Genomic DNA, 240,977 nt, shown 5'->3' with positions numbered 1-240,977 from the left:
TCCGTACCCCTCCCAATCCACCAGGTACTGGAATCCTCTTCCACGGCGGCGGGCCGCTAGGAGACGTCGTACTGAGTACACCGGGTCACCATCGATGAGCCGAGGCGGCGGTGGGGGTGGAGTGGGGGGTATCAGCCGGCTCTCCCTCGCAGGCTTGACTTGACTTACATGAAACGTGGGATGGATCTTCATGGTTCGGGGCAGCCTTAAACGGACTGAAACAGGATTAATAACCTTAGATATGGGAAATGGGCCAACAAACCTGGGCGCCAGCTTGCGGTTCTCCACCCTTAATGGGAGATGACGTGTGGATAGCCATACCCGCTGGTCTTGCTGATAGGCCGGCGCCGGGGTCCTGCGACGGTCCGCCATGGTCTTATAGTAGCCGACCGACTTTAATAAAGCCTGTCTGGCCCGCATCCAGGTCCTCCTACAACGTCTGATGAGGGCCTGGGCAGAGGGAACACTGACCTCTCTCTCCGAAGATGCAAACAGGGGCGGTTGATATCCATACACGATATGGAACGGAGACAAACCAGATGAGGAACAGGGTAGCGAGTTATGTGCGAACTCAACCCAAACCAGCTGACGGCTCCAGGAGGCCGGGTTATGAGAAGCCAGCACACGCAGACCGGTCTCCAAGATCTGGTTGACCCTCTCAGTTTGACCATTGCTCTGTGGGTGATATCCAGAGGAGAGACTGACAGATGCCCCTATGAGGGCACAAAAAGCCCGCCAGAAGCGGGCCACAAACTGTGGGCCCCTATCAGACACCACATCCTTAGGGAAGCCATGTAGTCTACACACATTGAATAACAGGGCCTCAGCCGTTTCCTTAGCAGAAGGGAGTTTAGGCATGGCGACAAAATGAACCATCTTAGAAAACCTATCCACAATGGTGAGTACAGTGGTGTTACCGTCTGAGGGGGGTAGACCCATCACGAAGTCCAGGGAGATATCCGACCATGGCCTCTTAGGAACTGGTAGGGGATGTAGCTGACCAGCAGGAGCTGCGTGGGATGGCTTACAGGATGCACAGGTGGGACACGCGGCCACATATTCCGCCACCTCTTTATCCATCCCGGACCACCAGAACCGCTGTTTAATGATGAACGTCGTGCGTCTAACACCTGGGTGGCATGCCATCCTGGACGTGTGAGCCCACTGGATCACCTGCGGACGGAGACAAACAGGGACAAACAGCCGCCCCGGCGGTACCCCCTCCGGGACGTCACAGTCTTTAAGGGCCTCATTAACAGACTTCTCAATGGCCCACTGAAAAGCCCCCACTACACAGGACTCCGGTAAAATAGTCTCAGGTTCTATGACAGAGTCAGTGGCAGAAAACATTCTGGACAGGGCGTCCGGTTTGCCATTCTTAGAGCCCGGCCGATAGGACAGGGAAAAATTAAAACGGGTGAAAAAAAGAGCCCACCTGACCTGCCTGGAGTTGAGACGTTTAGCAGAACGCAGGTATTCCAGGTTTTTATGGTCAGTCCAAACCAGGAACGGGACCTCTGTGCCCTCCAACCAGTGCCTCCATTCCTCTAGCGCCACCTTGATTGCCAACAGCTCTCGGTTCCCGATGTCGTAGTTCCTTTCTGCTTGAGACAGCCTCCGTGACAGGAAAGCACAGGGGTGAAGTTTATTGTCCTTCTGGGATTTCTGTGAGATGACCGCTCCCACCCCCACATCAGAAGCATCCACCTCCACCACAAACTGCAGGGCCGGATCAGGGACGGACAGGATCGGTGCTGATGTGAAAGCCTCCTTAAGGCGACCAAACGCCTCCTCGGCTTCGGGGCTCCAACTGAAAACAGTCTTCGGAGAGGTGAGGCAGTGCAAGGGGGCAGCCACATTGCTGAATCCCCGAATGAACTTACGATAAAAGTTAGCAAATCCCAGAAACCTCTGTACCTCTTTACGAGATGTAGGTGTGGGCCAGTCCCTGACGGCGCTGACCTTCTCTGGGTCCATCTGGACACTCCCCTCACCAATGATGAACCCAAGAAAGGAGACAGAGGACCGGTGGAATTCACACTTCTCGGCCTTTACATACAGTTGGTTCTCGAGTAGCCTCTTCAGGACTTGACAGACATGCTGAACGTGAGACCTCTCATCGGGGGAGAAAATCAAAATGTCATCCAGATAGACAAAAACGAACAGGTTAAGCATATCACGGAGGACGTCATTCACTAGGGCCTGAAAGACAGCGGGAGCATTAGTCAAACCAAAAGGCATTACCAGGTATTCATAGTGTCCGCTGGGAGTGTTAAATGCAGTCTTCCACTCGTCTCCCTCTCTTATTCTCACCAGGTGATATGCGTTTCTGAGGTCCAGCTTGGTGAAGATCCGGGCTCCATGCAGGAGCTCAAAAGCAGATGACATCAGAGGTAATGGGTATCGGTTACGGATAGTAATCTCGTTAAGTCCTCTGTAATCAATACGGGGTCTAAGGGTCTTATCCTTTTTATCTACGAAGAAAAAACCCGCCCCAGCAGGGGACGAGGATGGTCTGATTAACCCTGCAGCCAGTGACTCATCAATATACTTTTGCATTGCGGCGGTCTCCGGACCTGACAGGGAATATAACCTCCCTCTAGGGGGACAGGTTCCAGGCCGGAGGTCTATGGCGCAGTCGTAGGGTCTGTGTGGGGGTAAGGAAGTAGCCCGGGTCTTACTAAACACCAGTTTCAGGTCATGATAATGTTCTGGTACTTTACTGAGGGCCGGGAAATCCGCCTCGTCCACCTTAAAGGACTGGACAGAGGCCACCGTGGTGTGGGGAACCTGGGCTACTGGCTCAGACTGAATACCTCCCACTAGACAAGAGGCGCACCCCTCCCCCCATGCCCGGACCTTCCCTGTGCTCCAGTCCATACAGGGGTTGTGACGCTGGAGCCAGGGGAAACCTAAAATAAGGGGGTGAGCCTCAGACTGGTACACATGGAAGGACAGAGATTCAGAGTGTCCGTCAGGGAACCGGACAGTAACAGGTTGGGTGCGCTGGGTGATACGGCAAATTAACCTGTCATCTAGAGCTTTAGCCTCCAGTGGTCTTTCAAGGGGCGTCAGACCGAGTCCCAGCTTCAGGGCGAGGCTGATGTCCATAAGATTGGCGTCTGAACCGGAGTCTATTAACACGGGGTGCTGTAATGACAGGGAGGTAGAACTGAGAAGAATCATAGGTTGCAAACGGGAAGAATCTGAAACACACACAGTTCGACTAATTAATCTGTCCTCACCAGTGGTCGACTTGTTCTTACTGGGGCAGTTAGCGACCCGATGACCCTCTTGACCACAGTAGAGGCAGAGCCCTGCCACAAGACGGCGCCGATGTTCCTCCGCAGAGAGACGGGTGCGACCCAGCTGCATGGTCTCCTCCTTAGGACCGTCTCCTGCCTCAGTGACCGGGAATGGTAGACTTGCCGTCGGATTGCCTTCAGTCACCTGGGATGACGGACGGAACCGTGCAGGTTCTGCGTTCCAGAAGGTCATCTGGTCGGAGGTCTGGATGGCAGATTCGATGACCTCCTCCAGGGTCCTTAGCTCCTGACGGAGCGCCATCTCGCGTCCGATGGATCGAGTGAGTCCTGACTGAAAGGCAGTTATTAAGGCTTTCTCGTTCCACTCAGTCTCCACCGCCAGAGAACGGAACTCACACACGTACTGTCTAATGGACCGCTCCCCCTGCCTCAGTCTCATAAGCTGTAAGGCAGCCTGCGGTCCTCGAACGGGGTGATCATACACACGTTTAAGTTCAGCACATAATCTGGAATAGGAGCGAGCCACTGGGGATTCCTTTTCCAACAAGGCATTGAAATAACTCAGGGGAGGACCCTCCAATAAACTAGCCACGTATGCTATTTTAGCAGAGTCATTGGAAAAACGCCGTGGCTGAGCCTCTATGATTAACTGAATCTGAGAGAAAAAATTCCTACAAGTCTCTGGGTTACCTGAGTACTTGTTCGGCGGAGGGATATTAGGTTCGTCCAGGGCTCGGGCAGACGAAGCAGGAGGCACAGACTCAACAGACTGAACCGGTACCGCAGTCTGTGTTAGGGAGGACTGGGCGAACTGGGCTGAGAGCTGGTTCATCTTGTCGAGGAGACTGTGTAAAACCTGCTCGTGCCCCCCTAAACGCTGCCCCTGTAACCGGATAGCCTCCCGGACCTGGTCAAGGTCTGCTGGGTCCATATCTGGCCAGTTCGTACTGTTAGGACAGATTGTACGAGTACTGGACCCAGATGCAAGACCCTCAGACAGGAGTACAATTAAAATGGATTTATTAGAAATAATCAGAGTAACAGGTTCACACAGAATGGTAATGAATGTATCTTCAGCTGGACTGAGATGGGGAATCGTCTCGGCTTCGGATCTTAAGTGAACCTCGTTACGGCCCAGGTCGGGAGCACACGAGGGGAACCCGACTAGGAGAGAGCAAAGGAGAATCAGTGGACAGACCAGGTCATACACGGGCAGACTATCAGACAGGCAAACGTACATAGGGTCAGGCAGGCTCACGTACCAGTAGTCCAGGCAGGGGTCAAACCAGGAAAAGGCACCAAGGCAGAGGAACAGACAGGGGTCAGGCGTATACTCAGGTGTGATGACAAACCAGGTCGAAGACAGACGAGCAGGCAGACGAGGAACAGGCAGAGTCGGAGGTCGAGGGGCAAAACAGGTCACAACAGGCAGACAGGATCAAAAAACGCTGGTAAGTAATCACACCAAGGGTTGAAAACGAACTGGCAACGAACAGGGGGAAACACAGGGTTTAAATACACAAGAGGGCGGGAAGACAATTGGACACAGGTGGAGACAATCAGGGAGGAGGCAGGTAATCAGGGCAAAGGTGAACACAAAGAGGAAGTAAAGACACCAGACAAGACACATGAGGGAAACTAACAAAATAAAACAGGAAACACACAAAACAAGAAAAAGTCCAGGGACTGATATGACATTTACGTCATTGAAATATGGCAAATGTCAAAATTCTATGTCCCATGAGGAGGAGCGGTGGGAAAAATATTTACTTCTGTAAACACAGTGCGTACCTGGTCACATATTATGTCATGAAGAGGAGATGTGCAAAGCATGACAGGAGATGCACAAAGCAGCCAGCAGTAAACTAGATAGAAACATATATAAACTAGATAGAAACATATATAAACTAGATAGAAACATTTTCAAACCAGATAGAAGCATGTATAAACCAGCCAACCAGCAGTAAACCAGTTATAAACATGTATAACCCAGTTCATCAGCAGTAAACCACACACCACAGCAGATATCTCATATCTTAATCATCTACAGTTCCATTATTAGCCAACTTTGCTTCATCTCAATTCAGCTAGCTGTTGCTAGTAACATCAAACGTTTTTTAACATGATAAAAGGTTACATACCTCTATAATTGTATTACTTTTCTGCCTCCTCTTCTCTCTGCTTTGAAACTGTGCAGCTAAGGGCTTGGAAGGCCTTTTCATGGTGGAAAAAGTCTACAACACTTACCTGAATGCTTAGTCCAATAACTGGCAGTCGCTGTCAGTCACTTCTGCTCTCTCTGTCACTCACGCACATGTGCAGTGAGCACCGGGTCTGGGAGAGCTCACCTGAGAAATTACAGGGGGAGTGTTGCTTTTTTTTTTTTTTTTTTTTCATTTCTTTATTTTTAAGACAGTTAATGAGAAATGTTCTTGTTACCAGTACTAGTATTTCTTTATTAACTCTAATTATTATTACTTTTATTATTTATTTATTTTTATTTATTTATTTTTTTGCTTACCAGTGGCGCCCCCTCCAGCGGTTGGTGCCCCAGACAATGGCTAATATGGCCTATGCCATGAGCTGGCTCTGCATGTGTTAAACACATCAAAGCAGCATCCAATTAAAAAAAGAGTCAGAGAAATGAAGAATGTCAGTGGACTATCCAGATTCAGAATCAGAAAACTTAATTTATCTCATATGGGCAATTCATTTGTAGCTTACCACAGTCATCATTCAAAGTCTGATGAGAAAATATGAATCAGTATACAAATACAAGACAAGCTAGGTCATTGGAAGGCAACTACAAATGGACACATTAAATAATTAATAAATACCCATGCAGACTAAAGGACCCTGTTAGTTCTACTAACATTAAAAAATCTCATATAAAATGGGTGCTGTCAGAGTTGTCAGAGCTGAAGGAATAAAAGATTTTGATTATCTGTTAGTTCTCCTCTGAGGTGCATGGTAGCACCAGCCGGAAGGACTCATCATTAATGTTCATTTGGAACACTTAGTGGCTCAAGTTTTCATGTAACTATGAGGACAATTTACCAGAAGTTCTAGACTTGTGACTTCCTTGACCTGCACAGAGACTTGGCTTGTCTTGCTTGGTTTTCAGCGCAGATACTTAGAACCCACTGGAGACTAAAAGGTTAACATTTGAGGTTTGCTTCTTGTTTGCACATGTGCATCTTACTTCCACCTCTGCTCCCTCCCATGTGACTCCAACACCTTTGCATCCAAATGTCCTATTTTGAGTGTTTTCTTGCACAAGGGGACTTTTTTTCATCCAATCTATCTATCCATCAGTCTGCCTGACTTTCTTTGCAGTTGAAGTTAGATTATAGGGGGGAGAAACAGATTCCCCTGCTGCTGCCCACTGATTAATGACAGTGAGCTCAGCATATAGAGTAAAAACCTTCCATACACATGTACTCAGAATGGCCGTTATATAATATAAAACATCTCAATCGCAGTATCAAATATGCAGGTGTGTGTATGTGTGAGAGAGCACATAAAATTGAAGAAAATCTAAGCTAAATGGTGACCATTTAGACAAGGCAATTTTGACATCTTAAACCCCAGTCTGCAGCACACACACGCACGCATGCATGCACGCACACACGCACACACACACACATACACACACACACAGCATTAAGGACACCAGATACAGCAGCAGAATGGAAGCAGGTTGCCTGAGTGACGCAAGTCTGTAAGATAGTCGAAAGTTTTCTTCCTGTCAATCACACGCTCACGTCAATGTTCCGTGAGCCAAGTGAGTGAAGCAATGAGAAGAAAACCATGAGCTAATCACAGTATTGGGTCGAAGCCATCCAAGCTCCAATGTCTCAGCTTCATCACCGCAAACCTCAAGACCCAGATACACAGACACGAGAAGAAAGCAGCATTAGGAACAGATGAATACTGAGTGTGTATTGTGTTCAGATATTAAGAAAGAGAACTGAGGTGGAATGAAGGAGAAACTAATACACATTCTAAAACCAGTTATCGACCAGACTGTCTCTTGATACTATATTTCTTAGAAGAGTGAGGAACTGCAGTTTTCACCAAATAATAAAAAGACTTAATTTATTTGGGAGTATTTTTTTCAGCTGCAAATAAACACACATTTGGGTCTCAAGTGAACAATTTCAGCACTAGGATATACTTGTGTAAATAAACTATTGCAACCAAGTGCCTCAGTGTGGCTGGTGTTTTATATACTTTTATTATTCCTCTGTGTAATTGTTAGATGTGTGTGTTATTCCTCTGTGGTACAGAGGAATTTAGTGCTTAACAGGATTTGTTAAAAAAAAAAAAAAAAAGAGAGAGAGAGAGAGGTACACACAAATTTAACAGTTACCTTAAATCAGTTAACTGTGAGGAAAGAAAAAAGAAGTGTCTTCCTAGAAAACAAAATAAAAACTGATGCAGTCTGAAGGTGATGATCTGAGTCATCCAGTGGCTGGAATAATATTTAATCATTCCAAAGTCAACCAAAGGGAAATATTTAGCCACTCAACTCAGCTCTGAGGTTGGTAGTACGATCACTCCAAAAGGGATAGGTCATCTATCTGGAGACTCATTCATCAAACAGACATGTTATGCACATATACAAACCTTCTCTCACACACACATTTGTCAAACTGTGCTTTCTTCCCATCGGATCTCAAAGAATTACGCATTGTGGATGTCTTCACCTCAGTGCAATTTCAGTCACAGTATTTTACCTTTACTTTGAGCTGTTTTTCCATTTCATGACCTACTCACTAAAACTATGAGTGGTTAACTGAGCATGATGAGCTATTTTACCAAGTACGGAAATCAGTATTCCCATTTTACTGCCTCGTGTTTCCAGACATGATTAAATCCATCAGGATTTTTCAAGTGCTGTTCATTCTGAACTAAACAAACAAATGGGAAAAAGGTGGCTTCCCAGCATGGCGGCAGACAGCGGCTATGTATGACGCCAGGAGAGGTGGATGATGCTCCGCTGCACTTTGTTGCTCAATCCCAAGTGGGAGTCTGAAAGCAATGAACCAAAGAGTGTTTGAAGTGTGTGAATCAGGTCTGTTAAACTACTGTTGGCATCCTGGGCCTCCTTCATACAACGTTATGTAATCCGCCTGTCGATCACTTGTTCAGCACATGTATCAACGGCTATAGCAATACCTGGTTCTCAGAGTAAGTGTGAACTTACAAAAAAATACTTTATTGAACTTTAGCGGTATTTTTCAGAGATCTGTACTGATCTGTACCTTTTACCTACACTCCACATTTTGACACACATGTGTACTAATTACATTTTCCAAGCAGGCTTATTACTTTAGTTTTACTGCATTTAGGGGTTATAATTGATTATTTTCATTTTGGATCAATATGCATTTTCCCAACACTCAGGACCATTTTGATCTGAATGGATGGAACGAGTCATGCTTCATACACTTCCAGATTAAAACTAGTGAAATGTAACCAAATGTGTGCCAGTAATAAAGAAGAATTAAGCTAAAAATGCTGTAGTTTTCATGATAGAATTGGGTCAAAATGTTAAGTTCTATGAATGAATGAGAGAATAGAGTTTACTAAAAGGAAAGTTGGTCTCAGAGCTACCAGTTCTACTCCAAAACACCATCTTAACATTAGAATACGTTCACTTTTCAGATTCATTCTAGTGGGAGATTTATGAAGCTATTATATAGACGTTCTTAAGCCTGCATGTAATGATGCTTTATCAGTCAACCAGCCCTTTTGTTGTTTGTCTTTAACTTTATCTTAAGTATGTGTGATTTAGGACATTTTTATCTCTGAAATGGACCAGTAATATCAGACATGCCAAATGTAACAAGACAAAAACATTAAAAGATAAAACCAGACTTTACTGGAGAGAAAAAGTGCCTTTATATCAATGTGTCATGAGGTTCAGTTATCTTAGCACAGAAACAGATGGTAGAGACTTTGGACTTTGAGGACTTCCCAGAGCCTGTACTGTTGTATCTATGTAAGTATTTGTACTTCTTAAGTACTTCCACCATTTCTTGTTCTCTACAGCTTATGAATGACTGAAAACATAAAGGTTCAGAGGTTGAGTTAATGGCTGTCTGACAACAATAGTGGTAAAAATGTTGAAATGAAAACTTAAAGTCAGTCATCTCTCAGGTGCAAGGCTCCCAAAGCGCCTCAAAAGACTGGACCTCAACTTTAAGTCCCTTCACATTTTATAAAGAGCAGGATCCTAGTTATGTGCATGTGGTTGCAATTTTGAGGCTGATAACCTGCCCTCAGGGACTGAACAGAAACCCCCTTTCTGTATATTCCACCTCGTCTGCCCACTCGTAAAGCTGCACCCGTCTTGGCACTGCATAACATTTCGGTGCTGTTTAAAATAGCTGACAAACTGCAGTAGTACACAGTTTTTCTTAACGGTAAAAGCTTGTCTGGTGTTCTCAGGCTGTTGAGTGCCAACAATTGTCACCAACTAATATGAAACATGTTAAAAGTGGAGGACAACCAGTAGAAATGTCAATCTGTAAGAAATCACATGACATCTCAAACATTTATTTTAAGATTTTATTAAAATACGGTGTGGAGTTTACCATCGGAAGTTACCATCACAAACATGATTGTTTCTAATAAAAAAGTAAACAAAACAAAAATAAAGCTTAAGAGCCTAGTTACAGGAGATTTTTTTTTTCGTTTTTGATGTTTTGTTTTTGCAGTCTGGTGAAAGAAAAAAAAAATCAATTCACAATGAGAGTGAGTGAAAAAACATGTTCACATGTTGTAAAAATACATTTCCCAATTTTAACATTACACACAGTCACTTTCAAACATTCATTCATTCATTCCTTGTTAGATGGTTAGATGTCAGTGCCAAAAGAAAGCCAAAAAAAAAAAAAAAAACAGAAAAAAGTTCAGACCTGTGCACAAAAGGAACAAGAGGAGAAAGGGTTTCTAAAACGCAGGAGGTTTTTCTACATTCTGAGGGCGGAAAACTGGACAAGGGCAACACGAAGTAGATAGAGGGCGACTGCTAAAGGATATGTGTGCATTTGAACCCTGAGAGAGAAAAAGTGACCGATTCTCACCAAAATTTTCTTTTTTTTTTGAAAGACCACACCAGTGTCTGCTTTGCCTTCCACCCCCTCCCTCCATCCCCTCCGTGGCTCTGCCAGCAATGTGAAAGAAGCTTTAAGAGCCCCAGAGAGGTGGTGGTGGTCGCTGTAGATGGAGGGGGGAATTCTCACACCCATGAGTGAAATATCAGCTGTGGCTTTGTGAGCATACACACTGTGCTTATCTGTTAGTCGATGCACATACATACACACTGCCAGGGCTGAACTATTAAAGAACAAACTAAGAAAAAAAAAAAAAGAAATATCTTTTTAATGCACAGTAGGACTTTACACTGGATTTGTGTGTTGCAGAGGGACACAAAAACAAAGTGTGTAAACAAGGCTAAATGTGGTTCATCACTGAAAAGGAAACACAAGGTGCTGTGGATTTAGGCCTGCAGGGGTGTGAGAGCTTTTTGTGGCGTGGCCTTGATCCTGGCCTGTTCTTTTTTCCACTGGATGTTTTTCCTGACTTCACCTGCTGTGGTCAACTGTATTAAGGCAGTGAGTGGTTCCATGGCGACTTTCTATAACAGCTACTTTACGGGGAGAGAGAAAAAGTAAGGCCCAGGATATCAGCTGGAAAGGACGAGCGGGATCAGACTAAGAAAAAAGAAGGAAAAAAAATAAACACTGGGGAAGGGGAGCTCTTGTTTTCTCTGAAATGTTTCAGTACAACATGTAGAACACAGACAGCATATCCATAAAAATGAAATCCTACAATAAAACAGAATGGGTTTCATAACAGTGCACTGCTGAACTGAAAAATATATAATCATCCTCATCAACAGCAAAATTTAAGATTACTATTATGCTCATAATCTGAACTATGGGGTTATTTTTAAAAATATATACTCATCACATGACAGAGGAGCCTAGCATCTCAGGACACAGACATGCTCCATGTCTCTCATAGACTCTGAGGGGAAAACTGTACATCACTGGAAACTGACCACGACAAAATGGCAACTTGGGCTGAAACACTCTGGGAGGGGAGGAAAAAGGCCAGGGAGCAGAGGAAAACAGCAAGATGACACAAATCTTTAAGCCAATAGTATTTCCTCTAAAGAATTACCTCACATGCACTATAAATAGAGCAGCTTGACAATGAAGGGGGGCTAAAGATAAAAAACAGCATCTACAAACTACTGTTCTAGTAAAAGAAGACTAGCAGAACACAACGACCGCCTTTCTTTTTTCCTCATTTTCATTTGCCGGTAAGATGGAAACACATCAACTACAGTCTGAAGTATAAATACGGGAAAGCATTGTGCGAAGATTTCCACAATGAGGAAATAAAAAGGTAAAGGCAATGATACGCATTGGTTTTGAAGCCTGAGTTTTCAGTGACCTATAGTGAACCTACAAAGATTCTGTCAATTTATTTCACGGGGCAATGTTTTTTTTTTTATTGTGTCATTACTGCTACAATTTCACAACCCTTCTGTTAAAGAATATTAAAGAAGTATCTAGAAAATCTGTACAAAAAATAAAAGGGTATGCACGGTACATTCAATATCTGTTACTGAGGTACTAGAAAGGTGTTCCCTTGACACCAGGGCAACAGCGTTAAAGAGTTACTCCTAGGGACTATTCCTTTGGAAAGACAACAGCTTGTTATCCTAACAGAGTAAGGGAACGATCACACACACACGTTCGTTCGCGCACGCACACACACACCACTGTTGTTAAAGCCAGCATGCAAGAACACTGTCCCCTTGCTCCGACAGGGAATCTGAAATTTACCGTCCCCTCAAGCTAAAAGGAAAAGAGGGATGCATACTGGTTCAGGAGATGTCTAGGGTGGGTTATGACAGTGGGAGAGGAGTGGAGGGTGGGTGAGTGGGTGCAGAGTGGTGGTGGAGGGTGTGGTGAGGTCTTAAACAATAAGGCGATACTTGATCCCTGGTAACTGTCCGTCTGAAATCTATCCGTTTGCTCTCAGTGTGACGGTGCCCTCTGCTGGTGACATCCCTGACACGCTGCTGCCATTTCAACAATAGAACTCCCTGCGTTTGTGTGCGTACTATCAGTACCAACTCCACACACAAAGCAAGCTGGCATGAGATGGAAACGCATGCCTCAGGGCTCTCTGATAGGACTCTGAGCTGTTATCACATGACAATGCAAACCATAAGGGCCCAAGCATTTACCACGGGGATGACTGGACTATGACAAGACATCACAGCATTGTTCACGGGGTTAAGAGCTTAAATACGAGCAGATAAAACAGACTTCATCAATCTGAGAGAGCTCCACACTGACAGTATAATGTATCCCACTGCTGAGCAAGCTTAAAACAGTGCCAGGGAGCGCTAAAGGCAAAAGTTGGAGCTACTGGGAATCTAAATGCCTAGTGGTGATGGTGGGGGCAGGGCAGGATGTACAATTTGTGATTCTGTCTGGTTTACTTTAGTACACGTTTCCCCACAAGAACAATGAAGGGGGAGAGGAAAAAAGAAAAGAAGAAGAAGAGAGCAGTAACATGAGCCATTAATGTACATAGGGGGGCTTCAACAGGTCCGCCTCTACTGGTTTGAGTCAGAGCGGGACTGTTAAACCTCATGTCAGAAATGCTTTTTTTTTTCCTTTTTTTTTTTTTTTAAACAAACAAACATTAACACCTAAAACCACAACAGATCAACTTTTCCATTAAAACAACAGCCAAATGAGGAAATAAACCGATCCGATCACTGAATCCTTGAGAACACAGTTATTGCTGACGTTGTGGGGGAGGGAGGGGCAGGTGTGTGGATGATATGAGGGAGGAAGGATGGAGGATGTGTGTGTTCTGGAGGTGTGGATGGGACATGGTGATGGTGGTGGGAAGGGGCTGTGGATAGGTCACTCCTGGGCTGGTTATGTGATCTGAGAAACAGGACTGTGTAGATCCACGTCAGGTCAAACTGGTGCTGCCGATGCACTGGAGGGTCGGGCTGTGTCTGGGGGGTGGGGGGTTAGGGGTTGGTTTCCATTGGTGACGGAATGTGCTGGCGGCGGCAGGGGGGGCTATTGGTCGGAGGGGATGTCTCTGTCGGCTTCAGCTTTAGTGGGCTGCCCCGGAGAGGGGGCATGAGGGGGGTGGGAGACAGGGGCGATGCCATGGGGCAGGGGTCCTGAGACCAGGCTTTCAACCCCAGCACCTGCTCCTGGGAGACCCCCTGCTGCTGCAACATTGATCAGACCTGGAGGAAATCTGAAACAAACACAAACATCATTAGTATGTGTTTGTCAATCAATGGAGCAATTTTGAATCTGACAAATTTGAATTTGAATCTGACAAATCGTTGACCAGCTCCTTCAGAAACAAACATTATGACTCAGCAAGAACATAAAGTTGGTTCCATCATCAATGAACACAAACTGATATGATTAAACGAGACGTCCAGGGCAACACAATTTAATACGGTGAGGGTGAAGCACTCCTTCTTCTACCCTTCAGTCCTCAAACTAAATATGGAGCTTATTCCTAGATCAAACATATGTTGAACGGCCTTGAATATTGTCATCTGTGATTGTAATGTTGTGTTAAAATGTCTCCACTTTTATCAATTATTGCATCCTCGCATTAGCAGTCTTTTAATCAGTGTTGCAAACAGAACCATTAAGATGCAAGAGAATTTCTGACCTGATCCAACACTGAAGTGCCATCTTTTCATAATTAGTGACTGCTCAAAAGCGGACAGAGATACCATGACATTGTCCATCAGTTTTCAAACTGCTGTTTTAAAACATTTTGCCCATCACTATAAAGGTCCTGCCATCAAAAGTGATCATATTTAGACCATCTCTGATCATTCTCGCTTTAGAGGTTGTCGTCTCTTACCTATAGGTAGCTCCATTGAGTTCTGGGTGAACAGTGGCTGCCTCCATGCTGGGCCACTGAGAGGCTGCCATCAGATACTCCTTATTCACACAGTTCTTCAGACTGTCAGGGATACGCCCTAGATGCAAAAAGAATGCTTATTTAATTTTTTTTTTGTGTATTACATTCATTGGCAGGGTCCATATACAAAATAGTTCATCTAAAAAAACCATAAATATTAGCTACTAGATAATTTCTAAGAGTTTATAACAAGCCTAGTCCACTAAAAAGTGCATGTGTGATCAAAAGGGCTAGAAGTTAGACAACTTTGAGTGAACTAGGTTTCAAACTATGAATAAATGATAACTTACATTGGTATTGGATTTAGAAAACGTTGTCTGTATTTACTGTAAATTGATAAGTATGGTGTCTTACCAGTGATGGCACGGCGTACTTCCCTGGCTGCCTCTTCACGAGCCTCAACAGAGGCCTGCTCACTGTACCAAGATGTGTGCGGGGTACAGATCAGGTTAGGAGCATCCTTCAGAGGGCCTGTTGAAAAACTGCAAAGGAGGAAAAGGTTACAGAAAATGAAATGTTGTCCATCATCACAGCCATCCTGGAAGTAAATTCAGGTACAGTTCTTACGTGAATGGTTCGGTCTCGTGGACATCCAGGGCAGCCCCTCGTATCCGGCCCTCCTTCAGGGCCTGAGCCAGTGCTTTCTCATCAACCAGACCCCCTCTCGACGTGTTCACCAAAAAGGCTCCCTGACGCATCTGTATCAAGAGCAGGCAACAGCGTTAAACAAAACCACAGGAAGTTCAACCCTTCCCACCACTGAAGCATGACAGCACACATAACACACAAGTCAAACAGCAGAATGGAAATGCTTTCCAGTCCACAGCATGGGACCTTTTTATGGAAATATATAGACAAATTATTTTTATCCTGTGCAAATTGTGCCATTGATGGTTGTCAATTCAAAAGATGACTTTGTTGGACAAGAAATCAACATTTAAAAATTATTCATCCTTTCCTGTTAATTACAATCCATATTTTTTCTGAAATATGGTCCCATGAGGGTCCACCTGAAGAGGCAGGACTTGACCTCTGTACCATGCGATAATACAGATGGTCCTGTAATAGAATATTATTAAACTGGGTTTTGTTTTAGGATTTTATGACACAGGAGGTGATTATTAAGAGATACATTACAGATTACAGATTCATTAAAAGTAAAACAATTTCAGAACATAGATTTAATATAATCTGGTGATTATGTGCAGTTCGACTAACTCAATCTTGTGCAGAGAATACGTACATTTTCCCCACATGAGTTTAAAAGCTATCAATGTGCAGTATTTTAATAATAACAATAAAGATGTATTTTAATTGAAGCAGATTTTTTTCCACATTTTCCAATGTAGAGGATGGAAAAATAGACCAATGAGAGTGCATCATAAGACCATATTTGCATTTTGCATCCTACGCACCTGTTTGATGGTGAAGTCATTAATGAGGTGGTGGTTGTGCTCGTTGAGGCTGCAGTGCAGGGATACACAGTCAGAGTGGATGAGCAGGTCCTGGAGAGTCGCCATTCGCTGCAGGCCCAGTGAGCGCTCTACACCATCGGGCAGATACGGGTCATAGAAGATCACACCAAAACCAAAAGCCTTGGCCCTCAGAGCCACCGCTTGGCCAACACGCCCTGGAAGCCCATGAGAAAAAGGATGGCGTTTTACTTAACAGGTCCAGGAGCATTTCTACCATCAACTGGCAATGGGACTAAACAGATCCCTTCAATAAAAACAAATAATCTGTTCAGTTTCAATGTATTAACGGGGCAGCCGTGGCCTAGAAGGCTGAAGAGTTGCCTTGTGACCGAAGGTTCGATTACCCAAACAAGCAGGAAGTTGTTGGCTGATGTGCCTTTGAACAAGGAACTCGATATGGCAAGCCCACTGCTCCTAGTCTGTAATGTCTGTGGCGTGGTCCTGCATGATCTAGTGGTGGGTTAAATGCAGAGGGGTCCGATAAAGTGGTAACACGGGGACACATTTTGTGTTCAACAGTCTCTGTCATGTAAGCAGAGTAACCTATATGCATGTATTCTACATATTTGAGTAGGTATTTATAAGCACTTTAACATTATGTATAAGAAAATTTGGGACGATAACATTTTTAAATGAAAAATGTCAAATTACTGCTTGGTACCACGTGGACCTCGAATGGACGTCAATTTTTTAAGCTTACACAAACATTCAAAACATGCGGTTCTCGACAGAAATTTAAATAAAGTAGGACAAAACCTTTTAGATATTATGTTCAACTATGCTGAAAATAAATTTTGGAGTAAAATATTGAAAAGTCTCTGTTTTATTGAAATGACAATGTGGTAACACATGGATAGGCTGCCATAGTAACATGTGGACGACTCTTTACCATTGCATGCATCACCCAAAATGTTGACTTGTTTTTTAAAACAAGCCAGATATAATCACAATGCTTTATTTAATGCATTTAATACTAACAGTGTTATTTACAACTTGCGGTGGTCCATACTGATATAGGTCAATTACAAATAAAGACTAATTTCACCGTAACAGTTCAGAGATAGTCTTTCTAAATGTGACCAGTGTATGAATTTACAAACTTCATCATTCAGAATTTTAATTTCTCAAAGTAATAGACAGTCTTTTGCTTCTCTTTTTGTTAATTTAATTCAGCCTAGCAGAAGGTTCAGAACATCTCCTGCACTGTGTAAGTGGAATTTTAAAAAGGATAACAGTTCCATAAAATAGATCTTTAGCTAAAAAATTAGCCCACTTGATAAATGACGTGCAAATTTACTCTTTCATGTTGATGTTCACTTTTGCTTGATCGGACCCAGAGGGTCAACTTCAGCGTGTTGTGCATGTCTACACACATGATCTGTATACTGACAAATAATCTTCATAAAACTAATATAACCTCAGATTAAAGATTCTCTTCTAATATCTGGCAGTGATGCTCCTAATCAGGCCACTCACATTACAATGCACTTTACTCACCAAGACCAATAATGCCCAGTGTCTCTCCTCGGATGCGAGCAGCACCACCTGCCACCTCCCTGATCTGCTCAACACTGGAGGCCCGGGTCCCCTCCCTCAGGGCCTGGTGCATCCAGGTGACTCGCCTATACAAGTTAAGGATCAGACATAACGAAGTATCGGCTGTCTCTTCCACTGAAGCTGCTGGTACGTTACAGACAGCTATGCCTGAGAGGAAAAGAGAAAGAAAAGACAAAATGACTGACCAGCTTTGAGTTGTTCTTCATGTTGGCAAAAACTATATGTACCTCTCCAGTTATATTTGTAATTTAATCCTCCTCACCTAACTCAGCAGCTGCTTTGACGTCAACATTGTCAAATCCAGAGCCAATCCTGACAATTACTCGTAAGCCTTTAAACTTTTCCAAGTCATCTCTGGACAGAGTGATTGTGTGGTACAGCAGCGCAGCCACTGCCTCATTTAGCACCTAGAATTAGACATGCATTTTCAACAGTCTGTATATTTACATTGCCAGACATCATTTGAGATAGAAATGAAGACCTGTAATGACCAACTGAAGAAGGTAATACTGATGTTTAGTTTTAATGGTAAAATTGTTGATAACCACTGTATCTATGAGTATCTCGAGTGTGTCATTTACCTTCTCATGAATCTCTTGTGTGGACTGGGCATCACAGAAGGCCACTGTAGCCACATCTTTGAGGATGGGCATTTCTACAGTGCAGTCACGCCCATCAAGCAGGGCCACCAATGGCCGTGGATGCATCGGCCCGTTTAGGATTGGGGGTCGGATACCTGGGTACATCGAAAACAAATCCAATAATAGCCATTACATATGTGATTTAGATTAAAGATTTAATATTGACTATCTATTACAAGTTGTGGGGGAAAACTCAACTGTAAAGGGATTAGAACAAAGATGCTTGTTATCATCTATGGCTGTAGAAAGCCTTAAAAATTAAACACACTCTGTAAGGATAACGAAGTAGGAAAAAAAGAAGCTACTATTTGATAAGAGGCTGCCAGTGAAAACTTAGCATTTTTTTCCGCATGAAACAGCAAAATAGTTTCCAATTCATTTTCTTTAAATCAATAAAGAGATTAGTCATCAAACTGTTGTGACTCTAAATGCCAAATCTTGAAACATTTTTTTTTACCCATCTTACATCAGTGACACAGCTAAATGTATACACTTGTTGTATACAGCCCCTAAAATTTCAGAAACTACATGATTAAGCTGGACGTTGATGACTAAACTGCCTGCATTTCTCATGTCTGGACAACTCAGCATGACACAAGTCATCATACCCTTGTACAAAATCCCCCTGCACACATGGCTAAAGTTAACAGGGCAAACTGCCACACTCCTTAGACAATAATAACTCAGACTTTTATGACTCTCTTTTTCCAACGCATCTACCTCCACCAACAGCCTTGAGGAAGTACCCGAATGGTGAGTGTAAAGAGTGTGTGCATGTGTGTTCTTTGGTTACAGAAATAATGTGCAACTAAATCTGTGATGGGGCAATGCGAGCACCCAGCATCCTGACATATTTCGTGCTGATCTACTCTGAATACAAACACGTGCTGAGCCTTCACTTCTCCAATCAGTTTCTATTAGGGATGGGAAAAAGAAAATTTCAAGACCTGGGTATGTAATAAGATAAACTTCAATTTCAGTTTGGTTTAATGGCTCCTGAATGTGAGCACATACCCGGAAAAATCTTATGTAGTGATCTGCAAGGACCTGTGTTTAGATCAGGAGTCAGCATGCATGGCTAATGCTGCAAAAGCACCGTATTAAACAGTCAAAAGTGAAACTTGACTTAAGAAAAAAAAAAAAGGGCACAGCAAAGTACAATGTATAGGAGAAGCCAATTATCTGTAAGTCATCTCTTGTTTAGAGGTTAAACTGAACTGTGGAAGAGGTGTTTATTTGTTGATAGTGTCGACTGTGTGAGGTGTTTGAGCAGTGGAGAGAAGAGGGAGAAGGTGTGTCGCTCTCAGACATAATTCCCAAATCTGTGTGGGGAAGCAGACTTCTTCACTAGTAAAATATAAGACTAAAAAAAATTAGAACACCCAAAGTTCTAGACTGATCTATGCCCTGTAAGATTTTTACATGCACATGTATGTGAGTATGATCTTCTAGAGTATGCATTGAGTAAATAATATCAAATAGGTAGAACACATTTTTAACTGGGCATTTGGCCAATTTCTTAAAGATTTTTGATGTGAGACAGGAAATCATTGATTAAATTCAAACAATAGCCATGCATAAACTCTATTTTGTTCAGATTCTTAGGCTGCACCTTAACAGACGGTTAAGTTTGGGTTAATGATGTGGAGATTGTCTTGCTTACTGTACGAAGAGAGCACACAGAAAGAAGGGGGCTGGGATGGGAGGAGAAGAAGTGATGGAGTATGCTGACTGGGGGAGGGGTGGAAAAAGCAGCGGGGTCTCAGTGAGGAGGTGGTGGGGGTTCATGGGGGGGTCTGAGTTATTGACCTAAATTCTCCTGTCTGGAAGAGTCCATCTTTACTATTTTGTTTTTTGGTTCTCCCTTTCTTCCAACACATACAGGCAAACACACCTTTCTGGCAAGCGGTTACATTTGACCAGTGTGTAACAATGGTCATTAACACAAAGGCAATTTGTTGAATTTAAAAACATTTCAACACCAAAAATGAATCCCACATCTGTTCTGTTTTCCAATTAAAAGAAATCAAGACTACAGGATACATCCGCTAATTCTTTATATGCCTTTCCTGTCTGTCTTCTTCTCAGCTGGTCCTGGCTGAGACTAGCCCCACATATGCACACTATCCTACCCCTGCAGTATGACAGGTGTGTGTCTGTGTGTGTACCCCAGGGTGGGGGAGTGTGTCAAACTGGAACATTTACTTGGACAGAGGGCAAGAGGTAATGGTGAGACTGCAGAGGAGAGCAGGGAGTTGGTAGCCAAGGGTGGAAAACAAATATTTGTGAACACTTCCTCTGACGTCTAAGCATTTCCCAACACAAGCATAAAACACACAGAGGCGGGAAAAAAAGAAATATACATAGCCAGGTCCCCTTGCAAAATTGTACAATCTACAGCACCCTCCAGTTAGCTGTGTGGCTAGCGTTCACTGCAGATGGCTGAAGAATGCTAGTAGGCCTACAGCTACACACGGACACAAAGAGACGCTTACTATGTAGAAAAAAATGCTAAGTGGTTCACCACAAAGACCCCTCTGAAAAAGTTGATCTGGAAATATACAAGTAGGCCTACACATGGGGTAATTTGAGTAAAGGACACTGGCATACCCGAGGCCTACGACAAGCAAGCATGGTCGCACACACAATACAATTCATTCAGTGATTCATTCATTCTCCCTCCCTCTCCCTTTCTTTGCCTCACTCCCTCCTCCTCTTCTCCCCTCTCCCTCTGGCCGCAGTTGGAGGAGTAAGAGGTGAGGGGGAGGGGCAGCAAACGATGATAATGCAGCAAGCAGCAGTACTCCACCCAGACGCAGCTAGACACACACACATACGGTTATTCAGTTCCTTCTTAGCGGCTGCAACAACAGAATATGTGCTGAACATAAAAGGGAACCTGTACACACAACTGCACCACACCCAAATCTTAGACCCCCCTTACCCAAAACACACACAGTTCACAAATTTCAAAAACACATGCCAAAATAGAAAACACATGAGCACGGGGCCTAACCTTGCATTATGAAGTCTGTCAGCCTGTCTTCCTCTCTCTCCCTCACTCGCCTCGCTCTCCCTCTATCGCTCGTTTTTTTTCTCCCTCTCTCTCTGTCAGCCTGCTCTTGGCTGGCTGGATCCCAGCTGTCATCCACACCCAGCCCCTCCCCCACGGCCAGTCTCCAATCACAGGCTGCGGCATTGAGGGCCGGCCAACCAGCACTAACCTCATTAGCATAGCCGAGGCCCAGAGCGGTTTGGACTGTTGTCGTTTTTTAAAGAGACAGCTGGCTCGTTTCCCTGTAGCTGCGGCCACGACCCTTCACCTTGTCCTCTCCCTCTCACCCGTCTCCTGAGACTCTCCCAGACTCTTCCCTCCATTTTAGAGCACCATTATGTCTGATCTCCCTGGCCTAATCTCCACATCGCAACAGCTTAATATGCTGATTTTTTAAAGGAAAGTCAGCTGTGCCTTGTACCCTCCATGTCCACACGTGACTTTTTTGCAACATAAAAACTTCTGATTATTTCCTGGAGCTGGAACTAAAGTACACAGTCTTTATCATTTAAAGCCACAACAAACAAAAATATGACCTGTACATCATGTGCACTAATGACAGTTTAAACAAAATCCAAAAGCGTATTCAGACTCAACATTTTTACCCATCACTTTGCATAACTACCTTACGTGTAGAGGACCGGAGAGTAAATTATAAGCAATATATGGTTTGATGTTCCTTGTTAACCTACTCATGATGACATGATGGTTTACCGTGACTCTTAGCATCTAATCAACCCAAAAAAAAATGTATTTCACTAAAATTTGTAGCAAACCAAATTAACATTTTCAAAGCAGACAGCAGCGCTCATAAAATGAAATTTTAAAAGTGTCCTCTATCTTTATTGTGCTCAGATGTTTCATGTGGTTGTAGACTCCCATTCAAAAATGTGTATTGTCCTTGTGTGATCAAAGTAATAAATATAACTTTTGCAAACATACCTTGTTCCCTGTCCCTGCCACATGCCTATTAGCCAATACTAGCTACAAATCACCTGCAGATGTCAGGATAACACTGCTGGAAAAATGCTGGTGCAGCTGAATTACAGCCAAATGTTAAATGATCACGTCCCTACCAGTGAAGATTCTTTTAAATATATTTTCTAAATAAAATGTAAGGTTTCCTGTGTTTTTTAAAAAGGGAAAAAAATTACTGATTTATTTATTTATTTACAATATGTAACTACCTTCTTCTCATTTAGGCAACAATGAATTGTTTGAGCCTAGTCAATATTACAATAAAATAAAACAGCAACTCCTACTAATTTCCTCCAATATGAGTATGAACAGGTCCAGAATCTTACCCTCACAAATGCGGTCAAGTCTCTGTCGCTTGACCTGTTTGTGTTTGTCCATCAGAGCCATAGACCAAGCAGAATGAACCTGGGACAGAGAAGAACAGATCCAAGTGCTATGGAGCCCCTTTAATAATGCCCACTTTGTTTCACCTGCAAACAAATAGAAAAATCAGAATCATCTTTAATCACCAAGTACATAAATACATACAAGAAATTTGTTGCCGGTAGTTTTTTCTCTAGTAAATTACAAATAAAAGATATCCTCCTGAGACTCAGGACAGTACGTTTTGGCTTTTTTATACTACATAATTATCGTGACTGGAAACAGCATGATGCAACAGTTTTTTCAAATACATTTTTTATTTCTTATGGGATGTCCTTTGCAGTGGACAGCTTTTTTTTTTTTAAGTACAGCTGTGAAACTCTTGTCCCCTACAGAGGACAAAAATGCATTGCTGGGTCTCAGGAGGATGTAATAAAAAATGTAAGGAAAGTGAAATAAGAACAAAGAAAGAACTTATATACATATAAACACTACATACATAAAGACACAGTATCAACTTATGTACACTTGTAGTGCCATTTTTGTGCAAATGTTGAGAAGATTGTGGGATGAACACTGTCCATCAAGGCAAAAATGTTACTTAATTGCTTACAAGAGCAAAATTATACATATGACAAAAAAATAATGAAATAAATTAATAAACAAAAACAATAAAGATAGTGTTTGTAGATGTGCAAATAATTCCTACATTTACCTAAATACGCAAACTCCCCAGTGACAATGACTTAAAAAAGGATGTATATCAAATTGAGCCTTGGCAAAAAGGATCGAAAAGGAGAAGGAATGAAAAACAAAGAAACCTCACCTGGAAAACAATGTTTGTAGAGGCAGTCGATCGAAGCCTTAGTTTACACTGGAAAATAGACAAAAGGTAATTGAATTTAATACGATACAGAAACAAACAATGATAACAAGCGTGTCCATATAAAGACACAATTAGCCTCAATCATTTTACCTGGACGCTGTAGTCAATAAAATGCATAATCAAAATTTAGACTTTCAATGGAAGCAACATGTGTTTGTAAGACCGTGACATTAAGTTTTATTTTTGTTAACACTACCTTTAACTAAAGTAATGAAGCGGTAACTTTAGAACATGACTTAACTTCATGGTCAACTTAACTAAAAACGGTGTAAAGTTGAAAGCAGGAATGTCGTTGCTTTCAGATCATGTTACTTGACAGGATAAGTGCCTGATGTTAAGATTAACTACGTCTCAAAGTTGCCAGGACTGAAAAGCCTTACTGGCTAAGTTACCGTTAAGTATGTAGCTTGTGGTGCTAGCTAACCCGATTCTCAGTCAGTGAGAATAAACGGCACAATTAAAACGCGATTATATTCGTGTATTCTATGTAAACTCTCCAATTATCGAGCACGGTGAAACTATCAATAAACCTATGATCTTCCTCCTTAATTAGTTTTTGCTCATGCTACCGACTCGAGCTAAAGCTAAGTAACTAACCTACATAGCAAACGACGTAGCCGATGTCGGCTAGCTAACCCAAACACAAACACTCTGTGGTTCCCAGTTGGCTATAATTAGACGAAAACTACAAATTACTGCCAAACGACTGGTATATACATCTATTAGTATTATGTTGACACAGCTATGGAGGGAAGAGTATCAAAATTAATCAATTTCCATAGAAAATGCTACATGTTTGCAACATCGCTAACGTTAGCTAGCCAGCGCCGTTAACTAGCGTGCCACTGAGTGTGTGGGAGAGAAGTAAGCGGAGGGGTGCGAGGAGCCCATTTCGTCCGATTTGTTATCAGCGAGTGGCGCTACAATGTGAAATATCTGACCCAGAAGCTCCAAACATTGCTTAAATCTACAGGTAAAGGTGCATCGCTCACATGTCTGAATTCAAGCCAATCTACATTGCAAACAAGTTACCGAATCTTGCAAAAAACGTCAGTTATTTACCCCGAATAAACTCTTTCAAGAGTGTTGAGACAGTGTGCGTGCGTCGGTGGTGTTCCCTCTCTCCCGATCGCCATGAAATTAGACAAAAGAGGAAGTAGCTTGTTGATGGGGGGGTCAGGCAGTCTGTGAAAAAGCCCCGGTGGACTGGAAGGAGCGCCCTCACCTTCCACGGCGGAACGGCTTCCCTGACGAAACACTTCAAACTTGTGCGTCGTGTAAGCACACTTTAATCCAACTACACTGTATAAAAAACTGCACTAGTTTCTTTTCCAAAGAAGCATCCCCATACACTACATATTATTGTTACTCTTGTAGATGTTTGAACCGCTGAATAAAGTTTTATGACATTAAAAAAAGGATTTAATTGAATCTATCGTTGACTTTTTGATTAAGACTTGCAGGCACATACTGCGTAATATTACTACTGCACATTTCTCTGCAACTTGTTACATCATACTGAAACCAGCCACCAGGTGTCACAATTATACATTTATACTCATGCAAGATTTTTAAAAATATATTTTAATGAAAGATCAAAACACTTTTTGGGAAAAAAATATTCTCTATTAAACTTTATTTGTACATAAATTGTGCAACAGGAATATTTCCATCTGAAAACACATGAAAATCATTTCTGAAAGGCCACCAATCATCTGCATCACAACTGCAAAATCACATACACTCACAATTGGCCAGACATGTACTCTCTAACCATTGAACAGTACATTACATTGTGCCTTATGGATTCCAGCTGCAGCATTGTTTCAGTTATTTAGTTGACTATTAGTGCATGTTCCATCCATTCCAAAAATATCTGAATCAGTTATGGAGACTGCAAAAATGTCTGGCTGTGAAAAGAAGACCAGAGCACCACAAACTCTATTTCAAGCTTAAGGCATGGTCAGTTTACCGTCTCACCATTACTACTGTTAACAAGCATTAATATCTTTTTCCATAAAAAATAAGAAAAACAATTATTTGATGATGTAGAGTTGCTTCAAATGGAAAAAGAGAATCACAGAACAGCAGAGAGAATAAATGTGGGTATGGAGAGGTCATGTAAAACCAAAAAGGAAGGATTTACAAATAAGATGAGTATTTTACTTTTGGATTTGTAAAAGAAAAAAAGAGCTACACATGGAACATCTTGTCAACCTTTAACAGCCCACAAATGCAGAAACCCCAACTCAAAATAGACTACTCCAGTTTGTGATCAAGCAATGCTCATGTTCATCCATTTAACTATTGGCTTTTGGCATTAATTCAAATCACTTCTGAGGAAATATTAACATTCTGCTTACTTTAGTATATACTGTTCTTTGATGACGATATAATGCATACCAATCTTTAATAATAAAGCATTGGATCAGTATGAAATAGGAGCCAAAATTCTGTGTGCATGAAAACTTTGTTCATGCACATTTTACTATGGTTTGTTCAATAGACAGGCACTGACATTTTTTTGTGAAACTAGCTCAAGTATTACAATCATAACATTGTAGTTTGATATTAGCTCCTAAGTGCTTGGTTCTTGATCATGAACTCAGGACAGATAAGTCTTTGAAGGGCAGCAAGTTTTCAAAGACTCGGCCAGTAAAGCGCACAAAGCCTGAAGGTGTGCTTAACATGTTGATTAAAGCAGTGATCACACTGAGAGCACCAACAAGTGGTCAGTTCTCTTCTATGAGGTTCAAGTCCAGTTCTGTGCAGTCTCTTTCAAAGAACATATTTTGCCCTTCATCGGTTGCAGTCTTTTTTCTTTTATCTTCTTCCTCGCTCTCACTAAGTGGCCCGATGCTCACACGTCCAAGGAACTCAACAGGGGAAAAGGTGATGTGCTGCTCTGCCTGGGAAGACGTGGGAACTATGCAGCCTCCAGTACTGCACACTAAGGTCCCAACATTGCCAATCTAAAAGAAAGAAGAAGCACCTTTAGTAGTGGTTGGACAGCAGGAGTAACTTGACAGAAACCAGAATAAGCAAGTGACAGTTTTAACAGCATTTACTCTGGAAACTAAATGGTCATTAACAAGAAACTGGTAGTAGAATGAAGTAAGCAATATTAATTTCAATTTTCAGTAACTGGCCTATCATGTCAAATAGCATATTCTTTAACAGGGTTTTTCCTGGCTTACAATAAGTTGGAACTGGCTCAAGTTCGTAATAAGCAACATATTTCATTCATTTTTAGTAAATGATCAATCGTTTCTCAGTGCTAATCACTGTACCACCCTGCCACCCCAAGCAACAAATTTAAGTTATTTTAAATTCTGATTAAATAAAAATGACAACATGATGCTACAGTATGATAACTGATTTTACTGCTAATTAAAAGTATCTAAAAGCATGTTTAAAATGAAGGCAACATTTATTGGAAGTTTTAAAAGCAAAAAAGCAATAAAAAGATGAATGAAACATAAATCACAAAAGCAATACTTCTATATGGTAAAAGAGTACAGTACAATGACATCAGTCTATATGTAGTTACAAATGACTGAGTGCAATGTTTATGAAAAACTCTGAAGTTTGATGTGGTTACCTCATAATTCTTCATGTAGGGAAACCCTATAATCAAGCAAAGAGCTCAGTGTGTTTTTGATCACCTGTGTCATTTTGCTGAAGTCAAGCCCTGGTCTAGGGCATGGTAGAGCATCTTGGTCATGACGCCTCTTCAAGCGAGGTCTGCGCATGTCACAGGGCTGTGAGTGGCATCGTGGCAGCACTGGATGCAGGCTGCGTCTTGAAGACGGTGGTGTACTGCAGGCAGAAGTGGGAGATGGAGACAGGGCTGGGTGCTCCATGCCAGAAGAGCCATACGTAAGACCTGAAGCTGGGAATGGTTGAGGGGGCTGGAGTACCACAGTGGTATTCTGAATTTGAACAGGGGAGAGGGAGAAGCGGCGCTGCAGCACTGAATGAGAAACTAGGGGTGCAGGTGAAGATGAGCAGGAAGAAGGGGCAGCAATGGAGGAAGAGCAGGGTCCTTTCAATGCATCACAGGGGTCCCATGGGAAGCTCCATGGTAGTGGTGAGTCAGAGGACAGTGCTAAGCTAAAGAAAGTAGGACTAGAAGAAGAGTTTAGGGAAGAAGAAGTAAAAGAGGAACTTGGGCCGCAAAGTGGCAATGAGCTCGCTCCAGAGGCTGAAACGGATACTTCTCCACTGTGGCAGCCACGTCTGACTGGGGTCCAAACCTTGAATGCACTGGGATGCCAGGTAGAGCGGCAGCGAGACAGGTCCTCAGGGACAGAGAGGGAACGGCAGTGGCGTTTTGGAGGAGGTGGGGGAGGGGAATTTTGTAAAGTCTTGCCGGTGTTTGACGCCTCTGGTCTGATGAGCAGTTCCCCAACTCTGGAGCGAGTCCATTGGGAGTCTATCCCACTGGAAGCATCTGGAAGGTTGGTTTTGGATGATGAGAGTGCAGCTGAGCTAGTCTCTGAAAATGCCAATAGACAAACATCAGACAGATTTCCTCTTTGTTATGTGGCAAAAAGCGGCACCTAATTTAATAAACATACCCTGTGTTGGTCTACAAGCAGTCCATGAAACTGTGGGACTGGAGCCCACTGCCGGGAAAGACTGTAAGAGAAATACAATTTAAACTGGAAACCAGAATCCACACAACTAGGTGAATCAAAGGTTATAAGACAGGAATTAGCGTTGTATCAAACTCACCGCATTGACATTGAATGAGAAAGCCTTGTGATAAGGCTCTTCCAAACTCTGCTTACGGAGCTGCTCTGTGATAAGAGTCACCATAATTGTAGCTATGACTTAAGGGACTGACATGGAGATGAGGAGGAGATATACTGAGGGCAGCAAAAGTTTTTGTCAGAGTCCTGGCCTGGTTTGTGGTGTCCCCTCAACACCTCAACCAGCCAGACTGACCAACTCTGTCACTATCCCACCATCATATTTATGGCACCTGAAGGGGGAGATGAGAACAGGTTGGTATCAAACAAAGTCAGTGATAATGCAACTACAACTAGTCATTAAACAGTGGCTAATATACTGACAATTTAAAACATAAACAATAACATATCTACAAGAAGTAGTAGAGCAGAAAAGCCTACAGAAGAGGAGTACATGAATAAATATGCCTGTGTACCAACACATTTCTGAGAAACTCAAACTGGGATCTATGTGCTGCTTCAATCTGAAAGGCAGAGGCAGAAGTTCACATTCACAATGGCAGAGTGTAGCACACATGGGTGCAAGGAGACTCAGAACAAAGAAACACTTCACATTCCATCATGCACATGGCCATTACTTTATTGGGACTACAAACATGAACTAGTGGGATACAAAGAAAGCATAAAGTAAGTCCAAAGGGATAACGTTTGGGGTACTTCCACTGCAATCAAAGTCAGTTGGGTCCAATTCAACACAAGTTGTGGGCTGTGAAAAGAGTGGAAGGGGGGATGGAGAGACGAAAAGGAGAAGGATGGGGGAAGTGTGTGAAAGATGAATGTGGATAGGGGTTGGAGGCATGCCCTGGTATCGTTGCAGGGGGGGACAAAGGAACAGTGACCAGGTCTAGAGGGGATATATATCCAATACAAAGCAAAAGTAGGCTGTGTCTGTTTAATAAATATGTATTCTTCAGATATTTACTTTACATGCAAATAACACAAAGTATGCTTTTGACAACTATCATAATGGTAACTGAATCCACTTGAAGATTAACCTGCACTGACTCCCTTAAGAAAACACAGAAACCTTGACCCAGCTGTTTAGAGACCAAGTCTATAAAAGTGTAAACCACAAACTGAAACTAAAAGTAAAACAAAATACAAATTCTATCTCGTGTATTACAACCCAACATTAGTTTCCCCCTCTCCCAACACTTCACAAGTCACACAAACACTAGAATACTTGATGACACTACTAAAAAATGCATAAATATTACAAAAATTATCAAACAATAAATGTATTTATCTTCATAAACATAAAAAATTCTGACGACATTTTGTGTCTTACTAATTTCCGTGGCAATGATTTCACACTTGACAGTCAGATGTGGCCTCTAGGGCCTTCCTCCTTGTGGCAAACATGGTGCTACATAGCTAGCCCAAAGCCACATGCCAGAAGATGAGCTACTTCAACAGCACAGGGTACAAGCTTTCTCCTGACAGCAATCACTTCCGAAAAGAGCCTTGAACGCCAAGGAGTTATTCAGTTTGTTAATCAGCAGACAAGAACAGAGATAAAGAATATTTACTGTGAAACATCTTTTAAATCTGGCCTACAAATGGAACGACACCACGAATGAATTATTCTATTTCTCTAACAGACTACCCCAGCTAATCTACTTTAAAACTTTGATTAACGCCATAGACGGATTTACCAGGCCAAGGGCACTTCTCGTCTTTAGTGATGTGCGACCAAACAATCGAATACGTTTATGACAGTGAAGTAGAGCTTGTCCTTTCTAAATATTTCTGCCAGACAATTATACACCTATTTCCAGCGTTTCCCATTAGAGCAACTGCATGTCTGTGGCAATGTGGGATTTGGCTAAATGAATACAGAAGTACGCTAGCTCAGCACCACGATGCAGCCCGTGTTAGTAAGTCTAGTAATTAGCCAGTTCTGTTTCTAAGCTGATATAACAAAAACACTACCATAGCTAGTTTGCTTACATACTATCGGCTTGCTATGAATTATCGTTGTACCAGATCGCAACCATTACCATAAAACTACAAAATGACAAAGGCGTTGAAAATATAACAGCAAAATTGCTAATGCATATCTTAATCAGTCGTGGCGTTAGCTTGGTTACGCAGACTGTTAGCAAGCTAGCTTGCTACAGCTGTCCTGATGTATTACCTGCATTCAGTGGTTCCTTAGCAACCGAAGCTGCACACAGAGCACCGGCTAGGACGGAGTTAAGCGGAGTATTTATAGCCTTTGGACCGTACCATTATTACAGTTCTACTTTAAAACTACGTTATGTTCAATAATACTGCAAAACTCATAAATGACAAATTCCCTGAATATTTTTGGGGATACCCTCTTTATATTGCGTGCATATTCAAATGAAATACGCGTTGTTACATAGTTATAATGCTAATCTCGCTCCATTAAGCGCCCCACAGTTAGGTTCTTCTACGTAAGGCGACAGCGAAGTACTGACTAGTTTTAAGCATTAATAACGTAAAATTATTTTTCTGTTATTTGTAATGTAATAAAATAAATGTATGTGTATGTATGTATATTTATGGTTGTCCCACCTTAATATGTCATAGGAAAATACTACTTTACGTCTATGCACTGTGAATCACGCATGCGTAGTGAACCCAAGCTCTACTAAATTTCAGTTTACTACAAGGTATAACTTTGCGTACTTTCTCAGTTGACACCTCAGCTAAATTTAATGAAAGTTACCCAAAGACAGAAGGAAAGGAGGATATGGAGGTCGAAAAACTCAGGAAAGAGGAAACACTCGCTATGAGGAAAAGGCTGATTGGGTACGTGGAACAGTACTGTGGTGTTTTTTTGTTAGCTAACATGTTTTTGCTGAAAGAGCTGCTGTAGTTTATAGCTAAGAACGAAGGTCGATGTATCTTCTGAATTGCAGGCAATCGTGCAGACTCTTCTACTCAAGCGACCCAGTGAAAATAGTCCGAGCCCGGGGACAATATCTGTTCGATGAAAATGGCATGCAGTACTTGGACTGCATCAGTAACGTCCACCATGGTCAACCCTTTAATATCCAGCACCATATGAATACTTATAAGAGTGAGTTATACACAGGCCCATTAGTGGTAGAAGGTCTTTAGTATTCTGCGTGTTTTCTGTTGCAGTGGGCCACTGTCACCCCAGTATTACTAAGGCTGCAGCAGCACAAATGGATCTCCTGAACACAAATACTCGATTCCTGCACGACAATATCGTCATGTATGCAGACCGCCTGGCTGCCACCCTGCCCGACAAACTGTGTGTCTTTTACTTTGTTAACTCTGGGTAAGCACTGCAGTCAACTGACATTAGAACCTGAAATATACTCCCTTGAAGTGCCATTGCAATGATTTTGCATTTGTTTTGTCACAGTTCAGAAGCCAACGACCTGGCACTACGCTTGGCTCAGCAGTACACCCAACATGAGGACGTCATTGTGCTTGATCAGTAAGATTTCTTTTCTGATGAAGTATACTAACCCCTCTAATGGTAAACTCCCACCAGTTACAATGCAACTCTCCTTTTACACTAGTGCATACCACGGGCATCTTATGTCCCTCATCGACATTAGTCCTTACAAGTTCCGGAAACTGGCAGGACAGAAAGAATGGGTTCATGTGGTGTGTAAATTTACACTGACCATCATTTCACAAACCCATGACAAACAGTGAACTCCTGCTTTTCTAAAAGACTATTTCAACCTCTTAGGCTCCGCTGCCGGACATCTACAGAGGCATATACAAAGAAAATAACCCTGACCCAGGCAAAGCATATGCTGATACAGTAAAAGATTTAATAGAGGAAGTACACAGGAAAGGTCGTAAGGTACATTTGTATACAGTCTCATGAAAACTCCACTGAGTTTAATAATAATGATGATGATGTTTTTGGCCAATGCATAACATTTATGTGTTGCTTGTTTCAAGTAGATCTCTGCTTTCTTTGCTGAGTCATTACCGAGTGTTGGAGGACAAATCATTCTTCCTCAAGGATACTCAGCTAAAGTTGCAGAGTAAGTATGGATTTTCAGATTCTGTCACTGCTCACCCACACAGACATCGACGACTACTCTCTTTCAAACTCTTCACAGGTATGTGCACGCTGCTGGTGGAGTGTTTGTGGCAGATGAGGTGCAGACAGGTTTTGGACGTGTCGGCAGTCACTTCTGGGCTTTCCAGCTGCAGGGGGAAGATTTCTGTCCTGACATCGTGACCATGGGCAAACCAATGGGCAATGGGCATCCCCTGGCATGTGTGGCAACCACAGCAGAGATTGCCGGAGCCTTTACCGCCAATGGAGTCGAGTACTTTAATACGGTGACTGAACAGTAGAATTAATGTAAAAATAAATGGTCCTTCAGGTTATGCATCTCTATCTGAAATGATACTTTTTATCCATTAGTAAAGGCTGTCCCTCTCCTTTTATATTCTAAAATAGATTACACCACTAACACCACAGAATGTTAGTTTATCTACACTTGTTTACAGCAAAAAAAGTCTGCTGGTAATCATCAAGATATTTTATACACCCTGTGTTACTTTCATATTGTAGTCTGTGGAGGTCTCTTGTATTTATTCTAGTATAAGACGTACAGTGGTGAAACCTCTGGTGTCTCCACGCAGTTTGGAGGGAATCCAGTATCCTGTGCAATTGGCCTGGCAGTCCTTGATGTGATAGAGAAAGAGGACCTGAGAGGAAACGCTGTGAGAGTAGGGGCGCATCTTAAGGGACTGTCCACAGAACTACAATCACGACATGACATCATTGGAGATGTGAGGTAAAGAAACAGTTTTACAATTGCTCACTCAATGGCTTTTTTAAAAGGTTAATTATATCAATCTGTTAGAGCAGAGAAATGCAGACAGCCGATAAATCAGTCAATGTCAACCTCTAAAAAGAAGACTCAACACTGTCAGAAATGGACTATATTTGACTTTTTGGTTTCAGAAACTAGAAAATTCTTAATCTAAATATCTCAGTGACTGTAGTACATAAGCAAATAAAAAGTTGGTGAAATATCCAACCTGTGCTAATTTATCAAATAATTCAAGCTAGTATTTAGTGCATTCGTGCTGCTCTAATTCAGGTGTTTAAAGCTGTAAGTTTTCTTTACAGTCCGTGGTTCCTACAATCAGGAAAAAAAAAAATTGACCTCATTCTCATCTTGTACTTCAATAACTGATCCATCTCATTTTGCAGATTCTTTTAAATATAAAGTATGTACAAGTATTACACAGTTCCAAACTGCCTTGTCAGTTGCTTCATACCCTTCTTGGCCTACAAATAATCCTTTGAGTTTTAACTGTACATTTGAATAATTGGCTGCTAAAATTGAAGTCCATATATATATATATATATATATATATATATATATATATATATATATATATATATATATATATATATATATATATATATATATATATATATAAATAAAAGTTGCAAGGACATAAAATATCTTAAGTGAAAATTAACTTCATTTTGTTAAATTCTAGAAAACAAATGCTTGCAGGTAGTTCATAGGAAAGATATTTTTGTCACAGCAGATACGGTAGTAGAATCTGTTACAACTGTGCTTTCTTACCATTTAATGTCCTGTAACCAGAAATAGACCATTCTGTCAGAAAAATGGGATGCAAACTCCCCTGTGCTCTATTCTAGTAAATTTCTCTCATCTTACAGAGGTGTAGGACTGTTCGTGGGTATTGAGCTCGTAACCAACAGGGAGGAGAGGACTCCTGCTACAAAAACAGCAGCATATGTTGTGAAGAGGTAAATCTTTTCCATATCAGCAACAACTTGAGATTTTTGTTTTGCAATTTATGCTAAAGCCTGTCAAAAGATGACAGTCTATGATTGTTTTTCGGTTTAACATAATGCAATCTCTGTTAATGGTGTGAAAACGTTCATATTACATCAGGTTGAAGGAGGAGTATCGAATCTGTGTCAGCACAGATGGCCCCTGGGATAACATCTTGAAGTTTAAACCTCCCATGTGTTTCCGTATGAAGGATGCAGAACATGTAGTACAGAGCATTGATCACATCCTCACAGGTTAGTAACACCATCAATACAGAACATCCATACCTATGAGGTTGTGACGGCTGCGTCCCAGATTACTTATCTTTAGTAGGGCCTGCAGCTTTTTATAAAGTACACGAGGCTGTATATATCATGCATGTAATGAGGACATACTTCATAAAGTTTTTTAAGCTCAACCCTCTTGCTGCCACCTACTGGATGCAGAGGAGTATGACTAGTTTGATAGACTCCAATGATCTCTTGTTCCGGCACACTGCATTTTGCATACTATGTACTTAGACACATTTCTTTTCTGTCATATATCATATGGGAATTTGGAATGCAATGGTATTGTGTACACCAAGATGTAAAACTTTTATGATGTCCAACTGACATTCATTTTACAATTAATATTCTCATTTGTTTCCCCTAATACCAGACATTAAAGCCAAAGACCTTAAACTGGAAAAGGAAGACATCTAAGGTTTGTTAAACCTGTAGAAAATGTTTAATTCATCAGACATTGTCAGATGGTCACATTCATTAAGTTCAGAGGTAGAATGTCTGTACTTAAAAGTTCCATTAGATCAAACAAGTTCATTCATTTCATTTGACAGAACATGTTGCAGCTTTTCATTCAAAAATGACCTTGGTGGGGACTGTTGCCTACAAACACTGATTTTGAAATAAATTAACACTTAAGCTTTGCACTGAGGCTCAGATTTAAGAGTATTCTGGTGGCTGTGTATTCTCAGTTTTAATAAATGAAATTACTGCTTAAAATTAAACATCACCTCTTTTCTCCCCCCCAGTGCCACGTGGTGCCTGCTACAGCACGACTGACCTGGACAATGAAAATTACACAGCTCATACGACATTAATGAACTTCTGCAATTGTTTTAACTTTTAATCAATAAACATTTACTTTTTCCTAAGCTGACTCTTATCCTCTTTACTAACAGTAGCAATATTTTAACAGTCCCACTCAACACTGATCAGCAACATGTTGTCAGTACACAGTATGGTTAAGATAACTTACCAGACCAATATTTTAAACTCCTGGACACATTCACAATAATGCTCAAGTATCGCAATTTCACATCTAGTGGGGTGAGCATTAACACTCAGCCAGTTATCCTGCAGCCAGCGATGCCCACTCCCACAGCTTTCCAAATAGGCATCTGTAGAGGTGTTAACATTACTCAAGACGAAACAAGCAAGCCATTTAACAGTACAAAACATTTAACATTAACTTTACAAATAATAACAAAAAGATCCATGTGTAATATAAACCAAAAGTTTATTTCTACCAATTTGCCCAAGACACTAGAGGAATGAGTTTCCAGTGAGAGAGGGAGTACCCTCTTACATTAACAGGCTTGCGTTCAGTTGTATAATACTAGTAAAGCCACTTAAAATTGCAGACATGATGGGGAAAGAATCTCCTTAAAAGCAAAAAAAAAAAAAAAAAAAAAAAAGATGCTGGTTGTCTTCGTCTACTAGGCCATCTGCACACATTCACTTGACACACAATGAACCCTTTGATTAGTTTAAATCCCTTATTTTGTCTCAACCCATATCTGAAGCCATGCAACTCGCATCCAACACTCAGCACGGGAGAAAATAACTAAAGATCTAGAACACCAAAAGAAAAAAAAAAAAAGCAAAATTGTTTTATTTGTGAGCTTTAAAAGCTCTTGCTCCTGCTCATCTGTAAATCCAGTAGACATGTAAAAATACAACCATACAATACATTAGATTCAAAAAGGTACCAAAAAGTACAGTAAAAATAACACTTCCATCACTGGAAATGTAAATGGACACAAAACAATATAAAATAAAAAGTGGAAAAGTGACATTTGCTTCCCCAGTTCCTCACTTGATCTGTACAAATGGAGCATGAGTCCAAATTTCTGCCAACTCCAAAGGAAAGCCAGAGCCCATGTTCGCTGTGGTCAGACCATGGATCTCTTTCTTATTTACTTTAGACCTTAAGAGAAAAACACGGTGCTTAACGTTACTGTGTATAAACCAAATATGGCATGCAGTTACACAAAGACAGACAGGTGTATGAATGAGTTTGACAGGTCAGTGAATGGACAAACATACTTTGGGGAAAGGGAGGGGGGACACGACCACTAACTGTTGCACCTAGCACCCTGGTGAAAGGTGAAACTGTCCTTATTCTTGTTCTCAACCACCACCAACTCAACCCTTATTGATCAAGTAGTGTTTGTAGAGATGCATTTTAAGATGGCCGACAGGTGGAATGATCAGACCCTAACACAGGCCTGTCTTAACCCCACCAAAATGCTTGAATGGATTTAAAGTAGATGGAGATCTTTGGGGTCAAAAAGGCACCAATGGTCACAGCTATGTTCTCATACTACCACGGATGATGCAAAAATGCATACCTGCACTACGTGTGATCAGTATGGCTTGTAGTTACTCTGGTGGCCTCCACGTCTTGGAGTTTTCCCATAGCTTGTATTGCCCTGGTCTGGAGGACAAGAGAAAAAGGGACTGAGTTCTTCTGTACAACAAGGAGGACCAAGAAAATAAAGTTTCTCTCATTCTTTTTCTTTTCCCTGGGGGCACTTATCGCTTACTGTAATCGTATCCCCCATAGCCGTAATAACCAGTAGAGTAGTCATAGTTGCTATAGCCGCCATATCCATAGCCTTGTTGTCCGTAGCCATAGCCTGGTTGTATCCCTGGTTCCAGTAGTTGTTGTAGCCTTGGTTCCAGTTCTGACCCTGACCTAAAAAGAACATGCAACATTTGAATTAAAACTAGCACAAGTTGCACATGAGACTGCCATAAATTACAAATGTTCTTTATTTCAGATAATTTACATCTCAGACTCCACATTAGCGCAAAGAACCTTTGTACCTTCAGCAGCCTACTATAAAAATAGTACTTTAGTTGCACATATGCATAGTTAAGTGTCAGAATCAAAAAACACAAGTGAAGCAACACAAGTGTTAAGTTTTGTGGATTAACAAATGGTGCTGGGCCCGTACCTCCACGACCCCTGCCACGTCCAAACCCACGAGCACCATACTGCTGCTGCTGGTAGACCTCTTTGGGCTGGGCAATTTTGATTTCACACTGCAAAAGCACAATAAAGTTGCACTGAATATAGAATACCTTGCAAAAATACAGTCAAACTGAGTTTATTATTCCCAGTCACCTGTAGAAACCTTGTGTAATTACCTTGCTTCCACCAACATTGTGGTACTTCTTCTCCATCACTTTCTTGACAGGCGCTTCTTCTTTATATGTGATAAATACAAATCCCCTCCGCTTTTCTGTCTTTGGATCTTGTGGAAGCTCAATTGTCTCAATCTAAACAAAAATAAAATGATTTAAACCCTAAACATTACAAGCCTAGAGGACTCCACACACTGACAAATCAATTAAACAGCATACCTCTCCAAAGGTCCCAAAGTATTCCTGAATAACTTCCTTGAAGTGTCTGGATTAAGGCCTCCAACAAAGATTTTCTTGACTGGATCCTTCTTCATAGCCATGGCCTTCTTGGGGTCGATCTGTCTGCCATCTAGCCGGTGCTCCTTCTGTTCAAGGACCTGAGAAAAGAAAAATTGTCACTGCAGATTGTCCATTTTGCAAATATACAAGTACCTCATCAATCCTCAGCAGAAGTGCTGCTCCACTTACTTTGTCCACACTGGCTGCATCTTTAAACAGAATGAAGCCGAATCCTCTTGACCGGCCTGTCTGCTGGTCCATCTTTATGGTGCAGTCTGTCACCTCACCAAATTTAGAGAAGTAATCTTTGAGATCCTTTTTGCTTGTATCCCAGCTGAGACCACCAACAAACATTTTCCTAACCAGAGAAGGAGGGAAAGGACATGTTTAGAATTACAGTCAGTGTGGCTACGCCAACTTTATATATGGCTATGGGGGGTGGGGTGGTTGTTGAGCGTGGGGGGTGTAAATGTACACACTGTTCCCGAACATCTGTTGACCCGGTGATGTGAGGGATCTACGTTAGTGAAGCTTCGGGCAATTTTTCCAACATTAATTAAATACAATGAAAATCATTACATCGAGACTACAATAGACATAATTTGCCCACAGAATCCTATAAAGCATTCTAATTTAGATGTGATCTCTGCTCCGGTGCCCATCCCCCCTCCGCTCTGCACATGGCGCCAACAAAGGCCGGCTGAACAAAGAAACATGGGAAACCACGAGCGCTTACTAAAGCTCTCGGTTTAATTCACGTTTCACATTATTTCGTCTTTAACTTACCCCGCATCCTCTTCGCCTTTGCTGGCGTCGATCTGGCCACCCTCCGTGCCGCCGTTTTGCGAATTCCCGTCGGCGTCGGGCCCTGCGCCCTCTTCGCAGATGGCGCTGCCGTCGTTCCCTTCCTCGGCGTTACCGGCTCCGTTAAACTCATCCTCGCCTTCGTGGCCATTTTCTGATGTTTCCATGTACTGCTGCTCAATCTCAGACATCTTGCACGATTGAACCTAAGCACAATGAAAGGTATTTTACCTCCAAACCCCGCCGGTTATATAATCCTTCACGCATCGCCATTTCCACAGTGTCAATACATGCATTTCCCACCATTTTGGCCGGCACGCTCCCGTTCCATACATTCACACTGAATTACTTCGGAGTGCCAAGAAACGGTTAACAGTAACGTTCCCCTACACGAAACTATAACCGCCCAACGTATTGCGCCCATTACAACTACAGGAGCGATTAGAAAAATGTGCCCATCTGTATCACACTGATAAAACCAGTCTGTACTATACAACTCAAATTTGCAGTTACGTAATGCGGAGGCCGTGCTCGTCGCAACACAGGCCGTGTATTCTACTCAGTACAAATATTTTACACACGCCTCCCACACAAATTACACAAAGCTCAATAGAACAATTAGGGTACTTACTTGACACTATACTGACAAAGCCAAGGCTAAACAAGTACGAAAACCTGCTTGCTGGTCACACAACCGGAGAGCTCTCTTCAAGATGGATTCTCCCACACGACGACAACTCGTGGTTGGTTTTCTAGAACCGGCAGGGAAAAAAATGACATTTCTGTGAGGGCGTCATCTGATTGGATGATCAAAACTGTCATTTAAGGCACTGACCAATCAGGCACGCACTGCCTTCTCTTTGCAGAAAACGTTAACGCCCTTTACACACAGGAAGGAACTTGGGTTGTCTTTTCTCCTGCTAATGAAGAGGTGGTATTCACTGCTTGGCATTTTAAAGTAGTTATACAGACGTAACATATGAACAAGAGCTTAGTTTGTACTTAAAATGATATCTCTTAACGTCAGTCGTTGTATCCGACTTAGTAGCTTAGTTAAGTTTATGGAATTCATCTGGATCTGAAAAAAAAAAAAAAAGAAAGAAAGAAAGAAAGAAACGTAGTCAAACGCAACAATAGTGCAACAGAGGGTTGGGCAAACATAAAAGTGTAGACCAATAGAAAATATCCTAAATCTCAACCACAAAGATTTGCATCTGTCCAACTATCAGTAGCCCTGTAGTCTATATGCTCTTTTTCTACTTAATGTTTTATCATTGATACAAGCACAAATTCACGAATATCTTCATTTATTTTTGTTAAAGTTGTCTGGTACTAAACAGAGAAAATTGTAAACTGCTTTAACCTCCTGAGACCTAGGAAATGTCAGCAAAGTACAAGCTTTTTTTGTTTTGTTTTTTATTAAATAAGTGCCAATATTGGAAACATCATGATGCAACAGTTTTTTCAGATGCATTTTTAAAAATTTTTATGGAATGTCCTTTGTGGTGGAAAGTTTTCTTTTCTTTTTTTTTTTTTTGTATAAAGTTGTGAAACTCTTGTCCACAAATGTGGACAGAAACCCATAGCTGGGTCTTGGGAGGTTAAGAAATATAAAATTTAATCAAATAAACACAATAATCTGCTTTACAATGCATGTATTTATTTATTTATTTCAGTGTTTTCATTCTGCATCCTCCACAATGACCCCATCGCATACTTGCGGCTTATTTGGGTTGTGTTTCATCAGCCAGTCAGCGAGCCAAATCTATTCCGATTAAAAAAAAGTGCAGGACAAATTAGTAACACATTTCAGAAAGAAAAGGAATGGTAACCATCAGTGGCAAAAAATATTATATTATGAAATACTTACACAGGGGTTGAATGGCTTGTGCTTACACAGTTCGGTGAGTCCACGCAACAGAGTTGGGTTCACATGCCTGCTCAGGTATTCTTCAGTTACTTGTCTGGTTGGAAAGGGCTCAATTACAGCTGCAGGTAGAAAGCATTTATACTGTCCTGTAATTAGTTGTACTAATTATTATAGGAACAACTGTATCTAAGTGTTCTCAACTTACAGTTTGGAAATATGAATTTGATCTCCCTCACAGCTGTACGAAATGATTCACTGCCATGGAGGGCATTTCGCAGGTCAGAAGTGCCATACTTTGCTCTGAGGCTGGGTAAGAAATTGAGACACCTTAACATTCTACCTGGTAATAATCCTGTAATTGACTTGCCAATTCATTAGCATTTAGTATCTAGCGAAAATGCCTGTTTTCTATATATACTCCACATAATATACGCAATATAACCTGCCTTTGTTGTATTGCCGCTTGTTTGGTTTTTTTTAAATGAAACATTAGCTGTATCATCCTCTTAAAAGTTAATACACTGACCATTCTGGATGACTTTCTCTGGCCTTGGTGCAGCTGGCAGGTCCTATGATGGACTTCCAGTGGGCAATGGCATTATCCCGGGCCAGAGTCAGGGCAAATGTGGGACCAGAGCTCATGAAGGCAGTCAAACTGGGAAAGAAAAGCTTTCCATACTGGTCTGCATAGAAGTCACTGCATTGCTCTGGACTGAACTGCAGCTTCCGCTTCTGTAGCAGGAATTAGGTAGGTTTTATAGTTTGTTAATGAAAATAACTGCATTTATTAAACTACCAAGATACAATTTAGCAAGTCTTTGAAAAGGAAGTATTTCATACTATTCTCATGGACTTTCAAGCAAACAGACATTTGTGTGGAATCAACTTTAACCCATAAAGACCTGAACAGCCATCAACAACCACAATCATCAAAATGTTTAAAAACTTCTGAACCACTAATCCTATCAGTCCATGTAAATAATTGGTGTAAAATGCAGTTTGTCATCTTTCATGGTCATCAGATATCACCCATTTGGACGTTCAGAGGCTCCGCTGTGAACATGGAAACACCATCACCTTCTACAAAACTGATTCACCAGTAAAACCCATTGAGTTGGATCAATGACAGTGGATGGAGACAGTTTATTTTCAGTTAATGATATATTTTGCTGAAAAAGTCACTTTTTCTTCAGTTTTCTGTGTTTTTGATAAAATGACCCTACACAATCTTTTATGAACCTCTTCATGAACAGTAAATACTGGAAAATACCTGATGTTCACTGAAAAAACACAAAATACAGACAATTATGTCATAATAAATTTTGATAAATCACTTAAGAAAAGTTAAATATAGAGAAAAAAATATTTTGGAACTGACACAAAATGAACACTGGGTCTTTACGGGTTAACATTGTTGGAGTTAAATTTCAAGTCCCAAGTCATAAATGAGATTTTGTACTGTTTTTCAAGCAATTGCAACCAACCTGTAGAATAGTGAAACCCGATTTAAGAATAATATCTTCAATCTCTTCAGTTTTGTGAATAGCGTCTGGCTTAATCAGGGCTAGAGTTCTCTCCACATAAACACGACGACAGTTTGTTTGCTCCATCTTCCTCTGTGTGCTATTCTGTCACGAGTTGGGGCAACGACTCAAGCCGTGATGGTAATATTCCAACACTGACGTTAAATAAAGCAATTTCGACACTGGCTAAAAGTAAATGCAGTTTACCAGTTTAAAAGTAGAAAAATGTAAAGCGGGCGGGCATTTAAACCACTGCATTTAGCTCGCGGAGTCCAGTGTTTCGGTTGCTAGGAAACAGAGACCTACGGTAAGCCAAAGAGAACAATCTACAGTTATCACACGTCCAAACCACTCTTTTACTACAGAGCGGTGGAGAAAACATAGTGGCGACACTTCCATAGACTCCCATAGACTTCCATAGACTCCCGTTGTAAAAAATGGCGGACGAAATATGGACCTTTTTCTGGGTTATGGAGACGCCAATAGTTCCAGACACTGAGTATCGCGGCGTCAGAACACATTGATTAAGTTAATAAGATATTGTCATCTTTCAAATGATCATCAAGTGTATTTCCTGTATTGGCAGACATTTATGTTGTAAATTCTGTTTTCTTTGGTATGTGTTAGCGTTTTAAAAATTTATATCTTATCCAACCGTTATGTTTAATTTTCAGCTGTAGCCTGATAGTCAGCTAACTTGATTTCGCCAGCTGTTTTGATTTAACAACTATAACTACAAATTATGGAGTTTTTAAGGTAAGGTAATGGTAGTACAAATTTGGTAATCAGCGGGTTTTTAGTTGTTTTGCTGAACCTGGTGGTGTTCGGTTAAGTTTGTCAGCAGAGGTAATGTGCTAATTAGTGTCATTTATTGCGGGTAGAAACATGGGTCCATTTTGCCAGTTATTTTATTATATTTGTAATTTATTAACAATTCATAATGGCATGTGATGTAAGTAGTTTTATTTGTCCTGTGCTCGTTTCATAAACTTACTTGCTATAGTTATGAAGCTAGATGGCTAACTATGTCAAGAAGCAGAGAGCTGGTGATCAGGGCATGTCAAGCTACTCACAAACAAGGGAGGTATCATTTTCAATTGCAAGTAGCCCAATGTTTGCTAAATGCAGTACTTACAGTGGTCAACCCCACTACTCAAAGGCATAACTGACACAAACATACATACACTAGTGCAGCAACGGTTGGAAATATACTTGTGTGTGGTTTATTTTGATATTTACCATGCAATAAGACACTCACTGCTGTCTGTCCCATGGAACGACATGCTGGCATGCGGTTTGTTTGGAACTATTGAGGCTTGCATGAACCATGTGTTCACCAAAGTGGCAATGACAAAGCGTGTTGCAACTCTCTCTCTCAATGGCTCAGTTTTACTAGTGTGTAAAGATTAACGCTTTACTTATCTCCATAGAGAGGCTTGGTCTCTGCATTTTACTAAATTAACTCGTACATCAAATGTATAGCTGTGGAAATAGAGTACCAGTAACTAGAAATTCATAATAGTCCCTCAAATGTCTTATGTTTGAAGAACGTCAATGTCAAAGAATGTCAATATCAGATTTTATGTAAAAGAAAAAAGTTCATCAATTTTGTTTTCCAGTTTGTCTACAGGTATCAGGTGTTTAAATTTAATTCTTCAAATTCTCCCAGTCACCCAATACTTGTGTACACTTCAGGCAAACGTAGTGCAAATACATTTTTGTGTATGACAATTATCATGAAGTAAAATCTCTTTTCCTATTCTGGTTAATGGAAGTGTAAAGACAAGGATCACGTTTAGTTTTAGAATTTGCCAAAAATAACAAAGGTAGACAAATTGAATTAGATCAAATGATCACGCAAATTAAAAACTTACAAATTAAATTTTAACGCCATTTAAAGGTGTCTAAGGTCTCATGAATAACACTGAATTGAACACTTTTTAAAGAATTTGTAAAGCAAAGATTTTATGTGTATACTGTATTGTGTGGGTTGACAAAACACTTGTATACCACATCTGTATAGTCTAGTAATTATTCCAGTCTTTGTCGTGTTTGGTACATGTTTATTGTTGATACTGGTTGTGAGAGGAGGTTTAAAAAAATATCCACATAAAATATGATATTGTAATTACTGATACAGCAATGAAACCAAGGCAGAAGACATGTTATTTTCAAACAGTCTTTTATTCAAAGCTTCTGACGAGAGTTTCTTATCGAGTTCCAATGGTGACCTGCCACACTCTGATCAGGTTGTCAGTGTAGCCAGCAAACAGGGTCTGTAAACACAAAGGACAGACGTCAACAATAGCCACATTTTAGACAATTACATGATACAGTGCTATTCATTTCATATAAGCATGTTTTCAGTGCCCCTCATATTTGCAGGACTGTCATCAGCGTACATCAGAGTTAAAAGTGAATGGGAATAATCACTGGGGATTTAATGCTTAACAGAAACAAGCAGAATCTGACACAACACTGCAATGTGTCACTAAGCAGCTGTGTGTTATACCTGTCCATCAGCAGACCATGCCAGGCAAGTACACTGTGGTGGCTCGGCCTTGCTGTTTGTGCTGATCACTTCCTGTCTCAGCTCATCCACAATGATTTTGCCCTCCAGATCCTAAAAAAATGAGGTGAGGGGGGAAAAAAAGCACAGGGTGTGGTATGATCAGAAGTAGCACAAATGAAGAAGTGATTGACCACAGATCACATCTTTTAAACAAATCATTCTATGTCCAGACTCAGAAACAGCCTCTTTATCATCACAGAATACAGATGGCATTAGAAATTTCGTCATTGCCTTTTCAATAATATAAAGCGGTATATAGGAACAATGTATTTTACCCAAATCTTGATGCTTGGGCCAGTGGCGGCGCACAGCCAGTAACGGTTGGGGCTGAAGCAGAGGGCGTTGATCGTATCACCACTGTCCAGAGTGTACAGATGTTTGCCCTCATTCAGGTCCCAAAGCATGGCCTGACCATCCTGAAAGGAGTTCAGAAAAAAATATGCTGCAATGTCCCTTTTTTCTAGACATTTTATATTCTAATAACTGCTTTTAACCTTAATATTGCCTAGTTATTTACAATTTTTGCCAGTGTCAATATTTCAGTGCAGGGGTCACTCAGAAACAGCCTCTTTATCATCACAAGTAAACAGATGCTATTAAGTTTTCCTCACTGCAGACACCTGCACACCAGACTTCTTTTAGCTCAGTATGAGTGAAGAAACATCACAAACCACAATGTGGAAATCCAAGTAATTAACAAAATAGACATTATATATACCTTTCCACCAGATGCACACAGTGAGCCATCAGGAGAAACAGTCACTGTATTCAGGTAGCCAGTGTGACCAATGTGGTTGGTCTTCAGCTTGCAATTGGCCAGGTTCCACACCTAGAAGCACAGAAGAAAGACTTCATAATTACATCTATTTTAATTGATATAGATGACATATCACTGTGTGGGATGTGCCCTCATTAAATATTCTCAGCAGTAATAAGCTCAGATAATACATGCTAATTTTAATTTTTTTAAATCATTGGGCAAAAGAATGAATGACGCCATATGTCATTCAGGTTCAATGACAACAGGGAAACCTTACCTTGACCAGCCTGTCCCAACCACAGGAGACAATGATGGGGTTGCTGCTGTTGGGAGAGAAGCGGACGCAAGATGCCCACTCAGAATGACCCTCATCCTGTAAATTGAAGAGATTCAACTGTCAAACCAAGACTCCATTGTCACAAAACAATTTTTTAAGAGCAGATTAAGGCTACAGCCAGTAAATACAGTCTGCTTTCCATTATGGGCTTTATGCACAGCCCCACAACTTCCTGAATTTAAACCACCTCCTTTATTTCCAGTCTTTCATTATTGGACAAACTGATTAATCCAGGTGTGCCTGACCACAGTAGTCGCAACAAGAAGGAGCAGGCACACCTGGATTAATAAGTATGTCCAATAATAAAAGACAGGAAATAAAAGAACTGGTTCAAGTTCAGGAAGTAGTGGGGCTCTGCATAAAGCCCACTGGCTAATACTGGCTTGACAATCCACAGTTATAAAACACAGTTTACCATTTAATTACAATTAAGCAGGGAAATGCTGCCAAAAATTTACATTTGCTCAAAACTCATCTAGTTTGTACACTGAGCACAACAATCACATTTCCTTTTGCCTAAAAAGTCTCCTTTCACTTCAAGGTAGTGCAACACACCAAGGAATGCTTAAACCTACTAAAAACAAGTTACCTCACACAGACTTAACATGATTTTGAAGCTCACCTGGATGGTGTACTTGCAGACTCCGAGAGTGTTCCACAGCTTGATGGTCTTGTCCCGGGAGCCAGACACAATCTGACGGTTATCAGCAGAAAATGCCACACTCAGAACATCCTTTTCATGTCCAACAAACTGACGAGTGGTGACGCCACTGTAAAGATGTACAAATGTAATGAATTAGTCTTTAACATATTTCAGAGGATCACAACTCAAGTCTTCAAAAACCAAGGCAGAAGCTTAATTTATGTCAATGGTAAAACTAAACCAGATAAGACCAATAATTTTTTCCTTCTACATGCAGTCTACTTCCACAGGCCACACAATCAATTTCCAAATTAAAACTGTGCTTTCCTGTGAAATTTCAGACAGTTGGGGTTTAACCTATTGATTTTGATTGGCAGCTCTAAATGCCAATCACTAACCGCATTCTATGAGTCTCTACTGCTCTGCTCATTAGTTCAACATGAAAGCTTGGAGAAATGTCTTCTCTTTACCACAGTTGTGTGAAACAATATCATTCATCTTTATATACAGACTGCTGATTTGGTCCACAAGGACCAAGCTGGAATAAAAAGTTATGCATTTTAGTGCATTATTTTACCCCTGGATTTCAGCTCCTACAGCTTAAGGGATGCTTTCACACCTTGATTGGTCTGGATTTTCCAGTTTTACCTGAGCTAGGTCCAGGTCACTGAGCCAGTATTTAATCCCTGTCCTGGTCAAACTGACCCATGGCTTGATTCTTGTCCAGTATGAAAATACTTTGTGTATAGTACAAGTTCTCAGACCAACAGTGAGTCACGCAAGGCTACGGTCTCCAAAAAACATAAGATGTGCCAATGCATTGCTGTCTAATAAGGAGAAGCAGCATATGTAGACACAACAGCAGGATGCATTAGTCCACCATGTCCCACTCTCCATTGAGAAAATGTAACCAGAGTAAATGTATACAATGCCAAAAAAGTAATCGCATTTTAGACTTTCAGGTCTGAAAACAAGTTAACACCATACAGTGTATTGGAAAGTCATCAGAGGACATGCATGGAACATGATCTTCTAAGTTAAACATGAGGCTAAATGAATTTGAAATAGTGTAGAACTATAAAGTCACACGATATTACAGCAGAAAAGTCATTTGTATTATGAATTTTTGGAAATTTCTAGGTGAGACAATGCATTAAACCAAAGTACAAATATCACCTAATTTGTATTAGAGTAAAAGTAACTACAATAGCAATATCAACCTTTCATCGACTGATGATTGCACTATCTTTCACTCTTTGTTTGATTTTATTTATTTTTATTGAGCTGATGAAAAGTGACTCTCCACCTGGGGATCAGTTAGGTTCATCAGTATCTGTGTGTGGCAGATGCTGATTCATCTGACAGACACCAAAAGTACCTACAGAGAATTTCTTGCAACAATATACAATGTCCAACTTTTCAGTGTCCTTACATGGAAACAAAGCATCAACTAAAATCACCAAGACATAAGCCACTCCAAATATCCAACTAGTACTGAAATCTTTGAGGCACTTACGTTGTAAGGTCCCACAGACGCAGGGTGGAATCCCAGGCACCAGACAGGGCAAACTGTCCATCAGAAGAGATGACAACATCACTTACAAAGTGAGAGTGACCCTTCAAGGAACGCTGGGGGATGCCATAGTTGGTCTCATCACGGGTCAACTTCCACATGATGATAGTCTTATCTGAATTTAACAAAAAATACATCTGTTAGTACAAGTCTGCAACTTTATCAGGACTAAGCAACTGTATAGAAGACATGGCTGCACTGATGGCGGAGTACACATGAAGTTAAACTGGCATGCAATCAGCTGGCCACGTATATTGAGTTTTAGGAAACAACTGTGTCCAAGTTATAACTTTACAGTACTGTGTGTAGATATTCTCAATTAAATGTTACACGCGTCCCAGATGCAATGTGTCCATTTGTGTCTGCGTTTCAGGTGACGCCGGGTAAAGTTAGCCAACAATGCTAACTGGTGTCATAACTGCTTTCCTTTACAGAACACCAGAGTACTTCTAAGGCAAAAAAATTAACACAATGCGTCCTGTGTTCGCATCCGGTAATATAATTTTCATTTACCGTTCGTTACATATCGTTCTTTCCACTGTTACAACAGCCAAACAGTTAGCAGAGTACTGCTAGCCATGTTGGCAGAGCCGGTGGGGGAAGCCTCACCTCGGGACGCCGACAGAATCATGTCGGGATATTGGGGCGTAGTGGCGATCTGGGTCACCCATCCACTATGGCCCTTAAGGGTCCCCCTCACTGTCATCTGCTCGGTCATTTTGGAGCGGTTCGGTGGTGCCTTCAATGAGGATGGTTTCGGATTTTTACAAGTCTATACGACTCTGGATCCTCACCACATCACGGCACAGAGGAAAAGGAAGCTCAAACCCGGATGCAATAACTATGAGGGGGTGAAAGGCCCGCAAAGGATTCTGGGAAATGTGGACTTCAGCTTCTGTTGTACAGAAGCACTTGTAAGACAACATTTGAGCAACTGCTGCTGGATGTTCATTATCACTGGTGAAGTTGTTTTTAAATAAAGCATTCTGATTTTGCCGTTGAATAGATGACTGAGCTGAGATAAAGTCTACTTTCAGCAATACTTTTACAAAACAACACTCGGCAAGGCAGAAAGTCTAACAAGACGTTGAGTAATAGCTGTGATCAAGTCCTTAACTCTAAAAGTAGACATTTAAGCATATCATAAGCGCCTAACAGTAAACTGGCAGATTGCTACAATGATGCTACTATACTTGTCACTGGACATGCAGCTTTGAGACTGAGAAGAGAGGTGGATTTATTGTGATCTCTCCTTCACAATTAAATCAGGGCCAAGTAAAATGCCTCCCTCTGTCATTACAGGCATTTTTTGCTCTTCTTCAAATAAACAATATTAAACCTTTACATATTCAGCTCTTCACCTTTTAAATAATCTTCAAGTGGTTGTAGTTGAAAGGAGAAAAAACAGTAAGTAGGACAATCTATCTATCTATCTATCTATCTATCTATCTATCTATCTATCTATCTATCTATCTATCTATCTATCTATCTATCTATCTATCTATCTATCTATCTATCTATCTATCTATCTATATGTCTGTCTGTCTGTCTGTCTGTCTATCTATGTAAAGCAGATATTCATTTTTAGTGTGTTGCATGCGCATGTACAATATACTGGCAAATAAAGATTGATCTTCTGAAAAGATGAAGGATATGGAAAATAGCACAATATCACCAGCAACATTAACACATAGTTTTCTGTCATTTCATAAACTAAACAAAAATAAAACAATTATATATAGACACTATGGTGGCATGTGCAAAAGTCTTGGTCCATTGATGTTCCCACTTCTCACTTTTTTTTTTTTTTTTTTTTTTTTTTTTTTTACAAGTTCAGATCATCATCAGCTCAGTGGGCATGCCAACAATTAGGAAATTAGAAAATGTCATCTGGTGCCAGTGTCACAGTTTCAAAGCATGATCAATTATCCTCTTTTTAATCTTTGTAGTGGAAAATATGCCCTTTTTGTGGTATTTTGTAGGTTATGTTACTGTTTCTGTGGATTTCTTTTAAATTTAATCTTATTTTGATGTGTGAATTTAATTTCATAATTCATTACTTTAGGATTGTTGCTCTGGCCAAGATGTCTTTTGATGATGAGTTGGACCGGTGCAGTCTACTTGACACATGCCAATGAGTCTGTGGTGGTTAATTCATGTGTGAAAATTATGTCTCATGCTCCCTGAACCAGTCTTTCATTATTTGAGTCAGAAGAATCCTGGTATTGTCCTCTTGGAATAATGTAATTCCACAATGTTACTAAACCTAGACCTGAGTAACTGAAACTCCCCCAGATAATTCACCTCTCTTCTCACCCTGATGCACTGATTTCTTTAGAATAAGGTCAGTCTGGATTCATAAGACCACATGACCTTTATCCACTGAAACAGATTTATTGTGGGTTGTTTCTTGTAAATAGTAGATTTAATGACTTCACAACATGTATGCACGTACAGAATCTGAATGTAGGGACACTTTTAGACCAATCTTGGAACCTTTTATTAGCAAAACTTTTTGGCGAGAGCAGCATATTATTAGTACAAAAAATCAAAGGAAACACAACCTTACTGTAGATAATTAACTTATCAGGACAGGGGTAATTGTTTATTTACCTGTTTTACTAGTTTCAGCTACTTCCTGTAACCTTTGTCAGAAGCATCACAATGTTGTAAGACACGTCACAGCAACATCATTGTGACGCTACTGACGAAGGCAACAGGAAGAAGCTGAAACTAGTAAAGCAGGTAAACAAACAACTACCTCTGTCTTGATAAATTATCTACAATAATTGTATGTCGAAGACAGAATGAAACTCTACCAGGGGAAACCCAACCTGCCCTGTGTACCTGTTACCTGTAAGACTGTGGATGAGTCATGTGGTTCAAGGCTCTGACAATGGATCCAGTGTTCCTGACAGTTCACAGTCTGGGTGACATTAGTTGGATACCATTTCTGTCTCCTCTCTACTGATTTAATGTTGTTTGCTTTCAAATGAGGACGCAAAAAAATTAACATGAAAACATCTGTCTCCCCAGGTGTTCCCTGATGTCACTATTCTTTTCAGCAATGTAGTTGGATTTACATGGATTTGCAGCCACATCACCCAATGCAGGTGGTCTCCATACTCAACACCATGTACACTCTGTTTGATACTCAGTCTTTAAGGTTTATGTGTGGTTTATTTCTACTCCCATCACTATAAGTGCATTTATGCATATGCTCTGATGTTGTTGGAGTACTATACTCAAAATGTCTGTGACATGACCCCAGACATCGACTACCTCAAAGGCCCCTCCAATGGGAATAACATTCAAGTTCATGTCAGTGGGTAGGATACATGAGGAGTTAGTGCATGTTTTTGTTTGACTCAGTGATGTTTTTCTCCTGGTGGAGGCATACACATATAAGTTCTAAAATTGTGATTGAAAAGACAAAAAAAAAGAAATAAGAAATTTAAAAAAAAATTAATAAAAAACACAAAAACTTTAAAGTTTATTTCAGTCTACATGTTTAGTTGAGCAGAATTCACGTTATACATATTTAGACAAGTAATTACAAAAATAGCTTAATTCCTTTACAACCAAATACACAAGCAAAAAACATTCTCACAAAGTCAACTTAATACTGTGATTTGCAAAAACACCTGTATTCAGACCCTGTGCCATTTACTGACTCCATTAAGCCTTGAACTGAAACTGACAGAATCTGCAAAAGAAATAACAACATATAATAATGTTAAGTGACAGATAACCATCAGCTACCAGTGAAAAAGCCAAGACCAACTTTCAGTATCACTTCATACCCACCATACATTTCTTTTATCATGATTACAACTTACTGTATTGGTTAAAAAAAATATTGTTTTATATAAAACATTTCCATAATGCATTTGTTTTTACATAAATGAGTGATACTGGTTTCAATGTTTTTTACAAAACCCTCATGAAATTAGAAATATTTTTGTGTGGTGTCAGAAATGCACTTTGAGAGTTTATGTACAAGAATGTTTGCAGTAAAAAGCTGATAAGTTACATTAAACGTTATCTCCTCTGTCATTTCAGACTTAATCAGAAACAACATTATATGAAGCACCTTGCAGTTACAAATGAATATTTTCAATTGAATACCTAAGAAATCTGCATTACGAATGTACTGTGTGTTTTCTACCCAGGTGAACTAACCCAAAATAGTTATTCTACAAAATTGCTTTCATTCTAATTAAACAACTTGTAAGTAAAGTAACTGATCATGTAGATACAAATGCAAAGTCAACTCCATGACAAGATTTTGTTTTCTGATTAACTCGGTAAAAATCATACTCAAAAAACAAAACAACACTAACACTGGATTTCTCTAACATTTGCAAATATTGCAGTTTTAGTTGAAGTGTTTAAACCTGAATGAAATCATACAGAGGTTAACAATATAAACACTGTAAATTTGACTGTTATTTTATAAAGTATATGCAGTGTCAGTTGCTGAATGATATTAATATTGTACAACACACTGTGTATTGCCACTTAGTGTAAAATATGCATATGCCCACTAAGAAAATGTAATAGATTTCCATTAATGTAAAAGTGTTTCTGTCAACAAATGCAGACACATGACCTTGTATACATGCAGACAAGTATTTGAAAGCAGTTAAATTGTGCATATGTAACAATATGTGCACATATTTGTATGTCTGCTGGTAGGTGTGCATGAGTGGTGGGGTTTATCCAACCCTAATGGGCTTTAAAGAAGATCTTTAAACAGTTCTTGAAGCATTGCATTTTGTTGCTGTGTACTTGCATGTGTGTAATGACAATAAATTGAATCTGATCTGATTTATGCACAAAGAAATGTTTCCGTCTGAGAAAAATGTGTTACAATTGCAAATCATAGACTAAAACATATAAAATAAAGTACTTTCATAGCACTGACTCAAAGTTGATAAATGAAAGTAAGAAATGCAAATGCAAAATGCAAGAAGACTGACCATTTTGTTAAAGTGTTGCTAAATAAGATTTAAATGCCATTCTTTAGTTAGTTAGTCCTTCAGTCCAAATGGCTAAAATAGACTTTAAAATAGCAAACAAATAACACACATTTTATTCAGCAGCAAGAAGTTACTCTGTCGTCCAAAGAAACTGGCAACAGTAAATAAACATGAATTCATCTGTGATTAAAAGGTAATGACTGATCAAAATGCATCTGTTATACTAAAAATTCATTAAGAAAAAAATAACCAGGCAATCATTTTGTCAAGGCATCTAAACAAAACCAATTTAAGGTTGTAACTGATCCACATCCTGCTCAAATACTGAAACTCTGGTTTATAATCAACACTGTAAATGGTTCCTTCAAATCTGGCCTTGAAATTTCAATGGCTATATAATCCACAAACATGTCAATGCACAGGAATGCAAAATGTGACTGGACAGACAGAAATGCAACAATATATAACAGAATAAAAGAAGACACCGCTGCCACAAGTGTAAGCCATTAAAAAAGCAGGCCTACTGACTTTTCTGAGCAGCTTGTTGAAAAAGAAGGCTATTAAAGACCACTTAATGTTAATAAATCTGTTGTTTGAGGTTTCAATGAGGGACCACAAGTCATACAGGCTGTCAGGATGCTGAACAGCTCTGTTCCTTTTATGATCATGCATTCAGTTAGCGAAAACCTTTTTAAAAAGAACCATTCAAGAGACCACCACATCATGAGCGGTGGATCCTTCCTTATGTGCCACTGACATCAGGCAAAAAAATGGTGTGTCTTTTCCTCTCAGGTGAATGTGGAAATGCAGTGTTCTCTGTCTCCCCCTGCTGGAGTCTCCGTAACAGAGGATCTGAGTGTTCAGTGTGACACTTTGGAGTTATGTGGCGTTCCCAGCTTCATAAAGGCCAGTGTGCCTCTTGTGCTCTCCATCTGTTTGTGTGTCCTTCCACCACTGGGTCCCAAACCCCTTCAGGGCTGAGAGAGGCGCTTACGTTTGAGCTTCTGCCTCGCCATCTCCTCCTTTCAGAAGACAAGAGAGAGGACAACAGAGTACTGACCGACACATCTCCATCTGCCACAGCTATGAGATTGGTCTGTCCATCCAAACATTCATCCGTGTGACAAGGTGAGTGGACACACCGCCATCCCCAGCACGCATGGTCACAATCAGGCAGCAAGTCAGACTTTGTTAGTAAGGCAGCAATCTTCCACTCCGACACTGTCACGTGGACTGTCCTTAATAGTTAGAGTCCCACTTTCTCATTAAAAGCACGGCTGCATTCTCAGAAACACTTTATCTCAAAGAAGTTCCCTTAATACTGCAGACTCAAAAAAAAACTTCTGATTAAAAAAAACCCTCAATATATTATATAAAATGTTTTTACAAAAAAGGAAAAAAGGGGAACGTGAAGGTGGTGTAGTATCAGATGCAATATATATACCATATCAATATGTACAGATATCTCCATGCTGCTTGTTAGTCATCACTGCAAAAGAAGAATAAATAGTAGAGGTTGATTATTAGATACATATCAATCAAGCTCACACTGCAACATACTTACAAAATGCCCCTGCAATCAAATCAAAGTCAAGCAATTAATTTACAACTAGAAATCATTCCACAAGTAATAAAATTAGCTTTGATTATGGCTTGACTCCTGTAATTTCACACAATTATGCAGCTAATGTGTAATAGATGATAAAATGCTGTCATTTAATTAGTTTACAGGCAATGGACGCTTTTTATCTAGTACACATGAAACCCTCACCTTGTGCCAGCAGCCTGGTATTGGCAGCCCATCCTGTCCCTGAAGGGTGAAAATATCAAATTAACACACAAATGTTGAATCATGGAGTGTATGTCTTAACACCTCAAACATTTTCATGAATAGAATAAGTATTCTGTTTTATTTCATTGCATTTATGAGATTAAAGTGCAAAAAAACAAAACAAAACCAATAACAGCATTGCTTATGACCACTTGCAGTTTCCTTTGATACAAAGTCATAAACATTTGGAGGGTTTGGGGTATAACATGGTAGCACATGTACGGTAAAGAATTTAAGCGAAACTGGAAGGAAGTAAATGTAAAATCACAACAGCAACAGGAAGTGATAAGAGAGGAGGAAAGAGACAGAGATACTGTACCACAGGACAAGGGGCCTCAGGGCCAAGAGGAGGAAGAGGAGGCGAAGGGGAAGAGGGCCTCGCCTCCATAGATAGATCTTTAGTCTCATCACAACCCTGTCAGCAAAAGCCAGTTACACATTCACAGCTTGGAAGAAGAAAGTCAAGGGTAAAAGTGTAGAAACTAACAGAAACAGTATAGAGAGTGAAACAGAAAACAAGCACTGCAAATTATTTGGTTCTTACCAAGATTAAAAAAAACAGTTAGATTTAGAAGTGTTAGATAATTTATCTTGTTTTAAGAGTTAATCTTCTATTTTGAGTGTTCATACATTTGTAGACACGCTTATCTCTAGATTTAACAATCTTAATTCAAGAAATCTTATCAAGTGAAATGATCTCACTACATGGACAGATATTTCACTTGTTTTGAGTACCTTTTCCCTCAGATTTAGTGTTTTTATCTTGTTTTTAGACACCCCTTTTTTGCAGTGAGGGAAATATATGTATATATTTCAAGAAAACAAAATTGAGAGGAAAGTGAAAACAAGCTAATCAGATCTCTGCAGTATTAATTTGTGTGTGAAGATGACGTACCACAGGACAGGGCTGGTCAAGGCCTGGGGGACCCTGCTCTCCCTTCTGGCCCTTCAGACCTCTCTTTCCCACTCCTCCCCGGTCACCCTGGACATACAGAGGATAGACTCATTCAACCAAACACAATCATAAACACACAGTGCAGTTTAGTATTAATACACTGTTTAACCATAAAGCTGGAATAAAATATTTTTATCTGTTCTCCGGAAATGATTGATGATGATGATGATGATGTGATTTATTCTTGATAGACAAAGTGTATGTATGTATGCATTGCACCAGGTCAAAGGTGATTACTGATGTGTATTAATAGGAATAAAAAGAGGAATGCATCAGAAAACAAAATAACTTCAACTTTATGGGCAGCAGTGTATATGGTGCTTAGGCAACGCTGCAAATCTATAATCAGTTAAATTAAGGTACATTGTGTATTATTTCAGATAACATTAAATAAAATGCAGCAACAGTAGTAAGTCACATCCTTTTATGTACACACCTTCTCTCCTCTTTCTCCTCTGTCACCTTTCTCCCCCATTAGACCTGGGAAACCCTGAAGACAAAGTCACAATGATGTTAATACATGTGAAGATGGTAGAATTGAAAATGATTTCCTTCAAAATATTAAAATCATTCTTCTCAGAAAAAACAAACCAACTCACGTCTAATCCTGGCTCCCCTGGCCTGCCCTGTGAACATAAAAATGCACATAAAAATCATGGTGTATATTACTTTTAAGACCAACACAATCAAAAAATAACAATGTAATTTAAATAATGTGCATATTTGCTACTTACTTTCTCTCCCTTAGCACCTGGAAGACCCACTAACCCAGGAGACCCTGGTGGGCCCTGGTGTCCATCCATTCCCTGTGGTCAGAGCATATTAGCACCACTTCAGGACTGATTTTTTTAAGGGTAGCTATTCCATTTTTCATTGATTTTAAAGTTTAGTGTCACTTACTCTGGGTCCAGGGGCACCACTGTCACCCTTCTCTCCCCTCATCCCAGCTCCAGGCTCACCCTACATTACAACACAGGAACATTAAGTACAACGCAATATGCTGTAGCTTCAGCCATAAACCACATACATGGTCTTACAGCCTTACCTTTGGACCAGGCATCCCATGTAGCCCCTGAAATACATTGACCATTGTGAGTACTGGTTCTAAAACAATAAATCTGATGTGATCACAGGGTTCCCAAGGGGTCTTAAAAAGTCTTAAAAGTCTTGAATTTACAAATCTGCATTTAATACCTTAAAAAAGTCTGTAAAAGGTATTAAATTTGATATGTTAGGTCTTAAGTTATGTTGTCATAAACTAGTTCACTGTGTTATGTCCTGTAAATGTCCAAGCTGCAAAGAAAGTAACGTTAGTCGACTCAGTTCCATTGGATCCAACCTGAAAATTTATATTAAAATTAGGAACCAATTATTGCTAACTTTGCAGCCCCCACTGAGAAATGATCACAGAACATTCAGTTCAACACATGCATAGCCATTAGTTCAACTTGGAGCAATGAGAATGAAGGCGTTGGAGTAAATAAATACATTATAATACATACATTCCAGGAGTCATAAATTTTTGCCAGTATGGCTGTGAAATAGGCTGTGAAATGGGCATTAAATTCTGTTCTAAGAAGTCTTAAAAAAGGTCTTAAAAAGTCTTAAATTTTCTTTACAGAAACCTGTAGGAACCCTGGATCAGACTGTGATATTAGTACTCACCATGGACCCAGGAGACCCAGGGATTCCAGGTGGACCAGGTGGGCCTGGTGGTCCTGGCTGAGAAATCATCTGTACCTGAGTACCATTGAATTCATGAGTTAAGAAGGTGCAACAAATAGATTAAAATACACTAAAACGTTCCTGTTTTTTATGTTTTAAGTTTTAAGCTCCTTTGCAAGTTAACCCATAAAGACCCAGTGATACTTTTATGGCAGTTCTCAAATTAATTTTTCTCTCTATTTAACCTTTCTTAAGTGTTTTACCACCATTTTCTATACTATCATCCATTGTATTTTGCATTTTTTACCGTAAATTATGTATTTTTTATATTTCATTTCCAACATTTAATGTAGATGTTCATGAAAACTCTGGGTAAATTTGAAGGTAATTATATCAAAACAGAGGAAACTGAAGGAAAAGTCACATTTTCAGCAAAGATATCAATAACTGAACATAAAAACAAGTGTGTCCATCCACTGTCATTTATCAAACTCCATGGGTTTTACTGGTGAATTAATGTTGTAGAAGATGATGGTGTTTCCATGTTCGCTATGGAGTCTCTGAACGTCTAAATAGGTCATATCTGATGACCATGAAAAGATGACAACCTGCATTTTAGACCAATTATTTACATATGTTGATAGGAATAATGGATCAAGAGGTATTAGACACTTCAGATCAGTAAATTATTTTGGTCACTATTGGATGTTTGGGTCTTTAAGGGTTAATGTCGTGAAATTCTGTGAATTCATAAATGTGCTCTGCTCACCAGGTTGTCATCCAGTCTGCAGTCGCCCTTCTCACCTTTCTGTCCATCCATACCCTAAACCACAAAGAGCTGCATGAACTTTCACCTGTTTTTATCATTTTTACTATTTGTACATCAGTGAAACGTTGCATTTACAACTTACAGCAGGCCCAGAGAGCCCCATCTCTCCCTTCTCTCCTCTCTCTCCTGGAGGTCCCATCTCTCCCAGGTCACCTTTAGGTCCCTGAAGGTAAACAGGTCGTATACAGAATAATCAGCCCCAAGAAAATCAAATCCTTAAAGCATCATATTAGTTGTTGATGTTAAAAAAAACAAATGTATCCTGTCATGTTCCCGGTGTGTAACTGTGTGTAATTGTGTAATCTTTACCTTCTCCCCATCAACTCCTGCTGGCCCAGGTAAACCAAGTTCACCCTGACAAAGCAAGAGAACACTAACTTGACAAATATAACCAGCTTTAATCTACACAGACGGTTTCAACACAAGTTTTAACCACTGTTTATATTTGTACAATACTGGAACAATTACATAAGTGTTTGGAACCCTCAGAGAACCCTTACCTTTTCCCCTGCAGGGCCTGGGGGTCCGGGTGGTCCAGGTGGGCCCTGAAGAAATAAGCAGATGATGATAAGAGGAAACAGAAACTAATAAGCTTGATAAATGTAATGAAATTATTTGTCGGCCACACTGAAGTCTGGCATTGCATGCACTCATCTCGGTCCAACATGATCTAATTAGACCTTGTAAGTGCATTGATGTACTTAGGACGCCACTGCTCTGCTCAGTCCTAGACATACACACATATGACTGTTTACCCCAGTGTTTATCACAATGGTAAAAAAGAAAAAAGACAAGAAAAATGCAGAACTTCACCATGTGGCTTGAACTGCAGCCAATGTAATACAATACAAAAAGGCTGTTGTATTTCACAACACAGTTCAGTAAACAAAACTGAAGATTTCTCTCATTTACTTCACTGCTCACAACAATTTTCTGTGTGTTGAAGCAATTTTATCTCACAGAGATTATAAAACAGCTCAAAATGTGGTTTGTGCAACACAATAGCTGGCATCATTCTCCATTCTGTGGATTGTTTTGAGGCAGGATGAGACCATTGGGGGGAGTCTCAACAATAATTTCATGTATTTTTATGTAACACAAATGACAAAAACTTGCACACACATGCATGCCATATCCATCCCATGTTGTCTCCTCTGCCTGTTGATGAGTGACAGCTCTCCTAAATCATGCTGTTTAATCTTTGCATCCACAATGTGCACTTGTTACTTCTTTCTCCAAAGTCCTCGATCATCTTGAAACAATAAAAAAGGAAACCTCCCAGAGGTGAACATGCTGCTTTTTTACTCCATTTCTAATTTTTAACACACTGTTTTACATTACTTTCCATGGCAACCAATAGATGTTTACAAACCACAAATTCCGCAACTGAAAAGTGAAGACTATTCATGCACACTATCATACACACGTCAATAATATGCATGTTAGCAACAAACAATTTAGCTACGGTTTTTAACCAAATTCATCATTAACTCAAATTTCACCACAGTTGAAACAAATGTTTGTTCTCACTACAAAGTACATGGATCACAACACATGATGGGTGGCTAATGCTCATTCCCTGTTTCATGGATATATAACTGAGGTCTTGTGTGTGATGTGGTGCAAGCTGATCCACATTGACAAGAGGCGTGTGATAAGATCTCAGGTCCATGTTTTCACAGACTTCTCTTAACTATCTCATGCTGCTGTCTACAGTGTTGTATGCATTTCAGATGAGGTCCAAGGGGACCCTGTTTCATAGTGGGTTTTAATCAAATACACACTCCACTGCAGATAGCCATCTGTTATTAGCATGTAGCAGGGTACACTGCAGAATCAAAAGGGTTCTGTGTATGAAGAGAGAGATTTGAAACTGAGACTGCGGTGGAAATGAGTGGTTTTTCATCTGTTCTTACTAGATCATTCCCTTTGTGCATCATTTGATTTACTTGAAATACAATATATACATTTACAGTATATGTGTAGAAAAGACATTGTGCTGTCCTATAGCACAGACCATGTATCTTATGAGCCCATAGCATATAAACACACTCTAAACAATGTAACAAAGGCTGTTGATTTTTCTGCATGATTAACCATGCTACATGTTATCTGATAGAACAGCACAGCTGTACTGTATTTACTGGGGCTGTGCATTTCATCCCAGATGAATACACAAGGGAGCCTGGTAGACCAGGAGAACAGTGGTATTCAGTAATACTTTTTAGACATAGACCCCAGAGTGACATTCAATATATCTGAAGTGTATAGAGTTGTGAGTGTAGGACATACACAGAAACACACAGTTCCACTAGTTGAAGCAGGTGGGATAAGGTGTGAGCCTGTCCAATATTACAGGTGTTAGTCTGTGATCACCACCAAATAGCAAAACCATGCACACACAACAGCAGGTTACCGAAACACTGATGGTGTTGATGGCCTGTCAGGAAGAAACAGCAATATCTTCACATTTGTGGTTTGGGGTTGAAAAAATCCAGAATGTCTCTAACCATACTGCCATGTCTGGGTATGCTACATTTTTTAAACTTGATATCCTTTACAAATGCCTGTTGGAATATATGGTGCAACCATAAAGTCTGGTCTTATTGAGCATTGGATATCACTCACCTGGAAAGCATCTAGAAGCTTTCTGTTGAAGTCAGTGATGTCTGAGGAGCCTGCAGTGCCTTTCTCACCAGGATAACCCTAAGGCCAACAATATGAATGAACGACAGATACACATGCAACCCTACCAAATTATAACACAAGTCAGACAACTAATATTTATATTGTTTGGAAATCATACCATTGGTCCTTGCTCCCCTGCTTCACCTATATCTCCCTGTGTGATGCAAAGATACACATTATATTAACTAGAACGCAAATGAATGTGTGAAAAATACTGTGTATTTATTTGGGAGTACTCAAATAAAAGCAACAATTATTTTTGAATGTTCTTTCATTTTTAAATGATTACCTTAATCCCTGGAAGTCCGTCCATGCCTCTTTCTCCTTTCTCTCCCATACCTGGTTCACCCTGTTTCAATACACATCAGCAGTGGTTAAGCATTGAGTCAGTAGATGCATTGTACATAAAAGCCATGCAGTACACGATAACTAACATGTAAAGTTCATCTGTACCTTTACCCCTGGAGGGCCCTGAGGTCCTGGATAGCCAGGCTCTCCATCTTCACCCTGACAGTTCACAAAAGACCATTAACATCAAAAGTGATGAGGAAAAAAAACAAACAAAAAAAACCAAACAAAAACAAAAAAAACAAATAAACAACTGGATTGAGGTGAAACAAAAGACAATGGGAAAGTAATTTAGTGATTAAGATCTTACCGGCTTCCCAGGCAATCCTGGTGAACCCTGTAGGAAGAAAAGATACATTTGGTCACTGTAATTATTTAGACAGTTGAATCATTTCCATAAACACACTAGTTCTTGAACAACAAACAGATTTGCTTGAGGTACAAACTTGTGAAGTGCATGTGAACCACTCACCTCAATGCCATCACGACCTGGAAAACCCTGAGGAGGTCAGAGGGGACAATTAGTGAAACACTCGTCAACAGAAATCTGCATTAAACAGTTTGGTAAAATGTCCACTAGATGTCAGTGTTGAGAAATGAATAAACTGACTGGATCACAAACATTCATTCAAAGCACCTTCAGTACATGCAGATGGGCGATAAATTAAAAGCAGACACTGGAAAGATGAGCAAAGAAACATAACAGACACTGCTGCTTCTGTACAGGGCAAATACAATCATTAAATGATTTACCAAATATAAAAATGATGTGAATATGTGAACCAGCCTGACTGAAGTGAGCATTTCCAACAACACTGTCCAAACTCAAAATAAAGGACCAGCTTTAGAAGATCATCCCTGTAGTAGTTTTGAGCTAAACATGTAGAATATACACCACAGACTAGTAGAGCTGCTCCTGAAGCTTGCAGTGCACAACACCTCAAGATCTTCATAAAGTTGTGTTTTCACACCTTTTTTTTCTACAATTTTTATGTTAGGAAAAAGGAGTCAAAACAATAAAATCCTAGCTGTAATTTGTTGTTTGGTCAAGAATAATCCACAGCCCCAACATACTCCACTCCCGAAAACTCCACCTCCAGTCTCTGGCATCTGTCCATCAGCCGATTGGCTTATTTAGGTAAACAGACCTATCTTGGTTGTTTGTGGAGGCCAGGTGGACTTATGCTCGGAGCAGCTAAACATCTGCTATGAAGTCATCCATGAACGAGACAGCTTAGTGGAATCTTGGGTAAGACACACACTCTGCTCTCAAGTAGTTGTGTTTACTTGGTCGCTCAGTGTACTGTAATAAATGCAGTATTACAAATGGGAAGTTATTAGCCTTCCGCTCATATTTTACAAAACCTTGCAGAAGCTGCTTAGATATCTCCCAGCTGGTTTTCTTCCTCTTGCTCTTTTCACAGCACATACAAACTGTCACGATGATCCTATGTGGTCCTCTTTCATTTTCACCCTCAACAGCCTTTTAACCTCTTTTGATCTTTTCTTTGCAACAGCGTGAAACAAATCACTGTAGGAAATAATTCTTTTAATGTGAGTGCTGGGTGGGTGAGGTCTAGTTCAGATGTCAGATTCATTGCCAGGTATAGACGATAAACTGAGATTTCTTTAACTTACATTCAGAGAGGAGAATATTTTTCAAAACGTATCATTTACCCAAAAATACACTGAGCTTATGCTGCCAGATACCACATGGAAAATAGCTGCATTTAATACAAAGCAGAAAGTTTCAGATGGCATTTCTTTACCTTTCACTTTCCATCTTCTACCTCGGCCTGTCTCTTTCTTTCTGTCTCACACAGAGATATAACTGACAGGGTTCACAATCGCCCACATGGGCAGCCTCACACACTTTCTCCTGCTCAACCTTTGCTGCACTCAAACATCTGCCCACAACATGGAGCTGCTCTTTGCGCCACTCTACTTTGTTTTGCTGTTTTGGGGTTTGCAACGCCTTTAATCAACTTGTAGAGTACATTTGTAATTGACTATGTTAAAGGACGGGCCTCTTTTCTTCGATGCGTCTGTTTTTAGTCATTTTCTGAGCTGTACTGGCTCTGGATTTCATGAATATCTGCTGAAGCTCTTAACTCACCCACTCTAAAACCAGTATTTTCACTTGAAACTCTTTACTGTTCTGTGCCAGCTGAGGGTAACAGAGCATTCATTTCTTCACTGAATAAACAAAAATTACCTTCCAAGCCTCCAACTTTCTCTCTTACATCCTGTAACCGCAGATTTGAGCTGCCACTGCATATGAACTAGACTCTGGGAAGCAGAAAGTTAATCTTAAGAAACACAAACTGCCTCAGGCGAGGAGCACAACTATTGTTTGGTGAGGCTGTCAAACTGCCCATGAACTTGCCGCAATACCATATCTGTTTCAGGGGTCCACAGCGACACAGTGATGGCAGGAGGGTGGGAGAATGGGGGCGTGTTGGAGAAGTTTGTGGCCACTTTCTTATACAAAACAGATGAGGCCAGGAGTACAGTTGCTATTCTGGGAGTTTTTAGGTAAGCCACAGCTCACTGGCAAACCCGGAAGAATGAGAATAAGGGGTCACTGCTATTTACTGTGTGGAACCTTTCCCCTGTTAATAGGTGGGCATAAATGCACATTCACACACGCAAGCACACAATTTTCAATCTGTCACACCCTGCCGTTAAAACTACACTGATCAACAAAACTGGGGTAACAGCAGTCATGATGACTTGAGTGTTTTATGTGACCACATTGTTTGTGGTGTTACTTTTAAAAGGAGGAGTGATAGAGGATAGGGTTAAGACTGTGTGGGTGTGTCTAGGTACATTGCTTGGGGACTTACTGGCTCTCCAGCAGGGCCGCGGGGTCCGTCTTTGCCAGTGTTCCCAGGAGGGCCGCGGGGTCCAGGGGGGCCTGGCTGACCAGGAGGCCCGGGAGGTCCAGCCTGACCCTGATCACCCTGACGGAAACAAACAGGACATGAACAAATACAAAAAAAACAGAGACACATTTTAAAGCTATTTTCTTCTGAGGAAACATCATATATCATTCACATAGGCTCAGTTTCCCAGACATGGATTAAGACAAAAAACTTTTTTCCATTGGAGATATTAATTAAAATTTCCTTTAAGTCTAGGACACGACTTAATCCATGTCTGGGAAAATGGCTAATATAGTTAAGTAACTTGATTTTTCTAAAGACTTATTTAAGAGGACCCTGTTGTCTGGAAATAAAGGCAAAGGTTACAGACAGTTTAACTTGTGTGAAAAAAACCCAGAGTTGGATCTACACTGTTTAATTCAAGTGACAACTTTAGATATTGCATATATTTCTAAGCAGTCGCTTATTTACTTATCCTCTACCAGATACATAGTAGTATCATTTAGTGTATGTGGTGAAAACCACATATTCACCTCACTCTCCTTTAAGCTGTTGTGCTTTGTTGTTTGCATTAGCAAAATATTATTGCAACAGTCTGCCCCAGGGCAGCTGTGGCTACAAATGTAGTTTACCACACACCAGAGTGTGAATGTGAGAGCGAATGAATAATGGGTCAATAATATAAAGCACTTTGAGTGTCTAGAAAAGTGCTATATAAATCCAATCCATTATTATTATTCTTATTATTAGGAGCAAATTAAAACTGTTTTCTTTCAACAACTTGGCCATTTCACATACGATTAGTTTTTCAATCCACTGCTGATGTAAAAAACAGCCTGTAAATGTTAATGGTTTCATACATTTTAATCTGCAGGATGAGCCATGTAAAGTATTATTGTTTGTAACATAAAGCATGTTAGTTGAATTTGCTAGTAGTCTTGCCCCAGTGCTATAGATAAGGTAGAGACTGAATGGGAATGAGCTGAAGGCGTTGAAATAGCAATATAAAACCTAATTTCAATGGTACAGATTTTAACTTATTTGTCACTAACAAGGTCTACATTTGTACATATAATGTGAAGAGTCATACTTAGCTTTTCTGAAATTAACATGGATCATCTGAAGTATTACTTTCATTTAATAATATTATCAATCCTTCATATAATTAAGAATTTCTCTCATGTTAATGCAGTTAAACACAAGCACACAAAATACTGAATACTTAAAAAACATGATCATTAAATTAATTATATGAGGAGGATTAAAAAGAAAAGGAAGTAAATGACTTTAAATGAGCAGGATTAGTTCAAGTGTTAAAAGCTCACACATGCCTCAGCTGTGGTCTACCTTCAGAAAACGTCTCTGAAAGGTGGTGGACTGATCTCCAGAGATAAAGCCATGGTCATATCGAGGAAAGACCATCTGAGGTACAAGAGACACAGCCAGAGAAAAGATAGAAAAGAAAACAGAAGAGGACTCAGAGACAGTTAAAGGACATGAAAAGGAAAGGACAAAGGCATCAGTGTGTACAGAAAATCAGAAATTTAGGGTTTAGATGAGAGTCCTGGACAGAGGCCGACAACAACTATGGTGGGAAAAACAGTTAGGAGAGTTCAGCAGCCTCTGAAGCTAAAAGAGAAAGCTGAGTTGAATGTTTAGTACCTCTACAAATGTAAGGAAAGTGACAGATCAGCAGCCTGACAACGGTGGCTGCTGGGAGAACGAAGATAAAAGTATCTGGGGGCGACAAACCTTCACCGTGAGAATCTGATTACTGAGCAGACCTGCGAATGTGCTGGGGTTAGGAGGACCCTGAAGAGAAGAAGTGAAGGTGAATGCATCATTGTAGTTAAAAAGGGCGTTAGGATCAAACAGTCACATTTGACAGGAAATATGTCAGCATTCTCAATATTGTAATGTAGAGTAACGCATCATCTGCAAATAAAGAAACAAGTATGTCATAAAAAATAAGATGCAGGATGTAACTGCCCTCTGTTCCCTCTCAGAAACTGTATATTGGCTCTTTCATTCAAACATTTATTTTATTGTGTGTGTGTGTTCCATTTAATGTCTTCCCATCTTTCCCATTGCGACCAAACCAAACAGAGGTGGCTTGGCTGTCTGTAACCGACAGACAGTAACTGTGATTATTGTCTGTCAAGCTGAAAGAAACAGAGCTCGTCTGCCGCCAGAGAGCTCGGAGCACTGCGCTGCTTCTCTGGTTGAGTTCCCTCTAAAAACATATGGAAAGGAAGAAAGGATGGAGGGAAGGGATGCAGAAGAGATCTAAGAGAGGAGGGAAGAAGAAAAGCAGCGGAATAGTCGGGAGAGCTGCTAGTCTGCTCATGAGGTTTCCGTTAACAGGCTGCGGTGAGCGCTGGATAGCTGCGGTTTTTCCGACACCACAGACCCCCCCCCTCCCCTCTCTGTGCCTATGCACCCCTCTCTTCCCACTGTCACATTCACTCATTCACACCGTTCCCACCGTGGAGACCACATACACATCAGATCCTTAAACATCTCATAAGAGAATAGTCTGTTTCACAGTGGGCTTTCCCTATACTTCATCCTCATCAGACCTTAGGCTGATACGAAGACAAACAGCCATTCAACCCCAGAGCCCTGTCTAACCATGGCCTTTTTTGTAGCTGCTTCGGGGGAGGCAAAAGGAGGGTTTGGCTGGGGATGAAACTCCCATCATAGGCTGTCTTTCAACACAGCCGCCGGTTGAACCTAAACATGCCATGATTTGTCAGTATGGAGACTTGGATAAACGGCTACCAGCTTCAAACCTTTCAATAAAAGTTGCTTTGGAGAAAAACGTAACCGTACACTTGACCTTTTGTTACATGTTTTTGCTGTTTCTGTGACGTCTGATTGCATTTTAATGCTTCTGTTATCCTATTCTGAGACCCAATTTTTGTCTGACTAAGGTCCTGAAGATGATGAATTGACAGGAAGTTAACAGGTCGACAAAGATTCATGGCCACTTCCTGTTATCGTCTCTGAAAGTTTAGAGGTGAAAGAGGCTAAATGTTTGTATCAGAAAAAGGCGATGACTGAGCTTGAATACTGGGTTGATATCTCCGGTCTCACAATTTAACTCACTCTTGGTGGACCAGTGAGGATTTTTTGATTCATAGCTGTTAACAAATCCCACCACATTTTGGACGTATGGAACCTTGGAATCGAACAGTTCTTTATTTGCTAACCTATCTGACCATATCTCTGAAAATGTGTCCTGGGGCCAAACCTCACTCACAACTATACCAGGTCTAGGAGCTGAAGGGTTTGTTTTGAACCAACTCTGTGTCTCAAAGCGATACTCTGAGGTTTTTCGGTTGCAGACTTATCCAAGGACATCAAAGCTCCAGGACTCCAGTCCAAGTGCAATATTTACCATTTGGACAAACTATGTAATGCACGATGCCAAAAAGATTTAATTCTTGCACAAACAGTTACCTCAAAATCTAAAAGGATAAGTTTGGAAATCAAATAGTTTTAAACCTTGATAGGCATCATGAGTTCCTGCAATGTTTCTGAACCACATAATAAATAACGTTCCGCTGTCAAATTTACACTCCATCGAGGTTTGCTATAAAACAATAGACATTCTGTACCATTCCAAAACACTTAACACACTATTTTGCAAATATTTCCAGGCTCTGCCACTTGGAAGATTTATGGAAACAGAGCCATCTATTTCTAATTATTCCTTCAAGTCTTGACATTTGTTGAAGAGGAATGTTAGGAAAACAGAAACAAAACAGAGTTTTAATACTTATTCAGATGACATGTGACATTTTTTTTTTTTATTCAAGATCAGTGGAGGAGTGAACAGTGATGGTCAGGGTTATATGAGAGGTCACTGTCAGCTGTTTTTGTCTACCGTAGTTCAGGAGTATGCAACATCTTTTTTTCCTTTTGCACTTACACACTTTTGTCACTTGAGCTCAAATATCTGGTAATTTGAAATGTGTTAATAATTTAGTTTTTACGTTGATGTCATTTAATGGATGCTGTGATGAATTTGTTTTTCTAAGACGAAAACATCCCATTTTCTTTTACTTACTGACCATCGCCTGCTGTGGCCTACTGCGAACATATTTCATTTTTACACAAAGGAAAAAAAAACATGAAATAACACTGGTTAGAATGTGTGGATAATTTCAGCCTCAAACAATTGAGAGATTGTCTCAGTTGGTTTAGCCTGCATTTATTCACAAGTGAATAAGTGTGACCTTGACATAATGAATGTAATAAAACAGACACATTCAGAAATCACGGGGGCACATGATTTCTTCAAAGAATCCAAACCATTCACTATGTAAAACACAGGGGGCTTATTTTCAAACCGCAGTGAATGAAGCAGGAGACAATTACCCAGATCCCCTAGTGGGTGGAATGATATCACATGAAAAGACAACACTGACAACATAGAGCAACGGCAGAGCGATGTTACCACATAATGTTGAAAAACTGCAGTTTGGTTGGGACTAGATGGCAGCTTTGGCATCCTGCCCCAACCGATGGGTTTTGATGGTGAGGTTTAAGTATTTCCATCGTTCTTTAATATCATCATTTCTCATCTCTGGTCGTGGAGATGTGGGCAGCTCAAACCTCATCACAGCAGATGGACTGTGTTGTCAGTGCAGTTGCTGGGGTAGCCACATAGGGTAAACACACTTTTAGTTTGAATTATTAAAAGTCTTACCACGAGTGTTGAAGGTTATATGGATAGACCAAAAGCTGTAATCAGTGTATTTTCATATGTTTGTATATCTGCATGAAAGCATTTTTTCCCACTGTGATAACAAAGAAAGAGTTTTTCGGATGTTAGAAAAACTCCAAAGGATGACAATTTCTCTCATCCTGGACTTTGATTTTAAATTTGTGATGGTCTGTTACACTGTCTGGTCTGGGTTTGACTCACAGCCCTTTTCGTCTCTCTGTGAAAACTTTATGCTCGCTGTGGTGGCATGGATTCCCTTCTAAGATGTCACTGCCATTCAGGTGCATTGATAATTGAGAAGTGCATTCCTATTCCTATTTAAATAATTTGCTAATTGTAATCGAGTTAATTTGAGGTCTTTTCATACCCAAAGCTGGTATTGTGCACACACCAAAAAGAATAACTCGCATTACAATATGTAGTTTCCTTGAAGCTAATGACAAAGTGCCAAATGAGCAAATAAATGTTACTTCTCATGTAGTCTTCCCAGAAACAGTCATTCCTGGTAGTGCTGAAGAAAGAAAATAAATCTACTTAGGGAAAGTACCTGCAGTAGAAGCTGCCCTGATCAAGAGGACGCTAATTCCTGGACACATAATATCCTGTTGAGTGGGCCTTTGGTTAAGGGACAAGGCCAATGAATTGGCAGCGAGTCTGATAGAGGACTATTTTAAAATGTCCTTTGGCTAGTTTGACCCATTTGAAAAGAGAGAGAACAAACTGCACATGGACACGGCTGAAGCAACAATTACAATGATGCTGTGTTAGCATCATATTGTTGGAATCATAGCTATGAGCAGTTTAATGGAAACATTATTGAAGACACTGGGAATTTCTCACAATGACAACAACACAGTAAATGTGTCAATGTATCGAGTTCCAAAATATGTACAAAACCACCACTACCAACAGTTAAAAAAAACAAAAACAACCCCTCATTAACACAAATTACACTGAGTATTAGGCTCACACGGCAAATTGTCTCATAAAGACCCAGTGCTGCTTTTGTAGCGGCTCCCAAATATTTTTTTTTTCTCTGTATAACATTCCTTAAGTGATATGTCACCATTTATTATATTATCCTCTATATTTTGCATTTTTCATTGTAAATCATGTATTTTCCTATATTTAATTTCCTATATTTAATTTGAATGTAAGTAAATTCAAAGGTAATTATATCAAAACTGAAGAAAAAGTGACTATATCAGCAAAATTATAAAAAACTGAACATAAACCAAGTGTGTCCATCCACAGTCCTTGATACAACTCCATGGCTTTTACTGCTGAATTAATGTTGTAGAAAATGACAGTTTCCCACGTTCACTATGCAGCCTCTAAACGTCAAAAATTGGTCATACATGATGACCATGAAAACATAACAAACTACATTTTACGCAAATAATTTACATGTATTGATAGAATTAATGGATCAACAGGTATTAAACATTTTACATCAGTAGATGCTTTTGGTCCCCAGTTTGGTTCTTTATGGGTTAAAGGCTTGATTATAATACCCACTGCCTTTATAGAGCTGGTTTCTATTGTAAGTAGATCTGGGATAAATGAATGAAAGAATAGGACTAGGCAATATTGCCAAAAATGGAAAAAATCAGTTGCTATTGATAATTATGATACACTGCCTAGCCAAAAAAAAGTCCCCACCTGGATTCAACTTCCTTCTATTGGATAATTAGTGCAGTGATTAATATGTTTCAGCTGCAACAAGTTCTTTAACCCTAACTGATGCCTCATTTTTAAACAGCCATCAGTTTGACAGAGAACATAATGATTGGACTGTGTTTCAGTGGAAAAAGGTCATGTGGTCTGATGAGTCCCATCATGCCAAGTGTCTACAGTGCGATGATCTGTTGCTACTTCAGTTGGTCAGGTCTAGGTTCACGTTGACATTATGTGTCCAAAAAATCAGGTCAGCTGACTACCTGAATATACTGAGTTTTTCCATTTGTGGATTTTTTCGCCCTGGTAATAATGCCAGGATTCATCAGGCCCCAACTGTTAAAGAGTGGTTCAGGGACATCATTGAAACATCATTATACAAAAGGAATGGATACCACAGAGTCCAGACCTGAAACTCATTGAGAACCTTTAAGATGTGAAGGAGAAGACATTTTACGCTGTGGTCCAACTCTCACATCATCAATACAAGATCATGGCCAAAAAAATTATTGCAACTCTGGATGAAAATGCCAAAGAAAATGCATTCTGTAATAAAAGCTAAAGGTGGTCCAACAAAATACTTTGTGTGATTTTTTTTTTTTTTTTTTGGCTTTTGGCTTTGCAGTCTACATTTCTACAAGTTTAAAGGTTGATCTTTGGTCCTGGGTGAAGAAAACAAGAAAGTTATGTATGGTTTTAAACTCTTCTTAATGGTCAGAGATGGGAAGACATTTCACAAACAACAGAGAATTTCCAAAAAATAGAGGTAGAACATTGAAAACAATTATAATGATGAAATGTTTGATGATCATTTCATAACTGAGTCCTACATGAGAACGATGTAAACTAAATGTTAAAAGAAAATCTAAACAAAATCAAGGTTTTGTCATGGGTATTTGTTTAACCCTCTGGTATCCTGCCCAGAGAGGTCCTTCCTGACCACCAAGTGTGTGTAACAGGTGCAGTCAAATAATGTCACATTTTTTTCATACAGTTAGTTTTTAACTTTTTTTTTTACTCTTTTAATTCTTTTGCCAAATATGGCAAATGGGATGTCACACGGTAAAAAAAATGGTTCATGTAAAAATTTAGAGCCACGCCTCTCAAATGAAGCCTAGATACCAGTAAAAGCATGATTTATGCCTTAATGGCTTATGGATCAAAAACAGTGGTTATAATGGGAGAAATAGTGTGTGTTTGACACACTTTGGAGACAGGTGCTAATGTTGTAATTTTCTTTTTTTTTTTTTACAATGGGCAACATTTAGTTGGTGGCCAGAATTAAAAAAAAAAAATCATGCAAAAATGAACAGCTTTTGAATTCTAACCTAATACCAATTGTGAAAAATAATACGAACTTTTGTATCATGAAGTGCAAAGTGTGTATAATAGGCTCACTTGGATACCCGAGGCTTAAGAGAAGAATTATTTCCGAAAGTACCATGAATTAATGCAATAAAATACATAAAAATATGAACATCTAGTTACACCTTCAGAGGCAGTGACAAGACTTACCCTTGGCCCAATGTCCCCTTGGTCACCCTGGAAGAAAAACATGAAAGTAACAATTGTCAACAGTTATCACTACTGTATATGCACACAGAACCTGACATGCTCTGCTACTGTTAAACAACTGTGATGGACAGGCCTAAAAACTAATGCATTTGTATGGGAAGGAAACGATGCAAAGGTCATCTGTCCTCAAACCAGCTCAGGATGTCAACGTTTACAGTATAAATCATTTGAAAGGCCACAATTGGACTCATGTGACAGGATATGGTGGGCTGAGAAAGTAAGCGCGCACGTGCTGGAGATTGTCGGCTCTCTGATGAGCGTTTGGAGTTCATGTTCTCATCACACGGCTACTAGCGTGATTACAAGACGGGGGCCAATTTTCCAAACCTCACTATCATCTGTCATTTGCAATCCCTGCTCATCAGACTGAGTCCTGCTCTGACAGATGCTGTTTACTGCAGTTGTGTTGTTCTTGTGGTTGTGCTTATCTGGAGCAATGCTTGCTTGAGTGCAAAAATGTACACACACACACACACACACACACACACAGTTCGTCCATCAGCACATACACAAATGACCACATGCACTAGCCTTGTCTGCCAGGCTCTTGTAGCTCTTACGGTTGCTAACATCTTAGGCTGGGCAGAAGTTCACAGAGCGGGAACACATCTGGCTATCATCGAGTCTTGCGGAAGGCCTGTAAACCTGTTTAGTGCCTTGACGTGAGAATGTGTGGAGACACATGAGCTCCTACATAACTACATGTAATCTATGGCTGGTTTGATGGCAGTGTAGTGAAAATGTGAATGTGGGAGGGCGATGGACAGAACACCTGTGCGGTTGTAAGTGTGTATATGCCTGGATTACTGTCCTTCTGAAGCTCTCCGTCTATAAATTAATGTGATAAATACGTCTATACATTGCACTCACTTGTCTAGGAAGGGTTCTAAAATGCGTATTGAAGCATACCTTTTCTCCCTTGGGTCCAGCTGGTCCCTGTAGGAGGGAGGAGATAATCAGATGCAGTTGGTCAACATAAATCAGTTATCATATGAGCAACATATATCACAGTATCTTCCACAAGGAGCATTTCATCAAATGATAACATAAAGCAGTAATACCATTTAATGCAGTCATGTCATTGAGATTGCTCAATCACAAGTCACCTTTGTCTGAACATATATTGCCACAAAAAGACCATATGACATGGACTTGCAGTAAATCAGCAACAGCACTGAAAAGACGATTTAAGAATTCCTTTTAAGATTTGTCTTTGTAAGATAAAGACTGTTTTTCTGAGAAATGAAACTGAAAAGGCAAAATGTCCCTTTGTTCTTCCACTCGTGTTTCTATAAGAAGGGGTGACTTTAAACATGGAATGCTGGGAACACTAACTAGAAACATGATGGTGCATCTATGTACTGTATATGAGACACTCCATGACATTCAGACTGTGCGCTGGTCAGATTGACAGTCTCATGAACTCCAGCCACACTCATGAGTGAGTCCCTGCCAGTTGTGGTGTTGCGCTCCCGTCCATCTCTCTGCCTGTCCATTTCAGTCTGTCCACTTCTGACAAGTGGCACAAGGACACCAAATGTGGCAGCAACCACAAACCTCAGACTGACTATAGATTCTCTGTGACTGCACCAGAGACAGAGGCAGAGATACCCATCTCTGATCTCAGCCACAGTCTCTCTTAGTGACTGCAGTGGGCAGAGCAGCCTCTGTGTTGACTTTTTCACATCTCTATTCTCTAAGTTGTCAGCTCTGTTCACTTATTCTACATTTCACACGCTCACTTTTCCTCATAGTTTTTTTCCCCCAGTTCCCCTGTCTCTAAATCTTCCACGCTATCTGCCTTGAAGATCCCCTCTCTAATTCGTTCCCCCTTTCCCTACATCATTTTTGTCTGGCAGACATTTTGTCTGGAGTGGAGCTCTAATTGTGTTCAGGAGTACGGAGCTGAACGAGGAAAAGGAAAGGATAAGGAGGAAAACAAATGCAGTAAATCCTCCACTGCAAATAAAATACAAGACATGGATAAGACTGTAATACTCATGATTTCATAGTATGTTAAATAACCTTTTCCGTTCAATGTAAACATCCATTTTTGACTATGAAAGCTGCAGAATCTCATCACAGGATCCACCTGATGGAATATAATATGTACAGTTCAATTTAACTTAGAGAAGCAACTTTGTTTTTGAGGCTTTTGCTGATAATATTTTTATCCACCCTTAACATCTAAGTGCATTCTTAAACATCCATCCCACAAGTAAATAAGTGTTTTTATCATATCACTACTGTTATTAAAGTAGTAAATGCTAGTGATTCTTCTATCTCTGCCAGTAGTGAATTTGTTTACATACCTCTAAAGCTACTGAGAAAAGAAATCTATAATTTTTAATTAAAATGTTGGCCATTACAAAGGGGCTACAACTCATTTTTTTGGTGAATAGCTTATATAAATGTAACATTAATTGTGCAACTTTGCATCCCTTCCTCATATAAGGATGCCTCTTTAGCACATATTTCCGGGCAATTCCTACAAATCCTAGATCTAAATAAATGTCAATCATTCAGCAGTTATAGCTGGTTTAACAAATCAAACCAATACACACTTGTCTACATGGTCTGCTGTGCCTGGTTGTGACCTGGCAAAAAGTGTAATAGATGGATGGCCATGTCGATAGATGAAGTGGCTATTTTTCCTCTGAAATAAGGGAAGGTCTCTAACTTTACTCAGCTTGGTGAAAATGCTTGTAACTGTGGCTCTTCAGAAGGTCACTGTGTGTTACATTACTTTGATGAAGTAATTAAAACTGTTACATTGTATTAACAGTTTTTACATTACATTATTATAAGTGTTTGCTCCTGGAGGATTCTGTTGGGTTTCTGTAAATTGGCTTAGAGTCTGGTTTTGACCAACTCTATATATAAAGTGTGATGAGATAAATTTTTTTGTGATCTGGCGCTATATAAATAAAATTTGATTGATTGAGTGATTTGATTGGTTTTCCCCTGTAAGTCGCTTTGGAAAAAAGCGTCTGCCAAATGCATAAACATATACTAAGTTACCCAACATCGATTACTTCTTTGTTCAATAAATGTACAATTTCCACTTCTAAACTTCATCCAAACCTTACTTTAACTTTAAAATTTTATTCATGTCACTTTATTTTATAATCATCCATTCCCCTGTATTCTCTTCACCCAAAAGTATTTCCTGTGAGGCTTCTTTGGTCATGAGGTCTGTGTCACACCTGCTGGGGTTTTATGAGAGACCCTGGGCCTGAGAGAGAGTCATCCTGAAGGACAGACCCCGTTAGAGGCCTCCTTGAGCAGGAAACAACAGCTTAATGGTGTTTGCTGGAAGAGAATTTCAAACAACTCTCATTTTGCTGTGAGCGGTTTACATTTCAGGAGATGAGTAGCCCCTCTCTCAGTGGGCAAAGTGACCAGAGAGAGGAACCCTAGGGAGGGAGGGGGGTGGGATGGGGTGTACTATAATGGCTTTTTAAAGAGTCCCTGTTGACATTTATAAACTCTATTCTCTCTCTCACTTTTCCCTATGGTGTTTAACCCATTCGCTCCGCTTTGCCGATATTCACGCTACACCTGTGTGTTTGTGGGGTTTCAGGGTAAGGGTGATAGATGGCACTCACAGGTGAAGTGCAAAGGGAATTTCTGCACTCAATTGACTTGAGCCACGACTTCCCTTTGGTCATAAGCGCTGGGATGACTTAAGAGGTGGAACAAGAAACAAGATGGCTACCGTGGGCTTTTTATTCTCCTGCAACGTTCCCTTAGGAACAGTAAAAATGATTGATAAGGTATTGCGAACTATCGCTTGTCTCACAGGCCAAATACCCACCTGGATTCACACTTAAAAAGTCTTCATGTAGGACTGACTTCAGTGAAACTGATATGTGTTATTAGAAACTAAATCAAAAGAACGGGTATCAGATGGAGTACCTGGCTTCCCTTGGGACCTGGTAAACCCTGAAAGGAGAATGATAGAGTCAGAACTGAAACCTTAGTCACTTTGATTAGGTTTTAAACATTTAACTTAAGAAATACTCACTGGTTTTCCATCCAAGCCAAGAGGACCCTGGTAGAAAAACAGATTAAAAAAAGAAAGGAAAAAGAACAATACATCTTTTAGAGCCAAATCATCCTAACAATCAATATCTGGCTGAAAAGTATCTAGTCTGTTTTGGCCAAAAAAAAGTCTGATAATTTGTTTGCTTTAAATCACTTACAAAACTATTACAGTCCTCCAAAATGACCATAAACTGTCTGTTATCTATTAGCATTTCACAATGTTTCAGTCTCCTCTCGATATCTTTCAGGAAACAATGCAAGTGATTTTAGCTTTGGAAGAACAGTTTAGTGTTTTTGGCAAAAAAAATCAAGAAGAGTAAAAAGAGTGCTTGTAAATGACAGACAGAAACAGCTGCAATTATTGGAAAGTTTGGAGTAAAGAGGAGGAAAACAAGAAGAGTGTTTTTGACATTTCGTACAAAGACTCCATGAATATCCTGCCCCATTTAACTCTGTGTGTTAACGTTTGTGTGCATGTGTGAGACTCAGATATTAAGATGCTTCCAGGTGGTTGTGGTTTATAATTATTCTGAGATTTTAAGTGTGGCGTCCAACCTTATAGGCTGTGGGTAGATGCGGTCCAGCTGTATTAATCTGCAATGTAACCACACATTCAGTGTGTGTGCGGTGATGAGATAATCCAACAGGCAGTTAAGTCCCTGTCCAACCTCACCCAAGTGCTGAAACAGCAGTTGGAGTTGTCCACTTTGTTTACCTCCATAAAAACAGCCGAGCAGTCACTGAACCTCAGTCAGTTCAAAGACCCAAACCTTTAGATCCCTACTTAACGTAAAGGAACGGTTGGCTTTTGGATCAAACTTTCCAAAAACACTTTAATGTGATGTATGTGGTAAAGGCTAATGTTGACTTCCTCCTTAACGACCATACTTGATGTTAAGCTAACAGTTTTTACAGGGTCTCTTGAGTCATGGGTTGCTCAACCCTTTGCAGTCAAGCAGACTCTACCGACTGGAAGCCATCATTAACCCTCGTCATCTCTGGCCTTGGATAGCTTTCATAAGTTACGCTTTTCTATTCATCTCATTGCTTTACCCGCCCCTTGGGTGCTGTGAGGCCGGAGATCCCATAGTGAAAACCCACCACAGTGTCATCACCGGTGGCTTTGATAGATGGATGGTAGATGCATAGGAACATAGTGAAGAGAAAAAACACGTTACAGAGGGGGAGACTTTGGTGCGGCTCTATGACGCTATGTTTTGTGAGCACCCTTTTCAGTCTCTACGACTATAAAACAATCTCTTCAAAAACATAAGTCTGTATAAAAGAGATGTATGAAAGGACTGAGAAAAGACTTTGAGGTTTTCACTGCCTTTCTGACTGAGGCCCCTCATGAAATCAGCAGTAGGTGGCTGAGACTATAGGGTGGAACAAATGACTGGGACCAATCGCAAGGCAATAATTCCACCACCTCTGTGTGAAGTTGAGAGGAGTTTTAAGAGTAAGAATGTAATGCTCTATATTGGATGCCACATACAGGACAGACTGTTGTTTGACCACTCTATTAAATGCAGTGCAATGAATTTATCACACCGCAAGTGTACGTGTGAGAGACTGAATCAGCCTGCAAAATGTCCCCATGAGTTTTGCTTGCAGAATGGTGGCTGCAGATCTATGAGTTGGTGCTATATACAGAACGTGTGTGTTTCCGTGTCTGGGTGTGCGTGTTGGGTGATATCTTTGCATCTGGGAGTGTTTATCAGGGCCCGGCTCCTTCAAGACTCGTCAGGATGAGTAGCCGAGGTGTACATGGTGAGGTCACTGGCTGCTGCAGTGTCTGAAGCGGAGTAAAAACAGACTGATTTATGGCCGCTAACAAGCCACACGCTGGCCTGTGAACTGTACCGTTCCTGTGTCTCAGAAATGACTTCAATAACAATGAAAGAGTCTAGGAAGTTCCTGATAATAAGATAATAAGATGCTTTAAATATACGACCTCTCCTTAAATCAGCAAGGTCACAAGGAAATTTTAGTAGATATCAAAGGTCAAAATGGACCAGTAGGATTTATATAACTCAGTAAAAAGAAACATGGGAGCCAGAGGAATTAGATTTTGATGTGGGGTCTGTAATACATCCTACGTTTTTCTTTTTGCAAAGCTGCATTGTCTTTCTAGACATCCTGTGTGGTAGAAACCAACACAACAGACAGGAAAAAAAAGCTGGAATTCAAATAAAAATAGAACAGGCTGAGAGAAGCTGTTGCTATTAAAATCTCTTTATTTCATCCCACAAATGGGACAGACCATGAATAAAAGAGAGGAGGAAAAGGAGGAAAGAAAAACTGGCAGATTAGCGTAAGAAAAAGTGGGAAAATAGGCCTGAGATTACCACTTAAACCTCAAGTGAATTTGGTGGAAAATGATATAATGCCTTTTTTATGTGTATGTGTGTGGCTCTTTGTGTGTATTTCTATGCTACATCACCATCTTGTCCTGCAGCGTCCCTAGGCAGAAGGAAAACATTTTGACTCAGCATTCCCACCAATTAGATGGCTTTTAAACAGATTTCTGGAAAATAACAAAGCCAACAGGAGGGCATATGTCTGTATCTTGGTCTGTATATGTGTGTACGTGCAAACTAATTCATGCATATGTACATTTTCACACGTGTGTCTTCTTGTCCCAGGGAAATGGGGTGAGGTGTGTCTTTACTGTCTTTATTGTACTCCCCATGGTGCAGGCTTGTAATTATCCAGTAGGGTGTAATTGTTGGAGGATGCATTGTGAAAACTTGGTGTCTGCACTACAGAGCAGACGTCTGGTAACGTGTCAAACACATTAGCTTAAATAAGTTTAATTACATGACATCAAAATGAAGGAAGATGGAAGAGTGCATTCGACTCATTCTTTTGAGATGCTTTTACTCTCTCCTGGTTTTACTTTCATTCCTCTTCTTGCATCCTTTGATTGATTATCTTTTCTTCCCTTTGTATATGTTTCCTTCCTCCTCCTCTCCAGTTACTTTCATGATCTTGCACTCAGAACGCTTCTCGCTGTGTCAGGGCTGCATGATCATAATTTGTGATATATGACATTTATTTCTTCAAAAACACAAAACAAAACAAAACATAAAACATAACAGCGGAATCCAGGACTACAGAGCACAAAAAAGCATACCAGAGCGTGTGTTTGGGGCAGAAAATTACCAAAATGCTGTTGGGTGACTGTCTGGCTTTAATCTGCGCTCAGTGGCCTGGAAGGCTGAACAATGGAGGCCGTGGCCTGTTTCTGCTGAGTGAGGTCCGCTGTCTGTCACAGACTGGCACTTTTGTGTAAACATGCTAGTGGCTGGGCACGCCGGTGACTGCACATGTGAATGAGAATCAATTGTGTGTGAGTGTGTGTTTACTCCTCAGCGCTGTTCTGTCAGTGTGTTGGGCTAGGATTGTTTGACAGTGGAAAGGCTCTTTTCTGAAACTCAAGCCCCTTGCCTGTGATTTATGAGAGGAAGAAGTGACAGGGGTTAGATGAGGAGAGAAAACACACATCAGCATGCTCCAACACACACACACTTATCACAACGTTATGCTTGAAAAACACACAGACCACATGTCATTAACACTGTTTATCATATTATTCTTCCACTTCAGTGGAAGTGGACGGCTGCATGCATTAGTCTGATTAACTTAACGCCTGAGACACATGTGAACACCACCTGAATGAAATGCAGCTCATGCGCACTCACAGAATGGCACACATGCATATGTACATGCACAGAGCTTACATAAAACTTATTTCTATATATGTTGAGATGTGTTAATGTATTTGTACAGTGCTCTCGCCTGCTGAGGGTTACAGGTTTAAATTTGCCTCCAATTTGAGTCAAACGGATTAAAGGTGAAAGAGGAAAAGGAAAAGAAAAGTGCTGGAACGTGATCAAGATGTTTGTTTTAACAATGGAAAAATTAAGAAAGAAAAAGCTGCTGGCACAAGTCACTGGCACAACAGTTAACACTGCAGTGCTTTCCGGAAACTGACTTGACTCATTTGTGTTGATGTGTGCATGCCCTCTCCATATGAGAAGTTCATGTGAACTGATTTATTGGCGTGAAAGACACACACTGACATAAGCACACAGACTTTCAACCACTTCCACAGCTCTGGCCTTTGTTACAGAGATGTACATAAACTACGGGTGGCTGGATGGAGTTCACTCACATCTGCACATATGGACACAGATACACAAACACTGCTACCCAACAGGAAGAATGCCCCCTTTTAAGCTTCAAAGTTAGAAATCTGATCATCTCTGCTGCTGCAAAATTAAATGCATCATCTATGGTAACTGTCAGTATGATTAATCTAATGTTGTTTTACTGTAATTTCATACATACAGCTCTCAAACCATCCTATTTACATACTCCCACATAAGCATCATAACAGGAAGCTGTCTCTTACACTTACAAAACAGAACTTCTCTGGTTTTAATAATGTTTCATTTATGTAATTACAGACCTATAAGGATTGATTTCATTATACAAATTGGTCTGGGAAGGATTACCCTCATGGTGCATCTTTAAAAAACATAAATAAAGCAGATGTTCTAAACTTAAAAAGTAGAATAACAACAAACGTTTGGGGTTTCTAATGAAGACAGTGACAAAGATGAATAAAGTCACAGGCAGACAAACACAAATGTGTGCATATTTTCTGTGCACTCAGTCCACCTGTGTGTAATTAGCAGCAGGCATTTCCCGTCAGGAGGGCTGCGCAGTGCCAAGCAGACTGGGAATCTGACTGGGACAAAGCCCCTGGGAAAAGAACTTCCCAAAATTCCCAGTGAGACAACACAGAACAGACACGACGAGATGCTGTGGAACACAACACTGGGCACCTACACTGGGGTTGTCATGGCAACCAGATGGCAGGATCACATGACAGCAGGACGAATGTCTCGCAAAACATTTCACATTCTCACACCAAATCCCTGCAACACTAATCCCCAAGAGTTGCACCACCAAGCACACATCCTGTCCTGACGAATCCATCTGCACATACAACCTGATCTGGTGAATAATGAGGGTGTATCCATATTAGATGACAGCTGAACCACAAATCAGCAACAGACCCAAGGCCATGAGCTGTTTTACCTCAGTAGATGTGGAAAAAGTCAGTCATGAAATGGTCCACTAGAGGCCGCCACATCTCTGACTAACACATCCCTGAGCCTCAGCGGGGGAATCGGCGATCTGCTTTGAATTCAGCTGTTATGGATGTGCAGAGTTACAGTATATTATTCAAACAATATTAAACCCAATTTAAAGCTGAAGGGTATGATTTGTAATACTGGATGAGTGTTTCACATTTTCACTGGTATGGGTTGTATGCCTGTGATTAATGTTTATTGATGATATCTTCAAAAGTTTTCCCTTGGATTTATGTTCATTTTATGTATGTACGACTTTGTCTTGACAGCAGCCAAGAAAACATGAGCTACAACATGTCATCAAGTGTCAATGATAAAAGACATCTATGTATGTAGAGTTTTTGTGTGTTTGAATTACTACACTTCAAGTGCATGGGGCAGGGTGCATAGAACAAATGTTGAAGGATTGCATTTAGAGATTTGAGATTTCTTCAAAGAGCAGAGAGGGGAGCAGTAGACCTAATAAAGCTGTGAAAGAAGTTGGAATTAATAAGCAGAAAAGCGTCCGAGGAGAGAATGACGTCAATGACAGACATGATTGGGTGAATTGAAGAGTGACAGGATAAATAACAAATCAGATTTACCGGGTATCCATCCCGTCCAGCCTTGCCCTGGTGAGGTTAGAGATTAAAGCATAAGCACTTTGGACAGGTTAGAACAGAAACAGCCGCACACAACACACCATACATGTATTGACTCCTCTGGTCATTATGGGATATATGGGATCATAGAACAGTTTTGGTGTCACTCAGAGGTAGAAGCAACAAATGGTCATTAAAGGAATCTAATACTACATTTATGTCAAGTTTGACTCCAGGTTTGGCACTGCTTACCTACCTGCCTGAACTGTTTTAGCGTGTTTCAACCATGATGCATTTTTAAGATATTAAAATGCCATTTATATGAAGTTGTTTCACAGAGGAAAATCTGACACCTTGATTCTCAGCACAAACTGCTACTTTTATGTGGCTGCAGGTGACTTTGCATCACTGTTGTCTTGCTTTGGTTTTATCGTCTGATGGGGGCGTTCAGGAAAAGATATAATGCATCATTTCATGGATGTTTAGGGTAAACCAGCTGCACAAACCAGTTCCTCCAATAAAACCATTCAGTGGATTTTCACAATGTCAGTTTGAGTGCTGTTCCGGTGTGATGTTTCCGCAAGGTGCACTCTGACCATCCCTGCATATCTGATCCGTGCCACATGTGATCAGGGATGAGTCACTTTTTCCGATGCTTATCATATTTCAATGCACAAACCTGCTAAAAGTGGCAGTTTTCATTGGTAAATGTTATTTGTATGTGTCTCTTTGTTGCATTGCTTGTCAGTCAGCAGGATTATGCTTACAGTTCAGCCATAGCTGCATGAAACTTGGTGAAAGGACAGGACGTATAGACCAAAGAAATGCAGATCCAGAAAAGGAGCAGTTCCTGGAATATTTCTTTTTTCATTTCCAAGCATTGGAAGATAAAACCTTTTTGTAGTTTTTTTATATGTAAGTGTATATTCAGTGTGTGTAGAAATGGTGGTTGTGTATAGGAGTGTGTGCAGAAGTTACAGCCCCACAGAGGGGAAAAATTTGCTGCTAATAAGTTACCGCCCATGAACCATCACCTCTGAGCGCACACACACACACATACACTCACGCACAAACACACACTTCCCTTGGTGGTCCATTTATTGCAGTGCTGTGTGGGTGCTTGTGTGACAGTTTTGTGTGTCTATGTGTTAAGGTTTTATTGCTGTGGGAGAAAAGAAGGTCTTTGGATTGCGGTACAGTTTGTTAAACAGTGTACCATGAGAGATTACATATGTACTGGACATGCACTATGTACATACATGTAAGTGTGCATTTTCATGTTCAATCCACCAAAAAAGTGCAGATGTTCATTCGCTGTTGCTTTAATACTACCTGGATGAGCAGAATTTGTACTTACAGGAGGCCCTGAAACAGAAAAAGAGAAATCAACTGTTAGAAAATAAGTTGTATGCATCTCTTCTGTGACATGAAGCACAGTATGTCTGAGTTGTAATGACTTCTGGTTTGTACAGTAATCAATTCCTAAGAACATTGGTGTACAAAAAAAAAACTGAGCATGCAATGTGGTTTGTTAGCTGATGACTGTAATTAACCACCTAAATATGGTACAGAGCAAGCTCATTAGAGTCGCTGCCAACAGGGTTTGTAGCGAACCTGTTATGATAAACAGACTTCTGGATAATGGGTCATGTTTTGCATTAGTCTATGAAGTCATGTTAAGACATGGTTTCCTAAGAAGATACGGGTGTGTTAGATTGAGGACAAACAGGGAGTGAAAAGGTTGGAGTGTGCTGGCAAACTGCCTGTCCCTTCAAAGATTTCTCGGGGCAGTCTTTCAGATCTGATTGAAATGCTCTGATGTTAAGCCTCAGCAGCAAGACGTACATTCTGCTTTTCATACTTTGCTTAACCAAAAACAACAGTAATGATCAAAGACTCTTGTTCTTACTGGTCGTGGCCTTAATGGAATACGCTTATTAAAAAAAAAAAAAAAAAAGTGCCAGGCCAAAGGCACTAATAAACCACCCAAATCCCTCCATGGTGAAAACATTATTCCACCAATAAAAGCTTTAATATTATTACTGAGGTTATATTTATCTAATGTAAATTTCAAAACAATCGTGATTCTCATTTCAGTGATCGCTAACACAACTGCAACTGATGACGCGAGTTGGAGACACTCCAATTGTACAGTTTTAGACCAACGCATCTCATCAGTACAGATACAACACTAAACATCAACATAAACTCAACAAGATTGAAAACAGACTCCCTCTTGGGAAAAGTGGAATATTTGTGGTATTTTGTTACTATTTAAACATACAAAAAAGTCCTGCTAACGTGACCAGAATCTATGTGAGCCTTGAAGTCGGCCGTTTGATTCAAGGGTAAAAGCAGTTAGAAGATGAAGAATCCATGTGTTGGGGGGAGCGAGTGTACACAGGAGGACAGAGGTGTTGGGGTTTATGAGGCATGAAGATTATGTCAGTCAAGTTTAGGGGTGTCTAGACGACGGGACGAGGACCTCCGAGGCTAGACAGTTGAGCAAACAAATGAACACTGGTTGAAAGACTAGCTTTAACCAGTGAACTTGAGATGCGTTTATGTGTTTGTGTGTCATAATATGAAATACAGAGACAAAGAATAAGAGTGAAAGACACAAGTAAATACGACAGAGCAGGAAAAACAAGTATGAGGAGAAACAGACATTGTAGGCAGGATGCATGTTGACATCAAGGGTTGATTTTAAGATGCTTAGCTAGGCTTGGGTTTTGGTTTCTCCTCTCTACTCTCATTTGTTTGTCTGAAAGCATTAGGAAAACCCCTTTTAGTCTTGTAAAACTTGTCATGGAGTCTTCATTTAGAGGATTGAGCAACAGCTCCTCCATGCCGCACTATAAGCCAGGCTGCAACGTGAGGATGCAAAGCTAAACAAGAGAGAAGCCCTAACCAGAACCACATCTCGCTTGTAGAAACAGACCCTCCAGTGACAAACAATGAATTGAAACGTAAATGACAAGCCTCCCCCTGATCATAATCCCCCAAAACACTGAGTAGTCCTGTTGATGATGGCTGATGAGCGTGGAGAACTCAAGTAGATCTATACAATCTACTTGGGGATCTATTCTGAGTTAGAAATAAACAATAATTTAAAGGACTCTGATGATAGTCTAGATTTTTCTCTATTGTCAACAAACTGATTGTACCAAGAAGTACTGTTTGTACAATGTATTGTTCTGCGCTTTCGACCTCCATACTTATTCAGAAATTAAAAGGGCATCCAAAAACCACACAGATACACTGGTGACTTTTTTAACACAATCTCTGTACTTTGAGATAATACCATTGTGACATCCCTGTCCTGCAAATACTAGGAGACCAAATATGTAACCGTAACCTTTTAATGACTGCCATTATATGTCTCTTTTGCACTAAAGGTGTCACAAAATGTCTTTTTTGCCAATTCTTTTACACCTTAACTTTCAATATCTGTTCATTAATTATCATTATTACATGTAATAAATGCTTAAAACAGTGTGTTATAGTAACAAAATAAACAGACTTGAATTTTTTTCATATTTACTATGAAAACAACTATAAATGTGCACAATGAAATTTCATGAGATTATAGAAATAGACTTTCAACTATTTTACATATGTTCAAACATTTTTTGTTTGTCTAGAACAGGGGTGTCAAACTCAGGTCCTCGAGGGCCGCTATCCTGCATGTTTTAGATAGTTCCCTCTTCCAGCACACCTGGAAGCCATTACATCGTTATCAGGCTTCTGTAGAGCATGATGATGAGCTGATCATTAATTGAACCAGGTGTGGCTGAAAGAGGGAAATATCTAAAACATGCAGGACACCGGCCCTGGAGGACCAGAGTTTCACGCCTGTGGTCTAGAACATTCTCTGTCCATGTTACAGCTTCTTATGTTTAGTTATTTCTAGTCATTCATCAATGAACTACACAAACCGGAATAATACAGACAAAAAAAGTGAAAAAATCAGCAAAACTCCACAAAACATAGCAAAACATACTAGCAGAAGACTCCAATACAGCACTATCACTATTATATATAATTATTTACAAGAATGCATCGCTAAAACCTTGCTAAAACGCTACTAAAAGTAATACAAATCTTTTATCTCTCACCGACTGCACTCTGCTGTTCTTTGTTCCACCCACTTCCACCCCTCCCCTTCAGCCAATATGGACCTCTACCCTGATGTGTTATCGACCAAGAAAGCTCCCAGTCAGCTTTCAGATGACGTTTCTCAAACAGTTCAGGAGTTATGGTCATTTGAATAATGGAGGATATAAAATGTGACACAATAGTCCTAAAAGGATTAAAGAAATATATATGTAAATGTAAATATATTTATAGTTCAAAGGTTTTGCCATTTGACAGAGGAAGAACTTTATACATATAGGGGAGGGACAATATAAGCTCAGCTTCTTCCTACTCCTTTCCGGACATAAAGTATAGCTATACATTGTATGACATTTGTTTTTCTGTTATGGTTGACTTATTCCCTTCAATATATTGGACTGTCCTGTTTAAATTGGTCATTTCTTTTGCCCTCTCATGTTCAAAATAAAGTCTATCTAACATGAAGGTTTTTAGAAGTCACATTTTGAGTGCACATAAAGTTGTTTTTGGCTCTTTTTGTTGATAATTAGAGAAATAGAGAACATCTCTGGGAGCAGTAGTTTCTGCAGATTGGCAGCATGTTGTCAACCAAGAAATACAATCCCCTTTGAAACTGAAGACTGTTAGTTATGCAATACTGTTTTTGTAAAGATTACCCCAAAGACACATTAATTTATGAGCTTTGTGTTATCACAAGACACAGCCAGGCTAAATGTAACTCTTCACGCAAATAAGAAAGTTTCCTTCAAAGCCCTTCAGCAGATAAATTAAGGTGCAGAACGGGACCATAATTCTTGGGATTCTAAAAAACAACATGGGCACTGGCAGTACGACATTTAAAACTTTGGATGGCTCATGGTGGAATATTCTGTTTCAAATTAATTTTAAGAATACTTTTCTGTAATAGACGCACAGTAGACACAGAAGGACCTCAGCATGCTAAGCAGAGCAATAAAGATTAGTGATTATCTTTCTCTTAGTCAGAAGGGATGTTCATCTATTACTCATCTACAACAATGAATCATCACCAGGTTGGAAGTTTTCCCGTGTGACGCATATCCTGCAAAAAAACTAAAGCCTGCAGTTTTTAGTATTAATACTGCTACACCACAACTTTGTGGAATCAATACTTAATAGAAAACACTGAATGCAAAGATGACTCAAACGACATCTGCTGTCTCATGTGTCATGACAACATTTTGTGTAACATGAGTTACGTCTCTGTACTGTTTTAGTTACTATTGGGTACTGTTTGTGGTCTGGATGATAAGAAAAAGCAACACAAAAATGGTGGCCAGTGATTTCGGCAAGGGAGAATCTCATTAGACCTGTATTACTGCAGCTGCTACCGCTCAGCGAGAACGACCGACATCTGGGCAAAGTTAGTACAACCACATGGCCAAGGTTACTGCTATGTCGGTGCAAATAGGGAAGGACAGGGAGAAGGGCCAACTGCAGCCCATCATCCACTGGCCTGACTCATGGGTCACTGATTTTACCAACCCTCTAACGTATCCAGTCACCCAGGAAAAGACGGAGAGTGTGGGAGCAAGAGAAAAGAGATAAAGGAAGTGTGTGTCTTTCAGGAAAACAGAAAAAGGAGACATAAACAAACGTAGCAGGTGTTGGGCATCACTTACCAGGTTCCCCTCTTCTTCCCATTCTTCCTCGTTTTCCTGGAGGCCCTGTGTAAAAACAAACAGACAAAGCAATAAATCCCACAAATCAACACTACAGGGATGAGTAGAGGACAACCATGGATCAGTTGCTGTTTCACTGCTGGTGTTCGTGTATTGTCTGGCATTCAGATTGTGTGAGCTGGCAGAGAAGACGCCACATCGTATGCCGGTCCTGAAGTGTGTGGGTAAATGATGTAATCACACATTACAATACTGGAAAAAACAACAAAACTGCACTGTAGGGTTTTAGTTCAGGCTTAACAAACAGTTTAAAACATGTGGTTCAATCAGACTCATTCCTCGCTGCGTGGACTGCATCCAAACCCCTCTGACCCTATACCGATGCGACTCACACCATCACCTTTCCAGTAAACGATTTCTGCTGGTCTGGTCTGGTAGAGTTGTGAAAAATAGCAGGAGGGCTGCAGAGGAACCAGGAGATGATGTGGCCAGTGGAAAGGTCGACCTAAATTCCCAGACCTCATGCTGCTACAGCTCCATGAATCATTTCTACACCAGCGCTGATTTGCGTCAGTATCTGCTCGGTAATTCAGCATTTTGGCTATTGTTTTACAAGATGGTTTAGCAGGCCATACATGATGTACAAGATTACAGCTCAGCCCCAGAGAACCCCAGAAGGTTGTAGAAGATTTGTGTTCTTACATGATATTTGTGTGGTGCTGACATTAGCCAAATCCATTTATAAGCTAATGGCTGTATGATAACAGCTTGTGCACTGATTTCTATACAGAGGAAATCCTTAAACCCACTCCTGAGCTCTTTAATGCCTCTTCACTGGTCCTTTACAGCAGCTTAAAAATGAGTTAGCTAATGTCAGCAAATAACTCCAGCACAAACTTCATGCAAGCACACACAAATCTCACATATTGAACCGTTAATTCTAGGTCTGGCAAAACCTTACTTCCTCCATTTTTCTTCCCAGGTGCCCATCCGCCCTCACTCAACATTGGTCTTGTAAAGAAATGGGAACCATACTGGGTACTATTCCTGATGCTAAGTGGTTGTGGCTGCAGACATGTTTTCCCTATTGTCATTATTGGAGTTATTGTAGAGGCATAATCATTTCCTGACTGTGCCAGGTCTTTCTTTTAAAGTGAGCTCAATCATGCTCCTCTACCTCTGTTTTATGCCTACCTCTCCTCTTTCATCTTTCTTCTCCTACTTTATACAACAGCAGCAAGCCATAAATGACTTTGAGATTGAAAAATTAAACTTAAAGTACAGAAAAGAATTGCACATGCCGAAAGTTAAAGATTAGTCCAACTTTACTGAGTGACACAAATGTCAAAAAACTATTTTTTTAGTTTTTTTATCTGATTCAATTTGCTGTTTTGTAGCTGCTGTCAGACTCTAGCCAACAAGTTAAAATAAAACAGTCAAAAATAAGACCAGATGTACACTCTAATTTAAAATTTATGTTGGAGTAATTGTTACAATCAAACACCTCTACACTTTAAAATGTCAGACACACATGCCAATTCCACTTAACACTCACATTCTGCCAACCACAGCATTTATAATAATAGTCTCCATATTCCTTAGTGGACTTGACTTCCCCTGTTGCAGCCCCCACAGCCATAAACAGCATTGTGGAGCTGGGTTCTGCACAGTGGACCAGAGCATTTCCCTGGGCCTTAAGAGGAGGACAAGCTGGAAGGCATGGGGAGAGGAATGTGCAAGGGAGTGTTTGGATGGGAAAGAACGACAGTGGGGGTTGAAAAGAGTTGAGATGGGAGGGACAGTAAAGGAGATATAGAGCATGTAGTGGACAGGAAGAAAGATGGCTCAAAAAATGAAGCATGTTTGTAGGAGGATGGAAAGATGCATGGCTTCATGGGTCTATATTTTGTAATATGGATTCACTTACAACACAGTGTCTCTTCAAACAGGAATATGCATTATGGGATATGGGTCACCAGGGGCCATGCCTGTTCTACCTTAATTTGAGACTTAAAAGGCAGCCGTTGGCATGCCGACGGGTCGGTCGCCAAACACTGGAGGAGCAGGCGTCAGAGTGACTGAAATGTGGGAGAGTGATTGGTCCTGAGTGCAGAAGTTAGAGGGAATGGAGGTGGGCGATGACAAGCTGATGTAGGACTGGATTGACTGGAGGAATTAATGGAAAAAACAGCAGCAAAGAGCACACTGTGTGTACATGTGTGTAGATCACAAAAGTGTGTCCAAGTGAAAGCAGTGAGAATGTACTCACTCCCAAGCAAATAAACACATAAACACTCAAACACATGATGTGACTTAGGTGTCGGCTTTGACTTTCCGGTATGTCGCGGACACACAGGGTCAGAACATGTCACATGAGTATGCAAAACCTGGAGCAGTGTGTGCCAGTGAATGTAAGATACACAGAGAAACAGGACGTTCCATTACTTGTGCAAGAGGCTGCATATGCACTGGGTTGTAATAGTGACTTATTATAGTGACTTATCAATCAGTGAAAGTCTCCATTTAGTAGTCAGTATCAAAGAAAAAAGATGCTTATTTTGTTTTTTTTGTGGTCGGGCGTTAGCTAACCCACTTCTAAGCTAACAGCTGTCTTTGAAATGGAGCTCACTAAGATCAGCAAATACAACACAGAATTCACAAAAGCACATTAACATGCATGAAATTTACATTTTGGACCTTTAAAAGAAGGTTTCTCCACTGACACACCGGGAACTGAACTTTTTAAGACGCAGATGGAAGGACACATGGACAGAAGAAAGAATTAAAGACAATATTTCAGGAGTACCACAGTGCAGAGTTGGGAGGACAGGTGCAGAGGGAGGAGGTCATCCTTCACTGTTACAGGTGTTGAAACCCCCCCAAAGAGAGAAAGATGGACCTCTTCAAATGTCAAACTGCGAGGAAAGAAAACAACATCCTGTGCACGGATCTCTCAGTGAGCTTTAGACACACAAACAATACTCACTCAGCATCAGCTGTCATGAATATGAATATGAGCATGTAAAAAGCTCCCTGGGAACAGCGTGATAACACATACTACACACACGCTGAACTGCACTTGAACCTTTTTAACTGTGGAAAGCTTTGTATACATGTTCGCCTGAAGCGCTGAATGTGAAGTTAACCAATCTTCTCTACGTGGGGCTGGAAATGGTGCAGTCCGATGTTTGACTGTGAGCCAGCTAGTGTGCGTGTGAGTGTTTGTGAATGTCAAGACCTGAGTCTGGGAAACACACACATGGACTGCTGCCCAAATTCAGCATCCTTCATCATTAGTTTTTAGTTTCAGACAGCGAATGAGGAAAGACCATTACCATACTATTTAACATCACTGTCTAGTTTAAAACATTCACATGGACAGACAAAGAGAAACACAGACTCATTTTTAAGTGTTTCAATTCCAGCCCTCTCACTAATGAGCATAATTTGGAGGTAATTTCTCCATGAGCACCTTAGTTGTAAGTGTTTATGTGGGTTTAAAAACAGAAACAAACACACTCTTTTCATTTCTCTCTCCCTTCCTTTTAAGGCATCTACCTTTCTATGAACGCACCAACTTCATCTCAATACGCTCCAAGCAACTCCTCTACCTTCTGGAGTTAAGTCTGATTTAACTCTGCATGTGCACATACTGTACACGCGCCCACACACACACACACATACTTCCATCCTCCATCTGCACTGTCTGTTTCTCATAGCCATGGTTCGACTTGATTTAGCTACTGTGACATTTTCTCGCAAACAAAGTGCTTCCAGGGAACAAAGCACAGGATTGGTGGAGAACTGCTCCCCCTTCTCTTTTATAAGGCCCCATTTTGTTTAACCCAACAACTGGGAGCAATAAAGAGCCAAATGAAAATAACAAAATGTGATACTCCATATGCTCAACCACATGACTTACATCGATCCATCCATCCACCCATCAAACCCCACTGCTCCTCCACTGTTGCATGTCCCCTCATTCCTTCTGCAACAGGGGAAAATCTAATTTAACGTGGAAAGGATGAGAAAGGTGCAGACATGGAGAGGAAGGGTGTGAATAGTGAAGGTCAGCCTATTGGTTCCATGTTAGCTGGAGGCAATAGGTCTTTACAGTGCCTACTTTTCCATTTGAGAGTGGTATAAGAGAGCAGATTTACATCTAATCTTCTTCAAATTGCATCACAAAACATGACTCGTATATGGTCCTCTGGATTAAAATACTGATCTTCACCTGCAAAATCCCCAGTGTGAGTCCCAGTCTGGGCTATTTTCATTGCATGTGTTTCCCTGCTATATTTCCATGTTTTTCCTCTATTAACAAGTGTCAAATAAAGCCCTGAAATGCCCAAAATGTTAGCAAATAACTGAATCCATGGTAATAGGAAGTATTAACAAAACATGATTCTTTTAAAATTGCCAAGTGAGTTGTTTAACTATTTTTTAAACAAGACTAAATAAACAGTATGAGCTCATAATGAGACGTTTAGTTCAGTGGGTGTCCTTAAAGTTGTTTACTGATCTAAGATGTGATTGTGAGGATTCCCCTATTTTGGTTTGGCTCCACTTTGCATAAACTAGGACAGCTGTTAATTCTCTTGTGAGAAACAAAACTACTTTTCCTTAACCGTGTCCTGATCTGTCTTCGTTTCCTTGTGTTTGTCCAATGTTCATTCCAATAAGATGCGGGACACATGCTGTGGACGTAAACGGCAACAGAAAGAGGAAAAGACGACGGATGTGATTCACATGGTGCTGATTCATTCTCCAGCTGCCCTCTGTCTGTCCTGGGTCAGAACGGGTTCACACCCTTCCGTGCAGTGGCCGTCATCACAGAACCATAATGACATGAAGTGAACCGTTACCTGGAATCCAGCTTTATCCATCACACCCTTCTCTGTTATCAGCGCAGATCGTGGAAAAACAAATGCTGCGGCAGAGCTTTTTGAGCATATAATGGAACATCAGCTGGCCCACACAGAATCTACGCCTTCACAATTCCACAGAACACTTTGCAGATTTTTGGCAGAATTTTCACAAAGCCCATTTAATCCCCCTCATCCACCCCCCCCCCCCCCGCCCAACATGTGTGTGACAGTTGCATGTTGTAGTGCGAAAACAGTGACATTAAAAATAAGTGGAAGGATATGTGGCAAAATGGCAAAGGGAATATTGGCAAAGATAGACTAAATAAGTTTGCTGACAATTTCTGTATTTTCTCTTTAGCATATTATAATATTATGATAAACTAACACATTGTCACCTTACAAAAAAAAAAATTGTTTAACCCAAAAAGACCCAAACATCTGCTAGTGACCAAAACCATCTACTGATCTAAAATGTATAATACCTGTTAATCTACTACTCCTATCAATACATGTAAATAATTGGTGTAAATACACTTTGCCATCTTTTCATGGTCATCAGATATGACCCATTTGGATGTTTAGATGCTGAATGAGTGTGGAAACACCATCATCTTGTTATCTGCACAATGAACGATAGGGGCATGTTAAGGTGTGACAGTTCACAAGGAAATGTTAGGAAGTGAAGGTAAATGAACTACCTGTAGCTATCTGCAGCAATGAAAGTCTTTCTAGATGTTTCTGTATTTTCCCAGGAAAACTCACAACCTTTGACACTTGGCTTTTCTATCAATGGCATAAGTATTAGCAGCTGCTGATTTAGCTTTTATAGCAAACACTGCTGGTAGTATGGGTTATATTTGTCATCTCTTACTGCTGAATTAGTGAGTTAGTGAGAGAAGTATTGTAAAACTCTGTGGTATACACGCAAAGGTCATCTGTGATTGAGAAATAAGAAGCCGAGAGCACACTGGTACCTCATCGACCTTCCTGTTTTACTTTCAACTTCAAGTGTTGCGTGACTGTACAGTGAATGTCTGTGAGCAGGGTGAGAGGGCGTCTGAGTGAGAGGCTATCGGAGAGTGTATTTGTGTGTGAGAATGGACGCCTATTTCATGCCCATGCGAGTGTGTTAAACGTATAGTTTTCTTAACGCACTCGGTCAAGGCTGAGTGACGCTGCTGTAAACCTTTGTATGTGTGAGTATGTATGCATGCATGTTCGTACAGCTGGACATTTGTTCAGGGGTTCATGTCTGCTGCATTATTCATTTGCTCTTAATGAGAACTGTTTATAGAAACCTCCTTGAGGAGAACGTCCCCTGACTGCTCATTTTTGTTTTTTGGTGCGGCTCACGTCACGCTTATGGAAGTCTTCTGACAATGCGTTTATATTTGCTTTTGTGCGAGTGCACAACTGACTCCATTAAAGGCTCTCTGCGCTTTTCATTCAGTCCGCTGTTGTCCGGCAGGTGGTTTGTGTTGAGTGGCAGGGTGGTGCTGAAAGGCGGTCTGAACAGTCGCCATGTGTCATAGCTAATGAGAAATGAAGGCAGAGACGAGTGTGCGCCACACAGAGAGACAGGCACAGTCTAAACAGCGAGAACACCCTATAAAAACGCAGCCAGTACCATCTGAGCACAGCCAATCACAGCAGACCACAACCCAATGCACCAGAGAACCCAAAGTTCAGCCACAGGACAATGGGATTCTCTTTAGGTGTTTTGTCCTGTATTTAAAGGCTGGCACTGACACACTTTTGTGTCTTCTTATCCTTCCAGGTGTTCCCTTCAAGGGTCGCCACTGCAAATCATCCTTCTTCATTTAACCCTATCATCTGCATTCTCTTCTCTCACATCAACTACCTTCATGTCCTCTTTCACTACATCCATAAATCTGGTCTTGGGTCTTCCTCTAGACCTCCTGCCTGGCAGTTCAGCATCTTTCTACCAATATATTCACTACCCCTCCTCTGTACATGTCCAAACCATCTCAGTCTGGCCTCTTTGACTTTTTCTCCAAAACATCTAACATGTGCTGTTCCTCTGATGCACTCATTCCTCATCTAATCCATCATGGTCACTACCAAAGAGAACCTCAGTATCTTAACCTCTGCTGCCTCCAGCACTGCCTCCTGTCTTTTCCTCACACAAAAAAATTGTGTGATGATCGAAAATATTAAGCATTCAGGTGCTCGAGTTTGCTTTGAGCACAAGTCAATATGTTTTTCTGTGAGTGTGTAAAGGCCCTTGCCTTAATGCTTGATGCTTTAACCGAGCTGACCCCACATAAACAAACTCCACAGAACTGCAAATGAATCACATGCACACGTGGACACATGCTCATTTACACTCAGTTGTGTGTTTGTTGATGCAGTGCATGTTGGCGTGTTTTTCAGCCGCCGTCAGACCTCAGGCTCCTGGGTGGTACTTCCATTAGTTGTGACTTCAGCCACAGATGTTGGAATTTGCGTGCTCAGGAGGATTTTAAGCAAACACATTATTTGAATGATATTTATGCTTCTACATTCGAACTTATCCTCCATGGAGTCATGTCAAAAAAATACCAACACATTTTTCGTATTACACACACTGAAACACTTTCAATGAACTAATGCTCACTATTGATGAACCTCCTGTGAACAATCACCACCGTCACCCAGTCAGTCCCATGACGAATGGGAGATCAGGCTGGAGGAAGGAGACAGACGTCAGGTGGTGTGGTAGCGAGGTGAGAACGAGGGTCATGTTTGCAGATCAGATCAGATTGGGGCCACTGCTTCTCCAAGGACTTCCACCCAGTCTAGAGGTGTGAAATCTCATGCTCAGGGGGAATAAACATGAAAGCGAATATGAACTAACATGCACGTAAAGCAGGGATTAGGAAATAAAGGGTCACCTGAAGTCGTGGGGTCAGAATGTAGTGTGGCAGCAAAATTACATTTCAATCCAAATCCCAAGCACCACATGCATGAATCCTTTAAGTACATTTGGATAAAGTCTTTAGAACTGATACAAGATTATACTCTTGAATGGATGAACATCAGGCGCATCAGTGTGCACAGCGGTAATTTGACAAGGATATTTTGAAGTGTTGGTTTCGTCCAGTGCCAGTCTATGTTGAATGGTGGTCTGTAACAGGATAAAATACTCTTTTATCTTTGTATCCCTTATTCATTCATAAAATGTGGTTCTAGTTTGACTTTCTGGAACACGTTAGAGCAAGACCAGAGAGCCGGGCATGGAAGGGGCGGGGGGTGGGTCTTCAAGTGTAAAGGAATAAAGAGAAAAGTGCACTAATCACCATGACTTTAAACGAAAAGTGCAGTATTTGTGTGTGTGAAGCTGTAACAGAAGACAATGTGTGGGGCAATGTGTGGGCCATGGCTGAGGAAACATGGTGTGAATGTTCAAAAGGCAGCTTTATCCTCGCTGGCCTCTTTCTTTAACTTCTCTGGAAAGAATTCGCCCTCTGCTTTCTTCAAACCAGCTCACGGCCATGCTTCGCTGCCTAATTTCTACAATTTGAAATCAAAATCAAACCTCTACTATTATCTCCAACTTTCTCCTTTTTCACAGGTGCCTATCCCCTCATGCCCTTAACCCTTACCTTAACCTTACCTCTTGTTCTGCTTTATTTCTTCTCTTTTCTCACACCTGAAAAAGACAGGCTAATCGGTGCTTCTATGGGAGCCAAGGTGAGACCCAGAGCCTGGAAGCCAGCACTTTATGAGTAATGGGCAAAATAGTGCAGGTGGATCAGAGGCTGATTACACAGTCGTGACTTGGCAGAGTTTCACACAGGTAGAGCTGTAAAACACACTAACCTGCCAAACATGCTACATCAGGGGATGGCTGGGCTACTGTCTGCTTTAACACCTCTGTTACAACTTTTTTAAGAAACACACAAAGCTACAATATTCCATACACTACTACGATGTTTCCTCCCTCACCTTAAAACCATCACTGCTCTCTAATGCTGCACTTTCTCTCTACTGTCCTAATCTCCAACACTGGCCTGATCCATCCACTGTGCTGTATGCCAATACTCTGGCCATTGTCTTTGGTCTGGTTGTAATTATATCCCAGTGCATTTCCCTCTGCCAACCCATTCTAGCTTAAACAAATAACCCCATATGCCATCTGATACATGTGGATTGAGAGTCAATGGCTGGGATTCAACAATAATCTTGAATTTGTAGCCCCCAGGCCAGTCACAGAGGTACGTGATTGATTAGACGGTGTGGTGCCAAATGAGAAAAAAAAAAAAAAAAAAAAGAGGAAAAAATCTGACAGATCCTGTGGTATGTTCTGTAAGACAATGTATGTAAATAGCTCTTGGATTACTTAAAGGTACAACAAATTCTGAAAAAATGCTGGGTTAAGAGGCAAGATGGTAGGAGAACCTCTGTAGTTATAGTCAGAGCTGAAACTATTGAACTGTCAGTCACGGCAAAACATCTAAAAAAAGAAAACATCTGCAATATTGTAAATGCACATCTACCATATGTTCACACAGAGCACATACACAATGGATCTCTGAGATGTCAGCACATACTGTTTATCAGCGCGTCAGTATTGCTGCGATGGGAGGGATCATACTTGTCTTCACCCCATGTTTCCATAGCTCTGCTGCTGCCAGATCTACTTTAGGCTCCTGACATTTACTTTAATCCTTCCTAAAAATATTTTTTTCTGTTCTGACTTGTTTGTCATAGGAAAATACAATTCTGAACTGCAAGATATGTATAAAAAATGGATGGGAGTGAGCAAAAATATTTACATTGATTTATGTGAAAGAGGGAGGAAAGTGTGTCTTCTAAAAGTGGAATTCTTTCTAGTGTCAGTGTGACTTCTGGCCAAAATAACAAAAGGAAAATATATAGTAAAAATTATACAAAGTTATGATTTAGGTCAGAAATGTTTTACAAAACAATGAGTAAATAAAATAACAATGTCTCACTGAATGAGAATTTTGAGAATGCATATGGCAAAAAGGGAAAACTCCATTACTTGATAGGTTTTTTTGTCTTTGGACAAAAATTCCATAATTACTTTTCAGAATATTGTAATTCACATTATCTGCAGGAAACAAGAAGTCCACCTACTTATTGGGCTATAAAGAAAATCTATCATGTGATGTTTTGGTTGCTCTTTTGTGTTTGCAGACGTGTAGGCGGGCTTACTATGTGATCAACAGATATCAGATTCAGTCAGATGTGATTCTACTGCTCTACTTCATGACAGAACCTTGGAAAAGTGGCTTCAGTTTTCCACAGTTGCATGAAAAATTTTCAGGTCATCTGTCTTAATATTTAGACTTTTGCTTTGGACCAATAGCACAGAGCTACACAATAATTTAGTCTACTCTCCAATTCTGCATTTTTAACCTGATTTCAGCTTGTGCAGCTGTAAGCCCTGAACCAAATTAGATATTAAAAAAAAAAAAAATTGATACAAAAATTATGATGAAACTCTTCACAGTCTGCACTTTCTGGGGTGGTGTTATCTGAGCGGCTGCTGGGGCCTGTTGGGACTTCAACTGTGTTTGACACCTACGTCAGCGCTGCAGCTCCTGTGATCACTCATAAAATCTATGGGGGTTTAAATACTAGCATCATAACTGCTTCTTTTAAAGATGATCATGTGTTTATTTCAGAGACATACAGGTGTGTCTGGGGAGGATATCATCTCACAGCGCCTGGAGACATGATGCCTTCACTGCAGTGCTTTTGCATGTCTCTGGGCTGTGATGTTACTGATGTAACACAAACCATGTCCTCTTTCACTAAAGCATGATCCGAAGCCCTGAGCCCTGTGCTGTGTCTGTGTATGTTTGTTGTGTGTTTGTGTGTGTTTTGAAGCTGCTCCTGTGGCAGGTGCAGACTTGCCCCAGCGTGAACTTTATGGGAGGAGGTCATGCGTCACTTTATCCCATTGGTGGCATCCATATTTGGGCCAATCAGCTGCTCAGGTTCCAGGGGTCAGAGGATGGCTGAGATGGCTATCGAGCCTTTAACACTCTTGGTGAGAGAGTGGGATCAGTCTGATGTTTCAGCCTGTTGTGAGTTTGCGTTCGACCATTCATAAATGGACAACATATAACCTCATCTTCAATAAATATCCATGAAGGTATGAGGAGTTTTGCAATTCTCAGAGGAGGTGGTCCTAACAGAGAGGCCGCTGCTGTGAGGATTTGTGTCTGGGGGTATTTACAGTAGGGTGTGTGTGTGTGTGTGTGTGTGAGTATTTTCATACTATTTAAGTTTGTGTGCCTGACAGCTGCGACTGTGATAGATGGCTGACACAGCTGATATATCTGATAGCCTTCATGTGCAGTAATGAAAGTTAAACACAGCTGGCAGCACATGACGGTGGTATGTGCCATTCACTCCTGTTGACCAATCACATCTCTGTATCAGCATTCATGACGTGGTGACCTTGCAGATGGATCGAGATGGCGCACGTAGGCCAAAGATAGTGGCCCACAGCTGCAGAGAGACCAACTCAGGAGCAATCATTTAGCTCATTTCACTCACCACATGCTCATCTAACAGCTCATCCCAACTCAGTCATGTCACCTTCATTTGTTCCTGCACATATTACTATTTGATGTAATGGGATATATTCTTTACACCCAGCAGAACGCCATAGGCCTCCAGCTTTCCCTCTGTACCTTCAGCCTGAAACATAATGAGCCAACCAAAGTGGAAAAAGTCTCTGCATAGGAATTCATTTATAAACAATATCCTAGGGAACATCGATTAATAATGCACACCACTTATGAGGCACCAATCAAACCTTGGAGTATGATGTGGTGTGTAAGATCAATTTTGGGACAGATTCAGGTTTCACTCGTCTGCCAGGTCAAGTGGAGGAAAACCGCTTGTGGTCAAAACGCCCCTCTGACCAGCAGAAAGGTTCTTGGTCCTCTGGAGTCCCACATCAATGGATATTCTATGTAAAATGATCCATTGGTACAAGAAATAAATTTTGTGGCCCCTTCAAAAGGGATTTAGGACCCTGGCCATCTGCTACAAGTGGTAGCACTTTCAAAATATTTCATATTTATTCACAGGATGAGGGCTGCCTCATAAATTGGCCAGAGGAGGTTTATAGTAAATCTATGTGTTTTTTTTTCTCCCAACAATGAAGGCTTTGTCTGCATGCACCTGACTGAAGCTGAGGCAATAAGGCCATTGGACCAAATTTGGTTCGATGGCTCTTGCAGCACACTTCCCCCTCCCAAATGAACGTCTGTTAAAGTCATTCCCCAAACTCATTTTTAACAGCTCCATTGTTGTGGCAGTGCTTTTTAAACAGGAGACCAGATGAGTCCAAATGTCAAAATAAGATTTATCTGGGTTTGATGGTAAATGCATAAAGATATTTTAGCAGGAGGCACTAACAGGACATAATAATCTGCTCCTGTTGTCAAATATGACATTATATGAGGTGAAATCAGATTACCAGGCATTTACAGACTTACAAGGTAAAATAACCCTATAATCCAAATAAACCCCTAAACCCCTCACTCAAAATCTATGAAGTTTGGTGCCTATCACATGAGAAAATATATTTTTATGTCAGAGGTTTAAGAAGAAAAAGTAGCGGACATATACACTGCAAGATTGGATCTCAATCAAAAGTAAAGTATTGAATTAGTGTACATGGTGGAAGAATTATTCAGATCCTTCAGTTATGTCAAGTGCCTTATGTTCTCGGCAAAATGCATGAAAAGTGAAATCATTGTGTAGTAAAATAGTCCCTGTAAATGTTTTCCTATGATATCTGATGTTTAGGCTTTTAAAATACTGATAGATTTATTTACTTCTAGCTAATCCAAAATGATTGTAAAGAGTTTATTTAGTTTAAAGTAACAATCTCAAATATTTACTTTTTGTGCTCTCTGGTGGCCCCTTGTGGTAACATTCAGGAAATTGGAGTGATCCAGCATCATCAGTCAGCTGACCTGTGACCACACCCCCGTAGTGATCACACACCCATAGAGTTAGATTTGTACGTACTTTTTCTTGCCCTATTTGTGTTTATTATAATTAGATTACTAGTGTTGCACTTAATTCATAACCAGTTAGCCTAAATAAACTTATGGGAACATGTTTTTTAAGGATTTTAATACTAATACAGTTGCATATAGTTAGGGATGGGTATCGAAGCCCAGTATTAAATGTCCCTTGGGGCTGATTAATTGAAAACCAGAGAATCGTTAAGCTCAGACGTTATCGGTTTTTCCTAACAGTACTGGAGATGTTACAGCAGCATAAACACTGTCTTGCAAATGTTTTTCACTAGTTCGGTTTCTAAACAAAGAATTCTCTGCTCTCTGTTACTGCTGCTCAAACACACAGACGTCCTAGAGACAGTGGTCAACGTTTACTGGAAAACTAAATGGGAAATTCACTACATGACACAGAGCAACCACTATATTATGTGGAAACAAGAGCAAAACAAATATGAATCATTACTCTAATACAAAAAAACAACAATAAGATTACAGTTAAAGTTCCATATTGATAAGCAGTATTGATAAGTGTAGTAGTATCAATACAGTCTTACTGATACCCATCCCTACATAGAACACATAAAGGCTCTGACATAGATACTTTACTGTGGTGTCATTACACTATTTGCTGTAGACATGTCTATTGTTCCTGAGCTCATTGTAGGACACATGTGTTAAAGTTTGACAAGCAACCTTTAACCTCCTCACCTGTTACTGGACCAGGACTCCACACCAAGCCTCCTTCCTCCCCGAGTCAGAGAGGAAGGTGAGACTCTCCCTGTTAATTAAAATCCATGGGAAGATCTGTGAATTCTGTTTCTGTTAGGGGGTATTTTCAGCTTATTATGTGACTGTGTCTGGTGAAAATAGACTATAGACTGTACTAACATATTTGAGTCCCAGTAAAGTCTATGTGCATGAAACACAGGGTCACAAATCCTGCTTCACCTCTATGTGTGTGTTCCAGGTCTATCCCCATGTTCATCACAAATATTCACATTTGGACATGTGGTTTTCACTACTGAATGAGGGGACGAAACATTTGAATCTGAAAAATATTTTTAGTCAATTACCTATCTGAAGTTGCAAAATATGAAAATTTCTATAAAAAAGAAATATTCACCGCTAAAACCTCCGCCAACTTTCACAAGCAAACCCTTCCAACAGGAAATAAACACTTCTCTTTCGACAGTAACAGTAGAAAATGTGAGAAGCAACAACATGACACTGAGGAAGTTCTCCCTCTTTTTTTCCTTCCTCATCCTCCCATCCATCCATGTCCGGCTTTTAAAAACTTTGCACCGCCCCTGATAGAAATTAATGATACAAAGCAACACAATCCGACTTTGTTCTTTCATCTCGAGTCCTGTTTCTTTACTGATCAATGTCCCCCGTCCTTCATCTTAATCAGACCTAATATGGTTAACCCTCCAGGCCAGGACAGAGGACTCATTCCCTCATTTGTCAAGGCTCATATGGGGTATTATCTATTACTTGGACCCCAGCAGACATGACCTGACACAGGCCGGGCTGACTGGTACTTGGTGTACACCGCCACTCTGTGTGTGAGTGTATGTGTAATGGCTAAGGCGTGTAACAAAGTCAGCATGTGACCTCAAGCCTTCATGGCAGTCGAGCCCATAAATCTGCCACCGTACTCCAACACACGTCACCTCTGACCTCACACATACCCATTCACATTTTCTGTGCAGACACGCCTGCCCAGCACACATTCAAGCAATAAAAAATAGACAGAAGATCAACTTTGATAGTGAAATCAGCATGTGGTTGCCAAGGTTTTCCCAGGATCCCTCTGTGGCCTCTATACATAACGATTCCTGTCTTTGTCCACATCTCTGTTGGACCTCCGGGTTAAAAACCGGTGTCAGTCGGAAAAGGATCCTCGTATCCCTGTCACGTCTTCCCACATGGCTCTCTTCCTCTCACTTTCTCTCACACACAGCTCCATCTCAGTCGCCTTCCTCCTCTTTTCACGTCTTCTGTCTCATATTCAGGGCGGCCCACAGTTGTGGTTTGGTATTCTCCGCTCTCGTAAACACCACTTGTCAGGGTATCACCTTTCACCCACCACCACCCTCTAACACCCTCCTCATCCACCAGCATACGGTACATAGCTACTGTACCTCATTGCCCACAGCACACACACACTTGTACCTCTCAGTGTGTTACCTAAAACCGCCTACAGAGGGAGCTGATGTGCATCTGAGTGCGCAATCACAATGGATGCTTTTAAGGAACAATATTAAGTTGATAAAATGACAAGAGGTCAGGTAAAAATGTCATTTAAAGTGTGCACACTTGAAAAGCCTGGTATTCCCTCTCTTTTCTCAGACCTTTAAACTTATCCTGTTCTTATGCTGACAATTCCAGCTTCATGTGTCGTTCACATTTACTTCAATAAATCAATGATTTGGTATCAAAATTGTACCTGGTCTAGGATTACATCTATCAAAAGATAAGATGCAAAGATAAACCCAGCTTGAAATAAACCACTTTTATAACAACACTTGAGAGTATCAAAAATTACAAAGGCAAATATTCCAATAAATCAAAAGATAAAGTGAGATTTTTTTTTTTAGTTTTAAGTATATTTTTGGTAAATGTGAAAAGGGATGACATTCAGCAAAGGGCTGGATGTGAACCACAGACTGTGTAAAAGCCCTGTAAAGTCTCCTCCTAGAAGTGACCGTAAGTGGACAGATGGGTGGCACTGGAGGAGGGCGAGCCTGTAATGGGTGTAAATGAGGCAGTAAAATGGTAAATTTCATGAAACATATGTTTAACAAAAGTATATGGCAGGCTTGTTAGTCCATGCTACTTAACCCTCAAAGACCTACGCAGCCATCGGTGACCAAAAAGCACCTCTTAATCTAAAACGTTTAATAACTTTGGAACCACTGTTACAATCCTAAAAGAATACACCACTATTAATACCCACTATTATATTAAAATAAGTGAGGTTTTCACTGCCATCAAATATGAACCATTTGGGCATTCATAACTCACTGATTAAACTGATGATATGTTCTGTTGAAAAATTCTTCTTTCTTCAGTTTTCTCTGTTCTGATAAAATCACCTTTGGATTTATATTGAACTCTTATGAACATTTACAGGGTCAGTAAAAAAATCTTTTTGGAAATCATCACAGAAAATAGCTCCAGGTCCCTAAGGGTTAATAATTCAACTTTTTAATGTTTTTGAAAGGCAAATGAGTAGTCAATCAATGCAGCAGACATTGAAGCCTTCTTTTAGACCTAAAATAAAGTAAATCAGTGGAGCAAATGAGTCCAGAATGACTACTGGGAAAAGAAAAATTGATGGACTGTTGAATACAGAGAGTACAGACTATATTTAATTAGTGGACAGAGGTACCATGATCTCACCCTTTGGTACTGCAGCCAATCGTCTGCAATTTGGCTATCACCATGTTGGCTTTCTGGAGCCAGAAATGACCATATTTGGACAAAAATCATGGAACTATGGGATCATGAGCAGTCTGTAAGGGGTTATGGGTGAGCTAATGATAAATGTGAACTTATTGACTCCATAAACAGACAACTGGACCCCAGTGGTGTTAGTGGACCCTAATAACTGATTGGAGGTGAACAAGTTGTCATACAGACCTGTCAATCAAATCTTAAGACGGTAGGTGTCAATTATATTCACCCTGAGATCTGATTAGGACACATTTAAAGATGGACTTAGGGTCCAAATAAAATGAATGAGACCAGAAATGATGCCGTGAAATAACATACTGAGTACTTTCAGAGAGAAGTCTGTGGGAACCGGAGCCTTTTGGTTTACGATACTTGCACATTAAGCTTCATTTTGGGGCTGAAGTCTTTGCCTCTTGATAGAAAGGAGTTAATTGGAGCCAAGCTTTAGATAGACAGTGTCAGTGGTGTCATATTTTAAGATACTTCTGCATCAACTTCACTTTCAAGCTTTAGTTGTGGCATGCACTCTACCAACCACCTGGGCATTCTATAAACTGTGATTTCTGACCTCCTTTGAGTTTGCTTTGAGGAAACAAGCGTAGTACTAAAGCCATACCCACTAAGACTAAACAAATCCATAGACCTAAGGGCTTTGGCAGAGTGTGTCTGTTTTCATTGGTGCCACAAGACGTCACAACAAGCACTCCCATAGGAAACTGTAGTTTGTTAAGCATGTTATGATGGGAATAGATACCAAAACGAAGGCAACTTCCTTTCCTTTTTGCTCCTATATAGCAGAGTAAGATGACAGATATGAAAATATTATGCCTGAGCTTTTACGACTCTTAAACATTGTTTGGGTATGTGGTGGTTCATATAAAAATACAAGCCTGGGGGGAGGCTGGTTGACTTAATTTAATGAGGGATGCATTTGGACTGATTTTGCTGCTGTACTAAGAGGACTATCAGTAGATACACATTTCACACACACATGCAGACGTTTTTTATTTCTCTGCTTTCAGTGCGTGTGGTTGTTCTACCATGTAGCCAGACATCATTGAAGAAATAAACATGAGGAATATGCTTAGAATAATTCACCAATACATAAATATTCCAGGGAGGGAAAGACAATTGTTTCCAGGTGCCATTACAGATTCCATCGCTGTTCAAATGCACTGCTGCTAACTATCCCCAACCAGCGCTTCAAGTAACGTTTCACAACATAACCATAAAGAAAAGTTTCCAGCTTCTCTTGCAGAAGTTGAAAGTGACATAAAGGCTGTGGGTTTCATATTTGAACTGGTCTTTGGGGTTTCTCTGAAGACTGTGTATTCTCCTCAGTCTGTGGCGATGCCCTCCTGCAATCAGCAAACACAGCTCTTTTGAAGAGCTAAGCCGACACTGCCACAGGGGGCAAACAAGCTGAGGTTCAGAGCTGAAACCTGATGACACTACTGATTGATGGTGATATGACTGTGGGACCAGAGTGGACAGACGTGGTTACCTAACAGCAGGGCTTCAGGCCTGGTTGGTGTCTGTGGCGTGGTACGGTGAAGCAAAATGAAAGCATGACTCACTCTCTGTTACCATGCAAACCTGCAGCTTGGCACGCGACATGGACAAAAAGGCCTCCCCGACCGTCCACACGTACATAAATACGCGCACGTACTCAAACTCCACAATCATTTTCTTAACAATTGAGCCCTGAAGCATCTCATTTTTCTGCTTTTCTCCTCATTTTTCAGCCGTTTCTCTTGTTCCCTGCGGTCGGAAATGTCTTGTTTCCTTAATGGCTTCCAGTAAAGTTCCCAGAGTCCCCAGCGTATATCCAGCCATCCTTCAGGGGAAGCTCATCCATGCGTCCAATTAGACCCTACATTTAGAGCGGTGTAATCAAGACATGAACTGCTACGCCTCATGCTATCTTAAAACTCAGACTTGATCTGGGTCACAATACTTGAGGTTGTGAGGAATTAAACCCTAAACACATTATGTTACATGACTGCATCTACATATGAATATTGTTAAAGTTACATTGGCCTGTTTCAGAAAAATATGACTTTAATAGAAGCCATCAAATGTGTGTTTAATGTTCAGCTACTAGTCTTGTGGGTCGTCTCAGCGGGGTCTCCCTGTGTTCCACTGTGAGGAGGAAATGGAGCACGGAGCAAATGAACATGTCCATGAGTGTGTCCAACTCCAGTTTGGGGCTCCACACCCAGCACTTAATAACCAGATGCCCCACTGAGGAAACTCCGTCTTGAGCTTCACCTCTGTGGGACCCTGGGTAATCACCAAGCATCACCACCCAAGGGCATGAGCCAGCACGGCAGAGTCAACCAGCCATCGTTTGGTATTAAGTCATACCTCTGGGACCCTGGTCACAAAGGCACTGACTGTTGGCTTTATAATGAATGGGTATTTACTGGCACTGAAAGCAGAAAGACATTAACTAATGTTAGGATTATTAGGGTGGATTATTAGCAGCCATCCATGGTGCTTTGGTTCAGTGGGACCTGCAGCTGTTAGGAAACACACACTGTGTCGAAAACGGATAATAGTAGACTGACTACAGAGTGGATACATGTTAGGAGAAAAAAAAACATTTTCCACATTCATCTTTGTTACTGGCGTACTTGAAGAAAAAATGTGGCTGGAAATTTCAAGAGCAAAAGTAAGGAAATGATTCATTTTTTGTGCCAGAGGTCTTTCTATTCATCATTTGGGCTGTTCATTTGTCAACATGTCACTTTGCTTGCTGCAGGGATTTTCACCAAAAATGCTCGCTCTTGATAACTTGATAATAATTGTTCCTTTTTTGTTCATTGATTATGAAAAGTTTCCAGAATCTTCTTCTGTGGTGCGGTGTTCATACGGTCATCACACCTGCTTCCTTCTGCGCTGACTCTTTGCCCCTTGTTGATGGATTCCCTCATTACTGCTCTGTAAGATTCTCAGTCACGCAGATGCACTCGCGGCTAGTGTCGCACTTACAGCTGCACGGTCCGCCAGGTGGTCGCTGTAGCTTTCAAGATGTGTGTATTTTTTGCTCGATGCACAGCAAACACTGCATGAAGTTATGGCAAAATGGGTTATGTATACTATAAAGGCTGCAGAAACATCTCCGAGGCAGGATGAAGAAGAGTTAGACAATAAATGAATAAATGGATAAATGCATGAATTAACAAACCCTAATGAGGACTAAGCAGTTCAGAAGATGGATGGATGGATGAATGGATAATCTCACATGTTAAACACACTACATAATACATAAAATTTAACATAAAAATAATAAAAGAGAAGAAGAAAAGTAAAGAAAGTAAAAGAGTCATACAGACTGTTTTCAAACCTCTCTACTGAGCTTATGTAAAGCAGCAACATGTTTCTTTCATAACATCATATAATGTTTGTCATTCATGTGCAGAAAATCACTGTGTACCCAGCTGGTTTTTGCTGTGTTCCTGTTCCCACATGAATGTGTGGATAAAAGGATAAAATCTGCTCTTTTTCATGCCAGACTCTTTTGTTTATGTTCAGTGTAACATGATTCTGGATTTAAATGAACCATGAAAATGAAATATCAAAGTTTAATCATTCTTTTATTCATGTGAGTGCATTTTTCTGGAATTCAGAGCATGCAATCATGTGTTTAATGCTTAATACATAGTTCTCGTGATTTTCAGCATGATTTATTTTTGTCTTTGTTGTCAGTTTTTTCTCTATTATTCATACATTGGAATAAAACCTGAGTGTTTGCCTTGAATTCAACTATTTATCTCATCTGTTCACTCTCCTAAACAGGTCCACATAACACACACATGAATCTGAGTGGGTGGGTGCTACTTCTTGTAGTCCAGATCTCCTTCATTCAGAGCCATGCTGTGCACCCATCGTACCGCACTCTCTGCTTCTTTCATCTGCTGAGTCCAGGTCCTCTCAGCTCATTTCAGCTCACTACTAACAAACTGACTTTGATGAGCTTCCAGCGTCCTCAGGTCCTGATAGTGTGACTCACCACAATGACATGAGTACCTGCTAACAGTCTGGGAGTCGACTGCTTTCCACATAGGATACACTCCCAGATAGACATGTTCCACATGCACCATATGACACCAAACTCACAAACCCACATCACATAAACCATACATCCTATCAGACACACCCTGATGATCCTGGTCTGGCAAAGTCCTGTCCAGACTCACATCAAACTAATTGTGCACCAGTTCCACTGACATCTAAAAACCCTACAAATTTCCAACTAAAAACTGAAGGTGTGTGTGTAAAAGATAGAAATGGTTGTTTCCTCTGACTATCACCTTCTCTAAGCGTTCACTTTCTTTGATGTTTTTTTGACCGAAGCTGAAGATTAGGCCACTGCGGAAAAACCCCTGAAGGTATTTCAGGGACCACGTGTGTTGTGATATGTTTAATGTATGCTCCACTAATCTGTGTGACACTGACACATTGCATGGCTGTAGGAAGGCTTATTTTGCTTTATTCAATAGTGTTCTGAAGTTACAGATGCCATAAACACCGGGCAGAACAGAGGCAGCCGTTGATTTGATAACGAGTGTGTTTGCCACATGCAGACGTCTGTGTGGACTTTTATGTTCACGGTAGTGAAAAACAGTATTTATGTCACAGAGAACATCACCTTTTTCCACTTAGGGCTGCCCTCGATAAGCATCTCTATTACTGTGTGTGTGTGCATGGATACTGTATTCATGTTTCTTCCTGACCTACTCTGCATATTTTCCTCTCATGACATGAGCAGTAACTAGATACATACACAGACAAAGAGAAGAAATAAGCCAAACTCTGCTCATAAGTACCCCAGGCCCAAACAAATGTAATTGCGCAAAAGTAGAGCTGTTACCAGGGGGAACAGCAGCATCGTCTTAAAACATGTACTTCATAGATGTGCTTATAAAATTAGCTGCTCTTTTGAGAAATCGAACTGTAAAAAATGTAACTGAATGACATAACACATTAGTTGTTACTGGTTTAACCCTTACAGACATAGAACTACTATTTGTTGTGTTTTGTGAATTTTTCTCTAAATTTAACCTTTTTAACGTGATCTGTTATTTTGTCTTCTGCATTTTTCAGTGAAAATCAAGTTTTTTCTTACATTTAATTTACTGACCATATAAGCTTATATGTTCATAAAAGCTCAGAGAAAATGTATGCTTATTAAAAAAAACAAAAAACAAAAAACAAAACTGAGTAAAAACTGAGGCAAAAGTGACTTTTTCCATGAAATATATCCTTAACTGAACACAACAAGCATTTCATAAGTTTTACTGGTGAATTAATGTTGGAGAAGATGGCAGTGTTTCCATGTTCAATACGGAGCCTCTGAACGTCCAAATGGGTGAGAAACTACATTTTACCTATAAATGTATTCATAAAATTCATGTTTCAAAAGTTATTCAACTTTTTAGATCAGTAGATGCTTTTGGTCACTGGCAGCTGTTTAGGACTTGTATGACTTGTAAAATTGTCGAAACTAGAGTAATAAAAAGTCATGGTATTTACATTATCATGCAAACACTTTACCCAAAAAGGCACAGTATAAAACTGGTTGAAAAACAAAATGATAATTATTACGATGTAAAATTAGATTATGATAGTTGTTACTGTAATGATAGAACTGTCTTTTATATCTAGGGTTAATTTCTTTTACATCATCAGTTAAAAAGGGGAAGTTAAAATTATTCTAAGAGTTCTCTACTACATTTAATAATTCATGTCCAATCAACCTCACTTATCTTACTGACATTTTAGCTTTGTTTCCATTGTGATATTATTTAGTGTAAAGCACACTGAGCAAGTTTTGAAAAAAAAACAAAACAACACAAAAAAACCCGATTCTTTGCTTTGAAAATATCAACCCCTCCACTGGCTGGTGCTGAAAAAACACTTCTCAGTTAGTTCATTTATTCACTGCGAGTCATATCGTTATTGCATTTTTGGAGAATGTTATCGCACACTGCAGATTTTCCACATATTGTACCGGCCTACAACACATCCACCCCAACTTCACACCGATCACAGTTACTCAAATTCAGTCCCCTCTAGTGAATGTTGATGAGAATATGTGAAATATGTTCTTGGTACATCTATGTACAGAATGTGCATGTGTCATCCAGCGTTTGGGTGGTGGCCAGATTCTGAGTGAAGAAGAGCAGAAATAGATAACGGTGCTGCCAAATGGCCTCTGTCATAAAAGCAGAGACACATGGAGAGAAAGCAGCTCCACTGTACAACCATCCCTCCTTCTCAGCGTTCATCTTTCTCGCACTGTCTCGGCCTTCTCTTCCCCTGGTGGAGGGCGGCCAGGATGTGGAGCGTGAGAGTGTTGACAGAAGAAGATATGGCTGCAACCAAAATTCACGGACACAACTTGACACTGAGCAAAGGGTTCAAGGGATGAGCACAGGGTTCACATAAATTATTCCTAGCTCGCTGCTGCTAGCCTTTAGCAGGTCAAGGAGGCAATCACAAACCTGTCTAAAAGCGGCTTCTTTACTACTCTCCGGGGGTGATCAGATGAGACCGGGGTCATCTCAGGTCAAGGTGTGCATACTGTGAAATACAGACTGATGCTAATTTAGAGCCTGAGATTTATTTGTTTGTGATCTTTGACAGAAGGGAAGTTTACAGAAGTTTATCGAGGGGTTTAAACCTGTACCTGATGTTAAAAACACACGCACTGAACTCTGCAACCCCATCTGGAAAGACGCACTTGAACAGTGAGGGGGGGATTAAAGTGTTTTCAGGAAAAAACACACATTTGATTACACTACACAGCCCTGTGAAGTCTTATAGCTCCTGTATGTTTGCACGGCAGGCTATGACCTATACACAACAAGGAGTTATTGGATGATCCACTTGGCCAGTTGAAACATCAGCGGTGAGGTGACTGAGTGGAATATTCTGTTTGTTGACTTGTAAAAGGTCGCTTTAGTTAAACAGATGAACAGATAGAGATGAGTCAGTTAAAGAGATAAAGTTTTATAAAATATCATCACACCTGAAAAAACTGGTGTTAAAAAAACATTAGGATTAGGGTTTTTAGTTTTAAAAAATATGGGAAAATCTATAAAAATGACTGATCAGAGCTGCAAATCTGGAAGTGGTTGTAAAGTGTTAAGAACATTTAGACTAATTACATTTTCAGAGGGTTGTTGGGGTCACATCTGCACATCCTCCCCTTTCCCCTTTACCACCTACACACAATGTTTTCTCACTGTAACTGTAACTCATTTGCAGGACGGCCGTCGTCCTCCCCTCTGTCTGCTGGGCTCAAATGGCTGCAGAGTTGAAAGGGGGTCACAGTGCTGGCTCTGATTAGCTTGTTTGCTTTCTATAAACTGGGGAGAAGGAAGCTCCCCTGCTATGACTCAGTGTCAACAGGCCACCCCTCACTGCCTTGGCCACAAGGTCTCCAATGGTCACACGCAAACATAATGTCACTAATGTACATGTTCTGTACAGTATACATGCATGGGACACATTTAGCACAGAGGTACAGGTAGAAATATTCAGAAAGACAGTGAAAGAACACAGACGCATATGAGTGTGTGACATGGACGCAGACAGTAAACAAACATGTATTCCCATAGTGGTCTGTAATAACAGAACAAATATACACAGAAGGAGTCCGAGAACAGAAACAAACACGACAAATGGAGACAAAGCATCAGCCCCTTGCATCCTTCACCCAGCGAGGTTAAAACCCAGGCTAATGTTGGAATCTGGTGAAACACGCCACAGCACAGCCACAAATAGCTCCTAATAGAGCTTCCCATTATCCACACCACTGGAATGTGCAGCTAATGCACAGAGACCAAAGCCAGGCACAGTTAACATACCTGTGGTGACTGCATGGTTAAAAGCTGTGTGGAGCGCCTGTATGTGTTTTCTGTTGCAATTAGCTGAGGACGGGAACAAGGGGATGATAGGATTATGTGGGAGAGGCTTAAAGGATACAACACATCAACTAAAAATGACTTAAACTGTAGTAATACTGCATTTCTGCTCTTTTACTACTTCATTACTCTAGTACTGTCTCAGGAGTCTCATGATCCCTGAAAATGGTAAGTTTTTGAGGGTCAGATTTCAGCTCATATTTCCAAGAATATCCTGGAACTGTACAGCAGTTGATCAAGGCTCACTTAGTACTTTTTTTTTTCAAATTATAAATGCATTAAACAAATATAAATGTATAAATCACCCTTTTCTTCACTTGCTTATGATGTAACGCTATGACGGAGACTCAACCATGTTAGATCACATTTTAGGGCCAAACAATATGTAAAATAAATCAGACTATGATTACTTTGATGGATATTGATTGCAATGAATCATGATTTTAGGTGGAATGGTAATAGGTGGTGATCTGTTTCACTGAAAAAATCTAACAATAAGTGATTCTTGCTCAGGTCTCTATCAAAAACCACATTTCCTTAAATGTAATTAGCATTCCAGAGCATCTCTGTACTATAACTGGCTATATTGTGATTTTAAAAATATTTCAATTAATTTATTAGCCCTAATTTTGATGAAACTACAAAGTATATAATTATAACTACAATATCTAGGTGTGGATGTTTAATTAGCACCACTGGAAAGCTTCACTAAATATATGTCTGTCAGCACAGTTAGTCTATGTCTGGCCATACTCTGCATTGTTATAACAACACATGGCAAACAAAGGCCAATAAAAATGAGTAAAAGCAGCAGACGTACCATATGTTGTACTAAAAGGATATTATCTGACATTTACCACACATTTTGCCCTTGTTGCACAAGAGTTGGACTGTTTATGGGTTTCTAACAAACTAACTCATCTCACAGTCTGTCTCTGTTCATTTCATTTTAGTTCATTTAATTTAGACATCGTTCTCTTTCAGGTTCTTTTCCTAATGTTTCCTCTGCAGTTATGTCTGTCCTACATATTTCACTGAAAAGCTTCCTCTCTGCCTCAGGTCATGTTTAATCTGCAGGAGCCATTCCTTCCATCTCCATCACACTGTACATTAAGCCATGCCATGCCGTTCTGGACTGTGCTATGCTGAGAAGGAGGTGAGGGTGTAGTGTTACAGTCTATTTGTCACAGGTCAGTGCTTTGTCTCAGGTTAATTATGACCTAAGGTACAGTTTGAGCGATGGAGGGAGAGTCTCTTAAGTAGCAGTGTAGTCTGGACATGGTTAACTGCAGTCTCATGCCGAAGATCGTATGAACGACGGACACTTGACTGAGATAATATTATTCTACCTGAGATGGGAGCCGTGAGGCAGGAATGTTTGTATGCGCATGGGATGGGGCGGTGGCTCCCCAGAACATGTGAAAGAGCTGAAGAGCAGGAGGGGGCATGAAATGACAAAGACCAGACTAAAGTTAAAGAGACTCTTACAGTGAGGGAGGTCTGCAGAAATGAAGAATGGACCCTATTCAGACATTTACATTAGGCCCCGTCCTTCAGGGAGAAGCAGTGATAAAGATGATATGATGTCACCAGAGTCGTCTGAAGCTCCTTCACAGAAGCTGCAGCTACCACAGACATGAGGCATGAGTAAAATAGGTGTGAGATTTCATGATAAGTCTTGGGGTCTCACAGCTAAAGGGTGAATTTTTGGTCATTCCCTGCTTCAACAACACTGTATATTTATGATCCACAAAATATTACAAAAACAGTGCAACACCCAGTGCAGGGCTAAGCCTGTGTTAACCAGATAGCTGGATGCTAAACCAACACTGGCAACAGCCTGACCTTTCCTCTACCTTTTGTTCAGTGTAAAAGTCCCCTGCAAGCACATTTTTAGCAAATGCCATGTGTAATAAGCGGTGCCATGCGGTAAGACGGGTAAACAATGTGCTACTCTAAGAGTTATCAACAAACAAAAGAAAACCCATCCATAATCAGTCACAGACAGGACTGGGATGCCATTGTTTATTGATGTTTTTTATTATTTTCTCCTCCTTTGGTTGTGTCCTTCCATGTCTTGCCTGCCTTGATCCTTCTATCTTCTCCCCATCGTTTACTCTCACTGCTGAAGTCCTCATTTTGCTGATTGTTTTCCATTGTGCTCTTTCTCATGCATCTCCACCCTCCTCTTGTCTTTGTTTATTTGCAGTGTCTTTGAGATGGCGTGAGTTGAAGCTGGCCTGTAGCTAACGTGCATGTCAGGCCACTCAGGTCTGCAGTGCCCCACGCCCAGTAAGCTGGGAGCTGAAAATGACTTGCTCTGTATATTTGGAAAGGATTTCCCTACATATACTACGCATATCAGTGTTTACTTAGGGCATATAGAATGAGACTCTTTCCACCTGCGTAAACTTCCAAAATGTGGATATAATTGTAGAAAAATGGAGCAGTGATGGTGGCCTATGTTGTTTTCAACTCCAACTTCCTCCTGTGACATTTTTTACCTTTATTCTACCTGTTAAACACAGTTCCTGCTGTTCATCAACCTTGCATTTAAAGTCTTCCTAAAGACTTCATAAAGCTGGGAAATACATCTAATATTGTGAATCTTTACTCTGTAGCCTGATGTTCACCATTTTGTAGATCATTCCCACTGACTGGAAAGTAAACAGCCACAGGATGCTTCGTATTTCATTGAGAAAATGACAACTTGTAATCTTTATAATTAAAGTTGACAAAATGAAGCAGTGAAAGCTTAATCATATTTAACAGTAACAGAGATGATGAAAAAGCATGACATCATCTATATGTGTCATTTTGCATCTAAAATGACAGTAATGGCCAGAGATTATGTGGCTCATTTAATGCCTTTTAGTGACTTTTAAAGTAAGAGTTTAACCTGCCAGGTAATTGGTCTGCAGGGACTGCGTGAGCAGCAGAGGCCACATGTGTTTGGACGTAGATGAATTAGATGATGTAAGTGTTTAAAGAAATCGACAGTTCTGATGAACCAAAGCACCATCAGATGTGTTTGGAGAACACATGGCAAATCTCATAAACAGATCTGCCACAGCACGCAGAAACCTTGATGCCTCTGGTGTTTTGCTGTAGGACAGGGTTAGAGAAATACACTTGTACAATTGCAACAAAAAAGCCACAGGAAAGAGAACAATCTCTACAGAGGTTCATGGGAAGTGAACTTCTGCACTTGAAAATACCTTGTAGTTGTTTGGTTTAAGAGCTGCTTCCAGGAACAAAGGAAGCCAAACCTCAGATTTAAGTGTCCCCGTCCTTTCTTTGTCACACCGATACTTCTTTTTGTTTACGTCACCCCTGTCCTGTTACCTCAGAAAAACAAAGAAAATTAATAAAGCTCAGGTTGTGCACCTTGTCCCACTGAGTCCTGCAGAGTACTGTGGACTCTGAAAGCTGGGGAAGTCCAGGCTGCTTGTGGCCTGAAGGGAGAAATGTTCCTTTGATGGGGGATATCAGTTATAATTCTCTCCAGTGAATTAGACTAAACCCTTGCAGGCCTGAGGCATGCTGCTGGGAAAACTCATGAGGCGATTCCAGACATCTTGGTGGCGTTTTTATCTTTACTGCGGGCCTTCTGCCAAATGCACCAGCACTATAATATCTTAACTGCATCTTTTGGCTGAAACCCACTTTGTCTTTCTGCTGACCATGACCATCACAGCCATCAGATCCTAAACACTGTCCCCAAGTTTGATAACAGTAAATAGAAGAGGAAAAGTAGAGTAATGGTGTGGGACAAAAAGAGAGGAAGGCTAAGGAGCATTTCCTGTTAAAGTCAAATTTCATATGGAAATTTAGTTTTCCTTCCTTCCTGGCAGATCTTTCAGTGAATATAGAACCTGTCAGGAAAGATTTGCTGTGTATCATTGATTTCCTCTTTAAAAAAGAAAAAGAAAAATTAAAATAAATATCAGATTCAGGGTTTCCTCATCTTTAAACCATATGTACACTAAGCCAAGCCAGTTTGTGAGGCCTTTTTCCAGTAATGGTCTTGTTGATTTTGGACTTTGCTGGAAAAAGCAAGACGCCTTTCCCCTCGTCTGTCCTTCATAAAACCAAACACAGTAAATAGAATAAGAAAACACACAAAAAAAACATACTGACATGTGAATGTGAGAAAAATGGGAATGGAGTTGGAATGATAAGTGCTGCAGATTGTCTCTCCTGACCCCGAGACAGAAAATGACAAAAAGGGTGAGATGGAAGAGGTGAAAAAGATCTGAATAATGTGAGGATGTGAGCCAGAGATGCTCCAAAACCAAAGAGTTGTCTTCATCCCACTCCACTTTCCTCCAGAGACAAGATACTGTGGAAAGCAGAACAATGAGATTGTCCTGAGGTGGTGTTCAGCCAGATCAACCATTCCAACAGATGGTGAAATAACGACATACCTGACTCGGTGCATCTCCTCTCAACACATGTCTCCAGTTAGCTCTTCTCCTCAAGGAAGAACCTGTCTTATTGAATTTGTCCCTGGAGTTCCTGCACCGACACCTCAGGGGTAAAAACCTTTGTTTCCCGGTCCAACAAATGAACACGGATGCTCTGTCTCAGCTGCTTTTGTCATTCAGACAATTCAATTCTAAATTATAAAGTTGTCTGAATGGAAAATCAGACTCTTCTGCTGCTAAAACAATCGGTAGATAAGTTGATTTGCTGATCCACATGAAATGATCTGCAATAATTTTCAAAGTAATTTGCGTTAATCAAGCAAAAAATATTTTTAAAAAATCTGTTTTATATGGAATATCGTAGAGGGTTTGGGGCTAGTAGTAACAAAATACAATTGATTTAGTAGAGACATAAATAATAGATTAATAAAAAAATCTCAACAGATGGAATTATAAAATGTATTATGGGAGTATAATGACAATTTCTGCCATGCTGACAACAGCGGTTAGTGTTTTGTTTGCTTGAGTGATACTCGGTACTGTTAAAAGTCGGTCAATTGAACAGACCAAAATCATGTGTTAAAAGATGAATGTCAAACAGTGACAAAAAGACAACTGACGCAAAGCAAACATGGCAAACTGGCAATCCCTCTGAATATTTGAGGTCCCCAAACACAAAGATAAATTAACAGAGCATGAGATAAACAAAACCATTTGTATTTCGGGAGAAAGGACAGTAAAATAATAACGAAACTCTTGCTTTTTCCAAGAATCTGGAGTCTGCTTTGATCTGGTCATGTTTAATGGCCCCATGTCTCCCCTGTTGAACAGCGTGGCTGGCTTAACTGTCCTGTGGTGGCTTTAACATGTATGAAAGAACAGCACAAACAACAGCTGAACGGATCAAATCAAAGTTCATAATGAAAAGGATGAATACTGTTCAGAGACTGAACTGACTGTACAGAGCAGACTCTGTGTTCTTCAGAGACTCATCCCCTGAGAACGACACAAAGACGAACAACATCGATGTTGTCTCCTTGACTCTAAATGACAGCAGAAACAATCATGAGGACCAAAGACACTACAAGCGTATGGTTCACGTTTCAAGGCGCTGTTATGCAGTGGAATGTATGTGCACAAATACATACAATAAATAATACAAAAAAATGCCTGATCTGCTGTCTCACATCTTCTGCAACTGAAAGATCATAAGCTTGCTTTGACAATCAGTCAGCAGAACATTTGACTGGAGCCAAGTTGTGGTTTTGTCCATCAGGACCAAGTTTACTAACAGGGCTTCCTATGCCTCTGTGCTCCCCCAAATTTGTTCACGTCATCATCGCCGCCGCCATTGTCATCATCAGTCCTCCGGAGCAAAATGTTAACAGCAAACAACAAAAAGAGTTGCAATGTTGCCATCCCTTTGACTGGTCTGTCATTGATTGTCCATCCTCAGCCGGGCTCTTCATTCCCCCTGCAGCGACATGTAATTCAGTTAAAGAGAATGTAGCCAAAAAAGAAAGAGGCCCGATGTATGGAGCGAACTAAAAGCAGTGAGGAAGGATGAATAACGGAGAAAGGTGGAAAGGTTTTCTGACAGGGTCAGAGGTGTGGGAATGATCAGGGAACGTCCGGTCGGGGTCAAACCATCAGCCCAGATGGACAGAGCGCACAGCCACCTCTCAGGGCAAACGCTGCATCCTGTTAGCACCAGAAGAGACACAGCCAGTGTCAGAGGTTAACACAGCAGGGGTCAGAGGTCAGTAGGCCATGTGACCTCACCTGCCCTTCTCTTCAGTTTCAGCCAGTGGAACAAACCTGTTCCAACGCCTGAGGACGGACAGACACAAAACATACCACGCCAGCGCTGGAAGAGGCTCCCTGCTGTGCTGCAAATGTGCACCGGTGCAGGAGTGATTGCGCTTTTACAAGGATTTGTTGGTATGCTAGCCTGAGGAGGTAAAATCACAAAGATTTTTTGTGTGTGTACACTTTTGGTTTGAATTTTCTCCCTGTCCTTTACAGTTCTCTCCAGTAGGGGAATGTTCTCAGTTTCACATGCATGCACAAGAAATGAACTAGTGTTTGAAGTCTTCTTGGAAAATATTGTAAAATATCTGCTGATACATTTTATTTGCCTTTCTCCTTCTGGGGCCTGAGTACTAAAGGAGATGAAGAAGCACCATGTTCCCTAACCAGGGATTCCCACCTGCTGGGCATAACACATGTAACTGAGGCTCCTGACACTTTATAGGAGTCAGAGGATGAGTGCTAAAGTCAGCTGACCTGCAGATGTCTTGCTGTGGTGCAGCAGACAAAGAATCGACTCTGAGCTTGGTATACATAGAAAAGAAACTCAATACACAAATCTGGATTTAAAAATTATGTGTAAACATGATGCTGGAGGTATTCATCTGTGTGGGAGTTGTATGTTCACAAAGAGACACTGCCTGAGGAGTCCATGATGTCCAGATGTGTCAAATTACAAATTAATCTTTGATGTGAATCACCGTCCACACATCTGCCCCTCGTTCCCCTTTCTCACCGACCTGGGCCCGCTGATGTCGCGAGCACCGTATCCATGTGTCGGTTCAGGGCCCCATAGATAAATAGAAAAATAAACAAGCGGACCAGCTGTCAACCAGACAATCAAACTCCAGCCAGCAAAAGATCCCTTTCATCACATTTGCTGAGGACATGAGGCAGAAAGACAGTGAGACGAAAAGAAAACACAGAAGTGAAATTAATGTAGAGGAGAAAATGAAAGTTAGAGCGAAAAATGACAGCGTGCGCTAAACAGTGGAGGATAAAAGCATTAGCTTAACAGGTACTGATGGATTAATTTACTAAACATAGATCACACTTTGTCGACTCGGTGCAGGAGATGTCAGATATCTGCAACGTTAAAGACTGACAGGCTTATGAAAACTAGGGTCATGACTTTCATATCACCACAAATCACATTTCTAACCCTCTCCTTGTGGTTGACACTGAAGGCGTACTGTTATTTTTGTTTTTACATTCTGAGTGGAAAGCATTCATTTGCTCTGACAGGTCCTGAAGTGAACACTGGCTGGATTTTTTGTTGTGTTTAGTGATTTAACACACTGAGCTGTGGCTGCAGTCGACCGGGTTCTCACAATATACACCACGTAGGCATCTTTAAGGGTTAAGTATTGGTCTTTTACTCAAATTTGAACTGAAAACAAATGAATAATGCATATTTGACAGCAGAAGGGAAAGGGATCCAATCATTGTTTATCAACGTTTTATAATGCACAGAAACTTTTAGGACTTAAGGCAACCTGACAGCTAGTTTTAATTTACTACCCTTAATGAAAACCTCTTCAGCTTTTGACCGCAAACTATTTTATGTGGCTTGTACAACAACGACAACAAAGATGAATAATTTACTGTGGAATTCCTCTGTAGGGCTGCCAGACAAGACAGGGGCACTAGAGCTTGAGGAAATCAAAGATGAATATGAGACTGCTGCCTCAAAAACACAGAAAAAACGGTGAAGAATTTGTTAAAATGCTGCTAGAAAGCGCAGAGATGACACCGCGTGATGTTCAATAATGAAGCATAAAGCGTAAAACCACAAATCTCCTTTGTTCTTTCCGTCTTGTTGCGTCCTATCTGTTGGAAGATCGTCTGGCTCGGACAGTGTGTGCTGAACCACAGAGTAACAGAGAAGCTCAGAGGCAGAAAATAGATGCATCAGCTCCATCTAAACACGCTAATCATTATTTAAACTGTATCTTCCTCCCAGAAGTCTGGCCAAGCTTACTGGGATTAGCCAGCGCTGAGGAAAACCAAGGCAATAAGAGGTGCAGAAGGTTTTCATCAGTAAAATAACAAGATGGGAATAAATATTAACAATTGTCCCCATATTTTACAGTATGATGAGAACAATGGGAACAATTGTGTTTAGGGAGGAGATTGTTTATACCTCAAAAAGTGGGACCGGTTTTATGATCCGCATCTGTTAACCACTTTCTATTTATTAGTTTATTTTTAATACAATCTAACAAATCAATGAGGTGAATTTCTGAAGAACTCACATTCAGTATCTAGCCACAAGGAGCTGTGTTTGATCATATCAAAGAATGAAAAAGCACAAAGACACAACACTTACCTCATTTATTTCACCCATTTTTTTTTTTACGCGTTTTTCTCTTTGCAGTCATGAGTCGCTGTCTGCAGCCAATCACAACACCAAACATGCAGAGCGAGCCTATCAAAGCCAGTGAACCGAAAAATGAGTCTGCTGGAAAAACCAAACAATCCGGCTCTTTCAGGTAACATCATCATTTGCAGGGGAAATGTATGACGGGCAATTATAGCTCCCTCAGAGGAGGAGGAGGACAGCAGGGATTATTTTCAGTGTTACACAACTGCACTTCCATGAGGTTATTGGAGAGAAGATAGTCAAAGGTATCATATGGAGGCGCCATTAAAAAACATTAAAATATCTAAGAACAAGGCGTAAGTTCTCATGTTGTCGGAAGTTTCCAACAGTCCATAATTTTACTGAATGTAATGGTCGTCTGTCAGACACACAGTGGGCAGTAACAATACCGAGTACTCTTTCATCCAGTACACTCGTTCATGAACTGAAGGTTTTGCACTAGATCACACTGAACTGTCAACTTACTCTTATGTACTTCATGACCTCTGCAATCGTTCTGTATATTTGTCCATAGCATTTATGTATGTATGTATGTATGTATGTATGTATGTATGTATGTATGTATGTATGTATGTATGTATGTATGTGTGTATGTATTAGGGCTGCGCAATATTGGACAAAACTGACATTGCGATTTTTTTTTTAACCCTGCAATATATATTGCGATACCAAAAACTACTCAGGAGGATATAATATCTATGTGGTGCTGATGTAAATGGTCAAACAAATTAGTTGTGTTTCCTCTCATTGTGGCAACAGGTGGAAGGCACTGTTGACACAGAACACGTGTTTCCGTATCATCCTTCTTGTAGCCGAAATAGTTCCAGAAAACTGACGTGGCTTTTCTTTTTAGCACCAAGTCTTCATTTTTGGTGATTTTCTCTGGTTCGTTGTTCATTTTTCAGTGTTATCAGCGACTCACTCCATGTGCAGGGGTGTGGTCTGCTTTGGCAAACTGATAAAGAACGATTTTGATTGGTGGATGGCTGCACCCAGTGTTTGTCCGGTACCAAATGAACTCAGTTCACTGAGTTCATTTGCCTCCTACATTGCAGGACCTGCAATGTCACTATTGTGCACACATACATTGCAATAACGATGCTTAAACGATACATTGTGGAGCTCTAGTATGTATGTATGTATGTATGTATGTATGTATGTATGTATGTATGTATGTATGTATGTATGTATGTATCTATCTATCTATCTATCTATCTATCTATCTATCTATCTATCTATCTATCTATCTATCTATCTATCTATCTATCTATCTATCATACTGTTGACATTGTTGATACTGTTTACTCTGTACTTCCTGCATTTGCACTTTTATCTAGATGCTAAATTGTATTTCAATGATAAATTGAATCTGAATTTGAACAGTAACACAATACAGACTTTTTTTTTTTTAAATTTTGCATACCATTTTGCAAAACATTAATGCTGTAAATAGCTAATTTGTTTGTCTGATTGACTACAATGTGCAACAAGAAAAGCCCTCGGAGAGCACAGACCTCCACCAAGACAGATCTGTTGTCCCCCCCACCCCCACCCCCCCATCACCACCAAAATTTAATCATTTCTTCCTTGTGCCAGTATCAACATTTTCTGAAAATTTCATGAAAATCCGTCCATAAAATTTTGACTTATCCTGCTAACAAACAAACACGCAAACATGCAAACACACAAAGCAAAGCGATCACAATATCCCCTGGTGGAGGTAACCAGTGGCTTATATAAGACACCAAAATACTATGTGCAGCAACATGTTAAATGCAAACTTACCCTGTTACTTATTGTCAAGTTGGCATTTAACCGCACATCCACTAACATTACCCACAACTATTTGATTAAATGTAAAAAGCATAATGTGAATATGCATCACTAAATATAATGATAACCTTCCGAGCTACATCCCGCTACATCTTTCATTATCGTTTTGGTTGAGAGATATATTCGTTCTTGAAAACTGATATTTTCATTCACATTTACTCTCAACATCACAAAGAGTCCACATCTCTGTTTTCCACATCGTCCCCCAGCCCGCCCGCCCTCCCCGGCCCCTCGGGTGTGGAGTTAGTTAACCATGCTTGACAGGACCTCAGATCAGGTGTCCCCCTCTCCCCGCTGGGAGGAGGCACGGCGGAGGTGACCTGTAGCCTGAACAGGAGTCGCCCGACATGGGGATCAAACTGTGGCACATGCTCCTACATCACCCTGCGCTCCACTGGGACGACAGCACACATTCATCTCTGACACTTGGGGCTCAAGTCTCAGCTGAGCTTGTCTAAAAGGATTACACCAGTGGTTTATCAGGTTTTAGACGAGCTGTCGATTTATGTCTTTATTCGAGAGCTGGCTGTTTTCCAAAACACACCACAGATTTTAAGCTGATTTTCAGACTCGAGGTCTCCATACCTATAAGTTTACGTCTTTAGATGATGGAGCTTTAGTGCAATCTGCAGAGCCTTACTTTGGATCAATAAATCTTGGCATTAGAGTTCTGAATACAAAGGGTTTTCTCAGTGTACTTATATATCAAACCCAGGAAATCTTTTTTACTGTTATCTGTTCACTATCTGTATCAGCTGCTTTATGGACCAGAAAATGTCCACATGTATGCATCATGTTACTGGAAGTGTTTTGTCAATGTCTGTCCAGTCTTGGCAAAATCGATAGTGATTTGATACAGTTTAATATCATTTTATTATTGCTGTCAAACTGATGTGAATACAGATTAAAATGTGATGAGTGATGAAGAACAGTTACTTAACATGTGTCCTCTTTTTAAGGAAAAGACATTTGGACAGATACTGCAGAGTGCTGTGGGGATCACATGTTTCTGAGCCAACCTGGAAGCCAGCATCGCTCTAGTTCAATAAAAAGCCACTGACATTTTTCCACCGGCTTTTGGATTAAAAGCGAGAATAAGGTCTATGGCATGCAAAAATCGATGTTACTTACACATATTACTCTGCAAGACGATCACTAGGCTACAATGAAAACTACTATTATGATGAGTGAGGCATAAATTCAGTTGTGCAGAGTGAAAACACACTGACCCACTGGTGGAATGAGTGGAGCGTCACCACCACTAAACCTCCAAGTTGTAATTTGATTTCATGTGCTTACCTTTTCTAGAACACATTTCCTTTTAGCGTAACCTGATCTAGTTGTGATTGGAATGGTCTGTAAGAACAAAGTGGACTTGTATTGGCTGAACAATGGGGAAAAAATGGAAATGGAGCTGAGATTTTTCCCAAATAGGGACCTTTTTTTTAAAAAATCAGGTTCAATACATTTCTATTTCCATTAGCCTCTGATTAAACTATATTAAATAGAATCTATTCTTATCATACTGTTAGTCTTATTATTTTCTAATAATAATTTTTCATGTTAAACAATTACATCTTTTGTAGTTTAGGTATCTTTTATTTTCCTCTGGACGTCTGTGTAATGTGCTTTGAACTCATTTTGTGTTTTAAACCCCCTATTTAGATGAGTTAAGTTCAGTGTGATGATGTTTAACATCCTGATAACATCTACAGTCGCGGAAAAAATTATTAGACCACCCTTGTTTTCTTCAATTTCTTGTGCATTTTAATGCCTAGTACAACTAAAGGTACATTTGTTTGGACAAATATAATAATAACAACAAAAATAGCTCATAAGAGTTTAATTTAAGATTCGATATATGGCCATTTTCCATATTTTCTTGATAATAACCAATATCACTTAAGTTCTTACATCAACAGCTATGGCACTGTACTGTCAAAAACAATGCTTTTAAGCATTCCATGTTTTCTTTTCTGTATGTTTTAGTCACATGATACACACAGGAGTTAGTACTTGATCTGATAACCATTGTTTTTGATGACTTTTGATGGTCTAATAATTTTTTCCGTGACTGTATTTTAGCATTTTTTTTTATATTTTTATGAGCAACGGCCTCTTAAAAGACATATCAAAGTTCGAAGGTTCATGACAGAGCTTTTTAATCTTGTATTAAAACCATAAAAACCTCTTAATTAATCTTGTGTAAACCACAGACCTTATTACAGGAATTAAAATGTCTACTGCCTTTGACACATAAACCAGGTTTTTAGGTTCAGTACTGGACGATCATGACAAATATGTTTATATCAGGACTCACTGGACTAAAGCTTCCAGTCAAGTATATTAGATAGCTTTATCTTCACTGGAGTACCGAATCTGAGCTAATACGACATAAAAGCTGCTTGTGAAACAGCACTCTCAAAGTCAAAGTGCACATAAAGAGAAGGAGTGAAGTTTAAAGAGGAGAACAGGGAGCTCACTGACATCAGCCTCTTTGGCTTCGCTGCCTTTGGCTGACGATGAGCAGCTCATTAAAGTGAATCTGCCGCTTTTTTAGGTTACACTGACCAAACACTCCTTTTTTTTTTTTTTTTTTTTTTAACAAAGTTGCATTCCTTCATCTTTCCACCTCCATGCCTCACAACATTTTCCTGTTCTACCTGTTTTTTCCATCCAGTCTTTTCACCCTCATCATCGTACTTCCTTGCTCGCTCTTGTTCTAACTCTTCCAACATTACTTCTCCAGCACTTCATTGAATTTGAAGGGTAGTTCGCACAGCTGCTCTGCACATTAATACCACATCCCTCAGCGACAAACAAATGATACTATACACTTTAAACTCGATACCACTGAGAAGAGTTTGTGTATGTAATCAGATGGCAACATACAGTGTGTCAGACACATTTTTTAGTAGAACAGAGGGGCCTCTTTTATGGACTCCGAGGAGGTTTGTGATATAACAAAAGGGCCGAAAGCCTTCATGTAAAATGCTATATGTGGGGGTGGGTGCAATGTTTAAGGAAAACCCATGTTACTGTACAATTAGTTGGAAACAAATTGTGCTGCAAGTTGAAGGAACAGGCTGTAATAAGAGGTAATGGACCATCTGTCCCTGTTAAATAAAGGCAATACATCACCATCCGATCCCTTTCCAGCCTGTTCTCTTTGTAGTTCCTGGAAGTGATATGTCATCAAGTACCTTTAGTGTTAGACGAACGAGAACCAAGGACTCTTAATCAGAGAAGAGTGAGCAGCGGCCTCCATGTTTGACTATTTATTGGCACACTCACCACACACACATGTAGACAGTGTTATACTGCAGCTGGGTTCAATTCACAGGCAATGTAATCAATTCATAGAGGGGATTTTCTCCCTTCACAGAACACAAATATTGACACACATTTGGCATGCTGTTGTCAAACTTATTACAGATTGAAAGTGAACATAGCTTCATTAGCAAATGTTCTGCGGTTTAGTGTCTGCCGCCGTACGCGCTGACCATTCAAAAAATTAAAAATAAGTAAAAGCTGCTCCTCGAATGTGTGCCAACCTTTTCAGCCTGTTATTACTTCCATACATACTGTGAGGCAAGAACACACACATTACTGTCCTCATGTCCTCGTATGACCAGCTGGTATGGTGTTTCATTTTGATGGTTATCAGGAACTTTCCAGAGGAGCCAGAAACTTATAACAGACCTGAAACCCATTCCCACATCAGATAGTATAATAGTACATTATACTACGCAATGTATACCCTACATACTATTGACATTGGATGCTATTCTGCCTGATAAAGCTTTACTCATTATTATATGACAATTTAATACAGCTGAAGGAGGAAATCAGGACAGGATATTGTACGAATAAATATGACAGTGAAGAACCCGATGACATGAGGAGGAAGAGGGTTTAATGAGTGCAGGGCCCAGGGTGAGACTAATTTTCTCATTTGGGAAAGAGGGTTTGAGATTTACAGAGCCCATGAGCATAAAAGGAGTGTCAGAGTCCATCAGAAAACAGTTGGGACTCCACCCTCCAGATCCACAGTTTTAACGTTTGACACCTCATCCATCAATGGTGAGGTCTGTCTCGCAGCCAGATTCAAGCAAAAACATCTCAGCATATGATCGAAACTCTGCTACACCTGAACTCTGCTTCTGATGGTTTTCTTTCTCCCTGTTGTTTTACTTTTTCCCTCCTCAGTTTTGTGTCTGTTCTCATGTTCAGATAGTTGAAAGTGAATATCCTCAAAGTGAGGACCGAAAAAAAAAAAAAAAAAAGAAAAGAAATCCAAACTCGTTGGAAGTGTATTCTTTAAACGTGCTTTTAATGCTGAGTGGGGAAGTAACTAAGTATCTGAGGCATTTTTATTCCACACGTTTATAAAACTTATTTGTTTCTTCAGTTTTAATGCATTTGACAGGAATTACTTTTATTTTTATTCCATATCAAAGTGGACCTTGACCACTTTCAATCAAAATTGGACTAAAATTCACCAAGTCATGTCTTGTTACAATAAAACCTGTGTGACAGACTAGAAATCTTGGTCTGTGGTTAAAAAGCATCATAATGGCTTGAGTTTTGTTACAGACACTAGTGGCTTTTCCTTTGGACATCTGTGCAAAACTTTACTGATATTTACCAAATGTCATAAAAACAGAAGTGCGCAATGTTGGTTTTTCCATTAAATCACAAATGCAATGATTTGTTTATTTATTATTGTGAGATGACACAAGAAGTCATTTAATAAAGATGGTGACAAACTTAAATATTGAGTTTATTTACAGATATATTTATTATCATTATATATTGCCCCTCTATCCCGCACTAAATTAAAAAATTGATTCGGTTTCTTGGTGCGTCCACACATACCGCACCATGTTTTTTTTAAAACTCTTCTTATTCACTTGTTGTAAATCTGTCAACATCTGTTTTTTTATTCATGTGACTTTAGTTGCGGAAAAAGGTCTTTCCATTGCAGTTTTGCGTGACATACCAATTTTGCCACGCCAGAAAAAACACCTCTTGCCAGTGCAAAAACTTTTCATCGAAAAATTTGTTTAGGTGAAATTGTTGTTTTTGTATTTGACAAATTTTTATGCACAACTGATATTTTCGCAATTTGAGGGTCAGTGGAAAAGTTACTACTGAAAACTGACTTGCACATTAGTGACACACAAGGGATGATAAAGGCCATTATTTTCAGAATTATGTTTTTTCTTTTATTTGAAGTGAAATGGTTTAATAGCCTTCTTGTCAAAGTAATATGACACATTATTAAGATTATTCTGGACAGAAGCGTAAGTTAAAAATGTCAAGGAGCTACTTTTTCATATTAGACACTGAGTACATTTCAGAGCCTGTACTTCTACTTTTCCCAGAGTAGTTTTATTCAAGCATCTGTACATCTACTTGCATAAAGAATGTGTTTACTCTTCCCACCTTTGCTCATGTTACAAGGCATTTATGTGATTTGCGATATCTTTTTCATTTCCATTTGATTTTTTAGGTAACTGCATAAAACCTCATTTTTCCAGCCCATTATATTCTCCTCCTTCCCCTTCTTCTCTTTGTTTCCCTGTACCTCAGGTTTATAGTTAATGAGCAGAAGGTCATATCATGTTTAACCTTTTCACCTGACGTCTCAGTGGGGAACTGATCGCTTCTGACATGACACCACAAGGGAAGTTGTGAAAGAAAAAAAAAAACACAGTCGGAACAAGGCCTCGCTCTGGATTCCTTACATTGTGTGACAGAAACAACATATGGTTATGAATAGCTGCTGAGCCAATACATCAGTATGAAGTCGCAGAGGTTAATTGTCCTTTCCGATGTTTTTCTTTGTCTGTCTGCTGTATAAACACAGATGCAATTATATGTGTGACAGGTATTTTGTTTTCCCTGTCAACGCTGTTACCTTCATACAATTTCTACACTTTATTAACGGGGACCTTTTGCCTCTTTGAGACGATTATATTGAGGAAATGAATGTGCTATGTGTTGGTGATTTGTGCAGATTTGTGCAGAGTGTTAGAATATTTCATGTGCAATTTTAGAATCACAACGAAGTGGTGCAAAAAACTGTTGAAGCAGGTTGTCTGGTTGGGATTGATGCACATTTTAAAGCAACTTGAGTGGCAAAAACCCATAAAGAGAAGAGGTGAATGCAGGATAAACATATTTTAGCCAATATGGTTTGAACCCAATTTATGAGAGCTCATTATCTGTGTTTCCAGGTTCGGTCACAGGTGATGAACAGCACAGACCCATTTTGGCTCAATCACAGATCAATCAGGGGAGACATTTTGATGTAATGCAACTACAGTCTTGGATATCTCCTGCTAAATGCTGTAAATTGTTTTTTATGAGGCGCATTGGCCGACGGAGTGAGCAATCACACACAGATGGAGCGCCTTGCGCTTCATCCAAAAATGAGAGCACTTCAGCATGAAATTCCTTTGGACTAAAACCCTCCGAAAAAATTACATGTCTTATAAAAACGTGCCACATATTTTTGCCACACACAACTACTTATGATTGCAGAACTTTCCACAATAAACTCAAGAAAAAGTTTTTGTTTTTGTCTGACTTGTGTTGTTGAGTTCTTATTGGGTTATCTAGTTTGAGATCAGTGTGTGAAAATCAAAACTCAACTTTCAAGCACCACTCTGTTTAATATCAACAAAACGAACATTGAATTAAAAGGCAAGCAATTTTTTATCTGCTTGTGGATATTTTTATCACTATATTTCAAAATCAAATACTGTATTTTTATAAGCAAATAACACTAAGAGAAATGCTAAGTACACTTTGCTGCTATTTTTAAAGGTAAACTCGAAAACCTATGAATCAAATCAAATCAAACTTTATTGTCATTGAGCTGCACACACAGAAGTAGTGCACACAAAATGAGACAGTGTATCTCCCATTGGGTCCCGTACAGACAATTCAAAATACAAGGCACTCAACAGTAACTAAAGGTAAACTCGAAAGCCTATGATGTGATATTACAAGTTTGGCAGATGAAAAGAATCTGAAAACTTCTTCCATCACTGCCAGCTCACAGCACACAACATCAAGTGTAAAATCCAGTTATCCATGCACATTATACTGCTTAAAGCATTACTTTAATCTGGCAATAAAAGCTACTGTAGCAGTGAGACAAATCCTTGCTTGAGGATACACAGTATCGTGAAATACAGAAATAAGATGCTGGAGTTTCTTTTTCCACTTACACCCTGTGGCTGCTTACCCCTTTCATGAGTTTATGAAAACATCAATAAATATAATTCATTGTTTATAAAAGAGATGAAGACGTTAATAAATGACAGATTTCTAATTAAAGCCTGTTTTCATCCCTCTGTGTCTCATAGATGTTATTCCCTCAGAGTCTGTGGGTAAGAAGGTCTTCCAATTAGACAAACCCAATTAGCATGACTACTCCGAGGCTTAAAAGGGGAAAAGGCTAACCATGTCGAACAACAAAAGAGACCCCTATCATTTTCACATATATTTCTTCGTCTTCTCTTTTTCTAATAAAATATCATCAAACTCACTTTCAGAGCTCCTTCCTTTTGTTGTGGCTCAATTCTATGCAGGGATGTTTAGTAAACAGGCTGATGGAGCTGCAAGTGGTTGCATCTGAAGACGACAAAGTTCGACACAAACAAAAGGCAACGCTCACTGCAAAACGAAAACAGCAATACAAAGCATTCATAAACATAAACCACCGCTCAGAGCTGTTTACTGAGACGGACTGGATTTCCTAAAGGATATCCAAGGATGCACATGATGTCAGCCTGCAAATGTTCCCTCTTTAAATTATATTAACAACTTGTTCATATACATGTGAGGAGAATTAATGCAGACTAAGGAACTTTGTATGCATTTCAGTCGCATATTGGGAAAGTCTGCTAGGATTTGTATGAAATCTGTGAGCAGTCAGCTTAATAAAGCACAGAAACATGCCAGAGAAAAAACATAAATCACTGCTGAACTGAGTACATTTGAACAAAGCTTTGACTGGATTGGAAGTGATTTCATTAGATGTAACTTTGCAAAACTTGTATAATTTATCACAGGACGCAATAATATAGCGTCATTTAATTTCAGCAAAATGAGTGTCATTTAAGAATATGTACAAAGATAAAGATGACAGAGTTAGTGATTGTGACTGAACTGTGTTTGGAGCTGCTGCAGGCATGTTTTTACTAACAACCACAATGCGGCTTTGTGGTCAGTACCAGGACTATGCAAAATCTGGACTATGTTTGGAATAAAAAAAAAATTAAAAAAAAAAATCACACACCAACACCCCGTGAACCTCACTCTCATGCTCACATTTCTACTCCTACCACTTCACCCTTACCACACACACTCCCCGGCTGTCGACATGTGAGCTGAGGCTTGTTTGTGCAGAGCATTCCTGCATGACGCTTCCTCGGCACATTAAAGAGCCCCCCCAGCAGGCCAAGCTGTGCCCCCCCAGCACGCATCCGTTAGGCCGAGGGAGGGGGTCCTATTTGCTTTATCGTGTTTGTTTTGATTCTACAGTCAGTATCCAATCGCCGCTACAAGTGCAGAGCTCTCAGTTTGTTGTTGTACTGCATGCATGTCCTTTTGAAGTACCGGGAAACCGAACGAACTTCCACTGAGAAGCAGCGTCATCAGACTTTGTGCTACATCGACATTAATCCAGCAGCGACAGCAAAGTTTTAACGTTTACTGACTCTCACCGTGTTGACCCAAATCTCTAACGTAACATTTTACATGACTGTTCCTGGTTTAAAGGGGATTCTACAGTGAGGAGTGTAAAAGAAAACAAAAACATAATATTTTCATCACATACACAGTATATATAATGGAAACTGTGGAGAAGCAGCTTGTGACTGAAGGGGTCACTGGCAGAGAAGTTGTTGGCTGATGTGCCCTTGAGCAAGGCACTTAACCCCCTATTTGCTCCCCTGGGGGCCTGATATGGCAGCCCCACCGCTCCTAGACTGCAGTGTGTGGTGTGTTCCTGCATGTTTAGGTAGTGGCAGGTTACATGCAGTGGGTCAATGCTGGTGTGTGTTGCATGTCCACATATACAGTATATACTGACACACACAGATTCTTCTAATAGGTTGGACTTACAAACACAAAACAATGCAAAACATGAAGTATGTATGAAACAGTCACACACAACCAACTCAACATAGATTGCTTTAAAAAACACAATATTTTACAGAAGATATTTCTATCACCTGATGTGGAACACTTGAAATGTACAGATTGGGTAAACTGTTAGTAACTATTTATTGGGTTAAAGTTATAGTCAGGATCCAGTAAAAAGGTTATGTACAGTTAATAGGGATTCCCTCTCAGTAACATTTGCATTGAGTAATCTATATCATAATACTGGAAGGGCTCAGAGCATCAGTATGTGTGTGTGTGTGTGTGTGTGTGTGTGTGTGTGTGTGTGTGTGTGTGTATCTGCACAGTTCTGAGAAATAGAGACATTTTGAACTGGCCAATTTGGTACAGTTGAGGAATAGTCCCATCTCCACATTAAATATCTCAGTAAGTTGATAGGACTAATATTTTGGGAGATATGAGTAATTTTGGAATACAATAGCCTTACAATCATGTTGCTCAATTGACTGGAAGCACAGTACCACAATGCATGATGGGAAATGAAGTTAAAAACAGGAACGACACATCTACTAACTTCAGTCCCTAGATACCAGTATTAATATGACCTATGGTTTCCAAAAAGGTCAACGTGCTAGTATTATAGAATTCGTTGTCTATTTAAGTGTGACAGCTGTTCTCTCAGCTATGCTACAGTATGGTAGAAAAAAAAGTCATTCTGTACAGGATGTTAATTTATATATTATAATGGTTCATCTTGTAAATGTCAAGTAAGAAAAAAGTCTCCTCTTAATAAATGCACAACAGGGGCATAAACTGAGCAGAAACAGACACTGACTACTGCTCAGTTCCAGTTTTTCTTATACAGGGTGCCATGTAACTAAAATCCTCTGACATTACAACCTCATTGCTGCCACATATCAACTATCAACTTTCCTCTCGGTTTCATCTATTAAAGGTAAAAATGCAGGAAGGAAGGTGTAGATAGCTTGTGGTCATCATATCTGTTTACAAGTCAGACACATGTCTGAGATGTCTCTATCTGAACAAGAACACACACACAATCAGACTCCAGATGTACATGGTTATATTTGTCATCACTTGGGTCACACATCAGATTTAAAGTGTTGTTGAAACTGGTGATGACAAATCCTGAACAATTATCTCTGCATGCTGCAATTGTCCCAGTGTGCATTTCTGTAGATTGGAGATATAACAGTAATAGAGTGTTGTCATGGCTGAGTCAATGCAGGGCAGACAGAGGAAAGTCTGGGGGCCGCCACCTACTACCACCCACCACTATCCACAACCCCCCCTTCCCTCGAACCCCAGGAGAAGACACCCTGAACTCTTGACTGCACCAGCCCCAACCACAGGAGCCTGCCCTGGCTAAGATGTTTGAGAGATAAGGGGTCTTCTTCTTCCGTGTGTCCCTGTTGGGACGTATACCGCAGCCAGATCGACCATACACGCATCAGGAAATGCTTAAGAACATGTTATGCATTCAGATTCACAAAGACACCAATATAAGTGCTTGAAAGTTGTTTTTTATACTTTTTTTAATCAAATACAAAGCCAGGAAAAATGGTCTGCTCATGCTTTTTGTAATTGCCACTTCCTCTGAGAATTGAGAGGATAAAAAGAAGAGTATTTTTAGACAGAGTGACTAACTGCAGAGTCACCGCGTGAGCAAGTCAGACTGGAACAGAAAATAAAAAACATACAAAAAGATGTAAAATACACTACACGACCAGTTAATGCTTTAGCCAAAGAAATTGCTTCCACATGCTGGACTCAGAAGAGTCAAAACAAGACTGTGATTAATGATATTTACTGGCAGATTGTCAATATATGCACCACAGTTACTATATGCCCCCAATTCATACCACCACTGGCTCGACTTATGGAGATCATACATTCTCATGTGTTGAACGTCTTGACAGTGTGGTGGTTAAATGTAGGAGTGAGAAGCGGAGAGGCAGTCATTGGAAAATTGGGAATATATGGCAGTGTGATGAAAAGAAAGATTGGACGAGATAGAAAGAGGGAAAAGTCCAAACTACATACCTGAGTAGGAGGAGGAGGGCGGGACACAGCAAAACGGCATCATGAAGACATAAAGGAGGGAGAGAAAAGAGAAACAGACGGTTAATGGAAAGCAATAACAATAAAATGAATTCAGCAGTGTGTGTCCATGTCTGTGAACATGCATAAGTATATGCTTCCATATGAGGCATAAGATTTGAGCGCTCCTGAACCCTGAGCCCTGAGTCCTAGGCCAACTAGCAACATAGTGAACTGTCTACTGACGTCTCAGCTCTCCAACCAAAATAAACCTCCTGCAGACCACAAAACACACACACACACACACACACACACATACACACTGGTGTTTCTTTACACTACATACTATTCATTCCTCCACTACTAAACCTGAGTCTAAACATCACAGCCTCACAGTTCATCCTAACCCCTTGTACTCTTAAAGTCTGAACCTTTAGTCAGCCTGAAAAAAAAGGAACCAAAAAAATAATAAAAAATAAAAAATGCTTTTTTTTAAAATTATTATTATCATTCAAGAGCCAGAATCAACTCTAAAGCCAAAAACACAGCCTTTATTTAATGTCAGTCCTTTAATAAATACATTATGGTATATGCACTGTTGCCCATAAAGTTGGAATAATGTTGTTTTCAGACACATTGCTCTTTTTTTGTTCTTATTTATACACATCCATAATCACCTTTGACCAGTCATTGATTACATACTCAGTCCCAGTTACAGTTAATCTATCAAAAAAAAAAAAAAATCATATTGTCACAATCACTTACTTAATTCCAATTTTATGAGCAGTAGTGTATGTAGTCATTCATTCATTTTCAGAACTGCTTAATCCTTGAGAGGGTTGTGAGTTGCGGTCCCCTTGTGTACCGGGAGTACCTGAGCTGACATATGATTCAATTTCACTCAATTCAACTTTATTTATAGAGCCCAATATCACAACAAAGTCACCTCATAGGGCTTTACAGAAATTGTAGAATTGATAAAAAAAAAAACACACACAATGAAAATAAACAAACAGTCAAGTAATCAGTAAACAGTTGATGAAGCAAATGGATTCCCCGTCCTTAGACCCTATTTCTCGGCAAGGAAAAAACTCCAAAAAACCCAGTAGGAAACACAGGAACCTTTGGGAGAACCAGTGAGGGACAGATCCACTCCCATAGACGGACAGGCTGTAGATGAGACCAGGACTGACGGACATCCATTTGCTGATATAATTCCAGTCTGTAGGGATGCAGGAGGGTGGGGGTACATGCACACTGCTGAGGGGTACATCTGGTGGGGGTGAGGAGGTCCATCCAGACTGGTGAAGGTAAGGGAGGAGGTCCGGGGTCAGGACAGGGCACAGATGGGTCACCTCAGGGTCACTTCAGGTCCTGTCATCATTGGGCCTAATCGGCCACATCTGCACAGGTGAACAACCATTCACTTCACACCTATGGGTGATTCAGATGAACCACTTTAACTATTAACCTTTTCATGCATGAATTTTGAGAACCTTAGTTAATATTCTTTTCTTGAGTGTTTTTATTCCTCTATAGGCATGAAAAAAACAATGCAATTGAAATTTTTTTATGAACCCATTATAAAAACGTTCACTCAGCTGAGCACCATGTGTTTAATTTTTGAACCAAAGAAACATGTATTTAAAACCCATCATCAGAAAGTAATATACTGTGTGAAAACTATGAAATAAAAACATTTTTAATGCTGCTAATGCTCACATTTGAACATACTCTAATACTAGTTATTACTCACTTCATGGAGATATGAAAAAAAAACAACTTGGTTTACACTTATGTTTACGCATTTGGCAGACGCTTTTTTCCAAAGCGACTTACAGGGGAAAACCAATTAAATCACTCAATCAATCAAATTTTATTTATATAGCGCCAGATCACAAAAAAGTTATCTCTTGACATTTTATATATAGAGTTGGTCAAAACCAGACTCTAAGTCAATTTACAGAAACCCAACAGAATCCTCCAGGAGCAAACACTTGTGACTGGTGACAGTGGCGAGGAAAAACTTCCCTTTAACAGGCAGAAACCTCGAGCAGACCCAGACTCCTGGAGGATGGCCGTCTGCCTTGACCAGTTGGGGTTAAAGAGAGAGAGTAGAGAAGGGGAAAAAGAGAGAGCGATAGAGATAGAGACTGGGGGAGAGGGGGAGAAGGGGGGAGTAGGGGGAGACACATGGAGGCGGTTGAGGATGAGTGAGTGGTGATGATGAGGGCAGGGAAGAGGCCGGACCACCGCAGCAGGTCCAGCGATAATAGTGATAGAATCTGTGGTTATCCTGGGAAAAACCTTATTAGAATATTTAAAATGGAATGTTTGAAAGTGCTAGGATAGGAGGTGCTCTCGGAAGAGCTGGGTCTTCAGGAGCTTCTTGAAGATAGGCAGGGATGACTCTGTTCTTGTAGCACTTGGTAGAGCGTTCCACCAACGTGGAACGACCCATGAAAAGAGCCTGGATTGTCTTGTACAAGGTCTGGGGACCACCAGACTACGTTCCCCAGATGAGCGGAGTGGTCGTGGGGCGACATAAGCTTTTATTAGTGCACCTAAGTAGACAGGAGCAGACCCACTGAGAATTTTGTAGGCTAGGATTAAAGATTTGAATTTGATGCGGGCAGCTATGGGTAGCCAGTGTAACTCAATGAGTAAGGGGGTGACATGTGCCCTTTTAGGCTGATTGAAGACCAGACGCGCTGCTGCATTCTGGACCATTTGTAGTGGTTTGACAACACAAGCTGGGAGGCCCGTTAGAAGAGCATTGCAGTAGTCAAGACGGGAGATAACCATAGTCTGCACCAGGAGCTGGGTGGCCTGTTCGGTTAGGTATGGCCTGATCTTTCTTAGGTTGAACAGAGTGAAACGGCATGATCGGGTGACAGAGGCAACGTGATCCGTGAAGGTCAACTGATTATCAATCATGACTCCCAAGTTACGTACTACACTGGTAGGAGCCAGAGGTATGGAGTCAATAGTGATGGAGATGTCCTGCTGTATGGTTGGCTTAGCTGGGAAGACCAGCAGTTCAGTTTTGGAAAGGTTCAGCTGAAGGTGATGGGCTTTCATCCATGCAGATATGTCAGAGAGACAATCTGAGATCCGCACTGAGACTGTGGAGTCATCAGGTGGGAATGACAGATAGAGCTGGGTATCATCAGCATAGCAATGATATGAGAAGCCGTGTGAGTGGATGATCTGACCGAGTGAGGTGGTGTATATGGCAAAAAGGAGGGGGCCCAACACAGAGCCTTGGGGGACCCCCGTGGTGAGGCGGTGAACTGCTGATGTGTGCCCTAGCCAGGACACACTGAAGGACCGACCAGTAAGGTAAGATTGAAACCAGGAGTGTGCGTGGCCTGTGACATGACACACTTAGACATGTTACAGCAGATCAGGTTTATCAAGAACAGCAAAGTTAAGAGTAATGGTATGAATTGCAAAGTATGAGATGGTGCATAAATGTCCACACTGTAACAAATTACTGTAAAAAAAACAGTACATTTTGTACAGCATCATGCTGTTATTTGTAAACACAGCATAATGCTGTAAATAATGAGGTCTTTAAGGTGCAAATTTAAAACAGTAAGCTACTGCAAAATTTGACAGTATTTTACAGTATTTTCTTCAATTCCTCCACTGCTGTCCGCCCAGAACTGGTCTGAACAAAGTCATCTGGCATCAAATCCCACCAGCTCATTTAGAAAATATTCAATCTAACGAATGTTAACTATAGACTTGCTGCATCAAAGGTAAGTGGTTCTTTTTCGAAGCAGAAGGATAAAATAAAAAGAGAAAATAACTGAGGATGGCTATTTTCACCTGGACTTAACCCCATACAGAACGGGAACGGAGGTCACCTGATGCTTCTCTACCAACACTGCCCTAACTCCATTCTGCTCCAGTTGTTCATTTATCAAGGTAATTGTGATTTTATCAATGTAACTGTGGCATTTTGGGTTCATTAAACTTCTTCTTCTTGCAAGAATTTAAGAAAATGTGTTAATTACTGAATGGATTTGATGTGGTAGTTTCAATCAGTTTAATGTAATATATGATCTCTTGTTAAACTTCAAGAAAAAGGAGACTGAATTCACGACACATGTACTAAGCTATGCACTTTGAGCCAATGCTGAACCAAATCACCGAATGTGATTGACAGTGAATTTAATAAAAGCTCAATGTTATAATGCCATCTCTTGCCATCTCTTTTTCTAGCAATGTTCATGATTTTGTATTTTAAAATATAATTTGAAATGTTAAAATCCAAGCTTTTTGCTGTGTTATACCGTAAATATTACATTAAATATATTTTAAAGTAATATATTGTTTCTTGGAATATGGTAGTTACTGTAAAATGCAGCAACTGTGGCTAACAGTATTTTACTGTAAAAGGAACATTATATACAGCCCAGTACCGTATTACTTTTTACAGTAAGAAACTGTAGTTGTAGATTACAGTAGAGATACTGTAGAATAACAGTAACATGCTGGCTACTCTAGCTGCCAGTATTTTACTGTTATTTAACAGTAAAATTTGTTATAGTGCACTGTGTTGGCTGATATGGAACTAAAACAGCAAAACCATGAATATACAAGAGAACAGTTGGAGAATAACTGTCCACTGTAGTGACCAGTATGCATGAAAGGGTTAATATGCATTTGTTTCCTTCAATCAGCCTATTGGATGAAATGAATAAGTGAAAATCAGGGGGATACACCCCACAACGAGAGAATCCACCCCCACCACACATTCATCTGCAGCTCTCTCCTCTCAGCCCAAACCAGTAAACATAAATATACCCGATGGAGCCTCATGTCGTATTGTAAAAGTGAACCCACGTGAAAACACAGAGTAGAGCAGTAGAGTCACATCCAGGCCACAGCTGATGGAATCTAATCAGTAATTGGTGAATACAGCTGTCAATCACTGGATAAAGGAAACATCACCCCCACCTCCTTGATGAAACAGAATCAGGGCATCTGACGATAGGTTTTCTATTGTCCAAAACACAGGCAGGAGTAGAGGCAAAACTCTCATGTCCTCTAAGAACACTTGAATTATAATATGCTGGAGGTAATTATAGCGTTTTTGCCAAATGAGTCTAAAAAAACACAACCAACCAATGGAGTTTTAAGTATCACTGAAAGAAGTAAATCATCGTGTTTTATTAGAATTTTAATGAGATTTCCCTAAAGATTTTCAGAATAAACAGAATAAGCACAGGGACATAATACATCTCTTTGTGCATTGAATAATTAATTCCAGAACACATTCAGGGGATAATAAATGTGTTGCCCAATAAGCAGAGGTAGGGCTACGTCACACATGTGCACGAAAGTCTGGAGTCTTAACCTTTAAGTCTGTAGTAAATCCTATGTTCTGATGGTGAAAATCAAGCACGTCAAGTCCAGTTACTGCTAAAAACTGAGCAAGATGAGTTAAAGAAATATGGTACTTTTACTTGTGGTGGAATGACTACAATATTGTATCAGTACTTTCAAGAAAGTAACTGATCTGTATACTTCTTTCACCCCTGTTTCATTACTATTACATCAACTCATGAAAACTTTCCATCTATTTAAGTGGCTTCAGTTTCACGAAATACTGATATTAATAATAGTACACTGCTCCCCAGAAAGTTGGAATCATTTTGTTTTCATACATATTCCTCTTTTTATTCATACCGAGTCCCAGATACACTTTATCTATCAAGAATAAATTACACTGTCACAATCATTTCATGAGGAGAGGTAAATATATTTTGTTCCAACTATATGGACAACAGTGTATTAATGAGATATTAGTTTATTACTAATGACAAAACTAGACTCTTCATTCTGTCTCTTATGGTGGTGGTTCGACAATGATTAATACACACACTGCATATTCAACTAATCAGTCAACTAATATTTCTGAGCAGGATGACCTTGATTCATCTGTCACAAGTCAATGTCGTGGTGGGAATCTGAATGTCAGTTTTGTTTATTACCCTACCCCCCGAAGGAGAGGCAAGGGGTATTGTTTTTGGTTTGTTTGTTTGTTTGTTTGTTAACACTAGCAGCAAAACTACTGGCTGAATTCATACCAAATTTAGTTTACAGATTGCCAGTGACCCAGAATAGATCTCATTACATTTTGGAAACAGCAGGTCAAGGTTCAAAATTTTTGTGAATTATTCAAATCTTTTTTTTCCCCCCCATTTACTTATAATGGGTAAAATTTCAAATGTCTGTAGCAGCAAAACTATTGCTTGAATTCATACCAAATTGGGTTTATAGATTTATAGATTGCTAGTGACCCAGAATAAATGTCATTACATTTTGGGAAAAATAGGTCAAAGTTTAAATTTTTTATGAATTTTTAAAATCTTTTTTTTCCCCCATTTACTTATAATGGGTGAAATTTCAAATGTCTGTAGCAGCAAAATTGTTGGTTGAATTCATACCAAATTGTGTTTATAGATTGCCATGTGACAGAATAGACCTAATTTCATTTTGAGAAAAGTAGACCAAAGTTCAAATTGTTTATGAATTTTTTACATCTTTTTTTCCCCTCCCATTTATACTGGGTGAGATTTCACATTTCTATAAAAACATCAATTTTGTTTAAATTTACTTAAAGCTTGGCACATATATGAAGGAAATTGATATACTAACATCAGCACATGCATAGACATGATGACATCAGCTGGATCAGCTATTGTAGCAAAATAAGCTACAATATGTGCGAGGGACGGGGTTTGTTGTGCCTGGCATCACTTGGTTATTAAAGCTTTTGCAAAAGGGTCAATACTAAGAGTCACTGAGTGTACTGCAATACAAAGAAAATGAGGAGTTGAACAACCACTCCCAAAAGAAGTGAAGACCCTCCCTGACAGCCATTAGAGACAGATTGCAGAATTAGATTAATGTCAAGACTAAAATAAGAGAGAAGAGAAATTATGCTGAACAAGGACAGCTATGATAACAGGTCAGGTTTATCGCTGTTAGTCAAGTAAGTCCTAAAAATCATGACTTAAGTCTGACTTAAGTCATGTTACTAACATGTTCTCCCTCTGCCAATAAGAGCCTAAAGATAGAGTTGATCCTGACTGAATGCTTGGTTTGACCTTATGGTTTGATTTAACCCATAAAAACATCCAGCATCGACCAAAATGATGTAAAATGTTTAATACCTGTTGATCCATTAATCCTTTCCACATATGTAAATGATTGGTGTAAAATACAGTTCTTCATCTTTTCATGGTCATCAGATATGACCTATTTGGATGTTCAGAGGCTCCGTAATGAACGTGGAAACACCATCATCTTCTACAACAGTGATTCACCAGTAAAACCCATGGAGTTTGATCAGTGTCAGTGGATGGACACACTTGTTTTTACATTCAGTTACTGATATATTTTGCTGTAAAAGTCACTTTTCCTTCAGTTTTCTTTGTTTCTGATATAATAAACTCAACTTTAATCTGAGCTTTTATGAACATCTACATGATCAGTAAATTAAATATGGAAAAATACCTGATTTCACTGAAAGAAAAAAGCTAATTACAGAGGATATTATTAGAATAAATGGTGATAAATCACTTAATTTGGGAACTGCCATGAAAGTAAGACTGGATCTTTAACGGTTAAAAGAGACTTACTGTCATCCTTTAAATATCCTCTAATTGGACATGGAGACTTTAACCATCGCTTGTTTTTACATTGTTATGATGTATAATTTTAAAGGGGAAAATAGGGTAAAACTCCTACCTCCATGTGCACTCTGCATGAGGTTGAATTCATGTTCATATGAATGTGGTACATGAGAATATCTTTTCAGATGCCAGTTCCCATATGCAGATACAGACATTACCCTGGAGTCTGGTTTCATGAGCTGCCCTTTTCATCCATGAGGGACATCTGTCACTATTTTTATGTACACCAGACTCTGATGCAGAAAAGCTGCAAGTGATTGTGTTTTTACATTTTATATGGCAACCGAAGTCTGAGTGTGTTTTAAGCTGATGTTATTGAATTGGAAGGCAAACAGCAAATCGAGTATTAAAGCTGGATCAGCAAAGTGTTGGGGGATCAGTCGGTTCAATGGCCGTAGACACAAGGGGGAGCCTTTTGGCAGCTGTGAAGGTGAAAGGCTGCATTAAACATGAAGCTTTAATTCACTGACACTCTGACACTGACATGGAGAAAGCATATTAGAAAGCCTTTGTGTTTGTTTTGGTAAAACTCCCACCAGCTCATAAACAAAGCTCCAGAGGTTTTACATCAGCGAATATCCATCATTCAGGAGCATTGACACTTTAATGGCAGTATTGTATTACTCCAACCCAAACTCTAGTCTCTGACTGATTTATAGGCAACAGAAGAAGAAGTTTTTCTAAGGAGAGAAGGCCCTATTTCACTGTGATGGATTCAGCGTGAGGGGAATATACAGAGACAGGAGACGACACAGTCATCTCAACGTTTCCACCTGCAAATACTAACACGACTGTAAACATCACTTTACATCTGTAAACACCCGGAGAAAATTGGCCCCGACTTCACTCATGCTGCTTTTCAGACTTTTTCCCGTCTTCTGCTCCTCCCTGCTTCTCTCCATCTCCATCTCCGCCTTCATGCTGTTCCACCAAATCATCTCTCTTTCATCCCTCACTTTCACTTTGGCTCATCATATGAACTCCTCAGTCCACCTTTATCCTTAAGGTTCATTCTCAGTCTTTCAATACGCCAGTCTGTCTCACTCATGAAAAAACAAGATCAACATCTGACAGTTTTGCTGACAGTGATCAGATTTAGATTATTACAGTAGATTTATTTCAGTGCAGTCAGACTCTTTACAGCTTTCAGGATCCGGATCAATGCGGATAAACTTCAAGAGGTCAAAGTCTGACGCATCTTTGCCACAATGTCACTGGATAATAAAAGAGAACTGTAATAGCTGCACAGACCAAAGCAAATATAACATCCCAGGATTGCTGCTTCAATATTTAAAGTAATCTGACAAGAGCAGATGTGTGTTCTAAACACACCTGTGCTGCAGATTCGTCCTGTCCAGAAAAACAGACACTGGCCCTAAATGATGACATGCATACCTGGTACGCAACAAAACGGACACATATCGTAGACACATGCATGGAAAGAGACTGAAGGGATGACAAAAGGCAGATGCACTGCCGTGACTGCCCATCTGATACCTCGTAGGTAAAGAAAAACACTCCGAATGCTGTTTCTGTGCAAGTGCATCATCTGGTGCATTGATCTGATTTTATGGGTCTATTCCAGGATCCAATGAAAGTCCTAAATCTTATGATCTCTCTGAGCTCTACATACTGTCACTTGAACGTAAATCATCTATTCGACATGGTTACATACTTTATTGAGCTGCATTTCCTCTGGGCCCGTTGCAGTCAGGAGTCTTAGTCCTCCACACGCACCGAGGCCGATGAAATATAACAAGACAATGTGTCCAATGAGAGTTTTCTTTCAATATCAAAAGAACCTTAGAATAAGAAAAATCTTCAAACAAACATGACCTCATTTCTATTACACCATCTGGTTATGGTCCTTTCATTCTCACTTTGTGCAAAAAACACATCTTATACTAAAATTATTTGCTTTAGTTTCAAAAAACAAGAAAAAGACAAAGTAGAGGAAAGCAGTGATTAAACTTAGAGAGGGAGAAATAGCATACCGGTTAAAAATGGAAGTAAAGTTATTAAAGTTAATTTAACCCTTAACACTTGCGGTGAGTTCCAAATGAATTTTTCTCCACATTTGATTTTTCCTTTAATCTATCTATCTATCTATCTATCTATCTATCTATCTATCTATCTATCTATCTATCTATCTATCTATCTATCTATCTATCTATCTATCTATCTATCTATCTATCTATCTATCTATCTATCTATCTATCTATCTTTGTGAAAATCAGTTATTTTCCTGTATTTAATTTACTGATCACATAGATGTTCATAAAAACTGAGTAAATTCAAAGTCAGAACAGAGAAAACTGAAGATAAAGTGACTTTTCCAAAAGAATATGTCATTAACTGAACTAAAACCAAAGTGTCTCATCCACTGTCACTGATCAAACTCCATGGGTTTTACTGGTGAATCAATGTTGCAGAAGATGATGGTGTTTCCACATTCACTACAGAGCCTCTGAACGTCCAAATGGGTCATATCTGATGACCATGAAAAGATGACAAACTGGATTTTACCTGAATTATTTCAGTGTTTTGATAGTATTATTGATCCTATACTTATCAAACATTTTAGATCAGCAGAGGCTCTTTTTTGACAAAGACAGTTTACATCTATAAGGGTTATCACTCAATATATAATATAGTTCAATAACTGATTTTCACTGTCCCTTAGGAAAAGTTAAATGTACAGAAGAATTGAAAATTTTTTGCAACAAAAAATGTTCTTAGTCTTTAAGGATTCAAAACATCCCAAAAGATAAAGGTTAATATATTCAATGTGCTTTGACGCTGTGACACACCTCCATCATTTGTTCTCATGCCCAACTTTAAAACACATGATTATTATAGAGATAAATTATGTGCATAACTAATGAAAACCAAACCTTTAGTTTCATTAATAGTTTGATCTGGTGAGGATACGTTCTGTTCAGACTAACCAATAACCAACAGGTCACATCAGTATTGGTTTTCTGTCTCCTGCTCTCTCTGCCATCCAGACCATGATGTTTTCATTACAGTTACTTTAAGGACACACACACACACACACACACACACACACACACACACACACACATGCAGAGTGTAACAGAAGATGCCTGTTCTTCCACAGACTCTCCTCCGTTTGACACACATCTCAGTCAAGCTGGGGAGAAATCAAACTTGTTCTGTTCTAATGTGATTTCTAAATCATTGTTTTGGTGTAGTTGGATAAATAATTTTTTTGGACACAGAGGTAATGGGTGGCTTTCATGAAAGAAGAGATGAAAAGCAATGCAGGAGCCCCGTGGTTGTGGTGGTCCTGTGGCGACTGCAGGCCTGCACACCCGATCCACTTTAACTTATAATGATTATTAGATCTCATAAAGTAAACCAAAACATTCTCCTGGGCTCCTTCTCTGTCAAAGCTGATCCTTCAGAAACATGTGTGTTACTGTGCAACTTAAATTAATCCAATGGAGCACTGATTGTGATTTAAGAGTTCGAGTTACCGTTTTGACTACACTTTGTCGACACATTCATATCTTGCTGTCACTCTTATTTTTTTTTTTTCAGAACCTTTCCTTTTGCTTTCGTCCATCTCCCGTTCATTCTTTTAATTAAAGAAACAGATTCTGACTAAACTACAGGCTAAAACATGTTCTTGACTTGCAAACGGAATAATAAGGCTTATCAGTACTGCTGTTAAAATGAATACAAATCTGTAAGGAGATACCGAACAAAAACAAGAACAGACTAAAGATCGGTTTTATCTGTGGGCAATCACGATAATCAACTCCAATTTAAACCACTGGCTTTTATGAGCTCAACAAAAATGTGCAACATCAATTAAATGAGCAATATGATTATCTGTAATACAATCAATAATTCCTCTGCAATCATCTTATATTACTTGATACTGATACTTGACACAAGTTGGCTTCTATATGACAGTTGGGTTTTGATGCATGTTTTTATTATGGTGTATTTTGAAGTAGTTGCTATCCCAATTTTGTTGTACAGGTGACTCTAAATTATAACAAAAAAGGTTACCTTACCTTACCTTACCTTATCTTATCTTATCTTATCTTATCTTATCTTATCTTATCTTATCTTATCTTACGTTATCTTTTATTTTACAGGTTAAAATGACTAAGAACACCATTGTTTTAAATTTACCCTTAAAGGCCAACGCTGACACTGAGTCAGCCGTTTCTGCTCCCTCATGTAAACAGTTAATGTTAACGCCCTCTAATCAGAGCTGGGCTTGAAACCTCATTCATTTTACGATGGTGGGAACTGAAGTTGTTAAATCACTTTCTTCAAGTGATTTAACTCCCATGACAAAAAGAGTAATCACAGATCCCCTGCCTCAATCAGCTCGAACATTAAAAAAACGCTGCAGTCATACAATAACAAAACCCTACACAGTGACGGCAGCGATACAGTGAAGTAAAATTAATGTTTATGTAAAGGGAGTCTGGTGGATTTGAGGAGTCTGTCAAGCTCAGTTCTACCACTTCTGTCACTTATATGCTTTCTTAGTGTATTTCCGGTTTTATTTTGAAGTCATTTACAATCATCTTTTATTTCTCTTTACTTCCTGTCTTACCTGGTGTCAAATGTGCTTGATTGTCTTCCTGCCCCTCAAAGTATTTAGTCTTAGTGCTCCCTTTTGTCTCTGCCAGTTCATCTTCTTTGTCTTGAATTCAATAATTCAGCCGTCTCTTCACTTCTTTGAGATTCTGAGTAACTTTTCCATGTTTTATTCACACGACGATAGCCTATTATTTCAGATTTTAATGGACTTTTCCTGAACTGTTCCTTTAAAGTGTTTTGGGTCATGCATGTCGTCTATTTGTGTCTGATTGACAGTGTCCTTGTCATCTGTTCTCTATTGAAAATAACTGGATGAAGGCAGGGTAAACCAAAAAAAATTATTCTAGATTTATGGCAATTTCTTTGGTGGGCTTTTAAGAGGCCCATCGGTACAAAAGCCCGAACCAAACATTTCAGACCTTCATACGCCTCTATCCAGAGAATGTCCACACACCCCCTCAGCCTCTTGCCAACTTTTTAGCACTTTTCAGAATCATGCACTGGGTGGAGTTGGGCTCTGAGAGAAGCTGGAGTTACATGTTAAAGGTCAGATATCACCGTTGAAGCCACATTAATCCACAGCCCTTCCATGGCTTGAACTGCTGCAGTGGTCTGTGTTTCTATTGCCTTCTCACACCATATGTATGCATACAAACACACACCGACCCACTGCACAATAGGGACTGGCCTAAAGCCTGCAGAGATCCTTATCACCTCTTTTCCCTCTCCCCAGAGGGCTAAAACAACACGGATCAACATGTGGCCTGTTTTTATTCTGCAGCGTCCAGACTCTGTTCACGCCGGGGGGTCGAAATGCCGAATAGATCACACAGATACCAGACTCTTGTCATTAGCTCACTGATGGCATCTCTGGATCAGCCAATCGGACGCTGAGATACAACCTCTCCACCAATGGGAGCCATTGTGCATGTCCTGTTGCATCTGTGATCCATTAAAATACAAAGTTGACTAATAAATCGCTATCACCTTTACTATCCCCTGTGAGCTCGGTACAAAGTACTGCACCTGCAAGGTCTGACAGTGTTAGTAAGATCGTTACACAGAGAAGGACATGTGGGGGGTAAATTAGAAAGAATGAGGCTGACAGAGGGACTTAGCTGCTGTGAAACACACTGGTTTTATTACACAGCCTGTTAGTGATGGAAAGAAGGATGAAACTTTAGTGTAGAGTGAGTGAGTGGTTACGGATGCCTTGAGGACCCTCTGCATTCAGCAAAACAGGACTGCACATGTGAACTGCAGATGAATAACAGAAGCCTGCCTCTCTTTTCCCATGCCTTGTCTTCTTCTCTAAATTGTCTATTTGTCATTTTGCCCATCTTCTCCCTCATATCTGCACCATCGTCCTCTCCTCCACTTATCATTTTCTCTTTCTTCCCGTGCAGACTGGATGCAGCCATGCGTGTTTGTCCATATGCTTCTAGCTGAGAGTCAGCTGTCGCTCTTATCGCAAAGTGACGGGCCAGGTCACACATCTGGAGATCCCTGGCAGAGAGGACCCTTACCCTGCCTCCTCCATCACGCCCCCTTTATGGAGCTGACTGGATCGAGATCTTTCGTTGGCTTTTACGCCTCCTGAAAAAACAAAAACGATATAGAACCAAAACACTGAAAGGAGGTCTGTCTTTCATCTCAAGCTGAGCAGAGGTTACACATGCTCTTGCTTGAGGGCTTTTCAGCACTACAGCATTTAACAATTATCTGTTAATCAATAATTAATAAAACAATCTCCGTCTTAATCTTGGATCATCTGCTACAGGTCAGTGACATTTATTAAATAAATGACTCATCAGGATGGTTATGTCATTATAATTTCCACATGCTTTTCTTTCCCATCCGCCTGCTCAGTTTGTGGGTCACCCAGTTGCTGGGGCTGAAACAAAGAGTTGTTTGGAAAGCAGTTTGCCCGCCTGACATGAAAACACTAAGGCCTAAAACTAACGGAGCCCATTGAGTAAGCGGAAGCTCGCTAATCTCCCTATAGACACAGCATGTAGTCCAAACCAGCAGGCTCAACATGGTCCACACAGCCCTGCGTCCCACAAACTGAAGCCTGAACACAGACCCGCATCAGGCTGAAGTAATAGTTGTGTGCATATGTATTACATATGATGTGCCAAAAATTCTCAAAGACAAATGTAATAGTTTTAGATGTGAATTTATTGATTTACTTCGATGGATGATCTAACACAGCTGTTTCAATGTTCTATATTCCAACTCTATTTGAGATTTGCCATTTCATATTAAAGTTAATATGCTTTACTATATTGCAAAGAAAACAGGGCTTAGACATGTTATGTTGCAATATAAATGTGGCATCTCACATGGCATCCGATTACTTCAGTCGATTCTTGAGAGAGAAAGAGAGAGAGAGATTTTGCAAGTATGAAATGTACAAATCTGGCTTCTATTACACTGCTTCAGCCTCTCTGGTTTGTACATGAATGTGTATGTGAGGGAGGGAGAGCGAGCATCTGTCTTTGTGCGTGAGGATAAATATGTGTGTGCACTACTAGGATGACATGCCAGTAACATTCCTGCATACGAGTGGATGAAGACTGACGCTGTCAAAAAGTGTCCAAACTCTTGATTAGAGTTCAAAAACAAAATATGAGTTGACTAAAGAAATTCAGAAGAATATATATCAAAAACAGAGACATCAAGTGGGAAAAAAGCGAAAGAACAGATTTCATTATTACATTACATCTCGGAATAAAATCTCTCATGGGCATAAATGCCGTTCATAGTGCAGGTTTTAATAATAAAATAGAATAGGTGATGATTTTCAGGTGGACAATACTGAGACGTCATCCACACTCATACTTTTTAATTTCTTCATTTAACTTTTCCTATCTTTACTCCTAGCATCCACATTACTCTTTTAGAAGAGTTTTGGAACTGTTGTTGACCCTGCTTTTAAACCAAGACTCTTGGAAATGATAAAACAGTGAACAGCTGATCAAAGAAACAAAGACATCAGCTTTGACTCCCAACCGTTCAACAATTCAACACACATTTCTGTTCTTGTTTTTTCTGCTAGCAGCTGTTGTGCAGTTAAATTCTGCATTTCAGTATTATCTACCAGCAATATTCAGTTAGGTGAGTTGTAATTTCCAGCATTTTGGGATGTTTTTCATGTCCAGCAACATTATTGCCTCATCTAGTCATGTGACATGGATGGAAATTATTTCTGAAATTTTCATGTGGATGGAGATCACTTTCCTTCACCAGATATATACTAATATTGGTCAATATATAATCGCAGGACTTTCTGAGTTACCTTTACAGAGTAACATAGTTGACTGTATCATATAGTTGATACTTTTCAGTTGATAGTTGATTTTTGCTGTTTTCAGACCTAAAATCAACATGGCCACCTAAAACCAAACACCACATAACATTTTTACTGAAAGATTCTTCTAAATATCATATATACAATTGAGTAAAATTGAAAGTTATTTATAAAGATATTGTAGTAACACTGTTGACATGCGATAAATCCACACTAGACTCACACACTACTTTATATTAACTAGAAGCACTCGGAGAGCACAGACCTCCGCCAAGGCTGATCAGTGGCCCCGCCCATGGGCCCCCCCACCCCCGATCACCACCAAAATTTAATCATTTCTTCCTTATCCCATTTCCAACAAACCCTGAAAATTTCATCCAAATCTGTCCATAACTTTTTGAGTTATGTTGCACACTAACGGACAGACAAACAAACAAACAAACAGACTGACAAACAAACAAACCCTGGCAAAAACATAACCTCCTTGGCGGAGGTAATTAACTAAGAAAGAGGAGAAAGAACATATCTTGGAGTCTTGCTAGTGTTTTCTTCAGAAGGAAATGACATCATGTGAAGCAGGTCATGTGATTTGGAATTCACACACTCCCTTGAGAGATGTTTTAGTAATGGGTAACTTAGTTGAAAGTGATTTCTCGGACACAGATACAATTTGTTATTTTCCATATAAAATTTTATATATTGCCAAAAAATAAATATCTGTCATGATTATCTCAACTTAATAAAAAGAACACAATCAAAACAATTCTTGAATAAGCTCATGTTATTGTTTAGCTAATTAGAAGGTGGTTGTTATTAAATTCGGACGGTTATTTAGTTGACATTTTAGTATATCTAGTCATTTTTTTTTATTAATAAGTGATTGTTTCCATGATAAAATAATTATGGAATTTGTAAAGACATGATCATAATGAACATAAAAAACTTTTTTTTTTTTTTTGTACATTTAATAAAACTGTATGGAAGATATATCCCATGAACTTCAAAAGTACCTCAATTATATATTGACTCATATATTAGCCTGAGTGATTCTGAGTGAGTCTTTCTCATGGTAGTCAATGTCATCACCCACTCATCCTCACTTACTGATCTACTGCCACGCTGCCCACTTATTTATCTTCTAGAGGACACTGAGGAAAACTTTGAACCAGAGTTGAATAAATAAAAGTCTGCAAACACTTTGTGGAAAATAAACACTCTGATATGTCAGACTATATACAAAGAAAGGCTTTTTAATTTGATGTAATCCTAAGAAAAGGTCAGTCCACTAAAAACCATCTGCCTCCATTTGACAAGGACAGATGTTCAGCGTCAGACATTATGATGAACTACTCCTGTATATTAAAGGATATACGCTGCATAATGTATGACAGGATTCAGGCAGGTCCGTTCATGACACTTATTCTCTATGTTGATGCTAGATTCTGTGTGTTTCTGGGAAATTGATTGGCTTTGACTGAAGCTGTCCCTCCCAGAGAGTCAGCTGGATGGAAGAAAACCAGAGGAGCTGCTCTGCTCCGACCTCTGCTTCACCTTTACCTCTTTCATATTTCACTCCATAGAGTCTTCAGTAAGCTTTAAAAGCTTAGTTGGGAGGTATGGGGGAACAGGATGGGGTCTGCTTTGAAACTGAACAAGGCCATTAGCCCATCAGAACGATACTTTACCAAAGGACAACAGGATGTTCACTGGTAGTCTGAATATGACCACAGTTTACCAAACTTTGCTTCTGGTGACAGATGGCAAACAGAGGCCACTGTCACTTCAGCCATCTGGGTCTTTTCTCATGAAATCTGCTGGTTTTTGTTGTTCTAGAGAACAAACAAACAAAAATGCTGGTCATGCAGTAGACAATGTCACTGTTTCTTCAACCTCTGACCTCTGATCTACTGATCATTAAATTCTATTTGAAACCATATTTTTAGTGTTAGGATTTTCTTTTTTTTTTTTTTTTTTTTTTGAGTGGAAGTTTTTTGTGTCTGTATTTTCTTCTACTGCTTCAGGCTGTCCACATACAGCAGTTGTTCTGGTTGAAAACCGCCTCATTTTTCTTGGCCAGAACACACAGAAGAAAAAGCCACAGTCACAAATCACCTTCAGTGGTCAGCAGAGGAAAGTTTTTGCACTTTTGAATGCTAATGTAAATAAATGTGGACAGGAGAGTTGTGCAGCAAGTTTCCAGTAGCTGTTTTCGATTGATTATATCTGTAGGAATATAAAAAACTAAGGTCACTATTTAAAGCATTTTGACCATGACAAACGTACAAAACATGCTCACAGATCTCCCACTCCTTTACAAGCCGTCCTCTTAACTCTCCACCACCGTGTGAGTCATCCTTGCCTCCAGACACTTGGCATGAGATCAAGCGGTGCACAGTAAGGAGAGGGAGTCCCCCAATAAAAGCAAAATAAAGCATTCCTGTCTTCATTCTTTCATTTATAATGACACGTTCATATGATTGATAGCCTTGACACCGTTCAAACAGACTACCCACTCCGTTCACTGGGAAAACCACGCTCTGTGGTTTAAAGGTAGAAATGAGCTGCTTTAGCTGCACAGTAGGACTTTTCCTGCCTTGGAATAACAAACCTCTGGCTATTGTCTGTGTGTGTGGACAATCAAATGTGTATTGGTGTGTGTTTGTATTACTGCTTATGTAGAAAAAAAGCTTGCTGGGTGCAGTGACCGAGAGAAATGAGCTGCATCACGGTGCTGCCACCCTGCCTCCATGCCCCCGGGCTCCATCAGGTTCCCAGGGGCCCAATCAAAAACCTCCGTCACCCGGTGACCTTTTAACCCCAGCTGTAAGCGCTCTGATTAAGACCTCATCAACACGCAGTGGCCCTCACAGCTGCATGCTCGTGCACACAAATCCTGCTTTGTCCAGCTTTAACACACATGTTCAGTCATGCACATACACAGGGGTGCATGCAGTCACACAGTACACCGACCTAGAATCATTAGGTGGTAGGAACTTGGCCACCTTTGACCTCCAAGACTAGCTTCTTAATCTCACCCCCTCCGACCCCTGGGCTTTCCGTGAGTATATTCGAGAGTGTGTTTAAGGGCCGGGTACTGAGGTGTGAGACGCAGGAAATGAGCATCCAGATAAGCCAAGATTCATATCCATTCAGCAGAACAGCATGAGATAACGTGGTGTTTGTGTTTGTGTCTGCGGCTCCTGACATCAGATCAACTGAGCAGGAATAAAAATAGCAGGGGGCAGGAAGACTGTAAAGCCCTGGTTTTCAGACAAGTGGATGTTCCTTGAAGGTACAGCTTAACCCCCTGAGAGTCTTTAAAAGGCCGTCGGAGCCTCAGGCTCACCCTGGCTTTGTCTTCCTGTAATGAAACCATCACTGAGCAACGAGATGGTTACAAACCTCCACAGTGTTGAATCAAACCTCTTTGAACCAGAAAGAAATGAGGAAGCAAACAGATTTATCTTCAGATTCCAAAGAAATTAATCTGAAAATCCTTTAGATATGTGTGTTTCTGAAGAAATGCCTCAACAAACCAGAGCTTTATCTGAGGGTGGAAAAAAATCAAACATCTTAAGAAATAACTAACATGACTCCAGAAGTAAACCGTCCTCCCCACTAGACGGGTTATCATACACTGTTTTCATAACAGTAACCAACAAACTGAGGATCACATGTCCAAGGGTGAAAGTCATAGCGGAGGCTGAGGCTGTGGGAGTGGAGTGGGGTGTCAGTGTGATGCTCCAAATAAAACAAAAAAGTTTCTTCTCTGAGTGCGCTGCCAGCTATTCAACACAAACTATTCATAAATTTAAATCTTATTTCAGCGACTCTGTGACTGAGACTCTAATAAGAAAGTTCAACACAGTCTCTTTGCATAAAGACACACACACACACACACACCTACACACACACACACATATATACACACAAGTATTACGTATATGCAAACACAGTTGATTTAATGAGAGACTTGAACCAAAGAGAGTGAAAACAATGAAACATTTGGAATTCATCTCAGCCCTTAAAAGAGGGGTTCATGCTTGGAGCTGGTGCTATAGTTTTATTAACAGGCATCATGACTGAGGCTCAGCCTCATCAGTTTGGCCGTCAAACAGACCTCTGCATACATCTGCTGCAGTACCGATGGATGTGAGATCCAAAGCTATAAATCCTCAGAGGCTGCACAGGGTTATCACAGGCAGAGGCAGCTCTGATTTCAGAACATATCTGCTTACATTTATACAAGGATGTGTTTCCCATGCATCATAAATTCTATACATTTCACAAATTAACCCCCAACAAGGGTTATTACTGTATATGAAAACTGAAAAAAGTGAGAAAAAAAACAACAACAACATAATTTAATTACAACAGATATAAGAATAACTACATAAAGTTCAAACCAACAAATGAGCACTGAACATGCAAAGAAAAAACAATTACAGGTGAAAGGAATGAGTTGTTTTCTCATGTTAAATGTTCATGAAAGAAACAAAAATGATCCAATATAGCAAGTTAAATAAACACAGACATGTTATTGTGTCGTCATCATCATCATCATCATCATCATTTCTTTTTTAGTAGCTTCAATAAATCATCACTGTCCTCAACCTTACAACTACAGACAAATAGAAATTAAACTATAACTAGTCAACTCCTCAAATGAAACTATTGCGCATCAATAATAGGACAAACAATATGAACAGATATTAACACTATCAATTCATCACAAGAGCACAAAATGTTGAGCATGTAAATAATACTTGTACTGACTTTGATTTTCCAAAGGAAGTTTTATTGAAAAGTATGGGATAATTGACCTGATCACACTGGAAACACTGAAAAGGCATCACACAGCCAAGATGCTGTAAATATGATTTATTTTCTACTCCTTCACTCACTGTTTTCATGTCATGATGCAGACTTTGCCTCCACCTGGCTTTATAAGTAGCATGATATTTCATTACTCAAAACTTTATCTCATCTCTTCTCATGTGACCTGAAAACACATGCAAACAGATCCAGAGGTAAATCCCCTGCAGAAGGACTGTTGACTACACTGTTCTGCACTGGTTCATCTGTGTGTTGGTTTGGAGGATTACAGTTTTTCTCAGTCGCTTTGGTACGTTTTTTGAATCATCCTCGATATTTGCAAAACAGTAAGTGCATTTCTCAAAACAATTCGTACAAATAGCAAAAAACCATGGATTACCTGCAAACGCCAGTTTCTTGCTCAAAATCCTTAGTTCATCTCTCAAAAGTAAATATCTGTGTCAATGAACATGTCAGTGCCATCAGAATGACAAGTCCTTGTGCCATTGTGTACGGATACGACAGTCACATTTCTTAGTCATGTTGTCAATATAACAGTGTACTCTGGTGGGATGTTCTGATGTAAACTATAGCTAAAGTTTGGATGGCAATTATTGTGAATTTTAAGTAACACCTTAGTGCATTGTTTGTCAACCTTGGGGTCGGGACCCCATGAGGGGTCGCCTGGAATTCTAATGGGGTCACGTGGAATTTCTAGTAAATGATAAATTGTTTTTTAAAAATTGCTAATAAAAAATATATGGTGCGTTGACAGAGACAATCACAATACATGAAAGACATGACAAACTGTGAAACTGAAACTGAAGCACTGTGGTTCTGTTTATCTGTCAAATATTCATTGTGGTCAGTTTAAGATGCTGCAGCTCTTTCATAATTCATAGTTTGAGTTAATGTTTGTTCAGTATTAATTGTCAGCCTTGTAAATCCAAGCTGGACTGACTGTACATATCCTGACCAAGGAAAATAAAATTCTCACTTTGTGCAGTAATCTACACCTGGCTTTCTGCCTCCGTCCATAATAATATACATTATATAGACTAAATATCATCTAAAATTATTGTTTATTCGCAACATAGTATAGCAAACTATTATATGATCAAAAACAAATTAATTTCAGCAAAAAAAATGTCTCCATTTTGAATGTCTGGGGTCGCCAGAAAGTTGTGATGTTAAAATGGGGTCACGAGCCAAAAAAGACTGGGAACCAGTGCCTTAGTGTATGTGGGATTGATTTCAAGAGATTGGACAAGATTCACATTTACATTCTTACTGCTGGTACTGTCATTTGTTGACAGACCATGTCATTGTGATACAGAAAGAAAAAGACAGCACTGCATACCACAATAAACTAGAGGTCCTGTAGAAGGGGTCTGAGGTTTAACATTCAGTGGTATTTGTGAACTGACTGTGAGGTCCACATCACACTCATCTGTAGACCTTTTTGTTCTACATCAGGCAATAAAAACGATTGATTAGAATTACTCGGAGTCATGATCGCCTAAAGGTTACTGGTGGTCTGACCAAACAGTCAAGTGTCTTTAAACAGGAAATGACAGAAAGGGATTCTTCCCAAACTCAAAAACTACAACATTAATGCCCTGGGGTTTCAGCTGTTCGAGAAACCACCCAGTGGTACAAACAACAAGCCAATTTATTTGCACTTCTGTTGGTATTAATTATGAGATACGTTTTCTAACTGGGGATCAAAGAGTAACATTAAGTGCTTTTCTTTTCAGCTATCTCTGAAGTCTAGAGTGTTGATGTTTATAGTTTATTACAAAGGTCGTAACTGCATTACAACATCATGAAAACAATGTTTTGTAGAGGGAAATGAGCACAATTAAAAACAATTGCACTGAACTGATTCGGCAATTTCCTGAAAATCCGCAATACAGATACAAATATTTCAAAAGTGATGTCTAAAAAGAGAGTAAATAAGTCATAAATATAATCAGTATGATACCATCCTGAATGTTGTTTCAATTGTATTCCTCAGAGTAGAGCTGGATGATAATAAAGTTTGTCATCATCCTGCACTGGCCTGGGGATACACTCAGCGCACCTCGTAAATTCTGTAACCTATATTGTTTAAAACGGCTAAATGTGTGGGTGTAGGAGGCACTTGATGTGACATTCAAAAGAACTTTGTGGACTAAAAAAATACCATAATCAAAAAAACACAAACATTGTTTAACCCTTAAAAACCTTGAACAACTTTGACTTCCGAATGTATTTTTGTGTACTTTTAACCTTTCCTAAGACACTGATGGCCATTTATTATAATATCCTCTGCATTTTTGAATGAAAAGCAGGTATTCTCTTACATTTATGTTACTGACCACATAGAAAACTGAAGAAATAGTGTATTTTCTGGGAAAATCTACAAATGTATCATTAACTGAACATGAAATAAGGAACTACATCCACTGTCATTTATCAAACTCCATGGGTTTTACTGGTGAATCAACATTGTAGAAGATGACAGTGTTTCCAGGTTCACTACAGAGCCTCTGAATATCCAAATGGATCATATCTGATGCTGTTGAAAAGCTGAGAAACTGCATTTTACCAGAATTATTTACATGTATCGATAGGATTAATGTTTCAAAGGTTATTAAACATTTTAGATCAATAGATACATTTGGTTGCTGGTGGCTGTTTAGACCTTGTAGGGATGTAAAACACATTTTAGTTCAGGGGCCACAAGCAGCCAAATTTGTGGGTGGACCAGTAAAATAATGGCATTATAACTGATAAATAAAAACTCAAATGTTTTCTCTTTGTTTAAGTGCAAAAAAGTAAAAGTGCAGGTTTACCAATAATATGCCTCAGCTTTTCATTTACACATGTACATTACAACTTACAGATTACATTGGATCTAAAAAGGCACAAAACATTTAGTAACTGGCAGAATATTGATTTAAATTCCACTTATTTTTAGGTTCATGGTTGTTTAGATGTTGCACATTTTTGTGAGAAGATAGTTTGGAATTGTAAACATTTTCATCGTGTAATTTTACTTTTTTCCACTAAAACAAAGAGAAAAATTAGGCGTTATCATTTATAAATGATTATGTTATTATTTTACTTGTCTAATCCACTTGAATTGCCCTGAATGTGGCCCCTGAGCTAAACTTATTTTGACACCCTTGACTGTTAATAATGGTGTAGTTTTTGCATGTCACAGATTCATCCCATGGGCCAGAGTGGACTCTTTGACTACGTTCAGACAGCAGGTCTTCATGCACAATTTGGATTTTTTGGTGAAACCCGAGTTTTTGTGTGCTTGTTCATATTACACCTTAAATGCAACTTCTATCAGTTTTGAGTATGAACGTGAATGCGACCCAGAAGTGACCCACGTGCACAAAAGAGGTCCTGATGTAATATGTGACCACGTAGGCACGCACTGTGTTTACGGAAGGAACACTCCTGGGAAGCAGAATTGTGACGTTGGTCGCATTCCAATGACATAAAGGTCCAATAAATGTGACCTGGCTGTTCAGACTTAAGTCGAATTACAAAATGTCAGATAAGTATTGGATTTAGGACTACATATGAAAGTGACGTGGGTCATTTTTGAAAAAAATCTGATTTTGTGCTGTTCAAACTGTCTTTAACAGATCGAATACAGGTCACATATGGGCAAAAAAAATCAGATTTGGGCCACATTTGCCCAGGCTGCATGTTTGACACCCCTGCCTTATAGGGTTAAAATGGGAACACTTGCAGATTTTTTCTTATTTACCTTGGTTAAATACATAGACCTACATCTGTCATTACACTTACTGCTCAATAGCATGAGCATTTTTAATCCTGTCTTTCCTCAGGCTTCAGGCATTATCACTCATCAAACTATATGTCATGATAAACCATGTTTTTTTTTGTCATGTTGCACAGGTCTTCAGTTCAACAGATCAGGAAAACTTTCTTCATTTTCTTCCATTTCCTCACTTGCCCTCTTTTCCATAAACTCTGACAGGTATACGCATTACCCACGCATTGACAGGAATAGGCGCTGACTCACTGGGTGCACATTGACTGTTTGTAAATGAGCGTGAGCAATAGAGCCCATAGGAAATTAAAAATGTGTGTGTTAGGTAAGACTGTATAATGCAAATCTGCCACTAAAAACAGAGCACTCACAAACATTTATAACATCCCTTATGTTTGAACTGCAATGAATCGGATCTGTACACAGTTTAAAGACTCACTCCAGCCCAGCGTCGTTCCCACAGAGACAGTGTAAACTACGACGACCAAAAAGGAAGTAAGTATTGCCAGAAGCCTTTTTCAGCCAATCAGGTCACTGCTGCTGCTGTGTTTGAGTCTGTGGTTCAGTAAACGGTGGATCTGCGGTGAAGGGGGGGGACATTTAATGCTTTACGATGATTCTTTACCAGACTGGGATGCCTTGTGGCTTCATCTTAAAGGGATCATATTTTGCTAAACCCACTTTTATTAGTCTTTGGTACATTTATTTGTGTATTTGGGGACCCTAATAGTTCATAAAGTTTGAATTTGAACCCTCCAGGTGCTGCAAAGCTATCTTTATATTCATTTTGCCAAAACTCAAATGGATTTCTACAACCTGTTTTAATTCCTGCTTAATTTGTTACACAAATAAGGTCAAGACTTCAGACAAACATTTCTCCAAGTACAACATAGTTATTTGTCAGCAGCAGCAGTTGTAGTCCATACTGAAAATATGTCCAAACTTCGAGCCGATTACCTAAAATGTTCAGTTGTTGGTTGAATGGGACAGAACAGCACGGCCAACAACCTGGAGGGGGCAGGGCATGAAGTGGCTCATGTGCATTTAAAGGGCCAGCGCTCAAAACAACCTCTCTGGTGTCATTACTCAGAAATAGGGTTGAAGATGGACCTGTGGAGTTGAATTAATGAAGAATTCCAACCCAAGCATAGCATTTACAGTTTATGTAGACCACAGGGAAATGTTTTAAAATGTATAATTCCATTTTAAAAAAGCAAAATATTACTCTTTTAAAGGACAAGATGCTAAATTTGACTGAAAACTAGAGTGGAGGTGAGTAATTATGAGTAAGGATTAAAAGATTATATGACAATCATTTCAGATGAAATCATTAACCATGAGTTGAATCACTGTTTTCTGACGTCTTATAAGTTATCGGCAAGTTACAACCAAATTATGGCAAATTTTCCTCAAATTTTCTCTGGTTTCTGTGATTTTGGGCATTATTTGTTACATTATTACAACAGTGACAATATCAAGATAAAGTAAACACAAGTCCAAATTTTAAGTCTATATATACAGTTGCAGTACTTCTATCAAAGTGTCCTAATTAATAATTGTATACAGAATTAATATTTTTACTCTCTAGCATTACTCTAAAGCATCTGTGTAACCTTAAACCCCAGACCTTAAAGTATCGCTATTTGCAGAATAAAATACATTCTCTAGCCTAAGACTGCGACAAACTTACATAGGTTAACACAAATGTTCTACAGTGACAAACCGACTATATACAGTGAATGTTAGGTGAGTACAGTAATAATATGAATAGATAATATGATCAATTAAGACTGCCCAGTCATAGATATAAAATGAATATTTACAAAAAATCAGACATTTTACAGCAAAATTTAATTGTATGTATGCTGTCCGTCTGGGAATAGTTTCATTAAATATTTTGCTTTTGTATTTTTTCAAGCATGCAAATGTCACAAGCTTTTCCTAACTTCAACATCAACACCGTCCTGTTATATCTTACCATAATTAAAAGTGTCAGAAATGACTTAGCAGCAAAACAATAACCAGGACAAGCTGTTATCCTTTTGATTACTATTGGACCGTGAACATCTGCACAAACTTTCATGGCAATCTGGACAGTAGTTACACAAACATCACAGCCTCAAAGTTACGTTTCTAAACCTCACAATGCAGTCTTTAGTGGATCAAAGTTCCATATCAACATATGAAATGTGTATCTGTGTAACTCTCAACACATTGAGGCTCCTACGTTTCCAACAGTCACTGAGGAAAGCCAGATATCCCAACACCAGGTTAACGTGCAATGTGTTTCCACTTCTGCAGTGTCACTGGAAGACAGGGCAACACTTTCTTTTCAATTGGCCGTAGACATATTGAAGTGCACTAAAAAAAGAAAAAGAAAAAAGTCCTAGCTGCACTAGGAGCTGTTGGCATCTGGAATTTCGTTGATGGAGATAAAAAAGAAAAAAAAAAATCTGTCAAAGTAAGAATGCTGAAAATGTAACCGAGCCATGAGGTTCCAATAACAGAATAAAAGTGTTTGAAGTGACATACGTGAGCCCTCCCCTGGCCCATTACCTGACCCAGAAACACGGACCAGAACAGGAGACCTCACTGAATCAGAAAGCATCGTGGTCTGACCAAATCTTATCGGGCACAGACATCTCCACAACATGTCTCATCTGACACAATAACCACAGCTCCACATTATCATACGCAAGCAAAGTGTGTCTTTGAACATCAGCCAGTTTTGGAAGGTGAGCCCTTGGGCCACTGGTCAGAGGTTGACTGGTGCTGCGGCTGCTGCTGCTCCAGTGGATGAGCAAACACTGGGAAAAGGGAAGGTGATAACAGCTCTTCGAAGTTATGAGGCGGTTCACTGCCTAACTGAATCCGCTGGTGAACTGCATATATTTCTGTGTTTTAAAGTGTGCAAACAAACGCTGCCGTATCATATCTTCGAATCATTTATCAGACCTTTGATAGCATCTCAATAAATCAGCACATTTGGACTGCATAATGGTTCTCATGCCATGCCAAGTGCATGAGTACTGTCCTTAGGCCTGACATATGTGATAAGAGAAGATCAAATACAGCAATTGAAGCAGAGGATTGGTGTAAAGATAACCAAACCACTATCAGGACAAGGACTTTACCCTCAGGTAGAAACAAGCTCTGACCTGACTTTGCTTCTCCCTGTAAATAATTACACGCTGTTTTCCTCCTTCTGCCATCTTTATGCATATCGACCTTATCTCTAAAGTCCATTCAGCACTTCCTGCCAAACAGGAAATGCATCTCGGCAAAGAGATTTCATTTTTACTCGGAGCCAGACAGGACAGGAGGTAATTAGCCTTCACTCCAAGAGAATAAAGACGGACTCATACTAGGATGATGATGAAGTGATGAAGACACTGTGAAGGCATTTATGTTTCTGAGCTTTGGGTTGCTTCCTGAGTTTAACTTAACTCAGATTGTGCCTCCTTTAACATAACACTTTTATAACACTGTTTAAGAATCTCATTACTCCAGCTAATAGAGTAAGTGTGGTCAAACAGGAAGCTGTTATAGTGAGCACCCACTGAGAGTGAAGACACCCATGCCAATATGGACCTCGGCCAGGGGTCAGCAATCAGGACAAAAGACCACAAACCATGTTCTGAAGTGTAATATTAGTAGAGAGAAAGAAAACTGATGGTTGGATGAACAATATTAAATGAATTACAACACTGTTTTTATCATAAGTCAACAATTTGTTATTAGAATGTAGGATTTAGTAATGGTTAGCCATGAATATTAACTTAATAATAGAGCAACAATAAAATTTATTCTCTTTTTAAAGGGTATTTGCACTTCTGCACACTTGAGACATTTAAAGCTGTAGTATGTGATTATATTTTTTTGGCATTACTGGGTAAAAATTCCATATTGACATTTGACCATGTGTGGTCTGAGGGGACATACAACTTCTGCATCTACTCCTTGATTGTCTTTTCTGGTTGTAGAAACCCCGTGACGCAGACTGTGGCTAATAACAGGTGTCTGCAGACAGGCGTGGGGCTTAAATAGGTGATTGACAGCCGTAAATCCCAATCGTTGATCAGACACAACCTGGACATGGTTCTACTGCTCTACTTTAAAGTCATGACAGAAGCTCAGAGGGATGAACAAGTGTCATCTCATCTACCTTTATTTTTAGTTTTATTATTACGACTGAGAGAGCTGCACGTTTTTTTAACCCATAAAGACCCAAACATCTATCTACCAAAAACATCTCCTGATATAAACTGATAATACCTGTTGATCCACTAATCCTATCAATACATGTAAAAAAATATATATATATATAAAATGCAGTTTATCATCTTTTCATGGTCATCAAATGTGACCCATTTGGACGTTCAGAGGCTCTGTAGTGAACGTGGAAATACCATCATCTTCTACAACACTGATTTACCAGTAAAACCCATTGAGCTTGCTATATAACAATGGATGGACATAACTATTTCATGTTCTGTTATTGATATATTTACTGAAGAAGTCCCTTTTTCTTCCATTGTCTCTGTTTCTGATATAATAACATTGAATTTACTCTGAGTTTTCATAAACATCTAAATAAAATATAGAAAACTAAATATAGGAAAATACATGATTTACAGTGAAAAATGCAAAATACAGAGGATAATATTATAATAAATGATGATAAATCACTTAAGAGATGGTAAGTAGGGAAAAAAAATTCATTTGGGAACTGACACAAAAGTAACTCTGGGTCTTTATGGGTTAAACTCGATCCACATTTCAGCTCCTGTGGCTTTAAGTACATTTGTCCATAAAATAATGATGAGATTGGAAAAATATTTGCATATTGTGTATCTATAGTCGACGTTAACATTTTAACACTTTAAAACCCTTATTCTCTTTTTAGTGGTTAGCACCTCTGCCTCACAGCTAGAAGGTTATAAGTTCAATTCCCTATTGGTCTGGAGACCTTTCTGTGTTGACTTTGCCTGTTCTTTCTGCCAAACATGGGTTTCCTCCAGGTCCCATATGGTGTATACATGGGTTAATTCCCCTGTCTGTGTCTTCAACCAAAGTGCTGATGAAGATCTGGAGTTGGTCCCCAAGCACCTTCAATGGCAGCTTGAATAATAGTAATGCTAATGCTAATGCTAATGCTAGGAGCTGTGTATGTATTAAGATGGATAAAATGTAGAGCCTGAATTTCCCTAAAAGGAAAATAAAATAAATTAAGCTTTAAAGTTCATCACTCGTCTTAATTTTCTACCCTCATCACCACTTTAATGACTTCTCGAATGATGCTTTGACATTTTCTAAGTATGTCTTCAACCTCTCATGTGCTGCAAATTGTTACTCAAGTTGCCATCTTATATAAATATCACATAAATGAGGAAAGATAGAAATATTTTGTCAAATCAGAGTTGTTCATTAGGCTGCACAGATCTAATGAATCATTGACATTGTGCAGATCCACATAAATAACCCTCCTCTTACCCTGAGATTAATTTGACCAACTTATTTACTTTATATCATAAAAAAAAAAAAAAAAAAAATGTTTTTTCTTTTCATCTAATTAAAATAACATGGTTGGTTGTGTGTAGTATAAATTATTGTAATTGAAGAATTCCAAAATGAAGTGTATGGTTGTGAGATGAAATGAAGTTGAATAAAAATGAATAATAAATATTCATGCTCATGTGAAGTTTGGAAACAGAAAATATCCTAAACTCTACAATTCATCCAGATGAGAGATCATAAACATCCCTCACACACACATACAGACACCATGAAACCCTGCACTATCACTAATGGACAAAAACACATGCAAACATCCATTTAATCTTTCAAACATTAGTCTGTCTCAGGTTTGTTTCTTCACTTTCTTAGGTCTTTTTCCCTCCCTGACACACACAAACACACAGTAATTAGCCACACCTGCAATCGAGCGCAGCCCTAAACAGAGGCCATACTAAGGGAAACATATCAGCAGAGGATGTATGACACAAATTATCATGTGAGCTAACAAGCCTGATAGCTTGGATTTCATGGTAAATAAACAGCTTGCCCAAATATGCACACCTATCTGTATTGTAATGTGGATTTTCTGCCTCTAGCTCCATGAAAGATTAATGGGTGGCGTGTCAACTGCTTCAAACGGACATTCAGAAAACAAACCTCTTAATTGCTCTGGTAGGATGCTTTACTGTCTGATTATTATGCCTTTTAGTGGGGGTGTTGGAGCTTCTCATTACTGATGAAAGGCTAGTTTAAAGGTGTCACTTACACACAAACATACAAATACACTGGAATCTATATAGAGCAGTTCCCATGCTTCGGGCTTATTACCCCCTCATCACCATCTGCGTTGTGGTACCTTGAAAAACTCAACCCAGTCCCTCTTCATCTTCCTCACACATGACCTCTGACATGCCCTTTGACCCTTTTGGGCCCCTTCAGGTTTGTTCCCTGTGGACCCTGCCCACTCAGGCCCCGCTCCGTCACTTATCACCCACCAGGAAGCCCAGCTTGTCCGATACTGAGCAGCTTGGCCCGGCCTCTCTCGGGGGAAAACGAAGACGGAGTGAAAGGTTGCAAAAGAAAAGGAAGATATCAAAAGTCCCTCCTCAGCGTGAGATTCATCCGTCAGTGCAGGGGAGGGGGGGTTGTAGTCTCGCTGTCTAATGGGGGCAAGACTATAGTGTGGGAGTTGAGTGTCTTTAAAGGAATACACCAAGAAAATTGTAGAATTTTCCACACCTTTCTTTGGATTTTTATTTGTAATGAAGGCACATTTAGGAAAAGAGTGGATGGGAACTTATGAGACTTTAGGGTTCAGTATGTCAGACGTACTCAGAAGTGGTCACTTCACATTAAAAATGACCAAATGCCTCCTTCCTCTAACAGATGTCAGCCCAAATATAACCATACCTTTGGTGTAAACTACCCACACATGAGCCTCTTTTTGCTAATGTGCTTATGTAAGAGAGATTAAAGGCATCTACATTTCACTCTGTCAGAGCAGAGCGGCTTGGGTGTTGCCCATCACTACTCTCACGCTCCATTAAAGAGTTTCTACAAGAGGGACATCTGGACCGACAAGTGGGAGACAGTACGAGATTTGAGGGGAAATGCCTCACTCTGTCAAACAAGGTTGACTGATATCTGTAGATTACTTCAGTATTGACGCAGAGAGGAGTGTGTCGCAAGTTTCTGCATCTATTTCCCAATCAGATTGTCCAAAGTTAAAGTGCTGCAGCCTTCTGTTGTTTCAGGAGGCTTTGCCGGTTGCATGTAGAGCGATGTTTCCATTCCTGGTATTGAACTTTCCCTGAGCGACCAGGCACAAAGGTCATCAGAGTTCTACCAGCTCAACATCACAGCCCAATTATAACCCAACACATGTTCACCAGTGCAGACGTAGACAGAGGAACAGCAGCCAGATATAAATGTAGTCTCACAAGAAGATTAGCACTAAGCCTAAAGGTTTAGACAATCGTAAAAGAACATAATCTATATTAATCAGTATTTACAATGACAGGTCTTTGTTTATATTTGACTAATCTAATAAGAGAGGGAGTATAAACTGCACCACAGGGATCCAGCCTCTGCCCTTTGCATCCACATATACATTAGTCCCACATGCATCTTTCACATGTAAACACACATATGCACACCTCGCCCTGTAGCTGTTCTCCACAGCCAGATGTGAGGTAACGTTATCGAGACGATTATGAGAACTGGCAGCCATCTGTCTTCACACCATAATATCGCTGTTTCCTTCCCACAGAAGACATAGGTTGTGTATGTGTGTTTGACTGTTCGTGGACACTCCCTCCCTCTCAGGATTAAGATCCTGGTCCTGGGGAGGTGCACCAGCCCAGCCAGGGACTACACGAATGGAAGGCCCGCAACTATCTGCCTCATGGGACATCAACAGCATGAAACAGATGGAGGCAAAGCAGGCGGCAGACACCGGGTGAAGACGGAGCAGAGAGGTTTGGGTTTGATGGAAGAAAAATGGAGGGAAACAAGGTGCCATGGGAGCGGAAGGGGTGAAGGTTGAGAGTGTGGACGTCCAGGGGGCAGAGGGCATGAGGGGGGGGTCTACACCAGGGTGGAGGAGCAGCACAGGAAGGGCAACATGCCAGAGCGCGAGGGCCAGAGGGCAGCGTCCTCCTACCGACGCTTCAAACACATTCCAGTATGAGAGACGGTACAATCTGAACACATGGAGACGAAAACAACACTAAGAGGCTACAATGGTGAGTCACTTAAGGAGAGACAGATTATCTGGTTCTGTCTGTATCCACCTACTCTGTGGTTCCACGACGCTCTGATTCTGATTGGTCACACGTCACAAGTCGAAGCCTGAGAAAACTGTGATGAGAAAAGAACACTTATTTTTATTTATTATTTACACTCCCACCAGCTCAGTGTGAAACCTGACAAAAGCTCCTACCATTTACTTTTTCAACTAATCTCAATTCCTGATTAACTGATAGGTCAATGAAGAGTGGGATCTTGAGAGTGAAACAAATGCTCAAAGTTGACAAGTAACTAATTCATTGATTTCTTAAATCATTGCAGCTCTAAACCCGACAACGGATATCCTCCAAGTATTAATAACTGTGCTCTTTATTTGTTCTGACAGTTTAAGGCTGTTGCAAATTGTCAAGGATTGTGATGAAGTTAAACCTGCAATGATTAATCACTTAATTGAAACAGATGCATTGTTGCCCATAATGATGGAATAATATTTTTTCAGACGCATTTCTCTTTTTATTCCTCTTTATACATGTCAGTAATCACCTTTGATCAGGTTCAGTGATTAGATACTGAGTCCCAGGTACACTTTATCTATCATGAATAAATCATATTGTCACAATTATTTCATGAGCAAGGGTAAAAAATATTTTATTCCAACTTTATGAACACTGTTGTATTAACCTATAAAGACTCAACCGCCACCACTGGCCGAAAGCATATACTGATTTAAAGTGTTAAATACCTGTTGATCCACTAATCCTATCAATACATATAAATAATTGGTGTAAAATACAGTTCGTCATCTTTTCATGGTCATCAGATATGACCCATTTGGATGTTCACAGGCTCCGTAGTGAACATGCAAACACCATCATCTTCGACAACACTGATTCACCAGTAAAACCCATGGAGTTTGACAAATGAGACTGGATAGAGACACTTGGTTTATGTTCAGTTAATGACATATTTGCTAAAAAAGTAACTTTCTTCAGTTTTCTCTGTTTCTGATAGAATAACCCTCAACCTTAATTTGAGCTTTTGTGAACATCTATATGATCAGTGAAATAAATATAGGAAAATGCCTGATTTTGAAATACAAAAAAATATAAAGGACAATATAATAATAAATGGCAATAAATCCCTTAAAAATGGTTAAACACAGAGAAAACATTTGGAAACTGCCACAAAAGTAGCACTGGGCTTTTATGGGTTAAGCTTATCAACATCTATTGATAATTGATAATAGGTTATCCTCAAAAACAAAACAAATGTTAATTCAGTGAGTCTAGCTTCTTAAATTTTTATATTTTTTATTCTTTATGACAGTAAACACATAAATCTTTGCAAATTGTACTAAAATAAAACACTTGAGGATATCATCTTAGACCTCAAAAAACATTTTATCACCATTTTGATGTAGATCAAACAATTCAGTGATTAATTAAGAAAATAATCAACAGATTAATTGGATGAATCAATGATAAATATGCATTGGTTGCAGCCTTAGATGCTATTACTATAAAATTTAACATCTCATATATTTCAAAAACTGGTTCAATGCGTTGATGCCTGGAGTCCAATCTGAAAGAAAACAAGCATTGTATGAATGAGTGACTCAGACATCTTTGGAAGCAATTATATAGGATAAAAGTGAAATTAATACATATGAAGAATAATAATCTCTTTAATAGTTTACAACAGATACGATGATGCAAGAGTCCAGCCTGAAGCGTGGGAAGATCCTTGGAGCCCAGTGAGATGTCACACAAAATCTGGACCAATAAATCAACTATTAAAAGCCCTGAAGGATGCGTTTTTCCTTTTTCAGACATCTATTTGATGTTGCATCTGGAGGACAAGGACTGTTTATGCATAAAACATCTGCTTAACCAGCTAAAAGAATACAAACGTAACGTGGCAAACAAACCCTGCAGTACACATCACTTAAGTTCATTAATACAATGAAATGTAAACAGTGTTTCCTATAGCAAGCGATGCAGAAAGACCAAGGCCCTCTTTAAATGTGTTTTAAATCCTCTGTTAGCACATAAAAATGATAAACATATGGCAAAGACAAACACAGAACAGCAAGCAAAGAACACACACGGGGACAGGACTACGCATAAACACAGACAAAACAACAAATATATTAAGTGTGTGTGTCTGTGGTCTGTGTGTGTTTTCATGTACTTATGTGCTTTATGTGTCCATAGATAAACATGTTTTCTCAGGCTTTGCTGAAGCTGGCAGAGCTGGAACTAATGACACTTCTAATCACAGTGATAGGCATCAGAGAGTGACTGCACGCCAAACACACTCTGCACACTTTAGTGCAACATGCCAGGCCACACGAGTTAATGATTTGAGATTTCCTTAAAAAAAAAAAGAACTTCTGCAATGCCATCTATGAAGGATTTTACAACTGTTGGTGAAGTAGTGCAAGAAACAATAAAGCATAAGGCTGGTTTTATTTAGTGTCGGAGAGAAGCAGAAGACAAGCGTGCAGAATATGAGTGTATTTAGTCCCTCATACAGAATACCAACAAAAGGAAAACAGTATGAGGGATGACTGTTTTAAAGTCTGCACACTCTCAGGTTTAAGAGGCATCGGTGATTTCCCATAAACCCTTGTTCTAAAACAAAGCACAAATCATATGTGCATCAAAGTTGGCTATGCACGCAATGTCGATACCTGTCCACACACGACACAAGGACGGAGTCACAATGTGTAATCAAGTTGCCTGATTATGTTGTGGAAAAACAGATAAGGGAAGAGCTTTTTCTGTTGTTGTTTTTTTTTTTCTTACTTCTGATGCCATATTTATTTTAAAGAGGATTAAGTGCAACAAAAGAAACTTGCATGTGAACATCACATACTTTTATTCTCAGCTTTGTTTACCGGTTTCCACTGTAACTGATGCTGTGGAAAATAGAAGGTCAAGGAAAAAACTGGATCCTCAACCTTTTTTGCCAGACAAATTTGTCTTTATTTATACTTATATTTATAGCTGATTCAGTCTACTTTAGGTGAAACTACTGTGTGAACCTGCTGTGATAATTTAAGGCATTGTTGAAGTAATTAAATGTCACTCCAGTTGAGTAATAATGAACTAAGTCACAAATTACATTTAAGGGCGTATAATCTGTAGTGAAAAACATCATATTTTAAAAGCAAACTTTCCCAATACTGGCCTCATTCAATATTACAGTATATGTCACTTAAGTTGTGAACAGAGGAATAATATCATATGTTTTGTCTAGACAGGCTATACTTAAAAGCAGGACAAGTTTTACTGTCGACTTCATTTATAACAAGAAAAATGCAGAATATAGTGAACTTTATCATTGTCCTAAAATCCACCCCTGTCCCTTATGGAACCATGGAAAATGACAAACTCTATTGACATTACAAGGTAATATAGAGGCAAAAATTTTGAGCTTCATCTCCCTTGATTCTCTTTATCTGACGGACCACAGCCGCCCTGGTCCAAACAGCGTTTATGGGCTTGATTTTCACAATGAGACGTTTCTGTCAGAGGCAATGGGCGATACAGTGGGGAGGATTCCTGAGGCTTTTCAATGGAATTTGGAAATGAGGGAAGTGTTGACACAGGGCTTTATAATGTTTGGGAGTGCAAACCACACTGGCTGGTAATTCAATGGTTTTTCCGTTGGCTATGTGTCTAAACAATGACAATGGAGACACAGTCCTGTCAGCGTGCAGTGATTTGCAAAATAGTTTCTTATGCATTTTAACCATCCGTTTAAATGACAAAATTAATTCTCATTCACCCTCCTCTTGTCCTTATATGTGGCTGATTCCAATCACTTTCATTATTGTTCTACTTCAAAAAGGATTGAATGTGAATCCTTTACATTATTAGCTCTGAGTTCTGCAGCCTCAAGGGTCAGTGTGTGTGTGCATGTGGAGGTGAATGAAGCATGGCGATAGAGCCCCACCACCACCACCACCCCGACCCCCACCCCAAGGGAAGCTAAGCATTTAGACCCACAGTAGAGGCAGGAGATGCTTGGCCACACACAGACTGAGCCCACACTGCATGTAATCAGAACAGCGATTCCTGTAATAGAGGGTTTTAGGTCTATTAGGAGTTGTGCCGTCAGCAGCGCAGCGCCAACAACAATGACAGTGACATTAAACTGTGCAAGAAGTATCCAACTTCAAAATCTGCCCTCCAAATCCTCTGCGGCCCTTCTCAGTGTAACATAACCAGCTCTGCACTTTTTCAGATGAGCGGGGTAGACAAGAATAGCCCGTGTGTCTCTGCTCACATATGCATTCGCCTTGTGCAAGAGCGCCGTAAAAATAAGTCTAGACTATGCCAAGCTCCTTCCGGTGGGCTTTCTATTAAGCATCTTGGCTGAGTCCCAGTCCATTGTCTGTCTGACTGAATATCTGCCTGTTTATCCATTTGTCTGAAAACACCTCATCCCATAAGTACAAGGTGAGCATGTCCTTCCCATCTTTACCGCTTTGACATCCAATGTGTGTTTAAATGGGGATGAGGATCAACATACTTGTCGCACACACATAAAGACAATAATGATCGGTGGGATAATGCCATGATCCGGTCTCTGTTCTGGGCTGGTTGGTGTTATGTTTTTACCCGTCTATGCGGGGAGGGGATGAGGGGAATTCAAGTAACTTGGGATCACACACCATCAACCTGACACCGCCATCATCAGAGCAGCGGGACGACAACGGGCCAAAGCATTCCACACTCCTCCAAACATGGCCTTCACTCCACGGGTGCAAGACACTCCTAAGCTTTAGTGTTCCTGAAAGTGATCTATGCATCACAACACGCATTTATAATCTCTGGTTCCTCTCTGGTTGAAATTGGCTTTTTCTAGGTTGTCTGTTTAACAAATTGGGGGCATCAACTCCGCAGGAACAGCCGATCGATCAGGAAGTCTGACCCCCAACAGCTCTGATAAGGGCATGACAGATGCTAAACACAAGGCCTAGATTTTCCATGCACAGGGCATTAATAACAGATAGACTTATCATAGTGACAAATAGCCACAAGACAGCTCCTTAAAAATGCACAGAGCAGATTGTTAGTATTGTTTGGCAAACATCCTAGCTGTCTACTACACACACTGATTGACTTTGAAGTAAGTTTTTAACTATCAGGCTAGCAAAGGTTAGCAAAACACAACAAAAATGTCCAAAAAAAAAAAAAAGTAACTTAATTAGCGCTGAAACATCTGCTCTCTATTAAATACCACATTCAGTGTACGAGGCTGATCTGGATTTCCTGAGATATTTTTTTAATTAGACAGCTCACTGAAAAAAAAAGCAGCCAAATATAGAGTGAGAATTTTAATGAAATCTAGAAATAGTCCCGCGTTACATCCCAAGCATGAAAGGTTACGTGCCTTTTAAATGAAACAATCTCCATGTAATGAGAGTCTATTTGTAACTGCAATCATGGAAAATATCCTCGTTCATGTAGTGGTTAGTAGGTAAGAGGTATCGCTACACACACATAAAACAAACACAGGTCATTGTGAAAGGGCATCCAACATTCCCAACATTCTCGATGGTGCCTGGCATCCTGGCCTCCGTCAGCGAAGATCTGACAGATCCCCCATACACCACACACACACACACACACACAACCACACACATACACACACAAACTGCAGCTAACCAATCTGCAACCACAGCCTCAAGCCATAATACACCAATCAGATGCCACAGTTTGACTTCTTTTCTCTTCTCGTTAACTTCCTCCAAATCCACACAGGAATCCCACTGTCATTTGTACAAGGCCGCTGTATTGTCTGTCTACACTCATCTTGAAGGATGGGAATTTACCACTGGATTTTGCCTCCGATTGTCATTCACTGCCAACATGGAAAACAAAACCGATTTTATCCAACTGGGCCTGAAAAGTACCACTGTCAGGTATCATATGACAATTTTCCACCACATGATACTGGCTCAAAATGACCTGACTTTAGTCATTTGTATTTTCCAAATCAGAAATATACTGAGAGGCTTTAAAACACAACTATGTAACATTTCATAAGATGAATAAAAAATGTCATATTAGTTTGTGGAAATATTTTCAGACACAAAGAAAATTAATTTCTTCAGCATCCTATAGTAGGTATAACAACAGTGTGTCTGTCCACCAGTTCCTGTTCACTTCATGGCACTGAGGCCACCAGACTGCTGCTCCATAGGATTCTTACTGCGTAGTGTCACTAGGGAGGCCAGAATAACACGGTGTTGATAGCATTCAGACAGTTCTGCGTTGTCATGCATGAAGACTTAGGCAGATATGGAGCACGATGTGGGGTTCCAGTTCTTAAGGCAGTTTCACAGTCAGTTTTGAAGCCTGTTTTTTTATTGCCAGTGCTGCCTGTGCATAATACAGAAACAGTTTTTTTGTTCTCACTCTTCTTTTTGTAGGTTAGTCCAGAAACATCTAATGTATCAGACAAACCATCAGGACATGCTGATTTGCAATACTACTTGTGAAATGAGTCACTAATCCCTTCACATGCTTGTTTGTGTTTGGTGTATTTATTTCTAAATACATAATATTGCACATTGGTTTTTATTGTGTTTTTAATGCTTCTTTGTATAGTACATCAGATCGCCACACCAATATCACATGAAACTGCTGTGAAATCTTCTTTAATGTAACACAAACATCATCTTTTTGCTTCCTCATTTAACATCATGATTTTCCAGGTTGCCATGTGATCAATTCTATTCTATAATAAATCAATACAATAAAAAAAAGTATCATAAAATCAAATCAATCAGTAGTTAGCAGTGTTTTCACTTGACCTTCTGGTTTCACCTCTGCTCACTTCACTGAGTCCTATTCACACTGATGGAAAACCTCAAACTCAGGTCGAGTTGAGCTGAGTTGAACCCGTCACCATGTGGTGCAAAAACTGCAAAAAAAAAAAAGCTGAAAAAATCTTGATGGCTTCATTTCATCCGCTATTTGGACACTACTACTTGATCCTGTCCTGTGGTTCAATTGGCGACTGTCTGCATTGGTTAAATCCAGTTCAAAACAAGCCCACAAGCAGCAGGAGTCTTATACTCAGGGTATGACTGACAGGAAAGTGATTCCCTTATACTCAGCACTGAAGTTTATTTATCTTTGAGTGGTTTGGCAGGAGAAGCTCTCATTAACATAAATCAAACACACCCTATATGGACCTGAGCAAACACCGCATAAATGATATTCACTGAGCGAGCTGTTGGCGTGTTGAGGTGAATATTTATTAACAAGAAATTAAGGGAATGACTTCTAGTAAAAAGAGGTCTTTAGAAAGAACGTTCTCTTCAAGTGAGCATTGATACAGGATTCTGGAAGTGTGACCACATATGTCTCACACATCCACGCATCAGGAAACAGGACGGTTGAAGTGTTGATGTGTGATCTGCCCCAGCGGCTCCTTTCCTCACAGTGAATGCAACTTATTCCTGTTTCTCAGTCTTCATCTGTCTGCCACGAACGCCACAGCACTGGCATCCATCTTCCACACCTGTCAGGGTCCTGACCCCACGATTCCACCCAGGATTGGTCTCCTCACTCCAGGCCAGGTGCTTTCATTTCACACCTCCATCTCTAGATCACTTTGTCTATCTTTACATCCAAAAACTCGATCCGTTCACGTATTGATTACCAGCTATCTGTCTCTCAGCTGAGGTGATGATCCTCCTGCTCATCTCCGCTCTCATCATGACACTAACTTTACACCCACCCACCCACCCACAAACAGTCACATCTCTAAATCCCTTGTGGACCACCACACCTGTGCCTGTTGTCTGACAATAGCAGGAAACTGAGACATGGTGAGGTTAATGAAAGCCTAATTTTAACACTGCCGCTCTGATCCTTACAGCAAATGGCTTCATTAAAAACTATCACAGGAATTTGAAGAGGGCTACTTAGCACGCTAATAGGCCGACATATGCGTCTCTGGTGGCACATGAGTGGCTATATGTGGGGAGAAAAAAAATAAAAAAACAACTCACACTCTGAGGATCTGTGGACACCAAATACTCTGGGGTGCAACAGAATGAGAGCCGTGCAGGAAATGAGTGGAAAAAGAGATGCTTCCTAAGATGTTAAGGTCAGCACGGGTCAACAGACGGTTAAGTGAGTGGAAAAGAACGAGTCTTGCTCTGTAAATAGCAGACCTGGATTAAACCGTCTACAAATCATTTTTAGTGTTTGGTTTAACTCGCCCGGAGCATCTACTGTTTGTGGTTTTCCACAGAGGACAATCCAGCTTCATTCTGCAGTGCCACAAATAATAAAAAACACAGACCAAAATGCTATATGGTAATTCAGCATCACTTTCAATTGACATTTAATGACATTATGAGGTTTATTATGATCTATTAACTCAGACTCAGGTGGGGGGTCTGTAGTTGAGTGGTTACAGGTGCCAACCAATGCTCCCAGTTTGATTTCTGGTCTGGGTAACATTTGTTGCATGTCATTCCTGCTTCCAGTTTCCTGTCTCTGTGCTACTATCTGCTATTAAAGGTAAGTTAGTCTTCAGGGCTTTCTGGCAGATGAGTCTTTCCAGCATAAAATTTTTAGGAACTTGGTGACTTAGGTAAGGCAGTATAAATAGTCTTAAAGTCCACAGGGGAGAATTTGTCATGGGTGAATGGCTTGTGCTGAAGTCTGTCATGCAAGAGACTGAGGTTCACATTGAGGCGGAAACTGATTCCTTTCACTTACTATTTTCAGCTTTTTCATTATTATTTTCAGTTTGGTAAAACACTGAATTATTTGGTTTAGTTTAAGGATGGAAGCGTTCATGGTTTGGGTTAACAGAGCCTTTTATAATGGCACAATGAAAGTCTTTGTGCCAGAAGGCCATGAAAGCAAAATCTTCCCATGTGCTTAAAAGTAGTCTATAAAATGCCCAAAAATAAATATATAAAAAAGAAAAAAGAATATAAAGCAGATCCAGTTAGGGTTGAAGTATTATCTACTCAAGGTCTGTGGAAAGAGACAAATGAAAACAGTATAGACAGTATTGGTCAACCAAGATGGAAACTGAAGCCCAGTGTCCAGTGTAAGCAGGATGGACTGTGTGAAGAGGGGAAAAAACTGGAAGAGGTAGTGGAAGGAAAGATCAGCTGAGGTCAGCTTTTGGTTAACGGTGGATTAAAGATCATGTTCTACAGTGGTCTGAAACTTTTACTGCCCCCCTTTCATACCCCCATCCCTGCAACACAGGGAGCAGCAAATGGCAATGACATCTGTGATCGTACTTAGAAGAAGAGAAGAGAAGAGAAGAGAAGAGAAGAGAAGAGAAGAGAAGAGAAGAGAAGAGAAGAGAAGAGAAGAGAAGAGAAGAGAAGAGAAGAGAAGAGAAGAAATAGTCCTGGTCCGTCTAATGAGACTCCCAGACCTCCCGGGCTGGTTTGCAGGTGTGTGCAGTCGAATAATGTGCTGGCAGCCTCATTATGGCATTACACTGTTTCGCTCCTCCACAGTGGAAACATCTTGACTGAATCACAGCCCGACAGACCCGAGCACCAATCGAACGACAACTGACATCCTGTCGATTGAAAGTGACAGCGGTGGTTTTGGCCAAGGCCCGCTCTGCCTAAACCAGTCAAACAAAGGGTTTATGAAACCGACAAGAACTGGGGTTGAAGTGGGATTCTGGTCCTTAAAATGAGATTAAGTTTGAGATCAATTTAACCATAAATAATAAAGAAACAAAAAGCTGTCAAAAGCATGGGTTTCTGTCTGGATGTTTGATCGAAGCACTATTAAAAATATAAAGGAAAAAAGACATCAAGAAACTGTTTGGAAATATAATGCCCACTTTATGACAGTGGATGTAAAAAATGAAAACACTTGTATAAAGCTATATTCAACAATGTTAACTTAATGTAAACAGTAAAACATATGAAAATATTTTTATAGGACTTAAGTGAAACCCTGTTGTTGATGAAACCTTTGTGATGTTATGGTTTTTATTTATGGTTCATTGACAAGATATAGCAGAGAGTTGAAACTCTGTCAGTGTCAGTTATCAAATAATATCACACATCATACATAGAACTAAAAATAGAGAATTTTCGTTAATCTCTTTCAGACGTTCAAGATGATCTTGTAAACGTCTCCCTTGCTTGCTCAGTGCAGGAGGCACTGTTGTTCATTATGACGACCAGATGCAGGTTCTTTTGTCAAAGCGCATGTTACTGATGCTTTCCTGAAGCTGTCTGCAGTGTGTGAGTGCACTTCCACAGGCAATGGCAGCGGCGTACGTTACGCACATGGGCTGCACTTGCAGAAAACATCTAATTGGACACAGGATCCTCAGCATACCTTAAATGTGTGCACATGTCTGTTTATGGGAATGTAAAGGCATGAAAGACGCATGAATGAAAAATGAATTTCATTCACACTGACGACTTTTTATTCACATTAAAGCGGAGCCCTGTTTAGCCTGTCTGTCCTCCAACCCCGCCTCATTACCACAATACCACACCACATAGGACAAATGTGACACCACAGTACACAATACTAAAGAATCCAATACCACACTATAAAATCATAACCACCAGGACAAAGATGCATGGTGTGGAACAGGCTAGTTTACCCTCCCTGTGTTGATCATATATAATATTAAAACTATGTGAAGAGCACAGTTGTGTAGGATGAAAAGAAAGAGGAATGGATGACGCGAAAGAGGAGAGAGAGGGGGAAACAGACAACAATAGTCTCTTTTTGTGAGCCTCAGGGGAAAAGACAAAAGATGGGATCAAGCATCTTTCTCCTCTTTTTCTTCCTGTATTAGTTGATAGAACGCTCTGAGCAGTCCACACTTCATTTAGAGTCTCTACGTGTGGGGGAGTGTGTGTGCTGGCCATGTTAGAAACCAGTCCTCATGGATTTGCTGGGCCATATCCAAAATCTGTGTGTGTGTTTCTGTCTATGCACGCACAGTGTGGGGCTACATTACAACAGTATGTGTGCATGTACATACCTCCTCTGCATGTATTTGCTGGCACGCAGGCGTTTGTCTTTGCCAGTGTACGTATTCATGTACCTGTTTATACTGGCCCCTGCGTTGAGACATTTGTTTGCTCTGTGTAACCAGGTTAGACGTTCACCTCAGGGTCTTTTTGTTTTTTTGTTATATGAATCCAATAATAGTTCAGCTAACTCGATTCAGATGCATCACCGACATCAACTTAAGTCGAGTCCAGTATCAGGCCCCTGGGGTCAAATACTGGTCTGAGGGGCCGGGGCAGAGTGCATGTGTGTGAGAGTAACTGATGATTGACATTTGGCAGAGCGGTAAACAGACCAACACACTGGAGGACTGACAACTAGACAGGCAGGCAAACTCAGCACCATTAAAGTGAGGTCATTTGATACTTCTTCTTCTTCTACCCCCTCTTTTTCTGAAGCACTGGTTGACCCCCTAAGTGGACAGATCAGGCCTTCAACCCTCACCACCCCCTGCCCCCCCAACTCAAAAGACTCCTGCTGCTTTCCTAACATTTGCATTGCATCCTGTCCAGTAATAGTAATAGACAACGGGACTCAATTGCCTTTTATTACCTTATTGCAAACTCAGAGTGTAACAATCATAATAGTGCCTGGATATACATACTGACCACAACTTATCGTGTGTATCATAAGTATCACATTGCACCTGAAAACAAACTGTCAGCTGTTTCATCCGGTATCACCAGAGTCACAGAGGAGACAGGTTTGAATTGGGTTTGCCAGGTGGGGGTCGTACTTTTTACATCCTGTTTTGGACACTGTATCTAAGACTTGTTTATGGTTTGAAACTTACAACAGAAAAGTTTGTGGGGCACCATTCAACCAAAATATGTGACATGGTTGTAGATTATTTAGGTCACAAAAAGACAGATAAGCACCGGTGAAGGTGTTGGCTGCAGCAAATGTCTACCACTAAAACCGTAAACTGTTCATTTAAATTGAGTCATTAGAAACATTAAATCACTGAACATTAAGTCTTATTCTTATCTAGATAATACCTGGCTGCTGCAGTGTGTAATCCATCTCAACAGTCTGTCAACAACACAGACTATTTACAGATCTGGGTCTGGTCAAAGTGACGAAGAGGACCAGTACAAGGCCAAAATAGAACTGAGCTGGCAACAACAGCTGCCTTTGTGTCAATGTAGACACTGAGCTAAAGATATGAAAATATATGACACAATTATCCCAAGACATGACAGACTGCAAGGGTTTCATATTTCTGCACTTTACCTTTACATGTTTTCATATGAGTTGTTTTGCAGCATGAAAAAGGCTCAGTTATGTTCTGCTGAATGACATTATCGTAAAGGGTGGTGTTATATTAGGTCACAAAAGATGACAAGCACAGCTGCTTCGCACTATTTTTGCTTTGTCTTGGTCCTATTAAACATGAAGACGCATGTAAATTCACACATAAAGCAAAAGCCGCCCCAGTGGGAAGGCCTTACTTTGAAATGTTAGGTCTACTGTCATGTCTATGACATGACCCAGGGGAAAACATGAAAGACGATCGGTCAGTTTAGAGAGGCTAGTATTAATGAACGTGGTCAAAGAGCAAAGGAGAGACAGAGGAAAGACATAGCATTACATGTAAAGGGCTGACCCCACTTTACTGAGGTCCTGCTGAGACGGGAGGAGGAGGAGAAAGAAGATGGAGAAGAGGCAGTAAAGTGAACACACCACACAGGAGAAAATGGCTTTAGGAAATTCCAAGCACAAGGATATTGTTTGAAAAATAAAGAATAATGGTGCGACGCATTGAACGGGGGGGTGCGGAGCATTGGGATGATTCAAAGCAGGAAAAAGATGTTGGAAGGTGAAGTCGGGAGACAAAGAGATGAGAGAGAAAGACGGCATCGAGGGGTTTGGAGGAATGTGAGACAAGCAGAGAAAAGGGGGTCAAGTCAGGAAGGCTTCCAGCTGCGTTCCCTCCACTCTGATCTTATCTGACTTGTTTGCTTGGGGTCCACACATACACACTGCTTTCCCACCTCCCATACCCCTCTGATCTCCAACAGTCACCCCTTCTGTCTATTTTATTCCTCCTGCAGAATGCTTCTTACCCGAGCAATGCCTTAGGTTTCATGTCCACAAATGGATGCACGCTCATATAAATGCACATAAAATCAGACATTCAGATATGTACCTAGCAAAAATCCTGCACAGGCTTGATAAGCATCTGGGTACTCATGCTCCATTTACTGTTGTCTGTTTCACATTGAAAAGCAAACGAGACAAGTTCAGAGTTAAGAGTTCAGAGGTAATGAGGTCAGTTAAAATCAGTGAATCTGTCTTACAAATTAATTGGCATACCAGACAAATTGTCGTGTCTCTCTAGCGAGATCCAAACATCTGCTGCAAATAAATAAACAAGATGTTCAGTGCCAGGAAAGATGTCTCCTTAACATCTGTTTGGTAAACAACTTCAGTAGCCTGTAGTTGGATAGGATTTTTTTTTTTTTTTTTTTTTTTTGTGAATTACAATAATTAAGGTCTTCAGGGGATTTTTCTGGCTTCAAAAAATCATAAGTCAAAATGCCGGAGATGAGTCTCGTGTGTGTTTTGTGTTTCAGTGTGGGCAGACAGAAATGCAAAGAAGCGTTAGGCCATGAATAAGTAATCTGAATGTTTTTCACTAGTGCAGTAAAATGGATTATGGGTAGATCGGTGGCTGCAGTAACATCACAAATGTCTAAAACCATGTAGAATAAAAGCCCAGATAACTCACGATCAAGAGTGTTCGCTGGAGCACTCTGTCGTAAATCAGCGAGTTGTGGTTAGAGTGGGATTGTTCAGAGCTTGGCATATAAAAACAGTCAAAGCAGCTAACAAATCTGTGCTCAAAGATGAAAAGTTACACCATACACCAGAAATATGACCTCTCATCTTGACGTCTGTGACAAACAAAATGTTAATTATCCTCTCAGATTTGCTCAACTTTATTGTACAAATCTGATTAACACAGATTAACCCCAATTCTCCCAATTAAAACACCATTAGAGAAGTACTTTACACTGGTGGTTTGGCTGTGACTCACAACAACATGTTTAATGATGTCTCCTTATTGGCCCATTGTGTATTATAAACAAGTTTCCCATTTTAAGGGGCCAATCTGGGCTGATATAGCTGAGTATACATACCTTTTTGGTTTAATCCTGGCTTTAAACAGCTAAACTCATTGTTTAGAGTTTAGAAGGGACTCAGGGGCTCAGAGCAACATAAGAAGCAGCGTATGCCAAGATAGTGTCGTAATAACGGCACTGATACATGATGTAGAACATTTCAAAGTGACTAACAAAAACATACCATGACACTGAAGTCCATGTGTACGCTTGAGTTCCTGTATTTTAATTCATCGGGATTGCACACATGATTCCCTTTGACACTCTCTCCTGCTGTCGTCTCACTTTCCCCACTCTCACTGTTCATCCCCGTCTTTGTCCTAGTTCCAAATCACACAATCAAAACCACATGGGCATGAGAAAATACTCCAAGTAAATAAACAAGACCCAAAAATGGCCTTCCTTGTACCTAAAGTGCACCTCAGCACCTGGATTCAAGAAGTATTTACACCAAATAAAACACAGCACAATAAAAAGGTGTGTATGTGTCTGTCTCCGGGTGTAGGTTTCAATGTGTGTTTATATGTGTACATATGTCTGAGCCTTTGTTTGCTCACAGCAGTGCTCTTCTTCTTGATGTGGGCCACGGCTAAAGCTCCTGAACCACAGCGTCATTTAGCTTGTATGAGACACAAACAAACACATGCAACATCCAACATCCAACTACATCAGAGTCTTCACCACCTTCAGTATGTAGAGGAGCTGCATTTGTATGAAGGAGACCAGATGTTTAAGGAAAGGTCGGAAAAGAAAACAGGGAAAGGATAAACACGGAAGGGAAAGTCGTAGAAAATGTAGTCGGACAGAAAATGAGAGAATGAGAGGAAAGAGAGATGGAGGACCTGATAGATTGTCCACATGTTCAACCCAAATATTCGGCTGTAACTTGAGCTGAGTGGACATCTGTGATATACTCTCCTGGCTCTGAAAATGCACTCAGGACTCACTTTATTACGATTCTGAGTGGAACAGCAAGTATGCAGATAAGACGTCCCTATAGAGGCTGGCAATGGAGATGGACTGTTGGGTGGTATGCAGAACTGTAGAAACACACATGGTCGTGCTGACACAGAAAACACATGCACATGCACACGAGGTGAGCCAACATGAAGTCCCGAACATACACACTCAGCAGTAAGAATGCGCACAAGTTTGCTCAATATCTAAAAAACAGATGGAATGCTGATAAAAAAAAGAGGTTTCAACATGTGCAGTATATTTCAGTGCACTCAGTTTCTTTATTTCCCCCTCCCTACCACCCCTCCCATCTGCGCCTCAGCACCAGCAGTGTCACTATTCCTGACAGAAACCAAGTGTTTCAATTTAATGGCAGTAAGTCATGGTGTGTGTCCACCACTGTGCACTCATTAACACTTACTTAGCAGCCATTATCACACTGTCACTGCAACATCCGCCTGCAAAACTGGCGATAAAAATGCTGAGACAACTGCTGGCATGCATGCACGGAGATGTATGTGCAAATATTCATTCACACATACACGTCGAGATCTCCACATAAGCTCTGGCCGAGCAGCTGATCCATCGAGACAGGGTCATTTCAGCGTTATACGATTGTAATTGCGTTCAGATATCCGCGCTGCTCGGAAATGACTCCTTGCAAAATCCACAAATCAGTGTCAGGGAAACTTCAGCGGTGTGAAATGACCCGTCAATGGCTTTGGCAAGTCGTTTCAGATAAAATGAACCTGATAGTTTAAATGCAGTCGCTGTGGTTTAATGTTAAGCTTAAGGCGTGTAACATACGACCGTAAACATGAGAGCTGAACAACTGTGTGTTTTGCTTGGGTAACTTTCAACATTTGAGGTTTAAAACTTGATTGTGTCAGTGTCTTTTTCTAACTTCCTCAAAAAAAGTGACCGAAACCTCCTGTGATAAATAGCTCCTTTTAATAAAAATGCAAATCTATAATTACACGGTCAGCCTTCCAAATGTCTCATACCACAGTCGAGTTGTAACTTCTGTTGCCTGTGGTCTACTACTAAGTTTCTCTGCCTCAGCAAAACAAATCTGCTTGTAATTGCTGCTGCTTCTGGCAGCTACACAACCAGGGATTTAGCTTGTTGGATAGACACACCTGCAGGACTCACACACCCTCTGCATCTCTTCATTGTCTGTTTACAGTACGGCTGATAGCCATCTGCGCCCCTGCCTCAACCCTGGCTGAACTTGAGGTTAATATATACATAGAGCGGACAGAGTGACCCACTGTGGAAACGCAACAGCCTGGGGACATCCAGACACCACAGACTTACTATATACAGTCCGCAAATCACAAATATAGACAAGATAGAAGAGTAGAAGGAGGATAAAAATAAGAGACAAAAATAGTAAGATGGAGACAAAGGTCAAACTGAGAGAGAAAGCAGGCGTGCCACTTGTAAATACACCCATCCCTGTATGCTGGTGTTAAGTTGTTGAGAGTTTTCCTGCGCTCCACTCCCTTCTGCCCTCGCCTCCCTGTTATGACAGAATAACATGGAACAGTGATGCTCAGGGCTCGTTCAAAGGTTTCAGGCCCAGTTTTACGAGCTCAGGTCTCATTAAAGAGGTGCTGGGAGAGTGACGAGCTTGTCAAGGAGCTTTTACACTATGCAGGAGCGTGTTCGGCACAGTGAGACCATCTGGATCCTCCGAGCCCTGCTTCACACCTCCGAACGCCCCCACGGCTCCTAGGAAAGACACCTTGATTGCTCATTCTACTGTATATCTGGGAGGAAGGGAGGGAGTCAGCGATAACCTCTGAACCATCTCTGCCTCCCTTTTGTCTGGGTTCACGTCCAGAGATGCTATCTGTCTAATAAATCCAGGAGCGTTTGCGTGAGTCCCGTTCCACAGCTGGATTCAGCATGCTACATTCCTGGTGGACTAACTGGATTGTAAATGCCATCTAAAAGACTGATACTGATGATCCATGTTGGACATCTTCACTGCTGATGCAATCGCAGCTGTATGTCTGTAAACACGAAAAGGCACACACTGTAGAGCAGCAGGGGATCATTTAACCTCGGTGTTGCCAGCCAGCCAGAGGCCACATGGCGGTGTTAAATAGTTTTTCTGCTCCCCCATTAAAAGCCTATTCACCTTGTCACCTGCCACTTGTGATAATTAAAGAAAACATCATAATCGGTTCCACATTTAGCGCTGTGTCTGCTCAGCTCTGCTCCGTACGCTCTTTCCTGCCTCCCTTTCTCTTAGAGTAGATCAGCTCTTACTCCATCTCTTATTATTTAATAGCTCGTGACACTACTAGTTAAAGCTTTTAAAGGTAACAGTGAAGTCTGCACAGTTTTATAATTAATTTTAGCGGTGCTAGCTCTGGAACTGATCGCTCCTCTTTGCTTCACTCAAGGCAAACATTTTTTTTTTCAATATAAGTCTAGAATACAAAGTCATATTCAAACAATTACAAACAAAAAAAGTACTGTTTCACATTACGTTATAACCCTTTACAGGCCATCTGTCTTGTAACAAGTTAACAGATTCTGTGGCTCCAGAAACACCACGAATGATTCTGTGGTGATGCCCTTAGATCAATCCAAGGCTGAAGAAATGACTTATGTCTCTGTGGTTTAACACACCACTGTGTGCTTTTGATGCACACTGGTCTGCTGAAAACAAATGGTGTTTTGAAATCTCATGCATCAGACAATGCATAACTGTATGAAGATCAGCGACTCAGATATTCTGTTAAATTGTGTTTTACTTTGAAGTCATGTGTTTTCTAATGATGGATATCTCATTTTGGAATGAACCTTTTGAAGAGTTATTTATTTTATGGTTGTAAAATATTAACAATAGGGATGCACAAATATATGGGTCGACCGTCTGCATTGTTGACTGACACTGGCTTTTGGCAAATAAGATGCCCTTTTACAGATGGCAGCTGCTGATGTTTATCTGTTATGTTTTTTTCATGGCTGTTTCATAAAATCGTATGAGTGAATTTGTTGTCATTTTAATGACACTGTGATGAAAGCCTTACAAACTTTAAAACAGTTCAGTAACTTTTTTATAATGAAGATTTATTTGTTTTCCTGGCACTAAACTGAGGAAAAAAAACCCACAACAAACACAAAATAAAAGCGCTATCTGCATTTGCTATTTGTCAGATTATTAGTTTATATTGTATCAGACAAGACTTTCACAATTAACAATTGATAAACTTAATGTTTCTGTGTATTATATTACAAATACTCCTTAATACTGTGTAGAGCTCATGTTTTTCAGCTGTATTACAGTTCTATCTACCTGTGATAATAAGAAACAGATTAACCAGGCCCATGTTGCCCAGGCTGTCAGAGGTGTGTAAAGGTATATTTCCTGTATTTGTATCCTAGCAACACTGATATGGAGATACATAGAGCATGAGAAAACTCAGCCTCATAAACAGAACTTCCTCAGTTCAGTGAAAAGCCTGGAAAAGACAATGATGTAAATATAAACAGGCCCTGTTGCTCAATAGTTGGCTCCTTTTGGAAACCGCTAGCCAGGAGGCGATGACCTATAATACAAAGCTTAAATATGAACACATGGAGGTAAAGTCCTTCAAATAAATACCACATCATTTCCTGCTTTAAATGATCTCAGTCAGTTCTGACAGCTTATGCGATATTATGTCAATAGATAATTGCATCCAGAAGTGTTTATCAGTACGTTGTTGTAACTACATCCCTGTCTGTTGAGGAAGCTCCTCTTGGCTGATGTATGGGTTCTCGACATGTTCAGATTTGTCGCCTGGCACCTGGCCCTTAAGCCACTCGATGTGTTCCTGAGGTCCCCATGGCCCTTCATGGACTGCCGACTGGCCGGCTTGTGTCCAGCTGTTTATTTTTTAAAAGGAAAAATGTCGGCCCTGCTGTTAAACACTGTGGTTTCACAAAGCTAACTTTAATAAGAAGGCTGATGAGAGACAGAGCGGGTGAGGGGGCTGGATGTGGTTTGTGTGTGGGTGGGTGAGTGTGCATATAGCGTACATGTGTGCAAACTGATGGTCAAGAGGGCAATACACACACACACACACACACACACACACACATACAACTAATAACTGTACAGATACACACCTGTAGAAGTTATTCCATTCATCCAAGGGCATGTCTTGAACCGTAACCTACGACCTGCTTACTCAGCCTGTGACCTCAACGACATAGACACAACCATCTCCAAACTAAATATCTTCAGCTTTCCAAGTGCATTCCCCTCTCCTTCTACAAATAAACTGAGCACACTCTCCTTCCAAGATCATCTTCCAAATAAGAACAAGATATCAAGAAGAGTCACTCATTTTTATTCCCGCTGTAACACTGCCCAGAGGGAATAAAAGCAAAGGATAAAAGCAACGTAAGGACACGAGCATAGAAGAGTGTACTTTAGAGCTGCTGTCTATACGATGATGAGATCTGCAGTAGGTGATGTAGCAGTAAATAAAAAAGCAGGCTAGAGGGGAATGTAGGGGGGAGGCATTAAGCTGCTGCCTTTATTATATTGTCCAACATAAAGCAAAAATGACCAGTAAAACAATCATTATTACTAAATCATAACTGAAGAAGTCTGAATCTACTGATTAAACCTGTGAATTTAACTCATGTCACATTAACTGCTGGAGAAACATAATTCTGCAAGTGGACTGGCTGTGAGGAGGAGGATTTCACTCCCAACTACTGAAGCGGAAAGAGATTTACACAGCAGAAAACACCCTCCAGACTCCAGTGATTGGAAATCTGAGTATGGATGTGCATGCAAAGACACCACGTCGTACTTGCCCGTGCACAGCAGCGGGATAAAAAGTATTTTGTATTTTCAAAATTGTATATTTTCTTCCCTGGTTTAAAATATCCTCCTCCCTGCAGCATAATGTAATAAGCCACCTGGACTTTCTGCCACAGGATACCCTCTTCATAAGCGACTTCTTACACTGCGGTGTTCAAGCAATACTGTCAGTCACTGGGAGTCAAACACTAAAAACATATGCCCGCAGACATCAAAACAAACATACATGCACGAAACACATGGGGGCAAGCATATACACAGAGAAATAGACATGTATATGAAAGCAGAGACAGACACACACAGAGTATTTATGTTCAACGCTCCAGCATTTTAATACTTAAAGAAACTGCCTACAGCTCCAAGCTACGGTGGAACGAATCTAAAATGAGACTGCTTAAGAAAACAAATTTCCTCCATTCATTGTTTTAAAATGGTCATTAATGGATCTCATACAGCCTATGTGTTCTTCCTGTGGCGATAGATTGTATAAGTAGCTGCAAGCTTCCTGTCTCATTTATTATGGCTTTAAAAACTAACGCAGCCCTGGGGGGTGTTGGCCCCATTCCGGGTCTCCGTCTCCGTAGAACCGGCTTCCCCCGTCTCCTCCTGCAGGTAGGAGAGCAGGAAGCTGAGTAAGGGGAGCGGCGTGCAGCCTCCCCTCTGCCTCCTGGGTGAGACGCTGTTTCCCAGACAGTTTACATCAGCAGACTGTTGATGGGCTTCACGCAAAATGAAGGCACAAGGCAGACACAACTTTTCACAGATATGCTATTGACTGCATGTGTACGTGTTAAATGCGTCAAAGCGCCCAGCTGTGAGCATGCCTTCTTAATTAAACCAATACACACAAACACAGGTCTGTGTTCCCACTCATTGTGTTAATGAGCTCTTATCTGATGGAAATGGATCTGACCACACAGCCAGTGGTCCGACCTCTTGCCCTCGTATACACTAACACCAAAGGCCTACATGCCCGCACCGACTGAAGGCACTCGGTCATAAATATCAGTTAAAGGTTCAAGATGTAAGATTGGTGCATGCTTGTGTGCATCTGTGGAGTTTTGTACTGGGAGACTAGATTAACTATTACCTATAACTGTAAGCTACTGACTGTAGTGGACCTGGTCAAAAGTCTGTTCACTGATTCGTATGTAGAGGATAAATCCTTTTTCCAAGTCGATCCTTGTGCGCTCCCCTGAGTTCTTTATTGCATCTCTTCAGCTCTTCCACAGCTGCAACTCTAGCTCCATCTGTTAATGTCCACAAATGACCAGCTCCCAGTACAATACAACTCCAAGATAAACTTCACATAAACACACAAGAACACAAAACATATAATTTCTGCAGGAGTGTCTCATTTAAAAATAAATAAATATACATAAAAACCATCACGGGAGTTACATCACCACTGAAAATGAATCTGATGTCAGTCAGGCAGAAACTATGTTTACTGTATTATGTATGTATTAGCTTTTTATTCATATTATATTAGTGACTTATTTCTTTCTGATATGGTTGCAAGAAATGTTAAACCTAATGTTACTAAAAGGGATATGTCATCACTGAAGCAGACTATTACATTGATTACAATTACATATTTCTCTAAATTGGAACATTATTTCAAACATTGTTGAGCACACAGATAACCGATATTAAACCATAAAGACCCAGTGCTACTTTTATGTCAGTTCAGAAAGGAAATTTTCTCTATATCTAACCTTTCTTACGTGATTTATCAGCTTTTATTTATAATATCATCTTCTGCATTTTGTATTTTATCAGTATAAATCAGGTATTTTCCTGTATTTAATTTACTGATGATGTAGATGTTCATAAAAGCTCAGATCAAACTTGAGGGTTATTATATCAAAAACAGAGAAAACTGCAGAAAAAGTGACTTTTTCAGCTAAATATAACATTAACTGAACATAAACCAAGCATTTTCATCCACTGTCATTGATCAAACTCTATTTTACTGGTGAATCAGTGTTGTAGAAGATGACAGTGTTTCCACATTTCCATGTCCAAATGGGTCATATCTGATGACCATGAAAAGATGACAAACTGCATTTTACACCAATTATTTACATGGATTGCTATGATTAGTGGATCAACAGGTATTAAACAGATTACACCAGTAGATGGTTGTGGTCAGCTATGGATGTTTGGGTCTTTATGGGTTAAATATTTTAATGTTAGATATTATAGCTTTAAGACACATATGTGAGGATGTACATCATAAGTTAAACAAACAATCAGATTTACATAACCTCTTGTTTCAGACTTCATCCAAATGCACTGAAAAGGGTTCATGGTTGACTGCATTGTTCTAACATCTTGTCTTTGAGAAGTAACATGAGTGGGTGTGTCTGGCTGAGATTTGTTTTTGGGTCTGTGCCCAAGTGTGGGCAGACTGTACGCCCCCTGGTCGGTATCAGACCTGTTAAACAGGCTTTAAATGCAAAGTGCGGAGATGACAATACACTCCCTCTACACAGGACACATAGAGGCCTCACATGGTTTTAATTAGTCGAGGCACCATAAATGTGTTGTGTTCATGTGTAAATAATGAATGTGTGTGTACGTTTGTCTGCGAGTACATGTTGTGTGTCTGTTGAGGGAACAGGCGGGTGTTAATTGCAAACACCTGAAGCTTGTAAGCAGTCGTACTCTGTGACATAGTTTTGTCGAGGCCGTAACGACTGCTGGCCCGTCGTATCTTTGAGCATAAAAGTGTCACAAAGCTGCCTCTGTGACAGATAAACGTCCCTGGGATCACATACTTTACAAACAGTATCTGTGTGTCTCCACAAATGACTGCACCAGACAGCTGTGCCTTTAAAGTACTTACATTTTTTTAATCAGAGGAGAGTCATTTTAGTCAGAAATGCCAATGAAAACTCTAACATCATCATGGCCTGTGCTGCTGCAGAAATGCTGCCCCCTGTTGGGCTCCTGTCTTCATGAACACTGAAAGGTGAGCGCCCCAATGTGGAGGGCATAGCTTTAATAGCACGAATGCTGGTCATGCTGCGTGTGGTTGTGTCTCACACCCACATACAGGCAGAAATACCTTGGCCTATGATCCTGTTGGTGAGAGATTCAGGTTTCAGATGGCAGAGTTGGTGCTAAAGGGAGGGGAGAGGCTCTTCTTACAGTGTCGTGTTGAGAGAGGTGCCTCTGTCGGCTCCTCAAAGGATCAAGGACAGAAACTCAGACACATACACCCCCCACACACACAGCCACATGGGACCACGATCCAGTCTGTGTACCGACCCACCGAGGATGGGATGTACACATGGAGGCACATTTGACTAAAGTCCACATATACCACATATGCACAGAAACACACCCCAAACAGAAAAACACACAGCAAGTTTATCAACTAAGAGACTCTTTAGAAATAAACACATTCGATGGAGAAATGTTAACAAGTCACTATTGAGTAATCTAACTGGGGAGTCAGAAAAACAAAAAAAAGCATGTCCACAGGCATTTTGTTGCATCAAAGCCGCAATAAACAGAATAGGCTTTTGTTTCGCTAAAAACAAAACATCATATTTTAAGACCAGAAACTGTGGAGAGGATTTAAAATACACATCTGAATTTTTGCGGAGGCTTTGTTTTTCAGTGTCTAAACCGCCTAATTTTACAGCAGTTTAAAAAAATTAAGAGGAACATATGGTGAAACATCTGATACAATAATCTAATCTAATCAATGACTTCATTATTCAAGGATTAACAGCACGACCTAGTGAACAGTGACTCTGCCATCACTTGAGTCAACAGGTTTTATGGATGAATGTGGAAAGTGGGACAACAGCTTGTTTTAACAGTGTCACCGGCTTTGGTCCTGTTGTATCCAATGCAAACAACAAACACTAACACAAACTTCACTGACCAACCAGACAGAGCCAGGCTATCCTGGCACAGCAAAACTTCAGACGGAAAACAGAATGTGTTGAAAACAAGCCAGAAATTCCACTTGTGAACGCTTTCACCTGTTCGTATTGTTGCGGGGGCTATTCACACCCAGAGATAAAAAGAAAAGAAAGAACAAGAGCCAGGGAAGGAAATTCCCCAAATCTTCAGATAAGGATCTTCAAAACCTTACCTTCGCAAAAAAAAAAAAAAAATTAAGGACATAAATATGTGCATGCCGTCTTCTGTTTCAAACTAAAACAGCAAGATTCGACTTGAGGTGTAATTTTAAAACTAGAATGTAATGAATGCCAGCTTCAATAAAAAAACATGCACATCCTGTCGCTGCTTAGTCATAGGATGTGCACAGTTTTTATTTTCTATGTCTAAACCATTACCTCCACAGCTGATACTCACGAACTAAACACATCAAATACAAATAATGCCACCTTTCCTTTCTTTATTCACTGCCAATAAGGGGGACCATGATGTGGATCACATACTGTTCTCCACCCAGAAACTATCACAAGCTCTGTAATGAACACCACAAGACAAATGTGGTCAACGTTGGCACACGGCTGCTCCGTCCCCTAAAGTGAGCATCCCCCCACTGGTACACGGCTGCAGGGCTCAGAGTGGATGTCTCGACCCCACTGAGCTGCTGAGTGTTGAGCCCTGCTGTCACAGTATGGGCCCTTCACTGGCTTAAGGGGCCGTAATCCCCCACACACACAAAAACACACTCACACACATAAACATACAGTGTTAAAGTACAGGAAGGCTAGTGGGGAGTCAGAGGCAGCTTCAGCAGTAATAACTCAGCGTACAGTTTGAGTGTGTTGTGTCTACTAGAAGCAGACTGACATACCTGGAGGACAGGAGCACTCTGGGCTGACGTCCCTCGCTGTCCTCAGTTTTGGCATCATGACCACCACTTTCTGCAGAAACACAACCAAACCCGGGATTAGAAATCTGGTGCACATTATCGACAAAGTAAAACAAATTGCCTGTGTTCAGTCAAATGTGAATAAATATAAATCACAAACCAGAACAGAAAAAAAAAAGCTAGTGGTTTAATGTGCATATAAACAATTATATTTTCTTAGATGGTGACCTTTCAACCACATGCAGCTCAAAGGAAACTCATTTTATTCTAATTTCTTTTCCACAAGATAAAATTATAGGTTGGCGTCTATCATCAGTGGTTATGTCACCCTATAAAGAGCTTTAACTGCAAACTAATTGGCCAGATGCATGCATGGTTGATCCCTAAAGTCATGCATTTAGGGGGACTGATTTTAGGACCAATAATTAGGATAAGATTACACAAAAACGCCTGTGCTTTTGTAGATTTCACTGGAGTGAATGGACCAGGCGCAGATTACGCACAAGTCCGTCGGAGGTTCATAAATAGTGTCTAGATATACAGTAGAAGTGATGGAATGTATATTAACAAAACTCTGTGTACCTCTTCCACTAGTTTTCCTATTGAAGTGCTCAGCTCTGGAATAAGGCTCCCATCCTGGTTTAGAAAAGCCATGTGCGGTGGATGAAAGATGGACATCTTTTGCATCTCCATCTGCAGCCGGTTTTCCAGCTGGTAGGTCTTGAAGCTCATCAGCAGACACACAGTGATGGAGCTGAGGGACATCAGCAAGCACAGAGCCACGGGTAACCCCGGCAGCCACCGCTGAGCCACGGACTTTGGGGCGCACTGACACACTTTCCTTCCCCCCACAGAGTCGCCGTTTGTATCCATGGTCAAATCCTGCTTTAAAGTTTTCCTGATGAACAAAAAGTAACCAAAATGTGCTGGTTGGATATCTGTCTGCCGCAAAAAGAGAAGGATGGCACTGTGCAGTTCCTTTACGCATGAACGCCAGCCAGCTTCAGTGTGGACAGAGGGCTGGAGTGAGTGTGGGAGCAGCAGTGCGCACCGCAGAGATGTGGATGCCCACCCGAGAACAGGCGCCTCGCGACTTGTAGGTTGTTGTTTCCTGTTCGAGAGTATCCTACATGGATGTGCAAGTGCAACTACCAATGAGTACAACTGTCTGCCTCCCTAAAAGTTGCACATCCAACTGGTTGAGATGCGCCCGCCCCACTGACCACGTGGGAGGCTGCAGATTGACAGCTGTGAGCCCACGGTGATTGTTTGTTTGGTGTAGCAGAGGATGCGTTCACTGACAACCTGCATTTGGTAACACCTCAGTCCACCATGTCCAAACACACATAACAAGATGTTCATTAATGAGGGAATTTAGGCTGAAATACTTTAAATAACTGGAGTCTGAGCAGTGGGAGATCACACATGTGTATGTTGTCCACGGACGGCGCCGTGTATTGAAGATGTTTTCCATTACAGAAAAAAAAAAAAAAAAAAACCTCTCCCAGACATGAATACACGGATGTTCACCAGTTACATCCCAGCGTTTCTATTCAGCTTAAATACACTTGATAAAGCCCACTTTGATGTTGAATTACTTATTATAACTTATCATATTAAATATCTGATTAGTCTTATTGTTCCCGGAGAATTAAAGGTTTTTCCTCAATACTAATGAACTACCTTTCCACCATTGTCTACAGGGGGTCTGTGCTGCCCACCCTGGGCCACTTCAGGGGGTCATCCACTACAGATCACCACTGTTACCACAGCTCATGACTGCCACCTGATGGACAGTTGGACTACTAACTCCACACATTACAGTATACATACAAGCAGGACAGTGATGATGTAAATTCAAGTTTATTGAGAAAATGTACACAATTCTGTAAACGTTACAGTGGAAAAAAACATCTGAACAAAATCTATGTACAAGGATTTTCTGCCCACAACAGTAGTTCTTTTTTTTTTTTTTTTTTTTTTTACACCTATAATGCTGTACAAATAAATACTGGTGAGTCAAATACAGATGAAAGTATTTGTGGTGTTATGGATTAGCCACTTGGCAGTGGACACAGCATGGACAAACTGAGATTACACATTAGTTTAAAAAGAGAGAGAGAGAAAAAAAAAAGACAGCTCGACATCTTTTCAGAGGCTACAATTTAAATTACACTGGTAAATAAATACAGTACATCTGGGAGGACTCATTACATCAAATGTACAAAAGATGAGACCATAAGCCATGGATGCAGGACTAGACAGCACACAGCAGAGGAGGGCAGTGGACTGATACAGTCAGCAGGTGGACACCTCTCCTGGAGAGTCAGGCTGAGAGTTGAGGCTGGTGCCCAGAGCCATGATGAACATCATGGTGACAGCCAGGCCCGAATGGAGACGACACATTCACAGTTCAGTCTTTTTTGCTGTTACTGTTGTGTCTACTGCGGCTGCTGCTGCTACCAGTACTACTACTTTTCCTACTGCTACTGTGTCTACTGCTGCTGCGGCTGCGGCTGGTGGTGGTGCTGGTGGTCTTGTAGTAGCAGGAGAAGAATGGATGTCTAAGAGCCTGATCCAGACTGAGGCGCTTGGCTGGGTCATACTCCATCATCTTCCCCATGAGGTCAAACAGCTGCTGATGGGCTTCACCCTGACATGACATGTAATGCTGAAGGGACAGGGAGGAAATGTAATTTTTATTCAGAAAATTTACAGTAGTTGTCAAAACATCAAAAATATGACACATCTAAGGTAACAGTTGCAACTGATCATAACATTAAAAAAGAAAACTGCATTCAATTGGGAAATATTTGTTTTCAGTGCTTCCAAAAAAAAAACACAGCAGATCAGTTTCAACAAAATTTTTCCTGCAATAAAAGAACATACACACACCAGATGTTCTGTATTGTAGCTTGACAATGCAGTTGAGTATGAAGAACTGTGGCCAGTTTTAATGTAAACGTTTGTCATGAACTTCACCATCATATGCAACTATGATTAACCATCACCAACTACGACATGAAGAAGCTGGAAACATCCACACTAGTTGAAATATTTCAGTATGTGAACTTGAGTGTTTTGAAAGTTGTGTTTATCCCTTTTGTGGGAAATGACCTGCTCAAACTACTGGAGTGCATCCAGTGCTGCTGAACCTACCTTGAGAGGTTTGCAGTGTTTTCTAACATATCTCCCAGAAGAGCTGTGTGGGTCCCAGTCCAGTCTGCCCCGGTGAATATACCGCCGTTTCCTGTGCAACAGTCACTGATTGTCAGAATTTATGATCACAAAGCAATGATTCAGTGAACTTTATGAGGTGGGACTGTCGTGAGGATCCTACTACATGACTGTAAACTGATTCTCTTGTATTGATCTTTATCTCAGAATGATAACTGATGACAACAGTATGTCTTACTTAGTTTTTTGCAGGAGGTTTGTGGGGATGGGGCCCAGGACTCGCTCCATCATAGCAAGGTGTTCTTTACTGTCATGTGTCTGAAAAAATGAACACAAATTTGAATAAATCTATTTTAATACTAATTTCAGACATTAACACTCAACCTATGATCAGCCACTCACCTGGAAGAGAGTAGACCCAAGATAATACTCAATGAGTATACAGCCTACACTCCAGACATCACAGGAATGATCCCAACCCAGATCTGAGGGAGAAAGATGAATGTTTACAACCTAAGAATGTATTTAAAGCTTCAGCGCAGCGCTTAAAGAGTCACTTACCTAAGATAACCTCAGGAGCACGGTAGTGTCGTGTGGACACAACAGATGTATGGTGCTCATGTTCATATGTGGCATTACCGAAGTCCACAATTTTCACGTCTGGGTTCTTCAATGTTCGTTCATCCCGTTTCTGAAAGGACAATGACTACTTAAACAGCTGCTGGTATAAACCTGTAGTCTAGGAATTCTGACCCTGTTTTTACACAGGCAAAACTTACCATTTCAGGGTTATACTCCATATAATAGTCTGAATTAATAAAGAGAATATTCTCTGGCTTCAGGTCTGTATGTGTCAACTTGTTCTTATGCAGGACTGAAAGAGAAACACATAAAGTCTGTTTCCTCTAAACTCCATTTTAAAACTTGCCATAGTGTCTGTGTACTTGTGTGTTCCACTCACATCGAACTGCTCGGATAATCTGGTACGCCATGTGTCTGATGTGTTCAATGGGGAAAGGCTGAAAGTTGTTTTCCTTGAGGAAGTCATAGGTGCTGAGGCCAAGCAGCTCAAAAGCTATACAAACATGGCCATGGTAGTCAAACCAGTCCAGCATGTGAACACACGCACTGAAAAGAAAAAGGCACAGGGATGCAAGTTAAGGCATGATGATCATCATTTAATTGCTGGATCATTTAATTGCTGGATGAGCAGGTTTATGTGGCATGTGGTTACTTACAATCTTTTATCAGTGTCGAGAGACTTCAAGTTTTCTAGCACCTCTACCTCAGACATCGCTGCCTCACGGTAGCGGTCTATATTTTTAATGATCTTCAGAGCTACTCGAGCCCCATCACTGAAACAAAAGAAAGTCATTATTAATCAAAAAATACAAAGAAAATAACAGATTAAGCTCAATGGAATATTTACTTATTAATACTTACTTAGAGTGATCAATGCATTCAACGACCTTCCCAAAGGCACCCTCTCCTAGAGTACACACAATCTCGTCTACAGAAAATAGAGAGCTGAAGTTACAAACACAGCACTGACAAAGTGAAACACTGTCCTTTGGCTGGTTCACTGCCTGATGTTACATGGCTCTGTTTAGCTACATTACTATAACAGACTTCTGAACAGAGACCACTGGCATACAACTCAATGCTAAATATGTTACACTGACAAGCAATTTCTAGCCAAAAAAAAAATTATGTCTACTGGCCCAAATACTTCATCTTCTAAGTTAATGTTTGGAAATACAAAACCAGACAACAAGAGAGTGAGAGAGACAAAGTGTGAACAACAGTAGAAAAAAAGTTTATATTCTATACATCTCGCTCTGAGCATGTCTCCACTGTGATAGATGAGGTGACCCTCGTCATCATCCTCAACACTCCTGGATCTTTTCCTGCTCCTGCGGTGATGGCTCCTCCTCTGCACCGGAACAGCCGCATTCCGCCATCACATCAATAACCCATCAGTCAGTCAGCCAGCACCAGGCCACCACAATGCGACATCGTCATTCATTCAACCAGGCCAAGGGGGGGAGGTGTAGGGGTGGACAGATTCGGCCCGTTCAGTAACACCGCCAGGCGAATGGACGGAGCAGCAAATTCAAATTCAGCCCCGTCAGAGAAATTGGGCGCCAGCCACCACATAGTGTGTGTTACAGAAGAAAAACATGGCAACAAAATTTTCAGATGAGAGACTTTCTCAGAGTAGTACAGAAAAAAAACTGAACTTGATTGATTACAGTCTTTGTAAATGTAGATTTTTTTGTAACTCTTTCTATACGTTATTCTTTACGATCACGTCCCATAACAGCCCACTATGATCACTCTTCTCTTCCACATCTATAAAAACACTAACAATCCCCTACTTCCTGAACCCCTTAGCCCCTTACTTTTCATTACTGGAAGTCATGCTTAATAGTGAGGAGTAGGACACACAGAGATACAGAGAGACAAAGATAGGTGTTAAGCATTGGCTAAACACCAGAGATAATGACCCTTTGGTTTTGGTGGTATAGACAGGAAAAGGGTGGGGGGCAAAAAGGGAAAAGGAGGCTCTCGTACCGAGGATGACCCATGGTGAGAATGGCTACGCCTGCGTCTTCTGTCTCTGTTCCTGCGACTGCTTCGTCTGCTGCGGCCAGATGACTTGCTGTAATGGTGCCAATCACGATCTCTGTCCTTGCAGGTGCCTTCTCGGCTATCCTCCTCACAGGCCATGTCCAAACTGCGTTCCCGAGTCTGTTGTTCCCGAGAGCCCAGCCTCTGGTTCAAACTCCGGCTCTCCAGGTAGTGCCTAAGGAGAAGAAAAAAAGAAAAAAAAAAAACAGACACACAAAATCAGAAACAGGGAGTCGAAAGCCTTGGTGAGTTGGTACCAAATGATCACGCTCTGAAAGGGAATAAGGATATGATGGTGCTAATGGTCCGCCTATTCCTTGACACTCGATCTTAAGCCTTTTATGTAACATTTGTAATTAGCAACATACTGATTTACAGCCACTAAACTCAAACATCCTGTTCAATGAGAAGCTGCCATTAAGAAGGTATTTTATGAAAACAGATTAACACTACAAATATAGTACTTTTATATGTATACCAAAGCCAAGATGTAACATTACATTTGCAAAGTTTGAAGAATTATACAGTTGCTGGCAACCCATCTTGTCACAGATGCTTGTTTCTTGACTGACGGCCACATGGCAGAATTTAGGCGCGAGCCACTGAAAGCTGTTGAAAGCTTTTCAACACAATCTGATGATGCGTAAAATGATCTGTGACTCTACACCATAGCCCTATTTCTCTCAAATCTAAGGTCCAGATCTCTTGGGAAGCCTCAAATATACCTCACATTAAAATTCTTTTAGCCTTCTACCAGCTGTTTAATTTAAGCATCCTGTTGTTTCCTCAACAGGATGTGGCATCGGTCTTCAGTGTTGCCAATCACCCACCCAACACCCAATGTTAGCACCTTAGCATCTAAAAAAGACCAAAAAATCCCTAGGGCCCTAGCACCCTGGTGGTATCATTTTACTTCGAGGAAGAAGTCTGCCTCTCTACAGAATTAAAATTAGAGCAGATCTGGAACATCTAATGTAACCCCATGAGTCACGATGCGTGCTCACAAATGCTCGGTTTGCAGAACACATTTACACTACACTCAATTTGACTTTATATCTTGGTGAAACTTATCTCTCACCATGTAAAAGCTAAAAAATAACAAAACACATTCCAGAGACAGTGTTTAGTTTTGGTTTGTTTTTTCAATTGCTTAAAACTTTTGTAATTACCATTCATCCATGTAGGGGCTTAAATATGTGAAGTGACAGATGTTAATACTTATTGTTCAGAAGTGACTATACTGTTCCAATTCATGGCCCAACACAGAGGCTTGAAATGCTTCTCTTTTCCCACAGAAATGTTAAATACTGTCATATGAATGCATTTAGTTACCATTTACTCTGTCGAGTTGGAGTAGAAGAGAGTTGCCGAAGTAAGGCTCGTATTTTTGAAGTTGTCACACTTTGAGTTTAATACTGAGGCCCAGTTTCACCTTAGATCAATTTTGTCTCTGTGCATTTTGCATACTTACATACAATTATGTTTTGCATACCTTTATTCAGTATTTTCCATGACATTTTCATCAATGTGTCAAGAAGTCTAAATATGTCATTGCATTGAAAGACATATGGCTACCCCAAAACCTTATCAAAGGTCTGACATTAGATAAACAACTAGTAACAGATATTCACCCCTCATTGTTTCTGTGGTGACGTTGAGTTCTTCGGGCCTTATTTTCTCTTTCACTGCTGTGCGAATCTCGTTTTCTTCGTTTACGACACTCCATTCTCTCTTCCCAGCTGTACTCATCAAGCCAGACACACGGAGAGCGCATTCGCTTGGCGTGGCGCATCTGAAAAACAAGCGAGAACAGATACAAATCACATCATCTCAAATTATATCCTCACAAATCACATGAAATAATGTTTAGACACGGGCTCAGCGACAGCATTAGACAGTACACCATTTTAAGACAGGCCCCTCCCCGTTCACCTAGACCCATTAACTTACATTTACAGAGGCTGCAGCCAACTCGAAAAGGAGACATAGTATTAAACTTACAAATTAACAGACTGACCATCACCGTGCAATGACTTCATTTATAAATTATATTATATATTATAGTTTACCTTGTAACATATGAACAATTATTAGCAAGAGTTTCACACTTTAACGCTACATCTATTACGGCCGTAATCGATAACAGAAGGTTGGTTAACGCTTTCCGATGACTGCAACCAAGTAATCGACTACTGTAAAGACAATCCATAAGCAATGTTGTCCAGCGGAAACCCCATTTCTACTTTATTAATAAATTTTCAACTTTAATAGAAAATAATTTAGATCTTTAACAGGCATTTCAAACCATTAACGGTCGTTCTCTTACATAACTGGTTAGTTAACGATAACTCTGTCAGTGCACAAAGTAAGACATGCAGCGGCTGCCAACAGGCCTTTAACAGCTACATGTTTACAGCCAACAGAGTCGGATTTACATGGATGCAAGGGGGATTACCAAGAGATTAACACCAGGTAACACAACATCGCGTTGTGTTTATATGTTGTCTACGTTAAACGTAGTATATAGACCAAAAGTCAACAGATAAACCCACATCGGTACGTTAACTGTTAACTCTGGCTTCAACGCTAAAGGCCCGTGAGAAGGACAAGACAAACATACGTTTAACATTTACATTTTTGGCCTCGTCGCAAAGCTTAGCTCAATCATTTAGCGTTTAATATATCAGTGATTACAGTATAGACTAAGGGGAGTAAACAAAATCATGTCTATATAAAGGTATCTTAGGCTGTCAGCAGGAGCAGAATATAAAGAAGCTAACTTGCTAACAAATGACTGCCATGTTGTCGAGCCGTCGAGTTTCGAGAAGAGCTAAGCTAACTGGCTAAGTGGTTGTAAGCATTAACGAAATACACGATATAAAGCGGCAATAAGCAGTCCAAGAGAGAGGGCTTACCTTCGTTTAACAATTAAAGGACTCACAAAAGTAACTTTCACGCGTGTGTGGAGAAAATAATCACCCACACTAGAAAATGTCTGTGACCGTTCGACGTCAAAGATGGCGAACTTCTCGAGAATGCGACAGAATGTTCTTTAAAACTCAATGACGTAACTTACAACAACAACGCCCACTCATGTGGTATTTGAATCGTTTACGCCATGATCTCAGCCTTTCAGGAGCAACTGTACACATGATTACATTTGAGTGTTTATATAATGACTTCTATTGCGACTGATCACTTTGTATGATTGTTCTGAAAAGTCTGTATTTGTCATGTAAACTGTATTGTTCTAAATAAAGTATATAAAAAACAGGCGCAACTGTACAGAAACATCACCACAGACTGCATGGAGCCGTTCATATATATATATATATATATATATATATATATATATATATATATATATATATATATATTTATATATGTACACACACACACACACATATACATACACACACACACACACACACACACACACACACACACATATATATATATATATATATATATATATATATATATATATATATATATATATATATATATATACACACACACACTCAAGTGTTTACATACTGCATAATAATAATCACCTTAATGATGCTGATCACTTTGCACAAGTTTTCACTTAGTAATAAATGCACAGTTATGTTTCTATTTCAATTTTTATTACTAGATTTCTAAAATTACTTTCTCACCTGTGGTGCACTAAATTTTGTAGTTACTTATTTCACCTACACCACACAGTTGTTTTGCACTGACAAGCCAATTTCATCTCATTATTATGACAACACTGACATTTATATTTGCACAGATGTTCGTTCATCTCATCTCATCGTGGTTCTTGTTCACTACCCTGTGGGCCCCCTGGGAACAATTAAAGTATTTTGGATTTTTTTTTTTAAACCTTTATTTAGCCAGGAAAATTGGGCAGCTGCAGAATGTTACAGAAGAATAGAAATTTCAGTCATACATCCACACTAAAATGTAAATAAAACACAAAATAAAACTCAATAATACAAACTTACATATGAGACAACCCCCTAATAATTGAAAATGTACTAAAAAGTGTAATCACCAATATTCTTCAAAAGCATCTCAAACCAGAACCCAATTCAATCAATCAGAAAAACATCTACAACCATAGTTATCATTTTCCCATTCATTTAAAGTTACTATGAATGTATGCAAAGAGACCATGTCATTTATCTTTACCTTCCTCTGTATTCCATGCCGTGGGAGCAGAACATTTGAAAGCTTTCTTTTCCAGTTCGATTCTGACTTTCAGAATACACAATGATAATAACTGAATTGAACTGAAATTGAATCTCTGGGCTTTAAAAAAATAACAAATTTTCATTTGATTGCATTCAAATCATGGAAGTTTATGCTTCTATCAAGACCAAAGAAAACATGCACAATTAGGTTAAAAAGTCGTATTTATTCTGCATTTTTATACAGTATCTATCTGTGTTTTAGTACTGTAGGAAGTCTTACAAAACTAACATGATTTACATCACAAAATACGATTCAGTTGTTTTAAAAAATGCAATGAGTTTCATCTGATATATTTATTAATTGTATAAAAAGCCTCCTGAGACCCAACAATGCATTTTTGTCCTCTGTAGTGGGAAAGAGTTTCACAGCTTAATTTAACAAAAAAAACCCAAAAAAAAAACAACAAAAATAACCAAAGCTGTCCGCTGCAAAGGACATTTCACTAAATAATTTTTTTTACAAACAAAAAACAAACAAACAAAAAAAAAAAGCTGTGGCATCATACTGTTTCCAATCAAGGCAATTATTTAATGCAAAAAAAACCCAAACTTTTACTTACTGGGTCTCAGGGGGCTATATAAGAACTTTAGTGAGTTGAAGGATGAAGCAGTGGCAAGAATTAGGTTGGGACATACAAGATTAAGAACAACAATGTTTTTAATGGCCAAGTGCATTTCAGATAAATGTGATATGTGTAATGAATTCGAAAATGTAGAGCATGTTGTCATAAAGTGTAAGAAATATAATGCAATGAGGGAGGATTTACGTGACAAGATAAATATATTAGTGCAGAGATGGAGTTTAAAAGGAATATTAGGCAGAGATGATAAAATGGGAGAGTGCAACAAGGCTCTTTGCATTTTTCTGAGGGAAACAGGAATAATAGATATAAATTCTAATAGTATTATGTTGATAATGATGTTATTTATAGCTCTACCTCTTTATTTATTTAATAATAATAATAATAATAATAATAATAATAATAATTATTATTATTATTATTATTATTATTATTATTATTATTATTATGTATCTTATCTAGATTGTAACCTAAAGTAATAAACTCTGATTTGCACACTGCGGTACAGTAGGTGGCGGTATGCACCTTTTAACGTTGGTTGTAATCCGCCAGTTAAATGAGAGAAGTGAAAGATGAAGGACGAACGGAGCGATTGCTCTACCTGAAAGGCTTCACTCAGGGCAGAAAACCCACCCACCCCCCGCCTGGAGCGCTTGGAATTGTGGGTAAGACATGGCCGCGCGCAGTGTTCAGATTGTCAACTGTCTACATGTTGTGAGTTAGAAACCTAAACCACTGAAAAAGTGGACATTTTTGCAGCTTTTGGGGTAAATACATATTCTGAAGATGTCGGAAAATACACCGAAGGAGGGTGGCCCTGGAAAGCCGCTCACGAGGACTGTAATCGCAGAAATGTTGCAAAGTAATTTCGAGAGACTGCCTGACATTGACCAGAAAATCTTCCTGTACGGTCCGGTGTACTTCGGGGGGAACGCCAGCCTTGTGGGTCTAATCGCCAACAGCTTGTTTCGCAGGGCTCTGAATGTCAGACAGGCCCCGTTCGCCTCCGGCCTGCCCATGGCCGTGCTGCCCTTCCTGACCACCGTCGCCGTGTACAACGCAGCCGTGTCCGCCCCTCTCATGTTCGGGGACCTCAACTGTCCCACGTGCGCCCTAATGCGCGGTGCCCTCGTCGGGGTGGTCGGCGGGGGGCTGTATCCCATCCTCCTGGCCCTACCTGTAAATGTCGGCCTGGCCTCCAGGTACAACACAGCACCGATGCCAGAGAAGGGCAACGCTGTTCGGTACTGCGTGGACCTGTGCAGGCCGATCATGAGGAAGATGAGGGTGGCTCTGGCCCTGCAGGCTTTCTTCGGAACCTACCTGGGCTCCAGACACTTCCAGACCTACATGACACTGACCAAGATATCGTTTGGGTCTAGAGAGGAGCTCACTGACTGAAATACAAACACACCCTTGTGCATTTCTGATGTGTGTCAGTTATTGATTTCAGTTTCACATGAAATACACTTGTAGGGTTTTTTTGACAGTAAATAAATGTATCACTGTAATAATACGGTTTTGTCAAATGATCATTAAATCACATGTATTGATATAATACCTGGAGCCTCTTGATATGGTATGAGTCCAGAGTTGGATCAGTCAACATTGTCAGTCTACTAAATGAATCAATCCCATTAACAAAGCAAAATGTCAAACACCCTTGTATCTTTGTTTGGTATGACCATTTTCTAAAAGAATGCCACTATGATGAAAGACTTTTTTCAAAAAACAAATCAAAATAAACCAGAAAAATGTGTAAGATATTGATTATTTTCTTTTCCTTTCTATGAGTTCTTTATATTTTGTTCATTCATTCATTCATTCATTATCTGAACCCACTTTATCCTCACTAGGGTCACGGGGGTCGCTTGGAGCCTGTCCCAGCTACATAGGGGATATTATATTTTAATAATGTTCTATTTAAGTCATTCAAGGGCATCAATGCACTATTGGCTCTAATGTTAAGAATTTTTGTGTAATCTATCTAGGGATCAGTGAATAGGTTTACAGAGTGAACTGAAATGTGTGTGTTGCAATACTGCTTAATTGTATGACTTGTATCTATACAATTTCATGGTCAATTTAACAAAGGTTTTACCCATGTAAATATCTAAGAGCCTTCCACAGGATAATTAATGCTGGGATTAAAGTGTTTCAACAGCTTCTTGTTTCTTAAACGTCCATCAGTTTGATAGAGAGCATTAAGATTGGATTGCGTTTGAACAAGAAAAGGTCATGATATCATGATATCAGGGTTAGAAGAGAGGCAGATGAAGTGATTACCCATCATGCCTAGTACCTACAGTACAAGCCTGTGGTGGTAGTATTATCATCTGGGGTCAATTCAGTTAGTCAGGTCTAGGTTCAGCAACATAATGAGCCCCAAAAATATCATCTGACTACCTGAATATACTGAATAACTAGGGTTGAATATCAGTGGGTTTTTTCCTCCCCTGATGACACGGGCATATCCCTAGATGACAATACTAGAATTCATCAGGCTCAAATTGTCAAAGAGTGGTTCAGGGGGTGTGAGATCTAATTTTCAGGCATGGATTGTCCACCAGAGTCCAGACTTGAACCCCATTGAGAATCTTTAGGATGTGATCGAGAAGAGTTTTTTGCATTGATTTAATTCTACCATCATCACTGCAAATATTACTACAACTTTGGTCAGAGATAAAGTATATTTTATATTGACTGTAACACTGGATAAGTATTAAAAAACATAAGTGAGACCATGGTAAATGTGTCCCATACTCAAAGCTAAATACCTGCAAATTACTGTGTGACTTTTCTGACCAGACACTGCAAGTTTATATGTGCTTTGGCTGAGCTTGAATTCCAGATAAAAAAAGGAACTTGAACAAACCATATTAAACAATGAGCTGCACACAATGAACTAAACATGGTTTAATTTTATTAAAGGCTTTTCAGGAACCAGTCACAAATTTTGCAGCGATGTCAGAGCTAAAAGTATCTTCTTGCCCTAAACAAGAAATACGATCCATGTCTTCACAGCAAGTTGAACAGAAAATATAACAAATGCACTCCAGTTGTTGAGCTGCAAACAGCAACAGTCATATGTAAGCAAAAAGTCTGAAGATGGGCTTGGCAGTGCAGTGACACCATGTAAAAGAGCAGAACCAATGCCTTGTAGGCGATTGTCATTAAAAACATGTATAACACAGGCAATGCTTTATTAAAATGTCATCACCTTGAATGGCAGGTTTGACATCACGTCTCTGGCTCTCTGTAGATTAAACTGATCTGGGAAACATGTTACAGGGAAAGCAAGTTTATTGATGACAAATAAGGGGGAGGGGATTGAAATCGGTCTGTTATTGAGAGGGAAAGGTGCTTCTTGAGAGAAAACACTGACATCAATTATAGCAAACTGAATAAGACTGTTTTAAAAAGCCTATAATTACACAGTTACTGCTCCCCTTTAATGTAAACCCCCCCTCTCCCTCTCCCACCCCCCCAACCCTTAAAATGCTTTCTGAATCACATCAAAACTGCCATAAACAAAGCTCAGTGACGATCCCACAAAACAATAAACAACACGTTTTAAGTCAGAGGAACCTGAATTGTCATGACACCCAGTGATTCATATGGCACAAGATTCCCTCTTTTTCAATGTCATCCTTCTATAGAACACATCAATGCAGTAGCAGACTTTACAAGGTGGATACTCTTAATGCCCCTTTAAAACACCTGTCCTAGCATGCCATTTGACTTCATATTCACTAAAGGAAAAGTACGATAAAAACTATACATCTGTCAGCACAGAAATCTCCATAAATATATCAGACAACTGAACGTCAGTCAGAGAAAACTTCCTGAAGAGCAGAAAGATGAGGGGTAAATGTCACCTGTACACAATCTACACCTTGCTGAGCTTCCACTGAAACTGTTAAGCTATGCTGTAGTTTTCTTGCATTAATGGCACAATACATTTAAAAGGAGTAAACACTTTTTTTCTTTAACAGTTCGTATTCCCCCCACTTTCCCAAAATAAAATACAATAAATAAAAATACGGGAAGAGATGACCCATCCCAGTCATTCTCATGCAAAACAAGTTAAAGACAGTCTGGACATACATGAACAGGTGCTTCCTCTGGATCATAAACACACACACAAAAAGTACATGAGAGATGAACTGGTACAATGCTGAAGGCGTGTCCCCTTCCGTCTTCCCAAATGTACCCCTTTGCCATTACTTCAGTAGGACTACAAAAATTTCAGCTGATATGGGCTAGCCAGCGCCCGTTCACATTGTTAGTTTCATTACAGTACACAAGTGAGGGAAAAAAAGCAAAACTTATATAACTAGACAAGGCTTTGGACAAAAAGAGGAAGAGAAAAAGAGAAATAATTAAAGAGCAAATACAAAAACAACAATAGAATCAGTAGGAATTTCATTTTATAAAGTGGTCTGCCCTGTAAGTGTACTCTCTATAGTAGTAAACATATCTTCACAGAGTAAACACACATCGAGGGAAGGGGAGGAGAAGCTGTACTTCTGTTTAAAATACTGTACCTCATCACTGAAGGTTAATAAGCTGCAAAGGCATCAACGCCACAGCTTCCATAGCTTAACTTATTCTCTTTTTTTTTTCCAAACTTTTTTCTCATTTTTTTTATACTCGTCTTGATGAATCCCGTTCATCATGGTTCTTTTGTCATCATTTCTTCATAGAAAAACACCTAAGTACCAGCTAGGCTCCTTCACAGTTCATTTTTTAGTGCAATGAGAACACACACTCCCTCGCTGGTTAGAGGGTTAGCTGCCGTCAGTGCCTCATGTTTTTCCCAAAACGTTAGACCTAAAAGAAGAAAAGTGAGACAGGAGTCAACCTTAAGAAGTTGAATTTATGCACATCAGTTAATAATATATGTCATTAATACTCAAGAATAATCAGAGCATTAGGGCCACACAGAGAAAATAAAAGACAGAATAACAATCCTAAATATAAACAAAATATTTCAATAATAAAATCATGATGTTAAAAGAAACAAAGTAGAAGGTTTTGGCACAGCTTCACCTACTTACAAGGTGCATGGAGAAGAAAAAAACAATAGCAGGTCAAGAGCTCAGGCAGTACTTGAAAAATACATCACCAGCAGCATTAAAATAAGGTATGAAACTTAAAAAATAAAAGACTAAAAGAAACTCAAAGGAACCACCAATGCCAAAGATCCTAGCATTAACTGACCAATGGGCTACCTTCACAGGCGAGTGGGGGGTGTCAATATGTGGCTCTAGGTCCACCACTGTCTCAGGCAGATGCCACTCACATGTTATTTATCTTTCTGAATTTTTAAATTTTTCATACCTGGAGAAGCCATTTTCTGTTTATATCCATGTTTGTACCTCTGATCACCATGTGATACTTGAAAATATATGATTTTTATACACAGCAGTGGTAATGTGAAAATAAATACACCTTCTTAAGTTATTTAATGCATGTGTCAACTGCCAGTATTTTACAAAAGCAGCCCTTCTGTGGCATTCAAATAGGTCGGATAATCACCACAATACCTCATATAAATACAGCAAGTTATGTATTTTATGATAACCCTGGTGAAGGCCACAGGCTAAAATGCATTGTTTTAGCTTTAAAAAAAAAGTTGTCCTACACTTCCATGTGAAGCTTAACTTCTTCACCTGCTATATATCTTAAGAAAAAAAAACAAAACACCATTATGAGAGTAAATTTGTTATATCATGAGAATCAAATAATATTTTGTCGGGGGAAATCAAAACATTAAAAGAATAATGCTGCAATTTAGCCTGTATTATGTTTCTTCAAAAAATAAAAAGGAATTCTGAAATTGTGTAGCATTAAATCATGTGATAAAACAGCAAGGTATTTTGGCTCAGCAAATAATGTATGAAAAACTGATGATTTCAAACTGCTACATTTGATCATTAGCAATATTGCGACTTTTCCTCGTTCATTCAATAAATCATTCATTTGTTGTAAAGCATTTAATTGTCTCTACATTCACAGGGATGTTGGAGCAAAAACCATTCACTTTTAACATTCAAGTTAGAGTGACCTATTATTCTATGACCTTACATTTTTCTTCTTACATATAAAAAATATAATATTTCAACTTTTTGTCAAAGCATCTGTTTTGTTCATCCTTAGTGTGGCCCTAATGTTCCTTTTTTACAATAATATTCGTTATTCTACTCTTCTTGTGATTCTTACCTGAGTGCTTTCCATCTGTCCTTCTCTACCTGGTTTTCTGGACTCTCACTCTCATAAGATGCAAGGTAGAGTCCTAGAAAAAGATGAGACACAGAAGCTTAGTAGGTGTAAATAAGGTAAAAAAGGTGAAATTACTGAAACAATGAAGTAAAAAATAATACAGTGGACTCTCACCGTCCTCGCTGAAGATGGGAGCAGTGTGGAGGTAGTGTAGGATGGCTCGATCCTCCTCAAACGGACACTCCACCTGTTTCCATGTCATGAACTCCCCAACTTGCCGTGCCAGCTCCACAAATTTCTGCCAAATGTTTTCACCCTTAGTAAATGCAGTTAGAAAATGTACATGTTGAAGAAGAATAAGGAAAGAGTCCATCTCACCTCGAAGTTGACGTGGCCATTCGGCAGCCGGTTGGCACATCCTTCATTCAGGAAGTAGATATCTTTGATGAGCAGACTGAAGAAGGGAATCACAATCTGAGGAGAGAGAATATGGAGAAAGACGCAGGATATATTGAAGGGAGGATGAAATGATTGGATTCTAGTGAGAGGAATATGAGCAGTGTGGTGCTGACTGTACCTTTTCTCTGTTGCTGTTGGCAGTCTGAGAGCGATGGGCGGCCCCCCTCAGGGCAGTTCTATAGTTGTAAAAGTTTCCTGTAGGATCCATCTGATGCTGCCAAAACAAGTGGCAACATGCATTCTGCTGTGAGCTTCAGGTCTTATACTTCTATGTCAGTACATTTTTTTGTAGAGTGCTTACCTCCAGAATGAAGAATTTGGCAGTCTTGGCTTTGCCCCAAGTCTTCTTCAGCCGTGACACAGGACTCATGTTCATACCAGCTGCAGGAGGAAGTGGATGTAACAATCAATACAATGTCTGGCAGGCAAACTATCATTACAATAATATTCTCAGATATTGCGGGTTATAGACTCACAGATGATCGCCATGAGGGAATTGAAATTTCCAATGTTGAAACACTCTCTGGCTACGTCAATAAAAAACTCTATAACCTGGGCTCTCTGCTTCTTTTTCGCAGGCTGCAAATTGAAGGAAAAAAAAGGAAATTCATACTTAATTTAAAAGAGTTTATTTTTATAGTAAATTTTATTTGTGTCATGTTATATAGTATGAATCAATTTGTGTTAAACGACAAAGATGCAATGGTATAAAGTATCCAGTAGGGGGCAGTGAAGCTCCAATTAAAAATGACTGTCAACTTCACCATGACAACAATCGGCTGGATTAAATACTGGTACAAATAATTAACAGTTCATTGAATTGAGAATGATGCAGAAAGACGATTGCTTTTACATTTAACACATACAAACACATATTCTAAAATGTTCACATTTACTGTCACATTTTAGTATCGACAGTATTTTCAGTAAAACTGAAACAGAAAGCACATTTTGTTACTCAGTGAGTCAACTTCATACAGGGTTTGACCTATTGTTTGTAAGAATTCTCGCTATTTTGGGCACTTTTCACTGTGCTGTTTAGTTACTCAGTCTGTAGAAAATGTTGAGACTCTCGTGTACAGCATTACCCACTCACCATGCAGATCTCTGTAGCCACCAGGTAACACAGTCTGTTAAACCACCTGACATAGGCCTCCAGGTTGGAGGTTTTCTTCTTCTGGTCACTGAAGCATGGCTGTTGATAATTCATAACCACACACACACACACACACACACACACAAAATCACAGGTGAGTATAGACGTCCACCGCAGGGGATTTTCCAAACCTAATTAGCTTCTATCTACAGACTGATCCCTCTACGCGACTGTAAATGACAAAGACAGTGAGGTAAAAGCAGAAATAACACAATCAATAGAATGTGAAAAAATACAAGCAGAGACAGAATGAAGACACATGGATGAGACAGCAACTGACTACAAATAAAACAGTGAAATGAAACAAAGAAGTAAGAGCGTTTTCTATTTATATCCAGAGGACAGAGGGATGGTCTTTACGATACTCTGCTGTTTCTGTCCTCAGCGATCATCTGACCTATGTGTGGTAGGGATATTTACAAAGGTCACCAGTAATAAAAATGAGAACTGTTGAGATTTAGTGTGATAACTGCTCTGAAAATGAAACTAAAAATATGACAAAAAAAAAGGGATATGCAAGGATAAAGGATTAGTCAGTTAGTCAAAATGGTAAGCATGGTTGAAAACAGTCACCTAAGTCTTATATGGGGTAGGAGGGGATTTGTGTTTACATTTAATCATCAGCTCTAAATAGCACTATTGGCGATAGAAGTACAGTTGCGGAAAAAATTATTAGACCATCAAAAGTCATTAAAAACAATGGTTATGCAATCAAGTACTAACTCCTGTGTGTATCATGTGACTAAAACAGACAGAAAAGAAAACATGGAATGCCTAAAAGCACTGTTTTTGTCAGAACAATGCCATAGCTATTGGTGTAAGAACTGAAGTGATTTTGGTTATTATCAAGAAAACTTGGAAAATGGTTAGATATCAGCTCTGAAATTAAACTCTTAAGATATTTTTGTTGTTATCATTATATTTGTCCACACAAATGTACCTTCAGTTGTACCAGGCATCACAATGAACAAGAAATTGAAGAATATAAGGGGTGGTCTAATAATTTTTCCATGATTGTATTTAAAGGGGCTATATTCAGTATTTGTACATAGTTGTGTCAGAGAGTGATGATATGGGATGAGAACCACTAAGAAACAGACTTTAGAGTCAAAGACAGTGTCAAAGCGATAACAGCTAGGAGCACTGTTATTGTTGTCACCACTGGACACAACTTTAAACTGGAAGCACTCAGAGAGCGCAGACCACCGCCAAGGCCGATCAATGCCCCCCCCAACCACCACCAAAATGTAATCATTTGTTCCTTGTGCCAGAATCAACATTTCCTGAAATTTTTGTCCAAATCCGTCCATAACTTTTTGAGTTATCTTGCACACGGACAGACAAACAGACAGATAAACCAACACTGGCAAAAACATAACCTCCTTGGCAGAGGTAATGAAAAGAATGGAGTTTGATGCTGAAATCATAGTGTTCCTTCAGTTTGATTATGAGGCTTGTAACGGTACAAAATTATTATCTTTGTTAAGTTCATTATTTATTGATCCCCGGACAGTTCAGACTAAACTGTGACAGTTCGGACCTTGTTTGGATGATTCCAAACAGATCTTTAATGCAGCTACTGACAACACAAACTGTACAGAAAACAGATGATCTGTGGTTTTACTGTGGCTGTTTTCTGTCTAAAAACAGAACAAAGCGAACAAAACTATCAGCTGACAATGAGTTCTATACTTTATTCAGTGAGTGATACAGTGTGTGGATATGTAGTGTTGGTTCATTGGTGGTTTTGGCAGTGGTTATTGTGTTCTGGTACGTAACCTCCCCCTGCTGTTGAGAGACCGGAATATCGATTCAACATATTTCAAGTATTATTTAAAATGAAATTTTGTCTTTTTCTCTAAATTGGCTTGATTCCTCAACTTGAAATAGTAATTAACACAACCATTTATTCCAACCAAAAAAATGTCAACATAGACTTTTATTACAGCCTCTGATATGAAGAAATATTAACACAGAAGAGTTTTCAATTCATACACTGGACACACATTTAAACATCACATAAAGATGCAGATAAATGACTCTTTTAATGGATTTCAGAATAATTACCTGTGTTCCATCTAGTGGGTCTTTCTGAGCAAAAGCTTGGACAAACTCCTCTGGCCCAATGTGACTCAAATGCTCCTGGAAAAAAAAAAAAAAACACAGAGACAGCGATGGGGGTAGTCCCATTAATAATTCTTTCATTTCAGTAATGGAAGGCAATCAATAAGGGGAAGTAATGACTCATTGATGTGACTCATTGGAATCATATTTCCTTAAAGTGACACTTGAGACAGTATTCACTTCTATTAAAAGACAACTGCAGTCACACACATGCGCGAGTGAGAATGACTCATTAGACTCATCTTGTGATATAATCTAAAACCAAAACAGTGCCACAAACAGACACAAACACCACACACGCAGGGACGGAAAACATGTTAACTTCTATCGGCATGTTGCAAATCATACAAAGGAAGTCGTGTGTGTGTATGCGTGCGTTGTACGTGTGTGTCTGTGTCTTTCCACGGTGTGTGTGTGTGTATTGGAGTGTGAAGCTGTCAGGTCACATACATCCACAGTGGTTTTATCCCCTTTGTTATAGGCCCCAGGCACATCTCTGACTTCTGGGGTGATGTCACCGCTTAGACAAGGGTACGAGCTACTCAGGCACACACACACACACACACACACAAACGCACAACCGCGGTCACACGTGCTCAACATCAATGCACACATGAATAGATTGAAGACACCATGCATGCCATGTGAGGGATAAAGCAGATATTATGTATGTTGCACTGCATTATTCCCTTTGTTCTTTCGCAAAAATTCACTGAATAAGAAACAATAGCTGCCAAGAAAAAAAAAAATCAAGGTTATGCTAAATGCTACAAGATCAAAGTGTTAAGTGTTTCTGCTCTTTTTAGTCTGCTATTACACCTCCCATTCTCCAGTTATGCACGTTCAATCACACTCACATGCTGTTCTATTCACACCTCCGCTCTGTTTGATGCCTTTTAATTTTCATATTTCTGGCCTTGACTTGGACTGTGGAGCTGCCACTACTTCTCCAACCTCAGCCCCCACCCCCTTTAAGCATTGTGCACTCCCCACTTTGTCCATCTTTGTTATCATCTTTCACCCTGACCTCCCTCTAACCCAGCCTTCCCTCCCTCGGCTGCTCCTCACCAGCTCCACGTGGGTGAGTTGTTGTGCCAGTGTGTATGGGTCGCTGCAGATGGAGAGCATGTCCTTCTGGATGGGTTGAGGCTTAGTCTTGAAGGCCACCAGCTTGTCAGAGATGGAGGAGGCATTGAGGGAGACCTTCATGATGCTCTCTTCCCCCTGGCTCATGAGGGCTAGCCTCTGGCTAAGTTTCTGAAGCACCTGGTTCAGGGTTTTCCAGTACGCCTGTGGTAGAGGTAGAGGTGAAGGGAGGAGGAAAGGAGATGCATTATTAATGCTTTACAGATTACTAACAGCTATAAATTAAACGAGCATGTCGTAAGTGTCGTACTTTGTCTTCTGAGCTGAGCTCCTTATTTAACAAATTACACTTCAGCCTATAAAAAACATGTACATATAAATGTTAATGGCTGTTATCGGCAAGGATGAATAGATATGTAAGGAAACATCGATACACTTCATTACTGTGTCATTACATCATGATCGAGTTTTATGTTTTAGATTAGGTGTTTGTGTGGTTTAACACCTGACCTGTCACTAGATTTCACTGTTGTGATCTATCCTCACATATACTTACAATGTAAAGACCCGAGAAAATGAATTTTTCAAGAAGTACAATTTAAAAAACAGCGTCTAAATATATTCCAGTATAATCATGACCCCTTCATATTCTGATCAATAGATTCATACCAACACACAAACATAATTTAGAACAGAATAGAACATAAGAGACTCATTGCTGCTCTTAATTAAGTAAATAGCTGGAAAAAAAAATAAAGTCATACGTCAAATATGCAATAATGTGACCTAAAAAGCTGGAAAACCACTGACTATCTGCACTTTATGCATATTTTATAAGATCTACAGACTTCTTAAAGAACTGAAATGACTTAATGTTAATGTGTAACTAAACTGGTACCACATTAACTATATCTCTGTGTGGCAGTATATGAAGTAAAAAAAACATTTAGTATGATAGCAATGCGTTTTGAGATGATTAAGTAGACTTTTAAATGATTTAATGAGCCCAAGAATATAGAGAGATATGCCATTTCTTAGTTGAGTAGTTGAATAAAGATGATCTTTTTGATCATTTCACACATCAGCAGGCATATGCACTCTGCACACGAATGTGTTGGTCTCCCCTGATGACTGGTCACGGAGGCCGTTAGGTCAGTCTGTCTCACAAATGACCCACAGCCACAGCTCCCATATGTATGCGCACACACACACACATGCACACATACACATACAGTAGGCAGCCTGCTGTAAATAGCAGCACATTCATCACCACCTGCCCTTCCCCTCTCTCTTTCTCTCTCTCTCCCTCCCTCTCTCTCCCTTCAGCTCCCTCAGTTTTTCCTCATCTTCCCCTCTGACTCCATCGCCCTCCTCCCTTCACCTTTTTCTTCTGCTCGCTGTGGTCCTGGATCCCATCCCCCCATTTTCTCTATCTATCTCCTCTCCCTCCATTTTCCCTTGGGGCTGCAGATAGAGCCACTCCTTTAACATCCTTCCTTCCTCTCTTCTCTTCTCTCCTGTAATACAAGATTGTGTGCCCACGGAGGTGTGGCCACTCACCCCACACTGACACTGACTCCTTCCATCATCTCGCTACAGCGATAGTGATGATAATTAAATATCATCTCCATCAGAGCTTTCTTCACTGTAGCTGCAGCCTATAAAGGCCATAATGGCAAACAATATCGCAAATCAGTCTTGCTCACTATTATCTTGCATTAACTCATCTTATATATTTTGATAGAAAGCTCTGCCTTTGGTACAGATGATTGGCCTGTGTGTCATTATAACAGGCCTGCACTCGTACCTCATCACATGGAGCTATCCTGTGGATGATGTCTTTTAGATATCCGACCATTTTCTCATCCCTAAAGTCAGAGGGGAAAGTCTCCGTCCACTCTGTCAGCAACTGCAGGATCTTAGGGCCAAACTTGCGCACTTTAGCCTGTTGTTAAAGAAGTGAAAAAGAACCAGTCAGCAATATTTCAACGGAGTAAATACAAGTGGTTACTGTTTACATGCAGGAACAAAGAAACTTCTTTGGCTTTGTCTGGTTTTGGTTCTCTGCCTGTCTGTCTGTTTATTAGCTCGTGTATGTGTATGAGTAAGTATTTGTGCGTGGTGCAGTGCTGACCGTATCGAGTGGGCTCTGATCCAGCTGCTGCTGTTTGATGCACAGCTCGCACACCCTCGCCAGGAGCTCCGGAGGAGGAATGAACAGACGAGCGCTCAGCAAGAAGGTAAACACATAGGCTTTCTGTCAACGGGCAAAAGGAGACATTCATTAAGACACTGCTTCTACATCAGTTAAAAAAACACTGCGGCTTTCTGTAATTAAAGGAAGCAGAGCACTTAAAACAAGCATATGGAGCTTGTAATCCAACAGGCCCCTACTGCTGCTACCACTACAAACTGGAAAACAGAGGAGGTCACGGTGCTTCTCTTTTCAGTTTTGTGACATTCACCTCAGGGTAGTAATCGGCAGTGGGCACGAGGTTCTGGATCAGGGTGTCCAGGGAGGCAGAGGTAATAGCGGGCCCATCGGCCAGGCAAGCCCCAGGTCCCGGACCCTCCTGAGGGGCCTCCTCCTCCTCCTCCCCAGGCTCAGCACAGGCCAGATGGGGGCTGAAGCCACTGGGAGTGGTGAACATGGTGCCTGAGCACACAGTCTGGGGCATTCCTGGCTGAAACACAAAACAGAGCAGAGAGAAAGAAAGAGAACATACCATCAGACATGTGTAGATAGAATAAAGAACAGGAATGAGGTTCGGGTTTTTTATGCACTGGAAATTCAAGAGGGGAAGTACATTTCATTTAGTAAAAAGAAATGTGCATCTCACAATGTTGCTAATTTGTAGTACAACTTATCCACCTCTATCCACAGTTTTTCTCCAGCCAAGTCTTCTAACGCTGTCTTCTCCCTTTCCTCTCAGTCTTGAGTGTATCATCTCCTTTTCACACTACACAGAAGCACACTCATTCCTTCCAACTGATGAAGCGGTGCGGTTGTCGAGGGATACGGAACCCCCCCCCCCCCCCCCCCCCCCCCACAGCTGCCCCATCTCCCACATCGAGAAGACAGAGGAGACGACGGAATGTGGGTCATTCAGTCACCGTGGAGACTGTTGCTGCCTAGAAGCTATTGTGTGTCCTCCATCTCTGCCCCGTATGTCTTTTCCTTTAAGAACGCTTTGGGTTACACGTTTTAAAAATTCAACATGCTTCTTCCGTCAGTGAACCAACACTGCAGCTGTAGTAGCAAGAAGCACCTACTGTACTTTATGCAAGACTAGAGATACTACAAATACACAGAGTATTGTGATCCTCAGAGTGCAATTACAATGATCATGACTGGCGTGCATACAATTAGTTTCCTATAGAGGAACTAATTCAGTGTTTTCTTAATACAAAAAAAAAAAAAAAAAAAAAAAAAAGCAGAAATTGCTCAGAACCAGATCCACAGGTTCTGACCTTTTCTGTTTAGTTCACGGATTAAAAACACATAATGTGTTGATCTCACTGACCAAACCCAGTCACTCTGTCTACCTGAATCACTCATCATCACCAAGGACAACTGCAGTCTCTGGGTTCCTTCAGGCAAGTTCAGTGGTCAAACCCCCCTCTTTGCCTGTGGGAGTCACAAGAAATGCAGCAAACCCACATGCTGACAGTGAGACCTTGTGCAACAAACAGGAAGTTAATTCACATGTAAACATTGCATTTTCTTCCTGCTTTTTGCAAGATAAGTCTGATTATGTACACATGCAAACACACAGGTTCTCACAGAATTCATGCAAAAATACTTTCACCTTCTCTCATGAACCTTTACAACAAATCCCTTCGCAATGAGGTGTTACTACAAACAAAATGTAAAGTGATCAGCTAAAAAAGATGCTCCAGTTCTGTCTGTCATGAGAAATGCATTGGCAACAAAAGCTATCAATGGTGGCGGACAAAACAGAACTCCTGGTGCTGCTGCATTAGAATGGTTTCGTGCATGGGTGACCTTCATGTTCCCATCCCCCGTACCTATCAGCATCCTCAATAAACCAGTGTCCTGAGTCTCAGGGGTGAAAGGTCAAGCACAGGCTGCCGTGCAGAACCAACCAGCGTCTCAAGTTTCCTGTGTGAGAGCTTCAGCTTCCTTTGTTCTCCTTGTTACCCTGCACATAAGCATGCGGGTACTTATTCATGCACTTGTACACACCTAGACATGAACACACACAGACAGACGTTCAAAAGGGCTGGGGGAGGGTTTGTCTTTCAGTGAGACGCTTTTACATCCTTCCTCCCTACTTACACCACTGACACCCACAGTGTTATCACTCATAATATATGTTGTGCTTAAAGAGGGACGACATCTTCTTTCTGCTCCTCAGAGCTATAATCAGCTTCCCATTGCACACACACTGCTCCTCCAGCCGGTAAGAGGGGGGCAATGTGTTTAACCAGGGAGGCAACACTGTGGACATCTGATTAAACTGACCTCATCTAAATGCTTAATCTGCAACACATGTAAAATGACTGATTATCTGCAGGCCAGTCTGACCTAAATTGAGTTTTGTTTTTTTTTTGCAATGCTAAAAGTGGAAAAATATTGCTAATAGAATCTAAAATGCTTGCCAAAATGTTCCTGCTGCTTTCCTCACATAGTAGTAATTGGGGTCCAATAGGAGTAAACCATAAAGTGTCCTTGCAGTGACTCTCTCTGGATTACATTGGTACATGCAACCACACAGAACACACAACCTGATAAACAGAGAATTGAACAAATTGACCAGTCCTGTACAGTAACACAAATGCAGTAACAGAGCATTACGGTAACTAGGAGAAATGTCCTCTGTAATAGGACTGACAAGAAGACAAAGTCTGCTCAGCTTGAGGAGTCTGCGTGAGTAAATCCAGGAGTTTATCCGTGAGGCATCTCGTACATACAGACACACATGCACACACCCCTCCATCACTGTTTGTATTCATCTATGTATGTGAGAGAAAGAGAGAGTGTTAGTCTACGTGCTTGCACTGTCGATGATTTCTTCGATTGCTGGTGATGATCTTCACATTCCTTATTTTTCCTCATTTGTTCTCCTCTCTTTCCTCCAACAAATACAAATGTGTAGATCTTATGATAGACCAGTCAGCAGCATCAGTCTGTGACAGGTTATTAGTTTATTAGGATCCACATTCGCTCCAGTGTTACAGCAGCTAATCTTCCTGGGCCTACTTCTCACTCTGCATCTAAAACATATTTTGGCAGCAGTAGCGCTTATGGGTAACTACTGTACATTGATGCATCTGCACGTTAGACCAAATCAATCAGAATCTTACCAAACAGCAGATGCTTTTGTCATATTTGGCAACAAGATAATTACAAACTTACAGTTTTGTGAAAAAGTCCTGGGCCAACATGAGGTTTGTTGATTTAGTAAAGTTAAAATAACCACACATATGCAATTCTCAGTCTCTGTATTAAGATCCAATCTGGATATATGAGGAAATATGTACAGCAGGAAAAACAAAAGTGAAGTGATAAAAAAACCAAAAAAAAAACAGCCTCTATAAAGAATTTAGTCTATCATGTCTTTAAGCCTTTTGTTCAGACCATATGAGATTTACTGCATTAATTTTCTGATGTGTTATATCAGGTTTTATTCAGCATATTTCAGATGTTTCTAATTGTTTGTGCTGCTTCTTATCATGGGGTCAGAGGTCACACTAAATGGTGAGTTTAACCTTCAGAACCCATTTAGTTCAGTTTTTGTGCATCTTTTAAGGCTGTGCACATATTTCCTGTATTTTCTTGGTGTTTCTAAAGAAAGAAGAACAAGAAATAAATATGTATGCTCATTTAAACCCACAGTACTGTATATCCCAAAGGAAAATCCCCAAGAGCAGGGTGAATTTAAGGCATTAGTAGTGGGTAAGAGTGTTATGTGAAGTTGATTTTGGAAGCAAACTGGAAGCAACTTGTATCCTGGTGAAGTGCACTGACTTGTTTTACTTTGGAACTGTTGGAATCTGTACCCATGACATGTTGAAATGTAATGTAACAGTAGCATAAGCAGAATATGAGTTGGGAAACTGACTCAGTTATGTCAGTTCCACTGCATTATCCAAGTCTGCTAGAATTAACATCCATACTGTAGCTACTGTCATACCAGAGCAAGAAAAGTTATAGCAGAAAAAGCCCTACATGTACTGATTTTCATGGCTTATTTTAACAATTTTAAAGAGGCAGTTGGTAAGATCTTATTCATTTTGGCTGCTGTAGAGTTCTTGTACTCCAATTCCCAGAATTCATTTGAGAATTCAACACAGGAGACCTGGGGAGCTCATTTGACCTTCAATTAAATTCAGCACTTCTTGTAAACTCTAGGGTTATTCCCAAGAAAGGCTGACCCAATTTAACCCCAATTTTAATGATTGGTAAATGCAATCCAGACTGTACAGCTACTTCCAGGTAAAACAAAATGAATTGCTACAGTGTGATGAAGACTTCAGTGTTCTATGTATAACCTGTTTCCGTACCTCATGATAGACCCGGCTCAATTTGTGGCTGTCACATTACATCAACACTGCATGACAAAACATACGCAGCTAAGAACAGGTGAGTGTAGTCGTGTATGCCCTAATCCCCCCTGAGATCTCCAACAGCCAGCCCACGGCAGCCCTGCACTTTGTCTAGACAGCTGCGAGAGTGTCATTGTTCGTGGCCTGTGCGGCGTGCATGCGTGTGCGTTGTTGTGTGTGTGCATATGTGTAAGGGTTGTCTTGTGCTTCTGTCAGACTGTTATCGTTGCCATCAGGGGATCCGCCTGCTTTGTTCTATCATGATTAACAGAATGGCACTGTCTGGAGACACGCAGTCTTTATCAACACCCTCGACTCTCTGGGTGTGTATGTGGGGAGTAAGCCGGAGGTGCACTGTCATTGTGTTGATGAAACAATGGCATTCACGACCGAGCAGCTTGAAACTGTCACACAGCTTCACAACTCTGTTAATCTTGGTTTTCTAATAGCCATCTCCATCCCCGCTCTCTGTAAAACCTGTTTCCCCACATATTTACTATTAGTCGCACCTACCTACAGTATGTAAGTCTATGAGGAGAAGAGTGACAACTGCTGAGGGGCTGCAGGAGGTTTACAGGTTAATGGGCAAAAGTGACAATCAGCATTAGAGGAAGGGCTCCGCTGAGACTGAAGAGCTTTATTCAGAGCAAATCAAACCACTGTCTGAACTCAATCATTAATGAGACAGGGGTCAAAGGTGAAAGTTAAAGTTCTTTGGCGTAGGCTGATGGAGTACAGTAACAGCATTAAAGGAGCCAAAGTCACTCTGAGGTCACCGTTGTAATAACGTTCTGCTTCTTGGCTACATATAGGCTTCGTCTAAAGGAGGGACATTTAAAATGGTCTTCACGAAAAAAGCTTTACAAGAATCATTAAAGCTGACACAGTTGACTTTGATTCATTGGCACCTCTGTTCACATCTATTCATCATCACCAAATGAACGTTAAGGACCGGACTACAGGTCGATATACACATTCTATTTATAGTATCAAAGGCCAGGGTCTTTTGTATAGTGATGGTGAAATTGAAAATACATCAAAGCTTTTACATTTCTGAATTCCACTTGAGTTATTTCACGCAGTACGAAACACGATTTTTGTTTTTATCCAATGTGGCTTTTTTCACTGACCTTCAATAAAGTATGAAGTCATGTTTTGTGCCAATCCAGTATAAAGTAGAGTGTTTTTTAAATGAACAGATTGAAATTAAAGGGCTTTTTTTTTTTTTTGGAAAACCAACATCACATTATATCAGTATCTGTTCTCCTGCAGTACTTAGTCATTTTTATGGTTTTCCATACATATAACTGAATAGACGTTATGTGGGATGTTATGTATTGATACTGAGAAACCCTACAGCAGCATGAGAGTGAAATCTAAGTTGTGATATATTCTTTTGGCAGCGTCACATAATCAGATGTGAGAAGAGCAAATATCCGGTGACGGTATTGCTGCAATGTTTTGTTATGTTTCTGTGGCTGCTTTCACAAAGGTAAAAGGACTGAAGTAAAAACTGCAGCCGTACCTCGCCCGAGGATGCAATGAGTATAGGAGTGAGATATGAGGAAAGGTAAGCTGTGGAGGAGGGTGAGAAGGTGATATACCCCCTAGGGGTAGTGCACAGACAGTCTAGGCTTTCTGAATGTTAAGCTTTCCTCTTGCCATTTTCACTAAAATCCTTTCTTCTGTTGCAGACTCTATTATATTACACCTCATTTCTCACCGACCAATTTACATACTCTAACACTTCCATTCTAATTTAGGATCTACATATTTGCTCCTTTAACACACTACAACTTCCACTCTTTATCTATTTTGGGATTGCACTCTAAAAAAGCAGATCGTCGACTATTTTTATTCCTGACACTGTTTTGCTTACCTCTGTGTATTGCGGCTCTGGCCTAAATTTTGCACGACATTCTTTGAAAGCTGAAACAACGAGACTGGAGAAATAATTCTCATGATGGCAGGGCTTAAAAGAAAGTAAACACCTCTTTGTCATCCAGCGTCTCTCTTCCCTCATTCCCTCCCCAGCCCCTTCCCATCCACACATCCCCTCCGTTACTCCCTCCTCTTTTATCCCTCTACACGCCCTACTTTCCAATGAGCCCAGTCAGGATGCCTGTACAGATGGCCCTGCAACAGCTTGCTCTCCCAGTGGGAGTCGCTGGCATGGGAGGCTCTTTGGCCCTGTGCCCCAACCATCATCCCCAGTATCTACAGGAGCCCAAAAGTGTGTTGGCGTCCAGACTGAATGCTGAGGTACGGGTGCAGAGCCAACCTGGCTGCTGAGCTGCACCGCTGACAACAGGGAGAGAGCGCAAAATACCACACATATGTCACTGCACACAAGTCGCAACAAAATCAGACCAGTGCTCTATTGGTGGTTAATGGTGTGTGTGTGTGGTGAGGAGTGGATCTGAAAACAAATGAGCTCATTGTGTCTTGAAAAAACACATGCATGCACACTTGCACCCACACAGCAGCCAAACACAGTGTTGAGTTACAGTCGAGGCATTCCAGCTCCCCACCCATTCTCCGGCCTCTGTCTGTGGTACGGGGCTGACAGAGGTTGGGACTCACACTGTGGGCTCAACAGGGACACACTCCCCACATCCCTTTAGTGGAATTCCCCTGTAGTGTCTGAGCGGCGTCACAGTAACATCCTGGCACCTGTTCCACTCCCACTAGCTCTGTCAGTCCCGATGCAAAGCTCATTGGGAATTATCATTCACAGACACGCCCAGCGCACGTGTGGAGCCACCCTCATTCCTGAGCGAGTTTGGACACACTTGTCTACGTGTGTGTGTGTTTGGGTTTCAGTTTGTGGATGTGGATCTACTTATGTGGATGGATCTGTGACTGGGCGGACAGATTCAGAGTGTATCTTAGTCCAAGTGAAGTCATTCCTGTAAAAACAACCATCTGTGATAGCATTATCCAAGAGGTGCGGCTGCACTTCGATGATGTTTTATATCTTGAACACAAAACTGAAAGATGAAAGACTTAAAAAGGACAACATGCACACTTTTAACTCCTCGTGCCATATTCGTTCCACAGCTACTTGACACAGAATCAAAATGAGCTGCACAAAAATCTCCAACCTGAGACAAAGTCCATGCTTTTAAGACCAATTATCAGAGTCGAGCACCATTATCCACCAATTCCATTTTAAAACCACTTCACATATATGAAAAAATAAATGCCTCACTCTATTCTGTATGAAAATGAATTGAAGGTTTATGACATGTGATGGGCTGAGGCAATCTATCATATTACTTAGAGAAAATTGGAGCTGTGCATATATTGGCTCTTATTGAGCATGTAGCACGTGTCTGAGCCTTAAGCGCCCTAAATCTGTCATTCACAATGGTCATATTGCTTTAAAAATCAGTCATATATTATTCATAATATTTCAATTTACAACCAGCCTTGATGCAATGCTCCACTGAGGCAGAATCAGACAAGAGTAATTTTATTTCTGTCCTAAACAGATGTAATTTTGCCTCAAGTGCCACTTATGAAGAATTACCAGCTCACCAAGTGAACGGAAGAATACAGAAGCGAAAAACAGAGTGAAGAAATGCTCAATGAAACAATGCCTATGTGAAGCACAATAGTCCTATAAGAGCATTTTAAGGCCAAACCGTTCATCTAAATCTACAATTAGCATTGCGTTGTCCCTGATGAAGCCTATAGAGTTGTAGTAAAATTAGTAATATGAAAATCTAATGATGAGATGTTGCTAATTTCATCATGGCTGTCTTCTTTGCTGTTAAAGTAGATCTATCTGCTCATTACAACTAGCATTGGCAGAGGCCATGTGGTGCGTCACGGCTGATGTATGATATTGGAGCATACTAATTAGCGTTACGGGAATACATGGCCTGGTCTGTTCATGTCTTGCCTCGTGTATTTTGGTATTAGCAGGGAAAGGCAAAGGTCAGGAACCATGCTTTATTCATTAGTAACTAGTTGTTTCATGTTAATACGGATGTGAACATAAATAAACCTTCAAAGATTTCTTTTGTCTGTTGGGGGGGGGGGTTCCCCAGTGGTCATGATGGCGCTGCAGATATCGACAAAGTTAATGATAAACTCAACAACCGTGAAACAGATTAAATTAGATAATGACCTTTTTCCCTTGGTTTGGTTTCCTCTAAGGCTACTAAAGGAAACAAAATGTCCTGAATGATATAGTCTAAAATCACAGCAGCTACTAATATACTGCTCAATTATTGGATAAAAAAAGAGGTTTACAAATGGTACTGAAAAAGCATTTAAGTGGATTGGCTTTAATTACTTAACACTTATTCCTATTCTATGGTACATATTGTATTTTCATTCAATACTGAAAGAAAAACCAAAACTGATGTTCTGACTAAAGTTGCTGTAATTATGCTGCACATTATTGGAAAAAACTGAAACTGCAATACTATTTATTCTGTGGTATATACTTCAACACAAAAATAGACTGGAATTTTCAGAAGATGATCTAAATTAAGAATCTTCCTCAGATCAAAACAATGTCAAAGGCAGAAATACAGTATATTTTTGCTTCAAATGGCTTTCAGACCCAGCTTTGCACTTGTCATGCAGAGCTTTGTGGTGCTAATGAACTGATAATGTTTGTTATTGGTGTTTTGGTATGAATACAAAGAAACTGTGTGTTTTATACAACAGATTCCTCTCATAGAAAAGATAAAAAATGAGTTTTGATTTTGTATAAAGCAGCAAAACTTTAGTATGATGACTTCCTTTAGTCATTTCACTTAATAATACTACACTACTAACACTGCTGCGACAGTAAAATCAAGAAATATTTTCTTTATACTTTTCTTTTCTTGAGTTATATCAAGTGATTTACAAAATATACATCATGTGTCTTAGCAATACCAAAGCTACACCGACTGTAAATTGTTTCTATAGTATAAATAATTGAATATTTACATCCTATAGCCAGTGGAGTAATCAATTTTCTTACTCCTGCTGTTTATCGAACATGCCGATGGGATCTAATCATATCATCGCTTGTTTGATCCAGCTGATCCATACTGACAGACTATCAATACCTGCCCATATGACAGAATACGGGTCATGTGGAGGCAGCTCAGACCAGTTCTGGAGAGCGCTGAGCGTTTCCATGGAGTCAAGGCTCCTGTTGGGAGGTAATTAGATGCCTGTTGAGTCCCTACTGTGACACCCCCACTTCGCTTCATCAAAATCCCTTGTTCCTCCTCTTTCTCTCTCTCTCTTCCTCTCTCTCTCTCTCTCTCCATCTCTGGATCCTTCGTCCTTGTGACAGAGCAGCCATCTGTGACAAAGTGTTTCCACGCGTGAACCCGGTCTGACTGGGCCTGTCAGTGAGATCACTCTCATCATCCCCGTGTCAGTGGCAAAGCTGCTGCGTAGCCAAAGGACTGTCGGGTTCACAGGCCGTCACAATGTTCTGTCCTGTCTTTGCAGAGCTCCTGCCAGGCTGAGGAACTGCTTATGCAAAGGTGGTGGGAGGGAAAAAAAACATCTAATGTACTTGACAATTGCATGGTTTCGGTAGAAATATTTTGACGCTTGGGGATTTTTAGGGGCTTCCCCAAAAAGCAGAACCAAAGAGACAATGTGCGATTGAAAATAGAGATGAAAACATTTGGAAATTTAGTTTCACTGTAATGCAATTTCTAGTCGCAATTTATTATAAATTATGAAATATACTAGCTTTAGAAAAAAAAAGTAAATATCCATCCCTATACATGTGGGTGTTGGGAATGGAGGGTGTTTTATTTATTTATTTTTTACTCTACTTAAGCATGCAATAAGTCAGTATGTGTTTCACTAGCAAAGAAATTTGATTGTAGAAATGTGTAGCATCAGTATAGATTTGGTAAAACTGTGTTTACTGCAGGATCTCACATGATCTTGCAAATCCAGCTGCATCACAAAGTAAAATAATCTGAGCAGCAGGACTGTTTAGCATGTTAAAACCAGTAAAATCTGAAAATAATACTCTAATTTCTATTACTGTCACACATTTGGGTACTTTTTATGGCAGATTTTTATGGCAGATGTTTTTTTCCCATTTGGAAACTCGGTTTCCATTTTAAACAATGTTAGTCATGTGAGGCAGTTCTACGGCAGCTATAGTTGAATTTAGAGAATTAATACTGTACATACAGGCATCCCTACTATAGTGGCAAGTTTGATACTGTACAAATCATCACAGATAGACCAGTAGGATGCTGTGGATACCTCTGCTGCCTGATCTACCACACTGTACTAAGAAACAGTGCAACTCTGCGATGTACAAATTGCCAGTGATCTACCTATCCATCAATCACACATGCAAGCCCCTTCCCCCACATACATACACACACACCAACACAGCCATAAACCTTGTGGCGGTCATAAACCTGTCAATGCTACCAGACTAACAGCCACTGTGTTTACCCCCATGTCAACCCCCCCCAGACAGACCCTGCCCTTTCTTCTCCCCACATCTCTTCTGCAAGCACACAATAGACGGCCTCAGTCCCCCTCAATCTCACATCAAACCCATCGACGATGGCCTCATTAACAGCACACCTGTTATTCTCTGCCGCCTCGGCCTGAATTGGAAGGAACATGTGTTGTAGTCTATGTCTGTACCTGCAGACTTGTTACCGGTGACTTCTGACAGAGCCCTCCTCTGGTGACTCATGCCTTACAAAGCCCAACTACTGTACTGTTAAAGGAGCTGCCAGTCATTTCAATTCACAGCCAATCTCCAGTATAGCTGAAGGCAGGGAGGCTCTGTGGTTCAACCTAGAGCTGCACAGGGTCCTGGTAACAGGAGGACAGCGTCAATGATGCCCCTGCACTTTTAGAATTCACTGCTCATTGCAAAGATGTAAAGAAACTGATCAACTGTGCTGTTTCACAAAAGAATGCCTCATTCCATATGCATGCCACAGAACAAGAAATGTTTGTTTTTCACCCCTCTGTGCACACAGGAGCGCATACTGCCAGTGAAGGTGAGAGTGAGCAAATACACATTCCCCAGGGTTTCATCCCAAACCGGGGGTGGGGATTAAAAACAAATGAACCAGGCCAAGTGTCTGAGAGAAACTGCTGCCCCCTGAAAACTCCATGCTGAGAGGGGATGGTCCAGAAATGCAATGCCCCTCTCCAGCACCACTCCACTCCTGGGGGGTGGGAGGGCTGAAAACAGGTCTAGAGAAGACCAGAGCTGAGCGAGAGGCGTGGGAGTGCTGGGAGCATAAGTGGCTTTACTGGTAATATCAACAATCCAAACTAGAATGTCTCCCCACCTAACTGGTTTCTGACGGAGCTACTTTCATGTAGCTTGCAGTAAGCTGCAGAAGGCAGATAACAAATCCTTTTGGGCTGTAATGGTAAGCTGTGCAAACAGCTACATCACCCTCAGGTGAAAAGGCTGCTTTCCTCCTCTTGGATGGATAATGCAGATTTTTTGTAATAGAGTAAAATGTCAGTGGTGCCACACCTGTTCATCACAGAGCTGTTTAATACAGACATGTAACATGTGAAGGGAACAAAGAAAGATGCAGCTTTAAAGAAATCTGCACAGAGCCTGCACTGCCACCTTAATGCCTGTTAATTATTACACAGATCAGATAAGCTTTGCAGCATGTAGTCGCTTAAACAGCAGGATGAGGTGTTTATCTGACTTACACACGGCTTCTGTATATGTGTGTGTGTGTGTGTGTGTTTGTATGTGTGTGTTTTCACAGCTACAACAATGTCACCTGACGACACATCCTTTAACATCTCCTGTTATTGTGTCAGAGGTAAAAGACGCAGTGACTCCAGCAGCAGTCCCTCTGTACATAATTATATATTTATTTCTATGTGAGTGGATCCCCTCACACGCCCTACACCAGACCCGCACACCGCTGACTCACGCCACGGACTGGGATGTTTTCATCGTAGTAAAGTGATGCAAGCGGTGCTACTGTATCTCCACCAAGATAAGGCACACATGATGTCATCACTGCTGCTGGTAAAGTTTGAACCCAGCTTTGGTCAGGGTGGGATTGGGTGGAGGATTTTGACATCACACTCACACACAAACACAGACACGCACGCAGCTGTGGGCGTGAGCGCAATCTCAATATGCAAATCCTGTAGTAGTGGGTATTTAGGGGATACTCACCAGTACTACACTCTGAGCCCCATCTTTGATCCAACTTATATCCGATGACAAATCAATACCACTGCCACTCCGTGTAATCCAGAAATATTTCACAGAACACTCTGTCCAGCTGGCATCCACGGGTGAAGTCGCGCCGGGGACTCCAGAGGCAGAACGTGACGGATGTACGCGGCGGTAAAGGATGTGGAAACGTCCTGGATCCGGACAGAGCTGTGGAGGTGAACAGAGGACCGATACCGAGACGTGATGCCGAAGGAAAGTGCGTCCCTGAAGGCGTGGCGACTGTCCTGTCCTGCGCCACGGAGACACAGCTGAGCGCGCAGCACATCCACGCGTCCACGGAGCGAGTGATCAGAGAGGAGGACTCAGAGGAACTACTCTAACACTGGCGTCAAGTGGGAGACAAACACACCATGTCCGGGTTGGGATTTTCAAAATAAGACACTCACCGGCAACACTGCGATTAGAACAAGGCTCTATCAGGGATGTCAAACATACGGCCCGTGGGCCACAACCGGCCCACCACAAGTTCCACTCTGGTCCAGAAGGAGGAATTTACAAAGTGTAAAAACGGTGTCAAACTCACTTTAACTACAAAACTCAAAAATTCTAACAGTATTACGCAGCCTAGATGGCTGGACAGTCAGGTGAAGAGTCGGTTTGTGACCAGTGGGTCACCAGTTCCATTCCCTGGACTGGTGGAGAGTCGTTGGCTGATGTGCCCTTGAGCAAGGCACTTAACCCCCCATTTGCTCCCCAGGCACCGGATATGGCGAGCCCACTGCTCCTAGTATGCCATGTGTGATGTATGCATGCATGATCTAGTGATAGTTTAAAGGCAGAAGGCACATTTCTGTGTGGTGCATGTTTATGTGTGAACCCCTACTGACAAAATAAAGATTCTTAATTCTTTTTTACAGAATGTTTTGTTGTAACTGTGAACTGTAATGCACATAAATGATAGGGTGAGACATAATATTATTAAAACTGCACTTATTATTCTTAAGAAATTTCATGTTGTTCAGGTTATTCACTTTTTTTTTTTTTTTTGGAAAAAGGATTGTTTGTAAATCTAATAATTTTCATAATTTAATTACTTTTTTGCACTAAATCAAAGAGAACAATTTAGAGTTCTCCTTATTTATAGGTTATCATGCTATTACTGGTCTGATCCATTTGACATCAAAAAGCACTATACCAAAAGTGTAGAGATGTATAAAACCATGGAAATGTAAGGATGATATACAACTGCAGTGACAGTGAAAATGTCCTTCCATGTTATTGCAGAGTGAAGAGTCTGATGGCTGCTGGCAGGAGGGGTTTCCTGTAACACTCAGTCCTACATCTGGGTGGGATCTGTTTCACCGAAACACCTCCAGGGCATGACGTGGGTGTAAGTCATTGTCCAGTACATTGTTCCATTTTCATCCCCAGCCCCACCCCAAAGAACAAGGCAGTGGCATTTCAGGTAAAAGACAAGACATTTATATTACGTATATAAGTAAACTTAATAAACACTAGAGATGCACCCTGATATTTACTGATATTGGCCAATATTGGTATCGATGTCCTTTCACCTATGTATTTGTCTGAATTTGTGTTCATTCAAAAATATAGTTTGATTTATGACCGGAAGACTACAATAGCAAGTATTTTTTTACTTATAATAAAAAAAGAGTTTTAATTTTGGACATCTTTCTTGAGACTCAAGTTCACAGTACAGATAAAAGCAAAAGTAAATAAGAAGAAGAAATTGAATTTATGATGTAATTTTCATTAACAAAATCTCAAAGTGCAACAGAAAAATAAAAACAAGAAACCATGATAATCAAGCAAATGCATAAATAAATTAAATAAAATACAAAGGCTTACAATAAAGGATAAAAAATAACAATAAACATAGGCTATGGATTATTGTATAATAGAGATTTCTCAGTTTCTTTATTATTTCTGGACTAAAGAAACAGAAAGTAACAGCAGTATTATGCAGCAATGTCATTTAGATATTGTAACAGTATTGGCCAAGAATTTTGAAATAAATGCAGACGCACAGGAGAATAAACCTCCCATAATAAAATGTGATTAAAAAAGAATAATACATCACTGGAATTTAATTTGAGGTAGTATTTTGTGAAGCATATATTACCTTTAACCTCTAAGACCCAGGAAATGTCAGCAAAGTACAAGCTTTTTTTTTTTTTTTTTTTTTCTTTAAACTAAATTAGTGCCTATATTGGAAACATCATGATGCAACAGTTTTTTCAGATGCAGTTTTTAAAATTTTTATGCAATGTCCTTTGTGGTGGACAGTTTTCTTTTCTTTTCTTTTTTTTTTCTTTTTTTTTTTTTGTATAAAGTTGTGAAACTCTTGCCCACAAATGTGGACAGAAAACCCATAGCTAGGTTTTAGGAGGTTAATCTGCAGTTCCTGTGACTTTTCCTGTTTGAGGATTTAAACATAATCCAATGCAAATGACCAATAGTCCACAGTGATCCATATGAGTGTGATTTTATTTTGAAGGGGAGATCAGTGACTTTCTGTGGTGTTGCACTGTCCGTGGCTTGATGATGATGATCATGAAGCGTGACTCTTCCTCTCACACACACACACACAACCACACAATCCGAGAGCTTCAGTCAGTTTTTCTCCTAACCTTGTTTACCTGCCGAATATGTTCTCAACCATATGTTTAATACAGCTCCTAATGTATGTAAAACATTCTCATTCGCTGTGTTTTCATTAAACTGATGGGAGTACACAATGAACAATGAAGAAAGTGCAGAGAATGTTACACAAAGCATAATGGAAATTAACATGTTCATTCAAAATAAGGTTATCTAAATGGTCATGGGCAGATGACAAGAAACAATGACAGCGCTCTTCATTTGCAACCCACAGGCAGAGTTCCTTCTATTAAAACGGCCTGAGTGACACTCGCTAACTGTGACCCCTGGATGAATGAAACCACATCTCTGAATATGCAAATGAGACTCTGGCATTCAGTACCAGGCTGTATTCAAACCAGAGTTCATAAAAAACCATTAAACCAATTCCCAAACAACAACGAGGGGATGCCTAAGGATGTATGTTGAGATGTAAGTTTATTGGAGGGGGAGAAATTAAATTGAAGGGACGTGTTGTAAAAACAGAGCAGGGGACGAGGGAGAGCGAAATAATTAAGAGGATGAGATGCAGAGTGGTAAAGGTCTTTGTTGGGCCATGGAGGGGCTGTGTGCGAGCTGCTGTCCCTGGAGCTTTGACGCCTGCTGCTGGCCTTCTGGATGAGGGGAGGATGGCTCTGACATTGCAGCAGAGGACAGACATAAAACTGCCTCTCACTTATAGACACACATACACTCATACAGATGATAAAGCAGGTGCATCAAGCAGTAGCACAGGAGAGAAATGGACTATCGGGCTGTTTCCATCCTCATATGAACACACGATCAGACTAGTTTTTGTGGCTCATGCTCTGTACATTTACCCTTTTTTCATTCCAGTGTTAAAAAAACAAACAATTACGTGACTGCATGTGTTTATTGCACAGTTGGAAACCTTTATGGAAAAACAACAAAGCTGTGTTTTCTGATTTCATCCATTTATTTGTGGGAGGGAGTCAGCTACATCCAAGAAAATAAGGTACAAATAGCAAAACAAAATTATCCATGAATTAAGATAATGAGCCACAATAAAACCCTTTATTAAAATCCTAGCCTGAGCAAAGCGCTTACCTATTAATAACTGCATGAAAAGGGCTTTTTCAGAGTCACACAAACAAATGCAAATGTGCAAACGTTTGCCAGTGCTTTATGCTGTCATCTTTGTTCGATTTGTTCACCTCGTATGTGTATGTTTATGTGTCTCTAAAAATACAAACCTCAGCTAATGATTGAAAAACAGTGCAGTGTTGTCGTGGTGACCGTGCACGTGTTGGGAAGGCTGTTGTTCTAGTTTCCAAACAGCTTCTCAAACCAGCAGAGAAAGCATGAGGGGTCTGGCTGCAGACCTCCACTGTGGAGTCAGTTCCGTTGCAGACCCTTTCACTAGTTTCACATTCAGCCCCTCTCTCTCCTCGCATGGGCCCACATTGTACCACCGAGGTGTTGCAACAGAATCGGTGACGGATGCAGAATGAAGCTTTTGCGCTCACAAGTTTATTTTCGCTTTCCAAAAAAATCATTCGTATTCAGTATATATAACACCCACATTAAGCCTTTATCGAAAGCTGTTGCTTGGTGCCTGCATGAGGGATAAGTGCTGTTAATAAACTTGACAGTCACTGCGGATCAAGAGCTGGTCGCCAGTGAAGGTGAGAATGATGTGCTCACAAATGCAGCGTTCACAAAAGCTGCAGCATTTGACAGTGTTAGCAGAATGATGAAGTTAATTTAGGAACACAGCTATGCAAAGACCTCTAGGCTGAACACAATAATGGTTACTTAATGGGTACTGACTGACCCAACGCAAGAGAAAACTGTTGTCATTCTCTCTCTTTGTCTCTGTGTTTCTCTTCTATAACACTGAGGCTTTTTCTGCATCGGTCTGCTCCTTCTGCCTTTCACTATTAACCACTGTTGTGCAAGTTACTTCCAAACTAATACATTACAGATTACTTGTTACTGTTACTTTTTTTTTTTTACTTATATTACTGTCTAAGAATTGTAATGTGTTACATGACTCCTGTATTACTTTTGAGTTACATACAGACTCTTGTCATAAATGGCGCGTGCCCCCCAATACTTAGATAGGAGAGCTTTGGGACACATAAATTTACGCCCCAAAGTACATGTGGACAGATAGCTCAGTAAGTACCGCTACGGTCTACGCTGTTTCAATACAAGCAAGAACATCAGCATTTTTTCAGTATTTTACATGTTCAAACAGGGGGTGCAACATGTCACAGAGGACACCGGTAAATAAATCCACCATTAGAAAAGAATTCTAACTAGTTGTAGAAACGTTAGCTTACCTTGTCATTGCTGACCACAGGGATCATGCTAACTAGCTTCTGTAAAGCAGGGTTAGGGTTAGTAACAAGCATGTTCATTTGGCCAATGGACTGTCTTCTGCCATCTTCACCCGTTGGCTGAACATCAACAGGAAATAGAAGTTTCCCGCCAGAATTTTCAATCCTTAAGTTCTCACGATCTTGCTGTTTTGGGTTTAAAAAAAAAAAAACATTTTTTTGAGCAATTAAATTATGGGCAAAAAGTGTATTGTAACGCAAATGGTATTGAACATGAAATTGATTAGTAATACCTCACATTACTGTGTTATGGCAAAAAACGTATTCTGTTACTGTAATGCATTACTTTTGTAACGTGTTACTCCCATCACTGCTAATAACCCTGTTCGTTTGGCTCTTACAAGGATGACATTCATTAGTTATGCCGCTGAAAATGCACCAAAACAACATGAAACTGCTTTGCATCCACGCATCTTAATAGATGGAGCTATCAGTTCTCTTAAACAAATTAGGTTTTCAGTCTAGTGCTACGAAGACTGTGCAAAGCGGTTAAACTCTCTTATTCCCTGCTGCATGTGGGAAAAAATAGGCTGTCACATTTAAGGAAGAGGAGGTATGATGTAACATGAGGATGTTCTGGTAGAAACTGTTCTGCTGAACTTCCTTTGTGCAGAACAGGACAGACAGACAGCTCGTTGCCAGAAGATGAGTGGGAGAAAGAGAGAAGAAGCATTCAGAAAAGATAGCGACACTGAAAAGCATGAAAAGGGACCTCAAAGACTTCGCAGGCCAGATTCTTAGAAGCTTTTCTTCTGTGAGAGTTGAGGGACCTTTGCTGTCTGCCGGTTGTTAGACCATTGCTACTGCTGAACATCGCAAGCTGGCCAAAGTTTTCGCCGTGCCAGAACCCAGTCCAGTCTGCCACCCTTTCCAATCAATTCACATTTCCCCAGGCGCCTCTCTGTCTCCTCAGACGAATGGCCGGTTTGAACGCCACCCGTCCCATACCCCTCCTCCTCCTCAGGAAAAGGGGGGATACACAGAATGAGGTGACAAAACAAGAGTGGTCTTTTGTGGCAGTTGAAGAGGAAAGGGAGGGTTGTCTAACACTCCCAGCCATAGGCCCCCCTCTGGCAGGCCAAATCTGGAAAGTGGTGAGGACTGAACAGACACAATAACAAGGCCTGAGAGACACAAAACAAGAGTGAGAATATTATGTTCCAGGCTGAGACAAAGAGGATCAGGACAGCATGCTCTGGAGTCATTGGCACATTGGTTTTTGCATAGACAGAACAAGGAATACATGATTATACCGAGTCCACAGCCCTGAACCACAGCGCGTTTAGATTAAAATGCCTGGACATCCCCATTTGGCAGTTCATGCCATCTAGAGCTTAATCCCAAAACCAACAGTGCATGTTTAAAGCGGATAAAATCAAAGTAAGCAAAGTAAGTTTCTAACATGTCAAAATTTGACAAACCAAACTTTTTTTCCCCCCATCATGTGATATCTGCAAAATCTAGGTTATATTTGGTTTCTGGGGCAACTTGGTTTGTTTTATTTATTTATTTGTGTTTCTAAGACCCTTCAAGTCTTACTCTTTGGCACCGAGGATGTGAGATAGAAGGTATCGTACAGTATGTCAGAGCTCAAAGACAGCCATGCTGTGTTTACAGTTCGAAAAGAAAATCAGGAAATGACAGAACTTTAAAAAGCACACAGTCTCAAGTTAGTATAATATGAGATTTTGTTTTTATTTTACGTCATACTATAAGTCATATTTTTGTCATTGGTCTTACTTTGTAACTTGCAGTATCATTATTTTTAAAGTGTAGATAGGGGTAATGTATTGGAGGTGTGTCTTATATGTCATTTGAGGTGAATATTCAGATTATTAGGAACATTCCTGAAATGATCTAAAAGTAGCTCTGTGAGCCATGATAACAGCTGTCTGAATTCTCTAAATGGGTCACACATTTAGTGTTCAACAACCTCTGTCATGTAATCAGAGTAACTTACATGCATATATTATACATATTTATGTAGGTATTTATAAGCACTTTAACATGTGATTTACGAACTCATAAATATCAATAATATTCACAAAATAATGAAAATCTAATACTTGAAACTTAACAATCATCTATATAATAAACAGAGTGAATAAATTTTCATATTTTTTAGACATAATTTTTAGCATCAAATTTGAGCTATGGCTATGGTGTAAAAAGTACAATCAATAAAATCAGTTGTAACTTAAAAAAAAAAAAAAGTGGTATTTTAAAAAGGATAACAGTTCCATAAAATAGAGATCTTTAGTTAAAAAATGAACCGACTTGATAAATGATGTGTGCAAATTTACTTTTTCATGTAGATGTTCACTTTTGCTTGATTGGACCCAAATGCAAATGAAAGGAGCTTTGATGCTTCCTTTAGTTTCTCCTTTAGCGTAGGAAGGGCCATCCCACAATTCACTGCCAACCAGACACGACACAAAATCGATCAATAAGACAGAAAGGATATGCATTTTCATCTTTTGGCTCCACTGTCCAATATTTACACTTTTTGGTGTTAAATATGATGTTAATGCAGCAGAATCTGTGCTTAGTTTGCATAAATTAGATCTGCACAGCCAATCGTTGTATCTTTGATTAATGTTTGGCTCGTTCAGTCACAGATGCTGTAATAAAACTAAACTATAAACAGTGAATTGTAAAGTGCATCTTCAGCAGGAAGAGAAATGCACTCGAATCAGTCTGGGAGAAATGAATCTGTAGGCTAAAATGTTAATATAAATATAGGCAGATGACGTTCAATTCAGCAAGTAAACTTAAGAATGACCACATGGGCTGATACTTTTATACATATTATTTATAATTTTATGCTTATTTTGCATCGATTTACTCTTTTGGTGCCATCATGTTGATTCAGGATTCATATTGACAAACATGAACAGACTGGATGATGAACGTGACTGCGTTGGCCTTTATTACCCCACCCCCCGAAAGGGACAGAAGGGGTATTGTTTTTGGTTTGATTTGTTTGTTTGTTTGTTTGTTAACACTCTAGCAGCAAAACTATTGGTTGAATTCATACCAGATTGGGTTTATAGATTGCCAGTGACCCAGAATAGATGTGCTTACATTTTCGGAAAAGTAGGTCAAAGTTAGAATTTCTTATGAATTTTTTAAATCTTTTTTTTCTCCCATTTTCTTATAATGACTGAAATTTCAAATGAATACTGATATGCAGACATCAGTACACACCTAGACATGATGACGTCAGCTGGATCTATGCCAAAATAGGCTACAATACATCCGAGGGGGTGGGTTTGTTGTGCCTGGCACCACTTGTTAGATCGATTTCTGTTCCAATTTCTGTTAATAATTAAGTCAAATTTTTACTGTGTTGTCCATGTTTATGTCCTGTCTTAAACAGCATGTTAACAACACACCAGGGGAAGTATACAGGATATGTTTTTTTGTAGTCCATCTTCAGCAACCTTCACCACAACTGGATTTTCCCAAGTGCTTATGAATCCACTTTTCCAGCTTTCCACTGTGGTCAAAGAAAATGGTAAGGGAAAGTAGATAGGAGGTATTTCTTGGACATTTTTGACACACCCACAGTCCTGTCAGCATATAACAGAAAGAAACCCATGTACTGCTATCTTCCCCATGACCCCGATTGAGCTTTTATTATAAAAGCCATATCCAATAAACCTTGTATTACATTATCCTTAAAAGTGACATAGGATATCTGTGTCTGTCAGTAACACAGAGCAGCAATAAGGTAAAACGCACCAGTGGGAGATAAAATAAATAAGGAGAGACGAGTGGGGATGATGAAATACAGAGTGACTGTAATGGGTTTGCTGGGTTTAAAAGTGATTCAGCGAGACGTTTTAACCTCCATGTGTGTCTGAGGAGGTGTACGAGAGCACTTCATCATCCGCAGTTTTCTTTCCTCACCTGCACATTCAGCCACCTGTCATTAACAGCCAAGAGAGACGGTGATGACAAACAGCTATTCGTGGATATCCTCCTACGCAGCACTTACCCATGCTATTCCATCAAACGGGAAGATGTAATTAATGATCTTACTGACATGTGCTGTACATGGCTGGAATGTCAGTCACACGCTAAGGTTTTGAGCAAGCATCTTAAGCCTTTTTGTGTTTGATGGGGGACTCCCAGGGTGAAGAGGTCTGTCTTTATTTAGTTTGTCCAGGATAAAGCTCCTTACCGGGCTACAGGCTTCTGACCATCTCCCTGCAGCTCCAGGATCAGCGGGGTACAGAGGATTACATGGACCAATAGGGAGAAATGTGCTCTCTAAATGAAGAAAAAACATTTGAGTTGGAGATTTGTCCTTTGGGACATTTATTAAGGCCTAAAGTGAGCAGACAGAATCGATGGTAAACCTTTATTAGGACATGCATCTGGCAAAAAATAGACTTTGATAACTGAGAAATTCATAAGGCACACACTCAAGTGAAAAGTCTTAACCCTTTAACCCCTGAGACATTATTACAGGTAAATGTGATGCTTTGAATTAACGTGTGTTTCAGAGTCATAAAAGCTGCTGTGAGTATATGCTTGTGTTCCTTTTCTTCAGTGGTTTTGCTTTACTGTGTGTTTTAGGGTCAAATCAGGGTGGAATAACAGAAAAAGACAAAGAGAGGAATTAAAGTTTTAAAGGTTTTTACTAAATAAGGCACTCAGAATGTACATCAATTAGAGATTTAGGATGTGGAACATGAACTGTGAACTGGAAAACACTGAATAAGTATTTCAGTTTTGACCCAGTAGTTTTTGTTTTAGGGCTCTTTTTTCTAAACAGGTCCAGCTGCTTTTTGGCACCTGGTTGAACTCCAAAAAGTAGTTACACAGTCAAAACTCAGTAATAACACAGTAAACAAAAATAAATAAAGGAAAATCACCACAACACTACAAACAGCGGAAAAAAAAAAAAAAAAAGGCCAAACGGTCGGTTTTTCTAGCGAGTCTGTCTCACTCATTGGTCTGTATTTTGCCCCCCATTCCACAGGCAGCGGGGGGGTGCACTGAGCAGATGTCCATGTAAAGCGCAAGGTCAGTTCTATCAGCACATTTTGAAATTGTTCCTATTGAGCAAATGGTTGAATTTTTTTGAATATTTAAAATAAATCATACATTCAGAACACTCACCACAGACACGTCAGGGGTCAAAGGGTTAAATGGTATCTGTAGTGAATTTTTATTGCTAACTATTTCAAAAGATCATGTATGATACTAGCAGTTCTGTCAGGTATGATCAGTGACATGTTACCACCTTCATGGGCTGTTCCAGCACTGGTAGTGACACAGTCTTGTTGTTTTGTCTGATTACCTGGACTGCGATGGCCTGTCCACTGACCCCGTGCAGCAGACACCAGTCTAATGACACATTATCGGCCATTGCTGGGTCCCGTCTCTAGGACAATGGTGGAGTGCAAAGCTTACGGCAAGTGCAAACATGTGCTTTCCACTCAAGCTTGCTCACTGACTGCAGCTTGTTTACTCGCACTCAATCACCTTTAATCAACGATGGTGCATCACTTCTGACTGGTGACGGCTGCTCCCATAGGTTCTGCCCCGGCGCATCATTCATGTAATAAAAAGGTCCAGTGTGGTGCATTTAGGGTGATATTTTTTGTTGAATTAGCGCCTCTCTTGCTTATAAATAATACACAAAGCAAAATTAATGTCATTAGCATGACCAGTACAGGTTCACCTTAAAGCCTAAAGTGAGCAGACATTATTAATGCTGGCATGGTAAACCTTTATTATGACATGCACCCGACAAAAAATAGACTGAACTGGAGATATTTGTAAGACACTCATTCAAGTTACAAGTCTTAAAGGAGTGATATTTTGCTTTTTTAAATGGAATTGTGCACTTTAAAACATTTCCCTGTGGTCTACATAAACTGCAAATGCAATGCTTGGGTCTGAATTCTTCATTAATTAAACTCCACAGGTCCATCTTCAACCCTTTTTCTGACTAATGACACATGAAAGGTCATTCTCAGCGCTGGCCCTTTAAATGCAAATGAGCCACTTCATGCCCCACCCCCTCCAGGCTGTTGCAGATGGTTTCTGTCCCGTTCAACCATTTGTGTTCGTTAATACAGCCAACAACTGAACAGTTTAGGTAATTGGCTCAAAGTTTGGACATATTTTCAGCTTTTATTACAACTGCTGCTGCTGCTGAACAAATATGGCGTACTTGGAGAAATGTTCATCAGAAGTTTTGACCTTATATGTGCAAATGTTGTGATGTAACTAGTTATAGACATAACAAATTAAGCAGGAATTAAAACAGGTTGTAGAAATCCACTCAATTTTTGCCAAAATGAATATAAAGATAGCTTTGCAGCACCTGGAGGGTTCAAATTCAAACTTTATGAACTATTAGGGTCCAAATACACAAATAAATGTATCAAAGACTAATAGAAGTGGGTTTAGGAAAATATGACCCCTTTAAGGGTTACATCGTCCCCTTCCTCACAGAGAAGAATCATTAACGACAAAGACGTGCCAACAGCACTGATCCAAATCCATGTCAGCTGCAATATTTAGTAGGACTAAAGGGAGAAGATGTGTGGTAACATTTGTCAAACAGCCTTGTAAATCTTTACTGTTGTTTGCGTATGCATAACATGATTTCAGAGCACATGTGTGTTTTGTTTCAGCAGAAATGATGGGTTTGTGCCTGACAGTTTCTGACATGTGTCATGTCTCATGTTGACAGTGAACGGCAGATAAAGGAAGCTGGACTGACTGGTTCATACAAGGTCACTGTTTAAGAGCCAAGAATCCGTGTTGACAGCTACAACTCGGGCATCGCATGTCTCCCATGCCAAGGCACACGCTGGGTATCTGCATGTCACGGTACCCATTCACTGCTGAGTTCGAAAGTTCCTGATGATTCATTTTGGTCTGTTCATATATGCGTTAATATCAGCTGTAACCCTCAAAGGCCTAAACACATCTACTGATCTAAAATGTTTAATAACTATTAATACCACACCTATCAATACATTTAAATAATCCGAAATTCACTCCAAATAATCCAAATTCAGTTTTTCAGCTTTTCATTGACATCACATGTGACCCATGTGGACGTTCAGAGGCTCCATAGTGAACACTGAAACACATCTTCTGCAACATTGATTTCACCAATAAAACCCACGTAGTGTGACAAATGACAGTGGTTGCAGACACTTGTTTTTATGCCCCCTTAATTATATATTTTGCAGAAAAAAGTAACTTTTTTGATGATCTACTAACCTTGGAATATTTGAGTTTTAATGAACAAATTAACTACCTGATTTTCACAAAAAATGTAAAATTCAAATTGTAATAACTGGTGATAAATCACTTATGAAAGGTGAGATGTAAAAGAAAAAAATCATTTGGAAGTCGCTACACAAACAGTTTTTAAGGGTTTAGGTAAAAATGCAGTTACTGACACATGAAATGAAAGATTGGGATTCTCTAAGCCCTCGCTGAGCTCTATAAAGAACAAACTAAAATTAAATAAGACATAGAATATTTGCATATTGATACCTCTTAGTTGTAAACAGCACTTGGATGAGAAAAAAAATGTTGGATTGTAGACATTTGGTTTTGAAGCATCATCATCTATTATATAATAAGTACAGTTGGTCAGATTTATCTGGTCAGAAGAAACTGTAGTAATGTTGCTACTGTTGTTAATAATTACATTTATTATTCCAGTTAACTTGAAAGTTAAGAGCATGCCTTCATTTGATGTTTCCACTCTGTACATTTTCATCCACCTGGACAGCAGACAAGAACACAAACAAATTACTTTGAGTGTTACAATAATCCCTGCTGCTCACTCCACTGCTTCCAGTTCTTTCCAAAAACAGGCTTTTCACCCACACATGTAATTCATCACTTTAGAGTGAGCAGCATCCAGTACCAAGGCAGAAAACACCTCTCACAAATGTGTTGTTTGTAAAATAAATAAATAAGTGCTGAAAGTTAAAAGCCTTCAGACAAAAGTTCTCAGTGTCAGATGTAAAGTCCATTTGTACACAAAGGTAGAAGAACTACTGTCATAAACCTGAGATTATTGAAATACTCTGAATTGCTGCATTGCTGCTGATAAATGCAACAAAAAAGAATCAAATAAGAATGACAAGAATGAATAAAAAGTATGGAATGTAAAATAAATCTACCTTGAGCTTCAGGATGAAATAATGACAAGAGAGACACGAATAAGATCTTGAAACCTGAAAAAACAGAAGGAACAATTGTCGACTTAGGAGAAGAAAGTCAAAGGCAGTCAGTGAAAGCCACTGACTGTGAATATAAAGAGATCAGTAGTTAAAGGCATCTGGTCATCCTTCAAGCCTTCACATTGAAAAGCTGTCATTGTAGAGTGAGAGAGTGATGGAACAAAAGAGAAAAAGACAGAAAAATGTCAGTCACATAACGGCAAAGAACTGTGTACATAAGTGAATCATTATACTTCATGCTGAGGTGCAAGTCACATTGAATCTGCCTTAACTTTAAGATTTTTAAGACAAGTCACTCAATATAAATTAAAAAGAAAAACATAATTAACACATTTTTCACATAAATGGTTGTAGTGGTGATTAGTCATAGTGGCAGATTCAAGTGTTTGGTCTATTCTCGTGGGTGAAAGATATGGCTCAGTCAGATGAGTCGTCTGTCTGACCTTTTTACAGACTGTATTCAACATGAAATAAGAAGATTCTTTATCAGTCATTCGTACACTGCCGGGGTTAAAACACAAGGTCACCAGCTGGATTTAACTAAGCAAATACTTAAGATCCTTCCACTGGATAATTACTGCTGTGATTAATATGTTTAAGCTGCAGCAAGTTATTTAATCCAAACTGATGCAGTGAGTAGCTTCTTATTACTTTGATAGAGAGAATAAAGATTGGACTGTGTTTGAATGGAAAAAGGTCATGCGGTCTGATGAGTCCAGACTGACCCTGTTCCAGAGTGATGGGGCACTGGGGTGAGAAGCGAGGAGGAGGAAGTGATTTCCCATCATGCCTAGTTCCTACAGTACAAGCCTGTGGGTCAGTGTTATG

At 40.1% G+C, this 240,977-nt stretch overlaps 10 protein-coding genes across 24 annotated transcripts; 2 read left to right on the top strand and 8 right to left on the bottom strand.

The window, feature by feature from the left end:
- Positions 1-9,956: 9,956 nt before the first annotated feature.
- On the bottom strand, positions 9,957-24,451 carry ctbp1l (C-terminal binding protein 1-like). Of its 2 annotated transcripts, none has more exons than XM_030145630.1 (11): positions 24,291-24,451; positions 23,169-23,216; positions 22,306-22,449; positions 17,887-18,041; positions 17,568-17,712; positions 17,246-17,452; positions 15,689-15,903; positions 14,841-14,971; positions 14,628-14,755; positions 14,214-14,331; positions 9,957-13,583 (listed from the first exon to the last, which is right to left on the bottom strand). In XM_030145630.1, exons 3-11 carry the CDS (start codon positions 22,364-22,366, stop codon positions 13,397-13,399), a joined length of 1,347 nt encoding a protein of 448 aa, XP_030001490.1. In that variant the 5' UTR covers positions 22,367-22,449; positions 23,169-23,216; positions 24,291-24,451; the 3' UTR covers positions 9,957-13,396. The 2 variants fall into 2 exon arrangements, with proteins under 2 accessions (XP_030001490.1, XP_030001491.1); XM_030145631.1 differs by lacking the exon at positions 24,291-24,451 and adding an exon at positions 23,609-24,066.
- Positions 24,452-24,837: 386 nt separating this feature from the next.
- Positions 24,838-30,428, bottom strand: LOC115427184 (protein FAM53C-like). Of its 3 annotated transcripts, none has more exons than XM_030145634.1 (5): positions 30,120-30,428; positions 27,966-28,215; positions 27,809-27,869; positions 26,894-27,681; positions 24,838-26,200 (listed from the first exon to the last, which is right to left on the bottom strand). In XM_030145634.1, the coding sequence occupies exons 2-5, from the start codon at positions 28,047-28,049 to the stop codon at positions 25,961-25,963; spliced, it is 1,173 nt and encodes a 390-aa protein (XP_030001494.1). In that variant the 5' UTR covers positions 28,050-28,215; positions 30,120-30,428; the 3' UTR covers positions 24,838-25,960. The 3 variants fall into 3 exon arrangements, with proteins under 3 accessions (XP_030001494.1, XP_030001492.1, XP_030001493.1); XM_030145632.1 differs by having other exon boundaries at positions 26,894-27,726; positions 30,120-30,417; XM_030145633.1 differs by lacking the exon at positions 30,120-30,428 and adding an exon at positions 29,271-30,113 and having other exon boundaries at positions 26,894-27,726.
- A 108-nt stretch (positions 30,429-30,536) lies between these two features.
- On the top strand, positions 30,537-35,451 carry phykpl (5-phosphohydroxy-L-lysine phospho-lyase). Its single transcript, XM_030145629.1, has 13 exons — positions 30,537-30,760; positions 30,871-30,989; positions 31,097-31,256; positions 31,344-31,418; positions 31,504-31,591; positions 31,680-31,796; positions 31,901-31,983; positions 32,062-32,287; positions 32,594-32,748; positions 33,654-33,743; positions 33,892-34,025; positions 34,432-34,476; positions 34,805-35,451. The coding sequence occupies exons 1-12, from the start codon at positions 30,702-30,704 to the stop codon at positions 34,473-34,475; spliced, it is 1,350 nt and encodes a 449-aa protein (XP_030001489.1). The 5' UTR covers positions 30,537-30,701; the 3' UTR covers position 34,476; positions 34,805-35,451.
- Positions 35,276-39,062, bottom strand: LOC115427185 (heterogeneous nuclear ribonucleoprotein A/B-like). The gene is given in 11 exon segments (XM_030145636.1): positions 35,276-35,982; positions 36,407-36,492; positions 36,602-36,697; positions 36,700-36,753; positions 37,016-37,103; positions 37,209-37,340; positions 37,425-37,465; positions 37,468-37,582; positions 37,674-37,842; positions 38,271-38,494; positions 38,920-39,062. Coding segments are annotated over 9 exon segments (975 nt in total). The 5' UTR covers positions 38,480-38,494; positions 38,920-39,062; the 3' UTR covers positions 35,276-35,982; positions 36,407-36,421.
- Positions 39,063-39,949: 887 nt separating this feature from the next.
- On the bottom strand, positions 39,950-41,959 carry nme5 (NME/NM23 family member 5). The gene is made up of 5 exons (XM_030145637.1): positions 41,643-41,959; positions 40,685-40,890; positions 40,364-40,464; positions 40,159-40,277; positions 39,950-40,053 (listed from the first exon to the last, which is right to left on the bottom strand). The coding sequence occupies exons 1-5, from the start codon at positions 41,766-41,768 to the stop codon at positions 39,970-39,972; spliced, it is 636 nt and encodes a 211-aa protein (XP_030001497.1). The 5' UTR covers positions 41,769-41,959; the 3' UTR covers positions 39,950-39,969.
- A 1,885-nt stretch (positions 41,960-43,844) lies between these two features.
- Positions 43,845-48,395, bottom strand: rack1 (receptor for activated C kinase 1). The gene is made up of 8 exons (XM_030145902.1): positions 48,176-48,395; positions 47,510-47,681; positions 45,973-46,120; positions 45,291-45,386; positions 44,972-45,082; positions 44,529-44,669; positions 44,194-44,304; positions 43,845-43,957 (listed from the first exon to the last, which is right to left on the bottom strand). Exons 1-8 carry the CDS (start codon positions 48,282-48,284, stop codon positions 43,892-43,894), a joined length of 954 nt encoding a protein of 317 aa, XP_030001762.1. The 5' UTR covers positions 48,285-48,395; the 3' UTR covers positions 43,845-43,891.
- A 2,651-nt stretch (positions 48,396-51,046) lies between these two features.
- On the bottom strand, positions 51,047-191,658 carry LOC115427461 (collagen alpha-1(XXIII) chain-like). Of its 10 annotated transcripts, XM_030146028.1 has the most exons (33): positions 191,060-191,658; positions 190,460-190,529; positions 87,283-87,327; positions 82,884-82,891; positions 81,530-81,556; positions 75,761-75,787; positions 75,652-75,678; positions 72,643-72,669; positions 71,674-71,700; positions 65,097-65,171; positions 63,711-63,827; positions 61,337-61,363; positions 61,175-61,201; positions 60,970-61,023; positions 60,806-60,865; positions 60,635-60,670; positions 60,457-60,534; positions 60,245-60,268; positions 58,329-58,373; positions 58,138-58,182; positions 57,911-57,991; positions 57,769-57,822; positions 57,000-57,074; positions 56,380-56,406; positions 56,235-56,294; positions 56,069-56,140; positions 55,934-55,960; positions 55,771-55,824; positions 55,275-55,361; positions 54,699-54,794; positions 54,320-54,358; positions 53,993-54,037; positions 51,047-53,570 (listed from the first exon to the last, which is right to left on the bottom strand). In XM_030146028.1, exons 1-32 carry the CDS (start codon positions 191,348-191,350, stop codon positions 54,035-54,037), a joined length of 1,812 nt encoding a protein of 603 aa, XP_030001888.1. In that variant the 5' UTR covers positions 191,351-191,658; the 3' UTR covers positions 51,047-53,570; positions 53,993-54,034. The 10 variants fall into 10 exon arrangements, with proteins under 10 accessions (XP_030001888.1, XP_030001882.1, XP_030001887.1 ...); XM_030146022.1 differs by lacking the exons at positions 53,993-54,037; positions 65,097-65,171 and adding an exon at positions 65,502-65,561; XM_030146027.1 differs by having other exon boundaries at positions 51,047-54,037.
- Positions 191,659-192,324: 666 nt separating this feature from the next.
- LOC115427462 (dual specificity protein kinase CLK4-like) lies at positions 192,325-219,389 on the bottom strand. 3 transcript variants are annotated; one of them, XM_030146033.1, is made up of 14 exons: positions 219,382-219,389; positions 214,500-214,505; positions 197,917-198,099; positions 196,229-196,460; positions 195,485-195,587; positions 195,098-195,164; positions 194,893-195,009; positions 194,616-194,782; positions 194,434-194,528; positions 194,216-194,345; positions 194,057-194,139; positions 193,893-193,972; positions 193,637-193,727; positions 192,325-193,148 (listed from the first exon to the last, which is right to left on the bottom strand). In XM_030146033.1, the coding sequence occupies exons 3-14, from the start codon at positions 198,075-198,077 to the stop codon at positions 192,891-192,893; spliced, it is 1,584 nt and encodes a 527-aa protein (XP_030001893.1). In that variant the 5' UTR covers positions 198,078-198,099; positions 214,500-214,505; positions 219,382-219,389; the 3' UTR covers positions 192,325-192,890. The 3 variants fall into 3 exon arrangements, with proteins under 3 accessions (XP_030001893.1, XP_030001892.1, XP_030001894.1); XM_030146032.1 differs by lacking the exons at positions 214,500-214,505; positions 219,382-219,389 and adding an exon at positions 199,201-199,350 and having other exon boundaries at positions 197,917-198,077; XM_030146034.1 differs by lacking the exons at positions 195,485-195,587; positions 197,917-198,099; positions 214,500-214,505; positions 219,382-219,389 and having other exon boundaries at positions 196,229-196,360.
- On the top strand, positions 201,734-202,868 carry tmem126a (transmembrane protein 126A). The gene has a single exon (XM_030146037.1). The coding sequence runs from the start codon at positions 201,891-201,893 to the stop codon at positions 202,503-202,505; it is 615 nt and encodes a 204-aa protein (XP_030001897.1). The 5' UTR covers positions 201,734-201,890; the 3' UTR covers positions 202,506-202,868.
- Positions 204,006-227,255, bottom strand: LOC115427463 (ras-GEF domain-containing family member 1C). Its single transcript, XM_030146035.1, has 14 exons — positions 226,892-227,255; positions 214,620-214,838; positions 214,289-214,411; positions 213,962-214,099; positions 212,137-212,358; positions 211,012-211,086; positions 208,885-208,983; positions 208,265-208,367; positions 208,090-208,169; positions 207,907-208,002; positions 207,708-207,803; positions 207,504-207,627; positions 207,330-207,402; positions 204,006-205,937 (listed from the first exon to the last, which is right to left on the bottom strand). The coding sequence occupies exons 2-14, from the start codon at positions 214,830-214,832 to the stop codon at positions 205,913-205,915; spliced, it is 1,467 nt and encodes a 488-aa protein (XP_030001895.1). The 5' UTR covers positions 214,833-214,838; positions 226,892-227,255; the 3' UTR covers positions 204,006-205,912.
- Between the last annotated feature and the right edge of the window lie 13,722 nt (positions 227,256-240,977).

The sequence above is a fragment of the Sphaeramia orbicularis genome, chromosome 10 (genome assembly GCF_902148855.1).
Source record: "Sphaeramia orbicularis chromosome 10, fSphaOr1.1, whole genome shotgun sequence".
Taxonomy (NCBI): Eukaryota; Metazoa; Chordata; class Actinopteri; order Kurtiformes; family Apogonidae; genus Sphaeramia; species Sphaeramia orbicularis.
Note: the sequence above shows the minus strand (reverse complement) of the source record. Positions and strands in the feature narration are given on the sequence as shown.

Excerpts from the sequence above, each read along its gene's own strand:
- nme5 (XM_030145637.1), bottom strand. The coding sequence starts at position 41,768 with ATGGAGCAAACAAACTGTCGTCGTGTTTATGTGGAGAGAACTCTAGCC. Across the intron at positions 40,891-41,642 it reads CGGGTTTCACTATTCTACAG|AAGCGGAAGCTGCAGTTCAG; the intron begins GTTGGTTGCAAT and ends TTCCTGCTACAG. Across the intron at positions 40,278-40,363 it reads CAAATTCATATTTCCAAACT|CTGTAATTGAGCCCTTTCCA; the intron begins GTAAGTTGAGAA and ends TTCTACCTGCAG.
- LOC115427463 (XM_030146035.1), bottom strand. The coding sequence starts at position 214,832 with ATGCCCCAGACTGTGTGCTCAGGCACCATGTTCACCACTCCCAGTGGC. Across the intron at positions 208,368-208,884 it reads TGGCTACAGAGATCTGCATG|CCTGCGAAAAAGAAGCAGAG; the intron begins GTGAGTGGGTAA and ends TTCAATTTGCAG. Across the intron at positions 207,628-207,707 it reads ATGGCCACGTCAACTTCGAG|AAATTTGTGGAGCTGGCACG; the intron begins GTGAGATGGACT and ends AACATTTGGCAG.
- LOC115427461 (XM_030146021.1), bottom strand. The coding sequence starts at position 191,350 with ATGGATACAAACGGCGACTCTGTGGGGGGAAGGAAAGTGTGTCAGTGC. Across the intron at positions 75,679-75,760 it reads TTGGCTTGGATGGAAAACCA|GGTTTACCAGGTCCCAAGGG; the intron begins GTGAGTATTTCT and ends TTCTCCTTTCAG. Across the intron at positions 54,359-54,698 it reads CTGAGGCCCCTTGTCCTGTG|GGACAGGATGGGCTGCCAAT; the intron begins GTACAGTATCTC and ends TTCACCCTTCAG.
- rack1 (XM_030145902.1), bottom strand. The coding sequence starts at position 48,284 with ATGACCGAGCAGATGACAGTGAGGGGGACCCTTAAGGGCCATAGTGGA. Across the intron at positions 46,121-47,509 it reads CGTCTGTGGGACCTTACAAC|TGGCGTCACCACTCGTCAGT; the intron begins GTAAGTGCCTCA and ends ACATCTTTACAG. Across the intron at positions 43,958-44,193 it reads CATGGTCTGCTGATGGACAG|ACCCTGTTTGCTGGCTACAC; the intron begins GTATAACACACA and ends TTGTGTTTACAG.
- LOC115427184 (XM_030145632.1), bottom strand. The coding sequence starts at position 28,049 with ATGGTGACTCTTATCACAGAGCAGCTCCGTAAGCAGAGTTTGGAAGAG. Across the intron at positions 27,727-27,808 it reads TGCTTGTAGACCAACACAGG|AGACTAGCTCAGCTGCACTC; the intron begins GTATGTTTATTA and ends TGGCATTTTCAG. Across the intron at positions 26,201-26,893 it reads ACTTCAGCAAAATGACACAG|ATTGGCAATGTTGGGACCTT; the intron begins GTGATCAAAAAC and ends TCTTTCTTTTAG.
- LOC115427462 (XM_030146033.1), bottom strand. The coding sequence starts at position 198,077 with ATGCGCCACGCCAAGCGAATGCGCTCTCCGTGTGTCTGGCTTGATGAG. Across the intron at positions 196,461-197,916 it reads CACCACAGAAACAATGAGGG|GCACTACCTGGAGAGCCGGA; the intron begins GTGAATATCTGT and ends TCTTCTCCTTAG. Across the intron at positions 193,728-193,892 it reads AACCTCCTGCAAAAAACTAA|GAAACGGCGGTATATTCACC; the intron begins GTAAGACATACT and ends ACTGTTGCACAG.
- ctbp1l (XM_030145630.1), bottom strand. The coding sequence starts at position 22,366 with ATGGCTCTGATGGACAAACACAAACAGGTCAAGCGACAGAGACTTGAC. Across the intron at positions 17,453-17,567 it reads CAAAGCAGCTGCTGAGTTAG|GCATAGCTGTCTGTAACGTA; the intron begins GTGAGGAGGATT and ends TTTTCCTCTCAG. Across the intron at positions 15,904-17,245 it reads ACTGGGCATTATTGGTCTTG|GGCGTGTTGGCCAAGCGGTG; the intron begins GTGAGTAAAGTG and ends ATGGGCTTCCAG.
- tmem126a (XM_030146037.1), top strand. The coding sequence starts at position 201,891 with ATGTCGGAAAATACACCGAAGGAGGGTGGCCCTGGAAAGCCGCTCACG.
- phykpl (XM_030145629.1), top strand. The coding sequence starts at position 30,702 with ATGGAGGTCGAAAAACTCAGGAAAGAGGAAACACTCGCTATGAGGAAA. Across the intron at positions 31,257-31,343 it reads TTTTACTTTGTTAACTCTGG|TTCAGAAGCCAACGACCTGG; the intron begins GTAAGCACTGCA and ends GTTTTGTCACAG. Across the intron at positions 33,744-33,891 it reads GCAGCATATGTTGTGAAGAG|GTTGAAGGAGGAGTATCGAA; the intron begins GTAAATCTTTTC and ends ATATTACATCAG.